The 288358-nt window shown below is 42.5% G+C and overlaps 1 protein-coding gene across 3 annotated transcripts; it reads right to left on the bottom strand.

Annotated features, from left to right (window-relative positions):
- Positions 1-84294: 84294 nt before the first annotated feature.
- On the bottom strand, positions 84295-200013 carry epha7 (eph receptor A7). Of its 3 annotated transcripts, none has more exons than XM_072440175.1 (17): positions 199814-200013; positions 198123-198187; positions 196286-196955; positions 166638-166793; positions 147404-147739; positions 110260-110384; positions 107729-107894; positions 104458-104566; positions 103224-103279; positions 97967-98092; positions 97202-97387; positions 96530-96591; positions 95603-95812; positions 95032-95247; positions 90663-90856; positions 89090-89245; positions 84295-88267 (listed from the first exon to the last, which is right to left on the bottom strand). In XM_072440175.1, exons 1-17 carry the CDS (start codon positions 199908-199910, stop codon positions 88153-88155), a joined length of 3045 nt encoding a protein of 1014 aa, XP_072296276.1. In that variant the 5' UTR covers positions 199911-200013; the 3' UTR covers positions 84295-88152. The 3 variants fall into 3 exon arrangements, with proteins under 3 accessions (XP_072296276.1, XP_072296284.1, XP_072296293.1); XM_072440183.1 differs by having other exon boundaries at positions 95032-95181; XM_072440192.1 differs by lacking the exon at positions 84295-88267 and having other exon boundaries at positions 89086-89245; positions 95032-95181.
- Between the last annotated feature and the right edge of the window lie 88345 nt (positions 200014-288358).

Raw genomic sequence — 288358 nt, 5'->3', positions numbered from 1 at the left:
ACTCACTTTAACCTCTGCCAATCTGAGTAGAGTTACTATCCAGCTAAAGAAGTTGCTGCTTTCTTTGTTCAGCCCGAAGCAAGTGTTCAGTATCACATCCGTCTCCATGACACTTTCCAGATGGCCCATGTCTTCTTCCTCATGACAACCTCTCAGTCATGCAAATATCGGATGCATGGTCTGATCAAGCAGATTCTTGGGTCAGAAGCCGCAGTGTTTACTAAACTTTACTGAATACATTTACTGTCGTTGTCTTTAGTTTATTTTGTTGCCTGTTGCATTGATTGAAAGTGACAGCATCAGGAAACCAGAGAAAACAGATTTGAAACAGTGAAGAGTTGGGGTAGAACTGTTTTGTCACGCTTTATATACAGTAGACACGTACAAACTGTGTGATATAGAGGTACGGCGGACAACTGCCGCGCATGCTAATTACACTCAAAGTAATTAAGAATGTGATTAAATAAACAATAAGCATGAAATGAGTTTCCTCAAACCTTCACCTCCAAAACACGTGTTTGTCTCCATTGAGCTGGAAGTGCCACTGCTCAGCTCCACGATACATGGAAGTGTCTTATGTTCAGAATGAGCACGACGGGGACAAGACGAGAGAGTATGTGAGTGAGAAGGAGAATGTGAGAGAGAGTCAGTGGTGCGGCTGGATGCTGATCAACTCATTCTTTACCATTCATAACCTTTGACTTGAATTACCATTAACACCCAACACAATTCAAAGATTTACCACACACTTTACTCAGACATGGAACTGGCACATAGAGTACAAGAAAAATATGCAACGGTTTTGTATTATTTGTATTTTCCTGACGCTTTTCTGTCACTCGGCTGCTGCCTTTGACACCAGCAGTTGTCACACTCATAATGACTTAGTGGCTTAAATGAAACATATGATCCAAAATCGACCTTCCTCATCATTGGTGTACTCAAACTTGTATTTTGAGTGATTCGTGCACGTTTGAGAAATCCTGCATTCGAGGCTTGAGTGCTCAGAAAATTCCTGTTTTCAACTACCTCCATCTTTGTATCTCATCTTATGTATGTGTAATCTCTGTACAAGGTTTTGAAGCCCTTTTTCAACAATTAAAAAAAGGAAATTCAATTGTGCTGTTTGCTGGACTGAAATGTCACGGTGAAGATTTGAACAGGAAGTCCTATTTCTATCTTTAAGCCGTTACACTATTATGGTTTGCAATGGGGTTCATTTTTTTTTTTTACCCAGGGACAATATTGGCTCCGACTGGGCTCAAACCGACATCCGGTTTAGAATGTATGTATTTTCTACTGTCGGATAAAAACTTGTGTGATGTGGAATTGTGACAAATGATTGACAAACCTGCTCATCAATGTCCAGTCTTGTCTGACCTCAGAAGCTGAGTGAGACCGGACCTGGTGATGGGACTGCTGAGAACTCCATATGCCACTGTAAATGTGCGCGAGCGGTTCGAGGTGATTGGAAGGGCCGATTAGTGAAAGAAAGAATAAACAAACAAACAAACAAACAAATAAACACTAAAGCGCTTTGGGAATCTTTATAAAGCCAATATCCCCTCTAGCCACGTTGAAGAAAAACGTGAAAAATCTCCAATTCAAATGTATAATATGCTGCTATAATGTAAATACAAAGTGCTTGTTTAAGGGAATTCTCAGAATGTTTTTTCTCTGCATTCGTTATATTTAAAAGATTTATGTTTACCTTTACAACTTCTCTACAAAATCCACTGCAATTTCCTCATTTCCACAAAATTAAATGCTTTTCTCTTATTATTTTAACATTTATGCTGGCTTGATGATGGGGAGTTATTAATAAAAATACGAGAACCCTCAGAACATCAATGTTAAACTCCATGTACCCACAATGCACTGCAATGGGAATTTGAAACCTGTGACAAAGCCATGTGTATTCCTCTGCTTTCTTCAGACTAATGTATATGCATGAGGGACAGGACCACCACCACATCTGTATGCATGAGCTGCTAAACCAGTCAACCCTGAATAAATGCATAACCACAATACACTAAACTGTAGCGTAAATGTCAGAGGGTGCGTGATTGGGATAAGCGGAGGGATTCTTGTGCGGCGCTGGGTTAAAGTTGGTAATCCATTGTTTGAGGATTTGCTTTTCAAATAGGCCCTTAACTGCACTTAAGTGTACGTCGCAGCAACAGCAAAAATAAACATCATAACCTTTTGATGAAATTAAGTACTTAAGCTATGCATTTTTAATGGTGGATGATGAGGTGGGATTGAAGGTCACGTTCCGAACTTTAGTTTCTTCATTTGCAGAAAAACCCTCACAAGACAGTGTGTTGTAAATATAGCTAATAGTAAAATAATAAGACATTTTATTACAATCGTAATAACACATTTGTATAGACATATAGGATAGAAAATGGAGAACAGACGCTACTCCAGTGATGATTGAACCTCAGACCTCAAACCTCCTCACCTGCTGGTCGCTTCTCACCTGCTGGACGACGCTCTTCACCTGCTGGACGCTCCTCACCTGCTGGTCGCTCTTCACCTGCTGGACGCTCCTCACCTGCTGGTCGCTCCTCACCTGCTGGACGCTCCTCACCTGCTGGTCGCTCCTCACCTGCTGGACGCTCCTCACCTGCTGGATGCTCCTCACCTGCTGGACGCTCCTCACCTGCTGGTCGCTCCTCACCTGCTGGATGCTCCTCACCTGCTGGACGCTCCTCACCTGCTGGTCGCTCCTCACCTGCTGGACGCTCCTCACCTGCTGGATGCTCCTCACCTGCTGGACGCTCCTCACCTGCTGGTCGCTCCTCACCTGCTGGACGCTCCTCACCTGCTGGACGCTCCTCACCTGCTGGATGCTCCTCACCTGCTGGACGCTCCTCACCTGCTGGATGCTCCTCACCTGCTGGACGCTCCTCACCTGCTGGACGCTCCTCTGCTCTACTCGATGAGCCACATTCTAGCCCTCTGTCTTGAGTGTTTCTGGCTCCACTGTCTCTATCTGAAAATGGATGCAAGTGCTATCAAGCATGGCACGACACTGTTTCTGGCGTTAGGAAGGACCCGGAGTCTTCCAGATTGGAGGACACACAGTATCGTTCCTTAGTTACCCTTTTTCTAACCCCTTATATCATGCACCTTTGGTCTTTTGATCTTGTGTATCAGTAATGAATGAGTTTCAACCTCCAGCAGCCTCTCTCTCACTCCACATCCTCAGTAGTGTGCATGTGGCCTCCTGAATATAGATCTGATCCCAGAGTGCTACTGTTTGATTTAAACTTTCGTTCCAATTATCATTTGACAATTTCAATATCAAATGTTCACATAGAGGTACATATACCCTGTGGGAATACTTCCTGGAATTCACAACAGTTCTTTGTCAAATAATCTCTGTATTATTTGTCAATAATACTGTATATATAAAACTTAATAAACAATATAATCCTCCAAATAAATTGCATATATCTTTGCTATGAAAAATATCTTGTTGTAAATGATGAGTTTATTGGTCAGAAGTGAAGCCATGACATGTTTAATAACGGAAAGTGCCACTGTAAAGACGCGGGGCCAGGAGTGTTAACAGACCTGTTTTTGTTATCAAGTCGTTTTAGATCATTGTTGTGGATTGTTTTATAAGGTTTTTATTAAATACTCGAAGGAAAAGAACTGGTAAAGAATAATGACTGAAGAATCTCCACTGTTTGATTCTGTAATGGTATGAGGCGGCTGATGTCTTGTTTGAGTGGCACGATACTGGAGATGGAGGCGAGAAGATTCAGGCTGGGCTGAAGCTCCAGATCAAAGTGTGTGGATGATGAATAATGCTACTGCCTCGCTGAGCGGCAGCAGCGAGAGATCCTCTCCTCAGCCTCTATGTCTCAATCTCACACGGCAGGGACCAGGCAAGGCAAGAAAAACTCCAAAAATAAGACTTTAATTTCCCAACTTTACAAATAATGTGATTATTTTTAGTCCAAACACATATTTAAAATCTATAATGTGTTTTTTTTGTTTTTGCAATTTGCACATTTTCTAAAGTTTAATTAAATGGAGACTTAAACCAAATAGACGGAAACGTTTATTTTTATTTCACCTAATCTTCAAAACAAATGAGATATAATCTGTAGGTTATACTACAAAAGTATCAGTTTCAAACACAAAATCACGCTTATCAACGTGTGGTGACACTCTTGCTCAACCCTAACAGCAATGTCTGGCCATGAAAATAATGAGCGTAACCTGATCCAGAAGGGATATTTGTGTCTACTTTCAGAGGGAGTTTGTTTGTCAGTCAGAATGTCCAGCCCCTGTTCACAGATGCCAGCAGAGGCGCCTGAGCGGTAATTGGCGGCGGCAGAAAGACCGCACAGTGTTGTATGTCCACAATCAATAGTAATTACTGCAGCTCGGACCCTCGGTCGATGTTTGTCATGTTTATCTCAGGTCAACACAAGCCTGGTGTGTGTGCAAAGTGGCACTGACACCACTTCAGCTTGTCTCAGCACTTCCACGCACTCACGGATTAACAGCCAATCAAATATTCATCTATCCACACTGCACCTATTTGCAAGACAGGGATTGCTGTTAGATAGTAGTTTGATCTCAATGTCTTTGGTTGGAGCGGTCAAAGGTGCAATTCCCATCAGACAGTGACCGGAGTGGTAATCCAGGCTTCTACTAAACTTAAATCAGCTGTAGATAAAGGAAAGCCACAAAAAAACAACAGTTCATTTGAAACTTTGAATTTCTTGCTGCAGTCACGTTCCATGTTACCACGTACCTGTTGATTTTTAAAATGGTCACAAACACATTTTATGGGTACATTAAATGTTCTTGTGATGTCAAAGATTCATTTTAAGGCACAAAGTCTCTGGGATTGGCTTCAGTCACCTGCGACCCATAATGGGAAAAGCGGCAGAAAATGAATGAATGAAAGATTCCTCTTGCCCTGAGCATGTGACAGGAATGGTAGTGACACAACCATTTGCAGTGCCAGCAGCAGAGATCAGCCATCAACTTGCCCCTCAATATGTGCTGCGCCATTACAGACTTTTTGAAGTTTAAATTCAAAACATTATTCAGACTGGCTTTTAACACTCAGTGATGAAGTGACACTATATTTTGTACAGTTTGTTTCATTGTTTACACTGTTAAATGTATTTTCTATTACCTTAATTTGATTGGAAAGCCTTTAGGTCACCTTCAGTGTTGTAAAGGGCTCTATAAATAAAGATTGATAGTTTGATTGATTGGTAGAACTTCAGGATGAATGTCCCTTCAAAGACACATATTATGCAGAATAATTTTTTAACCTTGACTTTAGCTTTTAACCATGTTCTAACATTTTTCCCTAATGAAAAACATACCTGGAGTAGCATGTAGCTTCTTTCACACTAGAAACATTATAGATTGCAGCCGGCCACAGTGTTGAGAGTTCGATTCCCTCCGACACTAACAGTGTGTCTTCTCTTCTCTCTCAGTCCCCTTTTCACTCTGTCCTTTCCTGTCGATCAAAGCCCACAGGCAACACAATCTTAAAAAAAAAAAAAATAGAAGGAGAAAGGTGGGAGAAATTCACGGATGATGATTTATGGATTTAAAAACAGCAGAGAAGATTTTCAGAGACACAGATCGAGAAAACATCAGTTATCGAGGCAATTCAGAAGGGAGTGTTTTTACGCTCGTAGGGGAGAGGACTTTCTGACCAGGATTCCTCAAACTAGCGTGAATTAATCAAATCAATGTTAGAGCATAGTTAAAAACTCAAAAATCTAATCACGAGCAGAACCAGGAAGTGAGAGACCATTTTGAAATGCTGTTTATTTTAAATTGTTTTATTCCGTCGGCAGCCAGTAGATGGTGCCAAAACCCAGCTAGTACCAGGGAAAACAGCAGGGATTCAAATGTGATTTTGTTTGTAATAAACTTTTTTTTTTAATCCATGAGGTGCCAAACTAAAGGTAGTCAAGCGCATGTTTAAAGGTTCTAATACATCATCATATTTCATCCTTGAAATGAAAGTGGCATAGTGCTTATCACTCTCTCCATCTGCTTGGATTCATTCTTGACAGTTCTCAATGTATTAAATAGGCTAAAGTGCAACTCTAATAATTGATCAAACACTGATATAATGGCTCCCCAGCTCTCCAATCGTGTCCAACTTTGCAGCTTCAGCAATTCCAGTCTTTTCTGCTCATGCTGAAGTTTTTTTTTTATTTTCCATTCGAAAGGCTCCCGGTCTTTCCCCTGAGAGTCCCGGCACACTCGTCTCTACCTCCCCTCTCCCATACACAAACAGCACACTCAGCCCCAGCATCGATCAAAGGCCTCCTCTGGTAAATAAACATATCAAAATACTAACAAAACAGCCGCTAACTGCTCTGGAAAAACGTCTCCAGTAACAACAAAGGCTTAGCTATTGGCTGCTGGATTACACATGGAGAATGCTATTGGCTGCGGTATGAAGATGTGAAGAGAAACAGGTATGTGATGGAGGGAGCGATGGATGGGAGCTGACTTTGAAATGCAGCAGGAATGGAGCCTCAAACAGCGTTAAAGGAGTCTTTAAAGCCCGGGTTTGATGGACAGCTGCGCCTGGACCAAGGGAATCCACAGCACATCAGAGAAGAAACGCTACTGATCATCGCATTGTAACCAAATCACTGAGATGTTGGGCCCGACAGAGCAGCAAGGAAGGAATTGTTTAGTGGTTTTGTCAAAAGGTTTTCAATTCGGATGTGGGAACACTGCAAAAAGCAGGGAAAGTTTTGGGGCAAACAATCTTTACATGAGGTCAATTGAAGGTTAAGTGTATTTTATGGCACGTAGAGGTAGAAAAAAAACTGGTACCTAAAGATGCATTGTGCTTTAAAAAAAAATCAATTATCCATATCAGAGCATATATGTTTTTTGAGGTAGAAGAAAACAGGGGGAAGCTAACCCATACTTTGTGCGAAGATCATGCAAACTCCTCACAGTAAAGCCTCATCCTTCCCGGGAATTGAGAAATCCGAGACATTTTAGCAAGAAAATGTGAATCACTGAGCGTGACTGAGCGCTTTGGCACTCGTAGGCGTGATACTTTTATGGCTAATGGTGTTCTGGACTGCAGTCAAAATCCTCTCATGGGCCATGGTGAAGGAACATTGCCAGATGTATTTGGATTTTTTCCATTTTCACCATCACCTGTAACTAAAAGGTATTTGCAATGCACCAAATCATTAAATCTGTGTCCAGGGAAACTAATCATATTCAAGATTCAAATGGAGTCATGGGCTTTTGAAGTTTGAAGAAAAATCAAGCTCCTTCATTCAGTATTTATAAATGTGGAGTGTGTTATAAATGTATATTTACTCATAAACTTGTATTTGCATACACCACTGTCAGACCTCACAGAGTGCTCTGTGGAAACACACATGACCTGCTCTGGTTTGCTTTGCTTTTCAATTCAATTTCCTCTGAGTAAATACTCTGGCATAAAGCTCTAGTGTCAAAGCAATTCCTTCTGGAGTGCTCCTAAAAGTGCAGCTCTGTTGTGACAGCAGTGGAACCGCCACACGTCCCTTGGGCAAGACACTAACCCAAGAACACATGCTCGCTCCTCGACCCGTAGTGAAGGAGAAAAGCCAATGGTATGTTTTCAATTAAACTGATGCAAATGAGGCCTGATGTGCGCTGGGACGGTGCATCTGCTGCAGGTCAGTGCTCCCCAGTGGTTTACTTTCAATTACATTATGTAATGGATCCATCAAGTACAGTCAGACACATTAATAAGAGGCAAGCCAAGAGGCATCTCTGCTCGTGTTCTGTTGTTGCTCTGCTACACATGCACTGCAGATAAAATGGCAATGTGCAGACAAACTGGGCTGAAGACAGTGTTTGTAGCAACTGGGTGCACTGTCACTGAAGCTGACTCAGCACAGTTCCATTCAACAAAGTGGATTTGCCACGTGACCACTTTGAATCAGTCCAATCCATCAATGCAGTATATTCTTTTTAAAGGGTTTTTTGGCCCGTAGGCTTTATTCGACAGGACAGTGCAGCCTGAAATGGGAATGAGACTGGGAAATGACATGCAGCATATTGTGGAGAGCAGGATTTGAACAAATGCCTGCTTCACATGGCACTTGACCACGAGCTGCACACCTTTCCATGCTGATATTATAATGTATGTGTCATTCCTTCCGATGGTACATTATTACTCCCTGTTGCAGTTTGTTCATATGGCTTTTCACACAAGATTGGAACGTAATTCTTTTTCTGTCTGGTTATCTGGGAAACAAATTTATTTACCTCCCGTCAACCTTTAATTATATGCTGCGGGCTGATTTTCCTTAAAACAGAGAACTAAAGAGACCCCCAAATCAAGCTGTAGCTGTTTAGGATAAAAAAGTGTGATTCCTTGCGACATTCTGTAGTTTTGGCCTCTGTTGTCTGATTTACTCTAATTGTAAGTTGTAGTAAGATATGCACCGAGGAACACCAGATTTCAAACTTTCTTTTTAAATAAATACAAAGAGGACTAAAGCTGCTGTTGGAGGTTTGGGCTGACATTGGGCATTTGTTGGGTCTTCGCTCATCCCATTTCAAAGCTGGAGGCAATATCACAGAACTTAATTACAATCTAATCCAATCTACAAAATATTCATGAACTTCAAACTTATTTTAATTCATGGGTTTGGTGTATTAACTGATCCTGATTCTGAACTTGTGACTGAAAATAACCCTTTCTCTTTATTTCCAGGGGCTCAGAGGTTATTAATGATCAAAATGCAGTTTAATAAACAGAACATCCATAACCATCTTAAATCTTTAGAATAAACCAATACAAAACTTTATAATTGGTGTCACGTAATTGGCATCACGATTGTTGCTTGATCTCATATCCAAAAACCATCTCATCGGCGCAGCTCAGTGTTAGCTCTCCGACGGGGAGCCAAGTGGAGTCAACGCAGGTTAACGTGTGTGTGAACAGCAGATAGGAGCTTTGTTTGACCTCTCACCCCGCCGCATTGCATCCGGAGCGGGGGGCGGGGGCGCAGGGGCGGACCTCTGCAGATTGGGAACAGTGCGCGTCTGTCTGAGCTGCCGAGGTGCCCGTTTCCTGGCCCGTGGCTGAGGCAAAGCAGACTCACCTCCTCGGCGTAAACACATGTGGTGCGGATTTGGCTCGTATAAAGACGTGCATTCTTTGCTCGCTAACCTTTGTGGAGACGGCGCTATCTGCAGGGAAGTATTATTTATGTCTGAGAGGCAGAGGGGCTGGAGAAACGATGATGGAAGTTGACACGCCGACTGTGTCCGGGAATTCTGTGACAAGCAGCACAAACAGAGGGAAACTGCACAACCCCATGAGAACCCTCTGCTCGTGTCAAGAAAAGACGTTTTATGAATTGATTTCTGATTAAAACCTGGCAAAAATAATGTGATGATAATGTTAATGTAATTTCAGTATGAGAATTTAACATTTTTCAGTGTTAAAGCGTGAGTCCAGACTAGCGCCAGTGAAGAGGTTAAGATTCGGACAGTTGCAAAAACATACATTTTCATCCAACATTACAAGATAGATGGACTTATATATTAATGACCCCGAAGGAAATTCAAATTCAGCTGTAGAAACCTTTTCACGGGGCTGTCGGTTCTCTGTTGTTTCAGTCGGTGATGAGATGAGCAGTTCCCGTGCCGCCCAGTGGTTGTTTGGTTAAATCACAGCAAACGTGAAGAGATGAGCCCTTGAAGGTTTTCTGCCTTATCTGCAATATAAAAAAAATCTATAGTATTTCAAAGCTCCTTGCACGGACTCCTTGGATACAGGGAAAACAAACTGCTCCATTCACACAATCAAACAGTCCTTAATGTTGAACTGCACACGCTGCACTTCTTAATTGGAACTGAGCTACAAAGTAAAAAAAAGAAGTTTCAAAAGACACAGAAAACCACTCCTACATGTTCCACAGCACTGCAATACACTCATTTAGCATTTTATTCAAATACAAACAAATTGCAAATCATGTTAATTAATCTCCAACAGAAAGGTTACATAGTGCGTCTTTAAAAATAATATCATATTGAGAAACTGTGAGATATGAATGCACCTGTGATTCACTGTCTTCTCAATATTAAAGTACTCTTGCATATCAATCTGCCAAGTACAATAGTTGCTCACCCACTGAAACCATTCCATGTGAAAACTCATTTCGGGCTCTTAATTATGTTCCGTTGCCGTGGAGGGGTGGAGTGGGGCAGTAATTGAGCAGCCGTCCTGAAGGATCAGAAGAGACGTCTGTGACCGGCCTTTTCCTCCTGATCATTGAAGACCCCCACACTGCCCACTGTCAGGTCAGGACGACTGTGGCAGCTTCTTCAAAACTCAAATAGAGAAGCCATAAAATCTGTCTGTCTTTCCTCTGTTTAGAAAATCTTTTGTTTAGGTGCTGGTTTAATTATTTGGCGAAAAAAGGACAATTAAAACAAAACAGAGGATGGTTTTCAGTTTCAAATCTACAAAACCATTAAAAAACAAATATTGAATGTTTACCACTTGCCTGGCCAGCCAAGACAGTCCCCTTTTCCACACAAATGCATAAAAACAAGCTTATGCAAGTATGAAGAAACTTTTACAAAAGGACAGAAAATCACCATGGACTTCTGCTGTACAGGCCCAATGCAACTGTGGCAGTGAAGCCAGTGAAACATCGGATTGGTTGATCGATTCCCAAAAATTCGCTTTTGCCCTCTGACCTCACGCATTTCCTGGTTCCTATGTCATTGCTCTACAGGTAGTATATCAGCTCTAGGACTGTTCATAGAGATACTGTTCTGTATGAAACTAAAGGCCACTTCATAGTTCATCAGAAGCAAGAGTCTATTCTTACACCTAGAGCTGCAAGAACAAAATGATTACAACTCCTGATCTGCAGTTCTTACAGCTTGTTCTCATTGCATCAGCCGAGCGGACTGCAGTCCATACCAGGGCTGAAGGGCTGTACTTGTAGGGCTCTCAGACAACCGTGCTGTGATTGGATAGATTTTCGCGTGACTAATTGTATTTTTGTGAAAATGTATATGTTAAAAGTGGTATGGACGATTTTTTTCAGCAAATTTTGTATCATATTTCCTCGTGGCGTGGATAAATCATTTGTCCTGCCACGTATCAATCATAAAACGCACCTATCGCTCACCTGCAGCCGCGTGCGGTTCCTCCTCACGTTTCCGCGCATGGATCTATCATAATATAGTTCCCTCAGTGTACGGGGCAAAATGAAGACGGAGAAAGACTGTTCGAGCTGACGCAGAAGTGGACAGAAATGTACGGGAGACGAGAGATGCAATGCGCTCCGATGCGCTAATAAACAAACGCACGTGTGTGTTGTATCAGTCCGCACGGGGGAGTGGCATGCGCACTTCCGCCTGCGTTCTCAAATCGCCGAAAAATCGTCCATACCGCCTTTAAAAAAATTACAAATCTGCCAATTTCAATTACATATTACAGTTATCAAACTGTGTTGCCACTGAACTGTTGCCAATCTACATAGCAACAACATAGCAACAGCTGTTTAAATTCACAGGGGGCGGGGCTAAGGCAGCACATAAACAGCCCATAAGATGTTGAAACTGCTCGGTGTTTTGTGTTCACGTAAAACGGGACTGATTTGGAACAATTGGACAAAACTATTAAAACAACAAACAGTTAAACTATTGATAATGAATGTAAGAATAAATCATCCTTTTCTATAACTTAAACATCGCTTCTGTCGTTCCAAAGTGCGCGCCTTGGGCCAATATCTGCGGTGGCGTTGTGTTGTTTGCTTACAGCTAAAGTCAAAAATCAATTGTTACATGCCAGTTCGCTCTGCTGCACAGTCAATCAGAGGTGAGTGAAGTTCCAAAAAGAGGAGAGGGAGAAGAAGTTATAAAGTTCATGGGGATATCAGAGAGCTCTTTGCATTTGAATGAGTTGGTTCTGGCGGATTATTGACTTGCTGTTAAGAGGGCTCCCAAACCTCCTGCTTATAAAGTAAGATGTTGTCCCTCTCCTTCCAGTGTGCATTAGTCAGACCCGGTCATACTAAATCTCAGCGTCGCACCCATTTACTGTCCCCCGGTGTAAAAGACCCTTTGACAGAGCCCCAGAGCGGGTGGCCGTGTGCAGAAGGCGATGATAACCTTGTTGGCAGCGGTGAGTGTCCTTAAGCGTGTCCGATAGTGAAGAGCTGTCATCTCGAGGTCCCATTCTCACCGAGCTGCCACCGGAACTAAAGGGGGCCACTCCTGCAGCTCCGAGGAGGATGTGTCGAGTGCAGATTGTGTGCGACTGCTTCAGGATTATCTGTTTTTCTCTGTCCACGCCGCGATAGAAACGTTTTTTTTTTCTCCAAATGTGCTACGCTGAGCTGCACTGCCAATCAATACAGCTCACCGGGAGAAAGGTGAGGGGGAAAACAGGCAGGTTCAGAACCACTTAACCTGGTGAAGGGTGGCTGAAGGTGCTCTGTTCATGGGGTGAAACTGGACCTGGCATAAAGAATCCAACTGATATCCAACCCGCACTGCTACATTGTCCTTGCCTTCTTTAACAGGTTCTATGCTGACTTCAAGCGCTCATATTCAAAGTGTTCCCGGGGCCACATCTCCAGATCTTGAGTCATGACCTTTGCTGGAGGATTTTACGGTCGTGGGTTGATGAGGGAAACCGGAGCCGGAAGGAAACACACTCTGACTCGGAAAGAAACATGTAAACTCCAGGGATTCAAACCTTCTTGCAGTGAGACGTGAGAGTCCAGCCAATATGCCACACAATTAGATCAACACACGTGCAACAACAAAAGTAAAAATGAAAGCGAATGCAAAAACATATTATTATTATAATCTAAAGCAGTGGTTCCCAAACTTTATGAAATCTTGTAACCAGAGGAAACCCTGCGGCCCCACCTCGACACACTTGAAGAACATTTCTGTTGATGTTGCACACATAATAATGGTATGTACATTGTAATTTATTACATTGAACTATACATTACATTTAAAATGTTTTGGATTGACAACAAATAAAAATGCTTATCAAATAATGATAAGATGGTAATTGTGTTTTTCCCAAAATGCTTTCGCAAACCCCTTGGGTCATTCTGTGTTTGCTTGGGTGTACCTAGACCACAGTTTGGGAACCACACACAGTTTGGGATCTACACACAGTTTCGGATCTACACACATTAATCATACTTCTATGGTCACTGTTAGAATGACAAAGCAAAATGGGAAACCTTTTGTTTTAGCACGCACAAAATGGTTTGATTCTTTAAATAATGGGCTTGTTACTTGAAGGGCCTGTACTTTTGAAGCCTCACCCATTTAGTCTCTTCTCTCACTTTGATGTTGAATTCAAGTGTTTCTAATGATTTGTATCCAAACACATCTGATTGGAGACTATTGGGTTGATGCTAACAAATTACTTTTAACATGTCTAGACAATGTCTTTTCCCTCCACAAATAGCTGCTTTTACAAATGAGTGTTTTCCCTGAACGAGAGGAACCAAAAGTCTGCTACAGGCTCTTGAATGACTTAATTGGCTCTCATTCAAGTTCTTTATCACTTTGCAAGTTGGACTTGTGGATTGTCAAAAGCGTTATCAGTTTAGCTGACAGCTGTCTGTGGAGTCATGGCAATGAAAGCAGAAAAGGACAAATGAGAAAGAACATGTCCTAACAAGGCTTCCTTTTCTACTCTTCACATCAACACTTGACTTAACAACTTCATCAACATCTTATCTTGTTGCCAATACATCTTGTAAATTAAAGGGCAGTGAAGTCACCCAAAATGGCAGCCAGCCCCACCCCCTTCGCCCACACATATCCCCGTGGAGCATGTTTGAACAGGAGCCTATAGAGTCATCCTTCAGTGTCCAGGTGTGTGCTCCGCTCTCCACAGTCGAGAGAAGACGGAAGAGCAGCTGAAACAACCCGAGGCACATGCACTGAAGATGGGGTCAACTCTGCAGGTCTGCGCGGGAGGCTGGGATGTAGCTGTTCTGCCACAGAGAAATGTAATGTAGTCAAATGCATTTGTACAGTAAAAAAATGAAATATGGCGTGATTGCCTTAAAAGTGCTGATTTGACTGTTTATCATGTTTAAACCACATCTACAGCTGAGTTTTGTTTCATTCTGCACAGTCGGCCTCCCTCTACAGAGCGGAAACAACTTTGAAGATCCAACACACTCCTCTCTGTTTTTACGTTTATAAGACTCATTAAAACGAGACTGAGAAGCGTTCAGTTCTAATCGTCATTAATATTTTTTTGCATTGTCAATATTTTTATTTTCACTCTTTTACTAGTGTTGGTTTGGAGGAAGAAAACACATTATTTTCCTCTCTGTTGAAGGGCAATGTTTGACAATTAAAAACGAATATATAAAGCCATTTGATTAGGTTTCAATATGACAATATGACCTAAAAAATTGTGATTGATCAAAATGTGGAAGAAGATCATGATGTGTTTTTTGGTCTTACAGTATTGCAGTATTGCAGTATTGCAGTATTGCAGTATTGCCCTGCAGAGAGGGTGAAGAGTCCTTGCACCACCAGTGATGCAGAAAACAGAGCCGCTTATATAATGAGAGTTCAACCAAATTGATATTTATTGAGTTTATAGTATGACACCCTTATTCACTTCTTAACATTTACCACGACCTTTACGGCGGCATGAAAAGCACTATATTTTAAAAACACCCGTGGACATACCAGGGACAGTGACATTGGGTGAGCACAAATACCGAAGGTGCAACTGCGGTCAGAACGACTCATCTTCATCCCTCTCTTAACCCAGATGTATGGAGGTCAGCCGCGGCGCCAATACAAGGACGCGGTGATTTTCTCCACGCGGGACGCAGAGGAGGAGGCGAGGCGTGCCGGCGCGTGGTGCTCCTTTACCGCACCGGCCCGACGACAGTTCAATAAAGAGCTCGTTCTGGACCTGCTGCCTCTGATTGGACGAGTTTATGAGGAGGATGATGAGGAGGTGTTCACTGGAGCAGGTCACAAGCAGCACATTACACCTGTCACTGGCCTCACCCGGGACACCAAACTAAATGTTCTCATTCAGGGGTGTTACGGCAAGGTTTGGAATTTGCACTTTGGTATAAAATGTCTCCCAATAGAGCCTCATGAACAAACTAATAATATCATAATAATACTGGAACACTTAACAATCTAAAACATTCCATACATATATTTATGCATTAAATCTGACAGGTCAAAGTGAATAATATAAGTAACATTTATGATAGAAATATAGACATTCAAGTAACTATTTATTCCATTCATTTTTTTTTTAATGCTCTGTTTTTTGTTTTTCACTGCTTCATTCATTCATTCAAATACCGTATTTTCCGGACTATAAGTCGCACTGGAGTATAAGTCGCTCCAGCCAAAAAATACATAATAGAGAAGAAAAAACATATATAAGTCGCACTGGAGTATGAAATGCGGTTGCAAGTGTGACAATAACAAATAATATCACATATAAGTCGCTCTGGAGTATAAGTATAAGTACTAGTATATAAGTATAAATATATGTATAAGTCGCACCCCGGCCTAAACTATGAAAAAAGGTGCGACTTATAGTCTGGAAAATACGGTAAGTTGGTTTTCAGTGTCACCATGTTGTTAAATGGATTGAGTTTGTTGTGGGCTCTCGACAAAAACACAATAGCCGTTTTTGGTGGTTTATTTTGTGCCAAAAATGGAAAAAACCCTGAGCTATTTACAAAGTGCAAAGGAAGAGAAAAAAAATAACATTTACTGGCCCTGCTTTTATACACTTTTATACACTTATGCCCTTCCCACAGGCATTACATAACCCAACCAAAATACAGTTATTAAAAAGAACGCAATTTTACAAGTAATACATACAAAATATCAAAACATTACTCCGCCATTTCTTCAGTGAATGGACCCCCATGCTAAGAGTAGATAACAAAAATGGCCAAAATAAATACTTATAATCACATTCATACCGGGCGCAACTGTATATTATACATATATATATATATATTATAAACCTTTGTTTCTGTTTGTCCAATCAACCGGAGCCACGTGTGCGGAAGTGAAACGTTGATTAATGTGCACTTTCCCAGTTCAAATAAACTAATAATAAATCAAACAAATACATTAATCCAAAAGACACTTGTACTCACAGAAACATTTGAATACCTCAAACTAAATTCAACATCCGTGTAAGATAAGCCCAGTCATTGTGCGCTGATGGATGAAACTCTATTGTGTTGTATACATTACTCCTGAGTTGAATTTTGTTGCATGAATCGTGTTGGTTGTTGCTACTTTCTCCCATCATGCACTCTGAATGCTGAATATTGAGTGACAAAAATAAAGCAATTTATATTCCTCTCTCCGGTCTCCATTGCCAGAATAGTCCGCTATTAAATCTGCAGCTTTGGAGTGGGCCAGTGAATGGACGATATAAACTTTAAAAACCAGGATGTGCTTTGTTGAAAGTCATCCGTGTCCATTTAGCCACTCGGCGGTATTACCTAGAGGAAATGCATTATTCTCGGGCTGAAAATGGCCTTGTTGTTGGAGAAAAGCCCTCTGTCGGAATGAATGGGTCTATTTTTATCAAGCCCGATCTGCAGAGGAGTGCGTTTGAGCCGAGAGTATTGTCTACGGGGCTCTGATCAGTATGCCCCGCGCCGCCGCAACCACTCCATCACGCCACAAATCCCTCAGCGGGGCCGGAGCTTGTACATTTACGGGCCAGAGTTCAGCCCCGGATCCCACCTGTCAGGACCCGGCGCTAAACGTGTCCATCTCCGTCCATTTGGCGAGCGCGCCGGATCGCAGCCTCCTCCCCCACGCGCCGCTCTTTGATGCGTATTCGTGTTCCATCGCGGAGCTAATACTTTTCACTAGAAGAGGAGTGGCCATTTTGGATGCGATTGCTCCGCTACAGCCTTACCTCCTTGTCACGCGACCGTTCAATCTTTGGAGTTTGCATGTTCTCTCCGTGTCGTTGTAGGTTTTCTCGAATTTCCCCGTCAAGCAAAAACAGGAGCATCCGTTTGGGGAATGGCTCAGGTGCAGGTTTAGCAGCAGATCTCGCTCTCCGTTTCGCTCTTCTGCCGGTAAATCTACAAACCCGTTTCATTTGATGGCGGCGGCTTCGGTTTGTGACAGTGACGCGCCCTCCTGTGCGCGGGTCAATTATGCAGCGCGGCTCTGAAAGGTCAGCGCTGGGACGGCCCCAGATTGGGATCAGGGCTCGGGGAAGGTAAGCCGCTCGGTGGGACTCTGCGCACTGAGGGTCCATCTGATAAACTCGATATTTATATGAAAATGCCACAGGGCTGCAGGAGATCATCGCCTGTGCATGACTGAAGCCACGCCAGAGTCAAAGAACCAGGGAAATAGAATATAAGCACTGGGGGAGGGATTTCAGCTGTTGCCCCAATACTACCTTTTATAGTACTTCATCACAAGAAGGATTTATGGATTACGTAAAACAAAAGTGTATGGAATTGAAGCAAACTAAAATTATACTGGTTTTGTCCATTGGCAGTGCTGAACCTTATGACAATCAAAGCTCAGGGAATTGCATGGATTTAATTAATTTACAATGCACCAACTTTGAGAAATATAACAAAATGAATCCAAACGCACATAGTAGGAGTCCAAAAACACTGAGGTAGAGGGAGTTAAGAAACACAACCTGGGACAAATCATTTCTCCCTTGTCGACACAAATGAACAGTGCAAAAATTAAGTCTTAAGAGGCTAAACTGTATAAATAAAAGATGACAAAATAAAGTATATACCGGTGGATACAGACATAAATCCACACGTACAGTATGTGCTGTGTGCACAGCAGGATTTAGCCAAGCTCTCACAGTTAATGATTCCTTTTATCAAAATGTTAAATATAATTGAATTAACATTTTAAAATGTTTACGTCTCAACAGTAGAATTAGCGTTAGCACTGAGACACAAACATGTCCTTTTACACTAGTGTCCTTTGGTGAAGTAGCCTATTCACTATTTTTAACGTCTTTAACTTGTCAGAAACATCCACCATAACTCACTGTTCACTGTCTGATTTTATAATATTTAGTGATTTAAGGCTGACGTAGCAAAAATCCCAGTAAGATAGAATTAGACAGGAACTATTGCTGCAAACCCTGAGCGAGCCGGGGGCTGCTGTGCTCTGAGCCCATATTTATATTTTGATATAAGATTTATATAGGGGGTAGAGACATTCGGCAAATAGTCAGGACTTGGAGGTGAACTGATGACTCCAATGTGGAAACAACACCTTAAAAAACACTACACCACGAAATATTCACTATAAAAGGCACAAAAGAATGGAACTCTTTATCCCATCGAACTGAAATGAGAACTCAAAACATACGATTAATTCAGTGCCAAATGATGAAAGAGGTAGCTCTGCTGCTGCATGGTGTCTAACTCAGCTGGAGGTGGGACTGACAGGTCCAGGAGAAACTGTTTTCTCATTCAAACACTGGTCACTGCTGTGGTTTGGCCCCGCTGCGGCGGGCCCCTGTCAGGACGCAGATAGAGAGCTCACAGGTCGGCCCCTCTCACCGGGTGCTCTTTAAATACTTGTTAAATGATGTCTTCCTGGGATCCCTCTCATTACGCCCCGCGGAGTCTGATCTAATCCGCCCCCGTTTCCGTGACGACCCATCCGTCTGTCCCGCGGTGACATGGGGGCGGGTTCTCCTCATTCCGTCGGGACAGTTCCATCACTCACGTCCCCCGCGCTCACAAAGCGGGGCCGCAGTGAATCAGGATGTCCTTCACCTGGGGAGGAGTCTGTCCCGTCCTGTGTGATTTAGCACATGTTACAGGAAGAGCGCTGGCAGGTCCTCTGACCAGACGCCATGATGGAGCTGTCTGTGGGAGAACCTCAGAGCTTATGTTTAGGGGCCGCTGTGTGCGATTGGTAAAGTCAGGCTTTATATAATGATGACAGATAAAACATAAACATTTCCCACTTGAAATCTTCTGACACACAGTGTGATCAAAATGAAATGTTACGGGAACAACTTGTGGCATAATGAATGGTAATTTAGTTCTGTGGTTTTGGCTTATACTTTACAAAGCCAAATACAATCACTTTATCAACAAAGCCACTCTGAAGAAAGGTTCATGGATCTATTCAAATGTCTGGATAGAGTATTTCAACTCAAACCTGCCGTGAGTTGGACTCGTGGCCAATGGACCAGATGTTTCACAAGAGCGTAATGTAACAACAACTTTTGTTTCACTACTGCGTATGTTTAGTGAAGCTGACAGCCTGGATCTATTATATTATCTGGATAAGACACTCGGCCTCCTCTGGGCACAAGAAGAAATCTCTCAATGCATTTTTTTGAGAAATGTCTGCTCTCGCTCGGCTCACTAATTTGTTAAATGCTCAAAGTTAGATCAGGAAGTAATCATGGCTCTATTCATAATCAGAAATCAGAAATCAGAAAAGGTTTTTTGCCATTGCCAAAGAACAAAATTTAAAAAACATACGAACTTAATTTATGAAGTAATGAGGAAGAAACCTTGTTATTTGGCGTCATGCGCCACTGAGCACAGGCCATAGAGATGTATAGATATCTTGTATCAGTATCAGTATCAGTATCAGTATCAGTATCAGTATCAGTATCAGTATATGTATATGTATATGTATAAGTATACAACATTTATATTTTTACAGATGTTTTTACTTACTGGTCACCTGTAATTTGGCCTGGTGGTGCTTGTTTCCATGGAGACACAATACTTTAATGCCATAGATAGAGATCACAGCTGCCTCAGGTGAATACTGTTATTGTGTCCTTGGGCAAGACACTTAATCCCCCTGACCCCCAGTGTCTGTGTGAATGTGTGAGTGGTTCCAAGATGAAACGTGCCTTGAAGGTAGAAGCGCTATATACATGTGACAATGTTTTATTTTTACCACCCACAAAGTGATTCAGTCGACTTTTATGCCTTTGAGCCACATTACAAATTGTGAATAATGTGACTGTTTTGACCAGTACATGGCACTACTATCGTTGTGTCCTTGAACAAGGCACTTTGACTTTGTGAATTGGCAGGAGAGGCTGCTGGTGGAGAATGGTAATGTTTCTATCACAACAAACACAATGTAACACGTTCCCACACGCTCGTAAACATTGTAATATATAGTACTATATTATAGCAGGAGTACCAAGCACTGTGTTGAAAGGGGTGGACCTACATTCAGTAATGTACAATCATTTTTTTCTTAGAAATAATATTTTCTAGATACTGTGATATATCTAATGCACCTCAAATAGAAGTTTTTCACACACAAATTCTCTGCACGGATATAAACCTGAAGTGAAAAGCAGTTTGTGGCCCGACTCGGAGCCAATGAAATTATGCAAACACAGAACACAGAGCTAACCTTAGTTTCCTCAGCCCATTGTGCAGACGGCCCCACCAGGCACATCTGATTTCAATAATGACTGGAGATGTTGTTTGTGGTGTAAGAATACTGTCAGAGCTGAATAAACAGCACACATTACCATGTAAACACTCTGATGTGCTCTTAAGGGGATGAAGACATGCTCAAAGTGGATGGCACCAAACTGAAACAGGGAAGAAGCATTTTCAAAAGCCTGCTGTACAAAAATAACACACGAAGAACAATAGTCCCCACACTTTAATGGAATCAATCATGGTCCAGAGAAAAGCCTACATTATTTATACTGTATATTCTGCTCATATCCACAAAGAGCAGTGCACTTGGTCTGAGGAGAGCCGCTGATCAAGCCTGGAGGAGTTTTACAGTTCTACAAGTTCAGAAAGTCAGCCGTTCATAGCGACACGTGGGCAGGAGCAGCTCTATAGTTTCTTTCAAAAACAGTATCTGTGTTGCTAAGCGCTGAGAAAACTGTAAAGCAGAAAGACTGGTCCGTCTCCTCCCAACAGGACTGTGTATCTGTCCATCTCTTATCCTCTTTCAGAATAATCTCTATTATGAGAAGCAGGTTATGTGCTTCTTCAGGTCTTATCTTAAGGCAAATATCAGTGACACATGTTTCAAAATGTGTACATTAAGACATTATATTATTTCATGAAACATCCTTTCATGAAATAATATAGATATATATCTCCTCTGATGTGAGTTTTTTCTCTATGTTTCCCTCGCTCATGGCTCAACTTTCTATCTCTTGACCTCTTGTAGAGCGAGGGCGTTGCTCGGCTTCACACCTTCTCATACAAAATGCACTTTTTAAACCGATTGTTGCATGAATTTGTTTTCTATCAACAACTTAAATAGCATTCTGTTGAATATAGTAGAAAAAACTTCAGTTGTAGTCATCTGGACTCAGTTTGAAAAAATAGACGTTTCGACTCACATCCAAGAGTCATTGTCAATAAAAGAATTTAGATCGAGAACTCCGATATTAATACAGTTCTGTGGTAAGACCCACCCATTGGGAGGAGCCTTCCTGAAGTAGAAAGAGTTGTTTGTTTCAACAGAAACTCCCCCCTTGTATCTACCGAGCTAGCCTATTCAGAATCTTAATGGGCTATTAGAATCCTCTTTGTCTTTGTGAGACCCTGGCTCAACCACCCTGAGTACCTGATTAGCATCTAAATGTCCTGGTCCTCTACCTTTCCAGGGGTTCAGTAACCCATTATAAATAACAGGAAGATTAAACCTTAGCCCTCCATTTCTGTTTAAAGAAGGTCTTTCTTTTTTAACAAAAATAGCTTCCTTGACTCCTCTTTCAAACCATCTTTTCTCCCTGCTTAAAACCTTCACCTCACCATCTTCAAACGAGTGATTAGAGGCTTCAAGATGGAGATGCACGGCACTCTGAGGTCCTGAACTTGTATTTCTTCTGTGCTGATAGAGCCTCTTGTGTAGAGGCTGTTTTGTCTCACCTATGTACCGTTCTTTACAGCTTTCTTCACTGCATTGGATCGAATAAACTACATTGCTCTGTTTTTGAGTCGGCAACTTGTCCTTAGGGTGAACCAGTTTTTGTCTTAAAGTTTTTCCTGGTTTAAAATAAACAGGGACTTCGTGTTGTCTAAAAATTCTCTGCAGTTTTTCCGACAGGCCAGACACATAAGGGATAGAAACACCCTTCCTTCTCTGTTCAGTTTCCCTTTTGTCCTGCTTCTTGGTTCTCTTCACTCTGTTGAGAGCCCAAGCGGGGTAACCACAGGCTGAGAGGGCATTTCGGACATGTTTTTCCTCTTTCTTCTTGCCCTCTGAGCTGGTGGGCACACCTTGAGCTCTGTGTTGTAAGGTTCTGATCACACCCAGCTTGTGCTGTAGTGGGTGGTTGGAACCAAAGAGCAGATACTGGTCCGTGTGTGTAGGTTTCCTATATACTTCTATTTGGAGTTTCCCGTCCTCTCCTCTGATCGTGGAACAATCAAGAAAGGCCAAGCGGTTCTCCTTAGCGTCTTCTCTTGTAAACCTGATATGTGGGTCCACAGCATTGATGTGATCAGAGAAGGTTTCCAGCTCTTGTTTCTTAATTGTTACAAAAGTATCATCGACATAGCGGAGCCATAGTTTTGGGGCTATGCCTGAGAATGAGGACAGTGCCTTCTTCTCAAAGTGCTCCATGTACAGGTTGGCCACTATGGGAGAGACGGGCGAGCCCATGGCACAGCCATGAATCTGTCTGTAAAATTGTCCCCGGAATTGAAAGTTGAACACCACTTACTACGCTATGTCGATGATACTTTTGTAACAATTAAGAAACAAGAGCTGGAAACCTTCTCTGATCACATCAATGCTGTGGACCCACATATCAGGTTTACAAGAGAAGACGCTAAGGAGAATCGCTTGGCCTTTCTTGATTGTTCCACGATCAGAGGAGAGGACGGGAAACTCCAAATAGAAGTATATAGGAAACCTACACACACGGACCAGTATCTGCTCTTTGGTTCCAACCACCCACTACAGCACAAGCTGGGTGTGATCAGAACCTTACAACACAGAGCTCAAGGTGTGCCCACCAGCTCAGAGGGCAAGAAGAAAGAGGAAAAACATGTCCGAAATGCCCTCTCAGCCTGTGGTTGCCCCGCTTGGGATCTCAACAGAGTGAAGAGAACCAAGAAGCAGGACAAAAGGGAAACTGAACAGAGAAGGAAGGGTGTTTCTATCCCTTATGTGTCTGGCCTGTTGGAAAAAACTGCAGAGAATTTTTAGACAACACGAAGTCCCTGTTTATTTTAAACCAGGAAACACTTTAAGACAAAAACTGGTTCACCCTAAGGACAAGTTGCCGACTCAAAAACAGAGCAATGTAGTTTATTCTATCCAATGCAGTGAAGAAAGCTGTAAAGAACGGTACATAGGTGAGACAAAACAGCCTCTACACAAGAGGCTCTATCAGCACAGAATAAATACAAGTTCAGGACCTCAGAGTGCCGTGCATCTCCATCTTGAAGCCTCTAATCACTCGTTTGAAGACGGTGAGGTGAAGGTTTTAAGCAGGGAGAAAAGATGGTTTGAAAGAGGAGTCAAGGAAGCTATTTTTGTTAAAAAAGAAAGACCTTCTTTAAACAGAAATGGAGGGCTAAGGTTTAATCTTCCTGTTATTTATAATGGGTTACTGAACCCCTGGAAAGGTAGAGGACCAGGACATTTAGATGCTAATCAGGTACTCAGGGTGGTTGAGCCAGGGTCTCACAAAGACAAAGAGGATTCTAATAGCCCATTAAGATTCTGAATAGGCTAGCTCGGTAGATACAAGGGGGGAGTTTCTGTTGAAACAAACAACTCTTTCTACTTCAGGAAGGCTCCTCCCAATGGGTGGGTCTTACCACAGAACTGTATTAATATCGGAGTTCTCGATCTAAATTCTTTTATTCACAATGACTCTTGGATGTGAGTCGAAACGTCTATTTTTTCAAACTGAGTCCAGATGACTACAACTGAAGCTTTTTCTACTATGGAACACGCCTGGACGAATGAGGGATTACACCGACATTCTGTTGAATAGTTTACAATGATTAATCAATGAATTAATAATATTATAAGTCTTCATTCAAAAAACTCTAATATCTTCCACTGCACCACAGCACCCACGCTACAGCATCCCAGGGTGCCACGGCACCTCCTTTGAAAATGTCCTGGGAGTGGGCTTGTTGGAAAGCTTGAAGTTTTTAGATTTCAGTAAAAAACAACAGGGGTCTATCGCCTGTTTCAAAAGATATGAGCAATAAATACACAGCACTCTTCTGTCTTAAATATCATAGTTTTAAAATATTTAGTGCTTTGGTTGTGGCAGAGCAGTTCAAGAGCCTTCAGCTCTAAAGGATCACTTTTATTTTGGTCTCTTTGTTCTTTGACATGTAACTTTTAGCTGGAAGCTGAAGGTCTTGTAAGTGTGAGCATTAAACATTGTGTTCAGGATCACGAGCCATCAAGTGAAACATGTTTATGAATTTCAAAATTATGAAAAATTAGTGCTGTTGCCATAGAGATCCCTTGCTCTATCTGAATTATTTAATTTAATATGAATTCAATGATAACAGTTTGTTGTTACAGACGGTTCACTCGGACTATTTCCTCACAGGCCGATGAAGTCTCAAGATTCAAGGTCCACAAACGACAAGTCACAATCTTTTACCCTTTACAAAATATGAGCCTTGTGAAACTGGTCTCACCCGGGTGACCTCATTTTGATCTAGTACCACCAAAGAAAAGATCTGGCTCTCGAGTTCACCAGATCTAAATCAGATCTATAACAGATCCTAATTAAGATTACACCATTTCTACACCAGTTTTACCAAAGAAATAACTCAAGGAAGAACTTTGACAAAAACACAAGAGGTTTCCACGTACCTCCTGAAGGACCTCGCGTCTGTCACTGTCCCAGAGCAGTGTTCCTCTCACTTCTCAGCACTGGAGACCCCTAAATGTACTTTTCTTTAACTTTCATTTAATGAAGTTTATCTTGTTTGATGAAATACATGTTAATATTAGGTAAATTGTAAATCACATATACATAATGTCACAGAGGCAATTGCTGTTTTAATCTACCATCCCAAATGAAATTGACGCTCTAATAACCTAAAAGTATATATTTTCCCCACGAACCTTATGTATAAGTCCAAAATAGAGTTGAACTGAAAAGATATTCACTTTTCATGGTTGATTGTTCCATTTCGACTGAATGTATTGCATCCTCGGATCAGACTCTAACCTCTTCCATCAAAGATATCAATCAAATCAATCAATCTTTATCAACACTTTGAGCAGATAAGTCAGTGTTCAGGAGGTGAACTCTGGAAACATAACAGGGAACTCTCTCTTCTAAGTCTCACTCCGCTCCATCGTTTGGTTTTGGCGATGAGACGGACAGTTCCCTCAAAGGATTTCCTCTCAAAAGGTTTTCTGCCACATTTGGTGCCAAAAAAAAGTTTGTAACATTGTAGGACGTCCATGGCAAACTCCATGGATAAAAACACACAGCTGACTTCACACGATCCAAAAGTCCTTAACTTCTGTCCTTTGAACTCCACAATCGGCTCTTCTTAGTCGGTTAAATCCCCGCCCCCCCAAAAAAAAATCCAACTTTGTACTTAAAAGTTAAAAACAAAACAAAAACTGCTCAGTGTGCCAACCAGAGCAGCCAACCGCTGACCAAGATGTGAGGACGAGGCCAGAATAATAGTCATAATTCAACACAATTTATCTAGTTCAGAATGACGACAGAATGACAGATCTCGTCTGATCTCGGGGGCTCGGGGCGGGGCCACGGTGAGACGGCAGCGACTGTGGTACAAACTTTCATCGTGTCGTTATGCAAGACACTTCACGCGTCTTTCTTATGGTATGTATGTGGTGAGTGATCGGTGCGGTTTGGAGGGTCTTATGTGCAGCCTTGCTTCCATCTACTCCAGGGCAGCAGGAAGCGACGAGACTATTGCATTATATTATCTATTATTACTTAAACACATTGAAAATGTTGAACCGTAACTACCGTATATATTCCGGAGCGACTTATGTGTGATATTATTTGTTATTTTCACACTTGCAGCCGCATTTCATACTCCAGTACAACTTATATATGTTTTTTTCTTCTCTATTATGCATTTTTTGGCTGGTGCGACTTATACTCCAAGTGCGACTTATATATGTTTTTTTCTTCTCTATTATGCATTTTTTGGCTGGTGCGACTTATATACGGTATATAAGACACAATTATTGACCACCACATTTGATCTTTGCTCGTGGAAAACCCCCAAACTATAAGCGAGACTTGTTCATTCCCACATTTTCCCAGGCTCCATTTTAAACAACAAGATTCAAAGCTGGCTAAACTAAACTCGTGCGCTTCAATTTGCTCGCGGTATAGATCGTGGCTCAGTCCGTAATCACGTTCCCTGGAACAACCTGCCACGGCGAAAGACATCTCGGCCGCAGTAGCCAACGCTCCTCCCAACCTTCTCGCGAACACAAACCGCTTTAAACGCCGCTGAGTGATTCCGATCGATCAGAAGAGCGCTTCCTTCAGAGCCGCTGAACCTCAGCTCGCCGGGTTAAAGGAGGCGGGGACGCCAGGGCAATGTGGACGCGCCCGGAATGTGGGATGAGAGCGAGGCCCAAAAAACAGAGGTTGACGCCGTAGCAGAGGCGCTACAGAAGGAAAAACGGAACGGGACCAAAGCCAGCAGGAAGCACGGGTTGGTCCAACAGGAAACAGGAAAAGGGAATGACTGTATTTACTTCTGCACGGCGGTTGTTGTGTCTATGGTCACTTTCAAACAGGAAGTGGGCGTTCGTAATGCTCCACAGCGCTGCACACAATCCAATGGAGACTTTATTCCGTCGCTCGCCTGCTGTTCGTATTGTGCGACGGCCGTGAATTACATTTGTGTCAGTACATGGCGTCTAAAAATGGAAAGTTGTCGTAAATCAATCAGGGAGCTCAGGGCTTGTAAGTGAAGCAGATAAGACTCATCATTCATGGGAAAAGCTGTCTGACATTAGGCGACTGGAGACACCTCATCTGGAGGATTGTATGTGAATTATTCATTTTTTACATACACCTTTCCCAGAATGAGTTTTCCTCACTTTGACTCAGGTACATTTGCAGGAGCGATGGACGGAGCAATAGCAAAATATTGATGTATCGATACTGCATAAAAAACAAACTAACTCATTTCAACTTAAAGGAGACATTGATTACAAAAAGTTGTATTGGGAGTGATTCATGCATGTTTAAGTCTGAACATTCCTGTTTTCACTGATTTCTGTTAACACGGCCCCTACTTTTACTTCATAATACTTCAGATTTTTTGTTTTCTTCATCCATGACAGACGTAGATTTGAGCTGCGTCCTGTAACCACCGCACAGTCAGCATTATCCGCGACGTTTACTGCAACGTCCCCTAAAGAAACAGGAATGATCTACAGGTGTCCTAATCATTGACTTGTTTCAATAAAAGGAAATACCTTGTCTGTGTTTCAGTTTATACACACTTATATTGTATTTTTAGATCAGTTCAAGCTAAACTAATGGCTATCCCAAGGTAAAAGTCTATATTAAATTAAGTAATTATTTTTGTTATATATATAATTTAAATCAAATCAAATCAATTTATTTTTGTAAGGCCCAAAATCACAACAACAGTTGCCTCTGAGGGCCACAGGGAGAAATTAATCAACAATGTCTGTGGTGGCGATGAAGTCAGACAATGTCTGTGGTGGCGATGAAGTCAGACAATGTCTGTGGTGGCGAGGGAGTCAGACAATGTCTGTGGTGGCGAGGGACGATGTCCCAGGGTCCTCTGTCCTTAGACTCTCCTTCTCGGCCAGGAAAAACTACAAAAAAACCTCTTTGGGAAAAAAGCGTAGAAACCTGGAGGAGTTCCAGTGAAGGAGAGATCCGACTCTCACAGACGGACAGACGGACACAAGGAGACTGGAGCTGGACCCACTCTTCAGGCAGATGAGGGACCGTCTGAGTCGAGCTGGACCCACTCTTCAGGCAGAAGAGGGACCGTCTGAGTCGAGCTGGACCCACTCTTCAGGCAGAAGAGGGACCGTCGGAGGCGAGCTGGACCCACTCTTCAGGCAGATGAGGGACCGTCGGAGGCGAGCTGGACCCACTCTTCAGGCAGATGAGGGACCGACTGAGGCGAACTGGAGCCACTCTTCAGGCAGATGAGGGACCGTCCACACAGGGCAGGGACCACTTCACCAGGGGAGGGGCATCTGGGTCCACAGGTCCTCAGGAGTGAGAGAAAGAAAAGAAGGCGGTGAACAGTTTGCAAGTGGAATCAAAAAATAAATATTGTTTGATAGCATAAGTAGTCAGAAGAAGAAGAGGATAGTGCTCAAGCTGTCATACTTCCCCCAGCATAGTTACTCCTAGGGCAGCGTAGCTGAAGCTGTGGGTTTATCTTTCTGTTCCTAACTACTCTGACCATAAGCGATTTCGAAGAGGAACGTTTTAAGCCTGGACTTAAATGAAGAGACTGTGTCAGCATATTTAACATGGGTCGGGAGCTGATTCCATAACACAGGAGCTTGGTAGCTAAACGCTCTACCTCCTACAGTACTTTTAGAGACTCTTGGCACCACCAGAAGGCCAGCATTCTGAGAGCGAAGACCTCTGTTTGGATGATATGGTTCTATAGCATCTTTGAGGTAGGATGGGGCCATGTCATTTATGGCTTTGTAGGTCAAGAGTAGAATTTTGAATTTGATTCTAGACTTGACGGGGAGCCAGTGAAGAGACTTCAGCACTGGCGTAATGTGCTCTCTTCTTTTTGTTCCTGTTAGTAATCTTGCTGCTGCATTTTGAACCAGTTGAAAGCTTTTTATGGAGCTTTTAGGACACGCTGCAAGCAGGGAGTTACAGTAGTCTAATCTAGTCGTTACAAATGCATGGATAAGTTTTTCGGCATCACTTTTAGGCAGGATTCTTCTGATTTTGGCGATGTTGCGCAAATGGAAATAGGCTGTTTTACAAGCTTGATTTATATGAGCTTTAAATGAGAGCTCCTGGTCAAATAAGACTCCAAGGTTTCTTACAGTAGAACTGGAGGCTACACTGACATTGTCCAGTGTGACTATCTGCTCAGATAGAGCGTCTTGTAGATGCTTAGGGCCAAGCACAATGACCTAGGTTTTTTCAGGGTTAAGAAGCAGGTAGTTTAGTATCATCCAGGTTTTTATCTCCTTCACACAAGTACTAAGTCTGTCTACTTGATCGCTCTGATCAGGTTTCATTGATAAATACAGCTGAGTGTCATCTGCATAGCAGTGGAAGTTAATGCCATGCTTTCTGATAATGTTGCCTAATGGTAGCATATAAAGAGTAAACAGAATTGGACCGAGTACCGAACCCTGTGGCACACCGTAAATTACTTTAGAGCTTGGTGAGGAGCTCTGGTTTACATTAACAAATTGGAACCTATCAGATAGATAGGATTTAAACCAGCTGAGGGCTGTTCCTCCAACACCTACATCACATTCTAACCTCTGCAGTAGAATGTTGTGGTCGATGGTGTCAAACGCTGCGCTGAGGTCCAACAGAACCAGGATTGAGACCAGTCCATCGTCTGCGGCTAATAACAAATCATTTTTGACTTTAACTAGTGCAGTTTCAGTGCTGTGGTGGGCTCTGAACCCTGACTGGAAAACTTCAAATAAGTTATTGTCCTGCAGGTGGCGACAAAGCTGTTTTACTACAACTTTTTCAAGGATTTTAGAGACGAAGGGAAGATTTGAAATAGGTCTGTAGTTTACCAATAGGTCGGGATCTAGATTAGGCTTTTTCAGAAGAGGTTTAATGACTGCATGTTTGAAGGACTGTGGAACATAGCCACTTTCGAGTGAAGTATTTATTATATTAAGAATAGGGTCTATAATTAGGGGAAGAATGTCTTTGAGGAGTCAGCTTGGAATGGGGTCTAGGACACAAGTTGAGCTTTTAGAGGACATAATGGCTGAAGTTATCTCTGCTTGATCAACAGCTGTGAACCTTTCTAGGTTTACAGGTGGATTTATATGGGACGTTAGATTTACAGCTTGGGCTAGTTCAGGGCTAATAGCGGGGGTAATTTCATCTAATTTATCTCTGATTGTTTTTATTTTATTATTAAAAAATAGGAGGAAATCATCAGAGCTAAGTGTAGCTGGGATTGAGGGCTCTACTGCACTGTGACAGTTTGTTAGCCTTGCTACAGTGCTGAAAAGGAATTTAGTGTTACTTTTGTTGACTTCTATTAGATTTGAATAATATCTGGTTTGGGCCTTACGCAGAGCCTGCTTATAGGACAGCAGGCAACTTTTCCATGCTTTTAGGGATTCTTCTGTGTGAGAGCGATGAAATAATCCCTCTAACTTTCTAACTTTTTGTTTATGTGAACGCAGTTCTTGGTTGTACCATGGGGAGGCGCTCTTTGGCCTAATGACCTTCTGTTTTAACGGCGCGACAACGTCAAGAGCAGACTTCAGAGAATTCATGGTCAAGTCGACACATTGATCACTTAAACTGGGACTAAAGCTGTTCTCAGCAGGATCACATGACATGTCACTGAATATTGGCTCTATTATTTCTTTGAATTTTGAGATAGATTTTTCAGATATTGTCCTTTTCATTATGACTTTATTTTGTGGGACTGGATGATCTTTAAGAATAAACTGAAAGGTAATTAGGAAATGATCTGACAATATAGGGTTTTGAGAGAGGACAATGAGGTCACTAATCTCTGTTCCATACGTTAGGACAAGATCCAGAGTGTTCTTGTGAGTGTGAGTCGGTTTATTTACATTCTGAGTGAAACCAATGCTGTCTAACAAGGCGCTGAAGGCATTACTGAGAGCGTCATCACTCATGTTCACGTGGATATTAAAGTCTCCAACTATAACTATTTTATCCCAGGCTAACACTAAGTTTGATATAAAGTCAGAAAACTCTGTTAAAAAGTAGGGACCAGGAGGTCGGTAGATAACTATGAACAAAACTCCTTTTTGGTTTTTCATATTTGGACATGTGATTGACAGCATAAGGCTTTCAAATGAGTGAAATGCATTGTTAGTTTTAGGGCTCATGAGTAGGCTTGAGTGGGAGATCACTGCCACACCACCACCTCGGCCTGTGCTCCTGGCGGTCTGAAAGTTAACATGGCTGGGTGGGGTGGACTCATTTAGTCTGACGTAGTCGTCTTGTTGAAGCCACGTTTCAGTTAGAGCTAGAAGATCTATGTTATAGTCACTAATTAATTCATTAACTAAGAGGGATTTGGAGGAAATTGCTCTAATGTTTAGCAGTCCACATTTTACGTGTTTATTCATTTGTGTATTTGTGTCATTTGTGATTGTTATTTTCCTTAAGTTATTTGGTCTGACGCCTGAAATATTTTTTCTGAGATGTGACTTTTTGGCATTATTTGTACGAGGGACACGAGGGACACGAGGGACACACACAGTCTCTATCTGTCTTGAATCTGAACACTTCACATGTAACAGAACGGGCGAGAGTTCAGCGACAGAGGAGCGTCTTGAACTGCTGCTCTGCACCTGGGGCTCATCCCTAGATGGTCACTTAACACGACTAAGACTATCGGTCAAATTCCGAACTAATAGGGATGTACCCTCCGAAGTCGGATGGATGCCATCCCTGCGTATGAGCCCGGGCTTTCCCCAAAACGCACTCCAGTTATCAATAAAGACAACGTTGTTTTGAGGGCACCATCTGGATAACCAGTTGTTGAATGCTGAGAGACGGCTGTACAATTCAGCATTGATCCGATTGGGCAGGGGACCAGAAAATATTACAGTGTCCGACATCGACTTCGCTAGGTCACACACCGCGGCTACTTGAACTTTGAGCACCTCTGATTGTCTCCGCCGGGCGTCGTTACCGCCTGCGTGAACCACGACTCGCCGGAAACGGGTCCTACTCCGCTTTAAGATCCTAAGGTTTCCTTCGATGTCACCAATTCTGGCCCCCGGGTAACACCTAACGCTAGCAGCTGGCAGCTTCACGTCTCTAACAATAGAACTCCCGATTACAAGAGTTTCTCTCGTGTGTTCAGCGGGCGTGTGATCGCTGAGGGGAGAAAACCTATTATAGACGTGAAGCTCACGGCGCTCTGAGGTTCGGCGTTTAGCGCCTTGTCCCCTCCGAACTGTCACAAAATGGTCCCTATTCTGTTCCTGGTCTAGTCCCGGCTGCACGGGAGACGCTGAGGGGCTGAGCTCGGCCTTACTGCTACTGCTAATGCTAATGCTACGCCCTGCAGCACGGTCCGGTAGCCCTCGCGCTAAAACCGAACTATAACTGGACTTAAGCTCCTCTAAACAGCGGATCCGCGCTTCTAACTCCGTAACCCTGGCCTCCAAAACTACCACTACACTGCACTTCACGCACCTATCATCAGAGAAGGAGCCAGGGTTCTGACTCGACATATGACAGCTCAAACAGGTAAAGGTAGATCCAGCCATGACGCTAGCGGCTAGGCTACGCTAGTTCAGGCTGGAGCTAGAGAGTGAGGAGGGCTTTTTAATCCACGAAATACTGAAAAGCGAGCGGCTTGAGGCTCCGGATTGTTTGCGGAGAAATCAAACGTTCACTTTCGTGTATATGATGCGTAAATAGTGTGTATAATTCGTGGATTAATCGGTAAAAGGCTCAAAGAACGAACAGCTCTGAAAACGCGACACACTCACCGGAAATGACGTCACCGGAAATTTAGAGTTTTACAATGCAGTTTAATACAACACTCATTGGTATTGGTATTGAATGGCTATCGCCTGGGATCCAGAATACACACATTTTCTACTGCTTGTTCCCGTTTGGGGTCAGGGGTGACTGGAGCCTATCGCAGTGACTTTGGGCCTTAGGCGGGGCACACCCTGGACAGTCACAGGGTTCATACAGAGGCAGAGACACACAAACAACCATTGGGCCAATTTACAGTTGCCAATTTTGCCTAATACATGCATGTCTTTGGACGGTGGGAGGAGCCGGAGGAAACCAGACAGAACCCACGGTAACACGAGCAGGACATGCAGACTCCACCCAGAGAGATCATGTGATGTTGGTCTGTCTCGGGAATCGAACCCACGATCTCCATACACTCACTCTTGGCGAAGAATTGAAGAAGAATGCACACTTCCATTCATTACAAAGAGTGCGTCTGGTCACCACTCCCTCTGCTGTGCCTCGAGTCAAACTCAGACAGAACCGTGCAATCAGATTTGTTTATTTCAGTGACTTAAATGAAACAAACAAGCTCATTAGTCATCTACATTTTAGAACTGTCCCCAATCGTCTAATCGGCTAATGGAGCTCCAGTGCTTAAACAGAGGCAACTTGTCTCCCTCAAGCTTCTCGTTTATGAAGTTCCATGATAAAGTTCTCTGTCCTGAAAATGTAGTTGGTGCAAAATGAACTCTTGAACGTGAAAGCCTGATGTGAGTCCACTTTACACATGATGGTGCTGGCACTGCAGGCCTCAGAGCTGCAGCACAAAAAGTAGCTCTTTTGTTGCTGTTTGGTGTTTGCGTGCTGCTCTCACAAGTCAAAAAGCGCGCACAGCTACTATAAATAAAAGTAATATTGCAAAGAAAGGAGAGCTCCATTTGGCTCATAAAAAATGAACGCAGGCAACAATGCTCAGGTTCGAGTTTAGAACAATGCCTTCCAATCCACTGACCTGTGCAAGAGTTCTCCAAACATCTTTTTATAGATGCTAATGGAAGAGCCACCCATGCGTCCTCCTTCCGCTAACTCCGCAGCGTCTCATCTCCCCTGGGCAGTGTCTAAGGAAGATAGATTTGGCTCGAACGGCTGCATCAAAACTCGTTCACGGCGCACAGAGGATCGCGACGAGTCAACTTTAGCTTTGCAATTTGGCTATCATCATAATCATTCATGCACACGCTCTCGAGCCAAATGAGACCTTTCGCGGCGTGATCAGCGCTATTTGTCAAGGACACGAGGGGGATGAATGCAGCGGTTGATGAGGACTGGTCAAAACAATGGCGGAATAAGAGCGGCAATGTTCTGGAGACGGAGCGGTGTACGCACGATACTTTCAACTTCACTAAAGTTGGGTTGTTTAAAGTTGAGCTTATGAATTGTTTATTAGCTCGAAGAGGTAGAGAGAGAGAGAGAGAGAGAGAGAGAAAGAGAGAGAGTGCGAGGGAGAGATGCAACATTTCTGTTCTTTGTGTGATTTGGTGGTTTTCTGTGTACAATTGTTGAACCTGGATTCCTATCACGACCCATCTGTGAGCCAACATGTTCAGGCCTGGACTAACCCTCCGTCCCACCAGGAGGTTGAGTTCACTGCGGCCCCCCTTTTAAAGCATCAGGGCCGGTGTAATAATAAACTGTGCACAAAGAGGGATTTCACCGACAATAAACTGTGCAACATAAATGATACCAAGACTAAAATCCCCCCAGTTACATTTGAATTAAATATGCATAAATAATACGTTCAGCTTAACTCAAAAATATGAACTGGTAACATCTTGTATGTATCTAAATGTATTATTTGTCAATTTTTAAATTTTTGTTTTCCATTTCACACAAGACAAATTGGAAACAAGAATGTATGACAAATAAGGCATCCAAAGAAAAGAAAGGTCAAGGTGCAAAACATATTTTTGGTCTTTGTGATTTTCTATTGCTAGATTAGACCGGCCCAAATAATATAGTGGTGGTCCAGACCAAAAAGTCCAGGGCCTATGTTTTTTCCCAGTCCAGCCCTGCACATGTTCAAAATGAGCCTCTCCCCTCAAGCAGGAAGTTACGGTCAATTTGGACTCGCCACAACAAGTTTTTTACCCTTTGCCATTGATTTTGTGTGATTGGTGTTTTTTGGGTTGTCAGATGATTATCCAATCAGACAGCAGAATGAGCCTCACATGATGGGTTACCAAATCTTACAACTTGAACCAGAACAACCAGAGAAAATCAAATTACTTTTTTGTGACAGATGGTTTTGTGTGAACAAAGCCTTTACATGAATGCGTTTGTATTTCTTCTTCAATTCTATGTCTTTATCATGTTCTATTATTTTACAGCAGATGCCCTAACTCTTGTACATATGTCAACTCCTGGTTCTGGTGTTGTTTTACAATATATATATATATATATATATATATATGTATATATATATTCACATAGTGGAGATGTTTTGTCGAGGCAGAGATGTTTGATGACTTGGCAACAGCGAGCAGGGGACTTACAGCTCCAGTCCGATCAGAGCCTGTTTTGTTTTCTTTGGGCCTCTCATGTACACCCAGACACAAACACGAGTTATGCTCATTTATTTATGGAGCTGAAGGGAAGTGGATAATTACACTGTCAGCCTTTTCCTCAGCGCGGTGATGGAGCGCGTGTGCCCGCTGATGTAGTGCCGTGGAATCAGAGACGCTTCATTTCACGCTAAGCACCGACTTCATCATCAGAACTTCTTCACTCGACATCTGACCTCACAAACACCATCGGAGCGGCCGATGGGAGATAACCGTGGACAGAGGAAAACAACGCTCAACAAGAGGAATAGTGGTATTTGCTTTGATTATGTCGTGCACGATTGGTTTCCTGGATGGCTTTGTTGATGTTTGGAGTATCTAAAAGCAGGGTATTTCATGTCATATTATGAGTTTTTCTTTCACTTTTCTCTATGTTAAGGACCTGGCGTTTTGAACAGCCCAATTAACGGCATACCTATTATAAACATGGTGCAAACGGATTGATGTGGAAGGATGTTAATGAAGGTAGATGTACTTTAAAAACTTGCAGAAGCACCTTTTTTAATTGCTAAACCCATTACGCAGGTGAAAATGAGCCAAACCAACGAAGAGGAACTACTTCAACGTGAATTAAGTAATTTTGATATTAGCATTCTAGCGCTGCAAGTCAATTTAATGCAACATCTCGGATAAGAGTGAGCCTTTACTTGTACTTTTACCTCTTTAAGTGTGGAGTTTTGGAGACGCAGGGTTCACGATTATATTCTGGCTTAACGAACAGGAGTCACGTAGCCTCGAGCTAACAATGTCCATATGGCTACTGCGGCGCTACCTGCTGCTGGATTTCATGTACATCACAGGGCCTGAAAACTAGCACACCACCTTTTATGCATTTTCCATAAACACTATATGACAATAAAGGGGAAAAAACAAACAATCTAACTTTGCTTACTGAGAAGAATGGGTGTAAAGCTCGCTGTATTATTTTTATTAAGGCGTTGTAATTAACAAACAAATGGAGCTGTCACAACGAGGCAGTTTTAATGTCATACTTGATATTTTATAAGCACGCTGTACAAGTCCATAAAGCAGCAGCCTGTGTTTATGAGAGATCATTCTGATTCATGTGGGCTTGTTAAAGAGCAGTAAAGTTGTCTCTGTGTCTGTGAGAAACAGTGAGTTGGACAGCAGCTGTAATAAGTCATCCTCTCCTACTTATTTAGTGCCATGGCTGATTGGAAGAGGGTGGTCATTGTATTTAACTCCAGACGAGGAATAATATCATCTCTGAATCATGCCACAGTGAATCCCAGGGTAGACAGTAAAAGTAATATGTGGATAATTTAACGGTGCAATATGTGTAACGTTTGGAGGTGGGAATAATTGTCTCTTTGGACATCTTATTCCTTTGCCTGGATGTTCTACATTACAGCATATAATGTATATAAAGCTTCACAGGCCTAAGTCAGATCTGTGAAGAGCAAAATCATACTTTTAATACATATCTCCATTTAACCTGCCCTGGTTACTTCATTCTGCTTTTTCAGTCTGCGCCGCACCCTCTTGGACTTTGGCCCCCACAGATCTGAGGAGCATGACATCATTTAATAGCTTTGGTAGAAGTATTATACAGACGCTTTTGGACAATAAGAGATGTGAACTATCAATCATAATATGTTTTATTTTGAACATCTCTTACAATGTCTTGTTGGGACGATTGTGACTGTTATTTGTCCATTGTCATGTCTCTCTTCAATTTATGTTGTGTTTGTAGTGTGTTTCTTTTAGCATGTTTTATTCTATTCTAATAAGTATTATATTGCACTGATTCCTGTTTTGTGCCTGTCTCAACCTGCCAATGGGACGACAGGTGAAAATGAGCCCTGGCCCATTTACATATTGAACTAACACATGTTGATTAATGTGCACTGTCCCATATCAAATAAAATAAACATAACACCATGCTGTGGAACATTCCAGGCAAACAATCCCCATGGAAACAACACGCTACCAGAAAAGCTCATAACTATTATGTGACTCAAGAAACTGAAGCTCATTTGTAATAATTGCAATAACAACAATGATTTTCAGTTCTCATCAACCATAACGCACGAGAGAGAAGGGATTAGCAATAGATGCAAACGTATCAAGACAAAAATGTTGATTCATTTGTGAGGAAGAAAAACAATCAAGTTTTCTATGTAAATTTGACCTGTTGTTGACACTGAAAAGGTGGGACATTATCTAAATAAGAGGGATGAGGGACAGGGGCCTGAATGGAGATGCAGAACAAACAGAAAAAGAGACAGGTGGTCCCGCTAACTGCAGCTCTTAAGCATAACACCGTGCCCCGATTCTTCCTTTATCAGACTCCGAGTGTGCCGCACCAGCGCACATCAGTCACAGATCCAACAGCTCGCTTCAGAACGGCCTTATCTACAGAGGAACACCTTCTGCTTTTGTTTGCCTCCTCCATTCTCCCGGCCGCCCACGCCAGCGTCCGGCCAGCAACACGAACTAATCTGCTACTACTTTATCTCCATAGGTCTGGAGCTGGACAGAGCGCGGCCCATTGTTCACGCTGCCCCTGCAAGACCTCCGCATCCTGGCTCAGTGTCCAGCACAATTTAGCTGTTTGTTTGGTTTATTCTCGATAGGTCAAGGCTCGGACGTTACTCTCGTCCAGTCACTACATATTTTATTATTATAACCGCTTCACATCTGACCTGAGCGTTTCACTTGATCATTTATGACACGACCACCAAAGACAGCCCGGAGGCAACTGTTTTCACCTGCTGAGAAGGGCAGAACGTCAGAATACTTGAAGACTCGAACACGCATTATTGAAAAACTCCTGCTGTTGTGTCGTAGAGCAAGACTCAACCATCTTGCATGCTTTAATGTGTGATGTTAATAGTGTTGTATGAAGAGGTCAGAGAGGCATCGGTGCGTATTAGTCGCCATGTTTCCAGCTAGAATTCAGCTAATATAATAAGTACGCTATATATTTACTGCAAATATGTAAATTCCATGTATTTTAAATTCTATTTTAAGCATAATTGTCTGTGTGCATGAAAAGTGCTATACAAATACAATTGACTTGACTTAATATTGGTCCAGAGAGACAGTCCTGTCCCGTCCTGCTCCCATGTGGTCATTTTGATTGCAGTTTTAAGAACAAAAAAATGCACACAAAACCCCAATTAAATCTAATGTCATAAAATCCAAAATATATTTCAATTCTACCGACATGCGCTATAAACTTAGATAATTCATGCTGTGTATTTAGCTTTTTTCACTTCACAGAACCTTTAATCACAGTTCAGGCTTTATCACATCTGATTTTGCACTAAACACTGGGCATGAGGAGCTATTATTTTAACTTTTTAAACTAAAACCCACTGCTATTGATGCCTTGTTGCCACACACACACACACACACACACACACACACGCGGGAATCCCAGTCTCTATTTCCATGCAGCTGTGGCTCCGATCACTTTTCACCATCAAGTTGATTATGACAATTCATCCGTGGCTTGATTGGCGTCAGGGCAATCAAGGCAAGCGATGATTGACCAATGAAATGTGGTGAAATGTGTCGGTGTGTCACAACTGCATTTGAATTGTTCCGAAATATATCTAAATAAGCCCGTTTTCCCCTCACTTCTACTGCCGAAGTTTGGTTGGAAGTCACAATGTATTTCAGTGGCCACTACAGGCCGCTGAGCAGTACTGCAGGCCGGGAACCTTGGCTCTCACCTCCCACCGAGTGCACTCTCTCTCCCCTTGTCCACAGGTCCATTCATATTCCGTTCCATGTGCTTTTTCACCCTGAGTGGACAGCGGCTCATTTTGGAGGTTTGCCCAAGATACATCCTGTTTTTTTTATTTCTTCTTTAATCTTATTAGCTTCAATCCTTTGTCCTGGTCCATTGAGATGTGACAACTGATTGAGATATTCCCCGAGACCTGTTTAGAACCATTTACTGAGAGGCTGGTTCTCCTAAACACCCAAATCACGACCAGAACACTCCATCAGGCCCGCGGTGCAGTTAGCTTTTAATGACATATTGATGGCTATAATGGACTCTCCCCGCGGGCGTCATCCGTCACTCCATCTCCCGTTAATCGGTGTCTCTGGAGAAGGCGTGGCCCAGTGACAAAGTACGTTAAATATGTAGCTGTAATCTCTGCAGTGCTTTTGCTTTTTTTTTTTTAATAAAGTCCGCCACCTGCTCGTCTCATGGAGATGATACGGCCTTGAGATGTTCCCAACAATGGCAATTATCTTATCAATCTCTCCTTTATTCATCTTCAAAAACGGTGAGCGGGCTTGCTTCTCCACTGGTCTAACTCGTGACTTGACTTGGTGACGATGGATAATGTTGATTCGATATCGTGGAACATTCCAGGCAAAGCGTTAACATCTTCAGAGAGATGAAAAAACATAGTAGTGCACCTTTAACATTAGGCCTTCTTTGTATAAATAAATGTATATGATTTTATTTTGAAGGACTAGACTACTACACTGATGTGACTTTGAGTGTTCTGACAAGATGGCAGTAAGCATAATGCAACTTTTACTAACCTCCCATGTACTATTAAAAAACGTGAGTGAAAGCAACAATTAGTCGTTGACTTTTCTTAAGAACGGTTTTCCAGCTACGAAAATTCAATACTTCAAATTTGTCAAGTTATAGTGAAGGTCCTACCTCTTGAAAACACGAGAGCATGACAAGCCCGACCGGCCAAAGCGTAATACCTCATCAAACTGAAAGAAGATTGCAGCGTTTTCACAACCTTGACATTGTTTTGAGCTCCGGCACTTGCGTTTTGAATTGAGCCATTGAGCTTTCGCTGCTTTGTTCATGACGTCTGAGCTGTTTACGCGCCGGTTTTAACTCGCACACAAAACCCCGGCTCAGTCTGTGCCTTTACAAAAGCCTGGCTCTCGAACTAGCTTCATCAAAGAGGAGAATTCGTCAACACTTAACATTCTTTACCACGTCCCACGTTGCTTATGCAGTACGCTTGAACTTACGGTACTTATCATATGATCCGTTTGGCAGTGAACGATGTTTTCTTGACCTCCGAGTGGCTTACTGTGGGAGGAGGAGCTTGTCAGTGTGTCCAGGGGAGATGATGATGGAGCGGACAGCGGACGGACATGGGGTGGTCCTGTTCCTTTGCTGTATGTCAGTGTCAGGGTTGTGCTGGCTCAGACATGTCGAGTGTGGAGGAGGAAGGAGGGATGATCCTGTCACGGCAAGACACATTTGTAATGTGGCTCGGGCCGTAGAGTTACAGTTTGCGTTGTGTATCTTTAAAAGTGTTGGTGTTGTACTTGAACAATAACTTGCGATACGTTTTTTTTGCAGCGGTATTTTGATATTTTAGAGTAGTGTTAGCAACAGATTTTAATAATGTTACAGGCTGATTAACCTGGAGCAAACATTTACCGGTATTTTTTATTTTTTCCCCTGGAATCCCTATGGTAGAAATTAAGTCCAAGTCCATTTATTAAAAGAAAATCTGAAGTTTAAAAACAAAAGCCCTTGTGGTTGAGTAACTACCGTTCTCTCCAGGACGCAAAAAGCAGCACAATCATTCTTTTTAGCACATCTCTTTAAACCGCTATGGGTTTCACTGCTGGAAATTCATGACAAATTCGACAAAGTGAAAACATGTAGTTTCTGAGGCATATTTGAAAGTGTGGAAGCAACAGAATTCTCGGAGACATGACGATGATGAATCTGCACAGACTGATAAAGAACCGTGACCCATAACGGCGTCTGCGATGTGTCGATGTCAGCGGAGAATGTGGAGTGTTGGAGCCCCTTTGACCCCTTTGACCCCTCTGCAATGTCTCCTATGGAAGATGTACTGAACACACTATTATAGTTTTAACCTGTTCTTTGTACTAGTCTAAAGAATAAAGTCTAAAGTCTAAGACGTATTACTACAGTAGGTGGTGGTAATGTAACACCTGGATAACAACCGCCATGAAACACAGAAGAAGAAGAAGCAGGAGAAGAAGAAAGAAGAAGAGAGAAGAGGAAGAGGAAGAAGAAAGAAGAAGAAGAAGAAGAAGAAGAAGAAGAAGAAGAAGAAGAAGAGGAAGAAGAAGAAGAAAGAAGAAGAAGAAAGAAGAAGAGGAAGAGGAAGGGGAAGAGGAAGAGGAAGAGGAAGAGGAAGAAGAAGATAGAAGATAGAAGAAGAAAGAAGAAGAAGAAGAAGAAGAAGAAGAAGAAGAAGAAGAAGAAGAAGAAGAAGAAGAAGAAGAAGAAGAAGAAGAAGAAGAAGAAGAAGAAGAAGAAGGTGTGACTGTGAAGACGTACAATTACAGAAAGAAGAAGATGTTCTTTGTCCTGTTTTTTATCAAATATAACTCAAACGCATAGCACACATTGAAACAAACAGAACAAGACCCCTACTGAGAAAGCAAAGTCAAAGTACACTGAATATCTTGTAGGATATACAGATGTCCTCCCCCTGTTGCCATGGTGACAGGAATGCGGGCTATAGGTGTTATCTACTGCCCGTGTGGAGTTTTACGCCCCTCAAAAGAAAGAGGACGTGATAGCGACAACAGAGACGCTCTGAACTTTGAAAATGACTTTTCATCAAATGACTCCTTTTGGATTACAGAGAGTAACGATCTCTCCAAGACAAACGCTAAAACGCTGAAAGACTATGCGGTTTTAGTGGTTTTAACAGACAATCATCAGATTGCAAAAATGTGTCCACCAGATGACTTTACATGTACATATTGTGTTATCGTGTTTTACATGTCATTTTAGCTGTTTCATAACTTGTTTTGTGGACAATTTTACGTTTTGAGTAACTCTTGTGGCCTAAAGCCAGTCCTCGTCTCCTTAGACCGTAGGTCTTTCCTTCCTGCTGCTGTCAGACTTTATAACAAAAACTGTTAGTACTGAACACTCGCAATACTGACCTAACCTAATACTGATGTGCAATTCTGTCATATGTGCAATTGCTGTTGGAATTCATGTGCAATTCATGTGCAATTACTGTGAAATTCATGTGCAATCTATGTGCTGTTGTGATCACATGCAATGGTATTTGTGTATTTATTTATTTGTCTATTGGAGTTTTTATTTATTTATAGGAGATCTTCTACTGAAAGTGTTTTTCAGACTTCCTATAAGTTCTTCTGTATCTACCTCTGTATCTAACTGCGTTGCACCAATGAAATTTCCCCATGTGGGACAATAAAGGAATATCTTATCTTATCTTATCAGCTCTGACCCAAGCGTGCATGCTGATTGGCTGAAGCCACGGCGCCAAAACCTCTGCGGGGAAAGACAAAGGAAAGAGCAGGGAGTTACAGAGGAGTTCCATCTGAGCTCCTGAGCGAGTTCCACCCGAGTTTATTTCGAAGCTCGACCCTCCATCCAGGGTCCCACCAGCAAGGTCCATGAGGCCTTGAGAGCAGGCCTCGAGCCTAGTTAGCGTGAGCGATGCTACGCTACGGGACAAAGACTTTTCCAAGAGAAGCTAATGTTCCCTCCTGAAACTAAGAAACCTGTGCCTGTTTTTAAAAACGTGACTGATGCTGCATCACGCAAAATCAAGCAAGGACCTTTTGCAACTTTTCAAGTCCACAGCCTTTTACCAGCCACATCGGTGGAGCAGCACGACGGCCTTTTCATTTGGAACGCCTCAGAGCCAAGGAGAACGCCTCAGAGCCAAGGAGAACGCCTCAGAGCCAAGGAGAACGCCTCAGAGCCAAGGAGAACGCAGATCGCAGAACCTGACCCAGTCCTTCTTTGGCCAGACAACGTCAGAGCCGAGCTCCAGAGCAGGCCCTTGGACCCCACGCAGGCCCTTGGACTCCAAGCAGACCCTTGGACCCCAAGCAGGCCCTTGGACTCCACGCAGGCCCTTGGACCCCACGCAGGCCCGTCTCCTCAGGATCACAGCTTCTGGTTCCGTTCGTATGATGCACTTCACAGGCTGAATTTCATCTTAGACTTAACTCTAGCACACACCTAGATAGATCTAGAACCATCATGTCTAGTGTTTTCCATCTGTTATCGACTCATTTGCATATTCCTAATTCATATTTATCTGTTTAATTCTTTGGTCATTAAATCTTCATAACCCACATTTGGTTAAGTGTTCCTTCATTTCCAGAAAAGGGGTCAATGTCACGGTTACGTTCTCAAACCTTTAGATCAACGAGCAAATTCATTTGTAATTAATTAATTAATCTAGATATCTAATTATGAGTTGATAAATTGCCGATTATCCGGCTGGTGCCCCATTCTTCTCTTAAAAATACGATTCAAACTTACCCACACTTAGGCAGTGTGTCATGTTTGAATTCTTGAACAATTCTTTAATCAATATCAACCCTGAATGCCCCGCCCCCTTCACAAGTGGGTGGACATTCATAACCTTACAGTACTTGTACTAGTACGTTACCCTACAATCTTAACGTTTTCATTCTTCCAAGTTTCTGTACCTTCCAGTCTGTTTCAAAAGTGCGACAAACATTGACAAACAGCATTTGTCCGACGTAACTGCAAGAGCGACAAAAACGCCACGTACTTCTAACCCAGTTGCCTGAAACTTGAGTCAATGTTATTTTTATTTAAACAGTTTGTATAGATCGACAAAGCGCGTTTGTTGGAGGTGTTTTCATCAGTGTCGTATCACCACACTGCTGAGCGTGCACTTTGTCTTTCTGCCAACTCAGGAACTCCACCTTTAATCGCTGTCACCGTAATCAAATGTATTGTCACGTTGACGCTGAATTTGAAATGACGCCCGGTGGCGCTTGCCCCGTTTCCCGCGCCGTGTCGGGGACGTGCGCCCGCGGCTACGGGTTTGTAAGAGTGAGAAATGAGCAGAGAGCCGAACTGATAAAGCATGACGCGATGTGTTCGGCGATATTGCACCGATGCTGGACAACGAGCGAAGACAAGATACAAGAACACCCTATTGTAAGTGTGTTTGGGGAAATTATGTTTGTGGAAAGTTAGCAGCAGTGAACTTATTATCAGTTTGATGCCAAGGACTTATTGTGGCATTGTGTAAAATAAAACTCCAGAAATGCTACGGAAAGCCGTTTTTTTTCTCAAACGATTAACCTCAAAAAGTGTGTTCAATATTCTCTCCACTTGTTTACTGTTTCTGCTTCAACAAAACAATGCATTTTGGTCCCAGGAGCTTACATTATATATTTTCTCATAAAAAAATGTGTACAATGCTGTTTCATCCTCTTCAGAGCTGTGTACTTAAAACAATATAAGAGATTCTGCAAGATGCTGTGAACCCAGATCTGCAACAAAATGTAGTATTCTGTGTTTGTTTGTTTGTTTGTTTGTTTCTGTTTCTTCTTCGCCTTTGGAGTTCATATATCGCTATTATATATCGCTGTTCATATCGCTATCGTTTTCCTGTTTTGTAAGGTTTTGTGAGCTTTTAGACATTAAAATAGTGTTCTCTTATCATCAGGTGTATTTTCAATTGATTAATACATGTTTGAGTAATTCTGTATTGTCCTGCATTTGAGGAACGGGTGCTTTTACTTACCATTGCACCTTTTTTCATAGTTTGGCCAGGATGCGACTTATATGTGATATAATTGTTATTTTTACACTGGCAACCGCATTTCACATGTGGATTATTTTCACACTGGCAACCACAAGAGGGCGCTCTAGGCTCTAAGCGACGCAGAAGAAGAATCTGCACTTCCTCTAGAGTTTGTGGAGTTGTTTAGAAGTGACACAGAGGAAGAAGAATTCAATGGATTTAGTGATTTGGGGTAAAACTGATGCTTTGGTAAACTTGTTAGCATGTTCTTTATGCTATAGTTATCTGAATAACTGTTCATATGTTACGTTAACATACCAGACACTTACCACAGTTCTGTCTGTGCGTCATGTAGCTGAAGGTGTTAGCGTTAGCATACGTACACCTATACATGCGTTCGCGGTGACGTCATACAGCCGGGACTTCCCCATAGCGGCCATTTTAAAAGGGGCACGCGATATATGAAAACCAACACGACTGCATCCTTTTCTACGGCATAATGAGCTACGAATACAAATATACTTTGATTCTTTAGACAATAACAACAAACTAAGGTACACGACAAAGCTATCATTCCTTGGTCAGTCAACAGAGCGATGTCCAAACAGATTAAGCAGGTTTTTGGCATTTTGGCCTCTTATTTCCTGGATTTCGTATGTAGTAGACGTGCTGTTGTGCCCCTTTCAAAATGGCGGACTCGGTTGCCACTGCACAAGTTCCCGGATGTGCGAACGCATGTACTCACCAGTAGACGTGCTGTTGTGCCCCTTTCAAAATGGCGGACTCGGTTGCCACTGCACAAGTTCCCGGATGTGCGAACGCATGTACTCACCAGGTTCTCTAATCTGTTATTATTACAAATTTCAAGATGAAATGAAAAATAAAATAAATGTAGCCAACTTTTGCAACTTATATATGTTTTTTTCTTCTTCTCTATTATATTTTTTTTGGCTGGTGTGACTTAATTTATAGTCCAGAAAATACAGTACTACGGCACCCACCGACCCGCACCTTTAGGGTTAAAAATAGTTAAGCCATTCCTTCTTTTTAAATATATAAACATCACAAACAAAAATCTCCTGCTTGCTTCCATCAAATAAAGAAGAAGAAGATGGTTATTAGAATCTGCAATAAATAGATACTTATTAAATACTCCTCCCCCAAGTATTTAGTCTTAACTATAACATACTTAGATCAGGGTTTTACCTTGTTTCACTGTAAACTGTACTGATCTAAAACAGACTAACAATATAAATGTATTCATTGAGGGGTTGGCCCTGTCTCGTCATTGTGTGACAGGGCCAGGGACAGTGCATTGCATTGCTCAAGCAGCATATTTTAATTTACTTGTTTTATTATTGAAAAATAGCTACTTGGCATTTTGTGAAACCGACATGTTTGACCCAACGACTGAATTGTATGAATAATCGCAAGTAAGTACAGAGCTGTGAGCGGAGACTGGTGACAACAGACATTTTCTGAGCACTTATGCAGGACACACAGGTATGAATTACACCTATGAATGAAATGAAAAAACACTAAAAGTAAGCTATGATGAGGGAGCGCGGATACACCACGGGTAAAAGCTCATAAAGTTACATTTGTCATATTATGAGTGGGTCCAGCTCGACTCAGACGGTCCCTCATCTGCCTGAAGAGTGGGTCCAGCTCGACTCAGACGGTCCCTCATCTGCCTGAAGAGTGGGTCCAGCTCGCCTCCGACGGTCCCTCATCTGCCTGAAGAGTGGGTCCAGTTCGCCTCAGACGGTCCCTCATCTGCCTGAAGAGTGGGTCCAGCTCGCCTCCGACGGTCCCTCTTCTGCCTGAAGAGTGGGTCCAGTTCGCCTCAGTCGGTCCCTCATCTGCCTGAAGAGTGGGTCCAGTTCGCCTCAGACGGTCCCTCATCTGCCTGAAGAGTGGGTCCAGTTCGCCTCAGTCGGTCCCTCATCTGCCTGAAGAGTGGGTCCAGCTCGCCTCCGACGGTCCCTCATCTGCCTGAAGAGTGGGTCCAGCTCGCCTCCGACGGTCCCTCATCTGCCTGAAGAGTGGGTCCAGTTCGCCTCAGTCGGTCCCTCATCTGCCTGAAGAGTGGGTCCAGTTCGCCTCCGACGGTCCCTCATCTGCCTGAAGAGTGGGTCCAGCTCGCCTCCGACGGTCCCTCATCTGCCTGAAGAGTGGGTCCAGTTCGCCTCAGTCGGTCCCTCATCTGCCTGAAGAGTGGGTCCAGTTCGCCTCCGACGGTCCCTCATCTGCCTGAAGAGTGGGTCCAGCTCGCCTCCGACGGTCCCTCTTCTGCCTGAAGAGTGGGTCCAGTTCGCCTCGGTCGGTCCCTCATCTGCCTGAAGAGTGGGTCCAGTTCGCCTCAGTCGGTCCCTCATCTGCCTGAAGAGTGGGTCCAGTTCGCCTCAGTCGGTCCCTCATCTGCCTGAAGAGTGGGTCCAGTTCGCCTCAGTCGGTCCCTCATCTGCCTGAAGAGTGGGTCCAGTTCGCCTCAGTCGGTCCCTCATCTGCCTGAAGAGTGGGTCCAGTTTGCCTCAGTCGGTCCCTCATCTGCCTGAGGAGTGGGTCCAGCTCGCCTCAGACGGTCCCTCATCTGCCTGAAGAGTGGGTCCAGTTCGCCTCAGTCGGTCCCTCATCTGCCTGAAGAGTGGGTCCAGCTCGCCTCAGACGGTCCCTCTTCTGCCTGAAGAGTGGGTCCTGTTCGCCTCAGTCGGTCCCTCATCTGCCTGAAGAGTGGGTCCAGTTCGCCTCAGTCGGTCCCTCATCTGCCTGAAGAGTGGGTCCAGTTCGCCTCAGTCGGTCCCTCATCTGCCTGAAGAGTGGGTCCAGTTTGCCTCAGTCGGTCCCTCATCTGCCTGAGGAGTGGGTCCAGCTCGCCTCAGACGGTCCCTCATCTGCCTGAAGAGTGGGTCCAGTTCGCCTCAGTCGGTCCCTCATCTGCCTGAAGAGTGGGTCCAGTTCGCCTCAGTCGGTCCCTCATCTGCCTGAAGAGTGGGTCCAGTTCGCCTCAGTCGGTCCCTCATCTGCCTGAAGAGTGGGTCCAGCTCCAGTCTCCTCGTGTCCGTCTGTCCGTCTGTGAGAGTGGATCTCTCCTTCACTGGAACTCCTCCAGGTTTCTACGTTTTTTTCCCAAAGAGGTTTTTTTTGTAGTTTTTCCTGGCCGAGAAGGAGAGTCTAAGGACAGAGGACCCTGGGACATCGTCCCTCGCCACCACAGACATTGTCTGACTTCATCGCCACCCTCAGAGGCAACTGTTGTTGTGATTTTGGGCCTTACAAAAATAAATTGATTTGATTTGATTTACGGCCCCATTAACGTCAGTGTCTGCTCTTGTAAACGCTGTACGTAACTTTACGCCTGCTCTACACATGTGTGGAGGCTGGACGTGGTCGGATTGGTAAACGAGAATATATTTGTGGCTCAATATCTCCAGCTCCCACGTTGACCACATGTGCAGAAATACAGCGGTGATGTATTGACCCGCTCCGAGCCCGAGGCAGAAGCTTAACTAATGATGATCGTTTAACTAGCTCTCCGCGGGCCGAGAGCGCGCAACACAAACCGCCCTGTCAAACACCATCAAACTCTCCATAATGGAAAACATTATTGCACAATGTTGGTCCAAACAACCTAGAAATAAGCCGTTTTGTTTCCATTTCTCTTGCGGTTTTCTTTGTGCTTGACGTCTATGACCACAAGATAAATAATCAAGCTTTTAATTGAATAAGAGATGAACCCGCCTAAGGCCCAAAGTCACTGGGAGAAGATGAAAATGACTGTATTAATTGTGGCCTTGTGCCCAGTTGGGTCAGATTATTCTCTCTGGGAATTAAAAACGACTTAGTATTCATTTAACTTGTATTTTGATGTTTCAGCTCGCTACGTTTTTGTTTTTTTCATGGAAGACAGCTGTGATGATGTGGCAGTTTGTATTTGTCACAGCGGATGACCTTCTTCAAATGTTGTCCTGGTGTGGGCTGGTTCATGAGCACTTGGAACGGTTTCATATTATAAAAGAAAGCAGGATTGTTGGGCTAAGTAGGATTTGAATAAAACTCTTCTTTGTAGTGTAGTATTTTATCGAGTTTTTTGAGCAACATTCGGACATCATCATCATTAAAACAAGGAACTATGATTGCACTTGTCGACAACATACTACAACAGTACTGCAGTATTTGCCTTGTACCACTCGAAAGACACAATGAGCCACGGTCGCTGCAGTAAATGTTTTTGTCGTAACGTCCTCACGTCATCAGTACTTTTGCTACTACTACTACACTTCTTTGGTGTCGTATTGGTGAACCTGCACGCAGCATTTAGAGCTGTTTTATCACTACATGACGTGTCTTTTTTTCAACCGACAGCGAAGTAATCAAAAGTCATAGAAAAGTGGACATTTCCCCGTGGGGAGTTCAGCTCAGCAGTGATTGGACGGGATCTTCTCCTGGACCAGAGCCTTCAGCCTCTCATGTCGAGTGAGCCGAGCGCTGTTTGCTTTGAGCGTGATTTATGGAGCCGAGGCCACGGCAACGGACGAGTGTTCATCTGATGGAGCTGCAGCTCTCTGATTACTCCCTCTCTCTCTCTCTCTCTCTCTCTCTCTCTCTCTCTCTCTCTCTCTCTCTTTCTCTCTATGTCTCTCTCTCTCTGTCTCTCTCTATGTCTCTCTCTCTCTGTCTCTCTCTCTCTCTCTTTCTCTCTATGTCTCTCTCTCTCTCTCTCTCTCTCTGTCTCTCTCTCTCTTTCTCTCTATGTCTCTCTCTCTCTCTCTTTCTCTCTATGTCTCTCTCTCTCTCTCTCTCTATGTCTCTCTCTCTCTGTCTCTCTCTCTCTCTTTCTCTCTATGTCTCTCTCTCTCTCTCTGTCTGTCTCTCTCTCTCTTTCTCTCTATGTCTCTCTCTCTCTGTCTCTCTCTATGTCTCTCTCTCTCTGTCTCTCTCTCTTTCTCTCTATGTCTCTCTCTCTGTCTCTCTATGTCTCTCTCTCTCTCTCTATGCCTCTCTCTCTGTCTCTCTCTCTCTGTCTCACTCTCTCTCTCTTTCTCTCTATGTCTCTCTCTCTCTCTGTCTCTCTCTATGTCTCTCTCTCTCCCTCTCTCTCTCTCTCTCTCTCTCGCTGCTCCATGGAGATTGCGCTGAAGGTAGAAAGAGCGCTATATAAAGGTAAAAGAGCGCCGTGTAGATGTGACCATTTAAGTCGCTCTCTTCTACCTTCAGGGCTTTACATCGGCGGGGCAGGTCAGGTGTCTTGCCCAAGGACACAACAGCAGTATTCACCTGAGGCAGCTGCCATCCAACCGACCCTTAAAGGAGACTTATAAAGCTAATTTAAGTGACACTTTATACAACAAAGACTTAATTCATAATGAACAAATCATTAATTCAGACTGATTTAAGCAAATTACTTAATCCCTTAATTAATACCACCGGAAGAAGCTCACGTGTAAAAAACTTCCCTAACTGCTTAAATAAGTATTTAGCCTGAATCAGTCTTAATAAACTATTTCATTATCATCAATATTCATTCCATATTAAGGCTAATTAAGGTGTATGTCACCCAAGAATAGAAGACCACGAGTAAGTAGCGGGGGAAATAAATAGAAAAAGAATAAAGAATAAAGTAGGTGGCGGTAAATGCACCTCTGCAGTTGTCTGCCCGCTGCCATTAAAAGCAACAACAACAACATGAGCGGTGACTGGAGTGGCCACGCCCAGGTCGGCACAGCTACAGACACACAGAGGGAGGGGGAGTCGAGGGAGGGACAGAAACACGAGGAGAAGCATTCTTACACACTACACTTACTATAAAGTCAAACTCACAATACGTTTTTTACCCTTCGTCACTGGACTATCATGATGTTTACTGTCTGAGCAGAGACACAAAGACAGAGACAGGAGTTTGAAAAAATCTGCCATCTTGTTTGAGAGCGTAAACAATATCCATAGAGATGCATCAGCAGGCTTTTAGATAGAGACCCGTCTTCCTTCTTTGAACGGGGTATTTTAAAATGTGGACGGGCATTTTCGAGAGCAGGGACGGCCATTTTATTAATAAATCTTAGAAAAAAGGGAATATTATCATTAAATCGGGCCGGGAAGCATTTGACAATAGTCGGCCATTACAGTTTACTGTTTACAAGTGAAAATTTGCATGCTGTGCGCTGATTGGCTGCTGATTGGCTCATTTTTTTGCCTAGTCGGCCCCCGTACCCCCTGACAAAGTTATTATCTAAAAGCCTGTGCATCAGCCAAACAAAAGAGCCATGGGACAACACCATTAACTGCTGGGTCACTACTGACAGTAATTTATGAATACTTTCAGGTCTAACTCAAGTAATTAGTATAGTAATCAATTAGTTTAACATTCAATAGGTTTAGGTGTGATGACACAATCCAGATGTTTGTTGTAATAACTGTTCGGAACAAGGTGATCCTTCCTTAAACAGTTCTCATAAAAAAGGTAATAAAATATGATGACAATTGACAACTGCAGCACGAAATGGGGGAGAGAGAGTGTAGAGACATTCGCCAAGCACGACAGCCCTTTTTCAAACCATCACAAGGGCAATGTTGTCGTAAACTAGACGCTCAGTGAAGTGAACTGTGCATCGTGGCTGTGCATTAAGTGTCAGAACCTCCTGAGGCTCTCCACACAGCGCGGATGACATACATAATTCAAATTTGTTTACCCACTTATGTGCTCCTAGTGGGAAATGATGATCACTCAAAACAATATTAGCACGTCAAACATTGTGCCGTCTCATTTGTCGACGCGGCGAGCTCCTCCAAACAAAGAGTCCGTATTGATTCTTCTCATGTTTGACCAAACATCTGCGGCGTTTATGGCGGTAAACACGGCAGAAGGCAGGTAAACTGTAAATATGAAAGACGCCTCTGTGCTCCTCATCCCTCTTCTGTTTCATGGCATACTGGGTTTCGTTATGACACAATTAATGACCACGTATGATCCATGATTGTGCCCCTCCTACCGCTTGTTTTATTTAGCATAGCGCTGATGGACTCAACTGCTAATTAAGTTCTACACAGACACAAAGCTGCCCAGAGAGTGTTGACTTGTTGGTGCACATGAATGTTGAATAATGCTTTAGAGGCAAGACTTTTCCCTCGTTGTGAACAGAATTCGCGCTCGACCGGAGATGCCCAAACAATGGAAGTGTCAATCAGTTGCAGAAAAAGGCAGATGTGGGCGGGGCCTTTCTACCTCGCAAAGTGCAAAAACGTGAAGGAGCAACTCCACCACTCATACACATTCATACACCACATCGCCATTTTTCAACATTAAGAGCAAGTAAGTGAAAATGTATAACTTGATTCAGTGAAATACCCTTATGCGGGGGCGAGACCTTTTTATTTTACTGAATGTAAAATAATGTACATTATAGTTTAATCCTAAATACCTGAAAATACGTAATCAAACTTGCAGATTCACTTGCCATGACAGAAGTTGTAGTAAAAGCGTTGTAGGATTTGTGAGGTAATTTTTGGAGGCGCCATGCTTCACCTGCTCTGGTATCTTTGTTTTCACTCTCCAGCAAACATGGATTATGAAGTCTCTCAAAATATAAATGTGCAAAGCAATTTTGTACAAAGATTTGTACAAATTGAATGTTTTTATTGCCACAGTTCTTCTTGCTCCCAGTGAAGTGAAATGCCCTTTTATAGATAGTACTGAAAGAGGACTGAGAGGCTGAGGAGGCTGGCCGTTCTGCAGGCTTTGATTGGCAGTGACAGGCAGGTGACAGGAGGAGGGAGCCTGGTTTAGTCTTAATGATAGAAGTTCTTCCAAAAGGCATTCCCTGTACTGCAAGTGATTTACTGCTCATAATTCCCAACCTTTCCAAACTTCCCAAACACCCATTAACTCTGGAGAAACTCATTATTAGTTACAATGTAAAAAAACAGAATTCAATCTGAGTTTATAAAAGTTGAGATTTAAATAATGCATAATATGAAGACTAGTGTAGACTAGTGTGACCAGACGTCCTTATTTTACCCGGGACAGTCCCAGGGTTTGAGCCTTGTGTCCCCTGTCCCGGCAGATGTATCCGAAACCATTGATTTGTCCCAGTTTTTGACCAGTTTGAGACCTGCCAACAGTAAAGAGGAATATATTGTTATTTCTTTTGCTAAACTAGAGAAAATCTGGCTTTTAGATCATTCAAAACACAAAATATGCTCTTGGTTCCCCTGACAGAAGTCTCTCAGATTCTATACAGAGAAAGAGGTGTGAATGAGCCGAGTGCATAAAAATGTACTTAATTACCTGTGTTATTGTTATTATAACTTCCCATTCCAACCCGAGTGTGTCCCAGTTTTCAAAAGTGAAACTCTGGTCACCCTAATGCAGACATAAGTAATGCTTGGACTGAGAGAGGGTGAATGAACAATGCCAAAGTGACAACGACCACACAATGTGCAACACCTCAAACCACTACACCAGCGCCCAGCACGGGACAATCATTTAGAAACTTGTTTTGAGAAGTTAAGATACGTTTTCATTGCAGTTCAGACTGGTAGTAATCAAATTGTTCTTACTGCTACAAAGATTATAGCTTATTTCAACGTAGAAACAGAGTCAGTTGTAGCCATCTGGACACTGTTTTTGAAAAAACAAGACATTTCAAATTTTATTCAAAAGTCATTCTTCATCCGCGGACCGGCTGTGTAAACGCAGCACCAGGCAGAGCCTCCTGATAACAGTCGGTCTTGAACATTTGTTTACACTGTCTAAGTTTCACCTGAAAATAGTATTCTTTGTTACATTAACAGCCCTGCAATGGCCATAAAAATCCTATTGTTTGCAGACTGCAGCTCCCTAATCACTGATGAGTGCCTGATCTGCATCTGACTGACTGAAGCTGATCCCTGACCATGGTTTCAAACTGCTTTATTTCAAATCTTCACCTCACTGTCTTCAAAAGAGTGGTGTTGAATGAATTTAAGATGAAGTTGCACGGCGCACTGTGGTCCTGAATTTGCATGCCTTCTGTGTCGATACAGCCTTTAGTGAGGTGGCAGTTTAGTCTCATCCATGTAACGCTCTTTACAACTTTCCTCACTGCATTGGATCGAATAAACTATAACGGGCCTGAACTCACTGTGAACTATTTGCTCATTATGAATCGAGTATTTTAATGCTTTATTAAGACTAATTACAGTGTAGTTATAACAAAGAAGTACACATTTTGCCATAACACAAAAGTACCACAAACATGAATTGAAACAACTCACAACTAGTTTGATTTACATAAAACACAGTGTTTTTGCCCCAGATTCCTCCTCATTGATTAACATTTTTATACATTATATTTCCTTTTCCGGACAGTCAAAGCTGCCCCGTATACAGCGGACACCTTGACAGCTCTCTCCCGCTTATAGAGGCTCTAATGGAGTGTGTATGTGAGGTATAGGAGCCATTACTGCATGTTACATCAGTCAGAGCTCTCTACGCCGCGCTTGTGTCACTCCTCTGACACTTCCTTCTGACAGCGCACGGTTTTAACGGCTCACTTAGACGCGCACCCCCCCACGCCAATAAACAACAGCACCCGGCACCTATACGGGAGCTCGAGTGTGGCGGTGGTGGTGGAGGTGGTGGAGGGTGAGTCTAATGTTTGTGGAATCCCTGGCTATAAAGTTGTTCTTTTGTTTGCAGGATAGACAGGGGGAAATACACGCTACCATTGTAGGTTTGAAATGTGGTACACACAGCTCAGAGCTTTATTTTATCCAGAAGGGAAATAATACTGCGTGTATACAATCCATTTACTCGATGCTTTTTAAATATTCTGATGGTAATATGGATGAAACTCTCGCTCTCTCTTTCACCATCACTGGAATCTGCTGGTTGGGGGCGTATATAAGTTACAGTCCTGATTTAATTTTTTGCATTACAACAGAATTAAAATTGTTTTTTTGCTCTTTTTGCCTCTCCATATGAACCTCCTCCATCCCTAACTATAATGGCATTGGCGCAGTATAGGCTTTGTGTGCCAAATTGACTAAATGTGCCGATCATAAAAAATGATTACACTTATACGCAGTGGTGGGTAGTAAAATTACCCATTTACGTCTTTTTCTAGCACCATAATTCTTCTCCTGCTTGAGTAATATTTGACCGTGTAACACCCATGGTTTGCCGAGGCCGTGTGGAGTTCTTGGTAACAATGGTTCACAGTTATTGGAACCATCTAATGCTACAGGCCCGGATTTAAGTGATGGCCATCAATAGGAAAAAGCTAGAACTGCGCACTGTAATTAATAACGGCAGAAAGTAAACTTTGCATCTTGTCACGTCCTCCCCGTCTCCTTCCTTCACAAACCTCCTCTTAAAGGCAGCGTGCCCCCGTCAATCCTGAGCCCCCTAAATCCTCTAAGTGCTCGTGTTGCCAGCCTCCTGTCCGTGTCTGCGCCGCCCACAGAACTGAGCGTTTGGCAGCAAAATCCTTCTCTTTCCTCAATCGTTTGCGTGTCCTGGTGCTGCAGATGGAGAGGCAGAGCCAGGGGAGAGTGGGAGGTGTGAAAGGTCGCCTGGAGGTCAGGGTGAGACTGGTGCTGAGGGCGCGCAGTGCTGACAGAAGCAGAGTTGCATGAAGTCGTAATCCTAAAGGTGCAGTTGACACAGGATTCAGCCATGCAAGTGCTCCAACAGATAAGCTGTTACTTTTGGAACACAGGACATAAAGACTTAGACTTTCTTCCTACCTATAGTGGCTGGACGACAGAATCCCAGGTGTGAGAGAGTAAAAAGGCCCCCACATCCTGGTTTATAGTCTCATGGGAACCTGTCTGTATTTCAAGTGTCTCAATGTCAATGTTGTTGTCCTCTGTCTCAGTGATGTTAGTTCCATCATTGTCAGGCGTGACAAAATAAACTCTGGTCTTTGTTTTTTTAAAAAGTGGTTGTTATAAATGTTCTCTATGTCAGAACTCACATAGACTTACTACATGTTAGTGTGTTGTTGCCAATAACATGGAGCTAAATTGTCTTCAACACCTCCTTTCATCGATACCCAGTGTTTTCTGCCAAAAGAAAGAGACAGATGGTCCATGCGATATTGTTATATTATATAGACTATGCATTGCACCATCTATGAGATTAAAAAACTGCAAAAATTACCTCAGAAAATGCTTCCTGGACGGGGCGGTTAACAAGCAGCTCACGGCGGCTCACCTTCACTCAACACGTCATTCCACCTCATTTAAACACATCTGAACCACGCCGCTTGGTTATGCTTGCACTGTGGAATTAATAATTAATATTCAATACTCTTCTGTTCATTTATCTATTTGAAACAGAATATAGAATGCTAGTGCTGCTGCTGTTTACCCCCAGGACCCGCCGTCCTTCAAGAGGGTTCATAGAAGATGTTGCTCATAATGTTTTAAATAGAACAGAAGACTTTATCAGGACCTGGAAACAAGTCTATTTTTAGTCCTATATAAAATGTCCTCATATCGGTGCAGTCAATGAGTGGAGCCAGTTGATGACGTAGTGGTTTAAGGCATCGCACATACTGTACGTGGTCGTTACCACCTCGGTGTCGTGGGTTCAACCATTTGCTGTATTTCTCTCTTCCCCATTTCACACTTTAAGGATGTTTATGAATTAATTATAATGTAGAGATGAGTGGATTTGCACTTACCGTATTTACCGGAGTATAAGTCGCACCAGCAAAAAAAATGCATAATAGAAAAGAAAAAAAGTGTGAAAAAAAACAAATTAAGTCGCTCCGGAGTATAAGTAAGTATAAATATAAGTATAAGTTGCACACACAAAACTATGAAATAAGGTGCGACTTATAATCTGTAAAATACGGTAAATAGATTATTAGACTTTTTAAAACCCTCAAATTAATGGAATAAAATAATAAAAACTGTTCCTATTTTTCTATATTTCCTACTATAGCAATTACATAACAAATATTTTTCTACAATAAACCAGGGCAATAAAAATAAATCTTTCTTTTAGATAACATGTTTTTATTGACATTGATTTGCTTAAAAATAAACTCCGTGTGACTTTCTCTAAGGTACATGACATTGCTCTGGTGGTCCACAGAAGAGAGAATAGTAAGTGTGTATTTAATATGATGGAAATCCCACGCGCTCCCGTTGCCGTGCGGCCGTGCAGTGGTGGGAGGATGACACTAATGGCCTCTAGGACTCCAGCCGAGAGTGAACATATAATTTGACGAGCGCCGGGTTACCAGGAGGTTGTTGTGTCAATCCAGTGGAAGCCGCGTCGCCGCGCCGATGACGGATGCTGCTGATGAGCTCTGTGAATTTGACAGCTTAATTAGACCAGGGCGCGCTAATTGTCTGTAATTGTCAGTGTGTGGCGGATGGAGCTGGAGAGCCACAGAGCCATCAGCTGAAGAATCACAGGCTGAAGCTGAAGCGCGTTTGTCGGTTTGAACTTTTGAGAGAAACACCAGAGCCATTTTGCAACAGGAGGAATCGTGTTGTACAAAGAGTCGACATCTGTAATGTGTCTGATAGAGTAGATCACAGATATATTCAGCTTTTAACCGTGTTGTAACATTGTTCCCCTGTTAAAAACACATCTTGAGTTGTATTTCTGCTTGATGATTAATGCTTTTTTCATCATAACTGTTTATGTGGTCGTCTTTCCCAAAGCGCTTATCACTCTTTTCCCCATAATATTTATTGGATTGTAATTGTCACAGATCCACATCATTGGACTCATTTCTGCCTTCAAATTGTGAATGAATCACTATTAGGTTTATGCATCATAGAGTTTTTAAAAGGCTAATGTATTTAGTGTTATTTAAATAAAAAGTTATTTAATTAGTAATCATTCTTAAAGAAAATGTTCATTTGTAAATAAAGAGGGAAATAAGTAAAGAAAGAATAAAGAAAAAGTGTGCAGTTAAAATGTGAAAAATCATATATTTTACATTTATCTTATGTTATTTATCTTATCTGAATTGATTGACAGTATTAGTATTAACATAGTTGCCCTGTTGCTAAATGGCTGCTAAAAGTAATTTTTTTCATGGTTTATTGCCATCAGCAGAGGGAGCGCTAATGAAAAATGTGTTGCTCTGAAATAAAAACCTTACTTTTCTAAACACAGACATTGTTTTAAGTTCTAAAACAAATGTCAGGAAGACAAGACTACAAGACTACAACCTGGTCTGTTTTTCTATTATTTCTTATGCCGTGATTGACAGCAGAGACCTTATTATTGATGACCATGAGATAATTGTAAGGTTCAGTCATGTTTCGCTTACATTTGACATGAATATTTAGTTCTATGTAAACAATGAGTGAGGCAAGGCAAGTTTAATTATGGAGCACAATTTGTACAAAAGGCAGTTCAAAACGCTTCACGCAACAGGACAAAAATGCATTAAAATCATAAAGAAACGACAGAAATCACCAAACTGTTTCAGAAATAAAATAGAAGGGTTATTGATTTGACGTGGCTGTTAAAATTCAAGTCTGAGTCCATTAATACCCCAGATTTCTGACTTGATTTGAAGGTTTTAGAGCGAGACTCTGTGTAGCAAAGAAATAATACATAGAAACAATCTAGGAGCATCAACCGTGCTACATAATTGATTCAGTTCTGCATTATTGCTGCAACTCTTTCATGACTGAAAATGGAAAGAGTTAGAACATTCAAAGCATTTAGATCTGAAAGGTGCTTTGTGTCTGAAAAAAGCAGTAGTTTCCAGACAAATGACAAGTGATAAAAGACGACCTGAGCAGGATAATGCATGTGTATATATATAATGCAGTTTGTCGTGATCAGCTTGGTCCTTATCCTGCAGAGATGCTCCAATCCTTCATCCCGCTGGCAGCTCCCCCCCCCCCCCCCCCCCCCCCCCCCGAGACAACTCTTAAACACAAATATGACTCAATTAAGCCGTAATGGCCGCTTCCCAGCACCAGCCCGGCATTCACAGGCCTGGACTGGGAGCGCGCGGATAAATCCTATTAGCTTCTGTTCAATGCTAATCCATGAAACCAATAAGTAGCTATTAAAAGTTAAAAAATTCAGTGGCTTCAAAAATAACAGGATTAGCTGATGATAAACCAGCTCCGTGTTCACCAGGAGAGAACAGCTGCGCGTCTGTCCAGAGGTCACTAAAACTTTGTGAAGCGTGCAAGGTGTAACACAACTCTGATGGCCAAATAGAGTTCCTGTGTCGTGAACTTCATATAGATATGTCTTTTTTTATGAGACTGACTCTGATTACTTATGCAGACAGGACTCTTAAAGAAAACTCAAACATGCTATTCTGTTCTTTTCTGTTTTATCAATATTTTTCTGATTATACCAAACATTTCCTGGAGCCTCATAAACACAAATGATAATTCAATTGTTCAACCTGATTATAATAAGTGGGAAGGTCCATGATTTTAGTACATGTATCAAACCACATCACAAAATCCACACTTTGAAGGGCTGTACCGGATCTTTACCATCACACGAATGTGAAAAACAGAAGTCATACTGTCTAAACTGTTTCCTGTTGCCTGTCACTGTCAGAGTTTTGGAGTAACTTCTAAGACAAATCCAATGCAATGCAAACTGGATGTAAAGCTGGATGCAAAACTGGATGTAAAGCTGGATGTAAAGCTGGATGTAAACTTTCTTCGTCGTCCCTGAGTGGAACCTGAACAGTTGGAGGTTATTACAGCATCAGGAAAAAAACATAGTGGCTAGCTTTTATATAAGGTTCACACACGCATTTTTTCAATAGGATTTATGCAAAAATAAATTAGATTAAACATATTCAAATATATGAATCTAGTGTGTATATCAAAACGTTTTACAAAGCTCTTTAATGAATTAGGGACAGGATTAGGGTGAGCGGTTAGGGATAACATTCCTTGCATCTTCAAACAACAACAACAACAACAACAACAACAACAATTACAACCTTTTAAAAATGGTCCTTTTAGCCTTGCACAGTCGCCACAGCACCTTTGAAAACTTTATAAAGAACACCTCCATCAGCTTTTACTTCTAGATTATAAAAAATAAGTAAAACCACAGGCAGCTTTAAGTCCATCAGTGACACACGACTGAACACTACATTGTAACTGCCTTTTGAACACCTTTTGGTCAGCGGTCGTTCCTCCACAGCTCTGATGCTGAAGGCTACACTTCACTGTGTGTGGTCACTGTGAACTGTTGAGTGTGTTAATAGTGTAGCGTCTGTGGTTGCTCTGGATGTGGATGTTGCTGCAGAACACTAACATGAGTCAGGCTTTATGAATTTATCAAACAAAATTGAAATGATTCCTCTAAGGCACGGTATGAAGAAATCTGAAACTTAATAATAGCAGTATTTTTGCACGTCTTTCATGTCCGAGCAAAGCATGTGCGAAATCAAACAGCAGAGGCGCCGACCCCTGACACGTCTTTGCTGTCGGACCCTGGAGGTTGCAGAGGTAGTATTTAGTGTCCTACTGTTAGTGATGACAGCCGTGTGAAAGTTTGGAAGTCCTTCAACGCCTTTACACTTTATAATTAGGATTTGTTCATTGGCTCCCTCCGAGACCTAGTACCTGTGCCCATTTCCCCAGGAGGTCGCGTTGACCTTCCAGAGCTGGAACAGTCAGGCCAACGCACTCCCTAACCTAGTCCACATGCACACACACACACACACACACACGCACATGCACATGCACACGCACACGCACACATTGCGCTGAAGCTAGGGAGCTGAAATGATATGAACCCCCGTGGGAATGGAAAACCTCGATACCACGAATTGCGCTGATAATTCACTTCTGGATCCATCCTAGCACATTCTACATTAGCACGCTGTTACGGCGGTCGGTGAGTGTGGGTCCAGCGCACCAAGACAATTACAAAGCTAAGCCATGCATATCAGTCACCAGGCAGTTCGAAGCGCCGTTGTGATGCGCCAGTTGAAGCCTGTTTGGCAAATGGACATGTATTTATGAGGCATCGCGGCCAGCTCATTACAGACCAGTGTCACCGTTCATTTAGCGCAGAGCGGACTCCATATCGAAGGTCAGCTCCGAGTGCTCTGATGAGACCGGGCAGGTGGTTGACCGGTCAGGCGTTTTATGGACGTTTTGCTCTGTATTCTCGCACCACGATAACAGAATGTAGACCAAGAATATGACAATTAAAAGTTCGATGTAGATTGAAAATGTAATTTGTATTTTCTAGTAGAAAAATAATTCAACTTTATCGTTTATGGTTGTCGCAGCAAACAGTGTGGATGCCATTCCTGACACATTTTACAGGTGAATCTAATATACTTCAGGTTGAGCGTATTTGAACTAGTTAATGGGAACATGGTCAACCCTGTGCTACTGTCACTACACTATGCTAACTTACTAATATGATTATCAATCAATCAATCAATCAATCAATCAAAATGTATTTATAAAGCACAACATCAACAAAACACGGTGGCAAAGGCGGTTAGCGCTCTTGCCTCCCAAGAAGGAGATCATGGGTTTGATTCCCGGACCAGACCAACATAACATGATCTCTCTGGGTGGAGTTTGCATGTTCTCCCCGTGTTACCGTGGGTTCTCTCCGGGTTCTCCGGCTTCCTCCCACCATCCAAAGACATAAAAATTGGTAACTCTAAATTGGCCCTAGTGAATGAATGTGAGCGTGAACTGTCTGTCTGTCTGTAATGTCAATGTCTCTGTGTTGGCCCTGCGACAAGTTGGCCACTGTCCAGGGTGTACCCCGCCTAAGGCCCGAAGTCACTGGGATAGGCTCCAGTCACCCGCGACCCCGAAAGGGAACAAGCGGTAGAAAATGGATGGATGGATGGAACATCAACAAAACGCAGAACAAGGTGAACACAGAGAACAAAAATGCATTAAAATCACAATAAAATATAAAATTGCAATACAAACATTTTACAATGCTCATATCAAATCCACAAATTAACAGAACAGTTTGAGCCTAAACATTGGTAAAGTAGAGGTTTGTCTCACATTTTCTGCTATATCCACATATGGATTGTACAAAAACAAAATCACTTTATCTTCTCTAACACTCGATTTAAACCAAATATGAGCTGGATGCTGTTTGAGAGTTCCAAAGTCATTCAAATCAATGCTGCCACACAGCGGGTCCGGATGAGGTGGGGGTCTGCGGAATGAAGCCATGAAGAGTCTATTTTTCTCGGTTAGGCTTATTTATGAACAAAAACGTGTTCTGGCCTTGGTGTCAAAAATATGAAATACATAATGGGATGTCACAAACCAAATGTCAAGTAGATGTGACAAAAACAGACAGATAAAAGCACTCTGTACTTTGCTTTACCTTTTTGGACTAATTCAATTAACATGATTTTATTTTGTATCTTCAGAATGACTATTTTCTAGTTCTCACGTTTATATTGTGACCTAATTATTCACAACTATCGATTAACAGACTAATCTCGACATCCCTTCATGTGCGTCGAAACGGCACAACCCTTTGACATTATTTTTTATCTCGACTTCAGTTTTACAGTACTTGTACTAGAAGTAAGTGATAAACTTCCTTGTACAGGGAGAGAGAAGTTCGCTGTCATCCTGTGGGCGGCCGTCCTGGGACAGATCTGGGCCGTTGCCGGGGCCTGGAGCTTGTGCAGGTTCAAAGATCTGGGAGCAGTCGATGAGCGCCTCTCTTCCGGCCTAATGAGGATTAATACACGCAGAGGAAGCACTGACACAAATACCAGCACCCAAGGGAGCAGCTGATTCTGACGGATCACAGAATACCACGGTCATCCACCACAGCACCCACCCTCCCTGTGCACCCGGGGGGACACATGGGGACGCACCCTGCAGCAAGTTATGAAAATGTGTTCATTTTATTCATTCTTCTACACATAAAACACTATATTTTATACATTTATTGAAAATACAGTTACAGCAACAAAAGTGCACTTAGAAGGTCAAGTAAGGAAGGATATGAAACAAATTCATATTAGTTTTTCATTTTTATATGAATAATAATAATAATAATATTAATTCTAATTTAGTTATTCTTTTGTTTAAAGAAATGTTATTGGAGATAACGTATTTATGATTGGTTTACATTTCAGATAAGAAGATAAGATAAGAGAACCTTTATTTATCCCACAATGTGGAAATATCAATGTTGCAACGCAACAGCACAATTCAAAATAGATTTAAATTCAGGCGTCGAGCTGGAATTAAAATATACTTTGAAACTAAATGGATATTTATATGTTAAGCTGTACCATGGGCTACTTTCCATCTGTTGTTTCTCTCACTCTCATTCATACCAGTGTACACACTTTGAAATTAAACTATAATGCTACTTAAGTACACATGGTACATTCATATCCACGTATTTTACATAATAGTTTGTGTCCACAATGACTTTCTAAGTATATTTTGAATAATATGTCATACATTTACAAAAAAAAATCACATGAATTAAAATCGCATCAAGAAATATCACATACATTTCAAAAACTTTCAAAACAATATTTATAGTTGAACCGTGCGTCTGGACTGGTCCTGTCTTTCCCTGGAGCGACCGGCCTCACCTCCCCATAACACACAACACTAATAAGACACTGTCAATGTGAGCGGAAACATGGGCTTCAGATTGTAGACTGTGATGATTTGAGCAATATTGTAGTAGTGATAATGGTAGTGGTGGTAGTAGTAGTAGTAGTAGTTAGTAGTAGTAGTAGTAGTAGTAGTAGTAGTAGTAGTAGCAGTAGCAGTAGTAGTAGTAGAAGTAGTAGTAGTAGTAGTAGTAGTAGTAGTAGAAGTAGTAGAAGTAGTAGTAGTAGTAGTAGTAGTAGTAGTAGTAATTAGTGGTGGTGGTTATAGTAGTAGTAGTAGTAGTAGTAGTAGTAGTAGAAGTAGTAGAAGTAGTAGTAGTAGTAGTAGTAGTAGTAGTAGTAGTAGTAGTAGTAGTAGTAGTAGAAGTAGTAGTAGTAGTAGTAGAAGTAGTAGAAGTAGTAGTAGTAGTAGTAGAAGTAGTAGTAGTAATGGTAGTGGTTATAGTAGTAGTAGTAGTGGTAGTAGTTGCAGTAGTAGTAGAAGTAGTAGAAGTATTAGAAGTAGTAGTAGTAGAATACACTTCACTTCTGATTGTGTGATTCATAACCTCCTCCTCTTTCCTCTCCTGTTTGTGTTGGATCCAGCACTGTCCATGGTGCTGAAAAGCTAAGTGCCAAGTTAGTGTCATGCTGTTGAATTGCAAGTGTGACATTTTGCAATTTTTCCACACCATCTGAACATCAAGTGCCTGTACTACTTTTGGGGGAAAATAGAATTGCAAATGTACTTTTAATAACTTTCCAAAGGAGGCAGAGTATCTCAAACAGCCTGACACTTGACGGCTGAACCCAACAGACTGCCACGCTGCTCTGCTCACATAAACTGCCACAGACTCGGCAGTACATTAATTATCTTTGCCCCCCCCACAGTCATACCCCCCCTCCCCTCTGGGACCACCAGGCCTGTCCCCTTTTCCCCCCTGCATGTCACTTTTCATTTGATTTGTCCAAACATTTAGGTAGGTGTAGTGTTGTTGTCTTTGTGGTTTTGGATCACTGTCATTCTGCTGAAATGAGCTGAACAAACGCGGTCCCTCCAGTGTCACCCCCGTACAAGCGCCGTCTCTTCACAAACTCAATTATGGTTCGTGATTACCAGAATGGGGCCGTTTGATTGGACGCTGGTTTACCAAAGCGACCAAACATGGATTTAATGAAAGTGTGTGGCGCGGTGATGTGAACTGTGGTTTGGGGTTTTATTGGACAATAGTTGAGCTAATGTGTGCGCGCTGGACAGATAAACGACAACGGGCTTCAGGGATAAAAGCCGCTCTGTTTTGAAGTGACAACGATGAGTGTGTTGAGCGCTGTTCCCACTTGCACACATTTTTTATTCATTTAGCATTCAATTAGTCAGCAATTTTGTTCTGATTAGTTGCCAGGTCAAACTTTTATGTTAAATGCGGCTTAGAGATCTTTTCATTTAACCAGTTTGAGTTAAAATATGTCAAATAGATAGATTATGTTCAGGTTTTGGGTTAGGGTTAATAACAACACTATTAGAACACAAAAAGAGACACAGAAACAAAGCGCAGAGACAATATAAAAAGTCCTGAACAGTCTGAAACATTTGTTCCAATTTGTCTAACAAATGTTCCCATTTTAGATTTAATCTGAATGTAATCTTCTAAATTTTTTGAACGTCAATTTCTATTTCTTCGTGAAGGCCTTTTCCCCTGCAGCCGGAAGAAGGTTCCAGAGGTATCCATTCATTGTGTCCATGGCTGGAGTTTTGAGGCCCAAATACATAGGTCTGAGATTGAGTGGGAAGCTGAGGTTTTTGAGCAACAGGACTGTCCCAAAAGCATGGTAATGGTGGCGAGAAGTCATTTTCAATCTAAAGGTACTGGACTGTGAAGACACTGCCCTGAGCTCTGGACAGAACCGGATCTTTACCCATAGCAAATTATTGTGACGTAATGGTCATTGTTGGTTAGATTTTACATTTAGATTTTAGTTTTAGGGGCACCACCGTCAGTTAGTTGCATATTTAAACACTTCACCTATTGTAACACTGTTGCGCCAAAAGTAAATAATAATAAATGACTTTAAACAACCTTTAAGTCAAATTTAATTGTATTGAGAGCTATGGACGTGATGGACAGTGGGTGTTTAACCGTCATAATTCCCCCGTGGTTCACCTAATGACCGGGCATGTGCGCACTCCCCAGCGGGCCCCTTAGATCTCGGCACATTACCATTCCCTTTTCTCACGCTTTGTGAGCTTATTCTTTTCATTTAAAGAGCCTCGCCAACAAAACAAGAGCAGTGATAATTAATGGCACAACATGCTCCTCATTTAGAATCTAATCTCAAAGAGGTGGACACAAATTCTCCCGGCTAATTGAAAAGTGTGCGAGGTAATGCGCTCGGTGAACGGCGGTGGAATGGAGTGGGAGCGCGCTAATGTAGCTTCAATAACGCGCCTTTTAGTGCTGCTTGTCTTCACGCCGCTGCTAAATGAACGACTGCGGACACTTTGTACAGCCTGAATTACAGTCGGCTCAGCGTGGAGCGGTTTAGGGGTGATCTGGGCAGAGTGTGGATTTCACCGCTAACGGCTAACTGCTAACTGCAATCCCCCAACCAAGGAATTACAGTCATTTGCCGTATGTGTTTTGAGCAAATTTCTATTGTTCTCCTGTTCTTGGTAATTTTTGTTCATTTCAAAGCAAATCATTATGGACTGCACAATAGTGTAGACTTGGGCAACTACGGTGTAATTGTCGGAAGGTTTGCAATGGTGCCTGGATGTAAGTAGCTCTTATTCTGCTTTCACGGTCTTCATGTCTTCAGTTTTCTAGATTAGTCCAAAGAAAACACGATGGTTCATAGCAAACGACTCGCCTCAAGGCATGAAGATCTCAAGTTTCATTCCTAGCAGGGACTGAAGTATTTTGGAGTGTATTTTTGGCAACATCTCCTTACTTCTCTCTAGGTTTTTAAGTGCTACTCAATTTTTTCCAACCTTGAAAAATATATTGGTTGGATTGGCTCACAGTGGCATTACACATTCTCAGAGATTCCTTTTTCACACCAGAGCTTGTTTTTTTGTGCAGTCTGACTTCCTAGGCTCGTTATCCCTGATGTGTGAGAGTAAAAGGACCTGTGGGCACGTTTTTGTGGTTCAATTGCCTCCTTAGCCTCCAAAGCCTGTGTAAATCAGTTAACAATATGACACGGTAACATCACAGGATCACGCTAAAGAAGACGGTGAGCGAGATATGAAGAAACAAACTCTGGTCGGAAAACAGTATCTCAAGTGAGTTTTATCTTCAACACATGTGCAGTGCATGTGTTCTCCTGACAGGTTTTGTCCAGCGCCATTGAGAGTTGGGTCAAATGCAGAGGACAAATGTTCCTTTGGGGACAATAAAGCGCGTCTTTACATTCACATGAAACCCCCTTAACTATGGGTCTTGCAAATGCAGCTTTTGCAGTCGGGCAATGCCTAATGAAATGGTATCGGAAAATGTGGCAATGTGTGTTCATTTTCAAAAAGGGTGCAGATGGGCAGGAGACCCCAAGTGGGTGCTGTAGTGTTGTGGCGGATGCAGGATTGTCAGGGGTCTAAGCGTAGGGTTTAGTCCGGGGCTAACAGTGCATTGAGCAGCAGGTTAATGTTTTGGTTTGTGGCACTGAGCAGCTAACAGAGATGTGATGGGTCCACAGCTGCCACAGGCTGACATCAGGGGCCCCAGACGAAAGCGTCCCCCGGGGCCCCTGGCTGTCTATGCACAGAACTGCTGACAGATAAAGCATGTGACAGTGACACATGGCTTTGGGCTCACGACAAAAGTCCAGAATTTAAAGCACCTGCCTTTGCTCCAGCACCATCCAAAATATATTCCCCACAGCGAAGCACAGATGAGGGCAGCCACAGGGACAAACCGCCCTCTCTGAACAAGGCAAGCGCAGCGGCCAGTGTTTGTACCAATGTGTTGTGTTGATAGCTAAAGTGTGACTGAAGTTTCTGTCAGGAATGAGAAAAGTGGAAAATAATGCTCCTTCACTGAATGTATGAGATACTTATGAAAAATATAAAATTCTGTTGTCAAATACAAAATCTAAAAATATTTCTGATTATTGTATGTTTTAAATGTATGTATTAAAACTCTAGTCTTAGAAGGCATGTGTCAATTAGAACTCGACACTATCATGCATAGAAATGTGCGATTATGACCCCTGGGCCCTGGTCCTTGGAGCCCCGAGCAGCCCACAGCCAAAGTCATACGTGATCTAAGTATCTTCACATGAGTGATTGACACCAGTGAACAGATGAAGGCTCCCAGCAGCCTCGTCATCCTCACACGCGTCTCATGTCCCGTCAGGAGACTTCAGACAAACAGCTATTTGGAACATCTGTCTCCCTCTTTTTTTATCTCACAGAATCATTTGCAGATAATGTGGGAAAAGTTTACGCCTAAATCAAGTCACTAAGACTTCATCTGAATGTTTAACACTCTGCAGGCAGCTGCTCTCACAATCAACTCAGCTGGAAATACTCTTTGTCAGTGTTTCTCAAACTGTATGTTTTGCACCATTTCTAGATGTCTTTGGTGGTATGTGGTGCCCTCTTCATTTTGAGTCTTTTATTTAGAGACAGATCTGTTTGTGTTTTTGCCCTCTTAATCATTATTATACTACTCTGTCCATGGTTTGGTCTCATTTTAGACCTGGTATATGGTTATGGTTATGGACCTAGTCATACTATCTTAGGTGATTATTAATAGTCTTCTTCTGTCAATTAAATATACCAACATATTTATAGAACTCAAAATGTATAATACTAATATTATGAACATATATAATAGCATGATGCTCATATTACTTAAAATCCCCAAAGCCTTTCCAAACTGAAAAGAGCACACATTTGAACACATTTGAAGGGTATGCGGTGACGGTGGTAGGACTGGCAGGGAAAATACCAGCTGCTTTCTCTTCCAGCTTGTGGGCTCCAGGGGGAGGGCCGCTCGATGCTGAGGAGCCAGGCCCAGGGAGGGGGTCCCTAATGGGGCCGCATCGATCTGATCTGGGTCTCTCTCACCCTGGGGCCCTGGTGGACCAGAGAGAGGAGAAAAGTCCTGGCTGACTGTGGATCACATCAGGCAGCTGCTGCTTCACTTTGCTTTGCCCTTCAGATCCAGACAGCAGCGTGAGGATGTTTGTTTGGATAGAGACTTTGCTGGAGGAGAGTACATAATATACACAGAGGAGGAGGCCGCCCTTCAGTGTGCCCCTGCTCCGGAGTGTGTCTACAGCCGCCTGTGATGTACACTCTGTCCCACAACACAATGACCCCGGTGTAGGCGACAGAATGTAAACGGGCTCAGAGAGATGCAGGAGTGTTAATGCTGTTGTTCTATAAGGTCAGTGACAGTCACAGGGCACACAAACACTCCCACTCAAGACACACAGCTCTGTCGTGCCCCTCTTTCTGCTGGAAGACTGAAGAATGAGGTATTGCTCTGTAAAATCATGTAATATACGTCTATTAATGCAGTAGATCAATCACCCAAATCAGAGGGTTTATTCCTCATTAATGCCATTACATCCTTGAGCAAGACACCTCACTTCCCGAACTGTTCAACCAGTCAAGGAGTTTGTCAAGCTTTTAAACATAGTATAGTCACATAGTTCGTGCAGAAACAGTTGAACATTTCACAGTGCGACTTGGCCCTAGTACTTGCTCTGAGATCCAAAGACATGTTTGACATAATGCCAGTGGTTGATGTTATTTTTAAACTTGTTTGAGGCACTTTTATGAGTCCATGATGAATGTGTGTGGTTGTCTCAGATTACTGCAGCTCACATTATCACATTCACTGATTACCAAATTAACCTTCAGCTCCGTATTCAGAAGTAATTGTGGGAGAATGATGTTTGCCATGGCGGCTTCTGTTTGAGTCTGCAGCTGTCAGCTGGGAGTGCATCTGCAGCAGAGGGAGCTGCAGCCTCCACAGAACAGACCCTACCACAATAGTGTGTGTCTCTACTGCAAACTTTTCAAAGAGAGAAGGAGTTTACCTCTGATGATTCTCCCACAGTCAAAATAAGTGTGGGTTACAATACATCTCACTCTATTTCTCTAATAGAATACTTGTTGTAGTTGTCCCCTGGATCCAAATAGTTCAAATCCTCACAATTCTTTCTCCTATCCATGTGACAACTGTGACTTCTCCTCAAATGTTGTGATGACAGTTGGAATACTGAATGTAAGGGGGGGAGTATTTGCCAAGCTTCTAACTTATTCATAATTCAAAGTACAGAAAACTTTATACTGCACAAAATCAGGCAGTGGTGCAAGAAATGTACACATCATTTAGCATTGTCAACGTGAAGCACTTGTCACTTGTTGACTTAGAGTGGCCAATTGTTTGTCTGTTTTTCACGTGTACTTCTGTGCATCACTTTGGAAACGTTTCACTTTATAAAATGTGCTACATAACTAAAGCAGAGTGGATTCAACTGGACGAGAGGCCTCTGCCAATCAGCTGATGAGCATTTCCCCTCGTCCATCTTTGGGAACTCGGAAGCGATATCAGAATAACTCATCGCAGCGCACATAAAACATAATTAGTTATAGTTCTACGAGCCCACGTGCACGGTGAAGTGTGTCGGCAGAGTCAGCAGTGCGCCGGTGAAAAAAAAACAACGGAAATAATGGTCCCTAAACGCGGCATTCATCAGAGGCTTCATGCGGGCCGGGGCTGATGGATGGACATCACCCGGCTTTTTTCCCCGCGCCACCTTTGAACGTCGCACCTTCGCGGGGCTGAGGGATGGGTGCAATTAACAGCGTCGCCTTTGGGTGCATTATCATAAATATTGCAAGGTGAGGGGTAATCTGCGTGATTGATAGGAGGAGGCTCTGACCGAGGACTTCTCCAAATATTAGGCTCATTTTTAATATTTGTCAGATGGGAGATGGGAGTCGTGGTGACATTGACATTCTGCTGACAGAGTAAACAACAGAGGAGTTAACAGGAGGCTATGGCAGAGCGCACCATGAATAAATATGCAGTGTGTGGGCGCGGGTTATTTTCAAATCAATATTTACAAAGCGCATTCCAAGGCGTAGACAAAAGAAAATCTAAATTCTAAATCCTAAAATTCTTGTGTTTATATGACTCTATTTTAAAATACCGTCATATTTGATATCCACTTTTCTTGTGGATGATCTGCCGGTTCACCACCAGCTCATCACCATGGAGACGTTATTGTGTTGATTGGAATGTCACACTATATGGCATTGCAAACTTCCAAATCTACTTCACTGATAATGCACATTTCATAAACAAAAGGTGTTTTCAAAGTATTACGTACACACAGAAAAAGGTGCTCAGTTTGATTGTAGTGGTCCGAAAACAATAAAGACAGTAAAATCAAATCCAGGCCAAAAAAATAAAACTACAAAATAGCAGTAAAATAAGTAAAATAAATTGAACTGAATAAAAAACACACACACAAGGATCACACAATTCACAAGGTTTTGAAAGTAAAAGAGTTAAAATGGGTTTCAGGATGAGACTTTCCCCCCGATCGTCTCCTGCTCGTATCCATAGATAGACATGTTTAATGCCATAATGCAGAACATTCTAGACAAAGCATCTGGGACAACCAGAAAAGTCACAAACTGCATCTTTAGTCTCTATAGTTTTATAAATATTGTAATTTTTTCCACAGTGAAAGGCAATTAATATCTAATTCTTAAAACCGGATACATTTTTATAATTACTACACTTTAATTAGCCTTTCTAAACAAAAAGAGTTTGATAAAAGCTTAGTACTTAAAGGTTTAGGAGTCCGGGTAAGTAGTTAATGCCTGAATCCTTCTTATAATCTAAATACATTTGGACATTATGAATTAAGTCTTTGTTCATGCTTTATTAAGGCTTTTGTGTCGTTATTATGAATTATAAATCTATTTTATTATTTATTTAATTGTGTGTAAAATAGACAAATGTGGATATAAATAAATGCGATGATTAAAACAATGTAAAAATAAATATATTTTGGTATAAATAAAACTAAAAACAAAAAATAATAATAATGTGAAAATGCATAAATGTGAAAATGAATACATTGAAAAATAAATCATGATAATCTGATTATTTATTCTTTTTAATTGCCAGTTTGTCTGCATTAATGAATAAATAATGTATTTATTTACACATTTATACTTCTATAATATATATAGAAATAAAAATATAGATTACAACTTTCATTTATTTGGTCCTCCATAAAATAAGCCTGCTGCTTTATGCTGCTATCACACACAGCATCTTCTATTTACTGCCAAGAAGAGAGTATTGACAAACTTGTACAAATGTAATTTATCTAACAGTGCCCTTTGAGTCTCCCCCTCTCCTCCCACTGCAGGACTTGATCTGCATTCTGATTGACCGCTCTCTGCTGAACTGCCCTCGGACTCCAGATGCTCGGTAACACTGCTTTGATCCAGTGCTTGTGAGGAGGTTGTCTTGGAGAAGCTGCGCCGTTGTCAGTCAAAACGCGCTCACCTGGGTCAAGTGCAGGTTAAGCTGTCAGTGTTTCTTTGCCGCATGCACCCGACGGGGAGATTTTAAGACAGCAAAAAAGTCAAATCTATCATAAAGAACAGAAACGGAAAAACGGGAAACTGCTTAGAAGAAGTCTTTTTTAGTTCTTATTTTTTTAAACATGCCTGCGGTATGAATATGAGAGAATGAGAGAGACATCTGAAGTCTGTGAGATGAGTAATCCTCCCATGCATCAAAAACTGAACTTGTATTTGCCCTCCAATAACAAACAGGTGAGCTTGCTCTCTTTCTCTCTGAAATCATATTGTTTTAAGATAAGTATTTTGTCTCTTACTGACCAATACTGTAATTAAACGCATTGAACCTGATTTTACAGAACTAGTTCATTTCAATGTCATTGCATTCCACAGGTATCACTCACCTTGTGCCTTCTGAGCATCCTAATTATTCACTGCGATTATATACTGTGTTATACCGCTTTTATAATCACTTTCAAAACGTTCAGAGGGAGCTACAACAACCAGCATTCTCCTGCACACTTCCTGCTTTGCAGAGAACGAAACGCTGTATAATGCCGTGCAGATGGCACACTATATCACATCCCCCTTATAAGAGCTGCTATGCTAATATATATGCACTGGGGAAGACAGACGGTCCATAATTACATTAAAAAAATGTGTACAGACCTTTTAAAATCACATGAGGTTAAAAAATACTGTCCTTGTAGAAAAATTAGTTCTTTGCCTTTAACCCATTCTCGTCACTGTGACTTGAGCGTAAAGACTCCTGTCCTGATCTTCAGCTGGATAAGGTGCACCATGTGACCATGTGACTCGTGAGGGTCCACTACCTGCTGGTATCCACAGAGATGTTTTTGCTTTGCCTGCCAACGTATGGCATCAAACTTAAATCTATATCCACTGACACCACCAGGCCGCATGGAATTGAATGAATGATGTTTAATGTCATACTGCGGAACATTCCAGGCAAAGCAAAGAGATCTCCATGGAAACAAGCAGGTGGCAGACAGAGAAGTACAACATGCACCTTTAAAGATCATCTACAACTGGAGAATTAGGTTATTTTAATGTGTAGGTTTATGTTCAATGGATTAAGGTCTTTTGGGTCTTTTTCCGTTTATATACTGCAGACTCAAATAATTGCATTATTTTGAGGGGAAAAATCTATATATATATATAATTAATATGCTATACATCAAGCATCACTATTCAAAACATACTTTTCCTTATTTTGTCAAAGATTTACTGTTGTACTAGAATGTAACGTCATCCATTTTAAACAAGCCTGTCTTCATCCACAGCTCCAACAGGCCCGTGCTGCACAGTGAATACGATAGAAAAGAAAAAGTTACAAAGTGTACCTTTAATGGGACAGAATACGCACTACTGCATATTCCCTATTCACTTAGATAAAGAACAACCACAAGCAAGCTGCCGCAGAGATGACCAGTCTACTGTGCCATTAAGAAAAGTCAATATATGTAGCTTTAATAGAGTCTCATTAGGAGAAGCGCTGATGGTCTAAACTCAGTCTGAGAGCTAAGGTCTGCGTCATTTTTCCCCCACAAAGTCCTTCACTGCATGCACACAGTTTGTTCTGGATACAGATGCTAATTGCATTTTAATGTGTCATTAAAAATAAACCCATAAATCAAGTGGTCGCACAGTAATTGGGGTTTAGAGACTCGGCTGCCCCTGAGGAGACATAATCCAGATTTCAGAGCAGGGAGGGCTGAGAGGGGTAGGGGGGGAGGAGAGGGGCGGTGGGTTCCAGAGCACACAGATAAATGACTCGCCTGACTAGTGTACAACAAGGACTTCTACTCCCTGCTCTCGTGAGGGGGAACTCCGGATGCTGATGTAGCAGAAGACAAGGAGACGGGACGGAACATGAGAGGATGACTATATTTATTTAAAACGGCTCAAAACGTAAATCCAGATTGAGGGTAAATCCATAATGTGCTTTTTGAATTTGACAACGTTCATTAGAAACCAGTTTTCAAGCCATAAAATGATGAAGTTGTTGTTCAAATTGATCTTACTCGTTCCTTACTCTCACATGATCCTTTTTGCACATTTACAATATTCACAGGGACATTTTGTGCCTGTTAGTGAAGTCTGCATTTCCTCTCAAAGATGTGCCGCCATGTTTGTTTTGGTTGGTTTGGGCTCTTCATCTTTTGGCTTCTACATAAACCATGATGCTGCCCCGTGATTGGTCTGAATCACTGGTGCACAGGGCCTGACAGACAGCGGCGGGAATCAGTTCATCATTCTAAAGAATAATGTCTAAAGTCTAAGAAGAACAACTACAGTAGGTGGCGGTAATGTAACACCTGGATACCAACCGCCATAAAACACCAAAGAAGAAGAAGAAGAAGAAGAAGGAGAAGAAGAAGAAGAAGAAGAAGAAGAAGAAGAAGAAGAAGAAGAAGAAGAAGAAGAAGAAGAAGAAGAAGAAGAAGAAGAAGAAGAAGAAGAAGAAGAAGAAGAAGAAGAAGAAAAATAATTAAAGAAGAATCAGTAAAAGAAGAAGAAGAATCAGTAGAAAAAAAAGAATAAGTAAAATAAGAAGGGGAAGAAGAAGAATCAGTAGAAAAAGAATAATCAGTAAAATAAGAAGGGGAAGAAGAAGAATCAGTAGAAAAAGAATAATCAGTAAAATAATAATAAGAAGAAGAATCAGTAGAAGAATCAGTACTACTGATTCTTCTACTGATTCTTCTTCTTTTACTGATTCTTCTTCTTCTACTGATTCTTCTTCTTCTTCTACCGATTCTTATTATATTAAGAAGAATCAGTAGAAGAAGAATCAGTAGAAGAAGAATCAGTAGAAGAAGAAGAATCAGTAGAATCAGTTCATCAAACGTCTATGCACTCACAACTGTTGTGAGAATCCCTCTTGCTGGCCAGGTTCATTGCTCCCTTCACCTCTCTCGACATCAAACTCCCATTTCCAGCGTCAGCGTGCGTTATTCCGATCCATAAAACACAAACTGTCCAAAAGTATCTGATCAAACGCCACAATCGGCCCAGCTTTTGGAAAAAAAAACGGCCCCTGTATACATTCAACGGTACAAAACATAATAACATCCCACCATAATGCAGCCGCGGATAATCACGGGACTGTATTCCATCTCGGACTGAAAGGTGGCCGTTAAGCTGCAGATGGGTCCGTCAGACGCAGCCGCTCTCGTCTTGTTTTAACAGTATTAGAAGGATCTGGGCCGGATTATGTCCACACTTCCACATTGGCTGCGTTTCTCTGTGTTGTCGGAGGGATGTGGGCCCAGACCTGGAATGCTACTGAACTCTGCTGGAGACACAATGATTAAGAAAAGCTGTATTACTATTCGCCACATGAATCCGGGATTAAATAAATTCCAAACTGATTACATTTTGGCAAGAGAAACTTTCGACTTCATACTCGGCTGCTCTGTTGCCGAGTGGAACAAACCCTGTCCTGTAGACGCTGTTGAGTGATTTGTTATACAGAGGTTATTTGGCAGAGGTGCCTTGGAATTAACACTAATCTGACAAGTACTTCTATTTTACTCAGACACCTGCGCGCACAGGCAATGGGAACCTTTTGTGGCAAGAAGAAGGAGAGAAGAAGCCCTATTAATGGTCCATGTTTCATTGTTTTTATAGTTAACAACTTTTAGCTCACTTCTTGAGACCTTGTAAAACATTTAAAATATATATTACATACACATTTATAAACGTCTGCCGCTGTCCACTCAATTTAACAATTTAGTATGAAGTGCCAGTGGCATTGTTGGTTTTGCTTGATCATTCTTTAGTTGCACAGCCAAAGCAACAACACTTCTATGGAGAAAATACCCTTAACATCACAATACAATGTAATGCAACTGCCTGATGGATGATTCAACGATGATAATAAAACAGCAACAGCCTCAGTTTGATACTTCTTTGATATTTATACATCCATCACTAATTGAAAACATAGAGTTAACTTGTTGTTGTAGAAACTAGGGGATCCTGCCTGAATCTGACCCGCTGCAGGGGGTAACCAGCAAGATGTCTTTCCTTTGAAGATTCATTTAGATTCAAAGTTGGTGTATATGTCTGTGGTTCTATAGGGAAAAATAGAAAGCAAAATGTACATTAATGAACATGTATGTAAATACTGAGATATACAATAATACACTCCAGAAAAACCACTGGCTATCATACCAAACTTATTATAAGAAAAAGGCGCAAAGTACACAAGGCAAACCAGTGGAAACTCAAACGACATGACATCACTCATCCCTCACCACATTAACATATAGGACTCTGCCGTGCGCTGCGCTGGCCCTTTAAGAGAGCCAGCTGGCGATGACGTCACAGGACGTAACACTTTGACATAGTTTACCAAATTGCACCGTCATAACTAAAAAGATGTAGAAGTGAGTTACGATCTGGCAAGGTACGTTTAAGAGAAGACCAGCACGGGTCACGAGGCACGCACGCAATTATCCAACCAATCAACGCTTATTACACGGTAATATGACCCACAATAACCTTATCGTGCTTCAGAAATAATTACCCCCGTTATATTACACGCATACAACACCAAAAGACCAAAAAGGAGACCAGAACTAACTAAACTTCACAACAATGGAATGCAACCTTTCTATTCAGACGCCATTTTCTCTCTGCGCTCCATAACCTAGCCACACCCCTGGAAAAGGAGATCACAGGGCGGAGCCAGGGTTCTGATTGGCTGCTGGGAACAAGTGTCAGTCTCTGGGCAGAAGAGGGTTTTGGGGACGCTGGGCCTTTTCAATAAAGTATAATGTGTGTGGATGGGACAAGAACTCACAACTTAAAGGATTTTGCACATGTGGAAAATGATGCTTGGACAAAAAAAAAAAAAGGTTGAACTCGCAAGAAGATGCAGTTCAGAAAAACAGCAATGACAACAACTTTTTTTGTCGAGAGTTTGATTTCGGCTCAAACAATTAACTAAATGACCTTCCCTTTCTTATCCCATTACCTGCTACATCGTCCTGTCCAATAAAATCTATGGGGGGGAAAGAAATAACTAAGTAAATGCAAATAAAGCAAAACTTTTTTAATGAAATATTGTGAACTGAAGAGCACCCTTTATTTATCAAATGATGTCTTGTCTTGTCTTGTTCCGTTCGTATCAGCGCATCGTCCCATTCGTTCAGGTCAGAGCGTCAGACTGTGAGCCAGCATCTTGTCAAACCCCTTTCCAAACGGTTAAGTTATTTCGCAACACAATGCACTCAGCGAGAATTAGAAGTGAAACGCTTTAAGTCGATTGTGAGCTGACAGAAGTGCATGGAGTCGCTGCAGGTGTGATGCTAATGCAGCAATCTTTATAAAGAATAGGATCTAACCTTAATGAACAGCACTCACGGCTAATGTAACGATCAATAACGGCGGAGTTTATGGAGAGTAGAGGAATAAAAGGAAGCCGAGCGTGACTGAAATCAGCCAAATGAAAGTAGAGGGAATTCACGAGAAAATATTCTGAGAGACATTTGAGAAACAGTGTTAGTAATTTGTCTGTTTCAACCAAAACCAGCTTTTTATGTTGTTGTTTCATTTACACATGTTTAAACATGCACTAATAGATAAAGGGTCCATATACTTAATACTTTACAATATTATTGCAGCGCGTGTTATGGCATTAAACTTATCTGTCTCCATGTTCAGATCTGTAAAGAGGTGATGTTACTTAAGTGCTGTAGAAATAATTTAAGTAGCTCGATAGTTGTAAAGAGAATGAACATTGAACACATTGAGGTGCCTTGTTTATTCAAGTCTATTTAAGACGCTTCCATTGTAGATGTATTAACCTCTGATGATGTAGTACTGAGCTGAAAATGTCGAAGGTACAAAAGTGCAATTTAACAGTAAGGAATATCAGTGAGAATGCAGTAAGAATTGAAGAAATGCAAAATGGATAAGTCTAAATCACTTTCATAATCATAATCTTAATTGTATGTAACTGTACTTTCTTATGAACAGCCCTTGAGAGTTTCAGCTGGACTCTGCTGCCTTCTTCAGACGTGTCGAGTGATCTGTCTGTCAGCTGATTTAAACACATCCTTATTCTTCAGATCTGCATACCAGGTGTGAGAGAGGTGGTATGCCCCCCACATTCCCATTCATGGTCTGATGGGCGTGTCTCTGGATCTCTTTGGCTTCCCTGATCCTACAGTATTTGTTGCTCTGTGCCTGTGACCTAAGCGTTGACAGATGGTTCTCCTTCCCTCTTGAAGTGGTCTGCGATTGCAGATTTAAGCTGATCCTGGTGGGCTTGACAGACATTCATGGTATAATAATAATATTCTCCATAGAGACGAGCAGATAGCAGAACTCTGCACCAGAAAAATGACTTAGCTCACCTTTGAGTAGTCATGTGCAGTGACATTTCCCCCTTTTGAATAAAATTAATGTAGGTTTCAACTCTTAACATGAATTGAAACATGTTTATTTTGACAATAGCCATGCTGCTAATTTATTTCAAAATGATTTACTACTAATTCTAGCCAGCAGAGGACACCATACACCTGACAGAAATTGTACCCTTTAAATCTAAGCATCAAATTGGACATTTTTAAATGATATAACAAGTAAATAAAAGTACATAGTGCACCTTAAAGTCAAACTAAACAATGCAATAGTCCAATGTTTTGCAGAAAACTAATGCACATCCACATCAAATTTAAGTTTTATATGCGACCTAACAGTGGCAAAATGCAGTGGTATTAGTACTGTCCACTTGCGAGGTCATCTGTATTTATTTATGTAGTCCAGGAGAGTGGAAGTGCCATGATAACAAGTGTGTGAGCGACAGAGTGGACTGCGCTGTGGGGACTACACTCTGACACCGCAGCCCTCAGGAGCACATAATGAGACCGGCAGAGGACCACAGCAGCTACAGCAAACAGACACCGGGCCAAAAACATGCTCCCGGTCAATGCAGTGGACCTAACAACTGTGTAAAGAGGTTATTTCTGACAATACATTTTCATTACATTGTTAAGCTGTCAAGTGGAAAAGAACTGTTTTGTCCAAGTCTGTTCGTGGTGGAACTCCTCGCTCAGGCAAGTCCATCCCATTTAGATTTCAGATTAAAGATGATGTGCTTTCTTCTGTTTGACACTTCAACTCTGATTGGTTGGTTTTGGATCAATATTTCAAGAAACACTGACAAATAATGACATGAATAAATACCTAAATTAAATATAAAATCTTTCAGCATATGCATTTGGTCATTTGGAGTTGTTTTTCAAAATAGTCACAGTTATTTGTCAGATTTTCAAGCCAGATGCCATTCCTTTTGAGGCAACACTGAGCACCTGAGAACTTCACTCTAAAATCAATTACGATAATTTTGCTTGTAAAAGGTTTCTCTTTACGGGAAAAAAAGGCCATTCTGATAAATGTATTTGAACTCTCCAAATCAGATTCCCCTATACATGTATTCTGGACAAACATTAATCCAGGAGACACTTTGGCACAATACCACTTTGGCACTATGCTTGGTTGCATGTATCCGAGCACAGCCTCTCTCATTATAACCCCATCAGCTTGACGCCTTCTCAAAATGTCAATGCATCTTGATGGATCTGGTGAACCTCTCTCAATCTCCCAGTGTTATTACAGAAGTCAGGCATCAACAAGGGCGTCTGCTCTGCAACCTGCTCGTCCCACACACAGCAACGCAGGCGGCCTAGAAATACAAGCTGACTTCTTTATTAACACCGGCTATACTCAGTCAATCACTCCAACTGTCAGCTACAGTCAAGAAATATTCAGCCAAAGACAAATGAGGGAATAGTTTATAGAGATCAACGTTGGCGGTTTGGCCTCGGCAGCTGGAGAGGTGGCTGAGGGTGCTGCTGCTACAGAGGAAAGTGTTTGTGTTTTACTCTGATTTCAGGACTATAAGTTGCAACTTTTTGCATAGTTTGGCTGGACTTATACTCCGGAGCGACTTATATGTGATATTATTCATTATTTTCACACTGGACACTGCATTTCACATGACAACCACAAGAGGGCGCTCTAGGCTCTAAGCGACGCAGAAGAAGAATCTGCACTTCCTCTACCTCTTGAGTTTGTGGAGTTGTTTAGAAGTGACACAGAGGAAGAAGAATTCAATGGATTTAGTGATTTGGGGTAAAACTGATGCTTTGGTAAACTTGTTAGCATGTTCTTTATGCTATAGTTATCTGAATAACTGTTAATATGTTACGTTAACACACCAGACACTTACCACAGTTCTGTCTGTGCCTCATGTAGCTGAAGGTGTTAGCGTTAGCATACGTACACTTATTCACCATGTTCTCTCATCTGTTATTATTTTAAACTGCATTTCAAGATGAAATGTCTGTTCTTGGTCTTGGACATTATCAAATACTCAATCAATACTCAAATACTTTTTACTCAAGTGCGACTTATATGTTTTTCTTCTCTATTATGCTTTTTTTGACTGGGGTGACTTATAAAACGGAAAATACGTTACTCTGTTATTCTTATGATTAAAATTAAGCCTTAGTAGTAGTAGTTTTTTAGTAGTTGACAAAAAGATTTGTAAGGTACTTTCAGCGATTGATTGATTCACAGTTGTATTATTATTTTGTTTTTTACAGCAAATATATTACATGGACAAATGGAGAAATCCAATATTCCTGGAAATAATGCCATTTGTAAAACTGTTGAATTTAAGATAATAATGGCAGTTCAGTCACATGTTGCTTTCCAATACTCGCAAACTCACCTGCTTCACCTTCCACTCCTCCTCCCTTCGTTGTACTGGCGGCAGTGCGCTATTTCTTGAACCAAGGCAATCACCCTTCCATACAGCGAAGGTGAGTAAACGACAGCGTGCAGTGCCGGAGGTGGGGATGGATCACAAGGAATGTTCAGCCCGGGAAACAGATCTGCTGCTGCTGCTGTGGTGGAGGGGGGGCTCCTTAAATACTTAATGCAGGAGGTGCCACGGGCCGTGCTCGGAACAGCTCTGCCTGGATCTACGGCGCCTGCTCAATCAGACATAAACTCACGACATGAAGAAAAGGTGAGGCGACATAGAGAGGACGTGCATTAGGCAATGTTAGTGAGGATGTAAAGTCAGGATGGCCAAACATGAATCAACCTATACTGCTGGACTTGTTTTGCAACCAGCTTCTTCAGGGCTTGACTGTTATTACTCCCACTAGATGTCAATGAGGAAAAGCCTTGGGCCAAGTCAGAAATAACATCACATAATATAACTAAATGTTGTTTTGTGCTGAACAATTACCATTAATTGTCTAATGTTTGCTTGTTTTTTCATGGCTGATGTAGTGGCAGATTTTATGAGACAATTTTCTTGGAATTATGAGCTGTTTTTCAAGGTTGATGAGATTCTTAAACAGTGAACTTGCAACAATAATACGCAAAACTATACTCCAGAGCAGGGTTTGAACCAGCAACCTTACAGTTTTGCGCACCGCCTACGCTCTATCTGCTCAAATCAATAGACCCTGACTGATAACGTCTGAATATTCTTTGCCCACTTGTACTTATGACATAATAACTATTTCCACTTTTTACTGTAACAGCTCTTTTCATTTCTCCACGGCGACGAGTCAGTGCAGCGCTGACAATGGAATATAATAAGTGGAAAAAACAGAATAGTTCTGAAGCGCTCGTAGATCTCTAATCCAGGAGTACGTTGCTGCACGTTCCTGTGGGGGAATGGAAGGCTACAACCAACAATTACCGTATATTCCGCACTATAAGACGCACCGGACTATAAGGCGCATTAAGCGAAACAAAATGTGTACCACACAAAATCGCTGCGAGGTCAGTAAACACAACCAGGATGAATCCGTTTATAAAGCACACTGGATTATAATCGTTTTTTGAGAAAATTAAAGGCTTTTAAGTGCGCCTTATAGTGCGGAAAATATGGTTCTTTAGTGGTGGACTTGTCAGCGATACATATAAGTGTATTCTTGCCTTACCTATGATTCTTTTTTATAGTCGACCAGTCACGATTAGTCCATTAATCGCTCGATCCGGCTAAAGACGTCACCGGGACTCGGCGCAGCGTGTGTCGAGGAAATTAAAAGCATTTTGATTTACAAGTTGTTTTTGACTCAACTTGAGATCAACCGCTGAACTGCTGTTTTAAAAGTTTAGTGTTATATCTATGAGGCGGTTTGGGAGTTTATTGATCTGACAACGCGACACCCACCCCTTCGTTTTATGGGACTTCCTGTTGTGCCGCCCCAGTGACTGTCACTCATCTTCTTCATAAGCTCTACCTCCACGCTTGACTCCGAGACCTTTCTGATTGGTGAAAGTTGTTGTTGATGTTTTTTACTGTTATTCATGAAGAAATGCTCATGGTTAATGGTTGATCTGTAGAAAATAGGCAGAAATAGAGAAATACAAATCATTTGACAGTATTTTCTGGATATTCCACCTTACTACCTGAACGGCCTGTGTGTCGGATGCATTTTTGAGCATTAGTCAGGCCCCGCGCTACACTAATCAATTTACACGCTCGCACACCATTCATCTCCATATCCAGGTTTGACTTCTTTATTAGATGCAAAATGTCGAATAGTGTAATAATGCGGCGGTGGATTATTGCAGAATCAACAAACGCGAGTCTTTTCTCCTCCTCTGGCAGTCGGCCACGTTTAGCGCTTTTCTGCGAACTTCAAAAGCAGAAGAGATTGTTTTTCAAATGGCTAACGTCAAAAATCAATACTCTATTGTATTACGCTGGATGCCCTTCTTCTTCAGCCCTGCATGACTGGGGTGGGTAATGCGTGCGAAACGTCTTCCCGACATTATCCTTGTGTGTATGCATTGTGTACTTTTCAAAGTAAGGTGCTTTTCGACGCAGAGACACAAAATGAATTTTGACTTTTTCTACTTATCTAGATGGCAGAATGCACCTCGAGTGAGTTTTGATCCCGGGACTTTCTTACAAAGCTTAAGATTTATCAACCGTCCTGCTGTTTATGTATTAATCAATAGCAAGTCATTTCAAAACAGACCTTGTCAACAGCGTCTCCTGCTTAGAGTCAACACTTTTCTGCCCTCACCTTTAATGCAGTGTCCCCCCTTCAAACAAAACTGATGCATGGTGTAGATATATAAAAAAAACTGTACTTCACAATCTGTAGAGTGTTAAAAAATGGTTAGAAAATGAACTAGTGTAGGAGGAGGCAGCGCCAGAACGGTCAGCTGCACCGGACTTGGAAGAATCCGCAGCAGATCTGAGTAAAGCCCTGGCAGCCGGAGCCGTGTGCTGGACTTTAGAAGGATTTCAGCTGAAGACACTGATGGAAACTGTTCCGTCTCTGAGCGCCTCACAATATGTCCACTCAGGCTCATGAACACAGGAGCGTAATCCAGGAGCACGAGCGCTGCGTATGTGTGTGAGATACAGAGCAGACACAGTAAAAAGGAGCGCCAATGCGGTGTAATATAGTGAGTCACCTGATTATGTTCTTCCCTTATATTAATCACATCTATAACAATAGTGTAATATTAATAGTGTTTCATTTAACACATTAAACAGTCGTCACATGTATAATTGTAAAAGGTGCACAATGTACGTTTTCAGACGGGGGTCGTCTTTGTGCATGTCTCCATGGAGATATTATTGACTTTCCTGGAATTTGCATAAATGTATCTAACTTGTATCTATTCAATTACTGACAGAAAAGGTTTCATCTGGACAGTTTAAGAAATCAAGACATTTTGGCTTCCATCTGAAACTCATTTCCATTCCAGATGTGCACTCTCCTGAGCTCAAGTTAGCCCCACCTACAGGGAGGAGTTACAAATGAAACTCTCCCTTGTCTGCTAGTTTCTCTCTCACAGCGCTGGTTGTTATGGCCATCCGTCACTCAGAGCCGTCAACAACTACATTAGATTTGGACTAGATTGATTTTTGTCAAGGTCTTATGAGGTTATTGTAGTCTGAGGGGAGGTTGTATCTCAGAACATTTGAACCTTTTTCCACCCTTGACCTCTCCTGGGTCAAATGAGGGAATACATTGACGTGTTTTCAATCCTACACATGTTTCAGTCCTACACATTTCATCTTCAGTCTTTCTTTTCAGCTCCTTTTATGTCATCTTGAGTTAATCATGAAGTTCATACATTTACATCAACATTTATTTTTTGTTCTTTATGTTACAGTCTTTGGCGCCGTTGTTTTGAGCTTAAATCCAAATGCTGTACTTCAAGCGCACCAGTCGTTTCATAAAATACTACAAAGCATTGAAAATACGAAACATTTAAATACTAACCATTATTCAAATTGTGTTGGTGATTTGCAAAATAAACGAGACAGACACGGTGCTTCTGTAGAGATTGTAATATATTTCCAAAAATATATTTACAGTCTAGTACAAAGGTTACAAAGCAAAAGAATTGTCTATGTAACAAGTCTAACTCAATGTCGGGAGGGAAAACTGTACCATGAACCAGTGAATCTGATCAACTTTCATCACAGTAAAATAAATAATAAAATCAACACTTTTGCATTACTGTACAGTCAACAGAAAAAGGCCAAAGAAAAAAACCACAGGACTCCTCCCAAACCAGCCGTCTTTGGTCCTAAATGATAAAAGTATGTACAACTGAAGTCGGTGTGACAATAATTCCTCTGGACATAGAAAAATATAGTGCATTTCAAAGTATTCAGAGCTCTACTGAGTAATAGGTGTAAAAAAACCATATAAATAAAATGTACAAGTTTTACAATTAGAACGTTCTACAAAGTTTTCCCTCGCTCCGGACAATCGGCGGTGCTGCTCTTTGGAAACATGCGCCAACACCTCGTTCTGATCAGTCGACACAAAGGGCATTTCCACCAAGAGGGACAGAGCAGATTTTTTTAATTTTTCTTATACTAAAAAAAAACTATTATGGACCTATTACAAATACATCATGATTAGATTAAAACAACAAAATGAACTCATGGTAAACCTAATACTGCCATTAGTTCAAATATTAACTGGTAAAAATGAGTGAATAGAGCTTGAATGTCTAAAAGTGTTATTATTAAAAACCGTAAATAAACATCGATTCATGGGCCAAAGTGTTATTATTATAAACGATTCATGGGCCAAAACAATGTTAAAAATGTTTTACTGAAGTGTGGTGGAACAACCGGATAAACTGTTGGGTCGCTAGGGGTAAATACATTTAACATAGAGTCAGAATATTTTGTAATTGATTCTAAATTTAGTATCTTAAACTATCTATATTTAATTCTTTTAATATTTTAACGTCTGAAATTTAAAGAAAAGGGCAGATATTTTTAAAGATTTTGTTCTTCTCTCTGCTCCTTTTCGATTGTGGCGTTAATTTATGTCATTACGTGTTATAATGTGAATAACAAACAATTGAATTAAATAAAGAATGAATAAAGACTGAGTTTGAAGTGTTGACGACACAATCACGAGCTCTAGACACATTATTTAGTCCTAATCCGCCAAATCCATTTACTATATGGACATTATAGCGCACAATCCTCACAAACACCAATAATGTTCCTCTTAGTGGAAATGGGGCTAAACAACGTGGTCCTGATTCCATTCAAAATCCCACTTCCTCCATTGTGTTTTTTGCATTTCCCTGTTGTCCTGACAGATCCACTGCAGAGCCCAGCCTGCTGTTCCCATCGAACACGCCCAGAAACGAGCGTCTGTCATTGGTGAAAGTTGTGTGGGATCGGGACACTCTTATCGATTGCGTCCTGGCCTTAATCTCAATTTGGCTGGACCCGCCGCCTCTCCTGCGCAGCGGGACAGGGGCAGAGGTATTTCAGCAGCTCGGGGGTCCGCGGGGGGCCTCCAGGGGCCGACCCGCTCCGGTGGAAGCAGAGAGGAGAGAGGGGCGTGCGTTTTGTGCTGAGCAAATGACTTTAGGTCAGTGTTCAATTCAAAGGTCTGGCTGTGGCCCAACTGCTGAGCGCGCTGGATGGATAAAGAGGCTGTGTGTCGGGCTCAGAGTGCTCACCGCTCACAGCGTTCACTAAGGGGAGGCCAACTGTGAAAACGGCCCTGTGCTAACGCCGCTAGCCCCTTCTGTGGCGCGGCTGAGACTGAGCAGCGCACGGCTCCACTACCGAGTTCATGTCTCAAAAGTCAAAATGTGGAAATTACTCTATGTATATATATTTAATTTAAGCTCGAGCATACTCGGGTTGTCAAAAAACATTATACCCTAATTTATACTTAAAGGAATAATAAAGGATTTTTGGCACGCAATCTGAGTCTCATTTCCTCGTGACGTGGACAGTCGAGTAGTTCTCCCACATGTCAATCATTCTGGGCGTCCTACTGCACACCTGCAGCCTCATGCCCAGGACAGCAGCACGTTTCCCTGGCTGCGCATGCGTGGTTGATATGCCGGTGTGTGTTTAGTGAGTTCCTTCAGTGTACAGGACAAAAATGATGACAAAAAAAGACTGTGTTCGAGCTCAGAAGAGACGGAAATCTGCAAAGACGAGCGATGTGATCTGTTGCGCTAATAAACAAACACACGTGTAGCAGCGGGCTGTTGCGTGCTTCCGCACGAGGTTTGATGGTAGGTGGAAAACAACAGGAGGGTGGGGGGTGAGTGTGCGCATGCGCACTTTTAAAAAAAGGGACTAACAGTCGCTTGAGTTCTCAACTCAGCGAAAAATCCTCTATTATTCCTTTAAACTAGATCGTAGTATTAAAATTGACATTGGACGTTTTCCTTTGTATTAAAAATTGAGTTGATCAACATTAAAACAACCAATTGCTAGTTGGGCCGACATGGTTACTGTATACAAAGCTGTGTATGTATACAACCACAAAGTGACATTCATCCTTATGTAAAGTGTAAATCTGTGCTGTGCTTTGGGATACATCTAAATACAATATAGATCAGGAAGTGTGTTAATTTTGTGTTCCTTTATTCGTTTTATGGTGTCAGATGAGAGAGAATATCATGTTACAGCAGCTGAATCGGGTTTGTTCACAATCTACGTCACTTTACTTTACCCTTGTGTCTTCATTTTAAGAAAAAAAAACACTGATCAAAAACGTACTCTGGAACCTTGTATTGTCTGCTCGGAAGGAGAGAGGAGAGACGGATGACACCGAATATCCAGCGGTCTGACACACTGCTCGTACACGTCTTTGAGGAACGAAACCGGCAGCTCGCCTTTCGGAGCCGGTCCGCCGTCGCTCTTTGATTGTGTGTGCGCGCGTCGGGGGGATGATGTCAGCGTGCCTAACAGCCCTCTGCGCCCTCTGAAACGCCGCCTCGGATTCCCATCAAACACCGAGCGTGTCATTGCGGCGAAAATACATCTTTCATTTGGGGCGACCGAGGCTTGATCACTGGCTCCCGTTCGCTTTTCAACGCGTCAGTTCCACCGCAAAACCCCCTAGCACCGTAATAGATCGTGTTCTACTTGTAATTATTGCTCTGTTTAGTCGATCTACCAACCGTTACGCCGTGTCCACGCTTGAAAACAGACCGTGCTAGTGTTTAAAGATCTCTACTCGACGACGTTGCCGTTCCCCAACCTAAGACAGTGTCAATACTTCGGATAGGTTTAAGGCAGTATCAGGACTTTCCCCCTCAAAGCATTTCGGGTGAGGAAAGACGAGCCAGTTCGCGGTGCGTCCTTTACAATCAGACCGTTCCCGTCTCAAAGTACACCTGCAGTGAACACTAATAGATATTGCTACTCAAATACAAAAAAACTAAAAGTGGTGATTCAAAGGGTTCGACGGGTGCAGTCTTCGGAAATCCCCCCCCCGCGCAGTCCTCGTCGCGGTCGCGTGACACCGATCCTTCGTCGCGGACAAGCAAGTTTACCCTGTGTCAAGTTCATTAAATCCTCTGTAACGTTCTCCAAAAGATAAAATCCAAAAGCGCCGCTGATATGTGGAAGAGTTCGTAAGCGCTTCGGTAAAAAACAACAACAACGAAAAGCAGAAATAGTCATCCAGGTAGTTTCTTTGCTGTTGGAGGTTTTTGCCCTTGTCCTTTGTTGCCGGCGCCCTCTCGGGGGAGGAGTCGGCCCTTTCGACGAGCCTTCCCCGAGTAACGGTTGGCGCCGCTGCACCTGAAAATTCCGGGAAAAAAATGTTCGCGCGGCCCGGAAAAGAGGTCCCCGGGCGCTGCTTCCGGAAGTGCGTCGCTAGAGTCCCGCCCGGTCGCCCGGGGAGCGTCAGACCTGGACCCCCGTGCCGTGGAGGTGAAGCATCTGGGCGCGAGTAGTCTGTATGCTGCTCATGATCTTCTTCTGATGACCCACCAACGTGATGCCCAAACTCATCACGTCCCTGAAGGGAAAAAAGTAACAAAAAAAAGAGAAAGACAAACATTCATCACGACTGGGTTTCAGATTTATAGCGTTTCATTACCGGGAGTAAGAAGTTAGTCAAAGGCTGCAGACTTGTTTGTAAGCGTTAGAAATGTGGACTTTTAAGGAGATTGATTCTGGACGTGTTCTTGGATGTTCTTGCGGGGAGGGGGGGACATGGATCATGGCGGTGACGTTTTAAGTGATTTTACGTGGTCGTTCTCAAGGGCAAACGACGGCGTGGGCTCGTTCTCACTTATTGGCGTCCTTTCCACGAGATTTAGAAGGGTCCCAAACCAAGTAAGACATGTACCACTGATAAATCAACTGCAATTTAACAGATACATAAATGAAACGGTTTAACAGTTGCAGTTTTGTTTTGAAGATTTTTTTTATATTGATATAATATATAATCTGTGATTGCAGTAAGATTAATATATATTTTCACGGTGAGATTTGATGACAAGATTTTAGATTTTTTATCTTCTATCCTAACCCATTTTATACATTTCAAATCCTTTTGTAGAGGTTTAAACAACAGGTTTTATAGGTTTTATACATAATAATGTGCCTTGTAGACTATTATTTGTTTGTTTCTGACATTTAACAACATTTGTGATTGTAAATGGCAAGAATTCAGAATCTTTATTAGAGTAGAATGTTGTTGCCGTAGTTCATATGGAGTTTGATGAAACATTTATTTTAAGATGACTTTACTTTGTTTAAGTGTTCTTGAGTGGCTCTAACACACTGCTCTCTATAGGTAACGTTAATGGGTCTTTAGTAGCTGGTAAGTACTCACTCGATTGACATCCTGGCCACAGACTCCAGGGAGCTGTAGCCTGCTGCTGTGAAGTTGTCTCGGTATCGCTCCATCTTGATGGCTTCCAGCCACTCTCCCACCGTGCGGAACGCCGTGAAGTCTGGGGTGTTCTGATCCAACAGCGGGCTAATTGGTCTGTGGACGAGTACACAACATGTTTAGATCTAACAAGGAAAGGACAGACTGAGGCACAGAGGAGCGGAGGCAGGCCCAGCAGAGAACCTGAGTCTACAGGTACCAGCACACACAACTCTGATCATACAGCCTTTCGTTTTTGAAAGGACCCCACAAAAAACAGATTGAGTGGTTCATGCCAGTGTCGGAATACAAAAATCAATCAATTGTTAAATATCAGTTTTGGCGTCTTCAAACACGTATTTTCTCGTCCTAGAAACAGCAAAAACCTAAACAATTAAACCAAAACACGAGCAGAGACACAACTCAAAAGTGTAAAAAAAGTATTTGCGATGAATCAATAGAAAGTTGAGAAACAGATGAAAGATGCAGCCTTGTGAGAAATAAACCACTCGATAACTCTTCTTATGTATGGATTTCTGAAAACTCTGCAAGTATTAAGTTGATCTTTAACCAAAAGTGAGCTCCGAGCATCAGTCTCCGCTCAGAAACTACGGCGCGGGTGCAAATAGAATTCATTTGACAAATGTCGGCGGCGAGGCCCGCCGTTCCCTCTGCACTTCGGAGTACCAGGAACTCATTACAGAGATTGATTTAAAAGGCTGCTATTGGCCATAAAGCCACAAAGGCAGCTCTATGGGGTCGATCCTGGAGGATTTATCTTTCATCTGTGAACGACAGCGTCTAAATCATTGTCCGAACTCGGGATCAGCCGCTAATGTGTCCAAGCGCTGCACATAACTCCCCACAGTGTCGGAGCAGGTGTAAGAGTACTCAGAAGAGGCTGTACCTGCTGCAGTAAACACAGTGACTTAAGGCTGCACAATGCAACTTTTAGTACGCGCTCGATATCATTTTCATAAAAAGAGTGAAGGACTGCCAACTTTATGGTAGAAATTTCAATGATAGAATATTTTATGTGTCAAGGTGACTTCTCTGTGGTCTTTTTGTTAAATGTCTCTGTAAATACTTGGCCTATCCACATGAAACAAGTCTAATGTTGTTTCTTTGTTGTTCTATTGTTCTTTCATAATAGCTTCAGAAAGTGGCATCATTATTCAACACTAAAGACACAATTGTTGCCAGTCGAAAGGACTTTATTCATAAGATTAATATGTTTGAGGAGCCAATCCCTAAAAAAAAAGTTCAACATTTGTAGATCATAAGTATGGCTATTTCCGCCCTCCATCTTAAATCATTACAACATTCTAAAATAAGAATACAACCTATACAATAAATAAATAAATAAATATCCCCCAAAAATAAAAATAATTTGTGAATTTACATTACCAAAAAGAAATACTGAAAAAAACACAAATATGTAACCATTTTTTCATCTACTCTCTGCATGGGATCCAAAACACATCATGACTTCCATAAATAGTCCTGTAAAATACTGTTTACAGGAAACACTCGCCTTGTGCACGTTCCCACTGGTGTTTTCAGAGTGTTGGGGTTCCGGATCATCTTGTCCAGCACGCCCACGATCTGGTCAAATTTAGGCCGCTCCGCCCGGTCCTTCTGCCAACAGTCCAACATGAGCTGGTGCAGCCCGGGAGGGCAGTCCATGGGCGCGGGCAGCCGGTAGCCCTCCTCTATGGCCTTTATCACCTGCAAAACAACAGAATCAGGATGTGAATGTGCAAATTAAACGCACAAAACCATGAATACCGTAAATTTAACCATTCTAGACGTCAGTGGTCTCGTGGGGTGTCACTATATATCGAATTGCAAGCCCCTCTATGCAAATTCATTGTTTTTTTGCAGCAACAGCTAAAAACTACATAGACCATGATATTTTGCTACATTTCAGTGCAAAGAACGTGACGAAATGATGTTTTTAATCACTTTTATGTCTTACTTCGTTGGACTATGACGGTAATGATTCGCACAAAGCAGCAAAGTAGCATTTCTACAGTTAGATTCTCTACAATACTGCAACAAACACCGTCCCGTGAAATGATCGTATTGTGAGATTTGCATATAGTTACTTTAAAATGCAAATAGTCGGTTGGTGTAACTCAAAGCAAGTGCATCTAGCGTATTTCAAAACGGCACAGTGTAATCCATTATTCCCATTTCCTGTGTACATTTCGCTGGAGCTGGGTATATTTGCTGCCGTTGAAATGTCAAACCGACGCCGGTGTTTTGTGTGAGTTCCATACGGCAGAGGTTTATGAAAGCCTCCTTTGTGAGGCTCAAATAAAGAGCTGCTTAACACTGAGCCGGGCTTTTAACTCCGCTCACATCTCAGATTCCACTCTATTCTCCTCGCTCAGGCCCTCACAGACACGAGGTTCCAAGGCGAGTCCAGGTAACGCTTCGGGGACAACGGCACAATCAGTTTCACCCGCGTTATCGTATTTTGCAGAGGGAATAGTGAACTGGAGTGTCATTTGACTTTGTGTCATTTGCGCTAGTTTGAGACAATATTTTCTATGTCTGTGAAGTAATATTCCGTCATCAGATTTGTCGAGCGTCAAAGCAATAAGCCAGTCTTTGTTTGTCTTGTCAAACCAGTTCAATGGCGGTGAATTGTTTGCACATAGAGCTGAGATTAATTACATTATTCCCAACGTGTACGATTGAAGAAAATACGAGTGGTCCAACATGGCAATTCAAAAAAGCCCCAAATAATGCGTGTGATAAATGATGTAAGTTAAGTCATATTTTAATTTGTTTTCAAGATAGTGAAACGTAGCAATGGGCAGATTGTTTTATTCAATCCAATAACAAGTAATACTATGGCAAGTATTGCAATATTCTGCTACATGTACCGTTAGGTTCTGTACTATAATGCATTTACAACAAGAATTTTAACTTGGCTCTCCTTATTTTCTTTTACCTCAGATTGAGCTAATATTAAAAGTACATAAATGTGCAGAAAACCTGAAATATACACAATATACAGTGTTTTTGTACGAGCATTGTTACTTTTTCAATACCACTGCCAGGATCAATATATCAATATTTAATGTCGATCCGCCCATGAAAAGTCATCTTTCTGAAGGGTGAAAATTGGGGGACACTGCTTTCTTTTCTGCTTTCCTTCTTAAGGACAAAAATACTTGCAGCGCGGTAAAAAAAATGTGCTTTTCACGAACACAGATATTAGATTAAAGCGTAGTGGAAGCAGGTTGAGCACAGGTCAGCCTCATTCCCGCTCTGTTTTCTGGTGAGAATAAGATGTATTTCCTGCACATATTCATCATCTCTGCTGTCAGGGCCTCTCCCCAAATGAGTCATGGAGGAAAGGTGTCAAAACACTCCGAGTCTGAGGGAGAAATACAAACGCTGTAGCTCCTGCTCCCCCTCCAAGGAGCCGCGCCGACGCTCTGACACGCATTCTGACAGTGATGTCTTGTCAGGCTACGTCCGCACTGCTCCGGCGCCACTCGGGGGCCCAACGTTCCAGCATTTCCGACTATGCAGGGGCCTCGGCACGGGGGCCAGGCCAGAATCTTAATATTGTTTGTGCTGATGTGGTGCTACCGTGCACTGCCAGTACAGGAATCTGTCTGCAGCATCCAACAACGTGTGTCAGGAGTCAGGGCAGAAGGAGAGAGGAGAGAGGAGAGAGGAGAGAGGAGAGAGGAGAGAGGAGAGAGGAGGAGGTAAGAGGAGTAGAGAGGAGAGAGGAGAGGTGAGAGGTGAGAGGTGAGAGGTGAGAGGAGAGAGGAGAGAGCAGAGAGCAGAGAGGAGGAGGTAAGAGGAGGAGAGAGGAGAGAGGAAAGAGGAAAGAGGTGAGAGGAGAGAGGAGAGAGCAGAGAGGTGAGAGGAGGAGAGAGGAGAGAGGAGAGGAGAGAGGAGAGAGGAGGAGGTAAGAGGGGGAGAGAGGAGAGAGGAGGAGGTAAGAGGAGGAGAGAGGAGGAGGTAAGAGGAGGAGAGAGGAGAGAGGAGGAGGTAAGAGGAGGAGAGAGGAGAGAGGAGGGAGGTGAGAGGTGAGAGGAGAGAGCAGAGAGGAGGAGGTAAGAGGAGGAGAGAGGAGAGAGGAGAGAGGAAAGAAGTGAGAGGAGAGAGGAGAGAGCAGAGAGGTGAGAGGAGGAGAGAGGAGAGAGGAGAGGATAGAGGAGAGGATAGAGGAGAGAGGAGGAGGTAAGAGGGGGAGAGAGGAGAGAGGAGAGCGGAGAGAGGAGAGAGGTGAGAGGAGTGAGGAGAGGAGAGCGGAGAGAGGAGAGAGGAGAGAGGTGAGAGGAGAGAGGAGAGAGGAGAGAGGAGAGAGGAAAGAGGTGAGAGGAGAGAGGAGAGAGGTGAGAGGAGGAGAGAGGAGAGGATAGAGGAGAGAGGAGGAGGTAAGAGGGGGAGAGAGGAGAGAGGAGAGGAGAGCGGAGAGAGGAGAGAGGTGAGAGGAGGGGAGAGGAGAGAGGAAAGAGGAGAGAGCAGAGAGGAGAGAGGAGGAGAGAGGAGAGTGGAAAGAGGAGAGAGGAGAGAGGCGAGAGGAGGAGAGAGGAGAGAGGAGAGGATAGAGGAGAGAGGAGAGGAGAGAGGAGGAGGTAAGAGGAGGAGAGAGGAGAGGAGAGAGGTGAGAGGAGAGAGGAGAGAGGTGAGAGGAGGAGAGAGGAGGAGAGAGGAGAGGAGAGAGGAGAGAGTAGAGAGGAGGAGAGAGGAAAGAGGTGAGAGGAGAGAGGATAGAGGAAGAAAGAGGAGGAGGAGGAGAGAGGAATTTTGTTCATTGTTCATTATTTTATGTTGCACTGAATCACCAAGACAAGTGACAAGTCAATGGCAATAAACCTTTTTCTGATTCTGATTCCTAAATGACCTCATACATATGTTTGATTCATATATTATGACCTCATACATATGTTTGATTCATATATTATGACCTCATACATATGTTTGATTCATATATTATGACCTCATACATATGTTTGATTCATATATTATGACCTCATACATATGTTTGATTCATATATTATGACCTCATACATATGTTTGATTCATATATTATGATCTCATACATATGTTTGATTCATATATTATGACCTCATACATATGTTTGCATTCATATATTATGATCTCATACATATGTTTGATTCATATATTATGATCTCATACATATGTTTGATTCATATATTATGACCTCATACATATGTTTGATTCATATATTATGACCTCATACATATGTTTGATTCATATATTATGACCTCATACATATGTTTGCATTCATATATTATGATCTCATACATATGTTTGATTCATATATTATGACCTCATACATATGTTTGATTCATATATTATGACCTCATACATATGTTTGATTCATATATTATGACCTCATACATATGTTTGATTCATATATTATGACCTCATACATATGTTTGATTCATATATTATGATCTCATACATATGTTTGCATTCTCACTTCGACATCAAAAGTCTAACAGTGACGCCACTGGAACTGGAACCCGAGCGTTGATTGTAATTATTTCCATAAATCATTAGAAAGTTTAGAGGATGACAGAGCACGACGAGTCTTTCTGTTTGTGTTATTTATGTTTGTAATATGAGTTATTCATCTGCTTCACGTCTCGTTCAGACTCGGCTGATTATTGGAACTTCAGTGGAATTCATTAAGTCCAAGGTCGTGAACTTTTCATCCCGGGGCAGTTTGACTTTGGTTTGACTCTAATAAATACGATTCGTTCGTCTTTCGTCTTTTGAGCGACCAAGATCTTTAAAAAATACACATCTATTTTGACCATTTCATTCCCATTGGGACTGTAGTTTGTTTGTCCAGTGCAACCCCTTCATCGATCGCTAACTGTGCACAGAGTGAGACTCACGTCCTGGTTGGACATGTCCCAGTAGGGCCGCTCCCCGTAGGACATGACCTCCCACATGGCGATGCCGTAGCTCCACACGTCGCTGGCCGAGGTGAATTTTCGGTACTGGACGGCCTCTGGAGCGGTCCATCGCACTGGGATCTTGCCTCCCTGTTCGGCAAAACGCAGGTCAGTGGCGGGAGCAAAGAGCAAATTCAACACATTCTGCTTCTTCCCCTAAAACGGCAGAGAGAGCAGATATTTAGTCACAAACACAAGGGCAACATCAGTACACGAAAAACAGACTGTGACGGGCTGAAACTGCCACGTAAGATGTTCCCACGAGCGCTTCGAAAAGGACAAACTGACACGGATGCGATGTACTCTACGTGATACACATTCACTATCCCAGCTCTACTCGTAGTCGTAGCATGGTCCATATCGTGTCATCTGTATCCCGTTTCCATAGACGCGCTTGTAAACGCCGAGTGATGGATGGCTCTCTCATATAAAAAAGTGCTCGGACGAAAGCAGGTCTAATTTGGGAAAAGAACGCAGACGCCGGCCCGAGACGGCGCTTTGATGGACTCACAGTTGTTGTGTAGACAGCCTCGGGGTCGTCGTCCATCACGCGGGACAGCCCGAAGTCCGACACTTTGCACACGAGATTGCTGTTGACGAGGATGTTGCGGGCGGCCAGATCTTGATGGACGTATCCCATTTCGGAGAGGTATCGCATTCCCGCCGCGACGCCCCGCAGCATCCCCACCAGCTGGATGACGGTGAACTGGCTGTCGTGCTTCTGCGGAGGAACGGGAGCAGGAAGAGGAGCGGGTCATATCACTGACCGGGAGAATGTGGAGCACTGCGGGCCAAGGCTTTATGCAAGTGCTGTGGCCTCGTTAGACGGGATCAGAGAGCGTGATGGGCCACACTTCTGATGGAGTCGTAACTGTGTAACTGCAGTTAGAATATCCGGACAGTCGCTGTTTTCATAATTTTGGCCGGGGTGCGAGTTATACTTATATTTATACTTATATACTTATACTCACTATGTGATATTATTTATTATTTTCACACTTGCAACCGCATTTTATACTCCAGTGCAACTTATATATGTTTTTTTCTTGCATTTTTTGGCTGGTGCGACTTATACTTGACGTATACTTAAAATTACATTTAAAAAAGGTGTTTTTTATTAAATTTTTTATTTAATTTTATTGTATTTCTGTTTCTGTATTTTCTTTGTGATTTTAATGCATTTTTCCTGCTGTGTGAAGCACTTTGAATTGCCTTGTGTATGAAATGTGCTCTACAAATAAACTTGCCTTGCCTTATACTCCGGTGCAACTTATTAGTCCAGAAAATATGGTAGAAACATTTGCCATAGCGGTGCAATAAATGTCTACCATGCAATCACAGAACCCCCAAAACACATCAAAACAAAACCTATTCTGAAGTGACAGTCTTGGCAGAATGAAAGATAAAGTTTTGCAGAAGTTGTGGAAGTTGTTCTCACCCTGAGGAAAGCGTCTAATGAGCCGTTCTCCATGTACTCGATGACGATCATCACCGGTTTACCTGAGACAAGACACAGTGTGATTAATTGATTCCTAAACGGTGTTTGCTTACAATGCGCCTCCGTAAACGCTGATCCCGCTATTACAGGTATTTTTAGCTGCTCTTTCATTGGCTTTTAATTAAAAGTTACCATCTGCTCTTTTATTACAGTGTCTGTACGAGACAGCGTGGAACAGGCAGCGCGGCTAATCTAGTAACAGATAATGACATTCCTTTTAACGCCGTCCTTTTTTTTTTTTTTTTGTCTTGGACCAAAGTTTGAAATATTCAGACAACTTTTGACGAGAATACAAGTCCCAGAAACACTTACTGCACCAAATATCGCTATTTTACGTTAGATATCAGAGGAATTTCATGGGACTCAATTAACCAAACTAATGGATTATTTAGTTTTATATGTACAATATATAACTGTCCAAATGTGAGATATCCCAAGAGCACTAGCGTTTATAGTATTATTACATGTTTGATGGACTCTCTAAAAACATATTTCAATTGACTCGTTGCATTTAGGCACATCTTGAATATTGTTGAAACATAACATTATTTTTGATCCATTTATGTTCTCTATATCGTAAATATTGAGCCGTTAACCGCACGTCTTCCGTACCTCTCGTGACCACGCCCTCCAGGTGCACCACGTTGGGGTGATCGAACTGCCCCATGATGCTGGCCTCGCACAGGAAGTCCCGCCTCTGCTTCTCAGTGTAGCCCACTTTCAGGGTCTTGATGGCGACAGACACGTCCCTCTTCCCGGGCAGCTTGAGCCGCCCGCTGCACACCTCCCCGAACTCCCCTGTGAAGAATGAAGCGCGTCAGGATCAGCCTCCTCACGGTGACAAATGTATCCGGGAGACAAAGCAGCTGGGATACAAATTGGAGCGCGACATCCTGTTATCCCCGGGGGGAGCAGAAGTAGGACCTATAATAAGACGCGCTGGAGATGCATGGATACTGTCATTGACCGCCTTTGGAAAACCAACGTGACGGCCATTTTTCACCGGCAAAGGCCCTCCACGGGACCACACATTAATTGCAATGAAATGTGTGTTTTTTTTTCTTTTTTTGTGCAATTGCGCTATCAATATTCCCCGCGTAGAGCTGTGTCCCCACTCAAGGTGTAAATATGAGCGTCACCGTGATGTACGGGGAGCGGGGACGGGACGACGGGGAGCAGGGACGGGAGAGGGACGACGGGGAGTGGGGACAGGAGCGGGACGACGGGGAGCGGGGACGGGAAGCGGGACGACGGGGAGCGGGGACGGGAGCGGGACAGCGGGTAGCGGGACGACGGGGAGCGGGACGACGGGGAGCGGGACGGCGGGGAGCGGGACGGCGGGGAGCGGGACGGCGGGGAGCGGGACGACGGACTCACCTGCTCCAATCACGCGCTCGATTTTTATGCACGACGCGTCCAGCTCTTTGGCAAACTGGTGGATGGCTCTGTTGGGGTCCTCGTAGGTTTCGGGGTCGATGTAGGTCTTTGTGCCCGGGAATTTAACTACGGAAAAAGAAAGAAGAAAGCAGTTAGGATTGAAAAAGGGTGAATTACGTTACATTTTTCGAGTAGTATTTTGTTTGATTCATGTGCCGATCAATTTCTGAATAATGTCTTGTCAAAACAAAACAGAAGTGGGAACGGTAATTGTACTTTTTCCTCCTACTTGACTGTGTTGCAGTACTTGTATGTGGGTAAATGTCTTTTGACATTATTTGAACATTGTGTTACCTGCACTGCTCTTTCAGATTTAATGTCTGGGGTCCATATTGTGCACCAGAAAGCACCAGATTGGGGACAATATTTAATGTTTTGTCCGTCCAATTTCATTCACTTCAATTATAAATCAGATGTTGAGTCTTGAGTAGTAATTTCCCCGAGCACTTTTTACACTTGAGTAATTTTGGACCAATACTTTTTACTTCTACTTAAGATATAATATTTGGAAGTAACAGTACTTTAGTAAATGTTTTGTGTACTCAACCTGCCTCTGATAGACAAACAGGAATAGTTTCTGTAGGAAGTTACTTTAAGTTAGCATGTTAGTTTTACATGTTTTATTTATCGATCTGTTAGAATTATGTCGCTAACTGCAGCGTTAAAGCATCAAAGTCACTATTGTTTCTCGTACAACATTTTGTCATAACATATTTATTTAACGTGTAGAGTGACCAGTTTGCTTGTTGTTCATAACACATTCAATCTTAATCTAATTTTCTGCTGTTAATTATGTTGTACAATGTTATATATGCAGATTAACACACTTGTCATTCACTTCAAAACACACTTCAATAAGACACGGGAAGACGACTTTGAAAATGAATTTGTTTCTGCCAAACATTTTGCAAATTGAACCAAACTCTTCAAAGGGATCGGCCTGGACTTCAGCTAAATGCATGAATATTTATGGCTTTTTTAAAATAGCCATTTCACACATTAACTTGTTGAACTGGCAAATGCAGCAGTGTTTTTCTGTCGGAATATGTTTATTTGAAGATTGTCGGAGGTAATTGTGTGGCTCCGGCTGGACAAACACCGCGATGTAACGCACTGTGCCACGTGCTCATCTACAATCGTCTGCTCCTGACACTGTGTAATTATTATATTTATATGAAATTAGCCTGTACTTTCTGTCCACTTGTGAAAACAACATGCCGTCAAAAGCTTTAGGCAAACTGCTGGGTTTTTAAAAGACTCTGTGCTATTACATACAACAGTGATAGCAGTTTAGCATTATCCACGAGGCACGGGCCAGACTTTAAAAGAGAAATAAGCTAAACAAACAGGGTCACCCAGGGGCCAGTGCAGAGGAAGGGGGCCGCACTCCTCAAATTAACAGCATTATGACATAACACTATGTGATATAACACTGGTGGGGTAACGCGGTGAATTTCAAACCCCACTGATAACAATATAAACTGTCAGCGTTAAAGTTTAATGAGCACACACACTTCATAAAATGTTTAAAGGGACCGGGGCCAGCACGAGCCAGGGACCCGGGGGGATGTTAAAACAACTGCAGTTTGCACAAAGACCTCCGGCTGTGTTTACCCTCCAGTGACAACATTAGGACTAAACTGGGACTAGTGTTAACACGATATAAACAAATATATATATTATGTAAAAATGATGAATTCTAGATACACAAAGACAGCACTTTGTCTTATGTAATTTTCCCCAGTATTAATAAAATCAGTTTTTAGTTTCAATACAGTTTTAGTGTAGATTCAGATTAGGATTAGGGTGCGTTCACATCTCGATTGGCGACTAAAATTTGGAAAATAGTTTCAGTTTCCTTTGATTTGGTTCACTTTCTCAACACACTTTGGCTCAAATGAACTGAACCAAATGAAAATAAAACATCCCCCTCGCCTGAGGTGGCGCTGCATTCCAAATAATAATAAAACGTGCAACAAAGAACTAGAAACCACCTCAATTTATGGGCCAGAGGAAAGTCTCTACCTGATCTGCAACTTGTGTAGAAAAGTCGAGCTGTGTCAGATTCAGCCATATTTTGATATGATATCTGATTTGGATGTAACAATTATAGTAGAAAAAGCTTCAGTTGTAGTCATCTGGACTCAGTTAGAAAAAATAGACGTTTCGACTCTCATCCAAGAGTCATTGTCAATGGAACACGCCTGGACGAATGAGGGATTACACCGACATGTAACAATTATGTCGGACACATGTGCTTCAGACTGCGCAATCGTTGAACGTGTCAAGGCGGAACAAAGTTTACTTGAGAGAACGTGACGGCTGCATAAAGTGAGCAAGCGAACAAACCACGGAGTTATGACAACTTAATTACTGCTCTCCGGGTTATAAAGACGTCCCCATTTTATTCTTCACACTGGTGTTTATTTGGTTTTGTTCAGCGCGCTATGGAAGCTTCATAAAGATCGGATCATAAAACTCTAGTTGGGCCAAACCAGTTAGTGTTGTCCACTTGGCACCGCACTGAGACCTCCAAACATGGGTCTCGAGAACTACAGTGGTTCTCAAACTTTTTCCCATAACTGTTGCCGTTCGTGACCCCCAAACACAAAAAATAAACTACCTGCAAAGTGATAAAGTAGCGTTATTTCAGTTGATTGATGTTATTTTCAGATACATGAATTTAGAAAGCAAACATGAGTCACATTTACACTGCATTTGAAGTGTGTCGAAGCTTATTTAATGAAGTGCGAACATTTTGAATAGTCCCCACATCATTTGTGGACCCTTGGAAATAATTTTGCATCCCTTATGATGGTCCCGACCCCCAGCTTGAGAACCACTGGTATACTATAGAGGACAAGAAATGCAAAATTGGCAACCTGTGACTGCCAATTGAATTTGAGAGTTTTTAACACAATCTGAACAGCACAATATAAAGGTAGTGAAAATGTGTAAAAAATAATATTTCTCTGTGATGAATATAAGCTTATTTTCCATTTTGATTTCTAATCCACATTTTGTTCCATTGGTGAAAGTTGTGGCTTTACTTTTAATGTATAGTAAAAAAATTCTCGATATGAATATAGAGCTCATAATAATCTGGTGGGGAGCGCATTAAAACATGAGCCAATGTTTTCACTTTGCACAGTTTCTGTCGATGTGTACAATGTGTTGTAAGGAGCAGTTACATAATGTGGCTTTTATCCATAATGCATCGAGCTGGGTGAATATACAGCGTTTGGCCGTGTCTCCTCCACTCTCTGTAATTGCCTTGTCCGTGTAGCATCAGTGGATTTGTCCTGCTCGCTGTGCTCCTGGTTCACCGCTGTTTCCTCATGAAAATATACCTTTTGGTTCATTCACATGCACTTTTATAACTTCATTTTAGTATTTAAACGTGCACTATGTAACTTTTCTGGTGGGAGGTCAGTCGCATACTTGTTTATATGGAAGTGTTATTGCTGTAATGTTCCACAGTATATGGCATTAAATCCTGCAACATTCAATTACAGCTGTTCTTCCCTTCCACCTGTAACTCGGCCAATCAGTGTTTTCTACTGGTTTCCGTGGATATATTTAATGCCCGACTGTGGAACATTTCAGTCAAACATCTCCTCGGAGATCAATCAGGTAACGCCCCCTTTTATCACAATCAGCGTCACACGAGCAGTTACCAGCAGAGGGCGCACACACTAAACCATTCATTGCGCAAAAAATACCCGTGTTCCTTTCTTTGTGAAAAAATAAAAATAAATCCTAAAATAACCTTTAAATCAGTTCAGAAAGTTTATTGTAAAAATGTCTTTCCTTTTACGTTATTTTGGGTCATGCAAATGTCCTTATGTTCCTCTACTTTGCTGCTGCAACACTGAAATGTGACAAGTGAAGGTTCTTTTCTCTCACTTCTGGATGGGAGTCAAAAACAGAGTCCAGACTGACTCCTTTTCAAACCTTTTCTACCTCTGACAGTGACATTCACCATCTTGTTTCTTTCTTTGTATTGCCTCTCCCTTGCACGTCACTTCCTCGCTCGCGTTCCTTGGATCTGACGCTTAGCCTGGCAGAACCCTCTCCCCGTGTGCTCCCGTGCGCTCCCTTTGTGCTCCTGTGCGCTCCCTTTGCGCTCCTGTGCGCTCCCTTCGCGCTGCGTGTGGACGAGCGGGTTTTGCCTCCAGCGCTGATGGCTGCGATGCTCTGGGGTAAAGCTGGAGGCGGCGGCTGCGTCTCTTGGGGCATCATTAGCGACGGCTCCACGGACCACGCCGCTCTGTGAATGTCTGCCCGGGAAAAGGGACCCGTGCTTTTGGGTCGAGTATTTCAGAACGCTGTCACGGATCAGTGTTTGTAGCGTTCTGATTTCTTCATTTGGACAAGCTACGGGCCAAAAGTGGATTTGGACACGCAATCTAGTTGAGAATGACGACAATGTTCCAGTGAAGTTCAAGTCATATGTTTTTAGAGCAGATAAAACAAACTTACAAGAGTTCAGTTTGAACAAATGCAGAAAGAGGAAATGAAAATGATAATTGTTGAGTAAAATGTCATGATAGTCTGAGTTTGTGTATTTTTTAAGTGGAATAGTAGAAATGCATACTAATTATCATATTATTTATACAACAATACGGCTTTTAGCTCCAAGTTTGAAACAGACATCGACAGACTATTTCAGATTAAAACTTACTGCAAAGTTCTCTTAAGTAAATAAAATAATTTGTTATCTAGATAAATAGATGGATAGATATTTGTCACAAATAATGTTAAAAAGAACCAAAACAAAACTGATCCTCATTCTGTTTTTAGCTGGTTTAATATAGTAATTCTAGTGTAATTTTGTAGCCTAATCTTTTATTTTGACTACTCACTGCTCTTGTGATGTTATTTGTGACATGACTTATCTTTATAGCTGTTTGAAATAAATAAAATCATGTGTGCATTCAATGTAATATCTGTATGTTATTGTGACATATCTAACCACGATCCATTGCCCCATTTCAGTCCAACCAACACAGAAAAATGAGTCTGGGTACTAGGGAAATGTACCGTGTTCACAGTGAAGCCCTCGAACAATTTCCATAAACAGCTGTATAAATGTGTTTTGCTACATTGTACAGACACTACTCACATTGTTACAGCAGTAGAACATGTAATAGCCGTGTTCAGCTTTAGAGTGACCCCCAGGGGCCGTGAGACTTACACTGGAAGTAGAGCTCCTCGTCGCCCTCCTGGTCAGCTTTACTGTATCCACAGTGTCTGCACAAAAAGAGTCACACGGCACCATCAGCTCAGCGCAATAAGTCCCCAAACAACACTTTGAACGCCACTCAAATGTTCACGTGACAAACATAAACCCCGCGAGCCGCCTGGGAACACGGGCGTTTGCATATCAAAGAATACATGCGGGGGAGAGGCGGGGACGGCCACGGTTTAATCTTGATGTGTTGACGGTTGTCCGGAGCAGGTGAGGGGGATTTGGGCGGAGGGAGTGATTACATGGAGCCTTGGGTAATCCACAGATGATGGACATGCATTTACTGACATGGGTTTCAACAGGTCCCGCTGATCCCTCAGAAAACCCTTTACGAGGACGACGCGGCGTGATAAGCCATAAAACAGTCGGCACATAAAAGTCCCTCACTAAACCGGTCCGGATAAATGACTTTTGTGCTTTTTCATTCTTAGATCGCAGAGGTGTTTGGTTGTTGGGACCAATTTCAAACAATCCTTAAAACATTTGAATCGGCCTGGGATTTTTAAGAAGATTGAGTAAAGTGAGTAAGTATTGCCTTATGAACTTTGATGGTCGCACTAATGTTTAGCCTTGTTGCTAGTTCACTTTGCTAACAGAATAATTCCGTAATAAAACTGTAAGAATTTCAGAAACAGAATGACGTTTTCCCAAGCTAAGTATATATGTAATAAACTCTTTTAAAATAACGGTCTGCAACTGAAACCGTCATAAACACCTTTCACAGTGTTATTGAGAACAAATATCTAATAGCAACTTTTCTGACAAAGATCTGGAAAGATGAATTGAAAATGAACCTTGAGGAACTAGATACTGTATATACTATGTACTATTGTATATACTGTTGGTCTGGCTTTTGTGTTTATTGTAATGGTTTTGTCCGAACTGATCTTGACAGGACACACATCGCCCGCACTACACACACAACACAAGTTCAGATGAGGTCACATAATGGAGGCGTCATGGTGAGCACATTTACTGAGTGATTGTGATGAAACATGATCCACATGCGTTTTGGCAGACACATGGGTGGGGCGTGGCACGATGGCGTGGCACGATGACGTCAGCGCATGCGCGGGCAGACGGCGGTGCGTTCGAGTGCACGAGTCCAAGTGACAGAAAGCTGAAATCTGAGGCGCGGACTCACAGGAGCGGCGAGTCTACGGGGCCGGCGAGAGCGTACCTTCTCCCGATGATGAAGCCGAACACCATGAAGACCAGGATGATGGTCCCTGCCACGGCCACCACGGCGATGATGATGACTGGGTTCTGCTCGCTCGACACCACTGTGGCTGAGAGCACACGCGACAGGCACAAGTTAGCGCAAAACACATTTACGTTTTATCTTTTGGCTTCAGAACAGGTCAACAGGTTACTGACATAATATTATTTGTATTAATATTGTACACTGCCTCTCAAAACAAAAGTCACCACTTGGATTAAACTTAGCAAATACAGTCAATACGAGCCTCCTCCTGGATAACTGCTGAGGGTGATGATCTTTGAACTGCAACACGGTATTTAAAACTGACTGAAGCAGTGAGTGACTTCTCATTTCTGAAACAACCATGTGGAAAGATAAATCCCGTGGTCATGGAATAGATGTCAGTGTGTGTGAGACGGGTTAAATCATTGGCATCAAGCAGAGAAAACATCTAAAGAGAAGCAAAAGCTAATGTAACATTGCAGAAGCTTATTGAAACTATGCCACAGCAAAAAATGTGTGAGCAATAAAAACTGAATCGAAGCTTTTCCTATGTCTGTGGTGACTTTTGTACCTGGATAAAGAAAAAGAAAAATGAACTTGCAGATAATCATTGTTAGTTTTTTGGATGATTATGTAGTGTATCTGAATAAAGATAAAGTGAGAGTTTCAACCTCAATTTACAAAATAACAGTGGTAAAAGAAGTCGTTTTGTTGCCCAAGTAAAAGCACAGATAAAAAAATCTCATGTAAAAGTGTCACAGATACAAATCTACTTCAGTAAAAGTATTAAGGCGCATTCATTTTTTAATATTTCATGCAGATTTTCTTAATGGTTATTAAAGAGTGGTGATCTTGATTAAAAAAGTACAGATTTTGATCAATTCAATCAACATATTATATCATATTTTTACTTGCTCAAAGCCTGGACTTGAATCTGGATTAGAAAATACAAAGTACAGATACATGTTCTCAAATGTAGTGAAGTAAAATGTTGAGATATATGTACTTCTTTACTTAAGTGCAGTACTTTTACTTTTTTACTTCATCACTTTCCACAACTACAACAGAAATAATCATTTGGGAAAAAAAAAAAAAAATCTAAAAAAATATCCCCCCAAAAAAGTCATTTGCAGCTCTAAGTCACATTGTACACAGGTTATTCATACATGCAGACGGTTGCAAACATACACATTCCTGGAGTCTTTTTTTAACCCACAGACTTTTCATTTGTGCTAAAGTGGGCCTAATGAGCCCGTTCAGATTGATCACCAGCTCTTCCTCAGCAGTGGGGGGGAGAAGGTGCTATTTTTGCGTGGTCCTCGCAGCCGCTCGCTCTCAGAAAGTGGGCTTAATAGTCCCAGACGGCGCCGCGCTGCCCTTCATCTCAACAAAGACACATTCAGGTTGGACTGGGAAGGCGCGCTCTCCTCGTCCTCATGACATGCGGCGAAACGCTGACAAAAGCTCCGGCAAATACAGGCCAGAGAGACGGCCGTGCGCGATGAAGCGGGCAATAGATCCAAAAGAGTGTGACGATATGCTAAATGTTGAATGTCTAGCATATTGTTTTTTTGTAAGAATATATCTCAAAAAGCTGCAAAAAGAGCTGATTAAACCAAAAAACAAAGACAAAACTGATGTTGTAATCCTATTAATGTGTCCAAGTGATATTCCTGCACTTTTTGGGTCATTTTACATAAATTTTTCTGTTGGATTGACAAAAAATCTTCTCTGATAAAAAAAAGGATACAAATATATCGCTGTGTCCTTGGGCAAGACACTTAAGCCAATAAGTCTGGGTGTGTGTTTGTTAAAGGCCCGATTGTAATTCTAAAATCATCTCAATAATTGTGAAATAAATAAATACCATAATCTCTCTCCCAATTCAGACGGTAGATACGTGTTAAAATTGTGCCATGATTTGAACTAATCAGCTTCAAAACAATTTCCTATTTCAGTTTTTGTTGATGTTGAACCACAAGTTAAAAAGAGAATAGTATAATTTGGTGTAAAAGTAATGAAATATGTCTGTAAATTGCAGACTTATGAAATGTTCTGGACTATGTCACCTATACATATTATAAAACAGAGCTATTTACAGGCCTCTTTGACATTGCAGTAAACCAAACCAGCCTGACTTATTTAGTAGATAGAAGATATATTGAAAACACTATCTGCAGTGTAGTTTTTATGTCCACAGTCCGTTATGAGCGAATATGTGATCTTATGATGTAGAAGAAACAATAAAACAAAATCGTATTTCTCTTTGTGACATTTAGCGTGTTCCCTCTGCTCCTTTGTCAGCGTAAAGCGTGTTTGCATTTCTCCGTCGTCGTGGTTACCCTGAGCTATTACAGCGCGCATTAAGCAGGTATTCAAATGTGGACTGAACCTGATGCTGCTGATACCAAACACACGCCCTCATTAGTCAGATTACATCTCCACTGCGACTTTAATATGAAGAGGATGAGGATGGACAGGAAAAAAACAAAAAAACATAATTAAAGTGGGACATTTGGAATTAGTCTTCAATATTATGTTTGGATATTAAATTTGAGAAGTTTTAACGACTAGATTAAGGGAAAAACACAACAAAAGAAAAACGTGTACTATTATTTACTCATGGACGGATTTCATTCTCTGATTAAAGTGTTTTCAAATATAATGTTACGCGTCAAGACACATTTTTATCTTAAGAATTTGCAATTAATCAAATCTAAAAGATTAGTACAATTATTCTTCCAATCAAATACAAAAAACAGCTCGGTGAAAAATTTTATAATTCCGGGTGACGCTTTAAAATAAGTTTCCACAATAAACTATTTAAAATGCATTGATAAGCATTAGTTATGTTTTATAAGCACCGGCATGTATCATGGAGCATTATAACAGTTTAATACGTTTAATTTTTCAAGCAGCATATTAAGAATCTTACATTTTGTACTTGGTTTAAAAACACAAAATTTGGATCAAGTCAATCCATGTGTTAAAACAATGTGTTAGTTGAGTTTATTTATCAGACTAATACCTCTAAAATGATCACAAAATTGCAAACATATCACCTTATATCCTCATTTGAAAATACACAACATAACATTTAAATTCTCATTCAGCACATTTGTCGCATTTTAAGATACAAACGATATACTCGCTATTCAAATTCTGCATATCTTTAAAAAGACATTGACATTGATATGACCTAACCTTGTACACGTTGCCCACCTGTGGAATCCCCTCACAGTCCTACCTGCGTTCTCCTCTTTGGTGGTGATCTCCACCCGGGGCCCGTAGGTTCCAAAGCCGGCGTCAGTGAACGCTCGGATCTGGAAGACGTACGCGGTGCTGGGCCTCAGGTTGTTCACCGTGGCCGTGGTGGAGCGGGAGCGCACTGTGGAGACCTTGTCCTTGTGGTCCTGGGGGAGAGACCAGACAGGAGTTCCAGCACAGAGTTTAGAACAGGAGCCGGAGCAGTAATGTGAGAGTCTTGCTCATAATTGAGTCCCATTGAAGTGCGGTTATCTTAATGGCTCGGCTGCTAAAATACTGCAGATAGACTTCACAGGCTGTAATTACCTGCACTTTGTGAAACCACTGAATGGATTTAACCACTTTAGAGCAAAGCGCACACAAAGGCGCCCGAAAAAACTGTATCCAAGAGTCATTTTAATATTTATGCCATGCCGTATAGTCTTTTAAACAGTGATTAGGAAAATATGGACACTTATTTGACCTTATTTCAACTTGATTTGAAGCATTAAGTGATGATTGGTAAGACCACTGTCTGTTTGCTAAAAGTGTAAAGAATGCTGTCATTTTATACTTCTAACAAAACATTTCAAATTTTTTTAATGTAAATTATTTATCAGCAGCAATGAAAGTAAACATGACCTACGTGAATAAGGAAATGGGTCACCCCCCAGCATCAATACTGTAGTAATAATAATACAGCGATACTTTGAAGTTTTAGTATGGCTTTGTAGCAGTGTGTTTATGTCTTTGGCTGTCGTCCCTGGACAGGTTAGGGCGGTAACCACACTGTGAGCTCATTCTGATTGGGCCTGCATATATACATGGTGTACTTAGTCGTAGACATGAGCACTACGGCCGGCCGGGGCCAAATGGAATGCCAGAGATTGTTAGTGAAGTCATCGTTGTTTCCAATTTTCCACTTTTACAGCTGACCAGAGCCGAGCCACAGTACGTGACAGAGGAGCTGATGTGGCGAGCTGCCACCGGAGGCTGAGCTGGCATCACGCTCCGTGCCTCTGATCCGCTGGCTGCCTCTTGTCCATTTAAAGGCCCCTGTGAAGCGCTGATGTGACGGGAAACACGGGAAGAGCGTGGTGTGCGCACATGCTTGTTGCGGCGGTGCTTGGCGTGTGTGTTAACATGCGTGTGGGCGGCGGCGGAGAAGCACTGATTAAAATCTCACGAGCCTCTCATTCATCATCGCAATTATGAGACAAAGAAGGCACTTGCAGGATTGCACGGATTCCACTTTGCCACATTCACTCGAAATAGCAAATGAAGAAGAATTAAAATCTTAAAACGGAAGAAAGTGTTTTTGAGAAAATAGAGAGGAAAAACGTTGAATTCAGCAAAGTCCTGCCACAAATGCCACTCAGACTTGGGCAACGCAAAGAGGTTTGGATCATTCAGAAGGAACAAGAATTTATCTTATGTCCAAAAAAACAAGCATTTCATGTAGAGGTCATTTTAAACTCCTCAAGGTCAAATAAACAGGCAGAGATGTATTATTATCCTTATGAGTTACATTTTTGACTTCAGCTTGTGGCCAAGATGTGTTGTACATTTTCAGTAATACGTGTAGATGATAGGACCATTTTCAAGTCGAACTGTTCTCATATTTTAATAGTATGTATAAGGGAGTGCCCTGATTAGAAGAGTGTAAATATCTCATCCTTGCGTCGCTCGATTAATTTATACAGACATAAAAATGGCCTATAAATGTCACTTTCTGGGGCCGTCCCTCCCATTTTAAATGCATAATCAATAACGAGTTTATTGATTTGTCTGGGAGGCCTGACTGTCCACATCCAAACCGTGCCCGTACTCGTTATTATTCTGTAGTTGTGTTTCCCTCTCCAGAGCTCTAAATCCTCGGTTCCACCTTGCGACATCAACAAGTGTTAATAAAGCTCTCTTCTGTGTTTTTTAAAGTCCGCACGCCTTTGATGATGTTTGAACTATGGCGTTTTGTATGTCAGAACAGCAGAACTGAACTAGATTGGATTTAGTAGCTTGCTTATAATAAATAAAGTTGAAAAACATACAGTGCCAAAGTTATGAGGTCTCTATGGAGACTGATTGTGTTGCCTCTGCGGTGTAACATTAAACTTATATTTCCAGGTGGGGACGCCAACCAGGGCAAGTTGTTTTTCGAGCAATTTTTGGAGCAATAAAAACACCGGTAATTAAATAAATGTTGTACGAAAGGAAAATACCTTTGAAATGTGCTTAAATGGTTTAGAAAATGTTAGAAATGATTCAAAAAATCTGGACACTGGTTTAGAACTCAAAAGCCTTTTCTTTTTCCATGAACCACTGGACAAATGTGGGATTACATCGTCACGTCATAGCATTTTTCATTAGCTCTGGCTCAAACCGAAGATGCTAAATGTTCCATGAAACATATTCTGATACGTGACCCTGCAGTTCATCAGATTATTCCATGGCTCCTTTGTTTACCTTTTTGCATTGCTTTGACCAATGATTAATGGCATATATTAACATAAATAATGCCCTGTGTCCGCTCACCTTTTCATAATACTTGATCTCGTACTCCTTGATGACGCCGTTGGGGTGGTGCGGCTCCTGCCAGGACAGCTGCACGCTGCGCTGCTGGATCTTCTCCTTGACGACCTCGCTGACCTGGGACGGCGCTGTTTGGACAGGAACACGTCAATAAGCCGGGCTCACGTACGAGCGCAGCCCCCGACCCGACCGTCGCAATCCCCCCCTCGCCCGAGCCGCCCTGATGAATATTCACGGGAACGCCTCTGAGTGTTTACGCCGCGCCGTCAAAATTCCAATTACAGTCAAACAGTGGAAGAGGAGGGAAAGCGAAGACACATCAGACTAATGAATCCTCACGTTTCATTTGGGTTTGACATTTTACGATTTGATTTGCAACTTGGGATGAAACAATTCGTCCGTGCACAGAAATAATACGTTACATGTGATAGGGGTGTGCCGAAATATCGAAATATTGATATATATCGTGATACTAAATTTGGTGATACAGTATCGATATTGCGGGCTGCTGTATCGATACATCGCTATGAGATCGCCAGAATTATTTTGTGACAGCATAACCACGGCGATTACAATTTTGAGTTTGTGCAGGTCGTGGTTTAACAAAGAAAAATGCTGTTAAAATGTATTTGGATTTCTTTAAAAAATAGGGATATTTCGTAGAATATCATGAGCGATATATCGCTGTATCGCAAAATCGGGATATTATTGTATCATCCCGTGTATCGCATCGAATCGTGAGGGACCTTGTGATTCCCAGCCCTAACATGTAGTAATAGTACAATCATTTAGGGGCGGGAAATACTGACACAACAATAATATAACATTCAACAGAAATGGGTTAAAACATGTTTTTAAATGTATTAGCTAAAGTTTATTGTAAAATGTATCCCAAACATGAAATATAATCTTATATCCTTATTTCAAAGTTTGCAACATCACTTTTTATTAGTACAATGTTTTTATTAGCTCTTTTTGTTGCATTTATACTGTGCATATCATCAAAACACTCACAATATCTATGTTCCGATTACCTCTAAAACATGGATCACATGCTGCTTCTTTACATAAACAGGAATCAATCAATTGACGTGCAGTGGTTAAATATTTGCCCACAAACTGGAGGGCGGCCACTTCAAACCAAACTCACACGTGTACTGTTGTTGTGTCCTTGAGCAAAACACTTGGACTCGAGACCTACTTCATTCACAACACATCTGACGGGCTGCAACAGGAAAGGGTTCTGACTGCCAAATCACTGTTTGTTGTGGCAACTTCGTCTCAATCAAGGGATTACGCAAAGGATCAAAAAGCTGTGTTCATCTTTCAATGTGATACAAAATAGACTTAAATAAGAATACGGAATGCAGAGGAAATGTGTCTCCAAAACACCCGACAGCACCGGCCCTGGGTGGACTTAAATGCTTTCCGCTAATACCTGTGCTTTACTTCTGCTTACTTAAAATCGTCATTGCATAATCACCATCATTACAAATTTCTCCCCAAAGCCTCAAACCAGACAGTGCCTCACCCAGGGCCCACACCAGGCAGTCCAAACCTGCTTACCCCAGCGCTGAGCCCTGCGCCCGGCCCGGAGCCCAGAGCCCGGCCCTGAGCGCTGAGCCCGGCCCGGAGCCTCCCCTCAACTACCTGCAAACACGGCGAGAACTGATGAGTCACACGCCGTGAGAGCACAACAGTCATTAACACGTCACGGCAGGTTTACGCGGCCCGTCCTGGGAATGGATTCAGATCTGAGGTAACAGCAATCGCCACCGGCTTTTCTGAGCTCAAAGAAGAAAGAATTCCAAGCTTAAAGTTTAAATATAACTGTGTAAAACTAATCTTTTTGGAGATTGGAGGGGAGATTAGTATGAAAGTCTTTATTCCTTAGTTGCACTGACAAGGGTTTGTAGAAACAACTGCCCCTGGGCGGGTCAACAGAAAGAGCCTGAGTTTCTGTGCCCACTGTTACCCACTGTTACACACTGTTACCCACTGTTACCCACTGCTCCCATGTTGTCCCAATATGGTGTTGTTATTGTTTTGCTTGCGGGCGGAGTTCGGTGCGACTATTCACCTGTGCGCGCCACTTATTTTCCTTATTTCATTTCACCTATGACTCATCGTTCAACACTACACAAACATATATCCTGACCAATCGCGCCTCGTCGAGATTGTCCGAGAAATCCATTCATTTATTCGACTTTACTTTTGTTGTTGTTGCTGTCATGGCCTCGAGCCGGGTTATGACACTCACACAGTCATAGTATTCACACTGGTAAGTTGGGTGAAGTGTCTTGCCCGAGGACATAATGGTAGTTATTATCTCTCGCTTATTGCTTTGCCGGGAATGTTCCCCAGTATGACATTAAACTCCATCCAAACGTATTAGCAAACATTCAGACTCACCCTTTTTTGTTTTTTTTTTGAAGATTTTTCTGGCCCGAAGGCATTATTTGACAGGACAGTTGTAGCACGAAATGGGGAGAGAGAAATGGGAAGAGACATTCGGCAAACGTTCAAAGGCTGGAATCGAACCCACCAACAACCACACGTGTGCGACGCCTACGGGAACCTCACGATTTCCCAACAGTCGCGTAAAAATATCCAAACCAGCATCGAGCCTCGTACTGTGCGTTCAACCGGTACAAATCACATCATCGCTTCAACGTTTCCATGGCAGAACCCGGTATTGGCGCAGGCCGGTGAAGTGCGCGCTCGCTGACCCGGGCCCACACCGCCCCTGACCCGTCCCATTGTTCCCGCTGACCCGCTCCTGATTTGAGGCCGGATTTGTAGCTCATTAGGCGCCATCGGCATTCCCCCCGGGTCCCGCTCACGACAGCGACGCCCGGAGCCCGTCACAGAACCACTGTTGTGACACCGCCCTCATAATCCGCCGCAAACACGCAACAATGCAACAATGCGGGGCTTTCTCCGTCGCAGTCGGCCGCTGAAAGGACGATTGAGTTCGCTCCCCAGAGTCACAACAAGCAGTTAGTGCGGCTTAACTTCATCCCATTTGGCTGCTCTCCGCGCCCCATCCAGACGGAGGACTGATATACTGAGGCCTTGTTCCTTATGCAGTCTTTTGGTTGGCGTTTGTGACGGCTAAATGATGCTTCTTGTCTGTTCTCGTCCGCGCTGTGGCTCAATTTATGTTCTTTCACAGCCGGCAGTTGTCCTTCTCTAACTGATACATGGAGCGGCGGCATCTGTGGTGAGATAAGACGCTCGTCGAGACGCGGTTCCCCATTTAGTACGATGAAACTACTGCAACCAGAAATGTTGAGCAATATTTTTTTTTTAATTGCCGATGCCGACTGTTTAGAATCCAGAGAAAGCCATGGTCGATAAACTCCACAAATCCACAAATTCTTAATCTACGAACGCACCCTATAAACCTGTTTTACAACAAACAAAGAGAGCAGTGAAGTCACATTCTGTGCAGCGTCTTCTTGACACTGAAGAGTTGGTCTCTGTATATTTAAGGCTAATACAGCAAAAACTGTGACATATCGGTCTATTTCTAATTATGACGTTCTACAGGCCTATATATGGTTTCAATGTGATGAAGGGCAAGTCAATTTCCCATTTTTAATATGTTTATTTTGTATTTATTATATCAATTGACCCTAATCAAATCATCAAATCAAATCAATTTATTTTTGTAAGGCCCAAAATCACAATAACAGTTGCCTCTGAGGGCCACAGGGAGAAATTAATCAACAATGTCTGTGGTGGCGATGAAGTCAGACAATGTCTGTGGTGGCGATGAAGTCAGACAATGTCTGTGATGGCTGTTCCTTTGAAATACCAGAGATTTACAAAACATTGAAGGGTTTTGTATCACAATCTCTTCATACTTAAAATGCCTCTGACAGGTTGGACAACTCATTGAACTAAAATGCAAAAAATATATATATGTAAATAAAAAATATGATGCCAGAATAGCACATTTTTTAGGTTTATAATTTCACTTCATGTTTGTAATTGATGGCATCACACTAGGAAATTACTCAGCAAACACTGGGCAAAAACTTTTTTTTTACTTTGACAAATAGAAATATGCAAGAGCGACTTTATCTAGTTGAATTAATGTCTTAAATGTCAAAAAAGTTGTTTCTTTGTGTAAATTCTGCATAAACTTTGACTGGAATGAGTGTCCCTAGTGTGATGTTTTTTTCCGACAGATTTTTCAAAATTTCTCCACAAATACCTGCTCGATTTGTGTAAAACTATAATTCATATGTACAACAGGTATAAATACACCAAATAAAGTTGAAATTTGAAAATTGTAAAAACCTGTCATTAAGGAATCATGCAGCAACAGAAGCTTACACGATTCCCTTTGTATTGTGAAGAACATGCTGTTGATCGTGTAAATGTGCATATGGAAAAAACAATAGACAAAAGTAAACGAAGGAGAAGTAGAAGAACTCGGAACACTTTTGAACGTATGCTAAGTTTAGTAGTATTTAGCCTCTTAAAGTCAATTTTTTTTTAACTCTTGGCTAACATTCTGAGGATGTGAGCTCCACCGTTTGGTATGTCGCCACGTCAACGCCGCGAGTGCCTCTCCCACACCCAGCACGCCCGGTCCCTGTGAAGATCAGCCCGGCCCAGAAGATAACTGCCATCTCTCTCAGAATCTATGGACATCAAAGTGCGACATGGCGGTAAACGTGCTCTTCCTCTCTCCCGCTCGCGCACACTTACAGACGAAGCACTCTCCACTCGTCGCCCCAGACTTATCACACATCTGTTTGAAGTGGCTCCGACTATTTCCTGGCGCTAGTCGGGAGTCCGAGTGAAAAGCTCTTTCCCACACAATGGACTCTGGGCCGGGACAAGACAGGGTTGAGGGATTTTACGACGCACAGTTTTTTTTATAGATGTCACCGGAAAAATACGAGAATTTCACAATGCTGTTAATGTAAAATGTATGCGTCAGTCGTCAGTGGTGGAAACTATAAGGATTATTTTCAACTTTTTAGCCAGCCAAACAAAGGTCGAAATACGGTGACTGAAAGCTTCCAAATAGAGAATAGTTACAACTTATGTGTATTATTCAGGAAAATCTGAAACAAATCATTATTTTTTGACATTTTGATTAAATAACGTCAGCGTGTTTCAAGTTTAATGTGACGTTTAATCGTCGCGGCCATCGTGGAAAACAGGCCAAGCCGCACGCATTTTTCTGCATGAAATTGAGAAACCCTGCGTTAAAACAAATTAAACCGATTACCGTATTTTCCAGACTATAGGGAGCACCGCACTATAAGGCGCATTAAGCAAACAAAACGTGTACCACACAAAATCGCTTTGAGGCCAGTAAGCACAACCAGAATTTATCCATATATACGGATATAAGGATCGTTTTTTGAGAAAATTAAAGGCTTTTAAGTGTAGTGCGGAAAAGATGGTATATCTTTACAACACTTACGATGCAAGAAAAACAACCATAACAACAACAAAAACAGCTCTTTTCTCAGCAGTGAGCAGCAGTAGTGACGTAACAGAATCGTCTCCATTTGGGCAGGACTCTTGCTGGTCTTATTAAAACCACCCTTAAAGATAAACAGTGTTGACCTGTCCAACAGCTGGACCTCTGCCCCGCACATCTCCAGCATTAGATCCTGTTTTAATATCCTCCTCCACTCATCTGATCAGGCACGTCGGTGTATTCAGGCAAGATGTCCCCACAAACCAGGAGCAAGCGTGGGGTCGGAAAGTAGTGAGGGTATGTAAGGAAGAGTAACATTACTTTAAAATGACTTCGCTCAAGTAGAAGTAAAAGTGACTCAAAGAAGTATTTAGAGAGACTATTACTGGAAACTGTTTGGACGTCGACTGTATTGACTGAGTTAATTGGACCAACACAACTTTAAATAAAGCAAGAATTCAAGTGTGAAAAAAGGAAAAAACGTTGTTCCCATGCAGCTTTTTGTAACTGCAGAATTACTCACAGCGGGAAAAGTAACTTGAATGTTTGCTCAAGTAAGAGTACTGTTACTTCAAACTAAAATTACTCCAGTAGAAGTGTCAGAAAAGTAAGATTTATTAAAAAAGTTCCTCAAGTAAATATAACTATGTGCTTCTTTCCTCTCATCTGTGTGCTAACGGTTGACAGGCACATTTCTTTTAATTTGAGATAATTGTGTTGTGTTAAGATAATACAGATAAAAATATAGATAGATGAAATTAGCTTTTTCGAACGTATCAAAATTGATTCTTAGTACGTCAACTGTAATTTCTTGGTTTGCAAATGCTTTAAACTATTTAGTTCATAATTGCTTTGTAATTATCACAGCAATTAGCATGCATACGCAGCTTGAAGATACTTTATTGATGGTCCATAGCACCCACACAGCAGCAGGATTAATCATGAACTTTGGCCACGTATTAAAAGTGTCAATGTTAAGTTACATATTTTCACATTGCAATGATGTCATATACGCGCAAATTAAACTACAGATAAAAGAGTTTACTGTAAATCAGGCTGGTTTATAGCTTGAGAATAGCTAACTTGAAGCAAAGTCCTGTCTCCAAACACAGGCACAACCACAAGGTCCACCTCAGGTAACATTTAAGTTTGGCCTACACAGTTTTAACAGACCCGACTCCGGATAAAGCGACGCGTTTGTTCCACGGTGACGATAACAGCTCCACAACCTTCGAGTCCACGCGTCAGCTCCTCTCACTAATGCACTCTGCACGCTCGCCCGACACAAAGGCTTCAGCGGGGCGTGCAGCACTCAGACCCGGAGACGTGACGGGTCAGCGGAGGCGGCGCACCCGAAAACGCAGGCCCGCGACGGACGGGCGGGGCCAGCGACGCTCCGTGCGGGTCACCTGGAGATTTTAACAAGCCGTTTTACACTGCGACTGGTTGTTGCAGGGGGAAAGGCGGAGAGACGACGTGAGCTGTCCAAATATACAGTGTTGTGCCACTTATTTCAATCAAGCCAAAGCAAAAAGTTTAGATTTAGAACTCAGGGTGAGCATTTATGTAACAAACAATACATTTTAAACACTCAAATGCAAAATTAGCCTGTCAAAAAGGTTTGTGGGGATTTCTGTGTGGATTGTCAACAATTGTGTTAGGGTTATGGGTTATGGGTTATGGGTTAGGGGTTAGGGGTTATGGGTTAGGGGTTAGGGGTTAGGGGTTATGGGTTATGGGTTATGGGTTATGGGTTATGGGTTATGGGTTATGGGTTATGGGTTAGGGGTTATGGGTTATGGGTTATGGGTTATGGGTTATGGGTAATGGGTTATGGATTAGGGGTTATGGGTTATGGGTTAGGGGTTATGGGTTAGGGGTAATGGGTTATGGGTTATGGGTTAGGGGTTAGGGGTCATGGGTTAGGGTCATGGGTTAGGGGTTAGGGGTCATGAGTTAGGGTTAGGGTTATGGGTTAGCGGTTAGGGTTATGGGTTAGGGTTATGGGTTATGGGTTAGGGGTTAGGGTTAGCGGTTAGGGTTATGGGTTAGGGGTTAGGGGTTAGGGGTTAGGGTTATGGGTTAGGGTTAGGGTTAGCGGTTAGGGTTATGGGTTATGGGTTAGGGTTAGGGTTAGGGGTTAGGGTTATGGGTTAGGGTTATGGGTTAGGGGTTAGGGGTTAGGTGTTAGGGTTAGGGTAAGTTTCTATCATAAACCCAAAACACGCACACAATACACTAATCCTCCAACTATAGGTGCAGTATTTCTGAAGAACTCAAGCGCCAAACTCCATATAGCTCCATATATAGCTCCATATATAGCTCCATATATAGTGGCACTGAAGTACGTCAAACACAGATAAATTACAAATATTTGCATAGATGGTGTATACATTTTCAAACGCTCTCTCCCCGTGTCCACTCTAAACCAGCACTAATTCCTCTCCTCTCGCTCCGAGCAGCACGACTCACTCTGACATTGTGGTCGAACCTTCTGCTCGTCCTCCATCAAAGCCGTCGTTCCCGAAGCATTTGGAAAAAAAAAACACACACTACAATTCCTATTCAGTGCCAACAGCGCCGGTAACTCCGAGGTGCGTGGAATACCCTTGAACCTATCTCGCTCTAAAATAGACTTTTAGTGAGTGCGGAGGACGGGCACGCGGGCGGAATGACAATGTCTAGTAGCTTTAGTGACCATGTGGAGAGGTCAAAGGGCGATGTGATTCAAAGCAATTAGCCGGCTCCAAGTTTAAGGGAAGGGCCACCGTCTTCTACGCGTCAGAATGGAATGATTATGAATACGTATTTGACAGATGACAGTTCCACTCTTTCCAGGACCTCCTCATTATTCCCGGTTCATGCTCTGTGTGACCTATGCGGATCAATGAAGCGGTGTCAAAACTTCTCCTGCCGACCACGATTTAATGATGTAGGACCGCGGGCTAATACGGACAGTGCAGTAAAGGGCAAGGCGATATTAATGTTTATTTCAGGCTCCAGTGTATGGAAACTGTAGTGGTCAGAGTGGTGCAGGAAAGTTTAAGTTTATGTGTTTTTATCAAGCAAAGAAAGAGAGTTTTGTCATAAAGTCACAAATGCACTGGTAAAGTCACTGGTGATGGTGTTTCCATGCGAGTGCTATTATTATGAGCCTTGTGGGTTTATGCATTTTTGAGTCATTTTTATGGCTCAAAAATGTTTTATGTCTTACTTGAAATATTGTTATGCCACAAGTTTGATTTTCATTTCTAATTGGATTTTGTTTTATTTATTTTTTCAGATTTTTACTTTTTACACACAATTAACCAATATTGTCATTTAGCATGTCTAATTTTCCTATAAATGTATATATATATATATAGCTTTTATTTTTTTAATTAAATTGATATTTGAACACTGCCCACCTCAAACAACATGTCTCAATCTTAAGTCTCAAACAGCCTTTAGCAGAACAAGGACTGAACTGACTGGACCGTCGCTGGGGAAACGGGCTCACAGTGGCCCCCTTTCACCTGCAGAGACCCTCGTGTAGCCCTCCCCACCACGTATCAAAATGCCACAGGACCAAGCACAAATCAAGGGTCAGCGCTGGTAGATAATTGTACAAACGGCATGACTCGTACAGAGAAGAGGGGCCTGTTATGAGCCCAGCGCTGGCCCTCTGTCTCATTATTATACCAGTTATAGTTAGTTAGTTAGATACCAAAATATGTCTGACACAACTTCTAAATAGCAACGGAAAATATTATGGTGGCATTAATTGAAGATTTGTATTAATCCGAATGGGTGTGAGTCTCTCCTCCCTCATTGAGAAACAAATTAATCAGGTGAAGTCACGTCTCAGATTGTCTTTCAGAAGGTTTATTGAGTAATCTTTATCCGTAGACGTGTTCGGTGCATTGTGAACAACACGGGCAGTTTTATTTACATGAACACACACCTGCTGCACATGATGTTTACCCTGATGTTGTTTCTGAATAGTAGCATCATGTACTATTACTATTATTACTTTGGAATGTTCCTTCTAATGGCATCAAACTATCCCCATCATGACAAGCAGGTTACAAGCCCGGGCCGCATCACACATCAGATCTGTGGAGAGGCTCACGGTTTTCCCAGATCTCATTTTGACAAAAATAAAATGCCTTGAATTGAATAAATAACAACTGAGTATTTTATACATAAATTATGCAACAATAAAACACTGGCTAATATAAGATCATCCTTTTTTCTTTTTTTAAAGTTTTTTTTTCCCCATATATATTTATTTTTGATGTTATTATTGTTTCATGTTGCACCTTATCACCGAAGAAAGTTCCTAGTTTGTGAACCGCGTTTTTATTCACTGACAATGCCAATTAACCTGATTCTGACTTCCTTCTTCAAAAATAGCTTGTAAAAAGTGTTCAAACGTGTCATAACTAACTCCGACCCCGCATGCAGATGTTACCGGCAGAACTTCCTGACTCGTGCACATTTGATTGCCGTTCACGCCATTAGAAAGAGACTGAGCTTGTCCAAAAGCTGCTGCTGCTGCTGCTGCTGCTGCTGCTGAGTGGGGCGTAATGGCCTTATTACAGGGCTGTCAGAGAGACTCGGCAGTGAGACTAACAGGAGGCACACACTCGGATGAAGAGCCGAAACTCGTTAGGACGCTCGGATTTGCTTACGCACCGCCTCTGACCTTTCTGCGAGCAGCCGCCTGAGACGTGTCCGTTCAGATCTGCAGACGAGCTAAGCGCCGAAAACAACGGCTCCGCGGCTTTCGCTACATCTGTCTTTGTAAAAACAAGAGCGCTCGCCGTGTCTTAAAGTAAACCTGAAATATATCTAATTGATGAAGACACTAACGCAGTAGAGAAAAGAGCTTTATTATCACTAAAAGGTTTATGTGAAAGAAAATGCAGTCGTTAATGAATGTGTTAAATTACATGTTTATAGGGAATGTTTATTACAACTTTGGCTTGATTCAGAAACGCAAAACAAAAAGGGAGAATCTAACTAACTGCTTTATACAGTTTTATGTGCATTCAAGTCGTGTTAAACTACCTGAGCGGGATCCGACATCGCACTGGTAAAACGGAAGAAAACAGTTTGAGTTTTTGCGTTTCTAGAGTTCAAATCAACCAAGAGGACGGAATCAATCACTTTCCCGCTGCCGCATATGTTTAATGAGACTGAAGAAGTGTTTCACATTTCATTTATTGATATAAATATGAACGTGAGGAGCTCATGCGTGTGAGTGATGGGCTGTTGGGCCCAGCTGGCTCCTTGCACACTCACTTATGAAGCAAACGTGTGTCATCAGCGGAGCATTAGAGCCGCCAGAGCTCATCCTCAATCACGAGCTGGACAGGACCGTCCCGGCATAGGCGGCGGCACCGGTTTTAGCCAACAGTTTGTGTCGACAGCGTGTTTCTTTTGGGAAATTATTGTTCCGCTAACTGATACATTTTCGCCCACATAAGCACAATGAAGCCCAACAGGGGCCGCCCACCACTTGGTTTCTGAAGAAAAGCCAGTCTGACATAATCCTCCTTCCAGTTGTATTAGTGGCAGTGACATAGGGCTCGACCTCCAGAGAAAATAAGCTCTACACAGACTATAATGTCATTTTCATCGGGAATCGGTGCATTGTTGACTTGTTGGCCACTTGAACACTGGACATTCTACACAAATCAATCTACCGTATTTTCCACACTATAAGGCGCACTGTCAATGAATGGTCTATTTTCGATCATTTTTCATATATGAGGCGCACTGGATTATAAGGTGCATTAAACCACACAAAATCGCTTCGAGGTCAGTAAGCACAACCAGAATTGATTCATATACCGTATATAAACTGGAGTATAAGTGGCACCAGCCAACATCACATTGGAGTATAAATTGTATTTTTTGGGGGAAAGGTATTTGATAAATTCAGGACCAAGAACATTTCGTCTTGCAAATTAAAATAATAACAGATGAGAGAACATGGTGAATAGGTGTACGTATGCTAACGCTAACACCTTCAGCTACATGACGCACAGACAGAACTGTGGTAAGTGTCTGGTATGTTAACGTAACATATGAACAGTTATTCAGATAACTATAGCATAAAGAACATGCTAACAAGTTTACCAAAGCATCAGTTTTACCCCAAATCACTAAATCCATTGAATTCTTCTTCCTGTGTCACTTCTAAACAACTCCACAAACTCCAGAGGTAGACAAATATGTAATTAATATCACTTAGAAGTCACTCCGGAGTATAAGTCGCATGGCCAAACTATTCCGACGTATAGTCCGGAAAATACAATACTTTATATCATATTTTAGCTGCGAGACTTTCCCTCCTTCTCCTCTTAACCTCTCGATCGGTTTCAGCGGATTCGTGCTACGGTTTTCAGTCCAGTTCACGTTTTCGTGCAAGACTTGAACCTCGAATATCATCTGAATACCGTCATCGAGATCCCGTCCGCCCTCGCTCTCGTCCCCGTCACACACAGATCACAGCCGCAGTGCAGTTTAGGCCCGTCGTTTGCTTTCGTCTCTCTGTCGTACAAAGGTTCAAAGGGGACTCTAAAGCCTTTAAGTGTCTATAGTCGCTCCATCGTCCGGGTAAATTCTTTCAACCTGTCACCAGGCCCATCCCTCATGTTGAACGCGGCATGGAGCGGGGCGGGCGAGCTCCTCTTCGCTGGGCGTGCCGCTGCGTCGTGCGGGGGAAATGTTTGACTATACGGAGCTCTCACGGCCACCTCCGAGCGCTTTGTTTGGTTAACTCAGTCAGACGGATAAATGATGGAGATAAATGGGGGCGCAGACGCGGGCAGACAGGCAGCGACTCGATCTAAAGAGCGCTCAAGGACTTCTCAGAGAAAACTGCTTTCGAGACACTGCAGCTTTTTGCGCATTGTGTGATCAAATGCCGTCTGTGCACATAAAGAAGTCTGAGGATGAAATGTCTACACGAGATCGCCGCTGAGCCACCGCTTTAAACCAACACACCATAACTCCTCCATTTTAGGAGCAACCTTTTTTATTAGGGACGGGAAAACATAATATCACAGTTTTGTCAGACAAAAACGGCAAAGTTTGGATCTGGGGAAGTTGAAGGCAAGTCAAATGAGTTACTTCACACTTCACTGTGATTGGTCAAATGTTCTCCTTGAAGGAAGTGGATCCATTTGAAGAGAAGGTTTGGAAAGTAGTAGTAGTAGTAGTAGTAGTAGTAGTAGTTGTAGTAGTAGTAGTCACAGTGAAGGTCAAAATTCGACACGATACACAGCTACAATAACATCACGATTTTGCGATAAATGTGATAATTGATATATTGCTCAAGATATTCTACGATACATCACTATTTTTTTTAAGAGCCCAAAACAGTTTAACAAAATTTTTCTTTGTCAAACCACGACTCGCACAAACTCAAAATGAAATACAACCGCTTCAATCCTTTCCTTTCTTTAAAGTAGGAACAGCATTGTAGTGCGGTTGCACCAAAATTTACTCATGGCGATTTATCAATTCGGCAGCCTATGATATCGATATTGTATCACCAAAGTTAGAATCACAATATATCAGTATTTTGATATTTTGGCAAACCCCTAAGTCAGGCATGTCCAAACTAGGGCCCGGGGGCCAAATGCGGCCCTCAGACCAATTTTTGTTGGCCCTCCAGCTTCCTGCTACGTCGGCCCAAACAACAAAAACTAGTACTTTTTACTGTGAAATTGGGAAAATTCAGGCATATTGACATTATACCAACCTAATATTAATGTTCTAAGTCTAGTTAAAGGTGTGGAGGCTCATTGCAATTACGTCAAATGCAAAATTTCGAATGATTCACTTTGTCATTCAACAAATTCGGCATTGTCAAGTTGTTTGTGGCCCTCTGCCCCGTTTAAGGTTCAAAATGCAGCCCTTGGTGAAAAAAGTTTGGACACCCCTGCCCTAAGTAGTAGTTGTAGTAGTAGTAGTAGTAGTAGTAGTAGTAGTAAGAGTAGTAGATGACAAAATGAAGGTGACAAAATCCATCCAATAGAAATATGCTGAGATTTCATTATCAGAAAAATTTGAAATTCCTATAAAATAAATCATCAAAATGTGGAAATACGTATGACTTTATTCCCTTATTGGAAAGTTTAAAACAAAACTTTATGTAGCAATTTATACTGTAAACAACATGCTTGGTATTAGAATGCAGCTGCGGCCCAACGTCACTGTGATAGGCTCCAGTCCAGCGCGACCCCTGACCCCTGACCCCACACAGTATCCACTCATTACAATGAACAGGTGAGGCCTACTACGCGGAGGGAGAGGGACGTGTCAGTGTGGAGGAGCTTGCATCGTGCCCTCCTCCTCCGTCCCACCACCGGAGCCCTATCCCCCGCTCCGCCGCTGTCTACACCTGCCCCCGACAGCTCCGCCCGCACCCCACTGTGCCCCGACAGCCCCGCCGCGCCCCACTGTGCCCTGACAGCCCCGCGCAGCCCACTGTGACCTGTCAGGAAGCTGAGTGAACGCGGCGGCACCTATAGCATCCACACAACATGCTCCTCTCACGGATAATACAAGAACGACCGCATTGCATGAGATATGACTTTGCTCAAGACAATGACATAATGCGGGAAAACAAATCAATTTCAAGTCTTCTGCAAACACTTACACATATTCTTATTGGATATTGCAGTTAGATTTGTAGTGTATTTTTGAAGATGAGATTGTTTGCTAAACTCACAAGCTTTTACCTGGAACCCACATTGTCCAATCTGCACCTGAAGATTTATTTTCATTTTTTATTTAAATCCACTTGCATCCATAGATTTATACGGGACATTGTAACTTGAAAAACTATTTTCTTCAAATATATTTCTCTCACATAGAGATCAAATAGCACGTACACGCACCAAACTTACTTAACAAAATGTTGACAAAATCATACTGAAGGTTTTGTTGATATCTAATTCCAAGCCTGATTGTTTGAAATTTGAACTCCAAAATGAGGCAAAATGTGATTATTTTATGTTATCCAATACGTCAAAACAAAAAAGAAAATGTTTTTTTTTTTTTTTTATATTTGCTCGTTCAACATTCTTTTTCTACACATACAATGATGTATTCATGAAAGCATTACCGTATACCACACTATAAGTCGCACCTTTTTTCTTAGTTTGGCCAGGGTGCGACTAATATGTGATATTTTTAACTCTTTATTTTCACATGAGAACTGCAAGAGGGCGCTCTAGCCTCTAAGCGACGCAGAAGAAGAATCTGCACTTCCTCTACCTCTGCAGTTTGTAGAGTTGTATAGAAGTGACACAGAGGAAGAAGAATTCAATGGATTTAGTGATTTGGGGTAATACTGATGCTTTGGTAAACTTGTTAGCATGTTCTTTATGCTATAGTTATCTGAATAACTGTTCATATGTTACGTTAACATACCAGACACTTACCACAGTTCTGTCTGTGCCTCATGTAGCTGAAGGTGTTAGCGTTAGCATACGTACATCTATTCGCCATGTTCTCTCATCTGTTATTATTTTAAATTGCATTTCAAGATGAAATGTCTGTTCTTGGTCTTGGATTTTATCAAATACATTTGATACCCCCAACAAATGTGACTTATACTCCAGTGCGACTTATATATGTTTTTTTCTTCTCTATTGTGCATTATTGGCTGGACTTATACTCTGGAGAGAAAATACACCATGAAAAACTTGTAAAACATTTCTTTATATGAAATGTATGTAAGTTTCAACTTGATGTCTACATTTCAGGTATTTCCCTTTTCACCAGTCCTACAGTCTCTCGCCTTAATCACATCCATTAAGAACAAGAACAATCTTTGAACTGAAAACTGAAATATGAACTGTCAAAAGCGCATTCAGTCCTTTTCCATCTACAGTTTTAATAGCTGATATTCACCTTCCAAAAACGTACTATGATGACTTTTGGCCTCGTTGTCATAGTATCATGTTCTGTATGGACGATTACATTGAAATAGGCCAGTTACATTTCTGAGCTCTTACTAAACTCGCAGGTGTTCCAGCGTTGGAAACTTGGCCGAAACCTCCACTGAAAAAAATGTGTTTATTTAAGTTGAACAAAGCCACACAGCCTGTCGAACAGAACGCTTGGACGTGAAACACGAGCGGGGCGGTTGCAGCTTTCGCCGGCCCCCGCCTTCAGAACAGTGTCATTATTGCGGGATAATTAGCCTTGAAAACATATCTCGGGAAACAATCTCCGAGCCTCTCCACGGAGCGAAGTGTGTGGGTTTTTTTTCTTCGTATCGGGACGTGATAATGACTCTTTTCTTCTTGGGCTGGTTACGGGAATTTGCTTGACGATATCCTGCGCGATCGCGAGCTCTGAGCAGGTAATATGGATAAGGAACGCCGTAATGAGGTGCCAAAGAGCATCAGCTGAACGGCGTGGAGAAATGGCGGTGATATTGAGAAGGACATGGGACATAATAACAAGACTGGGCAGCGACGTGTGGATGTTTACGGTGCGCGTGGGAGTGAATAACACAGGTTTAAAGACGACCAAGGTCTAATAAAAGTGCACTGAGAGCGGGAGAGTGGACTGCACAGTGCATTGCTATTATTGAAACCTACACAGGGATTATAAACTAAAATAAACTAGTATCTTTATGTATTTTACCCTGTTGACTTTGGGCCAAACGGGTCACAACGGTCGCTATGATTTTCAAAACTGAGCAGGAAACAGGCCAGAATGATAGAATTATAGGGTGGAATTTACTGTTTAACTCACTCACATTTAGATTTGATTAGCTGACCTATTTAAAGCGGCGCCATTATTCGACTCCAAAAGATGTAATATGGCAAATTTGTGGACCCAGTCATGCCTTTGTGTCAACATTTGCGGGTCCTATGTTTAGATATCTCATTAAAAGAGCTAATCTATATCGTCATAGTCAGGCCCACCCCCTCCATCTGAAATCATCACATTTTCAAATTCTAGAAGAAAATTAATTAATGCAAAAGCTTGTATCAGTAATAACATTATTCAAAGATGTTTACATGAATGTGCAGGAAAAAAATTGAATAAAAAAACTGTATTTTTTAACACAGTTTATGTTTATGTTTGCTTTTGTTTATGAAAAGCAAAATTTAAATTCCCAAAGTGAGTGTAAACTTTCAAAACTTTTCCAGTATTTATTTTTTGTGTATTTTCTGCATGATTTGTATGTTGCTATTGTCATTGTTTGTCTCATTAAAAAGCAAAAGAAAAAACGTTTCCAGTCAACATGGTGACATCCATAACAATATTCTTCATAATCTAGATTGATGTATGTTATTTTTTTAGTTTTTATTGTGGTTGCTATAACAATGACTGAAAAGCGTTGGTGCATTTTTTTTTTTTTATTAAATAAGCCACGTTTGAATAAAGGCTTTATAACTTCAACCTGTCGGAGTGCCAAGGTTTACTTGTTCGCTTACTTTACATCCTTGGCAGACTATAATCTTTATTTTGTAACGAAGTAATTCACCTGCCATCTCCAAAGAAACATCTGACCTGTTCCTTTTGTAATACACCCTGAGGCACACCCCTACTTCATTATACTTCATACTAGCCTGCTTGTCAGTACAGTAAGATTTAATTTATAAGCAGAGTAAATGTTGAGAATCAGTCTCCCTCACGAGTCAATACGATACACGGCTCTTGACACGATAATACCACCATATTTCCAAATATGCGCATGAAACCGTAGTCAAATCTATACCGCAACATTTTTTTTTTACCAAATGTACTATCTCAACGTATTGAGATTTAGATATTTGCGCACAGCCCTAACCCAATGTCAGATGGAGGGGATTAAGTCCTTGCGCCGATATTTTAATGCGACAAAGAATCCTGTCGCCTCCCGCTGTAAAGCCCCAACCTCCCGGTCCGATCAGCAGGGGGCAGCGTACAGTACAAGCTGATGTACCGTTCCTCTGCACGGCTGTATTTGTGTGTCGGGATGTTCTCGGCTGGTGGTCCGGTTTCTGCCAGGGAATCTGCATCGCGGACCTCCATCAACCCCTGCCCCCCTGCAAGCAGCCCTGCCCCCCCGCGGTCACCTCCAGAGCTGCCCCCCCCCCCGCTAGTCCTGAGCTCTGAACCACACTATACTTCAGTCCATGGCAAAGAATGGACTCTGCTGTTTAATGGTGAAGGATTACGCCTTTCTCACACCTTCACAAAAGGACAGGGCAAAGACACTTCTTTTCTAATTTGCGGGAGCGTTGAAATGGTTGTTCTAAACCAACACAATGCAACACAATGCAACACCATGTGACGCCGGCGGTTTCCCGCTCCAACCGAACACACGTGGGACCTTAATTAACCACGAACTCCCGCGGTCGAGCCAATATGATGGATAATGTCGAGTGAATTTGATTTTCAGCAGGTAAGCAACGTATTGTCTTTAGAAATTCTGAATTTTAGTCATTAGTTAAATGCAAAATAAATGCAATGGAAAAATAGAATAGAAAACTGTGAACTGGATTGGAGCTGCATTAGCCAAAACAACAAACAAACAAAAAGTAAAAAACAGTGTTGAGTCTTCAAATAAGTTCAGGATTCGTATAGTCAGACTTGCATTTTTTAAAAGTTTTTTTAGAGGACGGCAGCCGAAACATATCAAGGTACAACATCAAATGAAACTATAGGAGTCCTAAAGCTATCAGAAAGAGCATTGGAAAAACACGATTCAACACAGTTAAACACTTGTGAATCAACGCTGTAAAGTATTTAACATCTTAAAATATCCATTGGTTTAGCGCTGGGCTAACTGAAAGTTCCATGATCTGAGACGACGCTCTGCACGACACATTTACACGGGCAGGCTGCTTCTGTTGTTGTTGTTGTTGTTGTTGTGTTACTTTTAATGGCGGTTGGCAGCCATCTGAAAAGCTGCATTTACCGCACCTAATGTAGTTGTACGTCTTCAAAGTATGTGTTTACACTATACCATGAAATTTAAAAAAGAGAAAGAGAGAGAAAGATAGAGAAGGAGAGTGTCTTGTTCAAGGACACAAGGGCAGAATGTATCTTCAATCGAGGGTTCTAACCATATTGCTCGAAACTGGATTTGTAGTATGGAAAACTACAACTTATTAGTCCATCATAATTATTGCTTGCATAAGTCTTAAAGCATTGACATACATTTGTGACGTAAAACAAAGTTGTGCCGGTAGCTTCCAGTGTGTCCTAACTCCTAAGACTCGACACCCAGTGAGCTCGGCCCACACACGCAGACTACTGTCGGGACAAAAAAGACTTTTCACCCGTGACAGTTCAAGTGTTTGTGTTCCGTCTGAGGGTCCTCCAGGTACACGCTACTTTAGCCGCGCGTCTGGCATTAGCATCACAATGCGTCGACGCTCTCCAATTAGCTCCTGACAAAACGGACGGAGATGCGCTGAGCAAACGTGGGACGGAAGCCACCCCTGCCTCCGTGTCATTGTCCCCGAGGTAATTGGAAGGAGATTTGCAAGAAACGCTCTCAAGTCGTGTCCAGCTGCTCCCGCAAAGACATCTCACTCACAAATTAGCAATTACCGTAATGGCGAAACCCGGTCACTGTCGCCGATGATGGGCCCCATGTTGGAGGTAATCAGGATGTCAGCTCTTATCTCTATATTTGTCGGGGGTTTTAGTTTAAGCTTCTTTGGGCCAATTTGACAACTGTTTGCTAACACGCGCGTTCGTTAGCTTTACACATCCGCTAGTGACTTCCAGCGACTCGTGACAGTCTTTAATGAAAAGTTTGACAAGTTTCAGGGACTGGAGTGAGGGAAGAAGTCATTTGAATAGTTCAGAAAAGAGTTGGTGGTGACAATGTAGAAATGACTTTTTGGTTTTCTGGGTTTTGATTAGCATTCGGATATGCGCTGATGCTAGTCAAGCGCGTGGAGGCAAATAGTATGGACAACACTGTCAACTTGCAACATGTGGATAGCTAAATCATTTCAATATTTAGTTTTATGAAAAATTGTGATGAGAAGCAATTGCAGAATGGAACAGATTATTCACACAATGCCATACTTTTGTAATAAGACAAATCAAAATTTCTGAGAAAAAATGACATTCAGTATCAGTTCAATTTAAAAATGTATTTAAATAATTCTGGTACCTCAACATGTCTTATCAGGTTCAGGCGGGAAAACAAACACAACTTTCACCTGATTACACAGAATACAGAATGTAGGCTTCACTCCTTTTTTAATATTTTAATGTTTATTGTTTGTTTGTTTGTTTGTTTGGCGTTTCAGGAGCTGGTCTCTCGAGTGTGTGAACTCAAAAATATTGCGAGAATTCCTTTTGCTGGCCGTGTTATTCTTACACACAGTCTCTTTAAAAAACCTGAATGTATGTCATAAAAACACATTATGCAAATCAAGTCGGCCGTGTGCGGTTTCATTTCAGGAGGCTCTTTGTGTGGCCGTCACTGTCTCCTCTCCCTGGACTTCTCTGAATCCCTCTGGTCTTATCAGCCTCCATTTCATTTGAGCCAACGGATCTTATCGGGAAGACGTCAGATTAACATAGCACTGGAAATACAAGGCCCCACAGAACTCAAAGCGAGATGTAATTTAATTTTCTGAGCAAATCAAATCACGTCATGACATTAATAAGTGATTATCTCCCCTACTCAAACTGGAGGCTGTTTTGACTTGGATAAAAAGGGGCTGAGAAGAAGCGGTTTCTCCTAAGCGCATGGTTTTAGCACGTCGCCGCATACTTTGAGGAATGTACACGGTTTGGGGAAGAATCTACAAATTTAATTAACAGGTCTCCAAGGATCTGAGCTCTTCCAACTTTCATTTCAGTGTAATTTGACTTCAGAGAATACTTTTGGCTGCGGTGCGGTGACGTGTTTGTCCTAGAGTGTCTGAAGCTTGGCTATAGTCTGGGAACCACATAAGAGACTGTTTTATGAAAGTTATATCCTCAAAAAAAACATGTTTCAATTAAAACTGGCCTCACAGTTTTATGGGGGCTCAAAGATGATAATGTTTAATATACGAGACTCTTGCTGACCTTATATCTGACTAATACTAACGGAAACTATGTAATTCCACTTGCAGTTTTTATTACAACAAATAATATGTGGAAAAGGAAAATGTAATAAAATCATAACAATTGCAGAAACCATTTTTATCACCAGTAGTTTAATATAAATCAGATTGCAGATTTTCAGATTCAGGGTTCTGGACTACAAATGCAATACATTATATTATTTAATACAGTAAACATTCCCCCCCAAAATAAAAACAATTTGTGCTAAAATTCTGAATATTCACATTGGATTTGAGTTTTAGGAATGTTTAATCTTTTTTTCTTTATCATTTTTTCCCCTTTTCTTAAATATATACTGCACGGTATATATTTAAGTAGTAAAACATTTTCACTTTAATAAAACTCATTAACCTGACAGAGAATTAAAAAGGAAATTACTCAAATTAGTAAATTTTACTCAATCTTTTTAAATTTTAATTTGACTAAATTGTTTACATTTTACTCAGTTTTACTATTTTTTTTTTAATTTTACTCAATTTTAATCCAATCTAGGTACAAATTCCGATCGAACTCGCACGTCGTTCTCGATACTCAAGCAACGCCTTTGTTCCACATCGCAGCGTGTTCATTACCGTTATCATCCAAACTCTCGCACAGAATCCGTTTAAACGGCACGTTCTGATGTCACAGCCCAGCGGCCTCGTCACCCCTGTCCCCTGTGAAGAGCCCATCTGGTGCAGCGGCGCTCACGTCCCAGTCCCCAGACTTCACTCCTGCTTTAGACCCAAACATTAAAGTCCCCTCCAGATGGCTATACTGCATCTGTACACTTCTCCCTCCTCTTTTGAACAGTAAAAAAGAAATAACAAAAACTGGTCTGAAAGCAAGTGTGGCAGGTGTGGCTATAAACTCCTCACTTTGGATTCAAAACAACAGATTTGAAGGGCCAGAGTTCGGCTGTAATTTCCACCGGGTGTTTGAGAAAGTGGACTTGTTTTTCCTTCCGATTTTAGATGATTGGGTTCACGTAGTGTCACGACATTCCAAAAGAGCCTAGACTTTAAAATTGAGTCAATGAAAGCTGGTATTAAAAATGCTCTTTGTGAGTTTTCTGGTGGAAGCCTTTGCCACCCGCTTGTCTCAGTGGAGATCTTTTTTTGCTTCATCTGGAATGTTCCACACTTTGCATTCAACATATCGAACGTTTGATGATTCTCTCCCCACAGATCTCACCTGTCACTCGGGCTGATGGCATCACCTACTTGCCTCCATGGAGATTGATAACTTTATTGGCACTAGTAAGATAAGATACGCCTTTTTTTTGTCCCGCAATGAGGAAATTCCAATGATGCAACACAAAGTAGGAACAGAAATAAATAATAAAGAAAAAACTTTAAAAAACACTCTAGTACGGGACATTCCGGACTGTAGAAATGACACCTGTGTTGTAAAATACACCTTTAAATGTAATGGATTTCTGCCAGAACAAATGAACCAACTGTAGATTTTTTCAAAGTGGCACTGTCTCTAATATCAGCTGAAATGAGTATTATGACTAACGTATGGACCCAAACAAAAATTATTAAGTCTTATTTGTAGATATTATTTTTCGGCTATACGGCTGTGATCTGTGCATTGAGTTGTACAGGTCCACGTCGTCCATCCGAAACGATCAAACATCAAATTCAATCTCAAACGCAACCTAGTGGTCTGCCGCGAAGCCCTTCTGATTTCCCAGTGTGATGCTAAGAAGAGGAGAGGGCGGGGGGGCGGGGACGGGGGGGCTGAAGACATAATTAGTTTGCCTCACTGCAGGAGTCAGCGCGGTGATGAGACAAAGAGCCCGGCTGTCAATCTTAACGCTGTTCTTTTATCTCTCGCAGTAACGCCGCTAACGGGGGAAACGGCTGAAATCCCCGCGCAGCCAGCAGCACCCGAACGCACCGCCAGCCTCTGCCAATCCACCGTCTCCCCGGCGTCTCCCTCCACCTCGGCGCGGAACAGTGAGCTTAGCGCAGACACAATCCAGGTCAGGTTTTATCCTGGATATCTGCTCAGTGTTACAATGACCTGCCGCTACATTAAAGAGCACATGTTTAGCTTGACAAACAGGTCTTTGGGAGCTTACAGTTTATAGCAGAGGATGGTAATTTCATTTAACTTCAATAAGTTCAATTACACAATACACAATTCTAAAATCTGTGCAAATAAATGCAAACAAAACTGCATTTTAATGTCTGGTACATCTGGAAAATTATAGGCGGAGTAATCAATCAATCAATCAATCAATACTACACTGTATTTACTATATTTAAGCACACTGAACAGTTAAAATGCAATAATAATACAATAACTGAAACAAAGGCCTCGTCAGGTAAATTCTGCAGGGGAGCAACAGCCCTCAGGACAAAAGAGTCTCTCTTATGTATCTTGTCAATTATATCTATATGGAAACAAGCAGGTGGCAGATTTACAGATTTAAAACACCCAGAATAGAAAATATTAACCACCAAAAATGTTATATGCTATAAATGTTGCAGAAATATTACAAAATACTACTGCCTGAGGCTTTTGCCTTAATTCACAGCATCTGATTTCAAGCTCTAACGCAATTTTAATCGTCTCTCCGCGCCGTTAGCACACATTAGCCGGAGCCTTAAAACATATGCATAATGTAGCTATACCGTACCACATTCACAGTTTTGAGAAAGTAGTCGCATTTATGCTGACTGAAACATTTCTCTTTGCACCTCCGTTCCCCCAGCGGACCAAGTATTTTATAGCCATCTGTACTTTTTCTGTTTATAGCATTTGGTGCAGGCTGGGACTGTGCTAGCTGCTCCCCAGAGTGTTAAAGATGAAATGTGCCCCCTGCTCCTAGCATGCTAATACTCCACGGACTCCCAACTATTCTGGCAGCCCCCCTAAACAAAATACCAGCTAGCAGGAGGAAGCGGCAATCAAACTTGTGCTGTTGACTGGGGAACGGCGTTTTTTTGTCCGGCGGGTGGAATTCAAATGCTATTGGACGGCTAGCTGCGGCATGCGTGTGCGGCTCTGCTTTTTTATTACCCTTGGAAGTCCTTTTAACTCCTCGGGCAGGAAATGAAACACTGGGCTAGCCATTCGCAGCCGGGCCGTGACACCGCGAGCATGTGTTGGGCATAAAGGGCGCAGGGGCACAGGTGCACTCTGGGAAGTTATGAGTGCAAAGGAGAAAGTGTTTTGGTGTTTACGAAGGCCATACGATCACCCAGCGGCACTAAAGCAGCGATCTGCGAGCCGGCGTTTGAGTGGGCTGTGATTCAAAAGGGTAAGGTTTAGAGTATTGATGAGTTGTGGTTATTTCTGAGGCGTAAAAAACGTTCACATCAACATAGACTCACAAACATTCACCTGTGGAGGAAAGAAGGATTAGTGTCTTGCCCAAGGAGAAAATGGCAGTATGCAGTCGGTTTGAAGTTGAAAATGTATCAGGGATGAGTGATAGTCCCAAACCTCTGAATTCTAAGATATCCAAGCTATAAGTATTGAAAACCAGTCATAACCACATGTTATCAACTACACAATACACAGATAGTCAACTATAACTATAAGAGTATTATGTATTATTATGAGTGTTCGTCCATGTTATGTTGTACTTCATTGTTGAAAAGTGTAAAGTCTCCACATAAACCGTCAACACACAAAAAAGTGTACTTCATCAAGTCATACTAAACATTGATTATGTTAAATTCTACCTAAGACAATCATGATTAAAAGCAAGACTGTGTTTGACTTGCAATTAATTGCAGTCTTACAGATTCAAATAAGCTTTCTCCTCGGAATACAAAATGATTCAAACCGTAACGCACACTCCGCACCTGTTCTAACGCAATCCGCACACCGCCTCCGATTGCATTTATGATAAATAACTGCTACACTTCCCGAATTAGTGACACATTTTCTGCACATTAACTGTTGGATTAATTACAGCGTGTCAGGCTGATTTATAGCCGGTTCTCAGCGTGTTCTGCCTGTCAAAGCTGCAGCTGATTACTACCCAAACAACACAGGCAGGGCTGGGACACAAGTGTGCGCTGGGAACCAGGAGTCAACTGGAACAAAGCGCAAATACTTCAGCATGGACATCACGGTGAGTACAGTTCACTGCAAATTAAAAAATGTTGGTAGTTATTAAAAAAAATCTTCTTCTATTTGAGCTTGCCACAGTTTACACCAGATTTAATTTTCTTGTGACAACCATCACTATACACTCAAACCACTTTGTTACCAACACTCAGTTAGATTTAAAAGTATTACATATATACATAACCACAGACATTAGCATTAATTTAGCAATATGGAAGAAGAATAAATTTATCTGTTAGCATTAGCACTTTTAGCGATATCTTTACAGACTGAGAAGTATGTTTTCTACACCCCAATATAGCAGCTCCAGATCCTCCACGGGTCAAAAAGTCAAACCAGCTCCTCTCCGATTCTCCTTTCTCTCTCGCTGTTCTTAATGCGTCTAACTGCGCTCGGCCACTATTTTAGAATCGGTTAAAAATGGGTCTTGCTCCACACAAAAGGCAGCAGCGGCAGCAGCTTTTAAAGACAGATTAGGAGTAATCTGGGGCATGTGTGAGAACAGGGTGTGCTGTGAACTTTCCGTTGGTTCTGCGAGTTTTGGTTTTGCATGACTCGTGAAGTTGAAATGATGGCATGCAATCTATATTGGCTTTGACATCAACATCGCATCGCAAATTCAACATTCAACTGTGAAAAGTATAAAAAGTCATGATGGTTTTATACAATACAGTAGATTTCACTGCGACATTTTAAATACTTCTATAGACGTAGACTAAGAGCTCCAAAGTCTTTGAATTGTCATTGTGAAGAAAAGGGAAACTACTTTGGTCATGCGATCAGGGCCCGGGATCTCTGCACCCATATTTTGGCTCATATACCGTATTCTCTGCACTATAGGGCGCACTGGATTTTAAAGCGCACCGTCTATTTTCGATAATTTTTCATATATAAGGCGCATCGGACTATAAGGCGCATTAAGCGAAACAAAACGTGTACCACACAAAATCACTTTGAGGTCAATACACAACCAGAATGAATCCATAAGGCACATTGTCGTTTTTCGAGAAAATTAAAGGCGTTTTAGTGTGGCTTATATTGCCTAAAATGTGGAATATGGTAGAGGGAGACCAAGGAGACGACGGAGAAAATACATCCAAGACTGGACCAAAACATGTCTTTGAAAATGCACACAGCCTTGGCAAGGAAACGGAGTCAGTGGAGGAAGCCGGTCGAGACGTTGATGAAATGAGGATGGGAATAGGCAAGGACAGAGAGAGAAATACAAAACTGAGGCATGTGTTTGATCGCGCCTCGTATACAGTATAATGCGACGGGCCAAAAGTGTGAGAGGTTTGGTACGGGAGTCAACACGGTTACTGCATATGGCGATTACAACAGTCATTTTACTACAGCTAATCTTCACCGTCACATGCACGCTAAAGGTTATTGGCTTCAAACTAAAAACATATTTCTGAGGCTAGAGGTAGTTTATTCTGTGTAAATTATGCATAAACTTTGTCTGGAATGAGTGTACCTAGTGTGATGTAACTTCCTGTAATGATATTCAGATTTATCCACATTTCTCCACAAATACCTTATCAATTGGCATAAAACTATCATTTATATTTACGACAGGTACAAATACATCATACAAAGTCAAAAACAGTCAATCTTAAAAACCTATCATGGGCATTTGAAGTTTTCACACAGATACTATAGGACCAGGGACAACTTTGAAACATGTCCAGAACTGACTATGGATTTTCTTTTGTGTTTTCTTCATTGCATAAATTATAACTTCAGATTCAGAATCCATAGAGACAACAAGCTAGCGTAGTCAATTAAATTAGTAAAAGCTACACATTATTTTGGCATAAAGCATTGTTACATTACATCATTCCAAACTCATCTCCTTAGCAATATTGGCCCATAGTCAACCCCCTGGACTTCCACAGTGAGCCCTGGCTACATTTGTATATATTTATATATCTAAAAACCCTTCCAACTTGCCCCACATTCTCCCCGACATCCTTCTTATTTGCCTATCCTTATTTACGAATAGCACTGCCTATTAATATCCCGGAGCACGTTGATAAGAGCAGGAACAGCGCTTGAAGAAACGCTGCTTTTTGGGGCCAAATTCTGTGAAAATGAGTTGTCAAATGCAGGTGCTGATAAATGAGCTCTGCTGACGTGCGCGGGGCATGATGCGATTCGTGAACGGTCCGCGGTGGAGGTAAACAGCGCCTGACTGACTGCCAAAAGAATCTGGCCTCGATCTCTTTTCTGCAGAGCTGTGAATAATTAAAGCGCGGCTACAACGGGGCCCATCGCGATCTCCACAAAAACTCCCTGACAGAAAAAATAAATAAAAAATCCACCCTTTTCAATTCTAGACGTGCGGCAGCCTCAATGCATCAAACTTCTCCTATGGCTTCGGCGCACAATGAGCTAATGTGTTCCAGATTAATACGGCGGGAGCAAACAGGGCCACCGCGGACACTTTGTTTGTTGTCTTGCGCGGGAAGGACAAATGATAACAGCTGCTTCTGCTGAAGAGTCTCACCCGCACAGAGCGATGGACCGACTCGAACGACTGCGAGTGGTTCACGCCGCTTAATAGTACGACAGAATATTGCGGTTTACGTGGAAAATATACCGATAATATATACAGTAAATGGCAAATTGACTTGAGCTTGCCATCGTTTGCTCGCGTACAGTTGCGCTGTAGGGTCGATTTATGTCAACGGAAACATCGCTATAAAAAGGAAAGGAAAACGCTTTCAATTAGAGCTGAGCGACTAATTCGATGAAATAACACTGGCTATTAAAACATACAACATCACCGACAAATGAATGAAATGCTCCATTATCAAGCATTAGCAAACGATGCACGGCTTTACTTTATTTAACTCAATCCAAATGACCTGTTGCATCGCTGTTTTTAAGACAATTTTGCTTCTTGAACTGAAACACTAGCTCCTTTATGAGTCTCTGAACCGTAATATGCATGACTAACCCTAAACTGCGCCGCTCCAGTGGAAAAAGCAGCCTGCGGTGTCGCCAGATAAGCCACTGATAAACTTTCCTTGTTAACTTTATCTTTCTTATCTATACAAAACAAAACATTTCTATTACACCCGCGGAAAATGTGTAAAGAACTAGCAACCGCCTTTTGAGTTGTCTCGCTATCGCCGCAGCTTACTTTTCTTAGAGATTCGGATCAGAAAGCGCCCGATCGATAAGTGGAGTCAAAATAACTGCTGTGTATTGATGCTTATCCCGGCGTCGTGCTTTGAAGACTCCTCATGCGAGCGCTCGGCAGCCCGAGCTCTGCTTTCCGAAGGCTCCGAGACACACCGCTGCTCCGGACCGGCCCCCGCGCCGCCATCGGGACTGGGCGAAGGAGAAACAGCCAGCTCCTGTTCTCCGAGAGGGGGGATCTGCTCAAGCACGGCCATTCAGGGGGATTTAGGAGCTCATCTGCCAGCAATAAAAGGCTGAAACAGGATACTTGGTGAGATTAATTACCTCGATAGGCCACGATAATGCCATTTAAATGGGAAAGTAATTAAAGTGCACCTTCCATGAAAATTATTCATTGCTGATGGATTGGGTGACAGACAAATCAGGAGGCAGTTACAGAAAGCTACAGGTTAAGTGCTCTGAGACCGCTTCCTTCGATGCTGTTGGATGTTCCGGCGCTGCCCGGTTCTCGTCAGCGGCGGGCGGGGCAGTTCAGGGGGGTACAGGGGGGGGTGGGGGCAGGTAACGCTAAACCACAGCTACAAAGGGGGATCCGCTTAGCAGGAAAACGACACTGGGACCGCTGAGCTGCGGACGAATCAATCGCTTCTTTCTGTCCGAGGCCACCAAGGCGGAGTGGAACGCCAGTGTCGGTTTCACAAAAGCGCAGTATCCGTTTAGCAAAGACAACATGTCAATAAAGCGTCTTTATGGATTAGCGCACGCACAGGCCCCGACTTTCAACTTCAGTTCGGCGCTAGCGGACCTCGGGGCTCAGCGCACGTTTGCAGACGCAGGAGGGACCAGGGTTTGAGCTGATTCTCTACAGAAAGCGGGTTTAGAGTGTTGAGAAAATGGTCAAAAGGTAACTTGGGTGGGCTGTCTTGTTCCGACGCAATGACGTATGTGTTTTTGTCACTGATTAAGCGCGACATTAGCGGCGCAGTGGCTTAACAAAAACACACATAATGTCATCGTGTCACCGTGTAGCATCAAAAAACCTGCCAAATCACTGCGCAACTTCCATTTAAGTTTCGCAATCGCTTTATGTTTAAAATGCACGTATCTTTCCCGTTTCATTCTGTGAGTTTGTAAAGATGTTTCGGCCTCCTAGTGGACTTCTAGTGCTACAACTCAAACACGGCAGAAGGTTTACATAGAGAATGCCTTACATTACAGCTTATATTTATTCTCTTCGATAAACGATGGCCAGCGCTGCGGTTGTCAAGGCGATTCCAGACGTTTGGCTCCAGGACACCGCGTCTCTCTTTTGACTCCAACAAAAACACCAATATTGGCCTCTCACGCAAACTCAAGGGCAGAGGCTTTCACTTCAAAGTCACTGCTTAGCTTACATTCCTGACTACTGCCGGCATGCTTTCTGCACACAAAAGGGAGAAGCCTGTTGTTCACTTTGAATCTTTAAGTAGGTTTGGACTCCAGGGCCACCGTAGCAGAAAAGACGAACCACAACGGCTAAAAATAAACCGAGCCTACAGTGTGAACACTGTAGAATCAGCTGCGTGACACTTAGTCAACATCACCTGAATTCAGAATATAAACATAAGATTTGAGCCATTTTTAAGATTTTTGTATTCTTTTTTTTAACAGAATTGTATAATAAAGAATAAAAGAATAAAAACCTTGAAAATGAAATACCTTTGTGCAACTAGATTGTTATCAATTTATTTTTATGAGTATTATTATTTTTATTTTAACAGTTTACAGTTTGCATTTCTTTCTTGTTTCAAACTAAATTATTATATATGTATTTATGTATTAATTGACTTAAAGTTAAAGGTGCACTATGTCACTTTTATGTTTAAGGGTCCACCACATCATTTTTTCCATAGACAGGCTTTTTCTGGAACGTTCCCCATCATGGCATTAACCAATATAGTTTTCATTAAATTATAGGTGATTTTATGCCGGAAAATACAAAGATGCCGTCTTACATTAGCGAAGTCGCCTCTACACAGATCTGACCTGTTACTTCTGACCCGGTGGTGTCCTCTGCTCGTCTCCATCATTGTTATATCTTGCGTAACATTGACAGCGACTCCGCGGACGTGATGTAACTCATTGAAATCAGCGCATGACAAATTGTGACATCTCATTCTGTCTGATCGGGGGTCCCTCAGGGGACGGCGTTTGCAGGAACCGCTGGTATTCAAGAATTACGCCACAAAAACGCAGCAGGCTCCATCCAAAACCCTCAAAGAGGCAGCTCATATTGTCAACATAAAAAATCCCTTTGCATCTTTAAAAAGGCTTATGAGGAATATGTGTCAATTTGTTGAAAGTTTGGAAGGAAAATGTGGAACTGGCACCGGAGTCGTCCAAGTGGGTTTTGTAACGAAGCATTTCTCTGACTTCTAGTGACAACAGTAATTTTTTAACTATTTATTTTTTTATTTTTTCCAATTACAGAAACTTCATGCATCCACAAGGGAAATCACTTGGACACTGCGGCACGCAAATAACAATATAAGAACACTTCAAGTGACAAGGAAGTAGAATTAATATCCAATTTGAGCAGTTTGTTGGTAGATTTATACAGCAATTTTCTAGATTGAAAAGTTAAACCAGTTTTTTTTTTTTTCAATTGAAAGTCAAATGCACTCTTTCAGACACCACTCTATGAGACAAGGTGGGTAAGTGTCTTGCCCAAGGACACAATGGCAATATTAGTTGGATGTTGAACTATCCTACCATACATTGAAACTGCATTATATATTACATTTTATACAACACAAGTAGGGATGTCACGGTATCAAATTTTAGTGTTATGATTATTGTGAGAAAAAAAAATCACAATTTAAGTATTATTCACAATTACAGTAACAGTAACTCTCATCTTCCTTCATTCTTGTCGTCTCTAACACGTACTGTTCCTCAAGTTTGCTCTGAAAAACACAGTGAAATGTGACAAAAATGGCAAGATAAAAAAAGTTCTTAACATTTATGTCTATTTTTGGGCTATATCTTGAACAAAAAATACTCAAATTTGCTTCTAAAAGTGTCACAATTATTATTTTTTGGGTTCTTTTGACTATATTGCGACCTGAATAATCACAATTATTGATTAACCAAATAACCTTGGCTAACGCAAGCGGCTAACACGAGGGGCTAACACGAGAGGAATTAAAATCAGCATCAAAGTCTACACTATGTATTTGAAGTTGGCCGGATAAATTTTGGGGAAAGATGCCTGAAAAAAAACTAAAATAAACTGCAAAAAACAAAAACAAACTGTAGGCTAATTGCTAATATATAATTTTGTTCACTGCGCACATTTTAAACATGTCCAAGAGCAGTGATATTTGAGAGAATATTGCAATATTAACTGTCAATACAATATTCATCATCCCAGAATAGGGATGTCACAACATAACATTTTAGTGTTAATGATTAATATAATGATTATTCACGATTACTTACATTCTAATACATTACTGTTCCAATAGTATGTGGCCAGCTTTAGGAAATCAAACTTAAGTAAAAAGTAACTGTGGTATAAACAGCTGCATAAAAAGCACTATCCTTATTTGTTTTAACTGTCACAATTACAAATTTTTACTTATTACGATTGTATTGTGACTTGAATAATCACTATGTCAAAATCCCTAATTCAGAATTTTGAGGGGTCTAAACTACGGGGCCAGCAGTTTTTTTACAACCTGACTCCACAGAAGACATTATAACTTAATAATTGTAGCTTTTCTTAACTGTGCACACTCAAAATCCAATCCAGGAAACATTACTGCAAGTGAACTCTGCCTGTCTCTTCTGCGCTCGCTCAACTCTGCAGACCTGGAATAAAGATGAGACCACCAAAAACATGGGGCACTTGAACCTACACTGCTCAAATACTCTCAATACTCTCAAAACTACACAATTAGATTTGGGATTTACATTTTACAAATTGATTCCGTTCCGAGTTCACATTTTAAACAACCGAATAATTGACAAAAAAACTGAAATATGAACAAACTATGTATTTTAGAACATGTTTGCACCGATCTAAACTACAGAGTTAGCAATTGTATTCACTATAAAGACAATATAGTTTGTTGCTTGTGGAGGAAATTACAGGTATGACATTAATTCACGATCCGCAGACGCCACCCCACTGCCCCCTCACCAGTGAACATCCAGGGATGGGACATTGAGAGAGTGGACTCATACAAGTACCTGGGTGTTCATCTGAACCACAAACTGGACTGGACTCATAACACAGACGCACTGTACAGGAAGAGCCAGAGTCGGCTCTACCTCCTGAGGAGACTCAGGTCTTTTGGAGTGACAGGGCCACTCCTGAAGACCTTCTATGACTCTGTGGTGGCATCAGCTCCTGTACGGTGTGGCCTGCTGGAGCAGCAGCATCACAGAGAGGGAGAGGAAGAGGCTGGACAGAGTCATCAAGAAGTCCAGCTCCGTCCTGGGCTGTGCTCTGGACTCGGTGCAGGAGGTGGGGGACAGGAGGGTCCTGGCTAGATTCACATCTATGCTGGACCATGAGTCTCACCCCCTGCAGGACACTCTCTCCGCTCTGGAGAGCAGCTTCAGTGAGAGACTGATCCACCATCGATGTGTGAAGGAAAGGTTCCGTAGGTCTTTCCTTCCTGCTGCTGTCAGACTTAATAACAAAAACTGTTAGTACTGAACACTCGCAATACTGACCTAACCTAATACTGATGTGCAATTCTGTCATATGTGCAATTGCTGTTGGAATTCATGTGCAATTCATGTGCAATTACTGTGAAATTCATGTGCAATCTATGTGCTGTCGTGACACATATTCATGTGCAATTACTGTCGGGATCACATGCAATGGTATTTATGTATTTATTTATTTATTTATTTGTCTATGGGAGTTTTTATTTATTTATAGGAGATCTTCTACTGAAAGTGTTTTTCAGACTTCCTATAAGTGATCTGTTCTTCTGTATCTACCTCTGTATCTACCTGCGTTGCACCAATGAAATTTCCCCATGTGGGACAATAAAGGAATATCTTATCTTATCTTATCTTAATTGCAGTTTAAATGGATGCAGTTTGAAGCAGAAGTGTTCAGCCGCTTGTGAGCTTACAACGTTTTGTTTTTCTTGTTTTTCCCGCTTGTGTACAAGAACATTCTCCGGTTTATTTTGTCAAATCGAAAACATGGAAATATTTCATGAAGTAGTAAAAATTTTAAAAGAACTTCTCCTGCTTCAAAACAACATATCGTTCTATATCCTGGCTTAAGGTCAGAACATGCAAACAGTTACTACAATCACACACAAATCTGATTATTATCTGATTTCTGGACCTTTAAAGATGATTTAAACGACAAACTCTCCTGCGAGCAATCAGAGTGAAAAGAAATCAGATCATTTTGCTCATTTGCTGTGAACACTATCACTATTCAAACCATCTTTTTAACAGATTTGGAAAGTGCCCGTGACCGCAGCCGTCCTGAACGTCCTGAACCCACTTTCCGCTTTAGAAATGTCCCTATTTCCCCTCCACTTTCGCACATGCAGATATCCATCCCCTCTTCATTCGTGGGAACCTCGCCTGCCCTCTCATCTCCCTGACACCATGGCGTGCCCAGTGGCAGCTCCGTCCTGCCTCTGATTGGCCGTTAGCCGCCGGACTGGATGACTCTGTCCTCTGGGCTCGGCGGGACGCAGCGAAACGCTTCAGCGCTGTGTAATTGGACCTTCCTAAAACAATTTCAGCTCCGGCCGCTCATTAGAGAGGGCCTGCATTATTAAAGCTTTTATGGCTCATCATTCAGAATTGATTAACCTTTTGGTGGCGAACCATCGGCGCCCCAAAGCTCTCAGAGAACCTTAAAAAGCAGCGATGGCGGCAGTGGCAGCCTCTCCATCTGCACCCCCTCCTTCCTCCGGAGCAGGGTAATGAGCGAGTGTGAGGGGGTTCTGGGAGCGGAGGAGCAGCCTGTGAATGCAGATGGTGATCCGTGTGATGAGGAATTCACACCTCCACTAATTACACCAAAAGGAACTGTCTGTATGAGGCGGGAGCTGCAAGGTGCCCGGCGCTTATTGTTCCAGGGAAATCTAATTACCTCTCAGCTATGTCTTAAATGAGTCTAAGTACAGACTGCAGTGTGAGGCGCGAGTTCTTTGGGTGAGACTTAGATACATGACCGCGGCCCCGGTGTGCAGGAATACAAAGGGAAACGCGGCGGAATCGCATAAAACAAGCACGGCAACAAACAATCCGGCTTGCACGTGTTGTTTGGAGTATGTATGCAGGTAAAAATCGTTATTGTGGAGAGAGTGAGGAGTTAATTTGCAAAAACAGATCAGTAAAGAGGAAGGAGGATAAAAAAAGACAACTTTGTATCTATCTTAAGGCAATATGCAATACAAATTAATTTACTCCCTCCTTGATCCACTTGTATTCACTTTATTTTCATCGATAATGTCTGTGGAAGTTAGTACTATCTTCTCAAATATAAACATGCACAGCTAAATAAAACAATATGACGACACGTAGATGCTTTAAGGGTCAAACATGGATTTTATATGTAGAAAACTGTTTAAATGTGTTCAGCAATAGCATACACTGCAGCTGTATCTCTGTGCATGTGCATTTGTGGAGGGGGCAGTTCAGATTCTGCTCCAGTCAGAGTCTTTGCGTTCGCATGACTCTGAACAGATGGAGCGGGTCGCAGGGCTGTAAAGCGCCGCTAACCCCTGTGGCATTTCATTACATTCACACCACGGCCTCAGAACAGCGCTCTGATGAGAATGTAGAATGATAAACACACATTTCACAAACTGTAAACCAACAACATCCATTACAGTGTGTTTCTGCGTTCTTCCATCTTGTTCCTGATGATAATTCCCTTGAAGATGTCTTATCTCGGTTTGTATTGTACGCGCACGCTCATTACTGTTTGCCCTTTTTTGTGTGTAATAAGACCTGCCGCCGCGAGTGGATTTATCCACCGTGAGTCGAGGCCCAAGGCGGGGTCATGCTTTTGGGATTGTGTGGCGGTGGATGGAACTCGCGTGGGACACGACCCTTTGTTTTTGTTTCCTTCGCTTCTGTTCATCGCTACACTACATTTTACCACCTGGATTCAATCCGACGCCCTGGAGCCTGGTTGGTTTGTGAATAAAAAAACATATATAAGTGGCACTGGAGTATAAGTTGCATTCTTGGGGAAAATGTATTTGATCAAATCCAGGACCAAGAACAGACATTTCATCTTGAAATGCAGTTTAAAATAATAACAGATGAGAGAACATGGTGAATAGGTGTACGTATGCTAACGCTAACACCTTCAGCTACATGACGCACAGACAGAACTGTGGTAAGTGTCTGGTATGTTAACGTAACATATTAACAGTTATTCCGATAACTATAGCATAAAGAACATGCTAACAAGTTTACCAAAGCATCAGTTTTACCCCAAATCACTAAATCCATTGAATTCTTCTTCCTCTGTGTCACTTCTAAACAACTCCACAAACTCCAGAGGTGGAGGAAGTGCAGATTCTTCTTCTGCGTCGCTTAGAGGCTAGAGCGCCCTCTTGTGGTTGTCAGTGTGAAAATAACCAATAATATCACATATAAGTCGCTCTGGAGTATAAGTCGCATCCCGGCCAAAACTGTGTAAAACTAGTGACTTATAATCCGGAAAATACGGTAGTTCTTGTCGTGGCCCAGAGCCGAGTCGTGACAAGACAAATACAGTTCTTATCTTATTCAAAACGCATGCCCTGAATAATGCGAAGAAATCATGACTCTTCCTCAGCTACTACAACTAATCGCTAACCATCCAAGGTACGACTAATCGCAATGTCAACTACACGGAGCTCTGGTGGTTAATAGTTAAACAGGGTTAATAGTTAATGTTTCTGTCCCTCTATTTATTTTGACCTTGGTCAAACGCAGAGACAGATCCGCGCTCTCCTCTGTCATGGCCCTGGAGTCTCTCGGTATCGTTCTGTGCCGCGTGCTTGGCTGACACACTGTCTTCTGCTGCAGTTCGGAGCACACAGGAGGTTTTGTGCTGCGCTAAGCAAAAAAAAAGAAGAAAAAAACAGAGAAAGCTACACTGGGACTTTTCTAACTCTGGAAAGAGTGTTTAAAACGGAGTAGAAAGTGACTGCTTCTACAAAGAGTACAGATTTTAGTGGATAAGTCTCAATTTTCTCTTCATTCCATTGATAAATCTATTCATTAGGGTCTAAAATTGTGTTGTGATGAGATGCTTACGGGTGAAAGCTAAATTTAGCTTTGTCAGATAAATTTGAAATAAATTAGTTGACCAATTGAGGGTAAAGGTCAATAATAATCTATGGGCGAGGTATTATTTTGAAATTATACAATGATATTAATGTTGAACCTTTGTGTGGTAGTGGGCAATAACTATACAGTAAATCAATAAAACGGCTTTAAAGCTCGCATCATTGAACAACAATCTGAAATGGTACATATGTTATAACAGTATTTTTCACAATTTTAATCGCTCTTCAATTATAAATGACGGGCCAATGACATCGACCTATTGGAAGTATTAGCGTGGGAATTTACAATCCTTGGAGAATCCTCTTCCCGAGACCTGGAATGTGCCATGTTTGTACAATCCCAATTAGCTCTGCGTCTGAGGTCACTGAATCCGCGCATGCAGAACAGAGCATTTAGCGGATGCTCGAGCGTGAAAGAGCAATCACGTTAGATGAATCCATACAAATAATGAATAAAAGGCAGCGGGGATTGTCATTGCACGTTACGGCGTTTTAATTACAGCGGTTTTGCTTCCGACCTAGATGCAAATACTTCAGATACTTTGGGATTCCTCTGGGAGCCACAGCGTCACGGCCGAGATGGCGGTGTTTGCCACTTTGCATCGGATTGAAACGAGGAACATCTGACAATGCGGATCACAACAGTGCAGACACACAAGACGTCAATCGGAAAACGCAACGAGAAAATACAAAGAGACGAATAATAATAACAATGTCTGTGTAGTTTAGCACTTTTCCAGACGTTCAAACTTGCTTCTTACTTTCAATTATTGTTCCTTCACTCAGTATACTCAGTGATATATAAGATACTTCTGTAGCCACAACTGCCCTGAGGTAGAACGATAGAAGTGTGGCTGCCAATCTGCTTCAACAACAACCAGTCTATCACTAACTTACACATCACGTTCATAGTAAAGTGGACGAAGTGTCTTGCTCAAAGATACACACAAACAGAATGCACTGGCCACTGAGATCCACCCCCAAAATATCAATAACTCTTTGCTTTAACTATACTCTACAATATTATACACGAAAGCACTCGCAATAACACACACTCGCGTTCAGAGGATGTTCCTACCTGCTTGACCGGTGGCGATGCTGACAGCTGCAAACAGCCTCTGAGTACGGCTCAGGTCGGACACTCCGTTGACCGCCTCCACCTCGAGAGTGTAGTTAGCATGTGCCAGCAGGTCCGTGACGCCGACGTACGTTTCCACCAGGCCGGACTGTGCTGGCGAGTACCCCACGTTGGGTCCGCAGGGCATGCACTCCTCGGGCTCCCAGCTGCAGCGGCGGCAGATGACCCGGTACGTGACATCGTTCCTGCCCCCGGAGTCGGCCGGCGGGCCCCACTCCAGGCTCACCGTGGTCTGGTTGATGTTGTAGACCAGGTTCTGTGGCGCTGAGGGAGGTCCTGTCAGAGGTGGACACAGAGGAAGTGGGAATTACATAAGCTGTGCCAGGGAAAGTGACAGCCAAGAGTGTGCATTGACTGGATCTGCGCTTTCACTGTTCTCCGGGAAAAAAGGAACACTATGGGACAAGCCAGCTCCAGCCTGGAGCCAAACACTGACACTCAATTATAATAAGATTCAGGTCCGTGGAAAAAAAGCCACTACATGGAAAAGGGGAAGCCAGTTCTGGCAGGTAGCAAGGTCAGAGGCAGAAGCAGAGACGGGAGAATGGGCAGCTTTTCAAAGGGGCCGTGTCAGTGCAGAACACAGGTTTACAGGCTCTCATTAAAGCGCAGGCTGCACCTCAGCGCGCCTCCAATCACACACATTACTTTTACTGGTAATGAGATTCTACCTCCACCACTGTACACGCTCAGGTACGAGTGCTGTCAGTCTGGCCTTGGGGAGAACAAATACAGAATCATTTCATTAACATTGCATAATAATAACATTTATTAGTTTTCTTTCAATAAAATATGACTAAACTACCCATTCAATTCATAACAATACACTTACAATAGTGAGTGCCATCTGTTCTGCTCCACAAATGAGTAATGTTGTTTATTCTACTGCTGTGCTTTAGGTGTTTTACCATAAATAAAGTATACATAGACATATACGTATTTTCCTGACTATAAGTTGCATATTTTTTCATAGTTTTGGCTGGGGTGCGACATATGCTTATATTTACTTATATACTTATATTTATGCTCCGGACCGACTTATATGTGATATTATTTGTTATTTTCACACTTGCAACCGCATTTCATACTCCAGTGCAACTTATATATGTTTTTTTCTTCTCTATTATGCATTTTTTTGGCTGGTGCGACTTATACTCCGATGCAACTTATAGTCCCGAAAATACGGTACATAGATACTCCAAACTCAATCACAGTTTTATTCCTAAATACTTACAAGGGTCAATAATCAAAAAGTGTATCTCTGGACAGAAAAGGAAAACTGCAAGGCCTAAGTGAAAAGTCTGTTGTTTTGAATCCTATAGTGTAAATATGAGGCATTGCCACACATTATGGCTGACTAGAGCGTGATTAATCATCATTATGAGAATGTACATGTAAAAAAAACAATGCTAACACTATTAATCATTGAGCTAGAGCGAGGAGTTCAGCAGGAGAACCTGAGAACAACCAAGTCAGGCCAAATAAAATGTGCACTATTTAAGGTTTCAGGTGGAGGGTCTCCCAGGGTCCTGCTTTGCCTGTAATGTTCCACAGTATGGCATTAAACTCCACGGAGACAAGCTGCTCACAGTAAAAATGCATGTCAATCAAACACTTAAAAACATAAATACAATACACTTCTTGTATGATTTAGGGCGGGATCATAATATAATTTTTGACATGTCCTCACATGAACTATTTTTTGGAGTGAGCCTTATATAATTTCACTGCAACTTTTTTTGGCGTCGGGCTCCCATTGTCCCCATGTTTATCCATTTCTGAGGTGGCGCTACTGAGCCGTCTTTCAATATTTTTTCACAAAGTTGTCACTCAAAATTAGAGCTAATCTAATTTTGACACCACTCTCGAGCATATTCGTTCTTGTTTACCACTCAATAGTTTCATTTTTCCAGCCCCCGGATACAATTTGAATAAGTCCCTAATAAAAACACCTGTAATTGAATAAATGTGAGAGACATTTAAAGTCATACATATCAGAAAAGTTACATAGTGCACCTTTAAGCTACTCCCAAAAAATGAGGTTATAATGCTATAGTCATGTGATAAAAAGTCACTTCACTTGGTTAATCATTATATGTTAATGAATAACTGGTATATATTCAACACAGTGTAAGTTGTCAGTTAAGGCCACTGAACAATGCTTTGGAAACATGTCATTATGCATCCTTTTAGCTGCAGCGGAGCGCACTGTGATTCAGACCGTGTCGAGCTGCAGTCCCAGTGCCAGTATTTACCTGAGGCTCCGGTGTTAAGCCACAAGTGCCACCGCTAGTCACACGGCGCCAGACACAATATCTGATTAATGACAACTCAGGTCAGCACGGGGACTCTCTCTTTTACACCTCACTAACGCCGTAAGCCCAGAGAGTTTTTAAGCAATTTGGAAGATAAATCAAGATAGCGCTGAATTCAAATGCCTCGATTAGAGTCGCTTTTACCAGTTTACTTTCCAATAAATACATATTATTCCATTTTATACAACGTGGGGAAACACTTCTACAGTTTCTAAAAGCAGTTTCAGACCTTTAACCAAAGTGATTTCCCTACCGCGTGAATGTAACGCTGTTGAACTTTACCCGTGGCGGCGTGGTCCACTTGTTTTTACGGGCTAATGTTTTACGGCGCACGCAGGCCGAGCAAATATAGCCAGTGATTCATGGCTTCTGACTCAGCCTCTGTTTACACGGCGCGAGTGTGAACGCGCAGCTGCGACGGATACAACCGCCACACGGGGCACGCAGTCTCGCCGTCCTCCTCCCAAAATAACGCACCGTCCTGGGTTGGAGCCGGGCAGCTTTGGTCCCATCTTTTTCAGGGGCGTATATCATCGACGAGGGAGGATGTTAAAGTTAATGCCGGCTAAAAAACGGCCCGCTCGCGATTTACGAGTTGCGATTTGAGGCTGGATTATCACCGCGCTGAAACTGCTGTAGACAATCTCGCCCGACAAACTAGTTTCGGGTTTCCAGCGTTGCGCGGGACCACGGGCCGTTTCCCCCTTTAGACCGGCGCGTAATGGCGAACAGATTAGCGCGCCTCGTAAAAAAACAAAGGACGAACAAATGGCTGCAGTAATCTTTCAAATTTCAGACTGCTGCCTTTTATGAGCCAGCGGTTGACATAAATAAACTCCCTCGAAAGCAGTGAAAATTATATGACTTGTATTCTTTTGTTTATGAAGGTTTTAAAAGTTACTTGCGCAAAACCGGTGGGCGGGAGTTGGAAGGGCCCGGCAGATATCACTACAGAGGACTTTATTTGGCCCGTTTTCAATTGACATTTCATTGTATGCAAATGCAAACATTATCTTGGCAATCATGCTTTTATTTTCACTGTTAACGCTTGAAGTAGGTGTCCGACGCCCTCTGCTGGCAACAGTGAGGGATGGAAAAAAAACGTGGCAATTGTCAACACGACGGTAACGTTTGCACAGCTTTGACAACTGATCAGAGCGACAAAAAGCACTTCCTGGTCTCAAATGTAGAACGTTTTTCAGTCTAATCAGAGGCAGAGGACCTCATACTTGACAGGAGAATGAAACAAATACTTTAAATTCTATAGACGCGGACACCTATAGTGAGTTTGTCCCACGATGTCTCCGATTTGTCAGACACAGCGGGTCTTTCAGATGCGTCCGCGAGCGCCTGTCATTTTGTGCGGGTTCATCAGGAGCACTTTTTGGCAGGCGCAGCGCGGGCATCCATATTCATGAGTGCGGGCCGAGGAGAGAGGAGTGGCGAGATGAAAGCAGCACCTGCGGACCGCTCAAGTGGACACAACTATCTGAGGATCAGCGCAAGGCTCCGACCAACAGGCTACAACCTGCTGGAGGAGGGGAAGCCGCCACGTCCCGACAGGCTGCTCGGCTCAGGCCAAAGCGAGAAAGAGAGAACACACGGGCGAAGGAGGAGCATCGTGAACGGTCGACAGCGATATCAAGTACAAAAGCGTGGAGACGTTCAAAGGAAGGAAGCGTAACGCCGCAAGAGAGTCTGCGCATTCGGTAAATGCAGCATTGACCCTAACCCGTCACGTCCCAAACAAGAGCGAGAAGCAAAACATGACAAAAGCTATAGTACATCAAGGGCTGTGCAATATTTTCTATCGCGGTTAGCGTTGTCATTTATGTTTAAAAGTAAGTAGTGAGCGGCCGACAGCGATATCAAGTACAAAAGCACGGAGATGTTCAAAGGAAGGAAGCGTAACGCCGCAAGAGAGTCCGCGCTTACGGTAAATGTAGCATTGAAAGCTAGCGTCACGTTCCAGACAAGAGCGAGAAGCTAAAGTACATCAAGGGCTGAGCAGTATTTTCTGTCGCGGTTAGCGTTGTGATTTATGTTTAAAAGTAAGCGCTCTTATCTTTTGACTTGATACCGCTTATTATATTTAATCTAATGCTATTTTGCGTTGTCGGCGGTACTTTATACAAAAAAAATTAAAATAATTTATTTTATTTATATTGTAGAAATCAATAATCTAAGTGTGGCGGATCCGTAAACCAAGTAATAAAATAACTAAGGCCTAAGCAGTAGTTGCGGTAATATTTGACTCAAATGTATACTGTCAAACAACAAACTGTCTAAACTACAGGTACGACCGGATAATTCCATAAAAATGTATTTCATTGAGACCTTTGTGCGATTTGGATTCAACATATTGTGCAGCCAGAATCATTACATTATATGATATACGTTTCACTCCAGTCCATCTCCACAGCAACAGCAGAAACATTGGGGAAACGTCTCCATTTCCCATTTTTCACCACCTCATAAAGATCTCCTGGCTGTGGGATGTGGTTAAAATAGATCATTCTGTATGATACGAGTTTGAAGTGCCTCTGACAGGTTGAACTAAACTAAACATTGAACTAAAATGCAGTTAGAAATGATAAAAACGTCGTCACAGAAGCGCTCATTTTTTTAGGTTTATGATGTCACTTCCTGTTCCTGTTGATCACATCGTACAAATATGCCACTTCTTTATTCTCCAACTTATCTCCCCCGCAGAAGCAAAACCAACAGCCTCCAGCAGCCTCTTCGTCACCTCCTTTCACCACTCCCAGTCGGATCTAGGAACCAGCGAGCGGCAGATATTTTGATCCATTCAAAGACTTAAAAAACTTGAAAAACTGTACTACGGTAGTTAAATACTTGCCGCAGCCCACGTAATGCCTTCTGAGCTCTATAATTAGATGCAGATAGCGCGCAATTGTCAAATTTTCACACAAATAGCTGCTTCTACTGTCTATCTGCAGTACTGCGACAATGTTTCTGTTTTTTATGCTTTATTAACGCACAACAACCAAAAATACTTGTGTACATCCCCTTTAACAATGCATACCACTCGACTGGTTGTGCTTCCCTATGCGTGAGACCTTACATATCCATAATAATCGACACATAAAACACTGACATGTCTCCTGCTATTGAAATGAGGTTAGACAAGGAGAATTTATGTAGCGCAAATAACTTTCCCACCATCCTCAGACCTCCAGTTCCCTCGAGAGCCGGGCCCTTGCATTTGTGAGTGGCGCTAACATCTCATTTGCCCGGCTGATCCCAGGTGCCGCCGATCAAAGCGGGGGGGGGGCCCTTCCTTGGCGGTGAAGGTGTAGGGAAATGAGATTAGCGACACCTCCTTGTCTGACCCGGGCCCCCGTCGATGCCGCGTCGCTTGTCAGTCCCCCCGAACGGCGCTAATGCATCATCCGCCAGATTGCTATTAATGTTCCATCGAAATTCTATAGCGGCGCGGCTTGGCATCGGCGGGGAGGGTGCGATCCAAGAGGGCAAGGCGAACGGGCAGTGCAAGAACTGTGCAGGGGTGATGAGTGTGTGTCTATGAAGTTATTTAACAGCACTGTGTATATGTTTAATGCCATATTTCAGTAATATAACATCTACATGCAGACAGACGGCGGACTCAAGTGCACGGTGTGTTCAGAGGTTGGCAGAGGTCATGGGGAGGTCATATAGAACGTGTATGTTCTCCTCCGCTGCACCGGCGTTTCCGTGTCCGATCACCTATGCTCTCAACCAAGCCACTCCCTCCAACTACACTTACACTGCCAAACCCCGCCTCTCCGGGCGTGGGGGAGGTCTTGCTGTTATTCATAAAAAATCTACATCCATCACTGAACTGAACCTCAACCTTCCATCCATCTCATCATTTGAATACCTCGCCTTCTCCCTCCCCAACTCTATCACCGCTATCCTGATCTATCGTCCCCCAAAGCCCCACCCCTCTTTCCTCACTGAATTGTCTGAACTCCTCACCATCGCATCCTCTCTCTCTGCCCGCCTCCTACTCACTGGTGACTTCAACATCCACATTGACTGCCCCAACGCCCCACTGACATCCGACTTCCTCTCTCTCCTGGACTGCTTCCATCTCACCCAACATATTGACTTCCCCACCCATACCAAAGGCCACACTCTGGACTTAGTCTGTTCCTCTCTCCTACCCATATCTAAGCCCCACCCCCTCCCCTTCCCACTCTCTGATCATCTCTGCATCCTTTTCTCCGCCCCCCTACCCTCGCCCCACAACCCCAAAAAACGCACCATCACCTACCGCAATATCAAGTCAGTCAACCCCCTCACGCTCTCCCAGCTCATATCCTCTGCTTTCCCCCCTGACTCCCCCCCCTCTTCCCCCGACGACTATGCTGTCATGCTCAACACCACCCTCTCCGACTCCCTTGACTCCCTAGCCCCCTGGAAAACCTCCTCCGTCATACATCAACCCCGCCCCCTGGTACACCCCTGAACTCCGCACCATGAAGCAGACTGGCCGCCAACTCGAACGACTCCTCAAAAGAACCCGCCTCACCGTCCACGCCGAAGCTTTCAAATTACACATCTCCTCCTACCGTGACGCTCTCCAAGCCGCCACATCTACCCACCTCTCCACCCTCATCAACAGCTCCCACCGGAGCCCTCGCACCCTGTTCTCCACCGTCAACAAGCTGCTCCAGCCACCGGACATCACTCCACCCTCCTCCCCTGACCTCTGCAACTCTTTCCTCCTTGCCTTCAACGACAAAATTTCCAAAATCAACAGCTCCATGACTGCCGTCTCCATTAACTCCATCACCACCCCCACCCCTGCCCCCCCCCCTCTCCCTGACCACCCACCCTTCCCTCCCCTCACCACCTTCTCCTCTGTTAACTCCTCTCATATCATAGACCTCATCACCGCTTCCAAAACCACCACCAGCTCTCTCGACCCCCTCCCAACGACTCTAACCAAGGCCTGCCTCCCTGCTCTCATCCCCCATCTCACCACCCTCTTCAACCAGTCTTTATCCCTCGGCCATGTTCCTTCCATCTACAAACTGGCCTCCATCACCCCCATCCTCAAAAAACCCACCCTAGACTCCGCCAACCTCTCCAACTACCGCCCCATCTCCAACCTACCGTTCCTCTCAAAAACGCTGGAACGCATCGTCGCCGCCCAACTTCACACCCACCTCCAGTCAAACAACCTCTATGAACCCCTCCAATCTGGCTTCCGCCCACTTCACAGCACTGAAACAGCCCTGGTCAAAGTACTCAACGATCTCCTCACCTCTGCAGACTCCGGGGCCCTCAACATCCTGTTACTACTAGACCTCAGCGCAGCCTTTGACACTATAAACCATTCCATCCTCCTACAAAGGCTGCGCCAACTGGGTGTTGAGGGCTCTGCACTTGACTGGCTCACATCCTACCTCACCAACAGGCAAGAGTTCATTTCCCTCTCCGGTCACTCATCTACCCTCTCCCCAGTAACGCAGGGGGTCCCCCAGGGCTCAGTCCTCGGCCCCCTCCTCTTCATCTGCTACATCTTCCCCCTTGGTCACATCCTCCGCCAACTCAACCTGGACTTTCACTGCTACGCTGACGACGCCCAGATATACCTCACCACCAAATCCACCCAAAACCCTCCCCTCAGCCACATCGAAACCTGCATCTCTACAATAAAATCATGGCTCACTCTCAACTTCCTCAAACTGAACAGTGACAAAACAGAACTCCTCCTCATTGGCACCAAATCCACTCTCAATAAAACTGGTCCCTTTTCACTCAGCATCGACACCTCGACCATCACCCCCTCTACCCTGGTACGCAATCTCGGTGTCATCATGGACCCCACCCTCTCCTTCACTCCCCATGTCAGCCACATTGTCAAGACCTCATACTTCCACCTCCGCCGCATCGCCAAAATCCGAAACTGCCTCCCCCTCCCCGCTGCTGAATCCCTCATCCATGCCTTCATCTCCTCCCGCCTCGACTACTGCAACTCCCTCCTCACTGGCATCTCCTCCCATTCCCTCCACAGACTCCAAATGGTCCAAAACTCCGCTGCCCGCCTCCTCACCCACGCCCGGTCCCGTGATCACATCACTCCCGTTCTCCGCTCTCTCCACTGGCTCCCCATCAAGCAGCGCATAAACTTTAAAATACTCCTCCTCACCTTCAAAGCTCTTCACCACCTTGCCCCCCCCTACCTGTCTGACCTCCTCATCCCCCACCGCCCCTCCCGAGCTCTCCGATCCTCCTCCTCTCTCACCCTGACTGCACCAACATCCCGACTCAAAACTTTTGGCGACAGAGCATTCTCCCGAACAGCACCCCGACTCTGGAACTCCCTCCCCCAACCTGTCCGCCACTCTCCCTCACTCACAACATTCAAATCCCGCCTAAAAACATACCTCTTCACCCAAGCCTATGACCTCCCCTACCCCTAGCCTCCTCTACCCCATTGCCTACTCTTCTACCCCCTGTTACATCCCCATCTTTTTCTCTCTACTTCTTCTGTCTTGTTTATTTTATCATATTAATGTGTATTGTACGTGTTGTCCCCCCCTGTCTGTAAATACAGCGTCTTTGGGTCACTGAAAAGCGCTATATAAATAAAAGTTATAATTATTATTATTATTATGTTGACTGTTAAATGGGAGAGTTGAATTGGTAAAACAGACGTGGTGTTATTCCAAGCGGGATAAACATTGTGGTTAAATCATTTGGAAAATTCTGTGGAAAAGTGGGTCACACAGTCAGGCTGATGGAGAACAGGCCTGTTCATCATTTTATGCTATATAATCTTTGTTTTTTGTTTTGTTTTGCTGAGTGTGGTTGCAACTACGGATGTCAAGATGATTTAGTTCATTGATAAACTGGAGTATTCAGGTCATATTACAACCGTTATAATCTTGACAGTCGTAGGCAGCAACAAATGAGTCATTTCAGTTCAATCTTTGCACCAAAGAAATACAAATATGTGTAAAGTACTTTGTGTTCTGTCTGCGTATGTGACAGCATCATTACTGTTTTTCATAGAGAACGTTTATACTCGTCATTAGACTTCGTCACCGTCGTCACGCTAAAATGTGACATCTCGAGCTGTAACACGACATAAAATACAATCTGTGAGTCAAAAAGTGTGAACAAAGACAAAATCCGCTCTTTGTGAGACTGCGCAGAGGGTTTTAGCGCTTAAGCCATGTGTTTGAATTGAACCTGTGCATTTATGTCACCATCATTGTGCTGTTTACTAAACCTGTGCTACTCTATTACCTTTATTACTCTGTTACATCTGTATCGTGGAGCCTGTTGCTATAAGGCGGTTGTAGCTGCTCCCAGTCGGACCCCCACTCCCCTTTGGCTGGTTCTGTCTTCTGCCTGCTCATCCCTGCAGCTCAGCACTTGTCTCTCTTCCTCTAGTGCACTTTGCTGCCGTCTCTCATTCCTTCACACAAACACACACACACACACACACAGCCCCACAGTCAGTCTTATCTCCCTCTCCTCCACCCCTCCTCCCAGTTTCATTTCACGGATTAGTCTGGCCCGAGCCCCACAGCCTCAAACGTCTCAATCACTCCCTGACTCTGTGAGGGAATTCGACTGAGGATAAATATTCAATATATGCATGCGCACTTTGTTTCCTGATGAAATACTCTTTATGCGTGTTTAGGGCGCGTTTTACATGACTCCGACACCCGTTGTAATTTCACGGGCTAAACCGAGGCGTTATTATTCCTGTCGTGTAACGGGGGCTTTTCCATCTCATCTTCGCAATAATGTCTTTGTTGATGCTGCAAGTTTCGGCGTGTTTTGAGCTCGCTCGGTGTTGTCCCATCGTTGTAGAATGTGTGTTGCAATGTTGTTGAGATGCAAGCAAAGAGCTACTCTAAAAAATGCTTGGTTGAGACGTGTTTTCATTATGCCAGCTTTCAAAAGTGTTAAATAACTGCAATATCAGGATCAGCAAAGGGTCATGGTCTTTGTGGGGGCCTTTTGTAGCACGGCAGCCACTGAAACAAAAGATACATTTCATGCTCAGGAGCTCGGGTGATAAGTGGATTTGTACGTTTTGATTTTGCAATACCGTAGAGTTGCTTTATTGCATGCATTGTGGACTAATGCTTTTTCAATATAGACATTTTTTGTCACGTTTATCATGGCCAAAATAAATAAAATATCAATAAATACACACACGGTACATGTGAAAGACGTTAAAGGGGACATATCATGTAACAGTTACGTGTATGAGCACCATGAGTTAACGTTATAGATAAAGTGATTCATGCATGTTTGTGTAATCCTGCATTGTCCTGCATTTGAGGCTTGGGTGCTTGTGTTTTCACCTGCCCCCTATCCCCACCCATCACTCTGCACACTGTGGCAAACATTATTCACACACTTCAGACTGTCTGCTGTGCTGAAATGCCACTTTGAAGAGGCGGGCTGGAACTATTTTAGATCAATATTGCAGTGAATGAACAAAATGTAAAATGATGGGAAGCATATGTTGTAGTTAAATACAAGTTTAGTGCCTGGAATGAATATGTTCCACAGCTTTTATAGAATTGTACTTTGTTATGCGAAAACAACAAGAAGAGAACATCACAGATAAGTCGTTTTTTCCGCATAATCTCATGGTTTAATATTCTTGCCTTTTTATTGTGACTATTGTTTGTTGTCCCATCCCTATCTCTACCCAAAGTAATGCTACACAGTATCCAGATCATACTTTAGGATAATGATTTACACGTGATGTCTTGAACTATAACGATCTATACGAGTTTTGAAAGAAAAAGCCAAAGATTTGACCTCAGATGCCCTTCCACATCAGCCTGCCAACCTGTCAGTCACAGTTACATCATGGCACCCTGAATTCACCATATGGGCACAACAACCTTCTTGCCCCTCCCCTAGCGTCTTCGCAAAGTCGCCCGATTTCGGCTTTACAGAACTATGGCCGTACTGTGCAAAAGGTGTGAGCACAATACATTCAATAATATCCCATCACGGACAGTATGTGGGCTTGATCATTTTAGGTCGTGTTTCAAAAGCCCCGCTCAAGCCGGCGTGGAGTTGTGAGACCTGGGTAAATCCGAGCTTAGAGAGAAGAATCCTCTGCTTATCGGGCTGAGAGGAGCTGGAGGCGCCCGGGCCGGGGTTGCCTATTAGGTGCTGCACTCTAATTGGAGAAGCGGTGGGGCGAGGGGCGTCGGGGGCGTAGTGCCATTCAAACGGTTTGCATGAGGTAATCCGCACTCTACAAATGTGCGGAGCGACCCACTGACCCGGTCTCTAATTATGAGGCGACGGCGAGACCTGCGGGAGCCAATGGGAAAAAGAAGAGAGGACGTTTTGTGGTGGAGGTGCAGTGCAATAACGAAATATATTTATACATTTAAATAAGATGATTGCAGTAACAGGAGTGTGTAATTAATCAAATGTTAATCGATTTCTTCTTCTTTTTCACTCCCTGTCAGTAAAAGGTTTGGAGTTCAGACGTTGGAAGAGGAAATGTGACTCTTTTTCAGGTTAGATTTCATATATAAATGAGTAAAATGGGACAAAATAAAATAAAACATTGTAATTATTATGTATTTTGTTATACCACACAGTTTTGCCTGTTATCCTTGACTTTAGCTGTTTTAGTAGTTTGGAATTACTGACTAAACCAGGAGGAAATTAGACTTGAACTGGGTCAAAATCATCATTTGACAAGGTTTAAAGACAATCCTGAACTAAGACTACAGCATGAAAACACAGAATGGCATCTGATGAATAGGAAAGACAAGAACAGAAAAATGACTGGGGCTGAACTGCTTTATCTCCATCTTCTTCACAACAGAAGGTTTCGACATAATGTGCATATTGTCCTTGTGTCCTTGGTTGTCTGTCCACGGGTCCAGAATGATAAAAAAAAAAGTAGGACCGCTGCCATAGCAATAACAGTTCAAAGCAAAATAACTTGAGTGGTGAAAAGTCCTCAAAATGTGGCAGATAATTGGAAGCTGAAACCCATGAATACAAAAGTGTGAAGTCAAGTGTCACATAGCGGTAGAAAAGCGCTATATAAATGCGACCAGGCAATTCTTATCAACTTTCAGATTCAAAAGAGAAACAATAATATTGAAATCAGTCAGGAACACATTGAATCAAGTCAAATTATTCAAGTCAAAAAAAAAAAAAAGGAGATTAAACCTGTCAAAAGGACTCAAATCAAGATTCATATTCTGAATTCAAGTGGCTTTAACTAATGTCAATCGTCCTTTTTTATGGCTCTCGGCGGCCGCTGCTGTAGCAATAACCAAATTTCCAATACTACTTCAATACTACACTGAATCTAATATTGGATTTGCTACTTGCAGAAAATGTGTGCTGCAAGCTAAAAATCCACTTGAGTCGCATCTCTGGAGAGAGTGAGGAGGCAAGTGGACAGGAATAAAACATTGCAGAGGAGAAGCGCCAAGGCAGCATAAGGACAATATAATACAGCGTTTTCTACGCAGCTGCTAATGCTTCACTTCCAGATCCATGCAGAAAATATAGACAAAGAGAGGACTGTTTTGCATAATCCCAAAGGATTTACGGAGACACTATCTGCCAAACATCCGGAGGTGCAACAATGACAGTTTGAGATAATTCACTGCACTTTCTCCTAATACATTTGAGTAGAAAAATATATCCAAATATCCAACTGTTCATCTATACATTTTTATGGAATATAAGATGCACAACTTGATTTAGGATCCTCCATTGACCAGCCCCTGATATATGCACATGCAAAGATACGGCATAGGTTAAACAGTTTTACAGTAACAACACATCTCCTTTAAGCTGGCCTCACATTTTAAAATGGCTCTGACTTTTGGCCCTCTGTGTGTCTGTGTCGTGCAGCGTACAGGGAGATACGAGGTGTGATGAGTACGATGTTCACGATGAGCGCTCGACTGCTGATCGTGCTGGACACATGTCGTGAGTCGTAGGGTCTGAGTCCTGCTGAAGTAGAAGAAAGCGGCACATACTGTATATGTCGACTTCCTGCTTCCTGTTCCATGATCACAATCTGTTGACTTATCTGGTTTTCACACAGGTTTATTCAGCGCGGCTTAAGCCGCATGTGCAGACCTCTAAAAGAAGCTGCTCTCTGCTCTGGTTCTAAAAGCTCATGTTAGAGCGCAGAACATGAACGGGCATCTGAATAAGGTCACAGACTGAGCCGCTGTGGAAGGAGGGGAATCCAGCTTCCCTGTCCCTGCAGTACTGCTCAGCGGCCTGTAGAGGCCACTGAAAACACTGTGACTTCAGCCAAGCTTCAGCAGAAGTGAGGGAAGAACAGCTTTATTTGGATATATTTTGGAATAATTAAAATATAGTGGTCATTTTATATTTTATTGGTCAATCATTTATTTCCTTGATTGCCCTGACCGCACTTCACTGACATATCTGCCCATTGCTCCACACAGTGCACACGCCTCCGTTGTGAGCACAGACTTTCTTCGAATAAGATTGAATCGATTTAATTGAACTGTAGGAATTTGGGAATCATTTGGAACGTCTTAAAAGTGAGCAGTCATACAGAGTAAATCAATCTTATTTTTATGTTATATTTCTTTACATAATCTGAAAAGCATTCAGATGTACAGATATAACACAATACAGTACAATACACATGAACTTGCACGAGTCAATCCTCTGGTGGAGTCTGATCTGATCCAAGCCTGTTTAGCCCTGGTGCTGCCCTCTCTCTTATAAGTGCTCCATGTAGTATATGGCCTGTGGTGACAGCCCTCCCCTGTCCCTGTGCGCCTCAGTGCAATCCCTCTGACAGCAGGACTTGTTGAGGTGGCACATTTTTTCTGGGGTCAGGGGGGCCGGAGCCGAGCCCCTCCTGCACTGCAGCAGCTCACAGCTGTTGTGTGATTGATGGCCGGTTCCCGAGCTGTCAGCGGCTCTGCTTTCTGCCAGTCCTCCTGAGTCTACTGGGCTCGCAATCTATATTTCATTTCGGTCCAAACTTTACATAAGTCCAGCCTGGACAGACTAAAACATGAGTGTCTTTTACATTACCAGAAGAGCTTGCTCTTCTAAGTGACCGACATGTTTATAAATTCAATGACTATTTCCAACCACAAGAAAAACTGTAGTCTCCAGTTCAACCAGAGACTGTTGTCCATTGAATGGTACATGAACATGTCCATAGAGACAATAGATTTCTACTGACAAAAAATGTGTGTGAAAGTGAAAAAGCGAAAAGTAAAAATCAACATAATCTGGAACTTCTTTTTAGTTTCATTTGCACTGTTTCTACTCTCAAATCCTCTCCAGCACACTCTTAATCTCAACGTGCCAGAGATCCATCTCAGTGTTTTGCTAAAGCCTACAATATGAGCGCTTAAAAAACCCCATTGAAAAAAGTGTCAATCAAGCTATTTATTCAGCGAAGGAAAATTCATTTTCAATTACATTCACTCCTGCTCTGCATATGACTCGAAAGGGAAAATCACAGTCGCTATTGGTCACACGGACTTAATCCAGGGCTGAATGAGCGGATGCACGTACAGAGACGCCGTGCACAAATTGAGCTGATTGAGGAGGTGGAAGCTATTCATACAAGTTAAAAATACATATTTACATATTACCATATAGGGGTCATCAAGTAGAGACCTGCAGTTAATGAGAAGGAGTAATGGAAAAGTGCAGATTGGGCAAGTTTGGTAATTACTCCACAACTTTGGCCAAGGTGATGTTGAGCGAGCAGCCAGAGGACGGGAGCGGGGCGGGCTGAGGGGTGCGGGCTCGGATCCTGGAGGTGGGCGCGCTCTGGCTGGTTAGAGCGGTGAGTGATGGCGCTGTCGGAGGAACAGGATCTGAATGGCTGCCTGTGCCGAGCTGAACCGCGCGCTCTCTGGTTTGTGGTCACTGGCTGCGCTCACTTTTGCTTAGCTCTGTCAGTGCAATTAGACAAGACGACAGAAAGAAGGAGCTGGGAGGAAATGCTTGAGGTAAAGTCAATGTTTATGATACTGCTCGTATTGATTTTAATTGCGTGGGAAGGTTGTGGGTTTGATTCTGGGACTGTGCGGTGCCTCCCTGTGTTTGGGCCGGTTTGTGTTCAGTATCCAGGTGAACAGCAGTTAAGGATGGGTCAAATCCCAAGGGCAATGCTCCTATACGGACAAATACCATAAATAAGCAGCCATGGGAAGAATATCTGCATTAAAAAACTGTATTCTGAATACTTAGAATACTTTCACTTTACGTTGTATTATATCAAAGTGACATAGGACTACAGATAGTGACAGTTTGAATTAGTCACTGAATTACACAATTAGTTCCCACAATGTAGTCTTCTGATTTTTGGAAAGTAACTGTATTATATATATACATTCTGTATACTACCAAATAAAAGAGTAAATGTACTGGAACACATATTCAGTTAAGTATTCTGAATGTGTACTTTCGGTATGTAATCAGTTACTTCCCAACACATAAGCTAATGTTACAATATATTTTCAAGCGTTTTTTTGCACTGGTCAGTTATTGCATTTAGTCAACGGGCATTTGGTCAATAAAGATTTCATGGGTTAAATGCCTGAGTAAAAATCTATTATCGCAAAGTTCAGTTCCACCAATCCAGAAGCTTAGAAAAGTCAGTTGGACACATCAAATGTTTGTGAATTTCTGTGTGAATTAAGCACAGAGCTAGTCAAAATGCATCACGACCAATATATGTGTGATGTAGCGTAGGAGGCTAACTCGTTTCTAAGGCAGATTGAGCTGTTGACGGTATCTTAGTCAGCTAATATGATTTTGATTGAGATTATAAAGGATTTACACAGACAACAGCAGAAAGGAGAGGGCATGGAGTGAAGTAGCAGCACATTTTCCTTTGCCTTGTACATTATAGGTCAAATATATGGTTGGAAATAGCTTTGAGAACTTTTGCTGATGCACGCTCCCTTTTAATCGCCTAATCACCGCATGGGGCGAGTCTGTAGTCAACCAAGTAGTCAATTACAGCTCCATTGCTTTCCCTATCACCTCCTTATTTTGTTTTCAATTTAAATTCCTGTTGCCTTTAATTTCTGATTTGTTCGCGGAGATCTGTCCTCATACATCACGCCCTGATCCAGTCGTGGTGTGGTCCCGCTTTAGGTTCGCTCCTAAATTCTTCCCGGGACAAACACGCAGAATTAATGTGGGTACAAGAAAAGCCGAGGAGTTCAGAACTTAGCTGGAGCGGCTCGTTGGTAATTAATCCAGGCCTTTTCTCTGATGAATGGGCCACACTTAGTCTTAGTCTTTCACCATATATTATCCGCCACAGTTATGCTTTGACAGGCTAAACGCGGGCACGAGAACGGCAACTCCGCCACCGTACTGTCAGCTGCATTTATCTGCACTTTAGATAAAAAATAACTGGAAATTGCGCCTCGTTCGGCTGATGGCTCCGTGCCGAACTCCGTTCCGCTAACAATCTTTGAATTTGCAGTGTTTTTTCGCTCGATATCAGAAACGGGGGGCTGAGCGCTTGTGCGATTGTCACCCCGGAGAGTTCCCCAGAGGGACATTGGAGGAAAGGTCAAGTTCCCGTCAAAAAATTTCTAAAATCCAATCTCACTTTACCTTCTTGCCCTTGTGCGCGCGCGGGAAGCGGTGCAAGCGTTTCAATAAATTATGAATAACGTTTACGTAAAATAACATTCCATCACTATCGGTTGGCAGCGAGTTGTGAGCGGAGGGGCTGAAGCAAACTTTCTCAAACGCTCTCAAATTATTCATGAGTACAGCTGGTGGCGGCAGCGAATACTCCCACGCAGGTAAAAAAAAAAAAAACATGTAAAAAGGATATGACAATAAAATGTAGGACATGCACGGACACGGCGATGTTTGCAGCCTCATAAATGACAAAAGAACCGTATCTGATTTGATAAACGCGGCAATAAACTCCGACGCCAATCAAAATCCTGGCATGATTTACAGATTTGATGCAAAGACAAGCCGGAGCAGAGCTGTAAATTCCATAGGTTGAATACTATCACTTTCTTCACACACTCGGGCGCATCGGGGAGGGATTCGGAGTTGGCCTAGTTTCCGCGTACGTGGGGAAGCGGCGGTAAAAGCGGCAACGCGCTCGGATTCGGCGGGCCGGGTGTGCCGCGCGCGTGGGTGATGATTTAAACTAATGCAAATGGAGCTAAATGAAAAATGGCAAAATGGGGATGTTAAATGATCCGTGCAGTTTAATAGATCTGTCTGGGAAACAGCCTGGTCCTGCAGCACTGTGGCGCTTGAAGGAAAGGCTTTTAAAAATGTCTCAAAATACAGTCGGATTGATTTGTTTCTACTTTTTTATTTGTCTATTTCAGACAAAGATTCAAAGGCAATGCAAATTGGACGATTGCAAAGATGACAGTGTTTCTGCACCTCAAAACTGAGGCGTTTTCCATTTACAAATAGAAGAAAAATCACAGTGAAAAGGTGAACTACATTTGTAACAAGCTGTAAAACCACATAGTTAAGTTTAGAATTTTAGAAGCTGTTATTACAGGCATAACGCACGAAAATCCATTGTCTTAAAGCTTCCTGATTTTCACACCGCACAACCAGGAGTAGGTATTAAGTGTGAGTACCTTTGCCCCCTGCGCTCACAAACCTGCTTTGGTATTGTTCATATACAAGCGCATTCATTTCCAAGCGCGTGAACAGCTTTAAAGTAGACGTCAAAGTGAAAGTGAGGTGGACCACCCAAGTGCAGCCAATCAGAGAGCTGCTTGCAACGCCGCCGGGTTGAAGACACATAAAATACTGTATTATTAGATGTGCAGCTGTAGCATTTTTGTGTTGTTTTTGGAATACTTGGACGTATCAGGAACAACACCACACTTTTCCTACGTCCTAACAGGTTGACGTGGGGTAAAAAGGGAAAAAACGTGGAAGTGCTCTCTCTAGGCCGGTCCTTCTTTAGCTCCCTCCACTGATCTTCTAATTGCATTTGCAGCCTGCGCGTCTGCTTTCCGTCTTGGCCGCTTCAATGACGAGTGAAACAATTTGCCTTTTCCATCTTATAGCGTAAAGTGCACGACAGACAGCTTCAGCGGTCTGCAGTCTCCCAGTGCCCGGAGCCTCCCCTGCCCTGGACAGTGTAACGCTGGCTGCGTGTCACAACCGCTGACGGCTCATTTACTGGGGCCAGAGGCATTGGGTGCAAGGGTGGGGCTCCGACATGCTTATTTTAAGGTGCGCGACGTGCCTTCAGCTACTGTGCGAGCAGGAGTGGCATGCCCTCGGGGGAGCGCATGCAGAGCCAGACTTGTATTTGTGGATGTCAACGGAAAAGGCGTCTATATGCGAGTATTGACACTAGTTTACATTTAAAAAAAACATGACAACAAATGATATGGAATAAGAGTGATGGACAAATATACACAGGCAGCGAGCTTCTGTTAGAGTTCCATTGAAGCTCCTTCAGTCTATTTTTAAAAACGACTTTTTATGCAATATAGCAGTATTTTTCACACTGAATATCACCTAAGAAAGAACCACTAGATGAAATCAATTCTATTATAGGTCTATTCCAGGTCTAAACTAGAGTTAAAGCAGGTCTAAAGTTGGTACCGTAGTTCTAGAGTGGATAAAAGAGAATATAATTGTACCAAATATTGGAACTAGAGGAACTGCTTGAATTTTCTTAGATGAAAAAGAGGACAATCTGGTCAATTTTGTTTGAAATAAACAACAAAATACATCCTGTTCTCACAATATTTCAAATGTGAAACTGTGACATAGGCGTTATCTCACGATCGCCAAACACCGTGCCGCTTTGTTCTTGTATAAAACAGCTGAGTGGGTGAACAGGGACTTACTGGTGCAGGCCACAGAGGGCGGGTCGGACAGCGCGCGGTAGTATCCATCCTCACAATCGCACCTCCAGGAGCCCTCGCGGTCGTTGAAGCTGTGCGCGGGACAGCGGGAACACTGCAGGTCCTGGGACGAAGACTTGTAGAATCCACGTCCACACGCTGCGGACAAGAGAGACACGGAGGTCAAGGTCAAACTCAGCCAACTGTAATAAACGTTATGGTTTTACAGAGTTGTGTATTGTGTGTTTGCACTACAACAAAGGTGGCATGACGGAATGGTTTATTTTGGGAATGCCTGTTCTCCCTGTGCCTTGTGTTTGTTTTTTACTATCATTTTGGGTTGTTTGGATTCCCCTTCATCAACCTAAAGCATGAGCAGTACATTCATCCTCAGCTCCTGACTGATAAGAAGATGAGACATGTGGACAAAGCTTGTTCTCAGTACAAATGATATTACCACGATAATATCACTCTTTTTCAAACAATATAATGTAATATCCAACATTAAATGATGTATGTATTCATGTATTTATTTCTGTTTGACCGTGTTCTTCAGTGTCATGGACGCACATCCCTCGCGTGGACAGTTACGGTACAAAGATCTTCCCATGAGCGTTCAAGCCACTACTGAGCAAGACGCGCAAATTGTGCTGATGTTTTTCTGCACTCGCACCCCTGTCCCCTTCACGCAAAACACAAAAATAACCCCGAAAATACAAGCAATCCCAGTTTAATCTAACCTGTGCACCTAGTAAGCAGAACACAATTTCGCTGACCAACTGCCGCGCCGATAGCCTCTAACATTCATCATAGAAATTCAATGCACCCTGCCAAACTAAGTCACCCGTGCCGAACCCAAGTCACGAAACATAAAAATTGCAAACATAAAAAAATAGCAGGATCACTAAGGCGTGTATTTATTATTTATCCATAAAATGATGCTCAAACAACTTGCTCCCGGTGCCTTTTGTGTCGTCGTACTCGGCCACGTTCGCGACAATCGTTAGCGGCCGGCGAGTCACCTTCGGCAATGTGCAAAACAGGACCGCTCACTCCACACCTGGATTCCCATCACGCAGAGAGCAAGACTCAACAAATTCTCATCTGTGAAGCCGGCGCGGTGCCTTCCGACAGAATGAACCTCCTAAGGCCCCGACCGACAGGCCCCGACCGCACGGGAAGCCGAATCTTTAAAAGAGGCGCGCGCACACACACTCCGACTATCCATAGCTAAGCGCATATATCTCATGTTGACTATCTGTGATCAGCAGCTAAACAAAGCCCCCCCAGTATTTAATCAAAAAGGACTTATCTCTTCCTGTGCGGCGTAGAATGTGACAGCAAACAGAGCCCCCCGAGAGTGGAGCGAAAGTTTAAAGAGCAATAGTAAACGTCTTCTTCTTTAGATTCGACTTGACTAATCCGTAATGACTGGCTGTGTGCGTGCGTGCGTGCGTGCGTGTGTGTGCGTGCGTGCGTGTGCGAAACCAAAACTAAGCCTGTGAAAAGCTGCAATCTAAGAAGCCATTTTGACAACAATCTGAGAAAAAGTGTCAAATTGTAACCGAAATACATTTTTCATGAGCTGCAGTTTGGGAGGGAACAGGCAATTGGCAGCAGAAATATACATAGATTCTGTCAAACAAAAGGTTGAGATGTTTTGCTTGCCCCGGCATAAAGAGGCAAACATGTCAAACTGGACAATTTTAAGGAGGAAAAAAGAGTATGTAGTATTGTATTCAAGCGATACATGTACAGCAAAATATAGAACAGAAGTTTAATCAAATCAGAGTTCAACAACGTATCGAAAAATCCCATTAAACTTATATTTATTCTGTTTTTTAGAAATGTATATGAATATTTTCCCCACAACTGAATCAAATTAGATGAAATTCAAAAATCACAAATATTTTTTCACACATTAGTAAAGATTTAAAAAAATAGTTTGTGCTTGTATCATGGGCAATTTATTAGTCAAACCCAAGTATAGTTTGAATATCGGCTCTTTGCACGATTTGATTAAAGTAAGAAAGAATCTAGTATTCAAGCAATACTTTATAGCAAAATACAGAACAGAAGTTTAATCAAACCACTATTCAACAAAGTATCAAAAAATCCCATCAAACTTGAATTTATAGTTTGAATATCAGCCTCTTCTTTGCACAATTCAATTAAGATCATAAAGAGCAAAAACATGTCAAACTGGACAATTTTAAGGAGGAAAGAAAGTATCTAGTATTCAAGCAACACTTTATAGCAAAATACATAACAGAAGTATCGAAAAATCCCATCATACTTAAATTTATAGTTTGAATATTGGCCTCTTCTTTGCACGATCCGATTACAATCTGATAAATAATGATAGACAAACAAATGCATTGGCTGTACAAAACTGTTCTGAAGCCTTCCTCGCGCTCCATTCATCACACAGCCAACTCCAGCCAGAACTATTCCTCAAAACGGAAAGGACTTTTTTATCACCGCCGCGTTTTGCTTTTTTTCCAGATGGTCACCGGACACAGCGCAGAGGAGCCTTATCCCGTCTCCTCCACTCGCGTGTACACACAGAAAGGCCCGGCGCTGATAACATTAGTCAAACTATAGTATCTCAAAGCATGTTCTCTTCTCTTCCCCCCGTGCGCTGGTCAGTTGAAGATTGCGTGACCTTGTTTAAACTGCTCCATGTCTGGACACACATTCTGATAAGCCTGACGGTGTGTGTTTGTATTGGGACAGTCTGTGCAGGACACTTTATCTCCTGTCACTTATGTACAAGAGCGAACAGAGAGTAACCTTGTGGACAGCAGCATCTGACTGTTTTATAATGCAGACTGTGACTTCTCCTGTTTAAAGGTGCCCCGTGCGACCTTTTCTGGTGTCCCACTTGTGTTTATGGAGGTGTTATTGCTTCATCTTCACCTGTTCTTAGCCTTGAAAATATCTGTAATTGGATGAATGCAAGGTATAAGTTATGGCAGACATGTCCAAGCAAAGCAAAAAGATATATATGGGAACAAGCACAAAGCACATCCAACAAAAAGTTACATCTTTAATGTTTTATGAGCTAGAGTCATCCTTTATTCTGGACTCAACTCCTTCTGATCTGACCACGTCCTCCTCATCCCACCGAAGGGCTGCATATTTATGTCCTGCACTGGTCATTGTGATGTGTCATTTACAAGAGCAATAAAAGCCATGGAAACACAGTTCTAGAAGTTTTTTCCACCTTCTAACGGGTTAATTTTGTCTTCCAAGTTTATTATCAAATCAAGAAGCGGCAAGGATAAGAACGTCGATAGATCACACAAAAAAACATGAATTAGAAATGAAATGCACACCTCTGACTGCCCCCAAACCAAACTGAATTTCACTATAGTTTTCAAATAAATATCTAATTAAATGCCAAAAATATACAATAAAAACAGTGTGATAAAATAAGCCTGTGTATGTATATAGTATTTATGTATGTAGTTATTAACCTTCATTTAACCAGGTAAGAACCCATCGAGATCTGTTTTTCAAAGGTGACCTGGGGCAAAGGGAAAATCTGAAAGTATGTATTTACGACCCTTTTTATATTTGCACAAGGTCGGCAGCAAAAAACAGTTGATTTGCCTGGGTTTTTAGCACCAGGCGCCTGTTTGTCAGCGCACTTTGGCTGTTTACAAAGACAAAGAGAGAAAGAGAGAGTTCCTGGTACAAAAGAGCAGCTCCACATCGCAAATAGAAGCAACAATAAAAGCCGTCTGATATATAAGACATAAGAGACATTTATAACAGCACAATTACACCATACTTCAAAAAATAACAAGATCTCACCTTCCCAAAACATTTCCAAAGCCAACCAAATGTGTGTATGCTTAGATTTGGCCAGTGACAAAGCCAACTGTTGTTTTGCCTGTGCGTTTACATTTTCAGTGCGGCACAATTAAAACATGAGGAAAAAAATCTGCTAAAATTTACAGTTTGGGGGATTTTTTTGCATAATATTTGCAGATTTTTTTCCTCACACAAAAAAACATTTTCATTTGCTCCTTAACTATCAGCACAGCATATCTGAACAAACTGAAAGCATCATTTGACACAAAGAAAGCCCCAAAATGCCCCCGCCTTCCTCCCCTTCGCAAACAAACCCCGGCCCACAGCAGTCGATATGTTTACAAGGCGGCAGGGGCGCTTTTTTTGATTTACTGCCGCAGACTTCACCGGACCAACGTGGAGCCTAATGTACTTAATGAATTGAAACCACATAGAATCACTGCAGCGTCTATAGACCTCTAACACATTGACCACACAGTCCGATAGCAGAAATGAAAACAAGAAAAAGTCCCTGTGACGCCTTTAATCTGTTGAACAAGATCATTAGGAAAAGTGGCTGATTCTGCAGAGCCAAAAAAAAACTAATCTAAAGTCGCATTTTGGGGGGGGAAATGTATTTGATAAAATCCAGGACCAACAATGCAGTTTACGATAATAACAGATGAGAGAACATGGTGAATAGGTGTACGTATGCTAACGCTAACACCTTCAGCTACATGAGGCACAGACAGAACTGTGGTAAGCGTCTGGTATGTTAACGTAACATATGAACAGTTATTCAGATAACTATAGCATAAAGAACATGCTAACAAGTTTACCAAAGCATCAGTTTTACCCCAAATCACTAAATCCATTGAATTCTTCTTCCTCTGTGTCACTTCTAAACAACTCCACAAACTCCAGAGGAAGAGGAAGTGCTGATTCTTCTTCTGCGTCGCTTAGAGCCTAGAGCGCCCTCTTGTGGTTGCCAGTGTGAAAATAACAAATAATATCAAATAACTCGCTCTGGAGTATAAGTCGCACCTTACAGTCCTGAAAATACAGTACTTTATCTTTTTTTTTGCATTTTAATTAAATCCAGTCTTATTTTATCACACTGTAATTATTTTATTATATATTTTCTTTCTTAACCCATAAACTGCAAGATAAATTCAAGTGTTTGCATTATAGAGAACCCCATTTAGCATTAAAAAAAGACAAATTTCCCTTCAAATAAAGGTGATTTTCTTGATTTTTCTCCCACACGGACCGTATATTTGACCAAAACGACTGCAACGCCTTCAAATTCCACCACAAGCCAGTCACTTGTCGCCGAGCGCTGATTGAGACTCGCGGGTCAAATGTTACCTAGTTTGTTTCACTACGATAAATCAAGACGGTAAAGTCGCCAATAAATCCATGCGTCCTCTCGAGCGTCAGCGACAAGGTCAGTTAAACAGCCCAAAGCGCTAAAGTGACCGACAAAGCGTCTTAACCGCTCTCTACTGTCGCCGAATGAATCTGACCCCGACACACGGAGCCGAACGTGTCGATAATCAATGGAGTTCTGAGCTAACGGGCTAATCAGGTGACCGCACTTCATCTTCATTCCACAGACTTTTTGGAGGGATTGTAATGAAAAAAACGTCATGGAACAAATTGTCAACATTGTCAGAACCTTAAAGAGTGGCAAAGAGTAAGAGTCAGCTGCTATCAGTCCAAACCAAACTCAAACTCACGCAGAGGTTTGGTCTGCGCGTTTTTACTCTTCGTTAAAGTGGAGATGGAGATGTAAATACTCCAATGTTCCACAGTTTGGCTCTAAATGTATCGAGTGTGCAGTTATTAGGGTGTTTTTATGCTTAAGAAACAACGTCAAAAAGATGCGTTCTTCCCTCCTGCGGGCGCGTCTGTTCGTAGATCCGACCTGTAACTTGGCCACTACTTTATCTCCGTAGATAGATGTGTTCAATGCCATGTTTCCGTGATCATTTCAGGCAAAGAAATAACATCAACTGTATGTAAGAAAACAGAAAACAGTTACATAGAGCAGTTAAAAGTGAAATTAAAATGTTTTGAATGACATGATCGAACTGCTTTTTTTTCCTTTTTTTTTTTCAAATGCTAAATAATTGAAATAAAGAATAAAAAAAAATATATAGCCGCAAGCGGCAATGATCGGGCGGCAATGATCGGCCCTCGCTACGCCGCCGCCACGCCGCAAGAGGAGGGGGCGCTAACGCGCCCCAATTGTCCTTTTATTACGCCTACTGCTGAATCTGTGACGCTGTCACATCTTCTCCCCTTTGTTTTACCATCAAAAAGCAATTTTATTTTGAATTCTTGGCAAAATGTGCGGCTTTGCCGCACAGACACCGTGACTCTTTGAATAAAAATGTGGATAACTTTTGATGGTCCACCCCTGAAGATGAGTCTCACCAAATTTCAGGTTAATAGGGCTAACGCCCTGGGAGGAGTTTGTGAAAGTCTAAAGTGTAAACATGTTCTGGCGATTTCCCCATTGGAATAACATGGGAGGTTTTGGTCATCGCTACGGCAACGCCATAACAATTATGACATGGGTCTCACTGACTTTTTTGATGGGGATGCCAAAATTGAGTTGTGTGTCAAATTTCAGATAATTTCGTAAAACTAAACATTCAACCTCCATATAAAATCTGTAGGGGGCGCTGTGGCGCCAAATAAATGTATTTCACTTCAAGTAGGTTTAGGGCAAAGAGTTTAACAACTGATTCTAATTTGACGCAATTCGGACTTTATCTGCGCAAACGGCAGAAATTTTACATATGGGAGATTTCTGAAATTCTAGCTACAGTTTGCGGCTTCGCCGCACAGAGACCGTGACAGGTATCAATGTAATTTGGATAACTTTTGATGTCCCACTCCTCAGTAGCATTTTCACCAAATTTCAGCTTTTTAGGGCCAACGCCCTGGGAGGAGTTTGTAAAAGTACGACGTTTGGAAAAACTCCGAAGTCATGTTTAGCCATTTTTGAAGCAATATGGCCGACATTTGGTTGGGCAGACGGCGTTGCCGTAATAATATTTTTTACTTCTCTTGTCACCATCTACCTCTGCGCCAAATTTCATGATTCTACGATCAGATTTTTTTTGGGTCATTTCCCATCCCTCAATGTATTTTTGGTACATTTGGGGGCGCTGACGCGCCAATTTTTTTTATTTTAGAAAAGGGAAATAGCCAGAATGTAGAGAGGCACGATTTTTAGAGGTGTGCAAATTTTTGTGACTTTTCGTCAATGTTCACTGGGTGAAAAATGGTGGGGTTGGTCCCGAGAAGAAGAAAGAATATTAAAGCCGCAAGCGGCATCCAACGGCCCTCGCGGGCCGCCGGCCTTCCGACTCTGCTCTCTGCATTTTACAGAGTTGGCGCTAACGCAATTGTCTAAGAACTAAGACAGTGACACATTGTACATGTTCAATGCTGTGCTTAACCAGTGCAAATGAACACAAATGTCGGTCAAATGTGCAGCTCCAGCGCACAGAGACCGTGACACTTGGAATAAAAATATGGATAACTTTTGATGCTCCGCTTGTGTAGATTATTTTCCCAAAATATGAGCTTGATCGAGCTATTGCCCACAGAGGAGTTCATTAAAGTGTGAAGCATAAATGTGAACATTTCAAGGATTTGGCGTTTTTTCCATTTGTGACAGTATATTTGCTGCTCCGCCGCACAGAGACCCTAGTACTTAAAATCAAAATATGGATAACTTTTGATGCCCCCCTTGTGTAGATGATTCTCCCCAAATATGAACTTGATCGGGCTTTCGCCCTAGGAGGAGTTTGTTAAAGTGTGAAGTGTAAAAATGTGGTCATTTTAGAGATTTTGCGGTTTCCCCATAGGGATAACATGGGATGTTTCTGTCATCGCTACGGCTACGCTTTACCAAATATGACTTTGGCTCCCATACTTTTAATCTGGGGATGGCAAATGAGAATTGTGTGCAAAATGTCATGTCATTTGGAAAAAACTCTTGTTTATAGGCCACTCTGAAGGCCAAATAGTCCAAATTCTGCGAAAAGTTTGCGGCTCAGCTGCACAGAGACCGTAAATGTTATCCATAAAATTTGAATAACTTTAGATGCCCCACTTGTATAGAGGAGATACACCGATTTTGAGATCGGTGGGCAAAACGCACTAGGAGGAGTTTGTTAAAGTGTGAAGCGTAAATGTGAACATTTCAAGGATTTGGCGTTTTTCCCATTTGTGACAGTATATTTGCAGCTCCACGGCACAGAGACCGTACCACTTAAAATCAAAATATGGATAACTTTTGATGCCCCGTTTGTGTAGATGATTTTCCCCAAATATGAGCTTGATCGGGCAATCGGCCTAGGAGGAGTTCGTTAAAGTGTGAAGCGTAAAAATGTGGTGATTTTAGAGATTTCGCTGTTTTCCCATTTCTGACATATATTTGCGGGTCCGCCACACAGAGACCGTAGCACTTAGAATCAAAATATGGGTAAGTTTTGATGCCCCGCTTGTGTAGATGATATTCTCCAAATATGAACTTGATCGGACAATCGCCCTAGGAGGAGTTTGTTAAAGTGTGAAGCGTAAAAATGTGGTGATTTGAGCGATTCTACGATTTTCCCATAAGGATAACATGGGATGTTTCTGTCAACGCTACGGTTACGCCGTACAAAATATGACTTTGGCTCTCATACTTTTATGATCAGGATGGCAAATTAGAATTTTGTTCAAAATATCATGTCATTTGGAAAAACTCTATTGTTTATAGGCCACTCTGAAGGCCAAATAGTCAGAATTCTGGGAAACGTTTGCGGCTCCGTCGCACAGAGACCGTAAAAGTTATCCTTAAAATTTGGATAACTTTAGATACACCACTTGTCTAGAGGACGTACACCGATTTTGAGGTTGGTGGGCAAAACGCACTAGGAGGACTTCGTTAAAGTGTAAAACATAAAAATGTGGTAATTTGAGAGATTTTGTGGTTTTCCCATAGGGATAACATGGGAGGTTTCTGTCATCGCTACGACTACGGCGTAAAAATTTAGGCATTTTTGTGATTGGCTTTTGTGATCGGGACGGCAAAATAGAATTTTGGGTAAAGTTTAGACAATTTTGGTAAAACTAATTTTTGACCTTCAATGTTAATTTAAAGGTCACTCTGTAGGGGGCGCTATCACTGCCATTTCAATTTTGTCAGCCTAAACTGGTCCAAACTAGAAAGTTTAACAAATGATTCAAATTTGGTCCTAATCGGACTGGTTTTGATCAAATGGGAGCAATTTTTAGACCTGCAATATTCCAAAATAAGTTGTCCAACTTTGCGGCTGCGCCGCACACAGACCGTAAAAGGTATCTCAAAAAATTGAATAACTTTAGATGCCCCACTTGTCCAGAGGACGTACGCCGATCCATGATCCATGCCTTCGGCATGGGCTAGTTCACTGTACTTGCCAGGGGCGACGGGGCAAGACAGTTGGTGGTAAGACAGTTGCAGATTTAGGCCCTCCGCCCTGCTGGGGCTCGGGCCTAAATATTCCGATGCGAAAACAATGTTTCCCATTTTTCAAATATCATAAACTATACATTTTCGGAAAGCGCTCGCGCTTTCCTACCTCATAGTGTGGGTCCCTGGTCACTGACGGGTACTTTCGATAATTTTGAGTGGGCTCCGCCCACTTTGTGTTTTTGGGCCTCTATACAGTAATAATGTTCAATTTTTGCATTACATGCTTATATGCACGGAACATGCAAGAGATGGGGAACGTATTTGTGAGCTACTTAGCGCAAATGAGTGCTTTATATGTAAAGTGCTCGTTTAGTGCAAACTTTTGCACGGGCTTCGCCCGTTTACAACGGTAATGTTCCATTTTCCTACAACTAATTAGCATGCACGGGGCGTGCATGAGTGGAGGAGTGCGTTAGTGAGTGTTTGGAAGTGGGCGAGCGCTTCGTGCTCGATTTCGTGCGCACTACGTGCGCACTTTCGCAGCCGTGCTTCGCACGGCCTTACGAGACTAGTAGGCCTCTCGCCAGCTTGTGGCGCTCGGGCCTAATTACAACTCCAACTCATAGCAGATTTAATTGTTATTCTTTATGTTGTTTTTATCATTGTTCACTGTTTTATGTTGCACCGAATCACCAAAGCAAGTTCCTATATTGACCATGACAATAAACCTTTTCTGATTCTGAAACATACTTTTAAAAACAAAAACCCTTCTGCGAATACATCAAAGTATAAGTATTCCTCCCATGTTTAAGGTGCATCGGCGAACAACGATCACACAAAACATTTAGCTAACGGCACAAATCCTCGCCTTGACATTTACTGTACGCCGACATACCAGCCGACAAAGAGCGAGTCCGGACTGCGCCGCTTCTGCTTCTGAAACATTCCGTCCCGGATCTGCCGAGACCCCCTGGCAGCAGCGTGATGTGGCACTGCAGCTACACGAGCAGTGGACCCGCTCTTCCCACGCGTCTTGCCCCGGCGTGAAATCCAGCCGCAGCAGAAGGAGCTCGCAATGACGGGTTTATTTACAAGGCTGGAGATTTAGTCTGCGCTCAGACAGAGGGAGGAAATATGACAGTCGACAGCTCTTTATGGCTTCAGAGTTACCGTTTGTGCAGGTCCGGGACTTAAAACATATGTATGATATCTCTGCATCTTATATATGACGTGAGGATACATCAAACGTCTCACTATATGATCACGGTCTTTTACACTGCATTGATTTGTTGCAGCAGCAGCAGCAGCGTGAAAACAAATATATTCTACTCCTTTTCTGGACACAGCCAACACAAAGGAAATACAGGTTTATTTGTTAAATTTTGTCTTAAAGGAGATATATTATGATTTTTTTTATATATATATATTTTTATATCAGTGAATTATAACATGCAGGCTTTTAGATAGGATTTGAAAACACGGGGGCCGACTGGGCAAAAAAACAAGTAGCTTCAACATTCTCCGGACCACGGCTCGGCAGCCAATCAGAGCCAAGCACACAAATTTTGTCGCCCAATCAGCGTGCAGCATGCAAATTTTCACTTGTATACAGTAAACTGTAATGGCGGACTATTGTCAAATGCTTCCCGGTCCGATTTAATGATAATATTCCCTTTTTTTCTAAGATTTATTAATAAAATGGCCGTCCCTGCACTCAAAAATGCCTTCGACATTTTAAAATACCTCGTCCAAAATACGGGAAGACGGGTCTCTATCTAAAAGCCTGATAACATGATCATAATTTTAAATGTTGTTAATTTTAATCTGCAATACTGATCTAAAATGCTTCATAATAGACACAAATCCACTGACTTCCTGTTCAAAACTGCAGAACAGATAAGTCCAGCCTCTTCATTAGCATGTTTTTTTTTTTTTTTTTTTTAAATTTACAAATACAAAACAGTAACAATAGTAGAACAAGAACAAAAAGAGCAAAAGACAGACAACACTGACATTTTTTAGAACCTGTGTCACTCGTAGTCTTCATTTGACAAATAACCTGAGCGAAGTACACAGATGTGGGCGGAGCAAACTGATTCCAGTAGCAACCATTAGCTACAAATCCAACAAGAGTATTTTTTGGTAAATCCCTTGGACAAAAGCTAAAGAAAACATAAACGTTCTTGAATTCAATACCGATGCCACAAAGCCTCTTGTGCCTGGCTCTGCTCCTTATCTCTGTCGCGCACACAAAAAAAGAAATGCAACTTCTCAATTTTTACAAGATTGTTTACTTTTTTGTCGAGCGTTCTTGAATGCCGTCCAGCTCCTCCCCGACTCTCGGTCCGAAAGCGAGGGAAACAGTGTCTCGACTTCCTGCTTTGACAAATGACTAATTCCCTGTTGCTCAGTAATTATATCCTTTGTCTTGGTTTTAGCGCTCTTTCTCGCTCGACTAATCTGCTCGTTTCTGCTGACGGACGGGATTCTGAATTTGACCTTTTCCCTTTCTGTGTAATCTGCTCCTTCTATGGGAGATGATATATTGTTGTTTTATTATCACTGACTAATGACGTTAAAATACCAAACGCAGCAACGCAAATGTGGGACTGGGTTCTTTCACAGAGATTGAAAACATGCGCAGTTTTCAAAGTCGACGTAATGTTGGCTTAATCTGGCCTTTTTGTGCAGTAATTAGCCCTTTACGTTCTGTTTAAACGCTTGGATTGGATGTGCGGTGCCCCCTGCTGGCAACAGTGAGAGTGAAGTAGATCGCCAAACTATCATTACGGAGTTATCAAATGAAAATGGGAATATTTAAACTCTAAAATACAGATAATGACTTAAATTTCAGCTTCTGAAGACCACAAAAGGCAGAAAAATCTATATCCTTAAAGTGGAATCATTCCATCTTCCAAAAACGAGAAAAAAGAACAGTAAATAGCCTTCATTAGCTCCTCGCCTCAAACTCAGTCAAGGCCACTGTCCTCATTAGAAGTGTTTAAGCCACAGGCCGCTTCTGGAAGATTCTGTGTCTCCGCATCGACCGTGCTGTTGTTACACCTAAGGAAGCTTTTCAAGTCCCAGTGATAATGTTATACCTTTGTTCACGGCTCATCGTGTGTCATCGATCAGTGCTGAATGAATAATTGAACTGGACTTAAAATCACAGAGTGGATTTAGAATGAATAGAAAAATATAAATACAATTATCGCACAACTCCATCGTTCAACACGTTTTCTGAGATCCGTTTGATTTAAGCAGATAACACGTTAGTCCTCTTTAAAACACAACTCTGATGTGGGTTGAAAAAAATCATGATCAATATATTTTTTTCCCCTCATGTCATCTAAGTTGACTTTTTTATTTGATTTTTAAATAATTTTCTTTCTCTTTTCTATTTTTCAAGCTCTGCCGATATTTCATTTTTATACAAATCATATAATGTCACGCTACTACAAACTCACCCACACCCGTGTTTAACCACAGAGCTATATAAAGACAATGTAGTCCCATTTATTAATTCATGTATTCATATTATTTATGAATATTATTTTTATCTATAATATTTATGTATTCATTATTTTCAAAGACAAAACAAAATGGCTTTTAGTAATAATTTATGAAGATAGAGACATTTAATCTCTCAATTCAGAAACATATTTATTCATTTCAACCTGACAAACGTGAAGGAACTCTCCTGGAGGACATCTGGTCTCCTGGAGGACATCTGGTCTTCTCCAATCATCCAAAGACGATAACTAAAGTATGAAGAAAAAGAATCCAATGCTACTTTTGTGTTGGGTGCAGGAAATGCCTCATGAAGCGCTCCCTCTCTCCGCCCCCCCTTCTCCCCCCGCCTCCTCCACATGTCCACTCTGATTAGGTGTGGACGCTGCCCCCACTGCTGCAGCTGGAGGTGGAAAGAATGCAGGCCGGTGGAGCTGAGCGGGCAGCGGAGGGGGGCAGACTGCAGATAGCACCCCATTAGACTGATAAAGGGAGTGAGGGAGGGGCGCGACCACAGGCAAGTGGATGAGGTGAGTTATTGTGTTCCAGAGTGTTCTGTGAATCAGCTCCGGTCCTGCTTGTCCATGTATGACCTCAACACTGTCCAGAACACGAGAGCAGCCGACATTTTTCAGACACATATCGAAATCGCAAACCGTTTACATTCAAATTTTGGCTCAAAATGCACGTTTTCAAAGGCGACATTGTGCTTGTTTTCGGGTAATTCGATCGCAATTTTACATTTTATTTGTTGTAAACCGCAATATTGATCTAAAATGGTTTGATAATAGAAACAGGTCCATTGACTTCCTGCAGATTTGACATCGTAACGAGCAGCGGATTGTCATTTACATATTTTTAGTCATATTGAAAAGCAGATACGTGACTTTTTAGAACCTCTCATGTAACACTCGATGTCTTGTTTTTTGCAAACGATCACGACTAAGTACAGGGATGTGGGCGGGGACAGGGGGCAGGGGAAAACACGAGCACTCTGGTCTCAGTTGCAGGACAATACAGGATTAACTCAAACACGCAGGAACCAATCAAAATATAACTTTGAGTAAGATAACAATGTGGAAACACTGTTGTTACAAGGGTAAAAGCGCATTAATGTTGATTTAGAACATTGTGTCTCTTTTAACTTCCCCAGGGCTTTATATTTGAAAAAAATATGGGAAAATAGTTACCAAACAAGAGCAAGGTGCATTTTAAACATGTTGAATACGAATAAGTATAACTTGTTTTTGAATCAAACGTCAAGTGGGACTAAAACAAACACAATTACTCCATGCATTTTAAAATACCGTATTTTCCGGACTATAAGTCACACCTTTTTTCATAGTTTTGGCCAGGGTGTGACTTGTACTCCAGAGCGACTTATATGTGATATTATTAGTTATTTTCAAACTGGAAACCGCATTTCACATGTTGATTATTTTCACACTGGCAACCACAAGAGGGCGCTCTAGGCTCTAAGCGACGCAGAAGAAGAATCTGCACTTCCTCTACCTCTGGAGTTTGTGGAGTTGTTTAGAAGTGACACAGAGGAAGAAGAATTCAATGGATTTAGTGATTTGGGGTAAAACTGATGCTTTGGTAAACTTGTTAGCATGTTCTTTATGCTATAGTTATCTGAATAACTGTTCATATGTTACGTTAACATACCAGACACTTACCACAGTTCTGTCTGTGCCTCATGTAGCTGAAGGTGTTAGCGTTAGCATACGTACACCTATTCACCATGTTCTCTCATCTGTTATTATTTTAAATTGTATTTCAAGATGACATGTCTGTTCTTGGTCTTGGATTTTAGCAAATAAATCCCCCCCCCCCAAAATGTGACACTTTATGCATTATATTATTATGCATTTTTTGGGCTGATGCGACTTTTACTCCGGACTATAGTCACTTTTGTTAGGCCAAGACTCCAGACTATTACCTAATACCGTCTCAATACATGCAATATTTCAAGTCCTGCAACAAACATACTGTACAAAGCAATCCGAGCAGCAAACGTACCGTAAATGCTCAAATCTACAACGTGTCCACCTTTCAACGCCGCAGTTTTTCTGACACTCCGGCCGCTGACAGTGAAAAAGCGCGCACATCCTGAAGAGCGTTCGGTCATGTTGACAGAGCGATCAGATAAGAGGGGAAAAGACACATCCCTCTATAACACCCCCACAGCCACGCCGACTTACCCGGGCACAGGCATTCTGCACCCGGCGCTGGAGCAAAAGAAGCGCGCCTCGGATGCTTCAACTGCCATGAAATTGTGTTTAAAGACCCCACTCCTGCTTTTCTGTTTGTTGGGGCTTCGCTGTGGGACGGGGCGTGCGGCGCGGACCATGACGCTGTGTTATTATGTCTATAAAGGAGACCGTCAATAGCAAAAGCACGGCCTTTTTCGAGTGCATTACGGGGCCCGGGGCCGATGATTAGATGTGACTTGTGGTCTGTGCTCGAGTGCAGACGTCCATCGAGCTGTAATGTGCTGAATGTGTGTCGTTCTCACAGGAGAGTCAAACGTTAAAGCCGCTGTTTTCTGCTAAATTGTGACTGACAAACCAGCGTTGCAGTAGCATTATTATAATGTTTTCTGTCCATACAACAGCCACTTACTGTACATAAGAGTGTGTCATTTTATTATTTGGATTTATATTTTACATTGATACTAGAGTTGAATATATTTTTACAGATTTGAGTATGTTTTTAAGGATGTTTTTTTATTATTCCACTGTGTCGCAATGATTCCTCCATTGTGGGACAAATCTTATCTATTCTTTTTTACAACTAGAGACTGGCAATATTGAGATTTTTTTGAGGATCCCGTTAACGATATTCAGATGATATTATGTCAATCCAAATGAATTTAAGTGTATTCAATGAGATTTAACTATGAGACAAATGTGAAATGTCTGTAAAACTATATATTTTACCTTTATTTGAGAGTTTACAATGTCACTTTTTTTTCATTGTTATTTTAAATCAGCTCTTTTTGTAGCATTTTTTCCTATAAACGGCAGACTCTATTCAGCATATCTCATTAATTACATCATGAATCTATAATCTATGAATCTATACATCTATAATTACAAAAAGAATACCTCGTCAATTTCTAACATTACAAGGGGCTTCATAGACAACATGCTTTTTGGGGGGTTCTTGTTTAGCCGAAATTGAGAGAATCCAACTTCACTACTGCAATACTGTTAAAGGAATAAAACAGATGTATGACACATATTTGACATATTACTGTGTGTCTATATTTAGCTGGACCATCAGGGAGACTGCGGATACAGTTTTAGTTTGCATTCTAAGGTCCTCTGGTGGTTTAGTCGATTAATCGGTCGATGGTGTCTTAGTACCAGTCGATAAAAATGTATATTAGTTGACAAATTATCATTATTATAATAAATTATATGGGACATCGAGGGAAAAACTTTATCTGAAGATCAGGGAGTGAATCATGACATAACTTAACTCATTTCATTGTAATTCTCTATGTAAATTATTACTTTTCGTTGTGGTCTCAGTCTTAGTGTTTAGTTTAGGCTAGTTACAAAGAGAGCTTAGTTTGGCCAGGGTGTGACCTATGTTCCAGAGACAACCACAAGAGGGCGCTCTAGGCTCTAAGCGATGCAGAAGAAGAATCTGCACTTCCTCTACCTCTGGAGTTTGTGGAGTTGTTTAGAAGTGAAACAGAGGAAGAAGAATTCAATGGATTTAGTGATTTGGGGTAAAACTGATGCTTTGGTAAACGTGTTAGCATGTTCTTTATGCTATAGTTATCTGAATAACTGTTAATATGTTACGTTAACATACCAGACACTTACCACAGTTCTGTCTGTGCCTCATGTAGCTGAAGGTGTTAGCGTTAGCATACGTACACCTATTCACCATGTTCTCTCATCTGTTATTATTTTAAATTGCATTTCAAGATTCTTGGTCTTGGATTTTATCAAATAAATTTCCCCTAAAAATGTGACTTATACATGTTTTTCTGCTTCTCTATTATGCATTTTTTGGCTGGTGCGACTCATTCTGCGGTGCGACTTATAGTCCGGAAAATACGGTAGTCGAGACAGACTTTTATTTAACCGGGCTGGGAATCCCCGGGTTGGAGCCCCCCAACAACGTGCGAGCCTCTGTATGTGTCTGAGCGTACCACACCGCAGTCATGAAGTATTTGTCATGAAAACAGGCACGTCATCGCCTGAAATTCACCGCCGTCTTTGACTCGCAGCGTACAGGTATTTCCAGGCGGATGCGGTCGGAGCCAGCGGTGCTTTTCTGGCAGCGCACTGTGAGGATGATTTCGGGGACAGTGAGGAAAAAGCGGAGCGGAGTGTATTTTTCAAAGCCAAAGGACGGCTCAATTGATCTCATCTCGCGGCTCAATGTGGACCGTTGTAGCGGCGCAGGTTCAGACAAATCAAGTGCACCTGAAGGAAGAGGCCGGTCTGGGTTATTTATGAAGCTGCTGCAGAGAGCTGGAGGACTTTGTTGCCAGAGTTGCATCATTTTTCAGCGCACGCAGTCATCTTTATTATGTGGACTGTACGGTATTACTTTCATACGCCTTTTTAGACCGAGCAGCTCAAGAGTAACAAAAGCGATGAAGGGTGAAATAATCTGTACTGGGGATGCTCTCAGCCGCTGTCTTAAACCTGCAACGATTTACCATTTAAACTAACAATGGATTAAAAGACAGCGTCATTACAACACATCGTCATGATCCCCACTAACAGCATTGTGTCAAGAATAGTTAAAACTGGGGCGTTAAGGCGAAAAAAACATTTTTCCCTCATGTTGATCAATCACAGTTTTCAATTCATTCGTTTTGTGAAGAGAAACACGACCGACTTTTAATAATTACCATTTGACACAGGAAAATTGCACAGTTTATTCCTCCAAAGCCTAAAGTCTGCTCCAAACCGCATGATTTTACTGACAGAAAACTGGCTCCAGCCTCTTGATTCAAAAGAGCCAACCACATGGTTGACAATAGGACCGAATGACTGAAAAGAAAATTATCATAATTATAATATTACGCTTTGGACGGCTAACACCTGTGCATGATTATGGACATCTTAAATCGCCATCTTGATCCAGAAACGATTTACTGAAAGAAAGAAGCGTGTTGATTTGAAAACTGTTGCACCTGCCTCACACCATGCTGCCCGACCACGCCGACAGCTCCACCTACTGCAGCTCACAGAAGCATTGTGGGTATTTTTTAACATTACTGCCGAAATCACCTCAATGCTGAATGAATTATATGTGTATCACGGATTATCCCATCAAAGACGCTCCACACGTAAATAAAAGACAAACATGGCATTCAACTGCAGTATTTATTAAAGGCTGGATTGAACTGGTGAAAAGCTGGGGGATAGGGGAAAACTGCAATACAAATATCTTACAAATACCAAATTTTCTATAAGTCGCACCAGCCAAAAAATGCATAATGGAGAAGAAAAAAACATATATAAGTCGCACTGGAGTATGAAATGCGGTTGCAAGTGTGAAAATAACAAATAATATCACATATAAGTCACTCCGGAATATAAGTATATAGGTATAAATTTAAGTATAAGTCGCACCCTGGCCAAAACTATGAAAAAAGGTGCAACTTATAGCCCGGAAAATACGGTACATGTTATTCATGTTTTGTATTGACCTTCTTGTTGGCACGATTTACGTAACACAACAATTATCCCCACACCATTCTTCATAAATTCAAGGCCGCCAGCGATGCCAGCTCACGCCAGCCGGACCACTTGAAGCCGTGATCGGCCTGGCCCACCCCGCGCATACTTGGAATGGCTGCGTCTGGCTGCAGCGCCGCGCTCGGCACACACGGACAAGCGGCCCATTCATGCGAGGTACCTGTGCTTAGCGGGAGATAAGTAGCTTTCCAGCAGAAACAAAGAGAAGATTAGCATCCCCTCCCCGAGTGTTGGGGGGCACGGCTCTGCCCCGGGAGCCAGCAGGAGCCAGCAGGAGCCCAGAGGAAGAGTCGCCTTGTACCCAGCGCCGCACAGACCCAAGCAGGCGCTGATCAAGTTATGAGCCTCTTAGCAAGAAAGTCACAGGTTCGGTTTGCATGTTCTCCCTGCGTCGAGATGTGTTTCCCACAGATGGTAATTGTTGTATCATTATTATTACTACGGTATTATAGAGCACTCCTAAAATATTATCCTCCAAACTAATAAAAGAATCACTTGCATTTCCGAACGTTTGTAAGGTATTAAGCTTTCTGCATGTGTCAAATTGGAATTTCAACTTGGCTGTGAGTGATCTTGCACCCTAAAAGGCACAATAAAGTATGATTTAAAACAGGCATTTCCAAACTACGCCCGGGGACCGAAAGTGGCCCTCAGACCAATTTTTTGGGCCCTACTGCTTCCTGCCAAGTTGATCCAAACAACAAGCGTTCTACCTTTTACTCTAAAATTGGAAAAATTCCAGCATCTTGAGGTTATACCTCCCTAATATTAATGTTCCTACACTTGTTAAAGGAGTGGAGGCATTGAAATGATGTCAAATGCAACATTTCGAATGTTTTATTCATTGGCCCTCTGCTCCATATAAGTTTCAAAATGTGGCTCTCGGTGAAAAAAGTTTGGACACCCCCGATTTAACACATAAGTAGCAGGAAGTATCCTCTTTCTCAAATGTAATGCTACGCTCACGATTGGTCATTTAGACATGCACATACAGCATATCAAACTGGAACTGAACCCAGAATTGAGCCTGGACTCCATCATGACCAAACCAAGTGGACAACAAGAATAAACTTGGCTCAAACCAGGAAAAGAAACAAAAAAAACAGGACAAACTTGAATCCACACTTTTAAACAAAATGCTATCGACTGAACAGACTTTTCTGATCTAAAACCACGTACTCCTGATTTCCTGGAAGCGCTTGGGTGGCATTCATCACGAGACTGTGCATGTTACAGGCTGAAAGGTGTGAATTGGTGGAACGTTCTCAGTGGATGAGCCGTGTTCTGGCACAGGAACAGCCGGGCTCTCCAGAAGGATCCCACAGACGGGAACAGGTCTGGAGGTTGCGCCATCCTCCATTTTGTCACAACTTGCGCATCTCCGAACAGCTGCTGGCCTAAAACTTTCACAGATGAATCACGTTTCACTGTCGCCTCGTTGGATGTAGGTGAGGCAGATTTTATTTTCCGTAACAGAAAAGAATATCAAACATTGTCTATATTTGTTGATAATGGCTGTCTCGCTTTACATTTGGCAGTGGCTAATACGCTCGGCCAGATGGTGAGTTTATACGCGCCTTAAAAACAAACTATAATTAGCCTTCCATATTAACTTTGATTCAGAACGTTAATTAGAACTAATGAAAAAGCTTGGGCACCTTGCTAACATTCTTTAATAAATCTGATATATTGCAGTCCACGTGACAGATTTACCTTTGAGCTGATTGAACTTGACAAGACCAGTTTTAAATTAGGCCTGGTTGTTTGGCTTTTTGCAATAATTTGTATTTTGAGTTGTTGCAAAATGTCTGAGACAGAAAGATCCCATGCAGGCAGTTTTGTTCTGAACTCTATAAACAACAAAAACTGCACTTCATTTTTCCAATATTGAAATCTGCCGAGCTGGCGAAATGGGCTGCGACTAATATCGAGTAGATGAGAAGAATAAGAGTCTAAAATCGAAATAAATTGCCACGTTAACAAGTTTCTATATTAACAAAGTTTCATTGTCCATCTTGGAAAAGCAAAATTATTTACAATGTAAAACCACTAACAGATAGATGTGGCTTACTGAGAAACACCACATCTAAATCTGGTCTTTAACAGGTCTTTACATTAGGGCTGAACCAGATTTGAAGTAGGAATACACATTAGCCAAAGTAGTTTCAACATTGTACTGTAAATGCAGTAAAAACAATAGAACTGAAGGTACCACAGTTTGAGCAACACTGGTCGATAGCAGTGGTTTCCAAAGTGGGGTCCCGAGACGACTTGGAAGATGAAATGTTAAAATGACGACGATCTATTTCATATTTGTCTTTATTGGAAAAGGAATATTTGAGTGAAGTTAGATAAGATATCACAACAAGCTCCGACCTTCGAGGCAACGGCTGTTTTGATTTCAGAAAATAAATTGAATTGAAAATAACCCAAATTAAACTTTATTTATAAATGTTTTGCAATTTCAATTAGCAGTGTGGGGGTCCTGGCCTGAACAGTTTGGGGGCCCCTGGTCTATAGTGCTCCTATAGATCACTTTCACCAAATATAATTACTCCCTAAACAGCATTTGCCTTCATATGCTATTCTTTTATTCATTTAATCTGGACACAGCTTTAACAGCTCACCTTTTCCACAACACCCCGCACAATCAGGAATCAAAGGGCCTCAGAATTAGCCTGTCTCATCACATCTCTGCTGACCAACTGGACATTCACAAAAAACATTTGTGCCACCGTTTGGGTGTCTAAAAGCGACTCGCTGGATTAGAATAGGGTTAGCCCCAGTAGCAAATATAGAAGGGCCGTCTGAACCTGTTAGTGCAAGTGACTGTGAGGGCCAACACACTGCGGGGAGGGGGGCCTTTGTCATGCGGGAGCGGGGGCCAGAGAGGTGACTCAGCAGGGGTCAGAGGTCAACTGCTGCAATCATCCATCTTCCATGTTGACAGTGTCTTGTCAGGCGGGCGGCTCATGTTCCTAAACACACCGGGCAGGGCTCCATTGTGGCTCTGCTCCGCGCTGCAGCCATGTGTAAATGAAGTTAATATTGAGTGACCTGCAACCCGGAGTCGCCGTCACCTTGGAAATAACGCTATGTGACGTGGAGGGGTTTCACAGGCACAACAAAGTGTCTCTGAGAAGGAGCGGACCATATGCCTTTGTTTGCATGAGAAAGAGAATGTTTACTCGGACTGGGAGCATTGACCGGGTGCAGCGTCAGGGCTCGAATTCACCCTGGCAGGTCAGATTCCCCAAACCTGGAAACTGATAAGTCATCACTTCATTTTGTCCCTTTTGACCTAAGTGAGCATTAGCCCCGGCATCAATAGCGGCTCTTTCTGACGTGTTTGTAGCTCGAATGCAGCAACTCGCACAGACTGCAGCTGTCTGACTGCAAGCTTTACCTTGATAAAAGTTTAATTTGAAACTTTGATGTATTTGCTGGCTTATTGAACCATTAACTGTAGGAAAAACTCTGGAAACACTACTTTACACTATACTTGATAGAATTATGCTTCATTGAGTACTAACCAACTTACTGTCTAACAACCTAAAATAACATGTAATCCAAATATAACTCTCTATGTAACAACGTGTAATAACATGTGATCCAAATATAACTCTCTATGTAACGACCTTTAAAAACATGTAACCCAAACATACCTCTTATGTAATAACCTTAAATAACATGTAATCCAAACATAACTCTCTATGTAACAACGTGTAATAACATGTAACCCAAACATACCTCTTATGTAATAACCTTAAATAACATGTAATCCAAACATAACTCTCTATGTAACAACGTGTAATAACATGTAACCCAAACATACCTCTTATGTAATAACCTTAAATAACATGTAATCCAAACATAACTCTCTATGTAACAACGTGTAATAACATGTAACCCAAACATACCTCTTATGTAATAACCTTAAATAACATGTAATCCAAACATAACTCTCTATGTAACAACGTGTAATAACATGTAACCCAAACATACCTCTTATGTAATAACCTTAAATAACATGTAATCCAAACATAACTCTCTATGTAACAACGTGTAATAACATGTAACCCAAACATACCTCTTATGTAATAACCTTAAATAACATGTAATCCAAACATAACTCTCTATGTAACAACGTGTAATAACATGTAACCCAAACATACCTCTTATGTAATAACCTTAAATAACATGTAATCCAAACATAACTCTCTATGTAACAACGTGTAATAACATGTAACCCAAACATACCTCTTATGTAATAACCTTAAATAACATGTACCGTAACCCAAACATACCTCTTATGTAATAACCTTAAATAACATGTACCGTAACCCAAACATACCTCTTATGTAATAACCTTAAATAACATGTACCGTAACCCAAACATACCTCTTATGTAATAACCTTAAATAACATGTACCGTAACCCAAACATACCTCTTATGTAATAACCTTAAATAACATGTGCCGTAACCCAAACATACCTCTTATGTAATAACCTTAAATAACATGTACCGTAACCCAAACATACCTCTTATGTAATAACCTTAAATAACATGTACCGTAACCCAAACATAACTCTCTAAGTAACAACCGGTAATACCATGTAATTCAAACATACCTGTGTGAGAAACAACGTGTAATAACATGTGATCCAAACATAACTCTCTATGTAGCCAAAGATAGCTTTTCTATGTAACAACCTGTAATAACATGTAAATTAAACATGCCTACTCTGTACCACTCCATAACCACGCAATAACAGCTTGTGACACAGTTTGTTACATTGTCCTTTATGGTAGGTACTAAGTATCAAGAGATGTATAAAGCACTAATGCGGTTTCATGAAAATTGTAATCAAATTATTCAAATCAAATCAGCCGCCTCAAACTCACAGTGTAAAAATGCACACCGTACCAAACAAGCCTTTGAGATCAGTGACGCTGTATATTTACATTGATGAAAATACTGCAAAATGAAGTTGTTGAACAGCAGAGTAGCCTAACATTGTTGGTGCTGCTTGTTATTCATGTATGCATGAGTCAGCGCTGTATTATCTGAGAGGTGAAAGACAAACCTATCACCCAGACGAGACACTGGCAGCGCGGCCTTCCCAAATCAACCGTGTTTGCTCGGAGTGGCTTCTCCGACATGCAAAAACACCTGCATCTCCCAGGACCTGAACTTTCTCCACTTTCCCTTTTTGTTCAATTAAAATGCCTTGAATCAAATATTTACGATCAGTGGCACCTCTGTGTGTGCACCGGGCCATGCGTATTTAATCTGAAGTGTTGACAGGGAAACAGGAGTCTGCACTCAGCACTCGAATTACGGCTGCTGTATTTGCGGAAACGGCTCAACATGACTCCAACTGCGCGTCGCGGCTCACTATATTTCGTTATGGATGTCATTATTTTCCTATCTTAATTCAGTTTATCTGAACCGGTGTGATTAAAGAATGCCAACGCTCTCCACTATGAAAACTATACCTGGCGCACAGATCTGACCAGTAACTTCAATCTCGTACACGCAGTCGCACAGAACATACGACCGCATTGACCGCACAGTTGCAGAACACCATTTATACTAAGAAATATTTCAAGAGAGAGACATACGCCGTCTTCCCCGCTTGTAAATTCTCTTTAAAGTCCCCGCAATGCCCTGATTTCCTCTCCGCGGCACCGGTAGCTCTGACAGTCGCCCGCTGTGCCGACACACCGCTACCTGCCGGGCGAACCCCACTGCAGAAGAGCCTTGATCTGGGGCAGATTGCCGCTATTTACTGGTCCTGCTCCATCCATCACCCGCTCAGCTCACTCACAGTCGTTTAGTGGCACGGGCCCAGCGTGTATCTCCGAGCACACCTGTCATTTGCATACTGATTCCACGGGGCCGCTGTAAAAACCTGCCATTTGGAACATTAAATCCAGGCCTTATCAATCACGCCCCTGTCAGATCGCATGACAACCCGCTGACGCCTTGGCTTCCTGGGGGTTTTATTTGAGATGCTAAGTCCGCGGCGGGGCAGGCAGGAGTGGACTGCCTGGTGGCCTGAGAGTGGAGGCGGTGGTCAGACCCGAGCTGGCAGGCCCCTTCCCTCGGGGGCTCCGCCATCAATCAGTCTCCAACTAACTTGTGTCCAACTCCCTGACAGCTAAGATGGATGGTGCCAGTGTTTACAAGATCCTATATCCTCATTAATTCTCTTGTTAGCATGAGCTGATAGCGCCTAGATGCTGTCCCGGGTTTATCGCGTGTACACAGAGCCCCCGCGGGTGAGGGTCAACAGTCAATCATTTCCCAGACCGGGTTCGAGGGCTGAACGATTTTTGGACACATATTAATGGAATATTTCACAAATAAATATAAATGTAGAGTTATTTTTTTCTTTTCTTATTACATAAAATTGAGTTTGCAGCCCTTATTTTAAATACGGAAGCAAACATTAACATTTAAAAGGACACTAAAATATGTATTGTGTTTCAGAGGATCTTAACTGCAGGGTTAGAAAGTTAAATATTAAGGCTCCATGGAGACAGGGTATTTTGTTCTCTGCAGAGGACATTAAACTCAATGATAGTAATTGCCATTTGCTAATTGCTAACTATTCACATTGCAATTTCAATTCAATGGAGGTTAATCTCGTTGTCTAAATTACAGGGTTATCAATGTTTCTACAATGCAACTCCTTGGAGACAGGACATTTGAGGACAAAACAAGCCTAAATAACAGCAGACGTTGCAAACCGTTTCAATTGCGATTCCATTTGTATTGATCCATTGACGCTCACTGGTCACCGACTCCCAAAGTTACGTGATCACAACAAGACGACATTGATTCGTGGGACTACTGGTGGCCAGCCCTTGTCCCCCCACAACGCTCCCCCCTGCTCTGCTAAACGACTCCGCAGCTCCAGTGACCAGCGCTAAACAGCCTCGCAGAATGAATGGCCAGTATTTTCCCCACACTTCTGCCCAAAACGGCGGTCCGGCCCGTTCGGACTCTTCAGCTTGGCCATTTTTTTTCAGCAGCCATTACTTTTGAGTGACATTTAGCGGCGCAGATGGAGGGGACACAAAGGGTTAAAGTGCGAGGGAAGCGGGGGGCTGAAAGACATGAGCTCCCCAATCGCCGACGGTGATGAATGAGGCCATCACAACACAGTTTGTCGTCCGCACGAGGAAAAGCGGCGCTCGGGTGACATGACGGACAGCCCCGGGCAAACTCCACCTGCACCGGTTCACGGGCATGAACCGGCAGAGGACAGGTTTGGTTGGGAGAGGTGGTGCTACGTAACTTAATATAACTTTATATAAGTACTTTTATATATGTTTGGTTTGGGGCATTTGGACATTTAGCTTATAATCCAAAAAGAAAAAAAAAGTTCATTTGCAAGAACAATTCTAGACACAGGAAAATTACCGTATTTTCTGGAGTATAAGTCGCACCAACCAAGAAATGCATAATAGAGCGCCCTGATGTGAAATGCAGTTGCCAGTGTAAAAATAACAACAAATATCACATACAAGTCACTCTGGAGTATAAGTCGCACCCCGGCCAAAACTACGTAAAAAGGTGCGATTTGTAATCTGGAAAATATGGTAACTGTCAATTCTGTGGCCTCTTTGTGACAAATGGACATAAATGGCATATTTCTATATATTGTTTTAGTGAGCCACGAATATGCAGAATACAACATTCTGGTATTTAACTGCCACGTTACCTCATATAGGAGAAGTAAAAATAAAAGCTACAATTACAACAAACAAAACTGATTGCAGATCTTAAGAGACAATGGTAAATAACAGTGATCATGTGTGTGTGTAGATGGTGAAATTGTTGTAAAGCCTAACAATGAGGCTATATGATAGCTTTCAGCAAAACAGTCAAGAAACTCTACAGTCAATAGTTGTCATGTGACCAGCTCTTTTTGGGACTCCCCTGCCCTGTACTATTACTAATGCTCCTCCTGCAGCAAACAGCCCACAGATTATCTACTGACCAGTGCGACTGGATCCGGGAGGGTAGATTCACTTTTTATTAGCAGTCACATCCACTTGGAGCATGATCGAAAGACTCTGAACAGCTCTGGTGGACCGTTCTTGGGTAAAACTCCTGAATGGACAATTTAACGTCAGTGGAGCGGCTGGAGGAAGTGCTGATGGTGCAGCGTGTTCTCATTTTATTTAGATTAACTACCCCTTAATACAAAAGCCTCGCCGGATCCGCGCTCATAACGGCAGCTTGTCAAAACCGTGATGCAGAAGCGGTTTGGTGCGCGACAATGTTATCCAGGTCAATGGCGAGCAGTGGCATTAGGCCTGTAACAATAATGACTATATCGACTTTTTGTTGAGTACATTTTTGGGGGCTCGGTGTTTAAAGTGTGTAAAAAAAAATGGTGGTAATTTTTGAATTATTTTCTTGCAGTATGACCTGATTTAGCTTTAGAGGGTTGAATAAGTAACGTCTACAACTTTTTACTGAAGTGTTTCATTCTGCTATCTATCACAGCTCATGTATTCATCGACTTCGAACATTTGCCTAATGTCTCCAGCCTCTCTTCCCATTTAACGCTACAGGTGTCTGGTCAAATAAAGCCTTCAACACACTTTTTCATGTAATGATTCATGTCTGGGTATAATTTTTTTGACAATACTACTTTTTTACAGACAGAAAATACATAACTTTTGGACAGTCTTTCTTTTCTGTGGCCAGGTCAGGAAATATAGCTTTATTTATCAAACCAGCTTTCTACCATTCCATAAATTCTACCATTGAATTCTCACCTGCCTTCGACTGAAAACTACAATATTAAGATACATGAACGCTGCATATTAATTGATTGGAGTGCGGCGGCTTCTGACAATAAAGAAATGGATGGAGGCGTGTGTTTTTGAAAAGAAAATCTCGCTGCTGTTTCCTCCTGCCTGGCCCTCCCTGTGGAAATAAACACTGCGTCTGTCTTCTACCTCGGGGCATGTGTGTAAGCATATTAAAACAACAATAAAAGTAACTCCGCGGGTTTGAATGAGCGATCGCTGCTAACATTAGCGAGACTCGAGGCGGGCGGCGTTGCTGTAAATTACATGGCCTAATTTATTTCATTAGCGCGCGTCCCTCCGCGGTGTCCCTAATGGAAGACACGGTGCCATAAAAGACCTACCCATGCTTGTTCTTGGATGCATTCCGCTCAATTATTACCAACGGCTGCTGTTCATAAGCTGCTTGGATTGAGATTGCCCACTTTGCCAATAAGGAACCCAAAAAGAGAAGAGGCTGGGACGACAAGGGCGGTGACTTAAGTTGCGTGACCTCCGTGATCCCCGTTTTAAGGGCTTTCAAGTCAGGTGGCCGCCGAAAATAACCCTGCGAGCGTTAGTTGGACCGAGGTTGAGCTGGAGCCGATGACAGGGCAGTAAATAAGAGTGACAGCAGCTAAAAATATCATATCACAGACATAACGTGGAGCAGCACCATAAATATTGTATTAACACGTGCAGTAGAAAATCCCCCAGAGATTTCCATCAAAGCGGCAGAGGTGGAGGTAACTTGAACATTTCTGCAAGCATTTACATTTTCCTCCTACCATTTAAATCTTTTGGTTCAAGAGCCGCATTTGTCTGACCCACTTTCTAAACTATGAGGCAATTTTTGTGCGTAGAATGAACACTGCGTTCAAGCTCACAGCAGAGCAAGTACAAATGATTAAGGCCACTCGTGCTATTGTGTTACATTTTACAGTAGTGCACATTTGTCCAAACAAGACACAAGGCATAGGAGGCAAGTCTGACCCTTTGGGAAGTCAAAAATGCACGTAGGACAAACCATTTTTACAAACCATGTGCTAATGTGCTAAAACATTTTCAAGTATTGCACAAAAGTGAATGTTCAGCAATATCAAAACTCACTATTACTTCAAAGCCATTTAATCCAATATTTTTCCTCATTTTTCTTAAACGACAATGTACCTGACATTCTAATTATCTAATACATGCATACATATATCTTCACATCACCACTGTCAATACAAACGATAATCATATAAATTGCCAGTCTGTACTCGCATGTGTTCTTTCGTACTATTCAACTTTTTATGGTTAAGTGTTCCAGCCAAACAATTACAACAAAAGGATCAGGACTGTTCTGTTGGTCGAGCCCTTCCGCTGGGCTCCTGCTTGAATTTCCTGAGACACTGAAGGCAACACAGGGAACCAGACACAGTCCAGACCAGAGGATTTTTCAACGCACAGACCCTGAACGTAACTCTCACGTCCAGAATCCACAAACCCGGCGTATTCCGCGGGTTATTCTCTTGGCGCGCAGCCAGCTCCCGGCGAGAGGCTAAACTCCAGTTACTATTTAATCGCAGTGTCAACAGTATCAGGGCTGGAAATGAAGAGTCCAGCAATCAATTAACAGGGGATTTTAATTACGGCGCTGAGAAAATCCACAACGCCGTACTTCAGCTATCTCTGTGGCGTCAGATCATCAGCTTTTAATCCCATATACCAACAAAGTATAGTCGTTTTGCATAATCAAATTCCAACGACGTCCCTGAAGAGTGCTCCAAAGGCAACACAGACAACAAGCTTCTTTAGATCATGGATATATTGTTTTATGAAGAATTATGTCATGCAGTATGTATATGAATGTATGTCAAACCTGCAAAATTACATTGTAACTAGGGCTGTGCAGCAAAGAACATGTATTAACTGTCAATGATTAGCTTGGTTCTGTTTAATTTTGAAGTCTAAAAACATGTGGAGTAGAGTGTTGTTGTTTTTTCAATTAAATATATGAAAATATTAAAATGATTTCATGTTTATCTTCATGAAATTGGGAGTAAAGCCTTTATTTGTTTGAATATTGTGATTGTCCAATATGAGGGAAAAGTCATTGTAAACTAGAATGTCCAACATATTCAGATTCTGATCATTGCCACTCATGTCGTTACTCAACTACCTCATCAAACACTACTGTCAGTGTACTTTTTGAAGTAGTCAAACGCCCTATTATCACGTTTCTCTTTGGTAATGCCTGATCAAAGGGGTTTGCCATTGTGAGCCGCTGCAGGTGAATTCAAAGGCGAGGAAAGTTGGACAGAAAGAGCAGAGAAACAGGATACACACTCACGTTCGCACGCGTCGCCCTTCTGATGAAATCCAGCTTTGCAAATACATTTCCCAATAGGCACCAGCCACTCCCCCTCGGCGCTGCAGTGCATCTTGGGCGAATTGTCGGCCTCCTCTTCGGCGTCGTTCACGCACACGCCCTCCACCTCCACCAGCGAACTGAACTCCGACCCCGTCACCGTGTCCGGGAACGTGGCCAAGTTCTCGATGATGGACCAGCACTTTTTGTAGTAGACCTTCACGGAAACCAAAGCGATGCACGCGCCCACGTCCTGGAAGGCCAGGTAGAATCCTCGGCGGGACAGGGGGCCGATGATGCGCACCTCCGTGTTCAGCTTCATCTTCCGCTCGCCCAAGTCGCCCTGAGTAAAGCTTTCGTCGGCCGCGATGGTGTCTATTTTGACATACTGCGTCTCCCGTAAACTACGTCCCACCTCCGAATCCGTCTCCTGGTAATACAGGTTGAATGTCTCCTTGCAGGACCCCACCACTCCGGGCAGGCTGTTACAATCCCTCAAGGTAAACTTCAACTCCACAAATATTCTCTGAGCGTCGCCTTTCTCTACCCAGTTAGTCCGCAGCCAGTTGTTCTGGTTGGGCTCCATGACTTGGCACACTTGGTACGTGCGGATGGGAGTGTAGTTCTCGTCCAGGCCGCTGATCTCTTCCCACTGCAACAAAAGCACACACACACTTTAGGCACTGCTCGAGTTTTGGGGAGAAAAGTACTTTATCTCCACTGTCAGTGAGCGGGTGTGAAGGCCTAACTGCAGACTTCTGACACAATGGAAGTGGATTGCTCAACAGCCTAAATAATGTATCATGCGAGTTACAAGTTGGTGAGAAAGTCTGACATTCTTGGTAAGAGTCAAGCAGCAGTTTTACTTTTCCATTTGCTGAGTGTCTATTTGCTTTATTTCATAGGTTTAGTCATATGTGAATGTTTACGTCATTTTATTTAGCTTTTATATAATTATTTAAAAAAAGCAAAATAACAAGAATCATAATATTTATTTATTTTTTAAAATGGCTATCTTGTAAATGGTTTCATGAAGGTAAAAGTGGATTATATATATATATATATATATATATATATATATATATATATATATATATATATATATATATATATATATATATATATATATATATATATATATCGTCAACAAGATAACATTAAAATAGTTTCAAAGGTAAATTTGAATATCACATAAATTATCTTTCATAAGAAAATTGTAAAAAAAAAAAAAAATTAAAAAAGTGGCAAAAAATGGACTAAAACAAGGGTATAAAGTGGTATTTCTGCCCTTTGTTTTATATTTTACAGTCTATCCACGCTTTGTGCAGTACTTAAACTTCAAAACATTCACATGCACATTTGAGCACATTTCTGATTCTGATAGCAAAACATGTGACCACATATATTTTTATGTCTTTGAAATAAACACTTTTGAGTCCAAAGCAAACACTAGATCAACACAAGGCGTCCAATCAGTGCCCTGGAAGCAGGCTGAGGGCTCTAATGAACATATGAAGTGCAGCCTTTGCAGACAGAGAGCTGTAATAACACAGCACTGAGCGCCGGTGAATGGATGGAGATTAAACCCCACTATCGCGCACAAACATCTTTAGGGATGATTGTAGCGGCTTTATCGTCTCCTGCTCCCACTATATATTTATTTAAAAACGCTCTCTCGCACTGCTTTTAATCAGAGCGGGGCTGGCGGTTCTCTTCGGGCCCGCATTTTGACTCCTGGAGCAGCCGAATGCGTATCGTTAAAGGAGGACGGTTGTTGGGGGGGATGTGGGCCAGGGGGACGGCGGGGGACGGGACTTACCCCATTGGGAGGATAGGAGATCCACTCCAGTTCTGTCTGCTGGGCCTTGGAGTCCAACAAAATCACTGGTGACAGGAAAGCGAGGGGGGAACAGAGAGGGAGGCAGGTGGTTAAATCTCACAGGGGCACTGACACATTTAGGTACAGTTTTAGATCGAGGCTGTTTTGGGAGGAAAACGTGCAATCGGGTTATCGAAAGATTACACTCATCCGACCAGCACGGCCTCCAAATCAGTCCTTAAGAGTTAACTGTACTTATCTATTCATAGCACACGTTTAGGAAGGAAAAATGGACAAATTACGAGCCATTTCTCTCTGGATTTTTGGCACACAGCAATGATTTATCTGCCTAAACAACAAAGAAGGAGAACGGTTGTATAGAAATGAGCAGTCACAACACATTTCCATCAACTATGCTACAACTTTGATCACTTATAAGTTTGTGAATTGTGAATTTCATAACTCAGGCATCAAATCCAGCTCGTGGATCACACAAAGCTTGCAGAGGTTTGTGAACACACTCATTCAGCCGCGTTAAACATAAATCCCGGGCATTATTTACGGTGCCATATCTTTATTTACAGCCGACGTAAACGCGCGCGACACGCCAGAATGATCGGTTTAAAGCACTTATAGCCTTGTTGCAAAGTGCGGCCGCCGCGTGGGTACAGTATATACAGCCGTGACCTCGTTTCCGTGGCGGCAAACGCGCAATAAGTAATGCACTGCAGCGCGGGGCAACTTTGACTGACGTTTACGCAGCGCGCTCCGCTTTTATTTTGCCGTCGGTTCCGCGCGTAACGGAGGACGCGCGGCGCTGCTAAGGTCACGGCGGGTATAGGACCTGTGTGGGGGGAAATGAGGCAAAAAAAAGACTGATAAAAAGCACGAAGTCTCCTGGCTGTGGGATGCGCTGAGACGACGTAGCAGGTTGTTGCGGACGGAAGCGCAGCACCGCGTCTGGAATGAAGTTGTTTTGTGTCCGCGGTGCGATTTCTCACGCGGAGACAAGGATTATACGCGTATCATTGGCATAAATCCTCAATGTATACATGCTGTACATTGAGTTGGATAAGGAAGCTTTTTTGTAGCCGAAAAGGCAAAAAACATGTCCAAATTACGCGTTGTTTTAGCCCCGGTGATTAATCAATCCTAGTGCGCACCCCGCGGCTTTACCGTAAATTAGGTGAATATAACGACGGGGTTAAAAAAAGAAGAAGAAGAAGAAAAAAAAGGGGGATAATGTTGTTTAGACAATGAAATGGATCGTGCAGAATGGCATTGTTCAGCAACGGCAGAATAAAGCTGTGTGTGTGTATCCTCCTCGCTTCTGTTTGACCGCGCGTTCGATCCCGGGACACCCCGAGGCAGCGGACCCCCGGCGGCCGCGCTGCGCGCTCCACACCGGGCTCCAGACAAGTCCGGGAGCCGCTGCCGTCTCTTGCCTCTCTATCGATCCGATGATGGATTGTTAATCTATAACACGAGGAGGCTAGTTACGCGCAGAGGCACGAGTGGGAAAGCAAAATAGAAAAAAAGGAGCCGCTGTGCGTAATCCGTTGTCGTAATCCCGAGTTCAAAATTGGAAGTAAAATCAGACATGGTCCTCGTGATAATAACAATAATCCAGAGCAGTGACATCTCCTCCTCGGGGCCCGGACAGCTCGCCCGTGCAAACTTTCGGAACTTACCTTCTTTCGGGTTCTGCGCTTCCCCGCTCCGGACGTGACAGGACGCGTAAAGGCACGCGGTGATAATCCACAGCCACGGCTCGGACGCGGACAGCATCGTGGCGGTGTTTCCGAGGTGTTTTTTTGTTTTTATTGTAGATGGTGCGTCGCGTTGCCACCGTCTCGTGTGCTTCCCATTGACGTCCGTGCAGCAGCTCTCCGTCCGAACGCGCCGCCGCTCCGCTCTAATAGAGACTGAGCTCGGAGGAGGGCCCCACCGGCGGACCCGCGTCAGTCAAGCGGACGGGCGCGACGCGGGGCCAATCGGAGCGCGCGGAGCGGGACGTCACGGGGGCTGAGGGCCAATGGACGGGGAGCGAGGTGGATTGGAGGGGGGGGGGGGGGGGGGGGGGTTTGGGGGGAGCGGGGGAAGCGGTTTTTGCACAAGTTGGAGCAGATATTCCTGGCATGTTTGGGGAGAAGTGGAGGGAATAAACACGCATCTCGTGTAGATGTGTGCCAACCTGTGGCCCGAGTCCCAATCTTCTACTTTGTATTACTTTATTGCTGAAGTAGTGAAGTTATGACAATCAGAAGCCTTCAAAAAAAAAAAAAAAAAAAAAAAAGGTTTCAGAGTTTTGTACAAGAGGACTATCAAGAGCAGTGCCTAAAACCCCCATGCGAAATATAAGACTTTATTCGAGTGTCCCAAAATGCAAACGCACTTGGTATTTTAAATTTTTTTGGAACATCTTTGGGACAGAGCCAGATGTGTACTTGACCCTGAAAGGTCAAGTACACATATGGTTGATACAGTCATTTACACCGTGACTATGCCTACATTCTGAGGAAATGAGTTGCATTTCAGGTACTTCCTCTTCCTTTATTTCGTTGTTCTTTATTTGAGCAAGTTAAGACAATGTTGGACATAAAATTAAATAAATAAAAACATTATACAATGCCCTAAAGGAGAAGGCAGATGCAAAAGCTTATAAGACACCAAACCCCATTCCATCCCAGAACATGTGCTTGAGCCAGCTGTCGTTACACAGATAAGATAGTTGTTCACACATACATACAAACATACTCATACATACAGATATATAGATTAGGTGGAACATAAATAAAACAGGAAAAGGAAGATTTTTTGGCGCCAAATCTGAGTCTTATTTCCTCGTGGCGTGAACAGTCGATTGGTCCTGCCACGCATCAATCATAAAACGCACCTACCGCTCACCTGCAGCCGCGTGCGGCTCGTCCCCAGGAGAGCAGCACGTTTCCGCGTGTTTAAGAGCATTGATCTATCATAATATAGTTCCCTCAGTGTACAGGACAAAATTAAGACAGAGAAAGACATTTTGAGCTCAGAAGAGACGGAAATCTACGGGAGACGAGAGATGCGATCCGTCGCGCTGATACACAAGCGCACGTGTAGAAGTGAGAATGTTGTGTGCTTGTTGTGAGTTCTCATCAGCGAAAAATCCTCCATTATTCCTTTAGCTAATGTCCATTACATTCAATATTTATAATAAGATGTGATTTATACTCATACGTTTTGTTCATGACATCTGTTTACTCAGTGTCATACACAAGCAAACACGCTCGCTGCATCATCCAAGCCAAGGACGTGCAGGTGATTGATGAATGACTGAAATCTGATGCAATACAGCCACTTTATTACATAGATAATGGCTGACTTCCAATTGTGCACAAAGTTAGATTTACAAGAATGAATTGGGATTAAAATAAAACAAAAGGCACTTCACTGTTTATTCGCCGCTACACGGAAATTATGCATTTTAAACTCCAATTTTATATAATGGAGACGTTCCAGACAATATTCTTGGATGGATATTGCATTATATCATACTGTCAAAACTATTCATCCTTAAAATTACCTTAAATTAAAATATCCATCCAATGCACCCAAACAGCCTTCCTCTGCACACGGACACCGGTCTTGGCTCCACTTCTCAGACACAGCGGTTGTATTTCTGGCTCTCAAATGTTCCGTGACTTCAGTGTGGACATGCTTTCGCTCGCATCCCCCTCTCTCGCTCTCTGTGGCGCTGTCTCCGGTGTGCTGTGTTTGTTTGTAGCCTGTTTATTATGCAGATTGGGGCTAATCCACGGTGCCCTTGGCGCACGGTGTGTCTCTGACGGGTCTGGATGCTCCGGATGGATGCCGCCGTCTACAGTCCTGTCTTTAGTTTGAACTCATCACTGTCCCACGTTATTCAGACATTATGTGCCACATCATGTTCCCATGGTAAAAAAGACAAAACAACATGGAACATGAACAGGGATAAAGACAAGATGTACAGAGCCATTTTGATTTACCCCTCCACCAGAATCATTGTGGGCACTACACTTAAATTGCCTATGTGTAATATAGTAGCTGCCTATGCTATATGCTCAAACCTGGAGCTAGAAGCATTTGTTTTAGTTTGTTCAAGCTGCTTCACTCCTCAGTTTAAAACTGCGCTCTCTTCTGACAGCTGTGTCATTTTGTATTCTCAGAACACAGGGATGAATGCCAATTTCTTCTGATTTCATTAAACAAAGTGATTTTCAGCAACTTCCTCAGACTGTTAAAAAAGTGTTCTCTTGTAAATGTTGCACGCTGCATCAATGGCGCTTTGATAATATCCTGAGGATAAGTTTAACATCTTGCGGAACACGTTTCACTTTTCCATTTGAAATTCCTCAGAGTGAAGTGAGCCAGCAGGAGCTCAGAGGCCACCAACCTGTAGCAGCGGGAAATTACACTTTTCACTCAAATCAATATCCAGTGCCCGGGTCCACCACGCTGGAGCAACTCATGGACATGATGAGACAGCACTAAAGCATCAGCTCGGACCATTTAAAGGGGACACGTTATGACATATTATCACCTCGGAAATTGACACTATTGATTATTCTATCTTCAAAAACATATTTATGACTATGAATGAATAATGTTACTTTGTGTTTGAAAGAGACGAGGTGTTTGAAGTCTTCTCCTTGCATCAGTGGGAGTGAAGCATTTCCAAATGACAATTATCTACACTAAGATATACATAGATGCTTTGTAGTACAGGAAATATAAGCTCTGAAACTATGACAAGTCTGACAAAGGTCAAAATATATATGGAACACTTCCTGATTTAAATTACTCAAACAATTGTGACGTGGAGTTCAGAAAGAGATCGCCAGAAAATAATCCATAAAAATGCATGAATAAAACAGCAAACAAGCAGAGTCTATCCTTGTATATTATTGGAAAAGGCATAAGGACAAAAATCACCCCTGTTGCAGTTTTTATGGTATGAGATGAGGGGCTGAAAGTCTTATCTCATGTATCATCAGGAGGAGGGGCTTCAATGGAAAAGACTGGAAACCGCTACAGCCATACGTCTCCTTTAAAGTGTGCTGACAAATAAGAAGCTAATTGAAACCATCTTCAGTCTGACATTTGTTCTTCAGCCATGTCATGAGCAGCTCTATAAGAATCCAACTCTATAAGAATCCAGCTCTATAAGAATCCAGCTCTATAAGAATCCAGCTCTATAAGAATCCAGCTCTATAAGAATCCAGCTCTATAAGAATCCCATCAAACATCTTATCAGCCCCTGTCGTCGGCTTAAACGTCTCCAAAGCGACACTTAATGAGAAGTTTGGTTCAGAACTGGAAGCTGTCTGTTCATGCTCTTTGAGGCTGACCTAAACATGCTCATTGTTGCCATGGACTCGGCTAATTAAAGCTTTCTTGTTATCCTCGCGCAACTGACACTCAGCATTAGCAGTATTATGTCTGACAGTAATGAAGCTGCCAGCGTCTCGCCGGATTGTGCCCGCACGAAGTCGGCGAGACTGCCGCGTGCCACTGGGTCACGCCGAACACGAGGACCCGCTGTACCGGTCTCACCACGATAGATACACATGTACTTCGCATAACCTCACACTTCACTGGTTCCCCAAACTGTGGTCCGATGCTGATCTTAAATTTACTGCAATACCGTATTTTCTGCAATACTATTTCACCCTGGAGAGACGAAGAGACCACGAGAATGGACTGTTTAGCAAGCTTTATTCGTGAGTTATTTGGCGCTCAGACCCCGGCGGAAGACGTTGCGATTATGGGCACTCCATGATCTATTTGTATTAGATGTCTCCCCCCGGAGCCTGGAGACTGGTGGTGGTAGATGTGGAGAGAAGATAGAGGATGAGGGGAATGTAGAGGAGGAGCTGGGGAGGTGGTGGGTCGCAGTACGGTTTGAAGCGGCCGAGCCATCTGCCTGAGGGCTTAAATGCGACCGCCTGGTGCTGATTGGAGCGGGGAGGAGTGACTGAGAGCGTTGATTGGGGATGAGGAGCAGGTGTAAGGGCCATGATGCAGACGCCCCCTGACCTTTCACCCTCCTTCTTTGGCCAGGAAAAACTGCATAACCTCTTTGGGATAAGCGCAGAAACCTGGGAGAGTCCATGGTGAAGTGAGGGATCTGACTCTCGCAGACGGACAGGCCACGCCCGCTTGAGTGCGATGATGGTGCTGGGGAGAGGGGTCCTTCCATGGAGGCCTTGACGTAGATGGGTGGAGTTAGGTCTTCTAGGCTGAATTTACACAGGCTTCATAAGTCACGCCCTTTTTCATAGTTTTGGCCAGGGTGCGACTTATACTCCGGAGCAACTTTTATGTGATAGTATTCTTTATTTTCACACTGGCAACCGCATTTCACATGTTGATTATTTTCACATGACAACCACAAGAGGGCGCTCTAGGCTCCAAGCGACGCAGAAGAAGAATCTGCACTTCCTCTACCTCTGGAGTTTGTGGAGTTGTTCAGAAGTGACACAGAGGAAGAAGACTTCAATGGATTTAGTGATTTGGGGTAAAACTGATGCTTTGGTAAACTTGTTAGCATGTTCTTTATGCTATAGTTATCTGAATAACTGTTCATATGTTACGTTAACATACCAGACACTTACCACAGTTCTGTCTGTGCCTCATGTAGCTGAAGGTGTTAGCGTTAGCATACGTGCACCTATTCACCATGTTCTCTAAACTGTTATTATTTCATTCAAGATGAAATGTCTGTTCTTGTACTTGGATATTATCAAATACATTTCCCACGACTTATACTCCGGTGCGACTTATATATGTATTTTTCTTCTCTAGTATGCGTTTTTGGGCTGGTGCGACTTGTTTATTACTTTGAATGACCATTATGCCCACATCACATTCAGGTTCAGAAAACTTTACCTTTTGAATAGTGATTCTTGGTCTGCAACAAACTGTTATTTTAATGGTCAACTAGTCCGCTATTATTTTTCTGATTAGTTGACTATACTAGCAAATAAAGTGTTTTAAAATGACTCTCTTTGTTATAAAAGGGTCTTTTCCTTTGTGTGTTGGAATCCCTGGAGTCTCTTTGGAGTCTGTTATCAGAATACTACTATGATTATCTTTATAGTCGACTAGTCACAATTGGTTGATTGACCGTCACAGACCTAGTGGATTCTTATTCTTGGGGGTGGGACGTGTTGACGTTGCCACCATTGTTCAATTTAATTTGAATTTAGTCAGAACTTTGGAAGTAAATTATGGGGAAAGAGACGGTTCCTTCTGCACACTGAGAACGTGGGGCTAAAACATTCAGGAACAGAACAATGAACCGCATGAAGATTGCAGGGAGATTTTTGTGGGAAAATAAAAAGTACATAAAACAATCACCACAAATAATTATAGTGGAATCAACAGCCTTTTCTGCTGCAAATGTTCCCATCTCTGTGGCAATTTGAGACGGATCAATTACAACTGTTCCTCTGTCGGCAGATGCTTTAAAAATACTGCTATGGTCTAAGTAAAAAATAGAAATGAAAAAATTATCAAAAGGAAGCTTAATTGTAGGTTTGCCTGTGTATCCCAATTTTTAACAGCAAACTTTGGAATTGTTCTTTTCATTTTTCAATCTTTTTTCTTTTTTGTGTGTGGCATAAAAACCTGATTCAGTTTGATGGAGGACGACTCTAGAAAACTGCTGAAAACGACCCTCAAAATCCATTATGTAGGGGCTACATCATAGTGATCCTGGTTGAGCTAAGCTAGTTTTCGCAAAATTCAAAATAAATAAACGTAACGCAGCAACTGAAACACCTACACTCATGTCAGGGGCCGTCTGAAATACACGCTGATACAGAGAGAACCAAACCGTACGGCGCAGGAGCTTAGAGAAAAGACTTGTCACATCTCTCGTCCCTGAACGTGAAAGTCCTTCCGTCCCTGCTGTGATCAAGCACAACAGTTTCCGAGTCCGTTCTGCGAGACGGCGGCGGAGGAACTGAGCTGAAGTTCTGCAGCGTTCTCCGATTCCCCTCGCTAAACGAACTCCTCGTCCGAGCTCTCCTCTGTAGATGATAAAGGGAGCGAGATGACAAGCTGGCCACACAGAAGAACGCTGTGTTTTCAATTCAATACCAGCTGCACGATTGCGCCTCGTGTTGGAACGGGCTTGGAGATCGCCGATGGAGCCTGAAAACGAGATCATACACAGGTTTGAACCGCTTATGTAAGAGGACGGTTGGAACGGCACAGCGCACGGTAAAGGAGACTACACTTTTGTCTGTCGGTAATGAAACTGAAGAGTAAAAACAGTATCATTTCATTGTTTCCCTTTTTGTGGACGAGAAACTACAGTGATTCTCGATGCGTGAAGTTCACCGCTAAAACGGTTAAGAGTTTAGGGAAGTGGCGGAGAACTGTGTCATAAACCTGAGCAGATCGAGATAGTTATGATAGTTTTCATCATTATATGTTCATTCAAAGAGACAATATATGGCAGTCAAATTGAAATTGCAGTTTGTATTGAGGCATCAAGTCTCCTGAAGCTTTGTCCCACACTCTAAGTGCCCCTCACATGGGTTTAGGCAAGGCAAGTCTATTTGTAGAGCACATTTCACACACAAGGCAATTCAAAGTGCTTCACACAACAGGAAAAATGCATTAAAATCACAAAGAAATGACAGACCACACACATAGCATTCCAGACACTCTTTCCCATATTTATTTGACATTGCCATCTCCGGGATGGACACATCACTAGATTGATTATTGATTCTTTCCTATATCAGCGCGCTATCTGTTTAGTACTGTTACTGTGAAATTTTATATGTTCTTGTTTTAATGATATTGATGATTAGAATCCACCGTAAAAAATGGTGAAGTTACTGCACACATATTGTTCTTGTTTGAATAATGTAAGATATCAGTGCTGCCCGGTGGCCGAGTGGTTAAGTCGCAGCACACGTATGCCAGGCCGCAGTATCGTGAGTTTGAAACCCGACTCCGACTGTTCGCTGTATGTCCTCCCTTCTCTCTCACCCCTCATTTCATTCTCATCTGTCCTGTCCAATTAAGCTACGGACCAAATATCCGCGAAAAATAATATAAAAGTTCTGAAATGCCGTGTGATTTTATCTTAAACAGCGAGATTGATCCAAAACGAGTCATTCAAAAAAGTTTGCTTACTTCCGACTGATAATCAAAATGAGTAAATCTTGACGTGCAGGATGGATTTCATTTGATTTCTTATTTCAAATTGGCTCCTGGCTCATTCTACAGCGCGATCGTGTGTGAATTGTGTTTGTGTGAGAAGGGTTACAGAGCGTAAGTGTGTGGATATGTGCATGCATAAGGCTGTCTATTATATATTTTGTCTTTTTCACATAATTCTGTATACATTGCTTTTTTATTGTAATTTAACTGATTGAACACAGTATTTAGTGATCTGTTAAAGCTCTTAGGGACTGGTGTTGCTAATGAGCATTATAAACACTATATCTGACTGTAACTGTTAATCAAATCAAATCAAATCAAATCAATTTATTTTTGTGAGGCCCAAAATCACAACAACAGTTGCCTCTGAGGGCCACAGGGAGAAATGAATCAACAATGTCTGTGGTGGCGATGAAGTCAGACAATGTCTGTGGTGGCGAGGGAGTCAGACAATGTCTGTGGTGGCGAGGGACGATGTCCCAGGGTCCTCTGTCCTTAGACTCTCCTTCTCGGCCAGGAAAAACTACAAAAAAAACCTCTTTGGGAAAAAAGCGTAGAAACCTGGAGGAGTTCCAGTGAAGGAGCGATCCGACTCTCACAGACGGACAGACGGACACGAGGAGACTGGAGCTGGACCCACTCTTCAGGCAGATGAGGGACCGTCTGAGTCGAGCTGGACCCACTCTTCAGGCAGATGAGGGACCGACTGAGGCGAACTGGACCCACTCTTCAGGCAGATGAGGGACCGACTGAGGCGAACTGGACCCACTCTTCAGGCAGATGAGGGACCGTCTGAGGCGAACTGGACCCACTCTTCAGGCAGAAGAGGGACCGTCTGAGTCGAGCTGGACCCACTCTTCAGGCAGATGAGGGACCGTCGGAGGCGAGCTGGACCCACTCTTCAGGCAGATGAGGGACCGTCGGAGGCGAGCTGGACCCACTCCTCAGGCAGATGAGGGACCGACTGAGGCGAACTGGAGCCACTCTTCAGGCAGATGAGGGACCGTCCACACAGGGCAGGGACCACTTCACCAGGGGAGGGGCATCTGGGTCCACAGGTCCTCAGGAGTGAGAGAAAGAAAAGAAGGCGGTGAACAGTTTGCAAGTGGAATCAAAAAATAAATATTGTTTGATAGCATAAGTAGTCAGAAGAAGAAGAGGATAGTGCTCAAGCTGTCATACTTCCCCCAGCATAGTTACTCCTAGGGCAGCGTAGCTGAAGCTGTGGGTTTATCTTTCTGTTCCTAACTACTCTGACCATAAGCGATTTCGAAGAGGAACGTTTTAAGCCTGGACTTAAATGAAGAGACTGTGTCAGCATATTTAACATGGGTCGGGAGCTGATTCCATAACACAGGAGCTTGGTAGCTAAACGCTCTACCTCCTACAGTACTTTTAGAGACTCTTGGCACCACCAGAAGGCCAGCATTCTGAGAGCGAAGAGCTCTGTTTGGATGATATGGTTCTATAGCATCTTTGAGGTAGGATGGGGCCATGTCATTTATGGCTTTGTAGGTCAAGAGTAGAATTTTGAATTTGATTCTAGACTCGACGGGGAGCCAGTGAAGAGACTTCAGCACTGGCGTAATGTGCTCTCTTCTTTTTGTTCCTGTTAGTAATCTTGCTGCTGCATTTTGAACCAGTTGAAAGCTTTTTATGGAGCTTTTAGGACACGCTGCAAGCAGGGAGTTACAGTAGTCTAATCTAGTCGTTACAAATGCATGGATACGTTTTTCGGCATCACTTTTAGGCAGGATTCTTCTGATTTTGGCGATGTTGCGCAAATGGAAATAGGCTGTTTTACAAGCTTGATTTATATGAGCTTTAAATGAGAGCTCCTGGTCAAATAAGACTCCAAGGTTTCTTACAGTAGAACTGGAGGCTACACTGACATTGTCCAGTGTGACTATCTGCTCAGATAGAGCGTCTCGTAGATGCTTAGGGCCAAGCACAATGACCTCGGTTTTATCAGGGTTAAGAAGCAGGTAGTTTAGTGTCATCCAGGTTTTTATCTCCTTCACACAAGTGGATCTGTGTTTGTTTTATCCGTCCCCATCAAATGAATAATACATAGAATAAATACATGAAATATTTATGATGAAGACAATTGAGAGATGTCAGAAAAGCAAATACATCAACACTACTTTTGCAATACGTTCTGTGTGTGTTTTTGTAAATCAGAGAACAAGTTTACACCAACATCAAACTGGACATATATTTGTATTTATTGCACCATTTTCCTTGTTTAATTCACTTCCTCTGTTGTTTGATTTTGGGCACTCACAAACAGTTTGCTTTTATGTTTGAAGTTTCCATATTTAAAGCGTTAAAAACAAAGGGAAATTTAATCAAACTGGGTGCTTTGTTCTGAGAAAGAGCCTGAGAAGTTAGTGAAACGATGAGGAATAAGCCCCAGTTCATGTACCGTATTTTCCGGACTATAAGTCGCACTGGAGTATAAGTCACCATAAAGCCCAAAAAATGCATAATAGAGAAGAAAAAACATATATAAGTTGCACTGGAGTATGAAATGCGGTTGCAAGTGTGAAAATAACAAATAATATCACATATAAGTCGCTCCGGAGTAGTATAAATGTATAAATATAAGAATAAGTCGCACCACGGTCAAAACTGTGAAAAAATGTGCCACTTATAGTCCGGAAAATACTGAATTTTTGTTTGTTTGAAGTTATTGGGAAGAAGAAAAAAAAACTGTAAATGATTAATTCAACAGGTGAAATACACATATTACTTCTTGCATGGACATATTCCTCGGCCGTTGCTTTCTGAAGTTGCCTTTTCATGGCCGTGTCCTCGTCAGCGCACCCTCCGCCCTGGCATTTCGCTTCTCTCTCTCAGCGTAAGTGATGTCAGTGCCTAATTAGACACTCGGGCCCATGATTCAAACCATATTTTGGGTTCAGAAACATCCTTGCGGCCGCCTCAAACATGCAGCGGCGACATTTCCTTCTGGTGACTGGCCGTAATTAGACTTCCCCGGAGCCTGACGCACGATTTGTCTTGTGTTCCGAGGAGAACAGCTGTGTAAGAGTTTACGACCCCGCGACATGTACACACGACACATACAAAGCCAGCAAACGGAGACTTTAAATGCCTTTTCGTCTATGTATATAACGATAACTCAAAAGAGCAGATGGGTAAGATTTGCAGTGGGATTGTCGAGGTTGTTTGGTATTCCGGCGCGATGGTCCGTGCTCGTCCCCGCGTCCCCTGCGCCTCCTCTGGGCTCAGATTACGTGTCCTGCACAGTCCCACACGCAGAGCTCGGAGAAGCCAGGGGAGCGGGAAACATCCCTCAAGTCGTCCACTGTCTGAATATTAAAGCAGGTTTAGCCTTCGTTGCGATCGGTTCATAATTAAGTTTGCAGACTGTGGGATGATGACACACTTTACGGTAGCGGAATGAGCCCGTAACAATTCGGTTGTTGTGAATTTAAACTGTTGAGAGGGTGAGAAGTTTATCAGGAACAGTTTGTTGAACGGACAGCACTTTTGCTCCTATGGACTTGTGCAGGTGGATGGGAAATAACACCAGAACACGACGGAAACTGACTGTAGATGGTGTCGCTTTGTAAATGAGTACTGTAATATCCGGACTACAAGTCAATCCAGAGTATAAATCACACTTTTTGGGGATATTTATTTGATAAAATCCAAGACCAAGAACAGACATTTCATCTTGAAATGTAATTTAAAATAATAACAGATGAGAGAACATGGTGAATAGGTGTACGTATGCTAACGCTAACACCTTCAGCTACATGACGCACAGACAGAAATGTGGTAAGTGTCTGGTATGTTAACGTAACATAATATGTTACCCCAAATCACTAAATCCATTGAATTCTTCTTCCTCTGTGTCACTTCTAAACAACTCCACAAACTCCAGAGGTAGAGGAAGTGCAGATTCTTCTTCTGCGTCGCTTAGAGCCTAGAGCGCCCTCTTGTGGTTGTCATGTGAAAATAATCAACATGTGAAATGCGGTTGCCAATGTGACAATAACGAATCATATCATATAAGTCGTACCCCGGCCAAACTATGAAAAAAGGTGCCACTCAGAGTCCAAAAAATACAGTAAGGACGTGAATTGCAGGGATGATGGAGGGGAGAGAGAGTGCGTTCATTTCCATGGCTTGTGGGGTGCGTTCTTGAGAGGCAACAGTTATAGGACCGTTTTTGACACAGGTACATTTAGCAGCCTGATCAACCGACCTCTTATTTGACTGACAGTAATTGTATTTCGTTGGGTCACGTGACTGAGCAGGTTTTGGGGCGGTTTGTCACACTGACTGGTCGTCACTCATATCGTGTTGTTTCGGTGACGGATCCGACAGAGGCGTTGATTGTTCTCGATTAGCTATCAACCGCAAATGGATTGGGAATTCACCAGGATACAGGCAAATGCAAATGTACAACTGGGACCAAAGCAGGGCAAATACCAAAATGACTGTAACTCTTAAGAAGAATAAACAGGCTTAAATGAAATCAAAATAGCATTATTCTAAATAAGACAAGTGAGAAACAAACACAATGAGAAGCACTATAAGGATTGCACAATGATAAACTCATTTCAATCACAACACAAGCCCATACAATCACCGGCGACATTGAAGAAGACTATAGACTGCTATATACCGGTGGATTATTATTCTATATTTTGGACGTATTCAATTGCACTGTTGATCTAAAATGACTTATTGAAAGAAACAAGTCCGCAGATATCCGTGTTATTAATTGCACATATTCGCCCCTTTACAGGACGTCCCTGTAAACACTGACATCATCACAACAAAACACTGCTCTGCCGTACCACGCTCACGACACCGCCCAGAGCTGCAAAACCACAAAAAAAAAACGTTTTTTTCCTTTTCATTTGTACCTAAACAGGTAAAGAAAGCATTCATGTATCAAGAAACAAATTCTGTGAAGAAAGTGAGAGCAGTTGCGTGTATCGAATGTTGGTGAAAATGGCGTCTTGAGGGCGGGGCTATAAAGATGACTCAAACGTGCATGAATCCGAAAACGAAGAAATCAAGAATGCGCTTTTAGGGGAGTAACTCTCTTTGCACAGTTGGTCATGATCTGAGACTTACTTCAGACGTGCATCGTTTGTGTAGTTACGATGTGTTTAATACTGTATCGATAACGCAGAACATCAAATGCTTTCATACCTTCTCTCGCTTTTTTCGGGAAGACTGTGCATTACTTACATATTGACAATACCGTATTTTCCGGACTTTTTTCACAGTTATGTCCGAGGTGCGACTTATACTCCAGAGCAACTTACATGTGATATTATTGATTATTTTCACACTGACAACCACAAGAGGGCGCTCTAGCCTCTAAGCGACGCAGAAGAAGAAGCTGCACTTCCTCTACCTCTGGAGTTTGTGGAGTTGTTTAGAAGTGACACAGAGGAAGAAGAATTTAATGGATTTAGTGATTTGGGGTAAAACTGATGCTTTGGTAAACTTGTTAGCATGTTCTTTATGCTATAGTTATCTGAATAACTGTTAATATGTTACGTTAACATACCAGACACTTACCACAGTTCTGTCTGTGCCTCATGTAGCTGAAGGTGTTAGCGTTAGCATACGTACACCTATTCACCATGTTCTCTCATCTGTTATTATTTTAGATTACATTTCAAGATGAAACGTCTGTTCTTAGTCTTGGATTTTAACAAATAAATTTCCCCCAAAAAAATATTTGTTTTTTTCTTCTTTATTTTGATTTTTTTGGATGGTGCAAATTATAAAAGGATGTGTCTGATTTTGTTTGTATTTCGAATAATTAAAATGTATCTTGCCCAGTACAATACAGATATATACTGTAAGTAGCTCTATAGGGTCAAAATGAGACCAATTTGTGCTGTCTGCATTGATTTATATTTTCTTCTTACTAACTCAAATAAACCAAACAACTAACTCTGGTGTGCAGCTGGCATGCCAGAGCATTACCATTTATGCTGTGGATAGTAGTTCTGTTCTTCACCTTTTCAACACAATAAAAATCAATTACCGTGAAGTGCTTTTAAATAGGACTTATTCGCCATCTAGACGTAAAACCAAATCTAACTTTTCAATGCTCTTCACTTGATAACAGAGGAGCCTACAGCCCAACTCGCTCGTACCCTTGACTACATCTGTGGTCCTGAGTGCCCGCCCAGACCCGGTCCGTGGCGCTGCGGCTACAGAGGCAATTTGCTTCTTTTTATAGCTGTTAATGTGGCCGGCCGCTCCCCGAGGAAATCTCCAGTGTGGAAAATTGGGCTGGTATTGTTGTGGGGCGGCTCACAGCTATTTGCACCTGACACCGTTTTGTTGATATAATCACATTCCTGATGGAGACTGTCTGCAAGAAGTTCCAAAATGCAAAGCAGCAGAGACGGAGTAATCATTGCACCCGCTTTTCCCCTGTGCTTAACATCACAGCGGCCCAAGGCTACACTGTACAGTATGTAGAGAGTGGAGTACAGTGGGAGGCTGTATGCTCTGTGTTAGGAGGAGAGGTTTTGAAAATGTTCACGACATTTTGGTTGGGACATTTGAGTTAACTTGAGGACCACACACATGTACAGTAGTGTAATATTATTATTATTATATTATTATGTATATGTCTGGCCTGGGCAATGAGACGAAACATAATCAAGATTTATTTTTTCTTCATAAGTATCAATTCCAATTTTCTATTCAATTTAGTTGTTTAACAATAATTACAATGATAGTTTATTTTACTGAGTGGACGTTTGACACAAAACACTGTCAAATTTGTCTGAACTCAAAACGGCGTTTACTGACAATTAGCAATGACTGGATCTTATATGATATTTGCACAGGCCAATTAATTCTCATTCTTCATGTTTTAAATTACACACACGCACAGTTGTCGGGTCTGAGGTAGACGTCCCAGTTTAGTGCGAACTTTGAATTTCTGAGTCCAGGGTCTTATTAACAAAGCATTGGTTCAAAAATGTATTTAACTTAACTAATCTTCCTTAAGCGTGACATTGAAATGCATGATCCAAAAAAGAAGAAGTTAAGTGTTATGTTCCTTGCACACTTTAAGCAAGAAGTCCACATTAATGTATATATATGAAACCCCAGGCCAGTAAAGCATGCAAACTCCACCAGACGTAAGAAAAAAAAGCACCCAACCAAGTCAGGAATCAAACAAGAGACCTCCAAGAGACCCCCAATAAGCCAAAACAAGACCAACATTATATTTCAGTTTGAACATGCTCTTTGATGATTTTGAGCCCTGTGGAATAAAAGTACACAACCGGAGAAGAGAAAATTAACTCATATCCAATTCTGAACTAATGCAATTCAGGATAAAAAGCTTCAGCTAATTTTGAAACCCAGTGATACATCAGTCTGTTTTGTTGCATCACGACGACGTCTTTGATAAACAGCTTCACAGATTACAGCACACAACAGCTTTGCGTCGCTGCTCAAAGAAAAGGACGTGTTTTGGTGGTGATTCCTGGAGGAGCAGCTGCCGACTCCAAACAGAAGGCCCCTCGCTCTCAGCGCTGTGCAGAAGAGGTTAGACCAAACACAACCCAGTCTGATGTCCCATGAATATGAAATAAAACACTGTAAACCAATACTAGAGGTAATGCTGTTGTGTCCTTAAGCAAGACACCTCACCCACACTGCCTAGTATGGATCAGGTGTGAGAGTGAATGGTCGGTGGTGGTCGGAACAGTCTTGAAAAGTCTTATGAAAGTGGTGTGCATTATCTTTATTATGACTAAAGAGTATGTGCTCCACACCAAAAAGTGTTTAACAAATGTCAAATGAATTCAGAATCCTTTACTCTTTAGATTACCACCAATTATACGATCATATCACACATTTGTACAGGCTTGGTGTCTTGCTTTTGGAGAAAATGGTAGAACACAGTGAACAAGGGATTGAACTGACTTATTAGCGGATGAAATGCCATGATACTTTTGATGTATCATGGCAGAAGGTGCTGTTTTAAATTGCAATATTGATCTAAAATGACTTAATTAAAAGAAAAGAGTTGAAAACTGCGTTGCTGATCCTGTGTGTCACCATAAACGTTATCAGAACAAAGTGCCGGGACCATACTCACGGCCCCGACTATGGAGAACTAAAGATCACGTAGTAAGCTAGTTTTTTCTTACATTTGTGCCAAATTAACCACGCAATGCTGCAAAATGATTAAGTATTCAAAGTAACAAGGGCGTGTTTCAGGGGCCAGTGAAAAAAGGGATTGTCGGAGCGAGGAAAAGACGAATGCAGAAGAAGAATATAATATGCATGCATCAATAAATACAGCTTTGAGTTGGTGAATATGAAGGAAAAACAATTGCAACATGATTAAAACTCGTAAAAGTTGAGTTTGCATACTCTGTCTCCAACAAGAACAAGCATGACTGCCAGAAAGTGAAGGTTTTATAGGATTTGAAATTATAGCCTGTCAAATGTGTATCTATTTTGTCCTGTTGTTCTCATTGGAGCTCTGAAATGTGCCAGTATAGTCTTACACTCTTAGTTTGCATAATCTTTTCATCATTGTCCAAACAGCACAAAACCATCATGACGATCTGACAGCTACAGTTTCACATTCGACACAACTATTCATGTGTCCCTCTCTTTCTTTCGCTGTGTCCAGTAGAGTAACACAAAGTAAAGAGGTGTGTTTGTACGCGCTGACTTCCCATCACATCTGCGGCCCACAATAGTCCCTTTTCCTCAGCTCGTCTCGGCTCGTTTCAAAAGCGCTGATTTGACAACCTCTTCCTGGCCTGTTCAAGACGTCTGCCGGATCGCTCAAATCAGTGTTGACAAATGATGAGGAACATGCGCGCCCACCCGCCCGCCCGCTCGCTCCCCACCCCCCTCCGTGTTGCCCAAGCGCGCCCGGGCCCTCGCAGCACTGTCACTCTGTTTGTTTACAGCCTTCAGAACCTCAGGGGCGATGGAGAAACCAGAGCCGTGGAGAGGGGGAAGTCCTGGCCCACGATGCAGATACGTCAGCCGCAGTCAGAGAGCAGAGACACAAAGCGACGCGAGACAAATGACAGAACTGAGCGTGTGCAGCGGCCGGGACAGGGGCCTGTTAGGGAGATGGACTCGCTGCTTGTTGCATGTCACCGCGGCGACGGTTCGTCTTGTATTATAGCATCAGCAGTACAAACGCCGCGCTGTTCTGGCACTTAGTTGACGAGATGTGCCACAGCCTAAGTTAAGGATTTGTCTGTAAAGGATATATAACAGTGGCTTCCAAGTTCCATGAGGAAAAGAAACCCAGTTCTTTGACAAATGTTCTGATTTGAAGTGGATAGAGGAGCCAAACATGACTATATAATACAATTACACAAGAAGTTCAAAGTAACAGTAAAGAAAGCCTCTGTGCAGTTTTGATTGCACATTCCCAAGCATATGTTAAAACGACGATATGTTGTCTGAGTTTAGCAGATTCATGGTACAAATTAATGTTTAAATCTGTTCAGTTTACAGTTGGCAGTTACAATTACAGTTCACTATGAGCACGCCTTGGATACATTTATATCATAAACCGCAATGTTGCTGATAAAATATTCTTCTTTTGAGATGAAGTGTGAGCCTGGAACAAGAGAAGTGCCATTTTCACAATTCCAGCTCCAATGTGTCATGTAAAGTGTTTGAATATTGAATACCATTAACAGATCTTGAATGGCACAATGAAAATATTTTCATCATGTCTGTGTCAGAGCCCCAAACCTCACCAAAAACCACCAACCAAAATTACAATACCAAACAAAAAACTGTTACGATAGACAATGCTAATAAATGGTATAGATTTAGATTCAATACAATGGCCACAGTGATTGCAAATGTATGAGGGTAAAGAGGGTGATAGAGAGAGGGTCCGGGGTGTGGGGGAGAGAGGAGGTAGGGTCTGGGGTGTGGGATAGAGAGGGGGTCTGGGGCGAGGAGGAAGCGCTGAATCCGATGCATGGCTCTCAGGATGGAGTTGGATTTCAGAGGTTGCAGCTGCTGGCTCTGAAACACATGTGTTTGAGTAAAGTTTAGATTGTCCACTGCACTGGGACTGAGGACGAGACACAGAAGGGGAATCTGTGTGCTGTGTTGTTAGAGGGAAGTAAGTACAGATGAGCTGACTCTAGTCTTCACGGACATTTTTAACACCTCCCTGGAGTCATGCCATGTCCCAGCCTGCTTCAAGTCGTCCATCATTGTCCCTGTCCTCAAGAAGCCCCGGATCACTGGATTTAATGACTACAGACCCGTGGTGCTGACGTCTGTAGTCATGAAGTCATTTGAACGCCTGGTCTTGCCCCAAGTCCTTCACCTCCTCCCTGCTGGACCCCTGCTGGACCCCTGCTGGACCTCCTGCTGGACCCCCTGCTGGACCCCCTGCTGGACCCCCTGCTGGACCCCCTGCTGGACCCCCTGCAGTTCGCCTACAGAGCCAACACGTCTGTGGACGAAGCAATCAACCTGGCACTCCACTTCATTCTACAGAATCTGGACTCCATTTGAACCTGCCAGGATGGTCTATTTGAGCCACTCCCTTCAGGCAGGTCCATCCAGCCACAAGAACAACTTTAACAATGATTTAAATCAACAACCATTCATTGCACAGCCCTGCTTTTGCACTATGTCTGACCTACTGTAAACGTGTATATACTCAGACTGTGGTAAGTCTGTTTTATTTTATTTTATTGGTAAATTCTTAATTTTGCATGCCTTTTTCATATATTTATTTTGCTATTTACAGTCAAATTTACAGAATAGTCGGTGTCCAGGGTTAGAAGGGTCGGCTGTGATCCGACCTGCACGTCCCAGAGCCCTGGAGACGTACAGGTCCTGTAGAGATGGAAGACTGCAGCCGATCACCTCAGCAGAATGTGCTGTAGTCTCTGTTTGTCCCTGGCTGTTCCTCCAGCATACCACACAGTGATGGAGGAGGTGAGGATGGACTCAATAATGGTGTAGAACTGCACCATCATCTGCACTGGCAGCTTCACTTTCCTCATCTGATGCAGGAAGTACATCCTCTGCTGGGCCTTCTTGATGAGGGAGCTGATTGTGGGCTCCCACTTGAGGTCCTGGTGATGGTGGTGCAGAGGAAGCAGAAGGAGTCTACGGCGGTGTTATAGCACCCAAATCTAAATTAAATAACCCTTTTTCACCGTGTCTCAGGGGATCATGTTATTTAATTTGCACATATATTATTTCAAATCAAATAAATACATGCATATTATGTAATTGTTGTTGAAGTATTATTACTATACAAATGAAGTATACAGAGGATGATATAGATCCCATTGTTCATATTTGCAGTTCATTGTTTGAGACGTTAAGTTTGTATTAGACAATGTTTCTCTGTATTATTTTATCAGCACATATAGTATTTGTGGCAGTGCGCGGCTGTCCTTGGACCCGCGGCCCTCAGCCCTGGAGCCTACGCTGACCCATGGCCCATGAGAAATAGATGTCCTATTTTCACAATGGCTTTTTAATCAGCTGCTTGCACAATGGCTGCACATTTTAACATGCAGCCGGGGTAGCAGGTGAGGGAAAATGAAATTCTGTGTTTGGATATCCAGCTCATGTGTGCCATCAGAGAGAATAAGTTCATTTAAGCCTATTTGTCTACTCTGTGACAACATCCAATGGGCAAAGGTTACTTTCAAATAACTCCATTGCAGTGAAGCACATAAATTATGGGAGCTAACAGTATAAAGGAAAGTGCCCTTGTAGCAAACCGAAGCCTGTACACCATTTTTCTTCTGCTGTTTCAAATTTGGTTTTACCCCCGTATCTACAATCACGTTACAGAGGCCTCTGCCTCCCTGCCTCCCAGCCCGGAGCACAAAGCAAAGGTCTGTTACCTGGGCCTGTTTATACCACAACATTCAGACTGAAAGCACCTAAGTTATAAAGGTTATAAACTGAAAATGAATCTACTGCTTGCCTTGGTTTAGCAAAAAATACATTTTAAATAAAATATGGGGAGAGGGAAGTCTGGGAGCCCCGGCTTAGACTGCTGCCCCTGCGACCCAGCCCCGCATAAGTGGAAGAAGCTTTTTGATTATTGTATAATTTCTCCCTCACTGTAAGAGAAAATCCATGAAGCCCCTCAGTGTTTTGTCTATTTATTATTTTAACCCTAGCAGTTTACTCTACACATGATCCCACAGCGAAAGCAAACAAAAGACTATAAAATACTATATATAGAGACAGTAACCTGTAAGCACAGCGGTCGAATAATCTAACCCCGGAATAGGTGTGTTCGGGATAAGTAAGACCTGTGCAGATCCAATCAGTGTCGATCAATATTGGACTTTTGTGTTTAACCCCATTGGTCTGCATGAGGTTGCTGAGTATTTTCCAATGCTCTCCGAATCAGAAAAGGTTTATTGCCAATGAAAAAAAAAATCACAAATATAGGAACTTGCTTTGGTGATTCGGTGCAACATAAAACAATGAACAATGATAAAACAACACATACATATATCAAAAAGGCATGCATTAATAAAAAACAATTTAAATTTTCTATAGGATAAAAATAAAAATAGGCTTACTATGTACACAAAATTTGCAATTTATAGATGTAGTGTAGACAGTGAACATTGCAGTGAGTGATTGATTAAATTGTAGTTAAAATTACGGGTGTTTAGAAGTGTTCATGAGTCCAACGGCAGAGGGAAAGAAACTGTTCTTGTGGCGGGAGGTCCTGGTCCAGATGGACCGCAGCGGCTCAAATAGTCCATGTCCAGGGTGAGAAGGGTCGGCTTCATTCATTGGTCACTTCAACTTTTGTCAGTAATCCAGACGAAGCGCAGCTGCTGTAAACACGAACGCGTTTAACTGACATAATTCCACTTCGCTTCGCTCAAATCAGGCTTGTTTGAGCAGCTGAAATCCCTGCCTGGATTGTAGGCAAGAGCTGGCGGCTGAAACCAAGAGGCCGAGAAACAGCCTGGTACAGACCTGTGCGGGTTTCCTGAAGATTGTGTTACACCAACTCCAGTCCACTGCGGTAATGACCTGGAAACCGCACCAGACCACTGTGGTCTGACCGGGGCCAGTGTACACCCAGCGTAAGGGGCCTTGATCTCATGTTTAGCTCATGATAATACCGGGGCTGGGACAAAGGACCTAGGACTAGTCGGCTACAGGGCCTTCACCACCTTGCTATGCTTGAATAAACCTTTTAAATTGTGATTCTAATTTTTCCGCATCAATGGAGCGTCTCCAGGATATTTAGCAGGGAAAACAAAGGGAAGAAGCATGTAGTGTCGAAATAAACTACAGCTGCCCTTTCAAAACACAGTATCTAAAAACTAGCGGAGAACCATGGCCTCGGAACCTAATCCTTCAGACACTTAAAATAAAACTATCAGTGAAACTGCCAACGTTACCCTAAAGTGCCTCTCAGTCCCTGTGCTCACCTGTGGAAGTGCACTGAGGCACCGCAGATGCTTTGCTTTCCACTCCACACTTTAGCCCGGAAGCATACTGACCATCTTAAATGCGTAAAACAAGTTTGTGCCACAGATTAGAATGAAACGCTCCACTCGTCTCCACCTCTTCATCACAACATAAGCTTCGAGAGTCTTAAATCCTCAGCTCGGTTGATTTTAGATGCACTTAATGTTAATGTTTCAGGTCAAACTTACAAAAACAAACTGCTCCTCTTTGAAAATATAACCCATTATTCATCCAAATGAAAGCTTAATACAAACCAATTTTCTCTTTATTTCGTGTTAAACTTGGCCACAAGTGAAAAATCTCATGCTAATAGATCCGCGAGCTAACCGCTAAACTTTCAATGCAAAGACGGTCGTGCGCCCTCTAAAGACCCCTCACACCATAGCAGCAATGAGAGTCCCTTCCGCGAGAAGTCACGGATACTATTGTTTTCAGTACTCAGAACATTACTTCTGATTATACCTAACATGTTTTATTATCATTGCCTCAAACATTATGATTGTATTGACATAATTAATGCAAAGTAACAATATATATTTTTTTTTTTCACAGAGACCTGGTTAACAGCAGAAATGCCAGACTCTATTGTAGGTTTGGACAATTTTCATCTGCTGCGGGCGGACAGAACTAGAGAATCCGGGAAGAAAAGAGGTGGAGGTCTGGCGGTATATGTGAACACGAGCTGGTCCAAACCCGAACACTGCACAGTGAGGGAGCAGCTATGTAACAAGGATATTGAACTATTGGCTATTGGCATGAGGCCATACTATCTGCCCCGGGAGTTCTCACATGTGATTTTAATCGCAGTCTATGTGACCCCGTCTGCCAATGCTGAAAATGCTTGTGAAGCACTGCTCTCCTGCACTTGTAGGCTGCAAACACAGCATCCACAGGCTCTCTTCCTCATCTCTGGTGACTTTAACCACGCTTCTCCCTCTTCTGTCCTACCAACATACACCCAGTATGTTACCTGCCCCACCAGAGAGAATAGAACATTGGACTTGTTTTTTGCCAACACCAAGGAGGCTTATTCCTCTTCCCCCCTCCCTCCCCTGGGCAGCTCGGACCACAACCTTGTACATCTGAGGCCTGTGTGTGAACCCATCGTGCGCAGGCAGCCTGTGGTGTCCCGTGAGGTGAGGATGTGGTCTGCTGAGAGCGAGGAGGCTCTGAGGGACTGCTTCAGCACCACTGTCTGGACTGAGCTTTATGACCCACATGGGGAGGACATCAACACCATCACAGAGTGCATCACGGACTACATCAACTTCTGTTTTGAGAACATTGTTCCCTCCCGGACGGTGCGGTGTTTTCCAAACAACAAGCCATGGATTAACCGTGAACTGAAGGCTCTGCTGAAGGAGAAGAAGAGAGCCTTCAGGTCAGGGAACAAGGAGGAGCTGAGGACTGTGCAGAAGGAGCTGAGGAGGAAGATCAGGCAGGCTGAGGCCGGCTACAAGAGGAGGATGGAGGAGCAGCTGCAGCAAAAGAACATTCAGGGAGTGTGGAGGAGCCTGAAAACCATCTCGGGCTTCAAAATCCCCCCTGCCCAGACAGAGGGGGATCTACAGTGGGTGGATGATTTAAATGCTCACTTCTTGAGGTTTGATCGGTCACCCGCCCCTCCCCCTGCACAGCTGCATGCTCCCTCTTCCACAGCTGGACAATGCCCTGCATCTGTTCCTCTTCGCTTATCTGCCCCGGACCATCAGCTCCCCACTTCGCCTGGACTCACCCATCCCCCCAGCACACGGTCCCCCTGCCAACCACTGACTGTCACAGCAGCACAGGTGAGGAGTGAGCTGAATAGGATTAAAGTGAGGAAGGCAGCAGGACCTGATGGCATCAGCCCCAGGCTCCTTAAGTCCTGCGCAGATGAACTGTGTGGAGTTATGGAGCATGTCTTCAACATGAGCCTGAAGCTGAGGGTGGTACCACAGGTCTGGAAGACCTCCTGTCTGGTACCTGTGCCTAAGACACCACGCCCCAAAGACCTCAACAGCTTCAGGCCAGTGGCTCTCACGTCCCACCTGATGAAGACACTGGAGCGGCTAGTCCTGGACCACCTCCGCTCCACCGTGAGCTCAGCCATGGACCCGCTGCAGTTTGCATATCGGTCTGGCATCGGAGTGGAGGACGCCGTCATCTCCCTGCTGCACCGCTCTCTCTCTCACCTGGAAAAGCCTGGCAGCTCTGTGAGGATCCTGTTCTTCGATCTCTCCAGTGCCTTCAACACCATCCAGCCGCTGCTCCTGAGGGACAAGCTGGAGACGGCTGGTGTGGAGTATGACCTGGCAGAGTGGATCCTGGACTACCTCACAGACCGACCCCAGTTTGTGAGAGCCCGGAACTGTGTGTCTGACACTCGGACCTGCAGTGTGGGGGCGCCCCAGGGCACTGTCCTTGCGCCCTTTCTCTTCACCCTTTACACTGCAGACTTCAGACATGACACGGACAGCTGTGTCCTGCAGAAGTTCTCTGACGACTCTGCCATCATCGGACTCATCACGGACGACGATGACGCGGAATACAGAGGACTGGCGCAGGACTTTGTGGACTGGTGTCAGCGGAACCACCTCCTCATCAACGCGGGGAAGACCAAGGAGATGGTGGTGGATTTCCGCAGACGCCACCCCACTGCCCCCTCACCAGTGAACATCCAGGGACAGGACATTGAGAGAGTGGACTCATACAAGTACCTGGGTGTTCATCTGAACCACAAACTGGACTGGACTCATAACACAGACGCACTGTACAGGAAGAGCCAGAGTCGGCTCTACCTCCTGAGGAGACTCAGGTCTTTTGGAGTGACAGGGCCACTCCTGAAGACCTTCTACGACTCTGTGGTGGCATCAGCCCTCCTGTACGGTGTGGCCTGCTGGAGCAGCAGCATCACAGAGAGGGAGAGGAAGAGGCTGGACAGAGTCATCAAGAAGTCCAGCTCCGTCCTGGGCTGTGCTCTGGACTCGGTGCAGGAGGTGGGGGACAGAAGGGTCCTGGCTAGATTCACATCTATGCTGGACCATGAGTGTCACCCCCTGCAGGACACTCTCTCCGCTCTGGAGAGCAGCTTCAGTGAGAGACTGATCCACCCTCGATGTGCGAAGGAAAGGTTCCGTAGGTCTTTCCTTCCTGCTGCTGTCAGACTTTATAACAAAAACTGTTAGTACTGAACACTCGCAATACTGACCTAACCTAATACTGATGTGCAACTCTGTCATATGTGCAATTGCTGTTGGAATTCATGTGCAATTCATGTGAAATTCATGTGCAATCTATGTGCTGTCGTGACACATATTCATGTGCAATTACTGTCGTGATCACATGCAATGGTATTTATGTATTTATTTATTTATTTGTCTATGGGAGTTTTTATTTATTTATAGGAGATCTTCTACTGAAAGTGTTTTTCAGACTTCCTATAAGTGATCTGTTCTTCTGTATCTATCTCTGTATCTACCTGCGTTGCACCAATGGAATTTCCCCATGTGGGACAATAAAGGAATATCTTATCTTATCTTATCTTATTTAGTGATGCTAAAAACATGACAGTCACAAAAACAACGAGCATCGCATCCTCATACAATGCAAGCACGGCAGCTAAAGCATCATACCTCTAATCAGCTTAGACGTGCAGAAAGACTCACATCGCAGGATCAGCTTTGATTAGATTGATGCTTCTAAATGTATGTGCGTGTGCAGCTCTGTCTACATTATGTGTCTCTGAAGCCTCCGGTGTAAACTGCGGGTAAGATTCTAGTTTCTTATTGTTAAATGCACCAGATCCCGCATTTGTGTTCTCAGCTTGATTTGACCTCATTTCCAGTAGTTGTATAATCAGTGCTTTGACAATACTCTGCTATTACAGACTGATTCAGGTGCGAGTGGGAGCAGAGCCTCAGCACTTGGCCTAAATGCATTTTATCAACACAACTGCTAACAACCACTATTGCACCAATGCTCCTGACAGGTGCTGTAACAACCACTGTTGCACCAATGCTCCTGACAGGTGCTGTAACAACCACTGTTGCACCAATGCTCCTGACTGGTGCTATAACAACCACTGTTGCACCAATGCTCCTGACGGGTGCTGTAACAACCACTGTTGCACCAATGCTCCTGAAGGGTGCTGTAACAACCACTGTTGCACCAATGCTCCTGACGGGTGCTGTAACAACCACTGTTGCACCAATGCTCCTGACGGGTGCTGTAACAACCACTGTTGCACCAATGCTCCTGACGGGTGCTGTAACAACCACTGGTGCACCAATGCTCCTGACGGGTGCTGTAACAACCACTGTTGCACCAATGCTCCTGACGGGTGCTGTTGGCCCCTCGTGAAACAGGGTTAGGGTATTTTCCTGGGTAAATTAAAACATATAAAACAATAGAAACAAAGCGGTTCAACAGGCAACTTTCCATCCATCGTCCCATGTTCACACTCACGACTTTGATCTCATTCATCCTCCAGAATATTATTGTACATGTTTTAGTGGTGCAAACTCCACAGAGAAAGAGTCGAAACCAGGACCTTCTTGCTGTGAAGTGAGAGTGCTAACCATTGTGCTACCCCAGACTGGTTTGTCTTGGGGTGCAGTTAGGTTGATGGCGGTCTGTTTCCATGCTCAGGATCTGCAGCTTGCACAGGTCTGCTACGAAAGTAACTGACATCAACCAAGTATAACTGTTGCTCCTGAATTGTTGGTTCTATCTTACAGCAGATCACAGCAATTCACAAAAGGACATTTAGAAACTTCTAGTGTGCGGCTAAAGCAAGAGTAAACAGGAAACTAGCCTTTCTGCATTATTTCATTTCTCTGTGTGCCTCTTCACCTCATTTTCTTTCTTTTTTTTAAATCTCTCCTTACGTAATGCGCTGGGTTTGCCTTGCGATACTATTTCGTACCACATGTTTGTAAAATGCACACCAAATGAGCAAGCGCAGGCAGGGAAATGACTTCCTAATGCTCGACTTGCTGTGTGCTTCATGTTGTCGTGAAGAGGTCATTGGCAGGCTTCAGGAGTCACTGGAGATGGCCTGATTATAGTGTGAAGAGCCATATCAGATCTCCCTCAGGCCTTCTTAAAGCTGTCAAATATAGACAGCTTTGTCAGCGTCAGATCCGAGCCAATGGTGATAATCGGCCCGGATCTGCTCCAGCCAACAATTAACGGCAGAACGCTTTTGACATGACACCATTTGTCGGACCAGATGGTGAGGACATGAAAATCTATATCCCCAAAGTGAGCCTGGCACCCCCAGATTACGGCGCAAGCAGTACAGTAACACTGAGCTAATTCTTTATTATATAGTGTCTTTAGGGGCAAACAAATACTTTTGGAAGTGTTCCTCCATGTATAATCCAGGTTTAGTCAAATTTTGTATATCATTAGTGTGAAAATAAGATTAGAAGCAGTAGCAAAGTGCAAAGGTTGTAATTCCTCTGCAAAACTGTGTGGGAAACTGTGAGTCTTTTCTCAAACGTTCCTAGATGTGTTAAAATGTGCACTTGGAATGGAATCTTTATTTTAAAACATAAAATTGCACATCTAATTGTAATCTCAGTGTTAAATAAATAACACTATCCCTCAATTCTTCCGTCTTTATGTATCCCACCAAGACGGTGTGACTTCGTTGGCCAGGTTCATGTTTTCGAGCCCCTTACCTTAAGTATCCAGACGTTCTTGGGTGAAAAGAAGTCTCCATCACGTAGAGGCGCCTGAGTGAGTCGTGCTGTCATCTGAGTGGGCCGTGCAGTTCTCCGGCAGTGAAGCGGAGGAGTTGCTATCATTAGAACATCAATGGTCTCCTTAGTCATCAGCTCTCCTCGCACACTGCCCGGGCGATCCACATCTGAGCCTCCCCGTACGTGTTCACAAAAGCAGTCCGCCCAAACTCTTCAACCGGATCGGTCTTTAAAACTGCCCTCTCGATTCTCACTGGCCTCGAGGGAAACACGGGGATTATGTCAGATTGGAGGGATCGGTCCATGTCTCCCTGACCCTCTGCTCCTTTTGATTTGCAGATTGAGACACAAGCTACAGGCTTTGGGCTCTCAGACGGTCAAGAGTCTGATGGGAAAACACTGGGATAATTAGCACAATGAGCGGGATGAGTGTGGGCAGCTCAGTTGTGGAGGTTTGGTTATTAATATCTCCATTAGCTAGAATGACACTTCCTTTTCTTATTCTTGTTGAGGGATCTGCGAATGTTCTGGACTCATGACGTTATAGGTGAGGTACACTTTGGACAGTGGTGACCATCGCTAGGCCAACATGCAAAGCGAATCATCCAGACATGCAAAGAGGGACAAAGCTTCCCACGATCAAACACCGTGGGACATTTCCGCACAGCATTTCCCCTAATCACTCTATTTGCATAAGGAGGAAGTGCCCAACCTTATTCCCAACCTCCTGCAAGAAAAAGGTGTTGAAAGTATCAAATAAACTTCTGTCAGTCAGTGCAGAGATATTCCTTAACATAGCTATAACATTATGTCCCAAATATCATTAACTTTTACAAAAAAAAAAAAAAAATTGTCAGTTGAAATGCTACATTATGTTACAATATATTCAAGTCAAATCAAATCAATACAAGAGATGATGTAACCACTAAGCCAATATCCTGAATACGTCAATATTTTTCTGGTCAGAAACATTAACAGTATTTAGGCATTTTTAAGGATCAATGCCTGTTTTAACTCCTTTATGGTATTTCAATCATCCTGATGCTTCTGTTGTAATTCCCTGTGTTCACCAGTGAAGAGCTTGTGAGATGAACACAAAACGAACCCTTTGGTAATGTACTTTCTATACAGTTAGCATTAATCATACCACTTGCAAACATTCCTGACAGATGAGCGCATTATGCCCTTAAGCGCAGTTTGCAATTATAGCTTGGCTTGACTGCGCTGACCTTTGGGATTGGGAGACTGCTTTAGCATCACATGTACGGGGGACGCCGTCACATTCAGATTCAGACGTGGCGGATGTGATGTGGCCCGGAGTGTGTTTACCATGAATTAATATGCGAACGGCGTTCGGAGTCTCGCCGGGGTCAATGCTGTGTGGCTACTTCTCAAAGTGGCGGCATTAGCATGGGGAAATCTGCTCTAACTTTAGGGGTTTATCACCGTCACGAGCGCGAGTGGCTTTGAGGCTGTTCTCTGATGTACGTACAAGTGCGTGGACTGAATAAGGATGTGCCCGCGCAGGTTATCCAAAGGGAGTGCGAGTATCCGTGGAAAATAGAAATTGTAGAAAGTATTTAACAACGGCCTTCATTTTATTTGAATTTCCACTGACCAGAAGTTTGATCAGGGAAGTGCACATTTCAAACAGGCTATAAACTTAAAGTGTCCCAGAAATCCAATTGATTTTATTAGTGACATTATTTTCTGTGACACATCAACAGCAGAAGTCAATATTTCAGTTCTTCCTCCAGACCCTGTCAGCCAATCACAATCGTTTGCTTCTCCAACAATCAGAGGTGGGAAACGGCCAAAACATTTACTGTAATTCTAAGCAAGAGTGTTGCTTCTAAATAATATTACTTAAATTGTAGTAAGTTAATAAAGTAGTGGTCCAAACTCCTCAAGACAAAACATATGATTTACTATTTGAATCTGACAGAGAAAAAACATTATAATTAAAGAAATAAAAATGTTAAAATCATTGCATCGACAACATACAGCTTTTGTCTCTTGTGGGCTGAGTAACCAAAATCTTTACTCCAGAGTACCGTATGTTCCGGACTATAAGTCGCACTGGAGTATAAGTCGCACCAGTCAAAAAATGCATAATAGAGAAGAAAAAAACATATATAAGTTACACTGGAGTATGAAATGCAAGTGTGAAAATAACAAATGATATCACATATAAGTCACTCTGGAGTATAAGTATATACTCAAACCATGAAAAAATGTGCAACTTATAGTCCAGAAAATACGGTACTGTTACTGTCAAATGTTCTCAAGCGGGAGTCAAAGCGTGATTGTACTGGTAGTTTGCTAATGACCCAAATCACTTCTTTTATATTGAAGTAGATGATTTTGAGCCATTCAGTACAAAACAAACTGCTACAGGTTCTCCTTTGTCCCTTTTAAACACGAATAATTGACATATTGGTACTCTTATGTTATTAAATAATTAAATGCATATTATTGCGTAAATGCTTAGCTTTTAATTGCTGTTGCACAACGATTTTAACCTTCTATTGGTTCAATGACATAAAAATGGATGGTTGACAATTGTAATGCATCGATATTACTGCAGTCGCTATTATATTTGATACATGTAGCTTATGTACAGAGTGTTGTACTACACTTTGGTACAGGCGGTGACAGGCCCATGAACCGCAGGCGTGTGCAGTATATTTTATCGTGCAAGGAAGTGGATATTGTATACACGGGTTTGAATTATGTATCTGAGTGCTTGTGACGGTGTGGAGCTTGATGTCGTGCAGCTAAGTGGCACTGTACATAACCTTTACTTTACCTTCATCCTGCAGGTTTAGCCGCACGACCTCGCATAATCCCCGCCAATCACCGCGGCAACCATCAGCCTCCTCAGCCAGAATAAATCCATAAGTAACACGTGTAGGAGTAAGTTGTCGCTGGTTTGTTTTTAGACATCATAACGTGTGATCTTTTGACAGTTGTAGTGTGAAACGGGGAGAGAGAGAAGGGAGGGAGATTCAGCAAATGGGTGAGGCAGAGAATTGAACACAACACAAGTGCCGTCGTACAACCGGTTCCAAAATGTGGGGGAACAAAAACCCGACACAGTGAAGTAAGATGAAAATCCTCCAATACTGCCCTGTGAACTATGAGAAATACAATCTGTGTGGGTTTTCTTATTGGGCATTTAATATACTTTACCTTGGCACAGCTCCATGACAACAGAAGTGCCGTGCAGGTTTGGTAAAGATGAAGAGCGTGCCGGGGGTTGACCTGAGGCACTGAAGCGGCGAAATCAAACCACTCACAGATGAAGCATTACGTGACAGAGTGATTAGCGCCTGACACTGTGTTCTGTCAGCCGGGCGTTATGATCTATGAGAGCCTCCCTCAGCCTTGATCAGGGTCCATATCCACAAGACAGGACACATCTAAATTTATACTCATCACAAGAACATACTTCATTCAATCTTATCAGATAATTAAATCTCAAAACAATCATGGCTCCATGCGAGCTCGAGCTGGTCCAATAGAAGAGCTGCGATCTGTGACCTGGCTTTATGTCCACAACACAAGAGCTTTACACAGCCTAAGCAGCACTTATTACACATTTCAGTGGCAGCTTCACTAACAGCTGCTATATAACAAAGGAAGTGTGAAAACACATTTTATGAGGCAGCACATTGTAAAGTTATATTTGGCGTAAAATTGAAATCCTGTCCACTGACACATAATAGATAGGGCTTCTGAAATCATCATCAGTCACTCCAACAGCTCAGGAGTTTTACTGTGACCACAGGCCAGCGCCGCTCTGCAGGTGTGGAGCATGTCACGCTTTCTAATTTTACAGAGACAGGGAAAATATGTTTAAAACATATCTGCCTTATTAGAGCCACGCTCTGGAAACATGCAGAGAAGAAACCTGTGCAGGTGATGCAGCTGATGTGTGCGGCTCGGACCGGGTTATGAAACATGGATCTGTTGGTGCATTTCTCCTAAAAGAGTCTTGTCCTAAATGACTTTTTTCCTTTTAATTCCCATAATTTACAATGTTCTAATGCAATGCACATAGGAGCACTGTGAAATGATTATGTCAACAGAGGCCTGACACAAATGACAAATATGACAAATATTAAAGCACATTTCCACATGCTGGTAGCAAAAGCAGAGCAGAAATACACTGTCTGTTCCCTGCAGTGCTTTTGCACAATGATTGTTTTTTACACCCTTGGGCCAGTCATCAGTGTCAGAGCCACATTAGCACATTTTCAGGATAATAACATTAGACTGACTGAGAGAGTGATGGGCACAGCAGCAGAGACTGGGGCTGGCCTGGGGACGGCTCTATCTGAGACCTGAGGCTAGAAAACAAGGCCCCTGTGTCCCCTCCTGCACAGACATGCTGTGTGGAACCTACGCATGCTTTAGTGTCTGTATGCAGCTCACATCCATGTTCTCCGCACAGCAGCGCCGCAGCAAAACAATCATACAGAGAAGTGAAACGACTTCATGTCCCTTTTAAAAGAGATGCCACTGGCCTGTTGTCCGAGGGCTCCTTTTATATCACACGTAGGCTATTAGGCTGAGACATGGCAGAATTCTGTAGTGGAATTTGCTCTTTAACTCCTTTTTTGTGGATTTGTTTATCTTGTTTTTGGTCATCATCTGCAACAATTTAACCTGTGCATATGAAACAAAGACTGGCACAAAGTTCAGCGTCTTTTCTGTCAGAGAAAATAAAACAAAAAGTGTTTGATTTTTCTTTATTTTTTTGCAATAGCTTCAGAAAGTGGTGCGGTTATTCAAACACATGACTGATGATGATTATTGTCAGATGAAAAGACTTCAAGCTGAGATTAATATGGCAAGTTTGTGGAGCTCAACAAATAATAATAAGGGTCAAAAATGTTAGATCATTTGTTTGGATATTTCTCTCAAAAACAATCAATGTCCCATAGAGTTATCTAGGCCTCATCACTCCATCTGAAATGATCTTATCAAAGCCTAGAATACAATAATATGATATATATGTAGAAGAATTTTAGCCACATAATTGTATTTAGTTTCATTTAGTGTCAAAGTTGTCCAATATTGTGGTTTCTGACAAACACAACACAGCTTTGTCTACTTAATTCAGACTAACGGTAATTCATTTTTAACATTTTCCATGCATAATAACTGTACTTTTACTCGAGTACACTGTCCCTGTACACGTTCGCTCACTCTGTAAAGCAGTAAACTCTTCTCTCACTTACTTCTCTTGAGTTGGACCCTCCGAGCAGCAGCCCGGGACCCGCGGCTCCCACACAGCGCGCTCTGAGTGATAGTAAGTGATAGTAGAAACCGGTGCAGAAGGGTCAGAGGTCGGGGCCATCATTAGCGCCAACCCCCGGCGGACCGTTAAAAGCATGATTAGGTTTCACACCAATCTGCCTGCTCTGAAGAACTGTCCCGGCGGCCGCTAACTCATCCCGGCGCAGGTGCCTTTTAAAGCGCAACGGCAAGATATTTTCATTCAACACTTTGTACTTTCAAAGTTTGCCCAGGAAATGATGAGGGGCAAAGGAGTTGGAGGTTGGAGAGTTCATTTGTGTGATATTATAATAAAGGAAGTGTTGGAGGGGTGAGAGGTGAACGCATTTAAACTCCTAACATTTTGCCTCCTCCGGTTTTCAACAATCAGATGTGACCTAAAATTACTTTGACATTACAATGTAGAATTTTAGAAAATACTTTGGCTCATGTTTTTGCGTGACCTGAACCAGGACTTGAAGTTTGGTCTCCTCCTGTTTAAATGGCTATTATCCAAAAACTAATGACACAATCGTTTAGATTTGTGACAATATGACAACAGAACCAAGTTTATTGTGATATTATGGAGAGCAGAACAGAATTGTGGAAAAAATAAAATGCATTAATGGGCCTAAATAGTTATTTCTTTATGTTATTTGTACTGAAATGGAACCAAGAACCATGGTCTGTGTAGTTCCCTCTATTTCTGTAGCTGTTGCTGCTACAAAACAATATATTTAACAAAGCTGCTTGTAGTTTGATGTATTGTAAGACTTTTAACAATATAATATCACATTTTGGTTATTGTTACATTATTGTGTTTTCGGAGTATAAAAAATGCATAATAGAGAAGATAAAAACATATCGCACAACAAGTCGCACTGGAGTATAAGTCGAACAAAACTATGAAAAAAGGTGCAACTTATAGTCCGGAAAAAACAATATTTGTGGTCATTGATTTGTTTAAAATGTTTAGTAGTTTAAGCGCAAATTAGTAATACATTTAAATATTACTAAACTAGATTTGAACTGTGTACAATGTGAAATTACTATACATTTCAACTACATTTGGAGGTCTCAGATTATAAACACGGTTATTTTGGAGGCCACATTATGAAAACGTTGGATCCCTCATCGAATACTGATGCTCACACTAATCATAAGATACTTTTTATTGACAATGGAAACACAATGACATAATAAAACCAGGTCTTATTGAATCGTACACGACTGCACACGGTTGTCTTCTGTTGTGACACCTTGAGAGATGGACGGGTAGATAATGCTTCGACAGAGCAGTGATGACACGTCCACACCGCTCAGTCCTGTTTCTCTTTGGGCGGACAGCGATTGTGTGTGACAGGCGTCAGCGGGACGTCTGCTCCGTTCCAAACAAATGAACACGAACCGCCGGCCCGGGACACACAGGGAGATCCTCGCTTCAGTGAAGGCGTCTGAAAAGAAAGAATGCAGTGGAGATAGTCATCGGCCATTGAAAGAAACTAAGGGAATCACAACAGGTTTGGGACAGGGGCGGGGCTGGTGAAAGGTCTGGCGGAGAGGAGCGCCCACGCCTGCCCCCTGACCTAGAAGAGCAGAGCGTAAACAGACGGCGGCGATCGGGGACTGAGCCCGTTTTTTACCAATAACAGGAGTGTCATGTTTGGGTTGTCAAAGTACTTGTGTTTAATTTGTATTTTGTATTCCCGGAAAGAAAATTTGACCTCTACATTCGACCCATCTTTCAATCAGCGCCTTTTTTTTTTGCAATACTGTACCGTATTTTCCGGAGTGTAAGTCGCACCAGCCAAAAAATGCATAGTAGAGAAGAATAAAATGCACTGGAGTATAAGTCGCACTATATTTGATAAAATCCAAGACCAAGAACAGACATTTCATCTTGAAATGTAATTTAAAATAATAACAGATGAGAGAACATGGTGAATAGGTGTACGTATGCTAACGCTAACACCTTCAGCTACATGAGGCACAGACAGAACTGTGGTAAGTGTCTGGTATGTTAACGTAACATATGAACAGTTATTCAGATAACTATAGCATAAAGAACATGCTAACAAGTTTACCAAAGCATCAGTATTACCCTAAATCACTAAATCCATTGAATTCTTCTTCCTCTGTGTCACTTCTAAACAACTCCACAAACTCCAGAGGTAGAGGAAGTGCAGATTCTTCTTCTGCGTCGCTCAGAGCCTAGAGCGCCCTCTTGTGGCTGTCATGTGAAAATAACCAATAATCACATATAAGTCGCTCTGGAGTATAAGACGCACCCCGGCCAAAACTATAAAAAAAAGAAAATACTTTATACGTTTGTATTTGTCTGTTTTGAGGTTTTCTACGTGATGTCATTCTGCATGCAACAAATTCCTGTTTTGTACTTGGGCCGCGAGCTGCCACAAAATACAGCGGGACAACGACTGGTTGGTAAGTAAGTCTTTCCAAACCGTTCCTTTCCGCCAACTGTTCAGGTGTAAATATCAAACCAGCCAGCGTGACACATCCAGGAGCAGACGGTGAGTGAGCTGAACACACATGGAACAAGCCTTCCACCACCGTTTACAATGCATCGATTCCGCTTAAGGTCAATAAATAAACGTGGTTACGACCGGTTTATCTTTAAATATTGCATGTCAGTGCGACGAGCCTGTGGACTTCGCAGATGGTGCAGCAGAGACCGCATCAGTTCTTCAGAGAGCACATCATTAGAAACACAAGGGAGATTTCTCACTGTCATATCAGCAATAACACATCACTGCCTACAATAATGGACCATCATATTATACCATTATTTTTAATACAGAGCGCACTTTCTAGTCGGATAATTATGAATCACAAGCAATAACTGTATTCTCTTTATTGCTGGCAGCTGGCACAAATCATAATTTCACTCACATTCAGCTAATTCTGCGGATGCGATGAGAATGAATAAGCCTTGCTCAAAATGAAAACGCTCATAACTCTGAGGAATGGGTCGTGCGGAGCTCCCTGTGCCATTGTAATTAGGAATGTCGGGTTTTTTATTCATCTTCTGCTCACACTGTTTTTAGGAAATCAACTTCAAACCGATTTTTCAGTAAAATATTTCAAAATCAGGCACTTTGAATCTCAGAAGACATGAGAAATACACTGGATGACAAGACAACGTATCCTTTCAAAGTTGTGTTGTTTGTTGATTTGAGTATTTTGAGTATTTTGACAGTGTTTAACTTGTGTGATCCAGGTACTCAGATACACAGAGCATTCACTACTACAGTAATTTCTCCCATGGAAAATCCCAATAAATTCCTGTCTACTTTTGTATGTGATTAAAGTAATAAAAACGCATTTCACAATACCAAATTGTGACTGTTCTGTGACGTGTTAAGTTTCCCAATTACTGATTGTGACAGTGCAGTTGGTCATTGGAAATTGTATATTACGCTGTTATGGGTTTCACATTTTGCTATAGTGAAATGAATGGTGCAGTCGCATATTAGAGCTGGAGTCAAGGTTGATAATGTGAATGAGCGTTGACTTCATGGTTAAAGCTAACAGCTGTAGGTGGTCGACCACGAGTGCCCAGTCTTTCCATAACTCCCGATGCCATGACAACGCCCCTCCTCTTTCCCAAGACCTTTCCGGTCACTTACAACAGCTGCAACATGGGTATTTTCCTCACACGGCTTCGTACACGACCGCGCTGTGATGACTTTTTGGCCGGGGCGCTCTTCAGTGTGTGTCGGCGTGTAACCGCGGTGACTCAGCCCTGTGTTGTGAGCAGTTCCAGAGGTGCGCAGCTGTGACGATGGCGCGCTCGCCCGCACACGGCTCGGCACCCGTCCTGACACGCTCCGTGACAGTAAACATCTCCGGCAGTTTAGCGTTTTAATTGAAGACTTTCCCGAGCCCGGCCCTCCCCTCAGCCCCTGTTAGCGTGAGCGGGCCTTTCCATTATTCATAACCGCCGCGTCTCTGAGCAGTCAGCAGCTTACACCTTAATCATGCGCACATCTATTGTAGCTATTGACAACTACACGGATCGCAATTTGGAAAAGTTTCAAGCCCCGCCAGCTGTTAAGATGTCTTTCATTGCTGACTTCGCCGCGTCATGTGTCAGTGCTACATCAAAGGACTGCGTCTGGAAGAACGTCATAGCATTAAAACAGCATTAAAACAGCGTTAAAACATTGTATGATTCGTGTGTGATTTTGTTTTCTGTATGAATAAAATGGTTCTGGCTCACATTCTTATCACTTTGTTGTGAACCAATGGGCTTGCAACAAAACAGACAGATTATTCAATGGACATGCGATAAGTGAGACTCTGTGATGGATTTATGGACAGTTGACCCAACACGGAATAGACCCTTTGGGCAGGAGAACCCGTACACAGTTGACCCAGTGGATAGTCGTCATGGACATAGACAGGTGAGCTTATGGAAAGACAGAAATGCTTATTTATCTATATTAGGTAAAGGTTTTAGACTAGTCTGACGGTTTTTACGACACAAAATAATAAGTATCTACCTTTGAGACTAGTTTTAGTATTGATTAGTGTCTGATTTTTTGTACTTTTGACAGCTTTAATGGAACGGCCACTCAATTTAACCCAAAGACAGGTGAATTTAAGGACAGCTCCAGTCCTTAAACAGGTGACTCCATGCGTAAATGATTCCAACAGAGGTTTCCAATCTTTTTTCTTCCCGCAACCCCTAATTAACCTATGGATACGTTGGCAACCCAAACCTTCTTCTAGTGCCTTATGAGGAGAAATGTATAAGAAGCTCAAAGAGGATCTAGAACAGAAATCTCTACCTACTGAGTGCACATGCTTATCCACCTCCAAAGCCCACAGAGGCGAGCTTTAATGTTTGTAATGCTGGGTTTAAATATGTTCCAGGTATTAGTCCGATAAATCAAACCAAGACATCCTCAAGAGTATCATGATCTCGGGGATTTTTTTGTGATGTTTAAACTATACATTGATGTGGACTACAAAGTGCAGACTCAAGTCCCATTGGTTCCAGTGCACTTATCTGGAAGAGGATTATCATTAACCTCCGCATACAGGACAAATCCCTTCACACAGTATTATCCACTACTTTAATTGGCCACATAAATCAGGGCTTTGGCCACGTCTTAGGGCTGGACACTAGAATTATCTGGATATTGGATTGTGAACACTATTGGAAGTTGTGTTGTTTTGTTAGAACTTGCCCCCGACTTGTGTTTTCAAGACCACGTTGAACTTTGGGCTCGTTTCTTTGGGCCAGGATTGTCAACAGATAATTGTGTTCTAGGCAGTATTGTCACCATTATTGAGCAGGAGCAGACGGAAGATTAGTTTATATGTTGTTCTGCATGGAAGGAAACTACAGTAAATACAACGTGCTTACAGTCAGTTGTTAAAAAATAACAATAAAGACTAAATGATTCAGAAGTTTGTACAGAAGTCTTTATTAGAGTATCAGACAGTCACACAGCTTTACTTGTATATTTACATTGGATTCTCAACATTTTATGATTTTGTATTACTGATATGACGCTGACTGATATAACTGTACTTGATGTGATTGACGTGATGTCGCCATTTGGAGGTGGTTTATTCGATCACTAGACAGAATGGAATTAATCTTACCGTTTGATGCCATATGGATGATTCCAGGCAAAGGGCCACACGTTCAATAGTTTTCTTGTTTCACTCTAAATGATCTGCCTGAGTGATGACATTTTATTTTTGACCCAATTTACAGTACAGTAATTCTTTCCCAATTCAGAAGTTTTGAAAATCAATTTCAACTCTCGTTTTTTTGCATTTTAACACCCTCCTATCCAGGTTTCTCAAGTCAATACCTCAAGATTGCGTTCAAATATCATTTCTTTCTGAGATCAAAGTCCAGCGGCACAGGTTTTCTCCATGTGGGTCAATGTTAAGCAGTAAATTGCTTTGACACATTCTTTACCAACTATTTCTTTGTGATAGAATCCATGAATAAAAATCAGAAGCTATTTGGTGTGCGGGATCGGGGAGCAGCGGACAGAGGAGCCTCTTTTAATCCATGTAATGGCATATTGACTCGGACCCCGGGGGGAATATATTGGCAGAGAGGGGTTGACACTGTTACTTACACCGCACTCGCAGCAACACAAGAATCAAATGGAAGAACGGCTGTATTTTCTCACCTTTGCTCTCATTCAGTTATCGTTCAGACACCAGGGCACAAACGCTCTCTCAGAACAGGCCACGATCTGCTCCACACTTCTGTCCAGGTTTATTGCTCTGACACTTGGACCCATTTATTTGGTGGGTATTTTGAGTTTCTTGTTTTGCTGCACAAATAAAAGTCTGTTATTGTCAATACAGGTGCACGTTTTTTTATCTGAGGCTTTTCCCCTTTTGACTCTTGGAACATAACGAGTCTTTTACACTTAATACAGGGCAGTGTGAGCGGCGTGTATTTGACCAGCGCCGTGTAGGTTCATGTTGGTCCACGCAATAATGCAATAAAGTAAGAATACGCTTATCTAATTACTTAGAAACTGACGCAGACCGCTGTGGTGTCCTGAGAAAATTAGACTTTTTGTGGGTTCTTACAAATGTGGACAAAAGTGGACCTGCGTGTGAACTTTTATTCTCTGTCGCGGTCTACAAACCCAAATGACCAACAGCCACCGGAAATTATGGACAGATCTAAGGGTCCAATCTAAGGGACTAATCTAAGGGACCAATCTAAGGGACTAATCTAAGGGACTAATTGAAGGGACCAATCTAAGGGACTAATCTAAGGGACCAATAATCGAAAGGACCAATCGAAGGGACTAATCTAAGGGACCAATCTAAGGGACTAATCTAAGGGACCAATCTAAGGGACTAATCTAAGACACTAATCTAAGGGACCAATCTAAGGGACCAATCTAAGGGACTAATCTAAGGGACCAATCTAAGGGACTAATCTAAGGGACCAATCTAAGGGACCAATCTAAGGGACTAATCTAAGGGACTAATCTAAGGGACCAATCTAAGGGACCAATCTAAGGGTCCAATCTAAGGGACCAATCTAAGGGTCCAATCTAAGGGACCAATCGAAAGGACCAATCTAAGGGACTAATCTAAGGGACCAATCTAAGGGTCCAATCTAAGGGACCAATCGAAAGGACCAATCTAAGGGACTAATCTAAGGGACCAATCTAAGGGAGTAATATCTTATCTTATCTTAATCTAAGGGAACAATCTAAGGGACCAATCGAAGGGACCAATCGAAGGGACCAATCGAAGGGACCAATCTAAGGGACTAATCTAAGGGACTAATCTAAGGGACCAATCCAAGGGACCAATCGAAAGGACCAATCGAAGGGACTAATCTAAGGGACTAATCTAAGGGACCAATCTAAGGGACTAATCTAAGGGACCAATCTAAGGGACCAATCTAAGGGACTAATCTAAGGGACTAATCTAAGGGACCAATCTAAGGGACTAATCTAAGGGACCAATCGAAAGGACCAATCTAAGGGACTAATCTAAGGGACCAATCTAAGGGACCAATCTAAGGGTCCAATCTAAGGGACCAATCGAAAGGACCAATCTAAGGGACTAATCTAAGGGACCAATCTAAGGGACTAATCTAAGGGACTAATCTAAGGGAACAATCTAAGGGCCCAATCTAAGGGACCAATCGAAGGGACCAATCTAAGGGACTAATCTAAGGGACTAATCTAAGGGACCAATCTAAGGGACTAATCTAAGGGACTAATCTAAGGGACCAATCTAAGGGACTAATCTAAGGGACTAATCTAAGGGAACAATCTAAGGGCCCAATCTAAGGGACCAATCGAAGGGACCAATCTAAGGGACTAATCTAAGGGACTAATCTAAGGGACCAATCTAAGGGACTAATATAAGGGACTAATCTAAGGGACTAATCTAAGGGACCAATCGAAGGGACCAATCTAAGGGACTAATCTAAGGGACTAATCTAAGGGACCAATCTAAGGGACTAATATAAGGGACCAATCTAAGGGACTAATATAAGGGACTAATCTAAGGGACCAATCTAAGGGACCAATCGAAAGGACCAATCGAAGGGACTAATCTAAGGGACCAATCTAAGGGACTAATCTAAGGGACTAATCTAAGGGACTAATCTAAGGGACTAATCTAAGGGACCAATCTAAGGGACCAATCTAAGGGTCCAATCTAAGGGACCAATCGAAAGGACCAATCTAAGGGACTAATCTAAGGGACCAATCTAAGGGACTAATCTAAGGGACTAATCTAAGGGACTAATCTAAGGGAACAATCTAAGGGACCAATCTATCACGGTAGCACTGCGGCGCACTAAATTTTAACAGCAATTAATGAATGACGTCACCCAAAGCCAATCAGGTGCAGCAGGGGCCTCCAGGCTATACTGCCAGACCAAAATCCACTTATTCTCTTTGTCCTGACTTCTGTGATATATTTTGACTATTTAAAAAGACTTAAAATAGAACTATTTCCTGTATGATAGGGAAAAAACATGAAAGATAATTGGAACAGTTTCAGTATCTAGTGTTCAGTATGCTGGCCGATACTAAAAGCTAATTGCATCCATGAACTTCTTTTCAAGTCTTGTTGCAATATAATAAAGGTAATATTTGAACAACGGGACTCTTAACCATATGAATACAGAAGTGTTGATTGCCTCAGAGCAGAGTTTTGTTCCAAACAGGTGCTGGTCATGCTCAGCCACAGTCAGATAACACAGTCATCAACTGCATTTGCAAAACAATTGTTAGAAAGTGTGGAAATGTCTGCTTTTGCAAACACTCAGCTGCTTTTGAATAATTCTCCATAATTACTGAGCAGAGAATGAGCTCAGAGCACGGAGAGTCACAGATATTCATACTTGGAGTTATTGTGGTCTGTTTGTTTAACCTTCGAAATGAGAGGCCAAATGTATTCAAAGTCTATTGTACGAGCTGATTCTCATCTGAATGTACAAAAGTGCCAAATAAAGAAGAGTTGAGTGTTGAAATATTTGAATATTAATAAATTCTTCTCATACAGCAATTATTAGAACTGTATTTTTTTACAAGTTTGGGTGGAAAAAAATTACTTTGCAATGCTCTGCGTGCAACATATTCATTCATCAGTCAGAATTTATTTGAATTCAGTACAATTCCATCCAAAAATGTTGTTCTGTTCTGGAGCTACACACTGTGCGCACTGCTGTATTCATTGGTGCGTCTCTTGGACCTTCTTGAATTATTAATCCCTCGTGAGGGAAATTCATTCTTTGTATTTGACCCATCCTTCAAAGAGCAACCTTTCAGGAGCAGTGAGTCGCTTCCATACAATGCTAAGTGACCCATCTGGAGAATTCCCTATTGTGCATTTTCCTCTACGTTTTAGCCAAAAAACTGTACTTGAGATCCCCGGCAGATAGTGTGCAGCTCCAATCTGTGAATAAGTGCTTGAGTAAATGTAGATGTGCCATTTCTACTCTCACTCTGCAGCCAAATACCTGCCAGTATTTGTATAACTATGGAAATTATATAATCTCTTGCCAGGACTGTCCTGAACCTGTGCAGCACTTCTCACAATGTTTTCCTCATCATAATCGCTGTGTTGACTTAAATTGATTGATTGAAATTGGGCCGCATGTTGAAATATAGACCAAGTCCCATTTATTTGAAGTTTTAAATTTCGAAATTCATCGAAATTCAATTCCATAATATAAAATATGTTTTGATAGATGTAAGTTATTGGGGTCATACTAATCCAAAACTGTCATTAAAAATAACTTCTCAGGATAATGTGGGCCAATTCATCACAAGGGCCAAGAAAAAATGGTCTGAGGGCTGCATTGGGCCCCAGGCCATAGTTTAGACACCCCTGGATTAAAACGTTCTCATGTCCAGTGTAGTTAGTTTGGCTTGGAATCTATGGTCAGCGTCGCGGTCAGGCTCCGGTTGGCTTGTGGCAGCCGCTGAGAGCCTGTCCACTCGGAGCGCCCGCCCTCAGCCCGCGATGGGAGGCAGGTGCGGCTGAAGGTAAACAAACACAGACAGGGCAGAAGGGTCAACGTATCCCCACAGACCAGCCTGTCAGAGTGGGGCAAGGGGCCGACACTACGGGGCACTCGCTGTCATACAGAGTGCTCCTGGATGCGGCGGGAGTTTTAACATGCACAGTACGTATGAGGAGGGCCTATGTACCAGAGCTACTGTCTCAGGTAGGCAGCTGGCAGGCGGTGGGGATGCGAGTATCGGTGTCCAAGAAACGATACTTATTTAGTGAATGTTGGGCGTCGATACTGCTTTGCAAATATCAGTACAAATTAGCATATGCAAATTGTAAGACTAGGCCATTTTGGACTATTATGCAAGGTCCATTTTTCATTGTTTTGTGTCACACTCCAGCAGCAGCAGACTAGACGGATCCATCTGGTGTTCAGTTTGTCCTTTAGAGCCTTTTTTATACATATTTATTGAAACGCCTTCAAAGTTACCCTCAAAGTATTGGGTGTCATATCAATAATTGCCCATCACTATCAAACAGGCTAAAGAAAAGAGAATCCTCATCATCATTATCTGAACAGGTCCACACTTTAGACAACATTCTTGTTTTAGAGATATGCAACATTTGACAATTGAATATGGCATCTAAGAATAAATATCTAACAAAATTGCCATGTCATCTTTAAAGCAAAGAGTATAATGTGATATATCTGCACGTTTTTGCTTAATTTTAACCTCCTGTCAATGACATTTCCAATCTGTACATTTCATATAAATTGGCTAAACATAATCAAGATAATAAAAAGCAAGTCAGTGCGAGTAAAAGAGAATGATACATAATTGTTTGGGCGAGCTTGATAAATGACTACACTGACTATGCTTAAATGCACACAAGTGGACAAGCACAATTATTATTTGTTTTTCAAAATGCATGTAAAAGGAAATGCAACGGACCTGTCTTGATTTGAATCTCAAAAATCCAAATAATACATGTGGAGAAGTCTGTATCTACTTGTATTGATGTTGCGTGTAAAAGCAGAGTCCCATTACACTAAGAGAGGCATTCAACTGCACGAGGTGAGAAACAGTCAGGATAATATTAGACATTTAGACATTTGTTTGGACGTGTACTCTCATTTTAGATCAGCAAAGATGACAAACTACATCCATCCACCACGGACCATGTGGTTTTATTTTCATCTGCTGTGTTAAAATGTAAAAACTACAGTAGCTGCACAAGAAATTAACTTTATTTAACTTAAAACTGTTGGACTCGTATTATCTCCTTATTTCTCGTTCATTTAGTGACTTATGCGAATACAAAAACACTGCAATCATGTCGCGCTAGCCTCGTCTAAGCGGTGCAACTGCAGGGACTTCACCACACGGAGCCGACAGCCTGATAGTCACACTTTGGATGTCGCCACGACTTACTGCGTTTTGTCTCACGATTTTAATTCTCTCTCGTCTTGCAGTGGGAAATCCATGAATCATATAAGACGATGAGTCTGAAGTGATGTCACACACTTATTGCTACTGCCATCTTGAGGGCAAAACATCCCGCTCACTGTGGGCTGTGCCGACAAAAAGGCTCAAAACAAGGGATTCCTCTTCTGTAACATCCCCAAAGGTCACATTTGTCCAGAAATGTATCACAGTGGTCAGGAGGGACCGGTGACACCCCAAACTGAGACCGAGCGGTTTGTTTCAGGTAGTTTACATATTATTGTGTGGGTTACATGCTAATAAACGTTAGCCTACTTGCAGACAGTTTTAACTAATTTCATTTTAGGATCAGACAATCGCTCACCCGCACACAAACTCTGTGCTCTTGAAAGCTTTGAGGGCGTGTCCGGTGCAGAGGGCGTGTCCGGTGCAGAGGGCTTGTGGACGGGGAAGTTTAGATGTAAATGTCTGCTAAAGTTTGTTGTAGCCGGTTGTTGCTGCTTTTAAGTGTTGTCAACTCACCGCAATAGTTAAGGATCAAAGCCCATAACGTCTGTCTTCTTGAGATATTAACCCTTTTCATTTTAAATTTTATGCACTGTTTTTCATGACTATCCAACAGTCACGTGACTATGTTTATCGTCACACTGGGATTATTAATCCGGACATTTAAAAATCACAATATTTATCTAAAAACGCTTCATAAAAGAACCAAGTCGTCTGAATTCGGGTTGAAAACGGCATTTCTGATTTCCTCCTGTCCCTTTATGGTACGTCACACTGCCAGACCACGTTGACTGCTACGTCTATCAAAAACTGAATGGCGAGCAACGGATGCGTTTTTTTTTTTTTAATTCAAACCATTTTTGTCAGAATGGAAATGCCACGCAGCTGAATCCTAAAAAAAAAAAAAAAAAAAGTTGTGCGTGTAACTAACACGGGAAAACAATCATTACATGGTTAAAAGCTCTTAAAAGTCAATCTTATTTTCCTTTTAATTTCAACCCAACAAATAATCCCAGAAACATGTCCGTGTCGCCGTGGACAGAATGAACGCATGACGTGCTTCGGGAATCTGTTTTTTGTTTCTTTGCGACGCTCCGGCGTAGAAATCCCATCCACACATTTTTGAGCGGCGCAGCCAGCCTTGTGACACATAATACATTATCATTTTAACATCCATTAGACTTTCTGTGCTGACTCCCTCGCAAAGCACAAACAGTTGGTGAGAAGTGGAGACAGACTGCGGTGTTCGGCTCCAGTTGTTCGCGATTTTTCCGCTGTCGTGGTCCCATAATGCACATCAAGTTAAATGAGCTGCACCGCACTGAAATAAGCAAGAAATGATAATCAGGAAATGAACCAAGCGGGGAACAATTATGGAAAATCAAGCACACTTCCCCTCGCTATAATGGACCGAGTGCATTAAAAGTGTCGGATCACTCTGTAGGGCTGAGTTTATGAGGCAAGACGGGGGTCAAAGTTTAAGAAATGCAGAGGGAATAAACACAGGGATGTGATCGCAGAGATGACCGGAAATCAATATCATGTAATCGTGTAAGTTGTGGTGGAGGCCAATAGGTCCGACTTAGCTACGAGTTATTAAAGCCCATTTAGCATGCACAGTGAAGCATATTTACGACATTTATGATTTAGTGACAATGCGACGCGGTGAAAAACACATCTTGGAATACATTTGTTTGGAACATGGCCACGAATGAGTCCAAGAGCATGTAGTGTTGAACTCTACTTAAAACACTAATGGAATTAAATTATAAACTGTAGCTTTCACAAAAATTAGAACTGTTGCCATGTTTTGTTTGGTCCAAAGCCCCCAAAATGGCTTCCAGAGAAGAGTAATTTGACTAAAACCCATGGCTCTGTTATGTTCGCTGTAGGATCTGCATTGTCATCACAGCTCAGTGAAGTCTGAAGCTCTTTTGAATAATGTGTTTGTTTATTGCCAATGCGTCTCTATGGATGTTTGGTCTTTTCTTCTTCTTCTTCTTTGGGGTTTAATGGCGGTTGGTATCCGTAGTGTTACATTACCGCCACCCGCTGTAGTTGTGATTCCTGGCGGCCGTGCATCTAGTATAATTGTTTGTAACTACAGTGTATCTCTTTATATATAAATCCACTTACTCCATTTTGTTCACATTAATTAATTATGGGCAACACAACTGAAAAGATAAAATGTTTGCTTCTAAAAAACATTTTCCCACAGCGCTTTTGTCTCACTTAAATACACTTTCAGTTAAATTTTTTCCTGTGTAAAGTTGTTTGTACTTTGTTACTTGTTAACTAATGACAAGGGGAGGGAAAAAAACACTTAATTTCTTCAACACAGACGAGGAAACAGCCTTTTTAAAGAGAGAAATGTAATCAGTTCATCTGTGTATGTCTGTATGTCTGTGTAAGTCTGTATCAGCGCCGGGCAAACGTTTTCCAATATCACTGCTCAAAATGGGAAGCTGAGACCCATGAATAAGTTCAGTCCATTACAAAACCTAAACTCTTTTTACTGTTCAATCACTTGAGAACTCTGTCCGCCAGAGCATCTCGTATACAATAGTATGCACCACTGGAATGACGGAAGCTGGCTGCCGTGGATGTATCTGTCAGAGTTATGGCTCTCCATAAAACATACGCCGAAATGGCCTCCTCCTCCGAGCAGAGCATCAGAGGAATAAAAATCAGAGTCGTGTTTACTTTGTGCGCTTCACACAGCATCACCTGCAAACAGCCTTGAACGCTGCCATCTTTCACACCAGCTCATCTGCCTGGAGATTTAACACATTCTGCCTCTTAATAGCCATATTTTTATTGAATGTTGCTGTTTATTACAGCAATTTGTGTCCCCAAGTGAGTAGGAAGCGGAATCTGCCAGAGTTTGTCTCGATTGCAACTCAGGCTTTTGAAATGTGTTAAATTGGTCAAGGCAAATGTATTTTTACAGAACAGACAGTTAGTGTACAAGTTGTACTTCTAAAATCTAATATCCACTTTTCAGTTGCTTGGGTACATACACACTCATCCCCAATTTAATACAATTCACCTCCTCCAGAATATTGCTACCATGCTTAGTTATTCGAGTTTTCTATAAAGTCTTGACTAGAGGATCATAGTCTGAACAGGTCGTGTTCATGTTCTAGACTGTGATTATGTCAGAACCTCGGATCGAGCCAAGAGCCACTTCGCCCTGAAATATCTCTAACTGAATCCTCAAATGTTGAACCTGATGATTTACTTTTGTGACTAGACCTAAGAACTCATTGTCCACTATCTTGGCTAATGGGAGGATGTGATGTCACGTGAACACAAACTATCACATTGAAAACGACTAATTAGCTTCTTCAGAACAATTAAAGTTAACTTCACTGTAGCAAGCGGCATATTTTCACGTACTTGTTTTTATTGTGACTGTGACTGTGCTTTTTAACCTTAACCTCAGAGTCCGATTATTGTCATTATTATTTTTTTAATAATTGCAGCACTGTGGGCGGGGGTAGGGGGTAGTGAACAACTGAAATATTCTGAGCACGCAGGAAAATACTAGTATTTACTCAAACATCCCCTTGACATCCCCATCTCTTTTTTGAGGGGGTCCTCTAAATAACATTGTTTTTGTGTTGCTAGCACGTCTGAAAGCTCATGCAAACTTTGATCAAAATGTGAATAAATGTTAGTTATAACTTCCTGATTGTTTTATATGTTTTAATGCTTCAAAATGAAAGTCTAAGACACAATGACTTTAGTGGAAGAGTTTCAAGAGTCTATTGTGAAGCACTGATCTTTGCGGATTTGTCCTCCAGCCTAAAAAGTAAAGGATCTCATGGCGTCAGTAGCAGCAGAAAACAGATGCGTTCAGAGTCAGCTGTTAAACACACGTGCATAAAACCGAAGAGTCTTCAACAGTTGTTTTTGTCCCATTCGCTGTGATATATACGGTAATGCGCCCGGGTGGTGTATTCACTTCGCAGGAAACATTTACAGTCTATGATATCAAAGTGAATATCATTTGTTTCCTGGCTCGGGGCACTGTGCTCTTATGAGAGACAAACTCCGGCGTATAATCGAATCAAATTACCCGTAATCTGGTGCATTTGTATTCTGAGAAACAGCTCTCGACTTGTGCTGCACTGACAGGAACCGGCAGCAGAAAAGGACACGTTACACAGAGCAATGGCCGCACAATAAGGGTGTAAATACATGAGTGGGTTATTTTGTCATGATTATAGTATACTCGTCTTACAGAGATGGTGTTCTGTTGTAAATGCAGGTTTGCACTGTAAGGCAATAACAAGACATTATCGATCTTTTTATCTTTTTCGTGAATCGCACATTTGCAGACTATAGATTTAATGCTACGTTGTGAGGCAAAGCGTGGAAAGAACGCTCAGGCGCAGACGGGTTTGGAGATGGTGCAAAATCCCACTGAACGCCGCTTGACTTTTAACTGGAGGTTGGAAAAGATTTAGACGTTGTGTTTCAGAGATTATTTGATTGGATTGGTCACATGATCTCCTCTCTACCGCTTCATTAAACTCCACGTCGTGCAGATTCATGAGTCTGTAAGTTATGCAGTGAATGTGCAGTGGTCCCACCCTAAATTGGGGGATTGAAATCAGTAAACGCTGTATCAGTAATAGTTTTCATAAGAAATATCCAAAGGCAAAATCCAACCATGCAAGATCAATAACTTAATCTACTTAATATGTCATTTTCAAAAGACAATAGCTACATTTACATTATTTTATGAAGAATTAATATCGAAGTTCTCGATCTAAATTCTTTTATCTTTTATATAGTCGAAACGTCTATTTTTTCAAACTGAGTCCAGATGACTACAACTGAAGCTTTTTCTTCTATTTTATGAAGAATATAAGAGTTTTTTTATGACTGTACCTAATCTGTGTTGCAACAATGGAATTTCCCCATTTCAGGACAAATAAAGGTTATCTTATCTTACATGCACTCAAAAAAAGCTCATCTTCATCTGTGGATATGTCAACAGTTACATCCGTGATCTGATTTATTTACAGGTTTTGACTAGAAATCAATGTATTCTGTCTTTTTTGCATGTAAATACACACCGAAATCAGCTCTAGTCAGGCTACCCCAAATAAATTGTCTGTTTGCTGTAACCCGACCCAACATTTTTCAAGTGCGTCGGTCGGTAGATAAATTCTTATTTTATTTACTTTGAAGGCAAAAAAAAAGATCCAAATCATCGCCATTTTTTGACCCGCAGTGACCGCCAGGGGTCAGGCTTCAACAGTCCAGGGGTCAGGCTTCAACAGTCCAGGGGTCAGGCTTCAACAGTCCAGGGGTCAGGTATTTATGGAAAACGTCTCGATCAACCCGATCGGGAGACTAAATCTCCAGATTTTAAGATATTTCAATCGACCTTTTGTACGCCGCTATCCTTTATTTTGGTAGCGAAGGTGAGCGGGGGGAACATGTGGTGGACACGGGCGCCGCCATGTTTGTTGTGATGACGCTGCTGGGCGTGTTTCCCTCCTAGAATGCAAAGCGCAGGTCAAATTTAACACGAAGCCACACCATGACGCAGAACGGCATGAGCGGTGGCCAGGGCAGTGGCGCTGACAGAGGCAAACCAACAGGTAGAGGGGCCACATGGGTTCCCCCCTGCATGGTTTGTTCCATACAGATATATATGGAGGACCGGAAATGCAAGTGCATATGCGTTGCGCTATGCGTTATTGGTCCCTTGAGATGAGAAATAAGTTCACCAGTGCAATACAATTATTCTACATTGCGCATTTGGAAAGAACAGTCGGTGAGTCGGCAAAATATCTGTAAAATAAAAGAATTTGGCGTCATTTTGACAAAAAATCCTGATATTTGTGTTTCAGTCGGTTAGTTTTATACCGGGTCGGTCGGGTTACGGCAAACAGACATAATTATTTTGCTCAGCCTTACTGAGCACCCACTGTTCCTTCTCCCCTGGACCCAGAACACCTGACAGACGACACACCATGTAAAAAACACAATCAATTCCATTCATATTGTTTTTTAGACAAGACATGTGTGTATAAAGACGGATTAAACTTGCATCATATCATCAGAGAAAACCAGCAATACCAACTGCTTTTAAAAATAACATCCCAATTCGCTTTCCAGCGTTCGATTAATTTCCAAGTCTGCCTCTGGTTCCCATGTTCACCGTCTGGGAGATTAGCGCTGCTTGTGTATCGGCTTGAACGCGGGGTCCCGGACAAGCACCTCCGGCTGACCTCCCGACCTCCCCAGTGGGGCCAATTGTCCTGCAAATCACCCGCACGGCCCCGATCATGTTTGAGCAAGAGCTTAAGGGCTCAGGAGCCTCCACCACGCCACTTGACAACTTATTAGTAGAAATGCGGTAGTCAGATTGAATTGTGCGGGGCCGGTTCTCTCGCAGATGGCTCCCACACACACACACACACACACACACACACACACACAAATACACACACACCGCTCCGTTCCCATGGCATTTGATTAGTTTGTCATGTTGTAATGCAGCCGTGTGGGAATGCTGACAGCTAAAAGAGGGAAAGTGAAATGGGAGAAAGGATGGAACGGGAGGGATGGAGATGGGAGCGTGTTTGCCCCCAGCCTTAGCGTGTTCCAAGAAGCTTTTTCTCTCATTTAGACGGATTAGAACAATGCAATTTGAACTGTCGGCCCACAGACGGCAGCTGGAGGAATATACTACGACTCCGAGCTGACCCCTTTTGCGCAAACGGTTTATTTTCTGCTCTAAAGGAGGAGTTCAGCGTCTCAAATTGGTTAAAAGTCGTCGTAGGAGGCGTAATGGTGTAGGTAAAATGACTAATGTTGCATGCATATTTCTCCAATTCCACTTCGTATCTCCATAATTTGTTGTTTTGCGCGTACATATAAAGCTCAGTGCTAAATAAATGTGTTATAGTGAGGAAACTGTATCGTTTTTACTCAATGAGACACAGTATTTGTTACAGTGATGTGTGACAAACAAACAGAAAAATGTTCTGCTGATCTTTTGCAAACATTCTGGGTAAAACATCACACAATATGGAGCATTAGTTTATTGTTTACTGTTTGAAAATGGAGCGAGTAGAATTATCTTAGCAATTTTAGGGAAAGAAATGAGAAAAAACTGAGAAAAAATTATAAATGTATCCTAGAAAAAGTGATATAAATGTAAAAACTCAGGAAACATCAGGAATCAATGCCAAAAAAAAGCTAAAAAGTCCAATACTAATACAAGTAAAAATAGGGTTTGTTTTGGGCCAAACACCCCATCAATCACATGCATAAGTCGTCCATGTCAGGTAACAAGAGGAGCAGCAAGTTACTGGAAGTGATAACCCATCATTAAGCTCTAATAGTTTAATGATGATAATGATGGTGGCTGTCTATTATTGCACAAAAATAATAATTGCTCCTATCAGTGGACACAAAAATACAGGCTTTACCGGCATTATTTTGCACATTGTTCTAAGTAGCATTATTAACTTGATCTTTCTGCTCTCTGTAACTTCTTCTTCACTCACAACTTCACGGCCCAGTGTCACAAACAAAGAGCACTGGACGGGTGTTCTGCACATCCAGGACCAGGAAGTCAAACATGTTTTTTTCTTTTTTGGTGCAGAAAACAACACTAAACAACATGACCTGAGTGTGTTAGAACCAACGGTTTTCACTATTACTAATAAGTAGCACAGAAATATAAATACGTCCAGGATTTATTTTACGAATCTATTCCCTACGAACTCTTCTACTTTCACAGAGTGTTCTGAATATGCCCAGAGCGTGACTGCCCACACGGCTGCCATGAGTAAGACGTGCAAATACAGGCTGGTCTTATGTAAGCACCAGAACCACTGAAAAGTCATGTACAAAATGTGTTTATTAAATGTGTACACGAATGTGTTCCCCAAACACAAGAAGTTACCCTCCTTTTACAACAAGGCGAGGTATAAGTGATGATGTCACGCATGACTATACATACGCATGTATACATATATATATATATATATATATATATATACATATATATATATATATATATATATATATATATATATATATATATATATAAACCACATTATATGTATATGTATATACATATAATGTGGTTTGTAATGTGTGTGCCGTATGCCGTGTGCCATGTGGCTCCAGCTGAGCTCCTGCAATAGAGAGCTGTCGTCCCTGAAGGTATTCAGGACCCTCACATATTTAACCTTGTTTAACACACACATCTGAACCTGCGACCTCCTGATCTCTATCATTTAAATATGAGCTGACCACTAATCCATAATGCACAAGCTGCAGCTTTCTCCAAGACATGCACTGCATGTGACACAAACACAGAACCTATTGTTAATGACCTAATTTCAACATTAAAGTGGACAAATTATGCAAAATTGACTTTTAAAAGCTTTTATGTATAAACATTTTGTGGTGAACACGACACAGAGAGAAAAATAAAGAGTGTTACATTAAAAGTCTTTTACTTGTCGTTTGACATAAAAGTCCCATTTGTCCAAAAATCTGATACAAATGTAAATTTTCAAATTCATTGTTATTTCCTCCATTGTTATTTCGGTCCAGTCCTTTACATTCAGCTAAGCCCGTGTCATACATTTTTGATTGCTTTTCTTTCTGTTGCCAAAAGCTTCCATAGGTGCTCCATAGGAACGTGTTCCAGATTTACATACTGTAGGTTTATAGTCATTGGGATGTCAATGTGGGAAATAATTTGCTGTGCATTATTAATGTCAGTGCAATATTTATGAACAATAGGACAGTCTGAAAACACATGACAATGATGGGCCACACCCTCCAGCAAGAAGTATTTCATGTGAATAATGTGAACTTTCTAAACATTGTGGTCCTTCCATGAGATGTATATGTTCCCATTCTTCATCTGGTATAACAAATGCTCCTTCTTTTTCCCACTTATTTTTGTAACGGTTCGGGTTTGAATTAGACTTAAGAGGTTTTAATAATTGTTTTCCCTTCTCATTAATCCTCTCAAAGTCATATCTATAAGGATTCATGGATGTTTGCGTAATCCTTATTCTCCTGCTGTCAAGACACCAATGCTCAGGAAATCCCAGTTTCCCTCTTCCCCCAGACACACCCACTGCCCTTTACTTACTTTATTCACCAGTGTATCGTGTTTTTTATTCTTAAATGGTGACACACGAAGGATTCAGCAGCATTGAAAAGTAATTTAGTCTCAACTAAATCCTCTGCGAGAGTAAGAAGTAGTTTTAGATCATTATTACAATTTTAAATGTCAAAAAATATAGAATCCACGGCAGTAAAAATATTTCTCTTGATATTTCTGTCACGTGTCCCTCTGTTGACCCACATCTATTTACCTGGACGTGTACGGGACTGGCTTGTGACCCCATCTTTTATGATTTTAAAGTAATATCCAGTTAGATTTGAATTCAGACCTCTATTATGAACAGAAGATAATTGCCCATAGTCATGTTTCTATCAGATTTAACAGAGAAAACCCACTCAAACGATCTCCATTTGCACAATCTGTACTAAGTTACATTCTTTATGATAACACATGACCCATCGTTATCGGCGTCTGCGAGGACGGCGCTCCAGCTTGTTTGGGTGGAACATGTGTTTGGCCCGGGCCGCGGCACGGGCCAAACACTCAGAGCTGTGTGCTGTTCTCCGGCTGTAGGTGGTCCACTCTTGGCAGAAGTGGTTTTCCTCCCCCTGCAGTCGGAGATGAATTAAAATGCACGCAAGCTGTGCCGGTTTCGCGCCATCATTTATCCACAGCCCCAGATTCTAAATAATAATAATAATCCCACATTAAAGGGTGTATTTTTAAAAATCACACCACTGAATAATTAAATGTGTGTTTGCCTCTTATTCCGAAGCCCAAGGCGGCGAGTGAACTTTGGCCGAACCCTTAGAACGGCAATAATGAGGACGACTCGGGCTTCTGTGTTGGCATCCATGTTGTGTGTATTTGCATTTACAACGTTTCAAGTGGATATACGGGTGAAGAGCTTGCTTTACATTTTAGATTATACCCTTAATTATGAGAACAAATCCTCCGGAGGGAGCAGTGTGCTGGGGGACGGCCTGAGAGCATCTCCAAACACTGTGAGCACGTTGTCCTTGGATAAACCACAGAGACTGACACACTTTTGTGATGACCCATATGGAGAACAGTGTAATGGAGGCTGTTCACAAGGATTTATGGTTTTATATAAGGTGCATATGTCATTTTTGAAACTGAACATAAAAGATTGTGCATCTCCTCAAAAGTCTAGACCTGGTGAACATCACAAACGCATCATCTCTGGCTAATCATGAAGAGCAGCAACAATGCTACGATTAGCACAAAGCATTATGGTCCATCGTGGTGACATGGGCCGTGCTGCTCGGTCAGATGAGTCTGTAACTCAGTGAGACACAATGTTTTTGACTTGATCTGAAGCAAATGTTGATGCCAATTGTATTCATGACCTTGAAAAAGTTTGAGAATAACTCTCTCAAATAGTTTTTGTATGTCACTCTTGTCCTCACTCCTGCCCTCACTCTTGTCCTCACTCCTGCCCTCACTCCTGTCCTCACTCCTGTCCTCACTCCTGTCCTCACTCCTGTCCTCACTCTTGTCCTCACTCCTGTCCTCACTCTTGTCCTCACTCCTGCCCTCACTCCTGTCCTCACTCCTGTCCTCACTCCTGTCCTCACTCCTGTCCTCACTCCTGCCCTCACTCCTGTCCTCACTCCTGTCCTCACTCCTGTCCTCACTCCTGCCCTCACTCCTGTCCTCACTCTTGTCCTCACTCTTGTCCTCACTCCTGTCCTCACTCTTGTCCTCACTCCTGTCCTCACTCCTGTCCTCACTCCTGTCCTCACTCCTGCCCTCACTCCTGTCCTCACTCTTGTCCTCACTCCTGTCCTCACTCTTGTCCTCACTCCTGTCCTCACTCCTGTCCTCACTCTTGTCCTCACTCCTGTCCTCACTCCTGCCCTCACTCCTGTCCTCACTCTTGTCCTCACTCCTGTCCTCACTCCTGCCCTCACTCCTGTCCTCACTCCTGTCCTCACTCCTGTCCTCACTCTTGTCCTCACTCCTGCCCTCACTCCTGTCCTCACTCCTGTCCTCACTCTTGTCCTCACTCTTGTCCTCACTCCTGTCCTCACTCTTGTCCTCACTCCTGTCCTCACTCCTGTCCTCACTCCTGTCCTCACTCCTGCCCTCACTCCTGTCCTCACTCTTGTCCTCACTCCTGTCCTCACTCTTGTCCTCACTCTTGTCCTCACTCTTGTCCTCACTCCTGTCCTCACTCCTGCCCTCACTCCTGTCCTCACTCCTGTCCTCACTCCTGTCCTCACTCCTGCCCTCACTCCTGTCCTCACTCTTGTCCTCACTCTTGTCCTCACTCCTGTCCTCACTCTTGTCCTCACTCCTGTCCTCACTCCTGTCCTCACTCCTGTCCTCACTCCTGCCCTCACTCCTGTCCTCACTCTTGTCCTCACTCCTGTCCTCACTCTTGTCCTCACTCCTGTCCTCACTCCTGTCCTCACTCTTGTCCTCACTCCTGTCCTCACTCCTGTCCTCACTCCTGCCCTCACTCCTGTCCTCACTCTTGTCCTCACTCGTGTCCTCACTCCTGCCCTCACTCCTGTCCTCACTCTTGTCCTCACTCGTGTCCTCACTCTTGTCCTCACTCCTGTCCTCACTCCTGTCCTCACTCTTGTCCTCACTCCTGTCCTCACTCCTGTCCTCACTCCTGCCCTCACTCCTGTCCTCACTCTTGTCCTCACTCGTGTCCTCACTCCTGTCCTCACTCCTGTCCTCACTCCTGTCCTCACTCCTGCCTGGAGTCTGGAGTTAGTTAGGACAGTCTTGTGCAGTGCGAGACAGCAGCCGCTGCTCAGCGCTGCACTCTTCAGGCTGGCAGCAGGTCACCTCAGCAGCGCCCGGGGCATCCAGAGCTCACACAGCTCAACGCAGAGACAAGACAAACACAAACTAAAGACGTATGGAGAAAGCATCTGTTTCAGGGAGAGCTGTGATCATGAGCCCACAGCCAGTCTTAGAAAATAGAACGGAATAAATAACAACTTTATTAGGCCTGTTTTTCCTAATAGTATTACATCTCACGAGGCAGACTCACTTAAAACATTGTCTTTAGCCCTATCTAAAAATGAACTGTGTCACTTTTCTGGTTCAGGGTGAAAGGGTGAGACCATCTTGTCTCCATGGAGATGTTATCGCTTTGCCCAGAATGTTCCACAGCATGGCATTAAACCTATTTATCTAGCATTTATTCATATAATTAATTTCAAAGTCAATCAAAATCGCAATTAAAAAATAAATAAATATTAAGTGTTCAAATGCTCATCATGTGATAACCAATGTCCAGTATCCACTAACCAAAACACACATTTAAACTAACTATAGGAAGGACAGTGCTGCATGTGCCCCACACCTGAGCGAGGCCTGGTGCAGGGGAGGCTCTCTCAGAGGAGGCCACCAGTCTGAAATGGAACTCAGAGTGAAGAGGACACAGTGACAGGCCAAAGAATGTTCTGCACTTCAACAGTATCGGGTTAAATACTCTGGGCTTCTCTGCCGCCCCAAATCCTGCTGTTTCCTGTGGTCTGAACATGCCCGCTCCTCCTGGCGCCTCCTCTTCCTTCATCGCTCTTCCTCGCTCCACCTCGCACCTCCTTGCTCCTTCTAGTTCCTCTTCGCTCTTCCTCGCTCCTCCTGGCTCCTCCTCGCCTCTCCTCGCTCCTCCTCGCCTCTCCTGGCTCCTCCTGGCTCTTCCTGGCTCCTCCTGGCTCCTCCTGGATCCTCCTCTTTGCTCCTCCTGGCTCCTCCTAGCTCCTCCTCGCTCTTTCTCGCTCCTCCTTGCTCCTCCTCGCCCCTCCTGGCCTCTCCTCGCTCCTCCTCGCTCCTCCTGTTCCCTCCTCCTGGCTCCTCCGGGCTCCTCCTCGCTCTTCCTCGCTCTTCCGGGCTCCTCCTCACTCTTCCTCGCTCTTCCTCGCCTCTCCTAGCTCCTCCTCGCTCCTCCTTGCTCCTCCTCCTGGCTCCTCCTGGCTCCTCCATCTCGCACACACACTGGGGCTGTGGAGCGTGACAGACAGCGCAGACTTGTCTCAATCCTCCTGCGAGCTCAGGTCTGGAGGTGTGTTTGGTATGCTGAGTTTGTCCCCGGATGGCAGACAGACTCACTTTCTGACAGGCTTTTCCTCCAGCCTCCTTCCGCTGAATAAACAAAGGCGGACGACTAGTGAAATGGGGCGTCAGGAGCTGCGACTGCACACAGCACACTTCTAATGGCTCTGTCTGATCAGACGGTGAAGCGTCAGCAGTCGCCCGTGGGTCATCAGTCATGGGTCATTCCAATTCTTACTCTGCTGCAATGTAATATACGCTTTGTTTACGAGGAAGAATATCAAAATGAACTCACACTGATCATATTTTGGCATATTTTTTGGGAGAAATGTGCTTCTCAAGGAAAGGGATTGATACTTTAAAAAAAATGTTTTCTTATGAATTCTTTATTTATACAACCTCTTGAGTCTTAATGTCTGACTAAAGCTTTACACAAATAGAGTAGCAAAGAAATGTTGAAAAATAGATAGAAAAACACTGCTCTGACGGCTTAAATGACCTCGTAACACAATAAAATTGAGTTTTGGCCCCGGTTTACAGGTTGTAACAGTTAAGGAATTCCTGTTTCTCCTCACATGATTCTGCCTTGGTTTAAAAAAAGAAAGTCAGCAAAACTCTGATAAAAATGTACTTCTGTAATATATGTTGGTCATCCACATATTTATAGACTAATAATCATCTTACACATTTTATTTTACATGGATCTCACGCTTAGCAGCAAACGGACTGGATTATTCATTATTGGATTATCTTTGCCTGTGATTTACAGCTCAATCTAAGTGGCAGACGCTGGCAACTTTGCAGCATTACGGTTTATGTAAGATTGGTTTATTCATGATCACAGGTCAACAGTGCATGTAAACAGCTGTTCTATCTGCTTCTATACAGTTGTGTTGTGTACCTGTGGCTCTCTGCTGTTTTTCTGACCATTACAATGCATCGTAGTCTATATTGACCGGTCAGTGGAAAGCTCACATTCTGACCGGAGCTCTGCGGCGCTCTCGTGGTCATAGGCGCACTCGGGAGACCAAGTACACGCAATACCTAATCATCAGCATATGGAAAAGGCTTGCGGTGGGCTCCGACGTCCGGAGAAATTCCAATCTGATGGAAAGAATCCTTGCAACCTCCGCTGGACACTGCACTGCACAGCATGCAGTCTGATGCTGTCACCGTGAGCAACGTGAGCCCTGCGTAAAGTACATTATGCAAGGTTTCTGGTGTTACTCTGTCCGGAATCTTATTTAGTGTACATTTATTCACGAGAAAAGTTACGTAAAAAGTATAAATCCATCCTTTATTGTTCTCTCTGTGATTTCTTTAGCCTAAATGTAACGTAAGACCAAAACATTCATGAATCAAACACACCTCTCATCCCCGGTGTGGCTTGATCATGTTCCTGATCATTTTTGTGCATTTTTAATCAAACGGAGATTAAGCAAACAATCATAAGTCTGCGCAAGGTTTTGTTACAGTGGCAGAGTCGAACATGTTCACAAATGAAGAAACATGCCTCCTCGTCCGTCACACTTGTAGGTGAGTGAAGTGTTGACGACTGTGAAGGGGCCGTTTCTCTGTCAGCAGTCTGAGTGTTACTGGCACAAGGTCAGGACGGCTCAGGTTTACCCAGCTTACAGAGAGCAGGCCGGGGCAGGTTCAGCGGTGTGTAGTGCTAATGTAAGGCCCTCCCTGTGGACCAGAGGGGTCAGAGGAGAGGGTGGGGCCTTCAAGGACACTGCGCTGTGGGGGAATTTGTGTCGAATGGGCTGCGTTTTTTGGATGGCACTGGCAGCTCCTCGTGCTTCTCTGTCTGCACAATGTGAGGGAACAAAACGCACCATAAAGGCATCAGAAAGCAGAGGTGTTGACAAATGAGTACAAGACATGATTCTTCCATAACTCATTTTACCATGCAACTTCAGATACAGCCTAAAACAACACAGTGAAACAAGCAACTATGTGTAAATGACACATACATTCTTAATTTGCAAAGGAAAAATGGATGTTTTATCTCCACTTGAGGTGACCAATGACATATCACACTTTTATATTTCATCTCATTTTGCACCTAAAGTCTACCCATTTCTCCAGTTGCACTAAAATGTTTAGGAAGTCAGCTATTCGTGATAGTTATAGTTCAAACATTAGGACTTGAACATTATTAAATAAGCAATTGCAAGAATAATGGTCCGTTCCTGTTGTTTTCAGAGTTGGAATTTGTTGAGTTCTGACTTGTATTTTCACACTGGAACAAACTTCCAACTCAAAATTCCTACTTGTAAACTTGTTATTGCTACGGGATACTACTTGTTCTTTCCCCTCAGATTCTCCCTGCTGTCCCTTGCTCTTGCACAATCATTGAGCCTCTGCAGCTATAAATGCTCTGTTTCTAATGTCTACACGGTGTCAATGTGAACAAGACAAAATTCACTCTCAAACGAATGTAAAATGTGAATGTTTTACCAATGTCCAGGTTATAACTTCACCTTAATTGGATTCCCATTTTGGATGATTTGAGCGCTTGATTGAGTCGAGGACAACTGGAACACCACGTAGCTCCCACATCACGGCAATCAGAAATCAAACGAGGTGCTGCCCAGTTGGTCTAAGCAGAAGCGCATAGGCCGGCCTCAGGGTTGAGCGATGCATCCCCGGCTCCGACAATCTGCTGAATGTCGTGCTCTCACCGACATTTCTCATTGCACTGTCCTGTCTAATAAAGCGTACGTGCCAAATCATAAAATGTTCTCAATGTGTTCCGTCATTTACTGTGACGAATGTGTTGTGATGTGTCTGTAACCTCAGCGCGTAGAAAAGGTTCGGGTGTCTTTGCAGCGTAACCTCTCAGCTCCTTTTCTTTGCTGATATCTCCGGCTCGACCCCCGTGACCCTCCAATCTTGAGGTTTCTCAAAGTGGAGCTCATTTTCAAAGAGCGGCAAAAAGCACGGCCCGCCAAAGCAGATTAAGACCTTGTCCGACGATGGTTTCATTTTCCCGGTGTTGTGGAACGGCAATCCTTAGCTTCGTCAAGAAAATCAAAACAACTTCCAATGCATTTTAAATTAGAGGCTTTTAATACTGAGAAATGTCACGGAAACATGCTCAGCGCTCAGTTGTTCTTTCTAAAACTTTCTTCCCCGAGACTTGTTTGGAGTTTGCGGTGAGTAAGTTGCCCTCTCAACTGTGCACCGGCGGAATGCCCTTCGGTCCAGGACTAAATAGAATTTCAGAATTTCTTTGGCTCGGTTTTCGCCCCGGCGCTATTGTGTGTGGCGGCGTTCACATCGGCCCCGTTAAGTGCCTGGAACAAAACAATAGCGGCTGAGAAAAGGCACAGTTTAGTGTTGTCACCGCCGGGCCCCATGCTGTATTTGATTTCAGCCCGATAGACGATCCCCCAAGGAACGTAATTAATATTTAACATGATCGGAGCGCTCTGAGCAAAAGGGGGACACATGACAATAGAGGCAATTCAGAACGGTAAAATAAAGGAGACCGCTATTCAAAGTGTGGATAACAATACGTCTTTGGGCAAAGAATACAACCTGTGAAACCAACTTCAGATTCAATCATGGCTTTCTCCCCCTCCTCTCCCAATCACCGGCGGACTCACAAATAAGTGTAGCAATTGTAATTCTGCTTTAATTGATTATTCAGCCCGGGGTGACCTCCGACCCCGTCTTCGCTTTCAGACGCTGCTCGGTGAAATCCTATCGGGCTCTTTAGTGTATTCTTGGAGGTAAGCGAGAGGGTCTGCACTTTCTGTGGACGCTCATCTCACGGAGCACACATTCCACCCGCTCCACATGCATTTATGCACCGGCCCCCGAGAGCCCCAACAGAGACTTGTGTGATGGAATGTAGAGAAACTAAAAGATGCACTGCATACATTTACTCGTGGAGGACACAACGCCGGCTTGTCCCCTGTGGAGGTAGATACGTTCACTCCCGTATTGTGGAACAGAAAAAACATCTCCATGCAGAAAAGTGGCATCAAAAATGACGTTGCACATCATATTAACAATTTAATTTGGACAGATCAATTGATTCAATAATTTGGGGGCAATCAACTACTGGGCAGTTGTAGGGTTTTAAATATATTCAATTCACATAGTTCTTAGAAGATAGAAATGAAATGGGTTACGGAATAGACTCTTCCCTCATCACCGATTCCATGATTTGAACGTAAGTGACATTCGCGGGTGGCAAAAGGATGGAGAGCACAGCTACAACAGTGTCTGATACAGGTCACTTTTGACCTGAAACTCATCTTCTCTGCCCCCATTAAGTGCCACTGTTGATAGAAGAGGGCAAACGCATGAAGTCGGTGACTTTTCATTGGTTAAACAGTGTCATGTGATGACTTGCACATGACCAAAAACAGAGAGTTGTGGTGCTAGGCTAGTTGTGATGCTAACTCATCCAGGAGTCTTTAAAAGTGGCAACAGAGTTTAAGGAATTGGACACACTTTCCATAGATTTATCAGAGGAAAACCTGTGTCATTTGGAGCTGTGTCCAAATAGAAGAGGACGTTAGACACGTTAGAGGAGGCGCCATCATTTAGATGTGATGTGCTTTAGGTTTGGATGCAAGTATAAAAGTAGTTTATGTCTGCATTTTGTATGCAGAAATATTACTATGCGCCTCGCTATTGCATTGTTTGTGCATCTCGCTCTTATAAATAGAATAAATTATAATTTTTTAGCCTAGATGCTGTTTATAGCGTTGATTTTCATTGGCCGCTGGGCTCTGTGTTTGCAGAAGTGTCAGTGAACAGTCGGTTGTATTGAGCACGGCCAAAGTCTGCTTTATTACATGTTTGAATGGCTCCATCTTAATGTGGTGCACACTTTGCTTTTCAGATGCAAGTCCAGTTGTAACCGCCCACTACGAGACCCGCGGGCCAACTTCGGACCCCCAAACAATATGGTCTGGCCCCAGGTTCCCATGATTTAAAATATATCTAAGGCCAGAGAGTTCATCTGAAAAACTGCTCTGTCAGACACTGTAAATAATGACAGCTCCGAGAGTTTCAATGCTCATTTTCCTGCTTTAGTCCTTTTTTAGTCCTTTTTTAGTCCTGCTTTAATCCTGCTTTAGTCCTGCTTTAGTCCTGCTTTAGTCCTGCTTTAGTCCTGCTTTAGTCCTGCTTTAGTCCTGCTTTAATCCTGCTTTAGTTCTGCTTTAGTCCTGCTTTAGTCCTACTTTAGTCCTGCTATAGTCCTGCTTTAGACCTGCTTTAGTCCTGCTTTAGTCCTACTTTAGTCCAGCTTTAGTCCTTTTTTAGTCCTGCTTCAGTCCTACTTTAGTCCTGCTTTAGTCCTGCATTAGTCCTGCTTTAGTCCTGCATTAGTCCTGCTTTAGTCCTACTTTAGTCCAGCTTTAGTCATTTTTTAGTCCTGCTTCAGTCCTACTTTAGTCCTGCATTAGTCCTGCTTTAGTCCTGCATTAGTCCTGCTTTAGTCCTGCTTTAGTCCTGCACAGTTTTACGTTTTATATAAGATGCACAAACTACAGTGGAATAACATAAATCAACACAGCACTTTTCTTTCAGAGAAGTAGAATATTTCCACATCCAGTTGCATTATATTAGTCTGACTCTGAAAACACAACATAAGATTACAGCTTTTGTTTCATAGATTGTTATGCATTTATTTCTTGGATACGGGAATTCTGTACCGGAATAAAGTTACTCAAAACTAGTAATGTGAGTATGTATTTTCTCTACATGTATTTAGTTACTTCACAATACATTCAGCAGACGCCATAGCTGGGCACCTAAAACCGGTACATTATATTGCTTCTGCTATACGTCTGGAAGCTTTTTCATGATGAACTTTTACATTCAATTCTGGGACCAAAGCGACGTTGAAAGGTACATACAAACATAAAAATCTCACAAGTCTAAGGTTTACCAGCTTGTAACTGAACAAATGCGTTTAGGATAACCGCACTATAAGGATGAAGGCTGTGATTTTGGGCTTTGTTGCTCCGTCGTAACTCTTTCTCCTTGGGACATATCAGTGTAGAAGATCAGATGTAAGTGACACAGAGGCAGCTTTAGCATTCTCCCAGAGGCCGGCCTATTGACCGCTCAATCACACCAATGAAAAGCCATTACTCTCAGCAGATGTGCGCGTCCCACCATTTCTCTCGCTGCTCCTAGAGTTTAATGTTGGGTTAGTGAAATGAGGAGATTAGAGTCTGTCAATGGGTCTGTGATTTTTGTGACTAATTTGCGATTGCAGTGTTGGGTCAATGTTTGCGTTGGATGATATATTCTTTTCTCTCTTTCGTGTCTTTTTGTGAAAGTGTCAGCCGCTGATGTCTTTGTCGGGGACGGGGAAGTGTCGGCTAAACAAGACGCATTCAAGTCCAGCACAAATGCAAGAATCTGAGCAAGGTTTTCAGAATGGAGTGACGAGGGAAAGATTTAGAACGTTATGATGACATTTTGGAGATCTTTATGAATCAAATGTTTCAGGCAGTCCGATATGTTTGTTTGGTTTGTTTGTTTGTTTGTTTGTTTGTTTAGTTAGTTAGTTAGTAAGACGTTTAAACTGAAATGAACATGTAAAGTAAACGGATGGTTGGGAATTCAAATTATACTTGCAATGTATGTTACTGTTTATTTGTGGAATTACAAAATGTAGTAATACATTTGTATTAAATGTTCTATTTTTTGTATAAAATCTTTTCCGGACTATAAGTTGTACCCTTTTTCATAGTTTTGGCTGGGTGTGACTTATACTCCAGAGCGACTTATGTGTGATATTATTCGTTATTTTCACATGACAACCACAAGAGGGCGCTCTAGGCTCTAAGCGATGCAGAAGAAGAATCTGCACTTCCTCTTCCTCTGGAGTTTGTGGAGTTGTTTAGAAGTGACACAGGAAGAAGAATTCAATGGATTTAGTGATTTGGGGTAAAACTGATGCTTTGGTAAACTTGTTAGCATGTTCTTTATGCTATAGTTATCTGAATAACTGTTCATATGTTACGTTAACATACCAGACACTTTTCCACAGTTCTGTCTGTGCCTCATGTAGCTGAAGGTGTTAGCGTTAGCATACGTACACCTATTCACCATGTTCTTTAATCTGTTATTATTTTAAACTGTATTTCAAGATGAAATGTCTGTTCTTGGTCTTGGATTTTAGCAAATACATTTCCCCAAAAAATGCAACTTATACTCCAGTGCGACTTATATATGATTTTTTTCTTCTCTATTGGGCGACTCATAGTCCGGAAAATACGGTAAATCGTTTTCCAGATACTTAGCTGCATTGGGGTGGAAAAAAGAAGAAAAACCACCATCAATGGCCGACCACTTTTGTAAAATGATGGAGCCTGTTTCAGAGGCATTAGCTTGTCCTCAGAGCTGAGAAGTCCAGTTTCTCCAAATGGCAGCATGCATGTATGTATTTACACTACACAGAAATCCCATTTCACCTCTCGCCTATAAATAATGACTTTCCCCAGCATGGCCATATATACTTTTTCCAATTGTTTAAAATTCATGGGCTTTTACCCAACGCAGAATTATGGCTTTGTGATGGAATCTGTCTTTATCTGCTGTGACTGGCTCCATGTCAGGGTTTTGCAGACCGCTCCGCACTAGAAGAGACAAACATTTTTGCAGCCGGCCTCTCTTTGGAGATGTCATCTTCTGCAGCTACATTTCTATTTTTGGTGCTGTAAAAATACACCTGACTGTGGCTGGGAGAGGGACAAGAATGCTCCATGATAAGGTTTAAATGGATAGGCCCTTCAGAGCACCGGGGCTGTTGGATGCACCAGGTCTGTGGACGTAGAGGCATTTAAGAAGAAAGCGAAGCCCAAGATAGTGTGATAGTGGAGGAGTTCACTACAAGAAACACGGCGCCAGGCAGCAAGAAAAAACATGACACTTTGCTGAAAAATTGTTAAAAAAACATATTTTTTTCTCATTTAGGCCAGCAACAAATGTACCTACAACACCCAAAAAGAAACATTGACTCTGTTTACTTCCAGACACTCCGGGTTTTCCTATAAATTGTGCACAGTAGCTTATCCTCCAGCTGTGTACTCCGGTAGTACCTGGGGTCAGCCACTGCTCATGACAGGTTTCTCCACTGGCAGTGATGAAGAGATAAGTTTTTGAGGAGAAAATGTAGACAATAAAACACATCTTATCTTAGCGACAGTTCTTATCTCCTAAAAAAACAGGTTAGAAAAGTTTTAAAGCCCATGCAGTGTCTTATAACGTAAATGGTAAATGGTCTCTACAGCACGTTTGCACCTTCTAGCCACCCGAAGAGCTTTAGATTCAAGAACCACTCACCCAACCAACGCAGACACTGGGGGCGAGGCAGTCTTGCCCAAGGACACAACAGCAGTATTTACCTGAGTCCGCTGTGATCGCACCGCCAGAGGATCGAGGATGTATATATCAAAACCGGGATTTGAACCGCCGACCTCCGGATTGGAAGACGACCGCTCTGCCGACATAAAGCTCCTCAGATGTAGCGCTGCAGCCTCCAGTCGGACACGCTGTATTGTCGATGCTCCCGATCCGAAATCATAGTAACACCATTGTTGGTGTCAGAATGGCTGCTTCTCTCTTTGGCTGGCTCTGATGTCGTGAATGAAGACACAGGTGCGCACATCAAAAACAGAAGCTTTTGTTGTTTGCACAAAGGAGCCTCGACACCATGCAGCTCCTTTGTCTTTCATGCTTTTAGATGAAAAACAAACAAAAAAACTGTAATGTCTAGAACAGGGGTGTCAAAACTTGTTTCATCGAGCGCCGCATTTTGAAACATATATGGACCGGAGAGCCACACTTTGAATAATGCTTGGAACACCCCTGGTTTAGAATGTATGCTAACTACACCAATCACAGTTATCACATGATGTCGATCTGAACGTGAGAACTGCAGGCCTGTAGCACGTCGCTCTCGGAGGGGAGGCGGTTTGGAGGCATCGGCTCGCAGATGCTCGCTGAAGAGCTGGGAAAGCTTCTCTCTCACAGACATAAGCACCACTCCAGTCCGCCTGGTTTGGAGGATTGGAATGCAAATAAGTCGTGCTGCTCAGAAACTTAATAGGCCACAGCACTTAACTGGGTTCAGAACTGGGGTGTCGGTGAGTCCTAACAAAAGCACAGTTTTGCTTTGCTTTCTGTTGGATGGATGGCCTACTTAATGTTAATCGAGAAAAAACAGAATAGGACAGGGATAGGATGGGACAGCAGACAGCCAGGGTCCAGTCGTTGGGGATTTTATGTAATCATTTCCTATTTGCAGAGCATTTATTTCACACATGTATACACTTGCACATTATAGCTTATAATATTGATTGGCAATGGCTACAATGCCACTGATTATTCATAACAGCTTTGTTAAGTAAAAGTTATTTCCTTACAACTGAAATGTCAACCATCTTTAAATTATAGAGCTATAAGAATAGATTGGTAATCTTATGGGTGTTAATGGGTAATAATACTTCTACAGCGTGTTGTGTAAAATGTTAACCACGTCAATTTTTTTGAAAGATTTGATTCATTTAGAGCACTATCAACACACTAAATATGAACAGCAGTTATTAAAAGTATCAACTCTCTTATTCCAGTCATCTTTGGGGCATCAAAACGCATGCAACCAGGACATTAAATGTCCTGGTTGCATGCGTTTTGATGCCCCATTCACTGAAATTTTTTTTCAGTGAATGTTATGATAAGTGCAAGTGCTTTTAAATATTTGATGGAGCACAGCACACACAGATGCTCATGAAGGCACAATGGACGGCTTTATGGACGAAGTCAGTGGTCCTTGTCTCAGCCGTCCTCACACTGACGAGGATTTAGACCTGTGGCTTTGACTTGAATTGCAGTGAAGTCCTTGGAAAGACTTGTGATTGTAAATCGAAAAGCAGACGTCTCATCCGTTATCGATCCACTGCAGTTTGCTTATGAGAAAGGCCGCACAGGGGACGCAGTGATTATTGTGTCTCACTTCATCTTAAAGCACTTGGAGGCACTTGGATACAGTGCAGTTTACCTGTTCAAAAGCTGCAGGAGCTGAATGTAAATCCATGCTTGATAAAATGGTTTTCCTCGTTGCTGACAGAAAGGACACAACAAGTAAAGCTAAATGGCACTATTTCAAAGGCAATATCTTGTAACACTGGGGTGCCACAGTGAGCTCACCTGTACTTTGTACGCTTTACACAAGCAGTTGCCAAAGGAGCCATTGCCCAAACAGAATTGTAAAGTTCTCAGATCAGTTTACTTTGATGAAGTGAGGAAATTTAAGGCCTGGTGTGAGGACCATTAAACACTTTGACGACGAAAGAGATTATCTTTGATCCCAGGAATGTAACTGTACATGACGCTCTGGTTATTGCAGCAGGCGGATTGAAGTAGTGAACTCCCTTAAGTATTTGAGTATTCACATTGACATGCAGTTCAAATGGAGTGATCATGTCGGGCATCGTTGTGGCCGAGGCTGAGGTTGTTTGGTGTCTCAAATACTGATCTCATACAATGCTGTGTTAGAGAGCATTGTGAGGTGTGGCACGCCCGTCTGCTCTGGTGCTTTAACCGTGAGGGACAAAAGGAAACTTCTTAAGCTCCTCAATGTTGCCGTGAAAATTATTGGGAACAATGATCTTTGTAGGCAATTTTGGAGGAAAATAGACTCAGGATCGCAAGGAAAATCTCATAAATCCATACATTTCTGGACCTTTAGGATTTTAATGCATTTCAACCGGAAGTGGATGGATGACAATTTGTAACTTATTGATCTTATCTTTTGTAGTTGTTGTATTTATACATGTGTGTTGTACTGCATTACACACATGCCATGGACGTGTGAAGTATTGTTATCTTTTTTGGAAGTTAATATTGTACATACATTGATTTGAATTATGTATTTGTGTCATGCTCTGAGCGATTGGCCTTGTGTGTGGAGTTTATGTCATACAGCTAAATGCCACTGTAGCCCACGACAAAGTTCCTCTCGGGCAAAATAAAGTTCACCGTACATTTGGTCAGAATTCTCCCTTCACAAGACTGTCTCTGGTTTTGTTCCTCTCGTCTTCTTTAACCTAAAACACGCAGGCTAATCCTCTAGTTAGGTAAACCTGGCACACCATCTCTGTCAGTGTGTGGTGCACTGCTGTTGCCTGGTTTCTTTCAAGCTGAGCACAGGCACTGGTTCAAGGATGGGTCAAATGCACAGGGCAAATTCCTGTAAATGAACAATAAAGTGGACAGAACGCACACACACAGCAGAGACGCAGTGGCGGAGACGCTTGCTAACCCTTCCCAGGTCCTTGTTGGCTCTCTTTGGGTCCTCTCCCGTGGGTTGATGGCCGTGGACCAGCGCGGCGTCCATGTGGAAGCGGTCATTAGCAGAACAAGTGATTGGTCTTTGAGCGCGGTTCAGGGGTCAATTGCTATGCGTGTTGTGTTTGATGGCGGTGCTGGAGGGAGCGCGGCTTCTCTCCGAGCTCAGTGCCTCATTCCCACGCATTCTCCGGCCCCTCGCTCCCCGGGGCATTCTGTTTGCACTTTTGCTTTCGCGGCATTGTCTTTGACTTTATTGATCTGAGCGTCATGTGGACATCCTAGAGCGTGTTTGTCTAGATTTATAAGGCCGCCTTCTCGGTAAAATCTTTACGGGGACTGGCCGTCCCCTTATTGAATAACCGTCAAATGCTTTTGATGAGACACTTTGAGTTGTAGAGCGCTCTCTGCATGGCCTCACACCGATGGAACGCACACGCACACACACACTCACATACACACACACACACACACATGCGCACACACACACACACGCACGCACACGCACGCACACACACACACGCACACACACACACGCGCACACACAAACACACACACGCACGCACACACACACACACACACGCGCACACACAAACACACACACACACATACACGCACATACACACACACACACACGAGGAGCAGTAAAACGCATGTTAGTGTCAATAAGACAAGAGAAAATGTCTACACTAACAAGGTCAAGGCTTTTTTTTGACCATGGACCTTTAGAGTTCTATTTTTAGCTAAAACAATGAGGCATCTGAGGTACATTGAGAGTTTCAGTATCTATAATTCTAAAAGACACAATCTTTATGTCTTTAAGACCAAGGTAACACAATTTGTACTCAAGGCAATTCAAAGTGCTTCACATAACAGGGAAAAAAATGTATTGAAATCACAAAGACATGACAAAAATCACAAAACCAATTTAACAATTTTGCTGATATGAAAGACCTTTTAATTTAAACACATTTAAAGGTGCTATTTTTGGCCATCTGTCAAATACTTAATTAAAGTGATATACAATAGAGACAATATTGGAGATAATTAAAATAGTTGCAAAGATATGAAAAAAAGTTACACTTATTGTGAGAAGAAACATGTACATTTTAACCATTATTCACAATTATTGACATCATGACTAAGAGTGAAATCAATGAGTAAATAATGATGTGACACAAACCTTTACATTTAGGTTTAATATTTGAGGATTTATTTAATTTAAATGACAAAAGTTTGCTTCTAAAATGATCATAATAAAATATATTCTTTGTATTCTGACCTGAATGATCTTGATTATTGATACACCAAATCATTTAAACATCCCTAAAATAGATCAGTACATTGGTCAATCTCCTGATATTACACAATAAGATACAGCACTATTTCGCAGTAAAATGGCGGCAACCTAACTTTGGTTTCTGTATCCCTACAATTAATATTTCATGTGGTCCGCTCTGCTGTGTGAACTGTGACCTTCCTGTTCTTGAGGCTCTTTGAATGAATGTAGACTTTAAAACCGAGTCCTTCACATCATTCACGCCCTCTCTGGCCGCTCGGACACAGCCTGGGTCAAGCTTCCTCCCTCAGAAAGAAGACATCGCTCCATTAAATGTAAAATATCACATCACGCTAACGGCTTCTTCCCACAAGCATTGTTCATGTGACTTTGATCTAGCGCTGCACCATTTTTTAGCTTGCTTATTTCACTCTGTCGATATGTGTCTTGTTACTAGTGTTTTGTATCTTTTGTCCATTGGGTTGTGTTTAAAGTTTTACTGAACACTTCAATAGCTTTGCACATGTTTTCCAATGTGATTTGCAAACTACAAATGCCAAATAAACTAAACTATTAAGCGTTTGACACAAATACATTTCGGAGTACTGTGTCGGCACCGTGTTCCTGTACTTTCCACGCAGTATAGACCCAAATGGTGCTATTAGTGTGAGATCTAGCTTGAAATGACCTCATCACAGGCCCTCTCTCCGCGGCCCTTCACTTCAGAAGGCATTTTGCGTAAACACAGCTGCGTTGTTGACATTAAAGCTTGTGGCCCCTTTGAACCCCCCCTGACCCCCGGGCCCGCTCCTCATGCGCATGTAGATTCTGACAAACAAAAGGCCCCATTAGAGCGGCGTCGGTGGCAGGACGTAACCGGATCTTCTTCAAGTCGCCGGGTGATTTAGCATTAGCGACATTAGCCATCGCCTTCACACCCTCGGCCTCGGTCGCAGTGGCACAACCGGGCGCGGAGCGAAGAGGGCCCCTGCAGGCCCCGGGGAAACTCTCACTCACACGACTCTCGCACCTGCTGTTTGATGTGGAATAAAAGAGAAACCTTAAAGGGACACTTCACTAAAAGCCTCAGAGCAGAGGCCAGGGTGGTCCGCCTGTGAATACTTTTACAGTCAAACAGAAGACACAGAAGAAGTTAGGATTTAACATCAAAATACACTGTTTCAAACTCAAATGCAATGTCCATGTATTTATATTCATTTATCTTAGTATTTCCAGTATTTTTGACCATTGGGGCAGTCCCAAACACTTGAAACACAGGGGTGGGCTACTTGACAGGGGGCAGCTCTATATTTCCCCGGTACCTGGGTTTGGGTTAAATACTGCTATATTTTATTCTGTAAAAACATACATTTATGCATTCCACATGGGGCTGTGGAGCCTGAACCAGTAGCCTATGCCAGTATTAGCGTAGTTTCCCCGTTCATAGAAAAGAGGGAACATAGGTACTGGGGAACATAGATACCGAGGAATATAGGTACCTGGAAACATAGGTACTGGGGAATATAGGTACCGAGGAATATAGGTACCGAGGAATATAGGTATGCACCCCTTGACAGCCACAGTTTCTCCCACAGTTTGTCTTAACATGGTGTTATAAAATACCCTGATACATTTTTCCAACAGAATTCTTTCCTGAGATGTTCTTGTCTCTGTTGTGGGTGATTTCAAGTCATTATTTCCGCACAGACAAACCATGTTGTGCATTACCATGAGCAATATGTTCATTTACAAGCATACCATATTTAAAGAATACATATTATGGTTTTGTCTGGCATAAAGTTAGAATCAATAACACCCGTGGATTGTTATTTTATATTTTAAACATTGTACATCATTATATTGATCTGAAGCAACTTCTGGTTGAAAAGTGGAGCGCTGATCTCCGCCTGCCCTGAAATCACAAATAAAGTGCTGCCCTCCTGGACCCTCCTGGACCCTCCTGGACCCTCCTGGACCCTCCTGGACCCTCCTGGACCCTCCTGGACCCTGCTATAGAGAGCTGCACATCACAATATTGATTTTCTTAAATCATTTGTTTTAATCGAAGCACCAGTGTAAGTAAAAGGCACTGAGAATGAGTATTTTCAAAGCAACGGCATTTTGATTATATTAGCATATAGATGACTAAAACATGCATGAATCTGTAAATATAAATATGAGTGTATAATTAAGAAGTTAAAATAACAAGTCGATGATGCATAATATGTTCTTAGATTGCTCTCTCTTGCCACATCAAAATAGAGACCAAACCTGGAACTAAACTTTGACCAGACCAAGACTAAAGCAGGAGTTAAAATAGCTCCAAACTAAGAACAACAAACTACAGCAGAACTAAACTGGGCTCGAACCAGGACAAAGCACCTGTAAAACACAAGTCAAAGGCAACACAAGGCAAAAAAAGACAATTGCAGAACATCAAACTGTTGTGCGGTCAGCGTGCCCTGGTCAGAGGTGATAGACCATAAGAGATGGTTCTAAGGCACGTATGATGGAACCTTCAAGTGTAGTTAGTGCACCACGTTCAGGCCTGGGGCTGGGAGTGTGGGTGGGGGCCTCATGTGGTGGACAGGCCTTTGATCATCCACTCCTTTGGACACTACAGAGTTTGGCTCAGTGAAAATACACTAAGTCCATGTGTTTGTGTTATGTTCGTATGTGCTTTGTGATGTGCGGTTTCGCTGGTGTGAGTTTAGTTACCACTGAAAACGTGTGCTTCCAACGGTTTTGTAACACAATTCTGCTTTTTGTCATTCTTTCTGGTTTATAATCCACAAATGTTATTCATTGTACACATAAGAGGTCAACGACTTCAGCTAAATATTTTCTAGTGTAGGGTACGTCGCCTGCTTGTCTCCATGACGGTCGTATTGCTCTTCCTGTGATGTTACGCAGTATTCAACTTCTTTTTCCAGGGAGCAGGTGATGCCGATCTGTTTCGGGCAAGTCAAGTTAAGCCCAGTGCCCACCAATCCACTCGTCGCCCGTGGAAATCTGGCTCAGCAGTGTGTCTCTTTGAGCTGGAACATCAGCAGGTGGCGCTAGTGTGGCAGCGGCTTGTCGTCTGCAGATACCGCGTTTTACTCTCGTAGCGGCTGAACTGTGCAGAATAGACCAGGTATAAAGTGTGGGCTTTATATTTACATAAAGGCAATAATATTTCCATGTAGATAAGCAGGTGATGCACACATTTAATGCCAGATATTTGAAGGACAAAGAGGAGATATTTTCTTTAGCGAGCTAATCGATTTTCTCCCTTCACTGCAGACGACTTTATCAGTTAAAGTCTGTGGCGCCGAAGTTTATCCATTCAATAACCTGTTTATCACATCTCAGTCAGTGGTCTGTTTCACCTTGAGCTGGAATTGATTGGCTCCTTTCCCAAATGAAACATATTTTGTTTTGGATATCCAGCATTCTAAATGTATTACTCACAGCCACAGATCACAGAGCCTTTTGAAGCTGATCAAGGCCTCAAACGTGAGTCGACGTTGGGATCGCTTTACCCAGGGCAGCCCTGACTGTTACTGGATCCTCTGTTGCCTCCAGACCCTTTCACTTGACCAACACATCCAATCAGCTGGGCCCATGGATCAGGAGCCCGGACCCCTCCCCACCGCCTCATTATAGGTGTTATTTATGCTACAGGAAATGCACACAGGAAGAGGAGACGAGCGAAACCCAGCGACTCTGGGCCTAAACTTGAGCTTTGTGCAAACTGATACTACGTGCAAGACTCCTCTGAAGTCTGGAGCTCATTCATCTTAACACTCACGCAGGCTGACCATGGTTTCCTGTTTCATTATTATTTCAGGGACGATGCACAAAAACTTTAAACATTACAAAAAAAGAAAACATGATTATTTTCCAGGTTGTATCCACTGGCAGTGTCGTGATCTTAGATTACTCTTGTTTTCTCAAATCTCAAATAAAAGTCTCAAGTTTTGCCTCAAGTCAAGTCCAAGACTTTGCTTTGAGCTCCAAGTCCTTTCAAGTCATTCTACCAAATGTGCACAGTTTGAATTTTTGCCATTTATATGACTTTTGTAAATGATCCTAAAATCCTACAAAATAGAAAAGTGGAAGGGGCTTGTTTCTGTGCAAAGTAACTATTTACTGGACTGGAAAGCAACAGGCATCAGGTTATCTCAAGTCACATGACCTTCCAGTCCAAGTCGAGTCCATTTGATCAAGTCAAGTCTCAAGTCATCAGAAAAGTGACTCAAGTCATTCAAATAGAAATGATCATAAATTCAATATTAAAATCCTGTGAAAATAAATAAGTTTGAGTGGTTTTTGTCCGTCTTTTTTAAACTAGCAACAGTTGGTGCTGTCCAAACCTCAAGCGGGAGTTGAACTGTGATGAGTTCAGACGATTGCTGTATTTGGACAGAATATCTTTGAAGTAAGTGTGGTCTGCACTATGAAGTATTTAGCACGTATTTTCAAATAAATTCTCTCTTTTACTGGGAGTCAATAAATAGACTGTAGGAATTTCTGTTCAAATTCCGTTTTGTATCAAGATCTGAATGTAATTTCCATATTATTATATGTGTGCAGTGTTTAATTCTGCCTTTAATTCAGCCTTATGATGTGCCGAATAGTTACTGTATTCTGCTGTATAATGTAAGTTTGGTCTTTTGGAAACATGAGATTATTTATGTTATATTAAATTACCTCGGACACTTTCTCCAGTTTAATACTTCTGAAAAACAATATGATTTTGATACAATTTGACCTTGTAATACTGCTTTTACTACTGCATTTTATAACGCGTCTATTTATGCAGCACCTGAGTTGTGAATCATTCCCAATAAAAGTTGCCATCTTCTTGTCACCAGAGACATCCATTCACACATCTCATTCTGATTCCCTGGCAACCCTCATGTGCCCACAGCCCTGCAAAAACACACCATCCCATTACGATGTGTGCCGGCGGTGCTGCAGACCCCATTCCACATCAAATACATCTTTTCACAACTTCTCCCAAGCTTTGCCCCAGAACTGATTTGAATATTATTGATGGGGAATGAAGGGGGCTTGACAGAATCTTGGGAGCGCGTTGTTGTGAGCTGCCAGATAATCCGAAACAGTAGCACCGACTTGAGAGCTCCGAGAAAAGACCGATGAGTCCCGTGCCGGCATCAGCAGCTGATTATGGAGGGAAGCGGACCATCAACGCTGCACCTGACCTGAATCAGCGAGCCCCCCACAACACAGAAGACCTTCAAATTAGGGTTAGGGCTCCAGTGTGCCCGGATCCGGCTGGTGGGCTGAGGTTAGCTGCACTGTATCACACTAATGCCCCTGGTCTGTGGGATGGATTATGAATTAATACTGCTTATAATTAGAGCTGGTCCCTAAATTGTTGAGCGGTTCGGACAAGCCTTCTAAAAAAATGATCTTAAGGAACGTGTGGCCCACATGTGAGCGTCAGGGAAGTTGTTTAAGTTTTTAAGGATTTGTTGAAATTACTTATTTTCCTTTTCTTAAATGCATTTTTTTTTGTTAGATCCTACCAACTACTACTGCATAATATGGGCACTATATCACAATAATGCAGCTTATTGTAACACCATGACTGTATTTTGGATCAGATATGTAGTACTTTGGTCCGTCCATAGTGACATAGTGCACCTTTAATAACCATACATTATGATTAAAGGATACTTATGGGGCCATTGTGTTGTGTTGTTCACATGCTGCTGAGGTTAAAATCCTGTGTCAGTGTTTCTCAGTGCAGCCTCAGCCCCTGTGCTCTCAGTTCTGCTCACCAGCGCCCCCTGTCTGTGAGCTGCTCTGTACACTGGACTGTGTGGACAGAAACACTAAAGCCTGAAACGTTTTAAGGACAACTGGCCTCATGTTTTATGTCTACAAGAATGCAACAGAAATGTAGAGAGAAATACGTCCACGTAAGAGTCCTGGCAGCGGGCTCGCCACCTGCAGTACTCCACGGAGAAGGAAAGTCTATGTTTTGGTTGCTATCTTAAGCAGTGGGGATTAGAACTTATTTCCAGAGTCATTACTTTCACACTATAGGCTGTTAAAGATCATGCAGAGGTCAATCAGTGGTCTCTTAATCCTTGTGGCAGCGATCAGACTCTGTAGAGCTTGTTGTAGGTTAACGTTACTTATTACTTGCAGTTAAACATGTTTTACTCTTGTTCTTTTTAATTTTTAGTTTGCCAATAATGCGCTCCATAATTCCAACAACAACAAACACATGAACAAGCAAACAAACGCATGAGGGAGGCGGGACAAGCCACAGATAAACAAATCACAGCTCTTCAGCCCTTGTGAGGTGCTGATGTGTGTGTCCAGAGTGGAGAGCCAAATAAAACAAATAAGACAAAAAAAAACTGTTTTCAACGGGGGTGTGGCATCCCCCTCAAATTGCCTACTGCGTACACTTAAAGTTGCAATTACATGTAACATTTTATTAATGAGATCCCTGACTTGTTTGGTCCGTTGGCCAAAACAGCTTTATTCTACCATCCAATAAGAGGCCAGAGGAGAAAGTTACCGGCCATTGGTGAGTGGAGGAAAAATGAACTAAAGCAATAAAAATGCAGAAGGAAAAGTACACATGGAACTCTCAGAAAGGTCAAATACACCTTCTCTTTACAGCAACAGCAAAGCAACGACTTTTCCTCCTCAATATTTATCTTCGACGCAACTGATCAAACTCAACTCTGGAAGTACAACTCCATCTCAAACTCTATCGGTTCTTTTATGTGTGGAAGAATTGTGTTTTGAATCGCACCCTTCGGGCAGCGGCGTCTCAAAGCGCCCGGCTCCTGGGTCCAAGCCGGAGCCGCAGATGGATCATGCCATTACAGTTCGGCGAAAACGAAACCTTGTCTTTTTACGGCCGCGCTCAGATGGCGCCTGGGCTAGCAGCAGCTTGCTTGCGTTGCTTGCTATGCGTTTTACACTCAATAAGATGTACAATGTGCGCTGTTGACGCGAGATGACATGCGTGGGAATAACAAATGCCAAGCACACACGGGGAGACAGGAACATACGACGCGCATTCATTATCTACAGCGCACAGGCAGGGAGGAACAAAAGGTGAAATTTGTCCTCTGGCACAAGTTGACTTTTTTCAAACGCCGTATTGTCTTAATGCAGGGCCAGAGGAGGCGGCGGGCCCCCTCTTAAACACTTGAGAGAGGGGTTTAAGTGGATCTCTGCACCAGCCAAAGCTGACTCACACAAAGCATCACTTGTGCATCCTCTTTTGTCTCCGGCCAGCCACAGCTAATGAAGTAATGGGGGCTTTATAATGGAGTTGGAAAAGACTGCACGAGTAAAATGTTTAAGCTCTGTTGTTCAATAGACCAACAAAGGGCTATTTTGTCTTTTGTCAGCAGCACTAAACTTAGTAAACTGGTAAGCAATTTAATATGACATAAAACGAGTACAATATTTGAAAACCACCAAACATTTGTGTCATTCATTTCAAATTTGGAGATTACCGTATTGTCCAGACTATAAGTAGCACCTTTTTTCATAATTTTGGCCGAGGTGCGACTTATACTTCCATTTATACTTATATACTTATACTCTGGAGCGACTTATATGTGATATTACTTGTTATTTTCACACTTCAACATTGCGCATTTCATACTCCAGTGCAACTTATATATTTTTTTTTCTTATTATGCATTTTTTGGCTGGTGTGACTCCGGTGCGACTTACAGTATTTAGGATTATGAATGTAACAAATCACGAGTCAAACTGGTCATCAATCTTAAAAGTGCACTATGAAACTTTCTTTCTTTTCATAATACATTGCTAGCGGACTTGCTTCTGTAACTAAAACACCAAAAAAGTGAGTGACCTTTCAATCTGAACAACGGTCAGTTTGGATGTTTAAAAAGCAAGGACAACATCAAACATCAATGAGGTAGAAGACTCTGCACATAAAACATAAAAACTCTAGATAGGATCATATATAATACATAATATTACAGGAAAAAACATCTTTTCTTTCACCTCACAGCGAGAAAGTCAGTGTGGGTGTTTTTTCCTCTGAGTACTCAGTTTTAATTTTAACTTATAATGCTCTCCTCTTTTATTTTGATGGTATTCTGTGTGCATTCAATATAACATGTTTTGCAGTGGCAATTTCTCAAAACTGCACATATGCGATTGGGCCATCAAGATAACAATTTCATCTAAAACGCTGAAGTGTCTCTGACCCCTCCCACGCTGAATCCTCCTGGACTGTCCGCCGACCATCTCATCCAACACAGGCCTGAATGAAAGAGAAAATAGAGAGCCCAAATGTCAGCGGGGAGTGAGTGCATTCCTGTCTCCCAGTCCCTGAGCGCTCACCCAGAACAAGCCGTGATCCCGGGACAAAGCTGACCCAGCAGGTGGTCGTATAAAGACATTTTCCTCCCAGAATTAGATCTTATCCCGGGGAAGTGCCATTGAGATCGAGATAATACACACCCAGACCAGCACGGCCCTGTCCTGCTGCGTCCACCAGGACTTTCATTTCAATTTCTTTACACAAGCATGCTTTTCATCCAGCCTCCGAGTCGACAGCGCCTCGGCCGCCGAATAAATGGGAAGCAGTTGAAAGGCAGAATTATCCCTGGACTTGAGCACTGCTGGAATGCCCAAAACAGGTCAGACTGTGGACATTTGGGCCAATGAAAATAGACGGATACAGAATAACTTGTCCTTTGTGTTGTATGAATACGGTGCATGTGATTGTACCTGGCCAGAAGAACGATATGATGTCTATGTTTGACCAATTAGAGATGCACTGTGGCTGTCTCACGAGTTCGAGATAAGCCTCATCTGCCACATCATACTGCCCCCTGTGTTTGTATCTGGATGCTCAAAAACACATATTGATCATTTCACAAGTGCCACGGAGCTTCCATGTTCTCATCTTTCAGTTATTGAATAATTGACATAGCCCTCAGGTGTAGAAGCAATGGAGACATATGATAATTCACCTTTTTATTTTCTGTAGAGCGTAAAGAGAACACAGCCACTTCAACGTCAAGGTTAACAAATGTAAATAAGACAAGAAACAATGGTCCCGATTTATGTTGCACTTTACAAGCTCTGCAAGCTTCTCAAGGAACTTAAAAGTAGTCTATTAGTCATCCGCTCCTCAGTTACTCTCAGTCGTGGTAAGCTACTTCTGAAAGCACATGCCACGGGGCTAATTGGCATTTTGAGATGTGAAATTTTCTTGTGCAAGGAAAATAAATGTGTTTGCAAAGCTTGTGGGGACGGTACCTCCACCTTCTATCCACCAGTTTTAGAGTGATGAAAAATTAGGACGGTTGCCACAGCAATTAACAATTACAAGAGAAAATTCCACCATTGATCGCAAGAAATCCATGTCTATGAATTTGCCTCTGAGCAGCCGCGAAAAGCTCCAAACCCAGAGAGCAGGGCCAGTCGTTGCTCATGTATTTTTGTGACATTCTCCGATGAAAATGAAAATCCTCCCATGAAAGCCGCGCTGTCAGAGATGGATGGGATGCGACAGGAGTGGTACCTATCGGCAACACAAAAACAATAGCTTTAATCCAAACGGCGCTGGATGTTATAATTTCATCTGTGTTCCTCATCCCCAGCTGCGGTGTTCGGGGGGCCACATAAATGATGCATGAGGACGGAAATGTCAGCGCCCAAATACGCAGAAAGCAATTTTGTCACATGGAAAATGGCCATTTTAACTTCAGCTGGAGTTTTTCCTGCACCTTGTGACGAGTTCTTATTGAAAAAATGTCATCTTTGCAGTGGGCTAAGTGCCTGGCTTCCCCAAAGTGAATGTTGAATGAAGGCAACATTTACACACATCACTGCTCTGACTTTTCTACCTGCTTGTGTTAGCGCGTTAACAAGACCTGCAGGACTTGAGCTAATGACAACTGATTATGCCACCGGAGAAATAGCAAGGGCCCAGAGAAGAAGGCGAAAGTGGTGCCCGTGGTCATAAAGCTTGGGCAAAATACTGAATGTCACTTTATCAAATGGGCAAAATCCTCCATATTTACATGTACACATGTATAAATCCTTTCCTTCCATTCCTTTCCATCGTGCAAATGTGTTGTTGATATGTTTCAGCGTGTGCCTCACTGTCCTGTAGCACACATTCGTTTCTGGCATGTGCCGCGCCGAGTGATGTTCCTGAATCAAAACAGGGTAAGTCTATACGCCACATCATCAGCACGATTCTCCACGGTGCCGGCGAACACTTCTCTCTTTCTCGGCTGTTTTGACGGCGCTGATTCCATGGAGAAGACATTCCATTTGCGCTCCGTGCCAATTTCCCTCTGTGACGCCTCAATTTACACAATCCTTAAGCAACTCGTGACTTTGGTTGGCAGAACGGGGTCGTGTCGGCTCGGCACGGCTCGGAGCGCGATTATTTGGGAGAAGGGTGGATTCGACTCTGAACTGCAAACTGTTTATTTCAATTAATTTGGTGTTCATATGTGGCCGAATGTCCCTTACAGGCCACCGTACTGCGTAACGTAACAGCCATTTCCCCGCGGTCAGTATTAGATCAGACACCAGCTGGCTCACGGAAGTCAGAATTGGCTCCAATATGGCGGCCCACGTGGCGGCCCAAAAAGACAATAATTATATGGCGGCCCTTGATACGCTTCAGACACTGGGTTAGGGACAAGAGAGCCTGAGCTGTATCAGCGGGACCGGTCTTGCCATGTCGGAGCAGCGTTTCGGTCGCCGCCATATTGGAATTCTGACTTTCGTGAGGCAGCGGGGGTCTGATCTAGATCTAACCATTTCCCCGCACTTACTCACTTGTGCTCGGTGTTGTGTGTTGCATGTGTGGCATTGATATGATGGTATGATTGTTCCTTTCCTCTGTTTGTGTGTTTTGTAGACGATGTGTGTGTACCAGGCCAGACTTAGCTGTCTTTAGGTCACTTTTTTAAAACTTTTAACAACTAGTCTGAGAGAGGGGGAAAACACCTTAAACTAGCATTTGTTTGTTCTTGAGATGCCGTTGGCTTTTTTTATTTGGGTCTATTTTTGTTTCATTTGGGTCAGTTAGCCTTGTTATATACCGATATTTGTGGTGCATGCCTCATTTAATGTTTTTTGTTTGTTTTCTTTGATTGATTTGATTTTAGTGGAACTTTTCTCTTTTTGCTTAATGTCTGGTCCGAGCGTTGTCACCCGCCTGGTGGAGGGGTTTGGTGATAGAGTTCAACAGCATTACGTAGTCATTCAGGCACAGTAAAATAATATTAGCTCTCTACCGTGAACTGCAGCTTTCAGTGGGGGTCTTTCAGCGTGGTCCGGCAACGTAGCGCTTTGTTGCTCACGGCGACGCACCACAAAGGGACGGATGGGAATCAACAGACCCATTTACACTGTGAAGTCATTTTAGATCAACATTGTGATGTAAAATGGACAAAATGTAAAATAATAGTCAGGGTGTCATGCATTAAATAGCAGAAAAAGAACAATATTTATCCGAATAAAACCCATAAAACAAAACATATTTACATTTAAGACTTGAAAGTATTCGTCAAGTGTGTGTACAAGGACTATTTCCTGAGGTTTCCCAGACTATGATTATTTGAAAATATCTTAAATGTAAAAACAGCTGACCACCTTCAGATGTGCATGTGTTCGATATTATGTGGTCCCACTCGGCTTCCCCTTTAAGTGCTGCTAACCGCTATGTGAAAAAACAGTCTGTGGCTACTGTATCTGCTTTAGATTACTGCCAGTCATCTGCTGGATTGAAAACTACAGCCACAATTTTGAATAAAACATTTTTCACCAATATCGTATTCTTTCTGAAACTATCAAGACTGGTTAATCCTGGTTTATCGTATCTATATATTTTAGGGTGTTTTCACAGTCCCACAGCCCTTTTTTGTATCTAGTTTCAGCCCAGTTTGAATCTAAATGTATTCTTTCTTTGGTCCTGGTTTAATCCAGTTTTAGTTCCAGTTTTGATGTGCAACTGTGAACCCTTATTATGCACATCTTAGCGTCTGTATTTTGTGTTGCATAACCTATTGTATAACTCCTACGCACAAACAAAAACTAATATCTAAGGTATGATTGGCACAAAAAGGAGGAAGGGAGTTTAAATCAGGCTAATATCAATATCTTCTAGCATTGAATTTGGTCGACTGCATAGTGAGAGCAGATCTTAAATAAAGATATGGTCATGTTAAATTAACTTTCAAACAGTATTTCTAGATGGCCACCTGATGACATCATGCAGTGCAACCAAGGTCTCAAGAGTTTGAGTATTCAAACATGCACGAGACAAAAAAGACCACTCTAGACAACTATTTTGATGAAGAGACAAGTTCCTAACAGGGCATTTGAGCCTAAACTAGCTCACACTCAGGTAGTACTTGCTGTAGCTGGCCAGACCTGCTCAGCGTAGTGTGCCTGCGGACCACATGTTGAAGTCATAAACTGTATTTAAATGACGGATGATGTAATGCTTCGTGAAAGCCAAAATATTCTGCTTGCCTTCCAGTGGCGTGCACATGCATGTCAGCAAAACTGCTCCCAGTGCAGACTGTGGCTGTGTCTTTCTGTCAAAATCTAACAAATATAACATGTTTAGGCTGATGTAAACATACTTTCTTTTCACTGCAACAATGACGGAACACACACAAGGTAAATGTGAATAAAAGGGTCTTAGCCAGAACAAAACAAAAGGTGTAGAAACAGTAATATTGCCTTGTACTTGTAGTGTACACTCTTGTGGACGCCTCTCAAAGTGCTGCCCTAGTGTCATTATTCATTCTCTCCTCACTTGGTGTTGCTAAACTACTTCTACAGCGGCTAAACACTTGCCAGGAATATTCCACTGTACGGCAATACAATGATCTATCCCCATGGAGACAAGAAAAATGACACCATCAGGAAGTTACCTGTCGGATCTGTGGAGAGTCTGCCACTCTCAAGCAGGCAGCGTACCCTCCATTAAAAACTGTGCATAGAGAGCACATTTAACAATAATGAAGGGGCCCCTCCTCCTGCAGTCCATCACGCCTGGTTAGCCCCTCTCGCTGTGGACACTGGGGGACAGAGCGAGCCAATCTGCTGTCCCCGCCTCACCTTCTGCGCATCATTTGCTGCTAACACCTGATACCGCGGTGTCACTAACTCGGAGGCTGCCCACAATTGCCTTGCCAAATGGCCCGAGACCACCTATTCTGCCGCTCCCCATTGTAGATGAGCCGGGGCCGGTCCAGGAGCAAATTCAGACTAATTGAGCCCATATGTTCGGAGAGAGTCCACGGCTTTCCGAGCGCCACGTTCACCTCCGCGGTCCCGTGCGGCGCCGAGTGATGCAACTGTGTCGGTCGTGAGAGACTGCGAGAATGTACTGCACAACTGCCAGAATTGAACCGCATAACTTATACTTAATGTCTCGTGTCTCACTCTCGGGGAACGTTCCAGGCAAAGCAATAACCAATCACCATGGAGACAAGCGGATAAACTCCAGACCAGAAAGGTTACGCAGAGCACCTTTAAATGAAAAAAAAAGTGATGCTGAATTGAGGTACCGTATTTTCCGGAGTATAAGTCGCACCTTTTTTCATAGTTTTGGCCGGGGTGCGACTTATATTTATACTTATATACTAGTACTTATACTACAGAGCGACTTATACATGTTTTTTTTCTTCTCTATTATGCATTTTTTGGCTGGTGCGACTTATGCTCCGGTGCGACTTATAGTCCAGAAAATACGGTATTCTATGTTATTTGCCGTTGTAAACAAACAAAAGTACATCCATCAGCTTGAGGGTTGTATTAAAGATGTGCGTGTTTATGGACTATGGTTAAACTACATTCGGGGATAGTTTTCAACCGTAATCTTTTGGTCGTTTTTCTGATTTTCACAACAAAAGTACAACATTCTTCTGCTCACCGAGTCTGGAAGCTGCAGCCGTCTGGGGAAAAGTAATTGAATCACAACATCCCACACACAAGGCCCGGTCCAAAGCGTGTCCGACTGAGCTGCAACATGGCTCTGTTCTGTGGGCGATGGAGGGGCCGGGGGAGGCGAGAACCAGACAGTAACAGTTGAGACTTTTACTAAAGGGCTTTTGGTTGTGTGCAAAAATACTCTCAGTCTCCAGTGTTGAGGCTGAAGCAAAGGCAAGTGAGAATAGTACAATAAAGTACAATGGAAGTTACTCGTGGCTGTCTCGCTGCATCCTCACAACACAAACCTTGAGTACGTTTGAAGGTGGGCGATATACCATACAATTCAGATCATCATTTCTATTTTATCATAGGCTTTATTGTGAAAATACTGTATATAAAAAGGGTAACCAGTTAACTGAGCCTGACCAATAGAAGGAGAGGGTAAATATGTCTGTGTTTGTGTATTTATGACTTCAATATGCAGGCGCTTTTGCCATTGTGCGACGTGATGTTCTCTCCGTGGTAAAATATGAAGAACCATTCCTCAGAGGGAAAACAGCTGCTCGCGCTCACTGATGTATTCTTTCACTGCCAATGGACCATCCGGCCTGATTTGTAGATAAAATAACAGACGATTATCACTAGCTTCCCTTTCCCCCGTGTTCCTCCTCCGCACAGTGTTTTTGGAATAGAAATACACTCATACGTGCATGATCCATTATGACATTGTTTATATTTGACTGTCTTCTTACATAACTTAAAATGGGAGGATTAACAGGTGGTAATACACATAGATTGGCGTTAAGGTTCAGCTGGATATTGACCTCCCTGGGAATTGTCTTAAGCCGAAACACTGGTCCTTTGCATTAAGATAAGATAAGCCTTTATTTGTCCACACAATGGGGAAATTTCGGTGTTGCAACGCAAATAGGTACAGAAGTAAAAGAACAGATAACTTATAGCAAGCTTTTTAAAAAAAAAACACAAAAAACTCTTAATAGAAAAGCTCTTATGAACAAAACTCTTATAAACAAAACCTCTCATATTCTTAATAAGAAATAGACAGAAAAAATAAATATAAAATAAGAAGCTGAAGCCATTGCTGGAGTGTCTGTCTCTCTCTCTCTCTCTCTCTCGCTGGACTGGCTCTGTCCCAAAATTCTAAAGAATAAAGTCTCCCTCCCTCTCTCCCTCCCTCTCTCCCTCCCTCTCTCCCTCTCCACAATACAAGAACATATAGTGTCTGCGCGTGATGTCACGCAGGCGCTATATGTTCTTGTTCTTGTGAGTGATGTCACAATTTTTTTTATTATTATTATTATATTTTCCATTCCTCCCTCCCTCTCTCTCCCTCTCTCCCTCTCCCCCTCTCCCCCCCTCTCTCTCTCTCTCTCTCTCTCTCTCTCGACTGGCTCCGTCACAAAATTCTAAAGAATAAAGTCTAAAGAATAAAGTCTAAAGAATTCCGCAGACACTAATAATGCCCAAATTCATTTTAAATGGGGAAAAAGTACTAATACTTTTGAAAATTCTGCAAAAAGTACAGCAGCAAAAACACACGTAATACTGTGAAAGCGATCGTAATGAGGTATAACTTGTTGAAATTGGTTGAAGCGTTAAGGAGTTGAAACTGGCTAAATGGAAAATATAATAATAATAAAAAATTTGTGACATCACTCACAATACAAGAACATATAGTGTCTGCGTGACGTAATCACGCAGACGCTCAATAATTGTGGCAAAAGTAAACACTCTTATTTACAGCAGTTATATGCAAATTAATATGACCTTATTGCGTATGAATATGACAGTATTGCACATGAATACGACATTATTGCGTACGAATATGACAGTATTGCACATGAATATGACATTATTGCGTATGAATATGACAGTATGGCATATGATTCCTTCTATCTTTGACCGCGCAGTTTATGAAAGTTAATTTAAAGGTTATAATTGATCGCATCCTGTTCATGATCACTCTTACCGTGAGCTGGCCGGCCTCTCCACAGATCTGACCTGTTACTTGGCCCGCTGGTGTGACCCGTTTGTCTCCATGAAGATACGTTTGGATAAGTTTAATGCCATGTCGTGGAGCATTTCAGACAAACCGATAACCTCTTCACGGAGATAAGCAGGTCAAGGACAAGCGGACTCAGCCAGAAAAGCCACATAAAGGTACAGCTTATAGTTTCTCTGTATTTAAGTGTTTTTGGTCAGTGAAGTGCAGATGATTGATGAGCGTGGGTGAGCAGAGCAGAGGAAAGCTCTCTGCAGGAGGTCCATCCAAACAGGTGCCGTCCTGTCACAAATGTACCATCCATCGTGCGGTAGGAGCACTCTGTCAGGCCGGACAAAGGGACAGTGTCACTTCCTGTGTACTCTTCTGAGACGGGAAAGAACATCCGTCAGAGCCCAGGACAAATCCATCAAGAGTTATTCCCACGTGGCACTGTTTGGTTCGTGATGTGGAGAAGCAGCATCGCAGCCACACCAGCTAAATAGTTACACTTAGGACAAATGTCTACCTTTATTTTAGTGAATACAGCAGGCAGAGGAAAACCTACACAGATCTGGTAAGGCACTGGGCATCAGGACCAATCACAGGATCAGTTATTAGTTGTCTAGTGGCCACGCCTGCTTGTAAATGACCTATCGTATCAGCTCTCAGTTTAGCAGGAAAGAGCGTGGTTGGTGCTTGGATGGGAGACCGCTGTAACACTAGGAGCCACAGTGGGGCACTAGAGGAAATGTCATTGTGTCCTGAAGCAAGACACTTCACCCACACTGCCCAGTAAAGCGCTTTGAGTGCCTTGAAAGTGGAAAGGCACTAAATAAATGCACTGTAATAATAAAGATAATCGAAAATGAGTGAATTAACAATTACTAATAAACTGACTTCTGGCTGTAAACTGTATTCTAGATTTGTGTAAGCCCCTTTACATTACATCACCGTAAACGCCGTTCCAACAAAGTGCCACACTGTTGGACCATGGTGACACCCCCCACTATAGATCACGTTAGTTTGTGCCACATTAGCTGCATGATGCTGCTGAATCTGTATCAGTGATTAAGAAACAAACAAATTGGAGCAAGTAAGTAAAGAGCAGTGGGCATGAATCAGGGATTTTGGTCTTAAGTGCAGGAGAATAAAATCTTTAAACAAACAGGCATGAATCACTTCAGAGTCTAAATACAACCTCGAGAACAGTTGTAACATGGTGAAAAGCTTTAAATGTACACTGCACAGCCATAAAAAAGACAAAAATAAAAGGTCACACGCTCTAATATTTGGTAGGACCGCCTTTAGCTTTGAATATATCATAAAACAACAGAAACAAACATAAAACCATTACACACAGACAGACATAATGTATCCGAGATAAAGACTTCTCATCCAATCTGCTCGTTCCTGACTGGCTACAAATGCGATTACGCTACAATTATGCATGCTACAATCCGGCTTGATCAATATGCACAGATATTACAGGAGGTGTTTGTGATTCAAATCGATGTACACTTCATTATCATTTCAAAAGTATTTATTGCGGGGCTACATTTATCCGATGTGTTTGAGCCACGTATGGAGCGTCGGCCATGGACTGTGAGGAGCAGGTGCTTTTTGCTCCGCTCTACAGTGTGACTCGTTCCTCTTACTGTGCCGCCCGCATTCACACCTCCCTCACCGTCTCTCCGGGAGTCCCTCGGAGGACAAAAGCCCGGACTATGAAAGCCATTAGCATTCGTGGATTTGAATTCAGGCCGGAGCCACACTGTCTAAACACTAAACGGATGAGTGTTTGTTTACTCTGCTGTTTCAATACTGATTAAAATAATAATGACCGAGAAAGCAGAAGCACGGTTGCAGCTCCGGGCTCCTTGTGTGCGGAGTCGGGGCCGTGCGTGAGTGGGAGGTGATGCGCATGAATGGGGGGGTTGAAGGCGCAGTTTGAAGAGCAGCGTGCTTCTGGAACCCGGCCAGTGGTGACAGTTACTGCTCCTCCGGCTGCTCCGGGGCAGATGCAAGAGAAGAAGACGAGCTGAGGAGTCTGTCAGACAACGAACGATTTCATCACGGTCGGGTTTACTTTTAGAGGTGGTCTCATAGTGGGGTTTAACATGATGTATGAGTAATAACTCTTGAATGCAAAACACAATATATATATATATATATATATATATATACAATCAATTAAATAAAAAGCCCAATGGATAGATTAAAACATGACAAAGTTACTTCTTGTATTTATGTCACAATGTAATTTTGTTGCATTGTTAAGAGGCAAGTGTATACATCTTTACTTGTTTTAATAGATAATGTTAGAAAGGTATTGTTTTTAGCGTTGTTCTTGAATTAAATTAAAACAATTACCGTATTTTCCGGGTTATAAGTTGCATAGTTTTGGCCCGGGTGCTTATACTCCAGAGCGACTTATATGTGATAGTATTTGTTATTTTCACACTGACAACCACAAGAGGGCGCTCTAGGCTCTAAGCAACGCAGAAGAAGAATCAGCACTTCCTCTACCTCTGGAGTTTGTGGAGTTGTTTTGTTCCCCCAAAAGTGCGTTTATGTATGTTTTATTCTTCTCTATTATGCATTTTTTGGCTGGTGCGACTTATAGTCCGGAAAATACGGTAAACTTAAAAATAGTGCTGGGTTACAGTTAAAATTTTGGTTAATGCTGAACAAACAAAGTGCAAATGAGCTCCGACTTCTTTCGGCCCTTGTTCAAACGAGGGCAGCAGTCGGTTTGTTTTAGCTTTTGTGCAAGATGTTGTGTTTGTTTTCCAAAGGCAAATGTATAGATCAGAGAGTTGATAATCACAGCCCGAGGAGAGGCCAGATTTCCAAAGTGAGAACAGACTCTTCGTTGGCCACGCGCTGTGCGGTGCTCCAGGCCTCTACACCTGCTGCAGAGACGGACCAGCGGCACTCGACTCATTCATTTCATTGCATTCCCGGATGTGAAACGTGTGGAAAAGATGTAGTAGTTATACTTTGGCATTAAGGTGTTTTGTTGTTGTAAACAGGAAAGAAAGATTGCAGATTAAAGTGGTGAAAGTACTGATAAAAAATGAATGTGACATGGAACAAGTGACATTATAGAAAAATTCATATTTACATCATTTGAAAGACTTCTAAATTGTATCGCATCATCCCTTAACTCAATAAGATCCCGACTCCAATTTTATGTTCTTTGTGTGCGGATGATGGAGTATGTTATATTATAGTATCAAATGACAATATGTACAGTGTAGTTTAGAAAGAGATAACCATAGCAACAGTAAGAGCACAGTAAATGATAAGAATCTCCCATTTCATGATGTGTTTCCAGAATGAAATGACAGTGGCCTGTGTTCCAGCTCTGTCTCTCCTTTAACAAAGAGATTTCAGATCACAAAAG

The sequence above is a fragment of the Eucyclogobius newberryi genome, unplaced genomic scaffold (assembly GCF_026437365.1).
Source record: "Eucyclogobius newberryi isolate DKJ021-1_F unplaced genomic scaffold, fEucNew1.0.hap1 SCAF_1, whole genome shotgun sequence".
NCBI lineage: Eukaryota > Metazoa > Chordata > Actinopteri > Gobiiformes > Gobiidae > Eucyclogobius > Eucyclogobius newberryi.
Note: the sequence above shows the minus strand (reverse complement) of the source record. Positions and strands in the feature narration are given on the sequence as shown.

What these genes read in the sequence shown, in the direction of transcription:
- epha7 (XM_072440175.1), bottom strand. Translation starts at nt 199,910, where the DNA reads ATGCTGTCCGCGTCCGAGCCGTGGCTGTGGATTATCACCGCGTGCCTT. An exon ending in GGCTTCATCATCGGGAGAAG is followed by an intron (nt 103,280 to 104,457) that starts GTACGCTCTCGC and finishes CTTTTTGTGCAG; the next exon opens with ACACTGTGGATACAGTAAAG. An exon ending in GGAGGGCGTGGTCACGAGAG is followed by an intron (nt 96,592 to 97,201) that starts GTACGGAAGACG and finishes GTCTTGTCTCAG; the next exon opens with GTAAACCGGTGATGATCGTC.